General features: G+C 43.0%; 2 protein-coding genes across 5 annotated transcripts; one reads left to right on the forward strand and one right to left on the reverse strand.

Moving 5' to 3' along the window:
- Nucleotides 1-4,308: 4,308 nt before the first annotated feature.
- MCM3 (minichromosome maintenance complex component 3) lies at nt 4,309-138,549 on the reverse strand. Of its 2 annotated transcripts, XM_033936390.1 has the most exons (19): nt 138,446-138,549; nt 138,026-138,153; nt 110,180-110,270; nt 62,194-62,306; nt 60,615-60,823; nt 58,801-58,931; nt 55,304-55,542; nt 49,761-49,869; nt 43,768-43,921; nt 42,264-42,395; nt 40,932-41,140; nt 37,064-37,238; nt 18,283-18,409; nt 17,155-17,305; nt 16,172-16,312; nt 12,018-12,121; nt 10,043-10,149; nt 5,271-5,355; nt 4,309-4,893 (listed from the first exon to the last, which is right to left on the reverse strand). In XM_033936390.1, the coding sequence occupies exons 4-19, from the start codon at nt 62,268-62,270 to the stop codon at nt 4,695-4,697; spliced, it is 2,349 nt and encodes a 782-aa protein (XP_033792281.1). In that variant the 5' UTR covers nt 62,271-62,306; nt 110,180-110,270; nt 138,026-138,153; nt 138,446-138,549; the 3' UTR covers nt 4,309-4,694. The 2 variants fall into 2 exon arrangements, with proteins under 2 accessions (XP_033792281.1, XP_033792280.1); XM_033936389.1 differs by lacking the exons at nt 110,180-110,270; nt 138,026-138,153; nt 138,446-138,549 and adding an exon at nt 68,242-68,628.
- On the forward strand, nt 138,087-192,037 carry PAQR8 (progestin and adipoQ receptor family member 8). 3 transcript variants are annotated; one of them, XM_033936391.1, is made up of 3 exons: nt 138,088-138,736; nt 170,100-170,258; nt 190,147-192,037. In XM_033936391.1, exon 3 carries the CDS (start codon nt 190,196-190,198, stop codon nt 191,255-191,257), a length of 1,062 nt encoding a protein of 353 aa, XP_033792282.1. In that variant the 5' UTR covers nt 138,088-138,736; nt 170,100-170,258; nt 190,147-190,195; the 3' UTR covers nt 191,258-192,037. The 3 variants fall into 3 exon arrangements, with proteins under 3 accessions (XP_033792284.1, XP_033792282.1, XP_033792283.1); XM_033936392.1 differs by lacking the exon at nt 138,088-138,736 and adding an exon at nt 139,233-139,263; XM_033936393.1 differs by lacking the exon at nt 170,100-170,258 and having other exon boundaries at nt 138,087-138,736.
- The last annotated feature ends 33,415 nt before the right edge of the window (nt 192,038-225,452 follow it).

A 225,452-nucleotide genomic window follows, 5' to 3' on the forward strand; every position in this document is an offset into this window, starting at 1 on the left:
AACAACAGGGGGTGCAAACAGCAGGTGAAGAAGCAGATTAATGGGTAGCAGTTTAAAGGGAAGCAGTAAATGGGAGGCGGGACAGGTGAGATAGAAGGGGCCACGGGTAGGGCAGTGGTCTTAGGGTGTGAATCGGGTGAATAGATAAGTTTTTAGTAGTTTCCTGAAGTTTAGGTAGGATGAAGTGCGAGAGATGATGTGGGCCAGCCAGTTATTGAGCTGACCTGCTTGGAAGGCAAGAGTTCTATTTAGATATCTTTTGTAGCGGCAGGCCTTTAGGGTGGGATAGCTAAACAGGTGGGTTCTACGTGTGAGTTTGGATGGCCGGTCTAGGATGAAATGGGATACCAAGTAAAGGGGGGCCGAGCCAAGGATGGATTTGAAACAGAAGCAGGCGAACTTGCCACTGCACAAGCCTCGAACACTTATGATTTTAAAGTGTTTGAGTCTTATGCAGATGAGGACAGAGCTTGCAGAAATGGGGCAGGGACAGGAAAAGAACTTGATGGGATGCGACGGGACAATGAATTACCGCGGGGATGGGGAAAAATTTGTCCTCGTGCCATTCTCTACTGTAAATCATATGGCAACTATGTTTGGCAAACTCTCAAGAGTGCCCCCTTCCCCTGAGGATTCCAGACAGGGGTACTGTTTACTGCATTTTAAATACATGTCAGGATCAGGTTTTGTAAAGAAATATTTATCCAGTCTAATGAAAAAGTGGGGGAAAAAGGTTAACACTGCAGATCTTAAGACTGCCCTAGTCCTACCACTGACAGTTTATAACAAAATATTAGGTCCTTACCTCTGCTAATCTTTCTTGTAAATCCACACTTTACTCCGGGACCAGTGGGTTATGCAACTCTAGCCGCCAGGCACTGTAGAAAGCTTCAATTAATTGAATTCATAAACCCTCCCCTCTGCCAGCACATCCTGGAGCATGCTCAGTAGCATCCAGTCAATATCTAAGCAGCCGGGAATATCTACAAAAACAAGAGAGAGGGAGAAAACGGGGAACTCCCCGCTAAATGATTAATTCTGCTAATATAGACATATGCAAAACAGCAACAATGAAAACTGTAAAGCAGGTTATCACACATTAGAACCTGAACTACAAAACAGTGCTATAGGGAGAAAAAGTCTGCACTGACATAGGGGGCCGCTAATTCAGATAACTCCCAAATATATCGCTACATCTAGCAGATACTCCCAGAAAAGCAGGACTGAAAAAGTAAATCCAGCTTACCGGTATTTCCAAGCAGGTGAACAGTAAATCAGACATACATAGACATAGGGCAGGTTCCCGGAATAAAGAGTGGATTTACAAGAAAGAAGATTAGCAGAGGTAAAGAACCTAATCTTTTGTTCTTGTACAATCCCACTTTATTACGGGACCAGTGGGACATAACAGAGCGGTCCCCCCACAAAAAAAAAAAAAAAAAATTAGGGTGGGACTGATGAGCTTGCTGCCCACACCGAAGCACCAAAAGCAGCATCCTGCTTGGTCACCACACCAATCCTGCAAAACCTGGAGAAGGCATGCAGAGAGGACCACGTAGTGGCCCAGTAAATCTTATCCTGGGGCACCACCAACTACTCGGTCCAGGAGGAAAAAACCCCCAAAACCCTGGTAGAAAGGGCCCACAACTCTAGGGGAGGCTCCTCTCCTGCAGTTATATAAGCTGCAGAAACAGTCGCTCAAATCTCCCTTGAAATGGAAGCCCCAAAAGCAGGCTAGCCCTAGCTGGCAGGACCCACCAGACCAACCGGTGATCCAAGACCTGAAACCCGGAGGATACCTCCAAGGACCGCTATAAGAGTTTGCTTTCATCCAATGACCACAGAACTTGGTCTCTGGCAGAAACCGGAAGGGACAAACACCAAAAAAGCGAACTACCCGAAAACACATAGAAACAGCAACTCCTTTCTGAAGGAAGGAAGGAACTGGAAGCAAGAGTACCCCGGAACCTGCAAAACACAATAAGGATTCCGAAGAGAGAGCTGAAAGCTCCAAACTGTCCAAGCTATCAGAACAGTAAAAAAAAAAATACCGTCTTGAAAGAGAGAAAGCAATACAACACGGACACCAGCTCCAGGAGCTCACAAGGCAAGCAAGTCAGGAAGCGGAGACCAGATGCAGATCGCATGTTAGACAGGGAAGACGCAAGGAAGGCCTCAGACAAGCCGCGTCCCATATAAGATGGGCCACGTCTGTAGAACCGCCGCAGAACTGCTAAAGGCAAAAGTGACCAGGCAGGGGACACCTGCAAACTGATCCTTCAGAGAAGCCGCTGCAAGGCCTTCATGCAGGCCCTCCCACTGAGACTCCAGCACCCGAAGAACCGAGGGAAAATTAAAATCCTCCCGATAGCTAGTGCACCTAACCCAGTGGCACTGCCAACCTTCCGTGTAGCTCACCTCCGTGGACTTCCACGAGCTGTGAAGCAGTGTAGCTATCACCGCAATAGAACAGCCCCTGGTCTACAAGGCCGCGCTCTCAAAAAGACAGACGCAAGACCAAAGAGACCCGGGTCCTATAAAGTGATCAGTCCCTGAGAGAGGAACCACGAGTAACAGGGTCCCACCAGCTCCACCAGAGCTGCACTAGGGCGGCCAATCGGGAACCACCAAGAACACGGTTCCTGGGCGCTCTGTATGCGACGCATCAGACACCTTAACATGGGCCACTGAAGGAAGGCAAAAGAAGGCCCTCCTGCAGTCAACACTGTGCCAGAGTGTTCAGGCCCTCGGTGCCAGCCCAGCCGCAGTAGCCACAATGCCCTCTAACACCCTCCTAGATGGAGACAGTGACTGGGGTCTAGTGTCTTACAACTGAGGAAGACTGTCCAAATACCATCCATTCCTGCCATGTGTGTTGCAGCCAGTGCAACTCGGAGACTTACCGGCCAGCAAAAGAGCAACTGGGACTCCCACTCGGGGGAGGGGGGCACCCTTCGTGACCCCCTGCCAGTTGACGGCACACCCTGGCAGCGTCCAAGAGTACTCGGACGGCTCGATACTGTAGACAGACCTAGAAGGGCAAAAGAGGCAGCCGAGATGCCCAGTTTCAGGTAAATAGTCAACCCCTCGCAGACCGACAGAATGCTCCCTAGCCGGAGAGAATTGCATCCTTGACAGTCATCAAATCTGAATCTGGGGCAAAAGGCCTCTGGCCAGCGCCATGGAATACAATCACCACATTGTGCTGTTGTACACCGCCGTCAACCAAGACCGGAGACAAGCAATGGATTCCGTTGTGGATTTCATTGGGGCAACAGGCCGTGGGGGTCTGAGTTATCAGGAGATTCTAATGACTGTTCAAATCTGCACGACATGAGAAAGGAGGAACAAAATGTACTATCCTTGAACATTACTGAAACTATCCAAATAAAACATGAGTAGAAGAAATAAACCTCTACAGGCTTGTCATGTAGAAAGCAAAAACTGGATGCTACCGAGCATGACCCTGGAAAAGGGGAGGGGTTATGAAGTCAATTAATTGAAGCTTTCTACAGTGCCTGGCGGCTAGAGATGCATAACCCACTGGTCCCAGAATAAAGTGGGATTGTACAAGAAAAGACATAGGTTAGTTATAGCCAAGACTCCGGCAAACTTTCTAGATGCTCCTAGCAAAGAATACATAATTTTTTAAAACCTGCTTATCAAAAACACTCATAATGCACAATTGGAATAACATGGCAGCATTTCCTGTACTTTGTTTCATTTGCCCCAAAAGCTCCTTGCATTGAACTCTGCAAAATGCTACTGTGTCGTTATAGTACCTTTCTTCTCTAATTGGGTCCTCTTTCACTCAAAATTGAAAAGAGGAGAGAGTACCCCCCAAAAAAAATTGAAACTTTTTATCACCACCACCAGTTTTTCACTTAACTATACTCCCAGGAAAAGCTGGGGGAGATTCCTACGATTCAGTAGGCGTCGGAGCATTTGCCATGTGGCAGTCAACACTGTGCCTTTATTAAAGGGGGAATAAATGTTTTTGAACCCTCTCACCAAATTCACAGAACCAAAAGAGGTACTATTGAACAAAAGCTCAGAGAGACTATAAAACTAGGTTACAGTAAGCTACAGAAATTCACATTTGGGGGTTAAGGGAAACAAAGCTGTGCACCCTTGCTTCTGATAGCCTCAAGCTTCAAAACACCTCAAAAAATAAAAATGCAAGCTAGTAAAAATAACTTTTCTCAAAAATCTATTCTTTGTCTCAAAAAAATGCATTTTTGACCTATAAAATGCTGCTAGCGTTTCCAAACATTGGAGAAGTTTTGTTCAAAAAGTATATGTTAAAACTTAAACTATCAATCTCTTTATTGCATGAACATGCACCTGTATTGCATTCTTAGGTATACAGTATATGTACATACATACAGAAAACCTTTTTCTTATCCTTATTCATAATGGAATCAAGTCTTTATTTTAAAAAAGTTCCTCTTGGAAAATAATTTAAAATTATGTCCCTTTTGGATGAAGGGCTGAATCTGAAGCCAAACTGAGCCAAGTTGCTTCTTTTCCTGGTGCAGCCATGGTGGCTTGTCGGTACATTCACTGATAAACACTTTATGAGTAAAGAAAGACGAGAGGTCCATTTATAGTCAAGTAGGTAAGCGCAGGTTGGTCCACCCTACTGTGTGGAAATAAAGTCCTAGAAAGATAATGCAAAATCAACCTTTGGTGGTTTAAATTAAGAAGATTATTTCATCAGACAGCATGATCTGGTTCTGGTCCTGCATGTGGCCCAGGGCCACCTGCACCTCAGCTAGGGAGAAGGGAGCCTCGTTGTCCTGGTTGATTGCTTTCATCAGGTTCTGCATTCCGATACTTTGGGCATGTGCAGACTTGAATGCCTCCAGCAGAGCAGATTTGAATGCTTTCAACCTGTTAAACAAGAACCATAGAGTGGTAAATCAACTCTTATTACCATCAGTTAACTCCCTTTTCTTCCTCTAAACTGTGCATCAATTTTTCACTAAGCAGAAATCAATACACACAGATCACATTCTGAAGAACACAACACGATCTTTTCACTAAATTAGAATTCCTTGGAGTTCTATCATAATTGTCCAGAGCACAGTTTTGCCTCCACCTGGTAGCAGATTGGATATTTCTGCCATGATTGCACCTAAGATGTCTGGAGATAGCGAGAAAAAAAAAAAAAAAGAGAGGGAAAGAGCGAACTTTGTCCTCACACCTGGCTGCACTGCTGAATGCCGTAAACACAAGAACAACAAGAAGCCCAGCTCTTGATGCCTCACCTCTTATCTGTCAGAACTATCTTCTTGGCCTCTTCTGTTTCCATAGTCTCTTCTTGTTTAGAAGACTTTGGAGGATAAGCCTGGACTGTAAATTAAAAAATAAATAAAAAGGGCTCTTATCATGGAAGGTCTTGCTCAAATCCAGCTCACAAAATATCTTGATCAACACTCCCTACTGAACAATTCTCAATCAGGTTTCAGAACCTACTTTAGTACTGAGACAGTGTTGGCTACATTATTAGACCATTTAAAAAGCCTACTGAGCAGGGGTAACAGTACGCTGGTGCTTCAATTCGACTTAAGTAGTGCCAAATTATTGGCTTGCTTGGATGCTTTTGGCCTATAGGGTAATGTTCTCCTGTGGTTTAAAGGGGTTTTGGAATCCAGACAATATCAGGCTAAGTTTAATAATCAGTTTTCCTCTAACTGGAAAAATCCAAGTGGTGTACCCCAGGGTTCCTCACTTTCACCCACATTATTTAATGTAGATCTTTCCTCCCTGTGTTACAGTTTGAGTAACCTAGGTATAGAACTGTTCAGCTATGCTGATGATATCACAATTGTCATACCGTGTGCTACAGTTTTATCTCATATCTCATAAAATTGAGCCTGTGTTGAAATTGATGAACTCTTGGATGGAGGATTTCAAACTCAAGCTTAACCCTGATAAGACAAAGTTTTTTGTTGTGTCACCAAATAAGATTATGCATGAGCCATCGATTAGTATAAATTCTACCTTGTATATAATTCAACCAACAATTAAAATACTGGGAGTTATTTTGGATCAGCATCTGACCATGAAAAAACCAATAGATACTGTGGTACGTAAGGGTTATTACATGCAATGAACTGTGAAGGGACCAACAGGTGGGAGTGCTACAAAGTTATGCATGAAAGAGGGGTACAACAGGGAGGGAGGATTCTTAGTGGGCAGACTTGTTGGGCCATCGGCCCTCTTCTGCCGTCACACTCTATGTTTCTATGTTTCAGCAGAGATAGCAGGAGAGATAGTTACCTACCTTTAACACTCAGCTTTCAACAAGCCCTGCCCTGAAGTTTAAGTTAAGTCTTTTGATTTTTTTCAGCACCATTTACTAACTATTCATTGTTTAAGATCTGTTTTCAGGGAAGGCAGGAGGGGGAGGTGAGCCAGTGAGGTTAATTCCCTTTCTAGTGCAATTGTTGAAGTTGGTTCCTCCCTTTTTAAAACTAATGAAACATATTAAGCTGTTAGGAGTTTCTCACAGCAGAACACCACTCTCGAGGGATTCTGCTTAAGATTTCTTTAAAGTTTTTGTGAGAAAGGTATTTTGCGGGAATTCCACTATTTACCCTTCTCCATTCAGAATTGACCTTTTACTATTTTCTGTTTTCTTTCAACCAGTTCTTAATCCATAATAGGACATTACCTCCTATACCATAACTTTCCAATTGACTCAGAAGTCTTTCATGAGGTACTTTGTCAAATGCCTTTTGAAAATCCAAATACACAATATCAACCAGCTCACTTTTATCCACATATTCATTCACCCCTTCAAAGAAATGCAGTAGATTGGTGAGGCAAGATTTCCCTTGACTAAATCCATGTTGACTTTCTCTCATTAATCCATGCTTATGTATATGTCAGGAGGGGAGGTGGAAGGGAGGGACCCAGCATCATCAGGTATCACTCAAGCTGGGGGGGATGAGGGAGCCAGAACCACTGGAGGTCATCCAAGCTCAATGAGAAAGTTAAGGCTAGAACCTAAGCAAAGATGACCAACATAACCCCCTGCTCAACTGCACCAAGAATTAACCAGATCAGAACTACCAGACAAACACCAAGAAGGAGCTGTATGATCCACCCAGCATCCGCTTAGAGGCAGAAAAATGCTGAACATTCCTGGCTGCAAGATACCCTTAAATGGCAACGGTCTTGGGACTATTTTTCCTCTGTCTCCATCCACTGGTAGATGGACATAACCCATTCATTATGGACTGATTTGTTATAGATGTAAAGAAAGTACCCATTGCTGGAGAGGGTACAGAGAAGTGGAAACATTTATGCATATGCCATGACATACCCCATAATTCAGGTGTTTTGAAAGCCTAGTGAAACCGATACTAGATAAAGACATACAGGAGGATATGGGGACCATTTTACTGTGCTGGAAAATGATGGGTGTTGCAGTAGGCCAGGTGTAGCTGATGAAGCACACTATGCTGGCAATGAAGATGGAAGTGGCTGCAGAGCAATGGCATACCTAATTCAGTTGCCACCTGGGGCGGATCACCCACTCCTCCAGGCACATCACTCGCCCTCATCCAGGCAGTGGAACAGTTGCGGGGCCACAGTCTGTGTGCACACGGTCCCCTGTCCCTGAAGAGAAAGTTAACTTGAGAGGAGGTGAGGGCCAGCGGAGTCAAAGGTCATGCATGTGTGTGTGAACTGAGGGCCCCTGGCTTTTCCATGCACACCCTTACTACTACACCCACCTCCCCATCCTTGGAACACCGCTGCTGCAGAGTGGAGATTATAAGCCTTGCCCCATATAGAGAAAAATGTATACTTGTTTTGATTATCCAAGGTGATTGCCCTGCAAAATGCATGCATGGGTTAAATTTTATACGGTGTGGGGACCCTATGTCCAGTGGAGGGCAAAGGTCAAAGCCCATCATAGAAAATAATCTGGGCCCAAAAGGGTTATGATCTTGGAAACCCTTGTCTTCTCAGAAAGAGGGGAAATGGAACGTCTTCTTAGAAATTTATTACAGCTGGTGCACTGAAGAACCATCTTTGTACCAACATGTTTGTAGTTCAATGAAAAAAGTTATTTTTTTTTCTGGAAACTTTACACCTCTGTCCACAGCACCTAACTCCAATCCTGCTTTCACCTATGCATCCAACCTATACCCACTCTCAACAGGGATAGTTTTGTAACAGTTTGCTTAGTGTAGAGGCCAAACAGGACTTGTTTTATACCTATATTATATTGTAAAAAGGCACATAGCTATCTATGTCTTTATATAAATACTAGAGATACAGGCAGACATTTACAACAAGAAGCAGACATAAATGCACATGCCTACAATCTACATAACTATATGCATGTATTTTATAAAGACTATGGGTACTTTGTGACTATGTTCTACCTAGACTCCACCCCGGAACACACCTACATCTATGCTACATAAAAAGTATATACTGTTTTGTCAGAATGTACTGGTTGCCGTACATGAAGGACACGGTACTACTCGAAAGGGTCCAGAGAAGAGCGACTAAGATGGTTAGGGGCTGGAGGAGTTGCCGTGCAGTGAAAGATTAGAGAAACTGGGCCTTTTCTCCCTTGAACAGAGGAGATTGAGAGGGGACATGATCGAAACATTCAAAATACTTAGTAAATAAGGACAGGTTGTTCACCCTCTCCAAGATAGGGAGAACGAGAGGGCACTTTCTAAAATTGAAAGGGGATAGATTCCGTACAAACGTAAGGAAGTTCTTCTTCACCCAGAGAGTGGTAGAAAGCTGGAACGCTCTTCCGGAGTCTGTCATAGGGGAAAACACCCTCCAGGGATTCAAGACAAAGTTAGACAAGTTCCTGCTGAACCAGAACGTACACAGGTAGGGCTAATCTCAAGTTAGGGCGTTGGTCTTTGACCAGAAGGCCGTCGCGTGAGCGGACTGCTGGGCACAATGGACCACTGGTCTGACCCAGCAGCAGCAATTCTTATGTTCTTATGTTATACGAGTAGGGAGAAGTTAGGTTTCTATTTGTTTTCTTTTAGTCCTTCCAGACCCACCCAGGGAAAACACAAAAATCATCAGTAGAGAATGACACAGGGACTAATTTTTCCCTGTCCCTGTGGAAGTCATTTTCCTATCCCGGTGAGTTCTTTTCCTGCAAGCTCTGTCATCATCTGCACAAGCCTCAAACACTTTAAAAATCATAAGTATTTGAGGCTTGTGTAGTTAAGGCAGAGCTTACAGGAATGGGGCAGGGGCAGGAACAAAACTCGCGAGGACAAGACGGGGAAAAATTTGTCCCCATGTCATTCTTTAATCATCAGTCTGGGCAGATCTGGAGGGACAATAAGGACAGCCCATGATAAAATTTTATAGAAATAGTAAAGTTGGAAATCAATATGGGGACAAATTAATATGATACTGAAAACATCAATTCCATTGTCCTACAATGTGGTCATATGTGGGATATTGTTGAAAGCTAAAAATCCATTAGACATGCATAAAAGCAGACTTTTTATAATTATGACAGGGGTTGCTATACAAATGATCACCAGGAATTGGAAGAACTGGGACAGGCTAAATTTTTCCTTTTGGTGGGGAACTTTGTGTCAATGTTATAGATATGAAAAAATGAATTTGGAAATATTAGGCCATATTAAAATATTTAAAACAAGATGGTGTCCATTAGCGGAATTTGTCCAATCAGATTAATTCTATAAGCTTTTAATTCCTATTTGTTTTTCAAACACATCCAAGAAGGTGGGGGGGGGGGAATATGTTTTGTATTGTATTGGATTGGATTGGATGTAAGTGCTGTTCTTGGTATTACTTGTTTGGAAAATTTTCTGCACTGAATTTTCTGCACTGAATTCTGCATTGAATTGAAAATCAATAAAGAATTACAAAAAAAAAAAAAAATAGTAAAGTTCTCTCAAAACATTTAATTTGTTATTGATATCTCGCAAAGAAACAAGCATGCACTTTCCAGCTTGTTTAATTTTAAATTACTTATTCAATTCTAACTTTAAGACTCAATGGAAAGCCTCACCATCTGGCGTTTCACCTTCCGTGTCACTGAAGTCATAGGGGTCATAAGATTCCCCGTCCTTTGCCTCAGCTGCCCGTCCTTTCTTATCCTTGGGATGCAGCTTCCTCCTGTAGGGGGGGGGGGGAGTTCCAGCATACCACATCAGAAGCTAACCGTTTCCAATTCACTAGAAAACTAAATTTTGCTACCACTACCATAACTAGAGGTGAAGCAGCCAGCCATCTGAAGCTCCAGTTTCAACAACTTTTCATTCTCTCCTGAACAATGGTCTTTTTTTTTCCCCGCTAAACACTTCACTAGCGGTAAGGCTTGACTTAGAACTTCTTTCCCAAAAAGAGGTAATAAAGAGATTATGCATGCTCCCCTTTGTAGAGCCTCAAACAGGAAATTTTCAGGAGTTTATAACCAGTCATCAGTATTCTGCAGCAGAACTGGCCACTGCACCCACATTTACAGAGTTTTACCTCCCTCAGGCACAGAACTTATGAAACCGCTTGCCAAATCAAGGTCCAGGGGCTGTCCTGCTCCACCCCCACCTAACACACACTGTTTTACATGTATCTGAAGCAAGATCACCACAAGTAGCATATATATACTAAAAAAAATGACTTAAAAATGGGGGTCTCAGTTTATATTCAGGTTAGCGCCACCCCTCCTCCAGGACTTGCTGCAGGTCTTCACTGGACCTGCCGTTAAGACCTGGTGTTCCAGCGGTGGGCTGGGACAGGAGGGATCCTTCTGGCCCCCCTGTCTCGGCCAAGTAACAACTCTCACTTCCCTTCCGTCTTCCTGATTAGTAAAAAGTGTACCTTTTTAAAATCCCTGGTGGTCCAGTAGTGAATCGGGGCAGGAGTTTTGTACCTATGCTCCTGCCCTGTGCAGCCGCTATCTGAATGGCTGCCGCAAGTTCCTGCAGTCTCACGAGGTTGCCGTGAGAACTTGAGACAGCCATTTAGATAGCAGCTCTGCATAGGGGAGGAACATAGGAAGATCGCGCCTGCCCTGGTTCACCACTAGACTACCAGGAATTTTAAAAAAGGTACACTTTTTACTAATCGGGGAGGCGGGAGGGAAGTGAGTTGTTAAAGAGTCGGCCAGAACAGGAGGTGGAATGGATCCCTCCTGTCCCGGGCCCACCGCTGGACCACTAGGGCTTATAGCAGACTCGATAGAGGCCTACAAGGTATTGGGAGTGGGGGGTGGGGGGGGGACAGGGTGCAGAGCCTGTCGGGGCAAGAGAGGGATGGAGGGGGGGCTGGGTGCAGAGCCTGGCAGGGCACTTGAATATAAATAAAAAGGTTACCTCGGTTTATATTTGAATATATATGGTGTCACATACAGCAAACACAAAGCTTTAAAACATTTATTAGAATAGGCAGTCAACTGCGCGCTGTCTTTTCCCTATCACTACCAAAATGTTTAATACAACCGAATGAAATTATAAGGCAGATAAATCTTCAAGCTCTGGTGAATAACAGAGGACAAACGAAAATCATCAAGACCAATCTAGATATCTTAAAATAAACGTTCAAAGTGCTCAAATAACTGTTAACTTTTCATATTAATATTTCAACATGCAGCAAATCACACAAAATTGGAAGGATTATACCAAGCTAAATTATACATTCTGGTGGAACTCGGTGTGTCACATTTACAAAATGGAGAAAATATTGGCATTACAACAAGGAAATATAAAAAATTTTAAGAAAATATGGGATCCATTGACAAAATATTCTAAAGATCAGATATCTTAACACATTGATAATAATAATATAGGGTTAGGGAGGGAAATATAGAAATTAATATGAGAAAAAATGAAAAAACAAATAACAGGGGAAAGGGATTCAATATATATGATATGATATTGTACATACAACTATAATTATTATAAACTAAATATTATGCTATTCATTTATTGTAAGAATGAAAATTTTATAAATAAAAATTTAAAAAAAAAAAAAATATTTCAACTCACCTCTTCCTCTCAGAATCTCCATCCCCCTGGGACTCTTCTGTCTCGCCTTCTGTGTCTGTGTCCCCATCCTCCCGTCTGCGTCGCTTCTTTTCCTTCTCCAGTACCTTCCAAATCAAAAGACAAGCCAAGCTTGTCACAAGTAGTAGAGAAACCCAGATCCCCATCTCTGTCCATTGCCAAACCCAGCATGCTTTCGCATCTCACCATTCATCTCTCTGTTCCAAGTTTATTAGGATTTATCCAAGTTTTATTAGGATTTTATATACCGCCTATCAAGGTTATCTAAGCAGTTTTACAATCAGGTACTCAAGCATTTTCCCTATCTGTTCCCACCCCAACACACCTTTCCCCCTTGGTATTTATATTTAAATTGTAAGCACTTTTGAGCAGTAATTGTCTTCTTTGTGACTCTGTATAGCACTGTGTATGGCCGATAGTGCTATAGAAACAATTAATAGTAGTAGCAGTATTCATATGTAATACACCACTTTCTGTGCACGGCAAATTGAAGTGGTGTACAATCAAAATGCAAATGAAAGGAGAGTGATACTTCATGAGACTTTCACGGAAATGTTTTTAAACACAAAAAAAGGAGTGTGTGGCGCAGGGGTTAGAGCTACAGCCTCAGCAATCCGAGTTACATATCCCTCGCTGCTTCTTGTAACCCTGGGCAAGTCATGTAATCCCCTCATTGCCAAGGTACACTAGATAGAGTTTGAGCCCACTGGGACAGATAGGGAAATATGATAAACTACCTGAATGTAAACCACTTAGGATATAAGTGGTACATAAATAATTAAATTTAAAAAAATAAATCATTTGTTTAAACATTTCTGATCCAAGGAAGATAATCTAAACTTCCAAAAGCTACTCAAAAAATATATTAAGTTATTTAAAAAGTTTATATTACATTTCCCCCTCCATATTCGCGGGGGTTAGGGGCAGAGCCAGCCCGCGAATATGGAAAAACCATGAATAATATTCGGGCCGGTTCTGCCCCTAACCACTGCTTCCCCTGGCTATTTAAAGCCCTGAAAGCCCCTCCTTAAGCCTTACCTGGTGGTCTAGTGGGCTTTCAGGCAGGAGCAATCTTCCTACGCTACTATCCCGTGCAGATCACTCACAGGAAATGGCTGCCTTGAGCTCCCGTAGTCTCTCGAGCCATTTCCTATGAGCGATCTGCATGGGGCAGGAGCATGGGAAGATTGCTCCTGCCTGAAAACCCGATAGACCACCAGGTAAGGCTTAAGGGGGGGGGGGCTTACAGGGCTTAAAATAGCCCAAAAAATGAAAGTAATTTTCATTTAAAAACTTGTCCAACTTAGTCTTGAAACCCTGGAGGGTGTTTTCCCCTACAAGAGACTCTGGAAGAGCGTTCCAGCTTTCCACCACTCTCTGGGTGAAGAAGAACTTCCATACGTTTGTACAGAATCTATCCCCTTTCAACTTTAGAGTGCGCTCTGTTGTTCTTCCTACCTTGGAAAGTGTGAACAGTCTGCCTTTATCTACTAAGTCTATTCCCTTCAGTATTTTGAATGTTTCGATCATGTCTCCTCTCAATCTCCTCTTATCAAGGGAGAAGAGGCCCAGTTTCTCCAATCTTTCACTGTACGGCAACTCCTCCAACCCCTTAACCATTTTAGTCACTCTTCTCTGGATCCTTCTGAGTAGTACCATGTCCTTCTTCATGTATGGCGACCAGTGCTGGACGCAGTACTCCAGGTGAGGGCGCACCATGGCCTGGTACAGCGGCATGATAACCTTCTCCGATCTGTTCGGATTTCCTTCTTTATCATTCCTAGCATTCTGTTTGCCCTGTTTGCCGCTGCAGAACATTGTGCAGACGGTTTCATCGACTTGTCGATCAGAACTCCCAAGTCTCTTTCTTGGGAGGTCTCTCCAAGTACCACCCCGGACATCCTGTATTCGTGCATGAGATTTTTGTTACCGATATGCATCACTTTGCACTTATCCACGTTGAACCTCATTTGCCATGTCAATGCCCATTTCTCAAGCTTGATTATGTCACATGCATTCTGTTCCCCATGCACTGGTTCCTTGGGGACCAGGAGTCCTGTAAGCATTCCCTATAGGAGTGACCCCTTATCAGCTCATCAATTCATGGCTATGCTCTTTGTTGGGACAGAAGGCCTCCTGACCATCCACCAAGAGAGTCTTGTTTCAACTCCCTCCAGAATATTGTGCTGTGAGAGAAGCTCTCAGCCCTACTTCAGCAGAATGCCATAGAAATAGTACCTCTGCTGGGGGGAAGGGTTTCAAGGATTCTATTCCAGGATACATTCTAATACCAGAAAAGACGGGTGGGGAGGGGGGCAAAAGAATTCAATTGATACTCAATCGCCAAGACCTGAACAAATACCTTAAGAGAAATTTTGCATGATCTCTGGGATCCCTTACCATGCTCTAGCTCGACTCACTTTGCTCTCTAGATCTAAAGGAGGCATGTACCCATATATCCATTCTGCCAGTTCAAAAGAACATCTTTTGTTTCCATCTCAGAACTCTCCATTATCCCTGATCGTGCTTTTCAATTATCAGAAATAGCACAAATCTCTAGACAACAGTCTTCCCTCCTCACAAAAATCATGGAAGCTCAATGGCTTGGAGAGTAAGAGGTGGGAAATTGAGGAGCACAGAAACCCTCCACCAGGAGATCCTACCAACTCAAATGGTTTTGATTTGCCCACCGAGTGGCCTCTATTAACATATACCCATTCAAGTTCCATCTTACCTTCTTCATCTTTCCCAGACTGGACTCAGAGCCACATAAGTGCATCTCCATCACTGCAGCCTACAATTAACTGGTAGAAGAGAAAAATATAAATCTCCCTCATTTCCTGTTTCATGAAGGGCATCTCCAACCATCGAGCCACCATTGTGGACATTGGTACTAGCTTGGGATCTTAATGTTGTCCTCATTCAGCTCATTAAACCACCTTTTCTACTGCTTGGCCTAGTTTCACTCAGGCATAACTTTGAAAACTTTTTAGTCATCATCACTTCATCTGGGAGATCAATGAGCTTCAGGCACTGGTCTCTTATCCCCCATTCTTGCAAGTTTGCCTAATAAGGTAGTTCTCTTCACCGATCTCAGGTCCCTTCCCAAGGCTATCTCAGAATTTAATTTCAATCAATTCATAGTGCTCACCTCCTTTCTGATGGCACATCCACTTCGCCAGCTAAAGATGCTGAAATGCAGAAGAGCCCTTTCTCTTCTTCTTCCAAAGAATGGAGACTCATTCTGTTCCTCTCAACTTTTGTCACCATCAATCACAACAACCCCAGATTACCAGCTATCAGGCACACAATATCCTTTTGGGTGTCAGATTATTTTAGCTTCTGTAATTGCTGGGTGGATGTGTCCCTTCCAGCAAAAATAGTACTGCACCTCTTCAAAGCCACAGTAACCTCAGTGGCCACCTGATCTTCAGATTCATATCTTTTCCAAAAACCATTACTTGGATCTGGTTTCCTCCTATATCATTTCCACGCAAGCCATCTTCCACAACTTGTTGGCTTGTTAATCTTATCCTGTGCCCATTAAATCAGGGTCACTAAAATCAAGACGTAGCAGTAACCTTACCTAGGGGCCCACCTTCAAGTATGGCTGCAGTTTCCCGCATCTGTGAAGGAAGCAAATTGTAACAGAGGTTCTCCACAGAGAGCTAAAAATGACTTATCAAATGAACAGAGCTCCAAGGGAGGGGTATAGAGAGAGAAGAGGGGAGATACTAAGTAATGCAGAACAAATACACTTGTCAGTCAGTAAGAGGATTCTGAACTGTTTGCAGAAATGACCAGGACTTGCTCATACCTTATCCATCACACAGCTAAGATACAGACTGAGCAGCAGAGGAACCTTTCAAGTGCAAAGTGCTTAGAAGCCAAAATGTTTCTCTTGAGTTGGAAGACAGCTCTGGTACAGTGGATCCATCAAATGTCACCATCAAATATGGCCGCATTTCCTTGTCCTGTTACAGGTAAGCAACCTCACTCTACCTCCAGAACCCAACTGCCTGCACCATAACCCTGCTCCATAGAAGCTGATGTTCAGCAATAACCAGATTTGCTCCCTGTCCCGCAGCATCCCAGAAACTGATTCAGGAACAGAGCCCACTTCTTGAAGTGCTCACCTTCTTGAAGTATGCATACTGCACTAGCTCGACAGCTGCCTCCGCATCCTGTAGATCAATAGTTTTGCTCATTCGTGCTTTGGCATGAGCTGTGGACAGACGAATCAGTGTCTCCAAACTTCGGGCAGTGACAGGAGCAGTCTGCAAGCAAACAGTTATGGTAGTAAACGGAGTTCTTGATCAAAATTATCACCCTCTCCATCCCCCTTCCTCCAACTCACTGCAAATGATTTGGAGCTTTAGGAGCTACATGTCAAACTAGCAGAAGATAAACTAGTAGCAGTTACATGACAAAAACAGTGCTGTCCTATTTAGTAAAATGTTCACCATGGCTGACCAAAAGCCTTTAACCACAGATTAGGAGAAAAACAGCTCTAGCTACAAGTACTGCCCAACAAGTTGGTGTTTTGCTGCCTGAAGACAGATAATGTGCAAGTAGGAGTCGCTCAAATCTATACCAAACCCAGACAAATATTAAGGGCTTGCATTTGCCTCACATTGCGCAGACAATTGTTCACTAATAGAGCAGATTTAAACTCATTTAGCAAGGGTGACCACATAAATCCAGAGAAGGATGAGCCACTCCTGATTTTACCCCATTTCATGTAATGAGGAGTCTAATGGGCTAAAACTAGAAATGGCTCTGCCTACCTTCTTTGGGCCTATATTGTCATCTTGCTATAATACAATGTTCATATCCTTTCTAAAAGAATGTGTTATAAAAGAGCTTTAAGGCTCCAGCCAGGCTTCGCTTTCAAAAATGCTGCTCAGATGGTTCTGAAGCAACCTTCTTTCCTGGGCTGAAGATCTACCACAAGAAAAGACAGTATGTCTTACTGAAGAAAGGGTGTCAAGTATTTCTAGATCTTATAGAAGTTTGTAAACTAAACCAACCCTCCTCCCCACCCACCCCCCACCAAAAAACAAATTAAGTTTGCTGAAGAGCTGCAGACTGCCTTTCCCAATCAGTCTGGCACACTTACTCTGGCAACGTCCGCACTCATCTGGTCTTGGCTGCGCAGCCTAGAATACTCATCTGCAATGTAGTTAGCTGATTCTTGAGTCAAGGTGGGTTTGATGATCTTTGCCACATGGATGTACTTCCTCATGAACTCCACACTCACTATTTTATCCCTGCAAACAAGTAGTAGTCAAGGGTCAGCCCTTCCAGTGTTCACAGGCTCCAGAATAACATAGAACACTGGCAAAAATCCATGCGACAGCTCAGTCAATGTGGCTCCAACAGGCCCAGCTCACAAAGGAAATCAGTACGCCAGCGGGGTCCAGAAGCTACCTCACCAAACCAATCCACTCCATGGAATGCCCATCACTATCTGCTCAAGACAGAGAATACTAGAGCAGGGCTCACAGCTCCTAAGTGTCTGCCAACTGCGCCGCATAAAACTTGCTTTCTGGACTAGTCTGATGGACAAAAATTAATACATTTTGGTTTGGGGATGGCTAGGGCCAAACAAGACTCCACTTCCAAACATCCTACTTGCTAATGCCATTTGGAACAAAAGTTTGGTAAGACCTTGTAAGCTGAGTGGGAGTCTTCAACCTACAGTCCTGCCAGTGCTGTTTCACCATCACATTTTCAATAGTGAGGGACAGACAAGCTCAGTAGGACTCCTGGCAACCTGTCTGTCCCTAGTGAAAAAACAAATATGAAAACACACCCCACCCCATTGGCAGCAATGTTAATAGGAGGACTCCTGCTCAGCTTAGCGACTATGGGGATCTTGTAGCTCACTCAATTTTGATGCCTAAATGCCAGCTGTCACTAAGTTGTACAGCATGCATTCCTTAGTGTTAATTACACAACTACCCCAGGAGGGTCTGTTTCTGAGAGGTCAACACTCTCTTCCACCCTCATATCCTTAATAGTACAGATATGCTTACCATGTATGGACATTTCAAGCCTGTCTCTAAAGTGGAACTGCTGATGAACTTATTCCCCAAAAGGATTATTTTTTTTTTTCCAATGTTGGGAGCTCAAAAGGAATCCTATCAGTACATCATGATTTTCTGACCATTAAAACAAGAAATGTATTAGCAAACATTAGTATTATCATCCCTCCCCCCCAACTGTCAGCAACATACACACATACTTGCGCCGTTTGACTCCATGCAGGAGGTTGTCATGCTTCTCGTACACCTGCAGCTCCTGCTGTTCCTCCTGCATCACATTGGGGTCATCAGTGGCCAGAACCTCCACTGCACTGCCTAGAGGCATGGCTTCGAGCAAAAAAGCAAATATTTTATTCAAATTTTATGCAGCACTCTGACCCACAATCCAACTTAACAGATGAAGCCACGAAATGGCTTCTTGGATTTCACCGTTAATCATGGTGATAATGCTCTTCACATTTATTTCATATTCACAAGTACAACAATCCCATTTTAACAAGCTTATGCTGATGTGATTCAGTCACTTGCATACTAAACTCTCAAGACAGATGGGGATAGTTCTATAAAGGAGGGCAGCAAAAATACACATAAATAACCTGAATACCAGCATTTAGATACGTAGAACATGCGCACTAGATGCCAATATTATGGCTTGCACTACTCTGTAAAATGAACTTAAATGCAATGCTGTGCAGTTTTCAGGTGGACATTCACATGAGTGGAGTTTGGAAAAAAAACGCACATTTACACATGTAGATTAAAGAATATTATAGTGTAGGTGAAAGGGATTGGAACTTGTATACTGCCTTTTTGTAGTTATATAACCACATTCAAAGCAGTTTACATATATACAGGTACTTATTATGTTATGAAATTCCTATGTAACGTTTTTTTCTTATGAAATGTAATCAGAAATAATTTCCTATGTAACATAACCAGAAACAATCTCTGATATATTGTATCTGTCTTTATCTATTCTATCTGCTTTATCTAATAATTATTTTTTTGGGGTACTTTAGCTAGATTGTGAGCCTTCGGGACAGTTAGAGAATTTCTAAGTACCTTTTTCCATTTATTTCAATTTTTATTGCATATTTATGGTATCTATACTGTAAACCGCTTTGAACCTCACGGTATAGCGGTATACAAGAATAAAATTATTATTATTATTATTTTGTACCTGGGCAATGGAAGATTAAGTGACTAGCTTAGTGTAGCAAGGAGCAGCCTTGGGATTTGATCCCACAACTTCTGGGTGCAGAGGCAGCAGCTCTACCACAACCACTTAACACCAACTTTATGGCTGGTGTTAAGTGTGTCTAAAATATGGTGCATTCTTGGCACAAAATGCTGGTATTCTAAAAGACAAGACACTAACATTTGTTTATAGAGTAGGCTCCAAGTGGATGGTTGTAGGAACCGAAAAGCACAGTTACTTACCGTAACAGGTGCTATCCAGGGACAGCAGGCAGATATTCTTAACGCATGGGTGACGTCACCGACGGAGCCCCGGTACTGGACACTTTTAACTAGAAAGTTCTAGTTGGCCGCACCGCGCATGCGCGAGTGCCTTCCCGCCCGACGGAGGAGTGCGTGGTCCCCAGTTAAGATAAGCCAGCTAAGAAGCCAACCCGGGGAGGTGGGTGGGACGTAAGAATATCTGCCTGCTGTCCCTGGATAACACCTGTTACGGTAAGTAACTGTGCTTTATCCCAGGACAAGCAGGCAGCATATTCTTAATGCATGGGTGACCTCCAAGCTAACAGAGAGGGAGGAGGGATGGTGGCCATTAGGAAAATAAATTATGTAACACAGATTGGCCGAAGTGTCCATCCCATCTGGAGAAGGTATCCAGACAGTAGTGAGTAGTGAACGTGTGAACTGAGGACCAAGTGGCAGCCTTGCAGATCTCCTCGATGGGAGTGGAACGGAGGAAAGCCACAGAAGCTGCCATAGCTCTGACCCTGTGGGCCGTGACAGCACCTTCCAGTGAGAGACCGGCCCGAGCATAACAGAACGCAATGCAGGCAGCAAGCCAGTTGGAAAGCGTCCGTTTAGAGACAGGACGACCTAGACGGTTAGGGTCGAAGGATAGAAAGAGCTGAGGGGACGAGCGGTGAGCCCTGGTACAGTCAAGGTAGTATGCAAGGGCACGCTTACAGTCCAGCATGTGTAACGCCTGTTCCCCAGGATGAGAATGGGGCTTAGGGAAAAAGACAGGCAATACAATGGACTGGTTGAGGTGGAAGTCCGAGACCACTTTGGGCAGAAATTTAGGATGGGTACGCAGAACCACCTTGTCATGGTGAAAAACAGTGAAAGGTGGGTCGGCAACCAGTGCATGCAGCTCACTAACCCTCCTGGCAGAGGTGATGGCAATGAGGAAAAGCACCTTCCACGTGAGAAATTCGAGCGAATTTGTGGCAAGAGGCTCAAAAGGAGGTTTCATGAGGGCGGATAAAACCACATTCAGGTCCCAGACGACTGGAGGAGGCTTCAGAGGTGGTTTGACATTGAAGAGGCCTCTCATGAACCGGGAAACCAGGGGATGAGCCGTGAGAGGTTTTCCGAGGATAGGCTCGTGAAACGCATGATGGCACTGAGGTGGACTCTGATTGAGGTAGACTTGAGGCCAGCGTCGGACAGAGAGAGCAAATAGTCTAGTACAGCTTCCACCGCCAGTGAGGTGGGATTGTGGTGATGAAGAAGACACCAAGAGGAGAACTGGGTCCACTTCTGATGGTAACATTGGAGGGTGGCCGTTTTTCTGGAGGCATCCAAAATACGATGGACAGGCTGAGACAGATTGTCTGGAGAGGTCAGCCCGAGAGAAACCAAGCTGTCAGGTGGAGCGAGGATAGATTGGGATGCAGTAGAGACTGATGCTGCTGTGTAAGTAGAGTAGGAAACACAGGAAGAGGAATGGGCTCCCTGGAGCTGAGCTGGAGCAGGAGGTAGAACCAGGGTTGGCGAGGCCACCGAGGGGCGATGAAAATCATGGTGGCTCTGTCCCTGCGGAGTTTGAATAATGTCCGCAACATCAGCGGCAGTGGAGGAAAGGCATAAAGGAACCGATCCGTCCAGTTGAGAAGGAATGCATCCGGGGCCAGACGATGAGGAGAGAACAGTCTGGAACAGAAAAGGGGCAGCTGATGGTTGTGAGGCGCTGCAAAGAGGTCCACCTGAGGAGTGCCCCACCAAGCGAAGATGGAGCGGAGTGTGGGAGGATCCAGAGTCCACTCGTGAGGTTGAAGGATGCGGCTGAGATTGTCAGCCAGGGAGTTCTGTTCGCCCTGAATATAGACAGCCTTGAGGAAGAGACTGCGGGCCGTGGCCCAGGTCCAGATGCGGATGGCCTCCTGACAGAGGAGAGGAGATCCGGTGCCGCCTTGCTTGTTTATGTAGTACATGGCGACTTGGTTGTCTGTGCACAGGAGAAGAACCTGAGGGTAGAGAAGGTGCTGGAAGGCCTTGAGAGCATAGAACATGGCCCTGAGTTCCAGGAAATTGATGTGATGTTGGCGCTCCTGAGGTGTCCAGAGTCCCTGGGTGCGAAGATCTCCTAGCTGAGCTCCCCATGCATAGGGGGAGGCATCCGTGGTTATGATCATGGAGTGAGGGGGTAGATGAAAGAGTAGACCCCTGGAAAGATTGGAGGAGTTCAACCACCATTGAAGAGATTGCTGAAGAGACGATGTCACAGAGATGGGATGAGAAAGAGGATCCGTGGTCTGTGACCATTGGTTGGCTAGAGTCCACTGAGGTGTCCTGAGGTGGAGTCGCGCCAGAGGAAGCACATGGACCGTCAAGGCCATGTGGCCCAGGAGGACCATCATCTGCCGAGCTGGAATGGAGTGATAAAGGAGCACCTGACGGCAGAGGTGGAGCAGAGTTCGGTGGCGGTCGGAGGGGAGAAATGCCCTCATCAGAGTGGTGTCGAGAACGGCTCCGATGAACTGAAGTCGCTGTGTGGGAAGCAGATGCGACTTGGGGTAGTTGATTTCGAACCCCAGGAGATGGAGGAAGGAGATGGTTTGCTGAGTGGCTTGTAGCACAAGTGGAGACGTAGGTGCTTTCACCAACCAATCGTCCAAGTAGGAGAACACCTGGAGGTTGTGAGACCTGAGAAAGGCCGCCACCACAATAAGGCACTTGGTGAACACCCTGGGGGATGATGCGAGGCCAAAGGGTAGCACTTTGTACTGATAGTGGCGGTGCTGTATCTGAAAGCGGAGGTAGCGACTTGAAGACAGATGGATTGGAATGTGAGTGTAGGCCTCTTTGAGGTCTAGGGAACATAGCCAGTCGTGTTGAGAAAGAAGAGGGTAAAGCGTGGCAAGGGAGAGCATTCTGAACTTTTCCTTGACCAGACACTTGTTGAGGTCCCAGAGATCGAGGATGGGACGGAGGTCTCCTGTCTTTTTGGGAACCAGGAAGTAGCAGGAGTAGAATCCCTGACCCCTTTGGTCTGAGGGTACCTCTTCGATGGCATTGAGAAGAAGGAGGGATTGGACCTCCTTCAGGAGGAGGGGGGATTAGGAGGAGTGAGAAGCAGACTCTATGGGAGGATTGTCTGGTGGAAGAGTCTGGAAGTTGAGAGAGTAGCTGTGGCGAATGATGTTGAGGACCCACTGGTCTGATGTGATGACCTCCCAACGGCTGAGGAAGAGTTGGAGGCGTCCTCCGATAGGTTGAGGAAGAGGCAACGATGGTGGGAGACTGGCTATGCCCTGGAGAAAAGAGTCAAAAGGGTTGAGATGGTTTTGACGTAGGAAGAGGCTTGGCAGGTTGATGAGACTGGGAACGAGCCTGAGTTTGATGCTGGTGACAAGGACGGCGAGGTTGTTGTTGAGGCGGGTTGAGAGGTCTGGCCGAGAACCTGCGCTGGTAGGAGGACTGCTGTCTGTAGGGGCGAGCAGGTGGAGTCTTCTTTTTAGGTTTCACCAGAGTATCCCACCTGGTCTCGTGTGCTGAGAGTTTCTGGGTTGTTGAGTCCAGGGACTCCCCGAAGAGTTTGTCACCAAGACAAGGTGCGTTAGCCAGGCGGTCTTGGTGGTTAATGTCGAGGTCAGAAACTCTCAGCCAGGCCAGACGCCGCATGGCAACAGCCATGGCAGATGCTTGAGAGGTCAGCTCAAATGAGTCATAAATGGAGCGTACCATGAATTTCCGGAGTTGGAGTAGACTGGAAATTTGCTGTTGGAAGAGGGGAACCTTACGTTCAGGAATGTATTTTTGTAAGGAGGAGAGTTGTTGCACCAGATGCTTCATGTAGAAGGAGAAGTGGAAGGTGTAATTATTTGCCCTGTTGGCCAGCATGGCATTCTGGAAAAGGCGCTTGCCAAACTTATCCATAGTTTTTCCCTCTCTGCCAGGAGGGGTGGAGGCATAGACACTGGAGCCCTGAGTTTTCTTTAAGGTGGACTCCACCAGGAGAGATTCATGGGGCAATTGAGGCTTGTCAAACCCTGGGATGGGAATGACCCGGTACAAGCTATCCAGTTTGCGAGGGGCCCCGGGGACAGTGAGGGGGTTCTCCCAGTTTTTATAAAAAGTTTCCCGTAGGATGTCGTGGACGGGTAACTTAAGAAATTCCTTGGGAGGTTGCTCAAAGTCTAGGGCATCGAGAAAAGCCTGGGACTTTTTAGAGTCGGACTCTAAGGGAATGGAAAGAGCTGTTGACATCTCTCTGAGGAATTTGGTGAAAGAGGACTGTTCAGGTTTAGAAACGGTATCAGCCACCGAGGGTTCCTCGTCCGTCGACAAAGCGTCTTCCTTGGTACCGTGCGGGGATTCTTCCCATAAGTCCGGGTCCCTGATGTCGGGGTGCGCACGGCGGGACGGTGTGGAGGGCTCGGCATGGCGGGTCTTGGAGAGAGACTTGCCGGAGCGTACGGAGGCAGTACCGGGAGAGGAAGACCGATGCTGTTCCTGGTACCGAGAAGGGTCGGTATCAGAGCGGGCCTGCACCGTAGGTTGGGAACGGTGTGGTTCAGCCGAGAGCACCGGCATGGAAGTGTTAAGCGGTACCGAGGGGGTTGACACCGATGGGAGTGTGCGAGGCTCGGACCGGTCCTGTACCGGAAGGTGTGGGGCCAGCACCGCCGGCAACAGTTGTTGGAGTTGCTGCTGTAGCTGCTCTTGTAACTGAGCTTGGGGTATGGCCGCGATGCGGTCGTCCAGGGGGGGCACCGGTACCGCTATTTTCTTCTTTGGTACCATAGGTGCCGCTCTACGCTCCGGCGATGATGAGGCCGATGACGAGGCACTCACCGATATCGGAGCGGAGCGTTTGCGGGGTCGGTGCGGTGCCGGGAGGACCGGTGTCGCAACCGTGGCAGGAGGGCGCTCAAGGGAAGTGGAAGGCTTCTTAGCCGGCTTACCTGGGGCCAGCGACCCCGAAGAAGGATCCGGTGGCGTCGAAGTAGTCGGTGTCAATTTTTGAGGTGCCGTCGACGTCGCGGCAGGTTCCATGGCAGATCCGGTGCTGAAAAGAATATTTTGCTGGATCTGCCTATTTTTTAATGTGCGTTTTTTAAGAGTAGCACAGCGGGTGCAGGTGTCAATCCGATGCTCCGGACCCAAGCACTGCAGGCACCAATTGTGCGGGTCGGTGAGAGAGATCGGGCGTGCACACCGCTTGCACTTCTTAAAGCCCAGTTGAGGGGGCATGAAGGGAAACGTGGCCTCCGCAAAATCGAAGCCGGAGGCCTGTATGGTGGCAACAGGCCCCGCCTGGGCCGGCCTGAAAAAAATAAAGAAAACTCGACAAGTTTTTTTTTTTTTAAAGTAAAATTTAAGGGATCCGAAAGGAAAAAATAGAAGAAAACCGAAAAAATACGCGAACGGGAAGGCAGAACTAGTTTTTTCAACGGCCGTTGAAACACATGCGTCTTCTTCGCTCCGCGGAAATGAAGAAACTGGGGACCACACACTCCTCCGTCGGGCGGGAAGGCACTCGCGCATGCGCGGTGCGGCCAACTAGAACTTTCTAGTTAAAAGTGTCCGTACCGGGGCTCCTTCGGTGATGTCACCCATGCGTTAAGAATATGCTGCCTGCTTGTCCTGGGATAATGCAAGTGCCCCTTTACAAAATTACACTCAGATCTTTTTATTCTACTGTCCCCATATCTTTGCCTTTTGGAGCTCAATCTGGGATCAAATAAATTGTTTATTGGAAAACCATGTAGCGTTATCTTATGATACTGTGATATTTGGAATGTGTATGAGAAAAAAGAGTCAGATATCATCGAGTAATAATAAACTTTTAATGATCATGACTGGAGTGGCCATCCAACATATTACTAATAACTGGAAAGATCATACTAGGTTAAACTTTAATTTTTGGTGGAATTCATTATGCCACATATATAGAATGGAAAGATCAATAGCAATACAAAATGGAAATTATAATAATTTTATTAAAATATGGGAGCCATTAACGTCTTTTTGTCATGATTAAATGCCATTTTCCTATTAGTCAGACATCATATAATAATAGGAGGGGGGAGGGATGCAAATATAGGTTTCTTTACATGAATGAAGGGCTTTGAGGGAGGGTGGGGAGAGGGTTACATTTATATGCTTAGATTATAATGATAAGATATGCAAGAGCTTTGATTCATTGTGTTTATTATGATTATTGTACACTTGATGAAAGATTTTTTAAATGAATAAAGAATTAAAAATAAAAAAAAAAGTCACCTGTGTATGAAGGGTGGGGGAAGCATGTACCGTATAATCTTGTTATAACGGACTCGCTTATAACGGAACCTCGTCTATAGCGGATGAGGTATACTGGTCCCGGCCTTGCGCCTTTATAAACATGCAGAAAATCATCGCATATAGCAGACTCGCATATAACGTACTTTCGGATATAATGGACAACCAATTTGATCCCCAGAGCCGCTTTTAGCTCTAGTTTTGTTCAGCTATAATGGACATGCAGGCTCCGCCTACAATGCGCATGGCATACTGGTGATATAGTATCAAAATGCAGCCCAGAAGAAAATGACAGATTATTTTTCTTTCCAGTACAGTACAACATAAAGCTTTAGAATATCTTTTAGTGTTCTGGTTTTGCAATCATTTCGTGCCATACCAATGTGTTTTGCTGAGTTTTGTTATTGATGTTGCTGATATGCTTGTGCAGTGACTGTTGTTCATTGATTGTATGTTGTTTCAGTTGACCTAAATAAAGTTTTTTAAAAATGCAACTATGGATATAACGGACTGTTTTTCCAGGTCCCCTGAAGTCCATTATAACGAGATTATACTGTATTTGAAGCCTATTTTACAAAGGCTCACAGACACTTATGTGACTTGTGTGACATGCCAGGTATTCTCCCTGTTCAGGTCCCAGTCAGGGCTGAGAGAAAAGAAGTAAAAAAGAAATCCCGGGGTGGAATCGGGAAGGTACAGGCAGTTCCTGACAATGATAATAACTCTGACCACCGGGGGAGCCCAAGAGGCCCTTGGAACACTGCCAGGGCTGACACAGCAGGGCGTTGCCCCAAGGTATATAAACCTGTTTCAGAGAACAGGAAAGGAAGCCAGCTAGGGAGAAGCTTTAAGCCCTTTCTCCCTAGAGAGTCCCTGGAGCCAAGCAGGTGCAACAAGCCTATGCCTATGGAGGTGATAGAGGCTGGTCAGGCTGAGGAATTAAATTTTCTAGAAGGTCAGAACATGGATGTGGAAGAAAGCCTGACAGAGTTTGCTCCTGAGTTTGTTGAGCCCATGCAGGTGAACTTGGCTTCCACCCTCAAGCAGTAAATGAGGTTGGTGTTTCTGGACTGTTTGAAGAAACAATTTTTCGTTTGAATGCAAGCTAAGGGGTGATTGTATTTGGGAGAGGTTTTGCTAACACCCTGGGAGGGAATTTTTGAAAGCCGGTCTAGAGGCTTTATTGAGCAAAACCTATCACTCTCCTGACCTGGCAGTGACTGGAACTGGCCAGAGGCTTGTGTGGACTTTTGAGATACTTGTGCTGAATGTCTGCACTGAACTATATTTGTTTGTGTTTTGGAAGCTGCCTGCTTTGGAAGCAGACAACCCTAAGGCTGGGGGCAATTAAACCCTCTGCCACAACTAAAATAGAAACATTGCTGAGAGCAAATTAATGCCTTTATTTGGACCGTTATTTGCTGGTTTTGTTTTCAACTTTTTGTGTTACTGTAAGGAAGAACATTCTGACAAGTTTGCCTTCTGTTTTGGAAAGCCTATTTACCTTGGGACAAAAGAGAAATAAAATCTGATATTATTTTGCCATTGAAGAATAATCGTGGTGACTTTTGTTATCTGGTTTTTTTTTCTTTTCTTTTTGGTTCCTGTTTGGAATCCGGTCCTGCAGGGTGGCTCCAGTCCGGGCCACACGTCAGGGTGTTATTTTGTGGACAGCCACTGAGTGTGCTATTGAGCACGATTTGGAGCTACAGTGGACCACATAGTTTGGTGTCAGAAGTGGGATATAGCACCTCCTGCAGGACACCCGAGGAACTGAAATTGAAAAAAAAAAAAAAAAATTTTTTCTTTTGCTTTGCCATTTTGGACTTGTGTATCCTGGATGGTATCATTGAACTATTAACCAAGTTGTTTTGTTTGGAGAAACCTAGTGTTTTTGGAAAACTTTATCTGGAGTTCCTGTGTCCGTTTCGGAGGAGGGGTTTCCAACCGGAAACCGGAAATCAGGAATCAAAGACAGCTGAATATCCTGTGGAGCACGGTGTGGAGCCAGTGGGTGATCGAAGGTGGAGAGAGTCGGACCTGAGTTCCAGAGTTCCAGAGCCGAGTTCCAGGAGGACCCGAAGGACCAGTGGACCGAGCCGGAAACCAGTTCCAGACCGGATACAGCACGGGCGGTGCACCCAATCAGCACGAATGCGAAGACTCACCAGTACCTCCGGTAAGGGTATCTAGGGGTAGCTGGTGAGGATAAAGTGGTGCTGGTTGGGGAGGACTGGAAACTGGGGAGGCTAGTAAGGGGAGGACACTCTTACCAAACGGCCACACTTGGGTTCCTTTTCTTTTTTGTTTGCCTTTCAGGTACATGTTATGGAGCAGACTCAGATTTTTGCAGCGGTAGCCGAGGAGGACCAGAGGCAAGCCCAGGAGCTTCAGGAGATATTTAGGAGCAGTGAGGCTCGATGGCAAACCCGGCAGGACACTATGATGCAGCAGTATGGAACATTAATGACCGCTGCTCGGGAGCAGGCCAGAGTGTTTGCCCAACTACTCCAACAGAACACTACCCCTCCAGCTGGCCAGGGACCTGCAAGGGTACATTCTACAGCTCCGGTAGGACTTAATATATCGCCTCATTTAAAATGGTCAGAGTCTACAACTAGAGACGACCTTGAAGTTGTTCTTACTCCCGAGGTGCTAGGCTGGGGCTCGGAAGGTGTAGACACCTTGCCGGGTATCCAGGGACTCTCAGAGGTAGCGCCTATGAAAATTCCGCTGCATGCACACTCACCAAGGCAGAACTCCAGGGGTTTAGGTGTATGGAGGAATAAGGAACCCTTCCTTAAGGCGTCCCCTATGCCTGTATCCCGAACTAACGACCCCCGAAGTAAAAGGAAGTGTTCTAGGTGTGGGCGGTTAGGACATTCACAAGGTGGTTGTAGGGTAGTAAACCTATCCAGCCTGAAGGCCAAAGGGGATACTAGGAAGAATAAAATAAGTATCCATGAACAAAGAAAACAAAATGCATGCACTACAACAGTGTCTATAGGTGGACACGAGACAATAGCATTGATCGACACCGGGGCCGATCAGTCGATGATGTCGGTAGGCTTCTGGGAAAAGGTATTCCCTGGAGAGAGAGGGACCTCAAAAGGGGAAAGGGTAATGATTAAATGCATACACGGAGATAGTGTTCATTATGCACTTAGACCCACCACAATCCTACACCAAAATAGAGTTTACCAAGTATCTGTAGCTTTAGTACCCGGTGCTCCGTATGACTTGATCTTGGGTCAGGATTGGCCCGGATTGCGTATGTGTTTAGATACTAAACACGGGTTGGTTAATACGCGTTCACAGGGTTTACCTACTGCAAGTACAGAGACAGAACTAGGGAAAGTGTTCCCATTCCAAGAGGGTGTTATAGAAAGGCCTTCTCAGAAACTGGCAAGAGCCTCTAGGGCTCAGAAGAGAAGGCAGCAGCATCAACGTACCCAGGCCTTGCAAAAGGTGGGTCAGACGCAGGAGTTCCCAGGTCTCCCTCAAGAAATAATGGATTCCTTTCCCACATTTCTTAGGGAACAACGGGCTGACCCGTCTTTGCAAGATCTGTGGCAACAGGCTACGGGTCCCCAATCAAGAAACGCTGTATTTAAGATTAGAAGGGGTCTTCTTTATAAGATAGAACCTTGCCCAGAACGGTCAGGGGAGAAGAAGGAACAATTGGTAGTCCCAAAAGGATTTAGGAAGATCGTCTTGCAACTAGCTCATGATTCTCCATTAGCGGGACATAAAGGGGTATTAGGGACGCAGACCCAGATATTGGGCAGGTTTTTCTGGCCAAGGATGAGACAAGAGGTGGAGGAATTTTGTAAGACCTGTCCTGTCTGTCAACAGTTGACTATGGATCGGCCACCTCGAGTCCCCTTAATTCCAATTCCTGTGATAGATGAACCTCTCAAAAGATTAGCCATGGATATAATAGGGCCATTGGAAAGAACGGTAAGGGGGTATAGCTTTATATTTGTGGTAATGGATGTGGCCACAAGATTTCCTTGGGCTTTCCCTCTTCGGAAAACAACTTCTAAAGCCCTCATGAAGGAATTAATGGGATTATTTTGTAGTATTGGTTTTCCCAGGGAGGTACTGTCTGATCGTGGGAGTAACTTCCTATCCAAGGAGATGGAAGGATTTTGGAGAGATCTGGGGATAAGGCACATTAAAACCTCTGCCTATCACCCACAGGCAAATGGCTTAGTGGAGCGGTTCAATCAGACGCTCAAACATATGCTAAAGAAGGGATTAAAAGGGAATATGAGGGATTGGGACCTGTTTATTCCCTATGTTTTATTTGCTGCCCGTGAAAGGGTTCAGGACTCTTTGGGGGTCAGTCCCTTCGAATTGTTATATGGACGAGTTCCCAGAGGACTGCTTGATATTGTAAAGGAGGGTTGGGACCCACCGAACGAGACCGAACTGAATGTGTTATCTCATTTATCTCAACTTAAACAGAGGCTAGCTCAAGTGGCTGGATTGGGGAGAGAAAATTTAGAATTTGCCCAAAACCAACAAAAGACCTATTACGATAGGAAGGCTAAAGATCGCCAATTGGAAGTCGGTGATAGGGTACTTATACTCGTACCATCCGACCCGCATAAGTTCCTAGCCCACTGGAAGGGGCCAGCCACGGTGGTGGAGAAGGTAGGCCCTGTAAATTATAGGGTGAGAGATGAGAAGAAGCATTTGCAAACTTATCACATTAATCTACTTAAGCCCTGGAGAGATAGGGAAACCTTAGCTCTAGTGGCACAAAGATACCAGGAGGATGATCTGGGACCTCAGGTAGCAGACTTGGGACAAGCTGAAAAAGTAAACATAGGGGAAGAACTGTCAGCGCCGCAAATCCAACAAGTACAGGCTCTTATTAAGAGGTTCCCTGATGTATTCTCACCCATACCAGGACGCACTAAAGGGGTTACCCATGACATCATTACAAGTCCTGGTAAGGTAGTTAGAGTTCGCCCCTATCGGCTCTCAGAGGAGAAGAAAAGGTTAGTTAATGGGCTAGTGCAGGAGATGTTGTCTCTCGGAGTCATTGAGGCCTCACAAAGTCCTTGGTGTAGCCCAATAGTTATAGTTCCGAAGGCTGATGGCTCCCCTCGGTTCTGCATCGACTTTAGGCAAGTTAATGAAGTATCGCAATTCGACGCCTTTCCGATGCCTCGAGTGGACGAGCTCCTGGATCGTTTAGGCCAGGCCCAGTACCTTACGACTATTGACCTCACCAAGGGCTACTGGCAAATTCCTTTGACCACTAGTGCTAAACCTAAGACTGCCTTTAGCACTCCCTATGGCTTGTACCAGTTCACCCGCATGCCATTCGGATTGCATGGGGCAGCTGCTACTTGTCAAAGGGCGGTAAATGAAGTTTTGAGGGGACATCACGCCTATGCAGAGGCATACCTCGATGACATTGTCATCTACTCCCCCTCCTGGCAGCAACATCTTGAACATGTCGCTTCCATATTGGAGGCACTTAGGAGTGCAGGCTTTACAGTGAACCCCAAAAAGTGTTTTCTAGGCCAGAGAGAGGTTAAATACTTAGGATATACAGTGGGTAGGGGTCAGGTCAAACCCTTAGTAGATAAGGTGAGGTGTATTCAGGATTATCCTCAGCCTAACACAAAGAAACAAATGCGAGGGTTCTTAGGTTTGTTAGGCTATTACAGGAGATTTATACCTAACTTTGCAACCAGGGCTACCCCACTTACAAATATGCTAAAAAAGGATGTCCCAGATACCTTGCAATGGGGAATTGATGGGGTAAAAGCTTTTCAGGATCTGAAGGACAGTCTGTGTGAACAACCTGTTCTTACCGCCATCGATTATAACAAACCTCTGATCCTTCAGACAGATGCGTCAGGTTGTGGATTGGGTGCTATTCTAAGCCAGGAGAGTCACGGCATAGAGCATCCCATCTTGTATTTAAGCAGGAAACTTCACCCCAATGAGAGGAACTATGCTGTAATAGAACTAGAGTGTTTGGCTGCAAAGTGGGCGATGCAGACGCTTGACCACTATTTAGGGGAGAGGCCATTCACGTTGGTAACGGACCATGCTGCCCTGAAATGGCTAGGTACCATGCGAAATAACAATGCTCGCCTCACCAGATGGTACCTAGCACTTCAAACTTTCAGGTTCACCGTGGTCCACCGCCCGGGTCGCCTGAACACTAATGTTGACATACTGTCCCGTATACCTGAAAATTCTGTACCTACTGATGCTGATAGGGATAAGCACCGTCTAAGGGTGGGGGTATGTGACATGCCAGGTATTCTCCCTGTTCAGGTCCCAGTCAGGGCTGAGAGAAAAGAAGTAAAAAAGAAATCCCGGGGTGGAATCGGGAAGGTACAGGCAGTTCCTGACAATGATAATAACTCTGACCACCGGGGGAGCCCAAGAGGCCCTTGGAACACTGCCAGGGCTGACACAGCAGGGCGTTGCCCCAAGGTATATAAACCTGTTTCAGAGAACAGGAAAGGAAGCCAGCTAGGGAGAAGCTTTAAGCCCTTTCTCCCTAGAGAGTCCCTGGAGCCAAGCAGGTGCAACAAGCCTATGCCTATGGAGGTGATAGAGGCTGGTCAGGCTGAGGAATTAAATTTTCTAGAAGGTCAGAACATGGATGTGGAAGAAAGCCTGACAGAGTTTGCTCCTGAGTTTGTTGAGCCCATGCAGGTGAACTTGGCTTCCACCCTCAAGCAGTAAATGAGGTTGGTGTTTCTGGACTGTTTGAAGAAACAATTTTTCGTTTGAATGCAAGCTAAGGGGTGATTGTATTTGGGAGAGGTTTTGCTAACACCCTGGGAGGGAATTTTTGAAAGCCGGTCTAGAGGCTTTATTGAGCAAAACCTATCACTCTCCTGACCTGGCAGTGACTGGAACTGGCCAGAGGCTTGTGTGGACTTTTGAGATACTTGTGCTGAATGTCTGCACTGAACTATATTTGTTTGTGTTTTGGAAGCTGCCTGCTTTGGAAGCAGACAACCCTAAGGCTGGGGGCAATTAAACCCTCTGCCACAACTAAAATAGAAACATTGCTGAGAGCAAATTAATGCCTTTATTTGGACCGTTATTTGCTGGTTTTGTTTTCAACTTTTTGTGTTACTGTAAGGAAGAACATTCTGACAAGTTTGCCTTCTGTTTTGGAAAGCCTATTTACCTTGGGACAAAAGAGAAATAAAATCTGATATTATTTTGCCATTGAAGAATAATCGTGGTGACTTTTGTTATCTGGTTTTTTTTTCTTTTCTTTTTGGTTCCTGTTTGGAATCCGGTCCTGCAGGGTGGCTCCAGTCCGGGCCACACGTCAGGGTGTTATTTTGTGGACAGCCACTGAGTGTGCTATTGAGCACGATTTGGAGCTACAGTGGACCACACTTGATAAAATATTACCTCAGATCCTGCAAAAATAGTGTCTACGTTGAGCTTGCTGACATTTGACTGTGTGAAAATCTTGCACCTGCCCACACTCTGCCTAAACTCCTTCCCAGAACATGCCTACTCTAAATTTGTATACAAGTTTGTTCAGGCATTTCCATTTGTTTTAGTACAGTAGTTCCATAAGCCCCCAGTGTTTGTGGTCACCTGTTGAATACTGCCATCTTTCATATGTTTATTGCCCAGTGTGGTTTTCTTTCCCTTTACCATCCCTTTACACAAGTCTTAGTTGGTTAATTTATTTAGAATTTGTTTTACGTTTTATTAATATATATTATAAACCAGGCTGCCCTCTGTTTCTTTCCCTCTACCCCTTTTCACTTGTCTAGATTTGATTTAGCAGTTTTGTAAACTCTTTTAGATATGTTTTTATGATTTTGCAATAGGGTAATTCCATGTCAACTGGACCAATTTGAAGGAGGGCCCCCACTCTACCATCTCAGAAATTGATGATTTTTTTTTTTTAGGTGATATGTTGAGTTTTGTAACCCAAAAATTGTTCTTTAAATTAGTACAAAAAAGAAAAGGATTGGAGAATGTAGAGTTGTGATATATGGCATCTCTAACAGCTAAGAATTTGAATAACATTTTTTCATCAGTTCTGATGAAGCTTTATTTCATTAGCAAAAAGCACAGTGCTCTTAAAAATTTGTGGGGCATCCATTAGCTGCAGTCTCTTCCATTCCCTAAATTCTTAACCCTGGAATGCTTCTAGATAGGAGGCATAACTAGTCAAAAATGCATTTGCGCATTCCAGAACAAACTTTACCAACTTTGTGGCCGCCTATTTTAAAACAGAGAATGGTGAAGTTTCTGGAATCCTGTGGATTACAGGACCCAAGGCAATATGGATTCACTAGAGGTAGGTCTTGTCAGACAAATCTAATCAATTTCTTTGACTGGGTGACCAGAGAATTGAATAGAGGGAGTGTGCTAGACATCTAAGAAACAAACTGAGTGTCCTCGGATGGGTCCCAAAGTGACAGGCTGGGTCAAGAACTGGTTGAGTGGAAGATGACAGAGGGTTACGATCCATGGAGATCGCTCTAAGGAAACGGATATTACCAGTGGTGTGCCTCAAGGTTCTGTTCTTGGGCCTGCTCTTTTTAACATTTTTATAAATGATATTGCTGCAGGGCTGTCGGGTAAGATTTGCCTCTTTGCAGATGATACCAAAATCTGCAATAGGTGTGCATAACGAAGCAAGACCTGCCAAAGCTTGAAGAATGGTCTGAAATTTGGCAGCTAAAATTTAATGCTAAGAAATGCAAGGTCATGCATTTGGGCTGCAAAAACCCAAGGGAACAATACAGTTTAGGGGATGAAGAACTTATGTGCACGACAAAAGAGCAGGACTTGGATGTGATTGTATGCGATGAACTTAAGGTGGCCAAACAGGTTGAATAGGTGGCGGTGAAAGCTAGAAGGATGCTAGGGTGCATAGGGAGCATCAATAGGATGCATCAATACTTCCAGTAGAAAAAAGGAGGTACTGATGCCCCTGTATAAAACTTTGGTGAGACCTCATTTAAAATATTATGTACAATTATGGTGGCTGCTCCTTCAAAAAGATATAAAAAGGATGGAGTTGGTCCAGAGGAAGGCTACTAAAATGATGCTTATGGGGACAGGTTTAAAGATCTCAATCTGTATTCTTTGGAGGAAAGGCGGGAGAGGGGAGATATGATAGATGTTTAAATACCTACGTGGCATAAATGCGCACAAGTCGAGTCTCTTTAATTTGAAAGGAAGCTCTAGAATGAGAGGGCATAGGATGAAGTGAAGAAGTGATAAGCTCAGGAGTAATTTAAGGAAATACCTTTTTACAGAAAGGGTGGTAGATGCATGGAACAGTCTCCAGGAAGAGGTGGTGGAGACAAAGACTATGTCTGAAATTAAGAAATGTGGGACAGGCACGTGGGATCTCAGAGAGAGGAAGAGATAATGGTTACTGCTGATGGGCAGACTGCATGGGCCATTTGGCCTTTATCTGCCATCATATTTCTATATCTCCTGAAAAAATTTCATCAATTTCTGAGATGGTCAAATGGGGAGCTCTGGACCATTAGACATGGAATGACCCAAATTAAAGTGAAATATGAAAGAAGTACTAAGCTATTCTTTTCCTTCACATTAAAATAAATGAGCCCAGATATCATGATTTGAGATAGGAACTGCAAAACCCATCTAGCCTGCCATTTGCTTTCCTTAAACCAGGGGTGCCCAACACGTCAATCGCGATCGACCAGTAGCTCAGGAAGGCAACGCGAGTCGATCGCAGAGCCCATCCCGGGCTCCGTGATAGACTCGTGTTGCCGTCCTGATCTACCGGGCCGATCAGCCTTTCTCTCCAGTGTTCTCTCTAGGGCCTTTTAGCTGGGCGGTCCGCCCAGCTGTCATCTGCTGCTGCCGCCGCTGCTGAACATTAAAAAAAAAACAAAAAAAAACTGGCTTGGAGATTTCAGCCCGTAGCGAACTTATGCTCCGTGGCTCTAACGTGTGCGTGCCGGCTTCCCTCCGAAACCGGAAGTTATGTCCGGGGGGGGGGGGTGGAGAAGGGAAGCCGGCACGCACATGTTGAGAGCCCTGAAGCAAGCGTTCACTACGGGCTAATGCGGGAGACAGGTTAATGAAGCATTTGTTCTTCTTCCTGCCAGGTCCTGCCTACTTTCTGTTTCCGCGAAGGCAGGACCCGGCAACATTTCCCCCAATAGGATGATCACGATCTTGGGCTGATCAGCCTTCCTCTTCCCGATGGCAGAATTGACGTCGGGGAGAGGAATGCTGGTTGGCCGAAGCAGGGAGAGCTTGGGGCCTGTTACTGGTGGCCTGTTATTGGTGTTTGGGTCCTGGTCCCCGATGGCAATGGCAGTGGCAGTGGCTTGGGGGAGGGCAGGGAGAAAGAAAGAAAAAGGGCAGGCAGGGAGACAGAAGGAAAGAAGAGAAACAGAAAAAAAAGAAAGGGAGGCAGAGAGAAAGAAAGGGCAGGGAAGAGGAAGGAAAAGTTGGGGGAAGGAATGAGGTCTGGAGGAGAGGAAGCATACAAGCTAAAAGAAGGGAAGAAAGATTGTATGCATAGTCAGAAGAAGAAAGTGCAACCAGAGACTCATGAAATCACCAGACAAGGTAGGAAAAATGATTTTATTTTAAATTTAGTGATCAAAATGTGTCTGAATTTATTTCTGCTGTCTATATTTTACACTAAGGTCCCCTTTTACTAAACCGCAATAGCTTTTTAGCGCAGGGAACATTCAGCGCAGCTCCCTGCGCTCTAAAAACTGCTATCGTGGTTTAGTAAAAAGGGAGGGGGGTATATTTGTCTATTTTTGTATGGTTGTTACTGAGGTGCATAGAGTCATCTGCTTTGACCTCTTTGAAAAACCCTGGAATAGGAATGATAATTAACATTTTTCTATGCGTACAGTGTGCATTGTTTGTTTGTTTTTTTATTTTATTGTTGGTAGATCATTTTGACTTGGTCATTTTAAAAGTAGCTCGCAAGCCCAAAAAGTGTGGGCACCCCTGCCTTAAACAATGCCACAGACTGCATTGATCTTTGGTTCTGGCTCTTCACCTTGCGTTTATTTCAGGTGTTCCTCAGCTGTACATCTGCCTGGAAGGGAGAATAAAGCAACTACTGAAGCAGACCAGACTGATGTCAAGATCAGAGTGCAGAGAATGCAATTAGCCAGTACAAGTCAATATACCTTTAGTAACAAGGATAATTACTAAATTGTAGTAGAATATTGCATTTTATTGCAGTGAAATTTATCATACTGGAGGTAGTAAAAAAGGCAAGCTCACCGTCACCATCCTGCTCTCCCGCAGCACGGAAGCGGTGCATTCGCAAGACATGGTCAGAGATCTCACGATCCTGCTCTGGGTCCATCTGATCCAGCATGATGAACAGAAGATCAAAGCGAGACAGGAGAGAGTCTTGGAGCCCAATGTTCTCCATAGGAGTCTTATACTGGTCATACTAGTAGGAGTCAAAAAATATATATATATGATCACCACTTTGTACCTACTGGCACTGAATAAATGGGTTCTTATTATTTCTTTACAGTTTGCTTGTTGCTTGTATCCCTATTAGAAAAAATATTAGGGTGAGGAGTAGCAGCATGAGCTGAGAACCGGTTTCTATTCCCACTGCAACTTCCTTGTGACCTTGGGCAAGTCACCTAATCCTCCATTGCTCCAGATATAAAACTTCAAATTGTGAGCCCACTAGGGAGAAAGAGTATGAAACTATGTAAATTGTTTTGACTGTACCACAGAAAGGCAGTATCAAGGTTTAGTAAACAAAACAAACATTAAGATCCTCTTTCACCATCATAACTCCTAATTCATTCTAAAGGAGACAGTGGCATGTGGAAGGTAATGTATAATAGGTCATCTAAGTTAACTGGGAAGTAATGCAACTACTTTTGCCAATTTCATAAAATAGGCACATGACGTGTCTTTAGACAATATGAGTACAAATTCTGTAGAAATTATGTCTACCTTGAAGGTGCAAATATTTATGCCTGCTCCGGAGTAGCTATAAATGTTAAATGGAATTTTGAATTTAGCTCATGCCCTTCTTACTTGAAGTTCAATGCAAGTTATGTTCAGATATAGTAGATTGTTTCTTGACACTGGAGGACTTACGATCTAAAGGGCCCTTTTACTAAACAAAGAAATATGATGGCAGATAAAGGCCAAATGGCCCGCTCAATATGCCCATCAGCAGTAACCACTATCTCTAAAGCTTTGCATACGCTAACCTCCAGATTTTATAAATATCACCCAAATTTGGGTACAACTAAATTAATGAGCTGTTAACATTCAATTGGCCCTACTTTGCAGCTGTGCACATAAATGCCAATGTGTAATTCTATAAAGGGGCATTGGTATCCCCAAAAGTTACAGTGTTACAGAATTTCTTTCTTTTTTTTTTTGGGGGGGGGGGGAGGAGGAAGGGGATGTGGGCCTAACTTGCAAACCAGGATTGACACCTAGTTTTAGCAAGTATAAATCCTGGTGCTTAATTTTAGTCACAGGTGCTACTTGCTATTCTATATAGGGTGTTCATACCAGAGTTCCCTTTATAGAATAGCACCAAGTGGAGATTTTTTCTGGTTCTTAATTCTGGGCCCTTAAGTTTGTAACTGAGGCACTGGAGCAGGATGAAGTAACTTGCTCTTTATTAGATATAAACTGCATAAGACATTAGATATTACTTCACTTTAAAATTGTCTAGATAGAAGCTGGTTCTCAATGCTGATAAAACTATTGCTTAGTGTATCTCGGGTATTAGAAAAACCCACCTGAAATACTCCCAACTCTACTAGATAAACCCATTACTTTGTTAAATGCTTTTAGGTACTTGAAAGGCATAATAGACAGTCATGTGACTTAATGAAATGTGGTATAAAATGTTTTTGTGTGTGTGTGTTAAGACAATTAAGGGCTTGCTTGGATGGTGGAAGAAATAACCAATCTATGCTGAGTCAATCTATGCTGATCTTGAGAGCTCTAGCCGGAACTTAAGGAATAGTTAATGAACCTCATAGGAAGGTGTGTGAGTGAAAAATTCCTTACATGGTAGTGCAAAAACCTTACATTTAATATGGTATGGAAGAGGTAACTGGTGAAATTATATGTATAATAGTGAGCATTCCCTAATAAATGCGTGGAGGGGGGATTCCTGTGTTCACTGAATCAAAGTGCAACATTCAGCAAAAAGGCCTCTAATGTCATAGCAACAGGGAAACTGCTTGTACATTATATAGACTCCTCCCACTGCCAAGAGCAGAGAGCTACTATTGGTTGTATTTAAAAGATTCAGTGTAGCAAGAGACAGAAAGGCAGTTGGAGAAAGGAGAAGGGAGCAGCAGCTTGTCTCTCTCTAGTTAATAGTTTGGTGGGAGCTGGCAGAGAATTTCTCTAAACAGCTGGCTACTGGGGATCAGTATCCCAGAACCCTGAATATACTGGTAAAGAGGAGGATTTCTATCTGTCCTATTTACCCTTTTTTATTTGATAGTGTTCTTATGCACATAACCAGCCCCAGGGTACCATAGGAGGCCAGGGGTTACACATGTATTGTGGCATTTTATACAGCTTGCAACCATTAGGTACTAAGGTAGGCCAGTATAAATGGCATTTCCATAATCTAAATGGGAGATTAACAATGCATAAAGTGCATGAACTATTCATATCTAATATGTATTTTTTCGGTTGGCAACTGGGCTATGGAACCAGCTTTCTGCTAATATCCAGGAAATTAAATCTTTAACAAAATGTAATAAAGAGAGACTTAAAACACACTTTTTACCCAGGCATTTGGTCTTCTGGATATTTCAGAAGAATAGGGAAATAAGCATGGTATCTGTAATGTTTACTACATATTTGTTGTATATGTGGCTAAGACATTCCTATCTATTATGGAGTTCCTTTTTTAATTCCAACTCAAGGCAATAAAGACAAATAATACTGTGAAAAAAACACCTTAATATCAAATCAGCACACTAGTTGTACAGTATGCCAGAAAACTGCAAATTTAACAATTCCTCTTTTACATAGTGACTAAAGGTTCAGGCAGGCAAAGCCTAAATACAGTCTAAATCAGTGCTCTCAAACAAACCCTTTGCAGGGCCACAGAAAAAAATAGTTAATGTCTTATTAAAGAAATGACAATGTTGCATGAGGTAAAACTCTTTATAGTTTCTTTAACTGTTAAAGGAAAGATTTATAAACTATAAAGAGTTTTACCTCATGCAAAATTATCATTTCTTTAATAAAAATCAACAAAGAGGCACTGAAGATGTCACATCAAACCTGTGGACACTGAGCCTATATTTAAAGTTTGTATCAAAGTTCTATAACAAGTAAAGTTCCAAAAACAAACAAAGAGGTCCCGACTAGGATCCGAGTTTCAGAGATACCATCACATTCTTCAGGGGACAATTTCGTATGCGTCAGCATCTCTCCATCCGGAGCCTCTCTTCCTGCCCAGTGTGCGAGATCATGCTGGCGTCAGCTGACTTGCAACTTCCTGCTGCTGTCGCGCATGCCGGGGCTACTGCCTTCACGTATCCGGCAGATATGTGAAGGCAGGAGTCCTGGCATATGTGATGGCAGCAGGAAGTTGCAAGTCGGATGACACCGGCATCTCTCTTCCTGCCCAGAATGCAAGATCGGGTACAAGACTGCGGGCTGCAAAATAGCACCCGAGGGGCTGCAAGTTTGAGACCGCTGTCTAAATATATAAAGTAAACTACTATGATCATCGGTTGCAAATGAAAAAACTTTGCACATGCTCTTCCCAAATTCCTCTCTTGAGAAAGCCAACTCTACAAATACATGCCCGCTTACAGCATATTTTTTTTTTTTTTAGGCTTGACCTAATTTTACAAAGAGGTCTTCTACATGTGTATAGCAGCATTTTATGCAAGAAAGAAATTATAAAATGTTTCTGAAAGCTGTATTTGCTCACCCGCTCCCACTGCTATCGTCACTGGGAAAGCCAACAACAAAGAAGCTAATATTAAGTCTATCCAAACTGAATGAGTTCTAGAATATTCAAACCAGTTCATGTCTCTCCCTCTTACCAGCCCCTTCTACGAGTGTTACAGAATGCAAGCCACCCAAATCTACTTGCACTGGACAGTCTCCCTGACACACTCACCCTTCCGTAGACAGGATTGGCAGCAGCCAGTACACTGCACCGTGCATTCAGCCTTGCATGGATTCCTGCTTTGGCGATAGTGACACGGCCTTGCTCCATGACCTCGTGGATTGCTGTGCGGTCCATGTCAGACATCTTATCAAACTCATCAATACACACAACTCCCCGGTCAGCCAACACCATGGCCCCTGCCTCCAAGCGTCGCTCCCCTGAAAAACATATCAAATATGTTAATGGATTCCTCAGGAAATTCATAGTATGTCTACAAAGAAAGAAACCAAAAAAAGCTGCCTACCCATAGTGTAAACAGACATAGTGACACTGAATATGATTAGAAATCTTCCCAGGCCTGGCAGGGATCCCTGCCCCCTTCCCCAAGCCGACCCAGCCGCCGCTGGGGATCTCTGACCACCCACCCCCTGCTGAAGCTGCTGCTGGGGATCCCTCCCTCCCTGCCTGTCTGCCGAGCCGCTTCACCACCCCCACCCCCGAAGCCGACCCCATTACTTTGTTGGAGCTGGATTCGCTCCATCCTCCCAAGCACCAACTCTGTGCAGTGATTCACATGCTGCACGTGGCTGGCCCACAAGTCTTCTCTCCGACATTAATTCTGACAATGGAAATCAGGTTCCGGGTCAGTTATGCAGCTATGATTCACTGACTGTGTCCCTGCACAGAGTGCTGCTGGGGGAGGAGGGAGCCAGTCCAGCTCCAACGAAGTAACAGGGTCAGCTTCAGGGGTGGTGCAGCGGGCCAGCAGACAGGCAGGGAGAGAGGGAGGCAGGCAGGGATCCACAGCAGCGGCTTCAGCAGCGGGTAGGTAGGGAGGGATCCCCCCAACAAGCGACCCACGTACCCCCAAGGGTACACGTACCATGTGTTGAGAAACACTGCTATAGACTGTGCCCTTGCTGCATGCCAGGGAATCTTTATGAAGTACTGTTACAGAAATAATCTCTTCCCCTACCCCAAATCTAGAATGCAACAAATGAAACCAGGAAGGACCAGCCCTTATTTTACTCCAAAAACCAACCTGACAGGGAAGAAGTTTGGAACTTGGAAAAAAGTGTGGGGGGAGGGGAGAGGGATGGTGGGAAGGGCAACAAATAAGCCAAAACTGGTCTTCATTTTCTCAAAGTAAATGCAAAAGACCTGAATCTCTCTCTGTGGCATACCCACTGCTCCTTCTAAGACAAGTTCCCATTAAAGCATTCACATTTCAAGACACAACCCAATCCACATCGATACCCCCACCTTCCTCAAAGCCCTCACTGGAAAAAGTAAACCTTGCGCTAAGCTATTATGACCTTGGCCTGAAGGGCTTCTACTCACCTGTCTCCTGGTCTGTGGTAACAGCAGCAGTAAGACCCACCCCAGAAGATCCCCTACCCGTGGTGGGGATGGCCCGGGGAGCTGTGCACAGTACATAACGCAACAACTGAGATTTTGCAACAGATGGATCACCTGAAATAGGGGGGGGAAAAAAAAGGTGATGAAGATCTACAGGTATTTTACGAGTACTATTTAGCATCTAGACTACTAGTTGATTCTGGATTGCACTTGTATGTTAAAAACATGTTGTAACTGTCATTAATTTACATTTTGTGAATTTATTTTATGATTTTGGGGAAGAAGCGGGAGGCAGACGTTTAGGCCAAATTGGCAATCTATAAAACTAACCTGCCTTTCAGGTTGACAATAAATGGATACATGTAAAAGCCTGGGAAAGAAATGAGTCTTTGTTTATGCCATGTAAAAGGATGGATGCCATTTAATTAAGTTTTCTATGTATGAATCCCATTGCTTTTAACTCTTAGGCGTCCTTTTACTAAGGTGTGCTAATGGATTTAACATGTGCTAAATGCCATGCAGCCTATTATATGGTGTAAGGTCAAAAGCGCCGGGACAAAGGCGCGCGCAAACAATTGAGCACAGCGCAAAGGTGCGCGCCGAAGAAAATTACTGTTTTTAGGGGCTCCGATGTGGGGGTGTGGGGGGTAACCCCCCACTTTACTTAATACAGATCGCGCTGCGTTGTGGGGGCGTTTGGGGGGTTGTAACCCCCCACATTTTACTGAAAACTTCACTTTTTCTCTGTTTTTAGGGAAAAAGTTAAGTTTCCAGTAAAATGTGGGGGTTACAACCCCCCACAACGCTGCCGCGATCTGTATTAAATAAAGGGGGGGGGCTCCCCAACAAAAACCCCGTCGGAGCCCCTAAAAACAGTAATTTTCTTCGGCGCGCGCCTCCGTCTTGCGCTCAGTTGTCGGTGCGCGCCTTTGTCTTCCGTGATTATGTCTATGAACCCTATTATATTGCTGTGAGCTGTATGCCATTTCAGGCACGCTAATCGTTAGCATGCAGTAAATCCACTGGAGCACCTTAGTAAAAGGACTCCTTAATCCCTTATTCAACACCTGTTTTAATCATTCCCATAATAAATGTGACTCCTTAATCCTTATTTACCTTGTTTATCCATCCTGAATAGACTAAGCTCTTATGTGTTTGTATGCAGCATTGGGCATGTATAGTAGTGCCACTGAAATAAGTAGTTATTGTTTTGCCTTTTTAAAACTCATGTGTGTAAGTTATCAAATGAAAGGAAAACAACAGGCACTCTCTTGCTCCCCAAGTCCTGCAATTTCCTTTGTATGCTAGGTAGATAACCAGGATTATAATTTACATTTGTTTAAAATGCAGGTGGCAAAGATGTCTGGGTTAGGAGAACAAAACGAAAAGATGGAGACAAACAGGGGTAAAACCTAAATCTGTGTGTGCTGGGTGGGGGGGGAATAGCTACTTGACCCAAAGCAAACCAAGCCTCTCCTCACAATACCTATCAGCAGGACATTGATATCTCCCCTGATGCGTGTTCCATTATCCAGAATCTTCTCCATCCCTCCAAGCAGCATGCAAAGGATTGCCTTCTTAATGTACTCATGTCCATGAATGCTGGGAGCTAGAGACCGTGCAAGCTGATTAAAGATATCCTGTTAGGGGGAGGAAGAGGAGGGACAGTTAATTCCACAGAAGCAAATAAGGGTGTAATGAACATTTAATCTGCCCAGCTACAATACAGAAGATTCCACTTCAAATTTTCTTCTTCACTTCCTAATAACCAATGACCTTCATGCTTATGTCAAGCTTTCTTAAATTCTGTTACTGCTTTTCCCTCTTATCACCTCTGCTGGAAGACATTTCCATGCTTCTATTATCTCTTCCATGAAGAGCTACTTCTCAATGTTACTCCTGAATCAACCCACCCCCTCCGAGCCTAGACCTCTTGTTCTAGAATGTCAAGCACACAGCACTGTGTGTAATACTTGGGAATCTTTATAGGACAAAATCCACTGACACTGATGCAGCACCGTGAACACTGCACCAACAGAAGTCTCACCTGAGAATATAGGTAAGCTGACTACTGAGCACAAAACCCCTTTCTAAGAACTAGAAGGAAGAGAGACTACAGTAGGTGCAGAAGCAGTGTCTGCTTCCATAAGACAGGAAAACCAGTTTCAGCACCAATAAAAGAGAAAAGCCAACTCTTCCACCTTGTTATTAAGAGTACTCCACCCAAAATTGCTTCCTACTTCACAGCTCTGTATACACCGAGTATAACTACCTTAAAAGAGAACTGCCGTTCAGAACACTGCCGCCGCCACTGTTTCTGGATGCCTCAGAGCAGTGGCGTACCTAGGGTATGTGGCACCCGGGGCCCATCATTTTTTGACAACCCCCCCCCCCCATGTAAAAAAATTTTTTTTTTTTTTTTTGCAATAACCATGAAATGGAATAAATGGTCAGAATAGAAACAGGCAGTGAAAATTTTCTTTTATTGAACCTCATATATGTAACCATTATTCCAAACATAACAAAACATAAATTATGTCTAAATTGTCATGACATTAGAAGTACATATGGAGTAGTTGCAGGCAGTGGCGTACTTAGGGTATGTGGCACCCAGGGCCCATCATTTTTTGACACCCCCCCCATCTATATGAAAAATATGATTTTTAGTACCAATCTACATATCGCACCACAAGAGTGTACCTAGGAAAAGGCTGCATCTTAAACACTGCAGTGAGCACTAGAACACCAACACATACATTGTAAAACTAAACAAGCCAGATCCCGCACAGTCAATTGGTCCTGTAGTCAATGCCAACTGAAAACTATGTCTTTTTCATACACACAGAACAGAGATACACCCTCGCCCAAAATGGAATAATCACAAACTAAAAATAGAAATATGTAGACAAAAGTTAAACTGATCCGCCAAGAAACCAGACCCTGGATACAATGCAACACCACAAAAAACAGTAACACATGTCCTCTAATACAGTGCAAAATATAAAGACAGTAGATGTAAATTTGAAAAAACTGATACATAACAATCACCACTTTATAAATTAACAAATAAAAATAAAACAAATAATGAGATATAAAAAAATACAATTTTATTGGACTAATCCCCGTAAGCTCGGTCCCCATCCCCGCAAACCACCTGATTCCATCCACACAAGCCTTGAATTGTTTATATTAAAGTATAAAAAGAAACAATATTCTGTACAATTGTCAATTTATAAATCAGCGTCTTCTCCCCACTCTCTTCCCCATTTCCCTTCAGCATCCTCAGCCCACTCTCTCTCCACTTTCCTTCAGCGCACGCACATAAAAACAAGCAAGTAATTTTATATCATTTTCATTCTATTCATTCATAGAAATTAAAGTCTAGATAATGCCAGTCACATAACAAAACATGATTTTACAAAAATAATTCCCTGCAGTCAAGCCTGCAAGGATTATTAGATGTCTTTCAGCAGTTCCCCTCCCTCCCCCTTACCTTTGTGGCCAAGTCAAAATGATCTACCAACAATAAAATTTTAAAAACACAAAGCACGCTGTACGCAGAGAAAATGTTAATTATCATTTATATTCTGCGGGTTTTCAAAGAGGTCAAGGCAGATGACTTTATGCAATGTCACCTCAGTAACAACTATACAAAAATAGACAAATATTCCCCCTCCCTTTTTACTAAACTGCGATAGCGGTTTTTAGCGTAGGGAGCTGCGCTGAATGCCCCACGCTGCTCTCGACGCTCATAGGCTCCCTGCGCTAAAAAACTCTATTGCGGTTTAGTAAAAGGGGGCCATAGTGCAAAATATAGACAGCAGATATAAATTTTCAAAACGGACACATTTTGATCACTAAGTTGAAAATAAAATCATTTTTCCTACTTTTTTGTCTGGTGATTTCATGAGTCTCTGGTCCTTCTTCTGATCCTTCTTCTTTCTCTCTCCCCCTGGCTCCCCTCTTTATTTCTGCCTTTCTTTCTCTCTCCTCCTGGCCCCCCTCTTTCTTTCTGCCTTTCTTTCTCTCCCCCTTGACCCCCCTCTTTATTTCTGCCTTTCTTTCTCTCCCCTTGGTCCCCCTCTTTCTTTCTGCCTTTCTTTCTCTCTCCCCCTGGCCCTCCTCTTTCTTTCTGCCTTTCTTTCTCTCCCCCTTGACCCCCTCTTTATTTCTGCCTTTCTTTCTCTCCCCTTGGTCCCCCTCTTTATTTCTGCCTTTCTTTCTCTCCCCTTGGTCCCCCTCTTTCTTTCTGCCTTTCTTTCTCTCTCCCCCTGGCCCCCCCTCTTTATTTTTTCCTTTCTTTCTCTCTCCCCCTAGCCTGCACAAAGCCATCGTGCCGATTTCTCCACTTCCACGATTCTTTCCCTACCCTCACCCCCAAGCCAGCAGCCGATTTCTCCCTGCTCCTTCCCCGATGTCCTGATGTCCTGAACTTCATCGGGCAGCAGCAGCATTCACAATTCACTGATGTTGCCCGCTTCAGGCCTTCCTCTCTGTCGGGTCCTGTCTTCATGAAAACTGGAAGTAGGCAGGACCCGGCAGAGAACAAGGCCTGAAGCCGGCAACAGCAGCGAATTGTAAACGCTGCTGCTGCCCGAAGAAGGTAATGGAGCACCGAGGCAGTCCGCTTCTCCCCCCTCCCAGCCGAACCCCCGCTGACCCTCCTATCTCCCCCCCCCCGTGAACCTTTCCGACCTTCAAAGCGAGAGCAGCAAACCTCCTTCGCGGCTTTCTCCTCCCTCTGCCGCGTTACTGATGACGTCATCAGTGATGCGGCAGAGGGAGGATAAAGCCGACGCTACTGGAGGGAGGTTTGCTGCTTTCGCTGGGAGGGTCAGAAAGGTTCACTTGGGGGGGGAGAGAGATAGGATGGTCAGCGGGGTTTCGGCTGGGAGAGGGGAGAAGCGGTCTGCCTTGGTGCTCCAAGGCCTGGCGCCATTACCTTTTTCGATAATGGCGCCGATGCTGCTTTCGCTGGGAGGGTAGGAGCGCGATAGGGACCGGGCCAGCTGTGCACCCCCCACTAAGGCGGCACCCGGGATGGACCTCCCCCTCGCCCCCCTTGGTACGCTACTGCCCTGGGGAAACAGCCTGCAACAAGATCGCGCGATGCCAGAGATCTTTGCCTGCTTCGGCTGTTTCCTCCGCCGCGGTCCCGCCCCTCCTCTGACATCAGAGGAGGGGCAGGACCGTGGCGGAGGAAACAGTCGAAGCAGGCAAAGATCTCTGGCATCGCGATCTTGCTGCAGGCTGTTTCCAGACGCGACACCCGGCGCAGGGGGGGGTAACTGGACCGGACCGGGAGCACCCCCTCAGGGCTTGGTACCCGGGGCGGACCGCCCCCCCCGCCCCCCCCTTGGTACGCCACTGCCTCAGAGATATGTCAGTCTCATGGTGGGAGGGTCAGTGGGGTTCTGCTGCACAGGGGAATGGAAGGGAGGGAAAGATTCTGCAGAGGGAAGGCCTTGCCCTGGCAGGGAAGGCCGCGAAGCAGCCCATTCAGAGCGCTGCCACTGCTGCTGCTTTAGGAGGCCTCAGAGCGGAGGTATGTCAGGTCTCACAGGGGTGGGGTGGGGAGGGTCGCTGAATTGACGAGTCCAATTTTTCCAGTATGTATTTATCTTCCCCTCCTACTGCTGATGGTGGCAGCAGCCCAGAAATAGTGGAAGCCTAGATTTTATTTTATTAACTAGGGTTGGAGTCGAGGAGTGTCAGGGACATTCAGGAGGGAGCTGCGGGGTTGATCTTAACTAGGGCTTATTTTCAGGGTAGGTCTTATGTTAGGAACATCTTTAAAAATCATGCTAGGGTTTATTTTCAGGGTAGGTCTTATTTTGGGGTAAACAAGGTAGTTAATTAAGACCTAAAAAATTGTTAACAATTTACAAAACTTAATTTAAGAGGGTTCATTCAGTCTGTATAACTGCATTCCAAATTTTTATAGCTTGATGAGAAAAGGACATCAAGTGTATTTTACACGAAAACAAAAGCAATAATTCTTTGGAAAGACAATTACTCTTAACCTATGAATTATCCAAAAGAAAATCGTTCATATTTTAAACTTACATTGAGCTTGGATAGGCAACTAATTTAAAGAGATATGCTCTCTTAGGCTTCTGCGACTAGAATCGTGCTTGTTGCAGTGTTCCAGTTTCGCCACGTCTGGTCAGGTAGAATCAACGTTTCTACTGTGGCTTTCTTCAGGGTAATCTGCAAAGTCTGCAGCTTGTCTTTATATATAGTGGGTCCTATATTCGAGCCCTAAGTGACATTGCTGAAGCCTTTAAGAAGTCATTTAAGAAATATGAGAAGAATGTAATATACCCTGAGTGTTTGTTGGTGTGGTGCCACTGGGAATCTGGGCATACAGCTTTCCTGGAAGCAGCCTATTTGGCCTACTCATAGACGCTGAAACAGACATGTTCACCATCTGCTGCAACCAGAGAAATGCTGAGGAGCTGAAGGCAGCACCAGCTCCATTTAAAGGGAAGTGAAGTCAGCACTGAACTAACTCCATCTGTTGACCGGGGGAGGGGGGGCATGAATGGCATAAATGTTAAACTACTGTACAGTGGTACCTCGGTTTACGAGTGCACCAGTTTGCGAGTGTTTTGCAAGATGAGCAAAACATTCGCAAACTTGGTACCTCATAAACCGAGCTTGCCTCACTGTACGAGTGCCCCCCCCCCGGCGATCCAGCATCCCCCCAGCGATCCGGTATCCCCCCCGCTCGCATTGCCCCCCCTCCACCGCGATCCTACTTCCCCCCCCCCCCCCCCCGAGCAGTCAATGACACCCTTTACCTGACTTGGCACCAGTGCCGGTGCCCGAAGATCCTCCCTCTTCTGGCGTGGCTCTCAATCTCGGAGAGAGCGAGACCAAAAGGCTTTGAGCATGCGCAAATGCTCAAAGCCAGTCCAGCCCAGCCCAGAAGAAGGAGGATCTCCGACGCACCGCCCAGCCGCGCCAGAAGAGGGAGGATCTTCGGGTACCGGCACTGGTGCCAAGTCGGGTAAAGGGTGTCATTGACTGCTCGGGAGGGGGGAAAAGTTGGATCGCGGGGAGGGGTTTGGAACAGCGTTGGATTCCTCAAGGGGGGGGAGAATGGAGCAGTGCCAGTAGCCTCGTGGAGGGGGGGGAGGAGGTGGAACCAATCAAAGCAGTTTCCCTTACTTCCTATGGGGAAACTTGCTTTGATATACGAGCAATTTGGTTTACGAGCATGCTTCTGGAACGAATTATGCTCGTAAACCAAGGTTCCACTGTATATTCATCAGGGATATCTTGAAAACCAGTCTAGTTGGTCACCTTCTGGGCCTGAATTTTGACATCCCTAGTATAGCTTATTTGGATAGCAACTGAATATCGCCGTTCTCCAGATAATTTTCTTAGCCTTTCCAGCTCATCATCTATATAGCAAGTCCAAAAATTATTAGGTAAGTTCTCCAGCAGCTAGTAAATGTATAATATATTCCATACCTTGGAACGGCTGTTGCTGAATTTCTTGATTTTGGCCACATCATCAGCAGAGAAGCATGGTTGTGCCTCCTTGTTTAGCTGATTCACATTACAGGCGATCATGATGGTCCTAGGAAATTGTGTAGACAGCCCTTATTAACCCTCACAATCAATATCAAGTGCCAACCTCCCTTACTACACCCGATGGAACACAGAAGAGAGGGGTGGTAGTGCTAGGGGCAGGGGCAACACTCCAACACTGTATAAATACAAATATATACAAACTGAAAAACAGATTGACTCTTGGAGAACAAGAACCTGAGCACACCTGTCAGACTAAGGAAAAAGGCATGGAGAAATTATATCTTACCTGATTAATTTCCTTTCCTTTAGTCTTTCCAGACCTGGTCCAGAAAAGTTGGAATGTTGTGGCACCCACTAGCAAATAGAGTCAAAAGAAAGTACACTTCCCCCCCACCCCCCCTCCATATTCACAGGTTTAGGATTTGTGAATTGAGTTATTTGCAAGTCTCTAAACCACCCTGCTTCCCATACCTCTCCACACCTTAACTTTTAAAGCCTGGTGGTCTAGCGGTGAAGCAGGGCAGGAGCAACCTTCTTATGCTCATGCCCCGTGCAGAGCCGTGATCAAAAATGGCTGCCTCGAGTTCCTGCAGTCTCACAAGACTGAAGCAGGAACTCAAAAACACTAGTATCCATAAATAAAAAAGTCACACAAAACTTAATATAGAAAGAAGCAAGTGCTTTTCCAAACATAGCTGTCAAAGGGCACCAACACTTCTATCAAGCATAAATACTCACTTCTTTCTATATTGTTTGGTGTACCTTAAGAATGAACACTGGTGTTTGAGATATCACTGACAAAACTGAGAGCAAGTGAATGAGAATGATTTGAGGGTCTAGACACACCATGGGATTGGTTATGACAGGTTGACTGTCAATGAACTTGCTATGTCAAGTACTGAAGTTAAGAATTAAAAATGGGACCTGGTCATCCTACAGTATGTGTCCCCATATTTTTTTTTGTGATCAAGGACTAAAGGTAAGAAAATCATCGTCAAGACAGACAATTTCTTGATCCAAGATGGCCGCGGTTGTGGTCTGCTGAACGCCGTCGGCAAGCCTTACTTCTTAAAAACTTACTTCTACGGCGTTGGTGCTGCAGAGTTTTTGTCATGCCGAAGAGAAGGGGAAAGGGAGCTTCTTCGGCCTCACGGCGTCCCGGAATAGCCTCCTCCGGTAATATTGAGGAGTTGCTGCGGCGGATGCAGGGCGTCATCGGAGCGTCGGTATCGCCCCCGGCTGAGACGCTTCCTGATGACAGACTGGAGGTGTCTCCTCGGGCTCACGAGATCACATTGAGCCCCGACGCACGAATCCCTCCTCCTAACCCTCGAGCCGCTAGCTCCCAGGGAGTGGGGAGGCAGCCGGAAGTCGGATTGGGCCCCCTCCCAGAGGCTGTGGGGAACGGCGAAAAGAACATCGACTCAGGCTCACAGGGATCGCAGTTGAGCCTGAGTGTACACGAGGAGATTTCCATCTCAGAATCAACCCCGACACAGGAGATACGGAGAGAAGAAGGTCCCTCAGCTGGTGAGCCTAACTTATCACTATTAAACTTGCAGACATTCAATATAGTGAAACCCCAAGAAGTTACATTGGAGGCTTTGTGGGATCTGATTGCTAATTTAACTAAGACAGTAAATACTAATCATCTTCAAATAGAGGGGAAAATAAAAATTCAAGAGAAAGAAGTTTTTCAGATAAAACAAGACTTGGGAGAATCCAAATTAGATATTCAAAGTGTTAAAGATCAACTTAAATCTTCCAAATTGCTTCAGGACACTTTAATTAAGGATAATATAAATTTAAGAAGAAAGATAGAGACATTTGAAAATTTCTCTAGGAATAATAATTTAAGACTGATTAATTTTCCACGGATTTCGACAGTGACTCCAAGAGAAATGTTAAAAAGGTATATGTTGGAGATATTGGAAGTATCGGAAGATTTATTGCCTCCTTTCACCCAGGTCTATTATCTACCTAATAAAACTCAAGATCTTCAAGAAGAAAAAATGAAGGGACCAATTGATGTATCAGCTTTGCTTGAATTATCTGATAAAGAAGTTGCAACACCTGCTACATTGATTGTGACCTTGGCTATTACGATGGATAAGAATTGGCTTCTGAGACTATTCTTTAAAAACAAAGAGAAAAAGTTTCTTGATTTAAAAATACAGATGTTCCCAGACTTGGCAAGAGATACACAAAGACGTAGAAAGGAGTTTCTATTATTAAAACCTGGTGTTTTGGCTCTAGGGGGAACTTTTTATCTTCGTCATCCCTGCAAGTGTATAGTTCATTACAATTCTCAGAAATATGTTTTCTTTGAGCAAAACCAGCTAACGGCCTTCCTCTCCTTGTCCCGCCTGGAGAAGGGGTAAGAATGAGGGCTTCAATAAATTAGACACCTGAATATCAGTATACCATGTACAGCTTATCTTTAATGAATAGGTTTCTTTTAGTTCTGTTTAATATACATCATGGATCATAATTGTGGACTTGAGAGATTATACAAAAAATTTTTTTTTTCCTATGTAAATTTATGAGGTTTATTTCTTTGCTCATTTGATGTAATCACTTTCTGTACAAGATTCATCTTGAATTGTAAATTTGAAATTTATAAATAAATAATAAATAAAAAAAAAAAGACAGACAATTTCTTCTTCCTTATCATCCACACCAGTCCAGACAAGTGGGATGCATCCAAGTAGTTTCCAATAGGGTGGAACTCTTGAGACCAAGATGAAAAACCAAGTTTCAGTGTAAACTCGAAAATATTTCAAGTAAACAAAGAAATGTGCTAAGGGCCACAGAGAAACCACTAGAACATACAACAAGTAGCCTTTGGAAGAGTGAAAATAACAACATATTTTGTATCATGGTTGTTGTACATGGGAGGTATAGTATGTTGCAGTAGTCTATTAGTCCAAGGATAAGGGATTGTACCAATTCCTACTTCTGGTACAATCCCTTATCCTTGGACTAATAGACTACTGCAACATACTATACCTCCCATGTACAGCGACCATGATAAAACAATTACAAACTATACAAAATACAGCCCTAAGACTCATCTACTCATTGAAAAAATATGACCACATCACAGAAGCATACCTTGACTCTCACTGGCTCCCAATACAAGCAAGAGTGCACTTCAAATTCTACTGCCTACTATTCAAAGCTATTAACGGAGAAAGCCCAACCTACTGGAATAACCAGCAAACCCAATCCACCTCAACCAGGCACAGGATAACCCACTCACTATTCACACATCCATCAACCAAAAATGTTAAACGAGGAAAATTATAGGAAAACCTAATGGCCACCAAAGCAGCTAAACTGGACAGACAAATCACCACTCTGTTGTCATCGACCACAAACTACAAAACCTTCAAGAAAGATGCTAAGACCCTGCTCTTCACAAAATACATAAAACCTATCTAACATGACCAGTTCCTACCCAAACCCCTACCCACTCTACACCCTTAAAATACTCTAATATGCCCCCCAACTAATGCTAAATACCTCTATTTATCCAACACTTACCACCTTAGATCTCGACAACTCCCTGGTAATTCTTATTACCCAAACATTTATCACCTTAAGATCTCGACAACTCTTTGATAATCCATATGTAACTCTAACGACATCTCTTATACTAATCTGTATTGTATGTAATTTCTGAAAACTTTTATGTAATCTGCCTTGAACCACAAGGTATTGGCAGAATAGAAATCACTAGTGTAATGTAATGTAATTTAACACACAAAGAGTCACCTCTCCAGCACATAGAAGTTGGCAGAAAACCAAAAATTAGAAAACCAAGACTGAAGTATAGTTGATCATGAGGGAAACCCCTCAATTTGCCGATGCCTTTTTACCTTCCTCCTCCGTTTTTTTTTTTTACAAATTTAAATTCTGGGAAAGAAACATAGGCACCTCCAGAAAGCAAGCTAAAATAGAAATAAAACAGGTGAAATATAGTCGTGTGGACTATCTACATTCCCTTCTGGATAGTGAAAGAACAGAGTACAGCCGAATGCTTCCTGTGATCTCCACCAGAGGCTATTGGATCTGATCATCACCACCATGCCACACCTGCCATCATTGTAGCCAAGCAACATCCAGGATCCCACAGCCATGCCAACACTGCAGGTGTATCCTATCTGCGAACATTACATTAGTTACTTCTATTCCGCCTATACCTTGCAGTTCAAGGCGGATTACAAAAGAGCTGACTGGACATTTCCAGTGAAGTTATAATAATTTTTTTTTGTTACAAAAGAGGTGAGAAAGCTGGATAAATTTCGGAAGAACTTGCAATTGGATAGTAAGATGACTGTACATTTCTAGGTAATATAACTTGCAATTGGATAGTAAGATGACTGTACATTTCTAGGTAATATAACTTGCAATTGGATAGTAAGATGACTGTACATTTCAAAGTAATATATCTGTGAATACTGCCACCAGGCCAAGTCTCTGAATTGAAAAGGTGAGCGAAAGAATGGATTCCCACCACAGTGTCATACATCCGATTGCCACAGCCCACTGATTGGGACCTCGATGCAGTACCTTCCTAGTACTGTGGCTGATAAATAGAGTTTACTGCTGTGGTGAACAGTTTACCTGTGTGCCACACAGGTGGCTAGAGTAACTGCACAACAGAGGCAAATGGTCAGGCTGTACAATCAGTTGAGCAAGGCAGGTGATTGACAGATCTGATTAATGCAGGCGACCAGGGCAACTGTACAATGTTGGTAACTGAAGCAGCTGGGCAATACAGGTGGCCAATGCAGCTGTGGCATGGAAGTGACTGGAACAGCTCAGCAATACAGGTGACCAGTACAACTGAGTGCTCCAGAAGTGCAATTAAACAGGTGTGCCAAGAGACTACTGCTGCCACTATGCCATAGATATCACTGTAACATCTGTGAAAGGCATTTAAGGTCCTCAGCTGTAAAATCCTCTTGATCTTTCCACATTCACACAGCACTTTTCATTAAGTATGGATGAAGATCCTAGAGCCATGAGAAACTGGATTTCAGAAACTAATCCACCAAAAACATCCCAAAAAGACTTTCTAATAAGGCTCACAAAAGATTTTTTTCCTTTCTTTTAAGAGGTGTTCCTCAAACGTTTGGCAAGGTTACACGGAATGCACACCAGTTCAAACTCTGTTTGAATAGACCTATATATCCTTCAACTTCAGATATTCAGTCAAATTAAATCTGTTTCAGCTCAGGTTAATATTATTTATGGAAGCACAGTGGGAAGTCAGAAGCCTAGTAGCCATAGCTTAAATTCATAATAGTTTGCGTTTTCTCCCTCATTTCCATTCTTCCCACCTCCTCCCCCGACTATCTATAGATGCACTCAGTAACCTTGAGCCTGTTAATGGAGGAATTCCCTTATAAAGTTTCAATAAAGGCCTCCCACCAAAAATTTCTTCCTTCATTATTCTTGAAGGAGACACTTACCTGAATGTGCCTGAAGTGTAGCCCCCCTTCTTTCCAGGCAAGCAGCGATATGTCCCAATCACCTGCACACGATCCCCTGGTTTCACCTTATCCACAAGATCATCATCCAGAATAATGTCTACCGAGCGTGGTAGCTGTCCAGCTGGTGCCTTCTCTGGCATCTCCTGAATGGTGATAGTTTGGTGATCCTTATAGGATGACAAGCCAAACTCTGTTTCCAAGGGGTTGTTCTCTTCATCCTGAAGCAGCAGCAGAGAATTTTTGTTCATCTCACCATCATCCAATGGGAAGCTGAAGTTCATCCATTAATAATGCAACCCATTAATAATGCAAACCAAATATCCCTCAATTCATAACCACATCAAGGGTGCAATATAAATACATGCCATGCCCCTTGCCCACTGAGGGTTTAGAAATGACTGTTGAGAATAGTGACAAATGCTGTGTAAATGAGACCTCTTTAGCAAGTTGCTTACCTTTAACAGAGGTTCTCCATAGACAGCAGTGAAATGAAGCTATACCATATGATAGTCAAGCAGATCCTGTGTGCCAGATCTCCCCATCCCAGAACAAGTCCAATTTGTTCTGAGTATGTGCAGGTATTCCCAGTAAGGCCGAGATTCCTCCCTCACCTTCAGTCTTTTCCTCTAGTTAAGTAGGATGTACCAAGGGAGAACGTGGGTAGATAAGTGTAGCTGCATTTCCCTGTTATTTAGGAAGAACCCCTAGTAAAAGAACCAACTTCACTTTCTCTACAAAAAAGCAAGGGAAATACTGGCAAACTGTATAGTGATTCCCTAGCAGAAGGCCACCTATGTATTCATTTATCTGTGGCAACCCTGTGATTTAAGGGTGGTTGGAGGTTAGTAGGTGAATAGATTGTGCCGCAAAGCCTGTCCAAAGACTAGGTCATGTTTGTGGGGAATCTAATCTGTAGTGTTTTATAAATGTTGGACTGAGGACCAAGTGGAAGCCTTGCAGATGTTTGCAAAAGGTGCATCTTGAAGGCTAGCTACAGAGGTTTCTGTAGCTCTCAGAATGAGCAGATATGAGATTAGTTGGACATTTGAGAGGCGTAGCAGGCAGCTATATAAAATCAGCAATCCAGGCTGAGATATCATGTTTAGCTGCTAATAACAACAAAGAGGGAATTGGCTCACAATAGGAATTCTCCCAGGAGGGAAAGATTGAAAGGAAAAAATAAAATTGAGATTAATATATGCTTGCAGTTTTTTTATTTTTTCCTTTCAATCTTTCCCTCCTGGGAGAATTCCTATTGTGAGCCAATTCCCTCTTTGTTGTTATTTACATTGGACTTTATTGGCTACTATGTCCTTAGGGTTCTAATAGTTTAGCTGCTAATAAGCCAGGGGTGTTAGGGTTTATGTTTATTTTTGACTTGTATACCACCTTTCAGGACTGGAATCAAAGTAGTGCGCAATGAGAAAAAGACCACTCATAAAAAAGGAAAGAAACAAAACTCCGACCAAGACAGAGAGGCATAACTAGCCTGCATGCAGATCATCTGACAACCAACATTCATCAAGGGCCTCAATCAAAGGCATCTTGGAAAAGCCAAGTCTTCAGCAAGGCCTTAAAAGTGTAGGTAGAAGCTCTGATGGAAGTGAATTCTGCAACGAAGGGACCAGACAAAAGAAATCCTAGCATCTTACAGCTGCTAAATGGTGGACACCCTAAAATTCAATGAGGAACAAAGAGCACATGCAGAATGATAACAGCATAACAAGTGAAGTGAGATAAGCAAGCATCACTGAGAAGAGAGCCTTATGAGCCAGCCTGAGAACTTTAAAGCATATCACTGTCTCACCACTGTTCAGTGTACAGTATATTGGATCAAGAGAGGGGTAATGTATTCATAGCAACCAGTGTGTATAAGTAGGTGAATGGATGTTTCTGGACAGACTGAAGGCACTTGAGCTGGTAATTTGGAAGACCTGCATAAACATTACAGTAGTCCAACAGCAATGTCATAACACTATAAAGGAGTGTAGCACAAGCATCCTAGTCAACATATGAATGATGTTCACGAATGCAATGCTATGAGATAAAACATGACTGAACAATCAAGGAGATCTAGGAAGCTAAGGAAAGTTGAGAGTCCAAAACAAGTATCTCATAGAATCCTGCAGGGTCAGCTGGGAACCTCCACAGATAGGCACAAGAGAAAGATGAAGAAGGTGATCTGAGAACTAAAGTGCCAAAGATTTCTGAGATTCAAGAACAACAAGTTGGAGTGTACTGAAAGATTGGTAGCATCCAAACACTGCTGTAAAGGGGTCAAATTAGGATTAAAGGAATCCTGTGGTAAGACCAGGAAAATGTCATCTGCATATAATATATGCTTGCAGTTTGCTCACTCTTCTAGCTGAAATGATAGGCACTAGGAATGCAGTCTTCCAGGTTAGATGTTCTCAGGAGGCCTCACCAAGGAGTTCAAAAGGACTCTGTATTAGCCAAGAGAACACTAGTTTAAGAAATAATGGATAAAAAGTGATTAAGCCTCTCATGAATCAAATACCCAAGGGTGTTTAGAGAGCTTTCTCATCTGAGTTCATAGCAGGAAGTAATTGCAGCCAGATGGAGATGAACCAAAGTTATCATCAATCCTGTACGGCAAGATAAAAGGACTTTCTTAGAGATCAGACTCCACAGGTGACCATTGAGGGGAGGAATGCTGGTCTAGTGCCTAAAATCCTCAGTAAACCTGGTTCTAAGAGAGAGGTTGTAGAGGCTCAGCATTAAAGATAGTTTTCACAGCAACCTGTGTACTGCATATATTTGCTTGAGGAGAAAGCTGTTAGCTAAAAGGCTTCTTTGGATCTGTTTAAGACCTTTTTGAGATCTTGAGAAGTAGCTAAGTGGGAGACAGGCCTGGAAAACTGTCAGGTCAAGCATGCTATACTTCATGGGGGTGTGAATCCTCTCACCCTAACTGAAAAGCGCTCCTCTGGCTGGTTTCAGCCTCTTAGTTTGAGACTGAACTCTAAGAACTTTCTTCCCTTGAGGTTCATTCCCTCCCTCCCACCCCAAGGTGGAGCTTTTTGATTTATAGGCTCTTCAGCCAACAGGAGCAAGGCATTGCTTTGGTAGGATTTTTCTGCACTCTCTTTTTTATTCCAGGTGCAAGTACTTCTGCAACCACAGTATGGCTGGGAAACATTGTGTCGCCAAAGCTGCTGCTCAAGTTTCAGCTTCTGTCTCTGTGCAAACAGAAAATGTAACCCAGGCAGAGGGAGTGGTTCCATGTGCAAATTGTCTTCAGCTTGATTCCCTCATGAAGGAAATAAAGGGAGTGAGAGAGGAGGTGGCAAGACTGAGAAATAAGCTGGGGTGCTTTATGACTCTTATTCAAGGCAAAAAGACAAGGGTTGAACTGGACAGAATGTATTTGTTACCTAATAGGACCTGGAGAGATACCCTTGGGCCAGAACTCTTCAGGGTCTTGTCTCAATGCCATTCCCAGGACCACGACTTACCTTAGTAGGATAGACTGCACTAGAAGGGAAGGCTTCCAGGCTGGTCATGTCCGTATAGCGTCGTTCAATTGTCTTCTGGGTGGCAGGGCAGTAGTGGACACTGCAGACAACCTTAGGTCGCACCAGGGAGCCTAGTGACAAGAAGATACTTCAGTGGAAAACCCTGTTACAAGATCCAAGCAAAACATACACACCATCCATGCTATTAAAATGGAAAATGTGAAAACCTAATCTAAGGGGTATGTGTGATCTGACACTAACCTCATCTTACTCAGAAGTCAAATACAAAGGTTTCTAAGCAGGCCAAGGAAACTTCATGTAGGGCTTTCCCCTCCCATTCAAAAAGACAACAGTGAGCCAGGACTAATAACACAGCAAATACTAATCTACTAATTGTAACAGACCCTGAAATAAAAGTTCTTCTGATCTGGAGCATGATTTGTTTCCACTAAAACCTTGTTTTCTATAGGAAGCTGAAATAAAGGATCTGAGCCAATTGAAGTGCAGGATCCCCACTTAAACTTCAGCTGTCTAACCCACCAAGGGGCTCATGAAGAAAAACTTCACACAGATTACTACGAGTTTAATCCAAATTTACCACAGGACAACAATGCAGGAAGGGTTTCAGTTTGTTTGTAAAGGGTTTCCACATAAGTTATCACACGCCCCTTTTTCAAGCTCCTCCCCATAATACCTGAAGACAGGCATAATCCCACTCGCCCATTCCTCTGGCCACCATCTTCAAAATGGTGGCACCATGACTCACATGGTACATCCTAAACTGGCCCCATACAGTGCAACCCAGAATGCACTGTGTGAGGCACAGCACTGTCATTTTGAAGATGGTGACACTAGAGGAAAGGGCAAGTGAGATCACGCCTGCCTTCAGGAACAAGGGGTCTACAAGGCACTACTATACATCAGGGAGATTTCTTTTACAGTTGAGGGTAGGCTTTCACCAGACTACCAGGGATTTTTATACCTGGGGGGGGGGAGGGAACTAAGGTCAGGTTAGGAAGAGTGAAGCCACTAGACTACCAGGAATAGGGGCCATGAAGAAAGCTGGCAGTTTAAACATAACAAAAAAAGGTCGTACTTCCTGTCAGTAATGTTAGAAAACAGAAAGCCAAGGATCTACAACATCCTGTAGCATAGTAGTATGATAGAAAGTATGGCACACTGATCCAAAGCACCTAAAAGTGCTCAGCCAGTAGGCACTATGATTTAAGAGAGCTGGTTAGTTGCCACTTGATGACATCTCTGGGACATGGAGCTTTCTGGAGAGCAGAGATGAATCATAAAACAGAAAACAGTTGGTCCAAAATGTGTAAAGTGCACAGTCAATACACACTTGTACCTTTTCACCACCTCTATCAAATTTGTATGAACTCAAGACAGCAGGATTGATTAAAGTTTTCTGCATGGGTCCCCAAATGCCCAGAGATAGCATCTGCGCAGATCCAGGAGTTCAACTTTCCACACCACCCCCCACCACCCCTTTTTTTTAACATAAAAATAAAGATCATATTTCAAAGTCAACCTGGCAAGAAATCTGTATCAGAAACTAGGAAGCTAATGTAAAGAAAAGAGGTTTTTGTAATAAAATTGTAATTAGCATCTTACTAATGTGGAACAGAAAAATTAAGGATGCCTCTCAATTGTACATCTCACTAGAGATTTACAGTATTATACAATTTTTTGCACACAAGCCCGTATACAGCTTCATACCTCCAACAACTCAAATTACCCAGGATTATCCTGCAGGGTGGCCACTACCCTTTAATCCCCCTTCTTACCCCATGCTGCACACTTACATTTTGTAACTATGCCCTCCACACAGACAACACAGCTGAGAAAGCGAGAAGTTAGAGTACGGGGGGTGACGTGCTTTGCTCCAAAACTGCCCTCCAGACCAATATAGAACTCTTCGTATTGTTTGGCATAGGTGGCATCGATGGAAGCCACAAAGTCCTTCAGAGCTCGCTGGAAGGCAACTAGCTCCTCAAACGCATTGTTCAGAAGCCTGGTATAGAACAGATACAAAAGCCAGATGTTGATATAACAGTATTGATAGTACCAGCGATTCCCAAACTAAAGCCAATCTTCCCAGTTTCACTATCTATTCATTTAACCATATAACTAGTTCCTCAATAGCAGCCGTGCAAGAAGATTCTCAGCCATTAACTATTTTATCAGTATTCACAGTAACAACCCAGATGCATTTCTCTATACTATTACTGAGGGTACTGGATCCAAGAAGCTTGACTCGCTCCCACTCTCAAATTCTATCTGGTATGAAAATAATTCATTGAGAAAATGTGAAAAGATAAATCCATGTGTACTCTTTAACTAAATAAATAAAGGCAGACTGGTGTTTCTGCAGCAGGTACCTGGATCTCGACCTTTACTACTCCCCACCCAAACTAAGGTTCTGGAAATTAAATTTGCTGTATACTAAACTGTATAGCATGTGAGCTTTTGTCAGACTTCACGGATGTCTCAGCAGGGAGGCAGAAGATCCAAAATCTTCTAGCTCAGAAATACATTTTATAGGTCCATCCTAGTACTAACCAAATCACAAGAGAAAGATTACAACAAAAAAGGCTTAGGGAGAGAATGCAAGTTTAAACATTTCTTCCTTGTATATCATGCCATTCACTGTTTAATAATAAATAAAAAAAATTAAGAGCCCATCTTCCTACTACAGCCTAAGTCCCAACAGTGACAATATAATAAACAGCAACCAAAAGATTCTGCTGAAACCCGGAGAGATGTGCTATAATGATGTGACCTCCTACCCATCTCTACTTGAGACCCCTCTTTGCACTGCAGGTCTAATCATCTCATTATAGCCATTTCTGATCTTATGGAAGGTGGTCACAAAAATTCACCCTGGTGTTCGCCCCCTTCATATTCTATACAGGAGCTTTCCAAAGATGCTTATTTGGAAAGATGACTAATATATTTTACTGATCATGAAACCCACCATCGTAAAAGGTGGAGGAGATGGGGAGTTGGATTATAGTTTATTATATTCTGCTTTTGACTGATGAGGTGTGGCTGACTTGCAAGATGTGCTAAATCAGTCCCTAATGAAACCTGAAGGCCTACAAGCTCAACTCAGTTTTGTTAGCAAATTACTTTTACTGGAGGGTCTCAAGAATATCAATAGGTACCCCAGGCTTGTGCCCAGCTAATATGAAAATGAACAAATAATTTGTATGGGGAGAGGGAGCATGTTATGCCTTTGCATATGCCTGTATAACTCATTCACCAAGATTTATCACAACCAGTCTAAGCTTACATTCCACCACCAGCATCTAAAATCTCTGTCTCCCATAAAATAATAAATTCTACCCTAAGAAAAAAAGAAATCCCCGGATATATACTTACTGGCTGGCTCTCTTCTCATTCTTCCTGCGAAGATCATTGATGTTCACAATGAGACGGTACTGGTTGTCAGTGATCATATCCCGCACTTTACTTTGATAAATCCCTTGATCTTCCTGCAACATGAATATTTTGCCTTGTTGTTAGGAGGCTAAATTAACTTCCTTAAAATTCAACCACTGTGCAGCACAGAATCTTTTCATTAGCAGTTGCAGTGGGGTCTATGCCCTGAATCAAGGTCTCTACATAGCCCTGCAGCTCAGCTTGCCATCTAGGGCACTGGAGGCATAATGACCAACACAACCAAGATTCATCTTGATTTGAAAGGCAGATTTTTTTTTTTCTCACCATTTCAGTAGTAGCTCAAAGTGAGTTTATGTTCAGGTATGCTTGGCCATTTCCTTGCCTTCAAGAGAGCTAACAATCTAAAGACTCCTTTTACAAAGCTGTGGTAGCAATTCCCCCATGGCAAATGCACTGAAAGTCCATTCAATTCCTATGGGCTTCAGTGCATTTGCCACGGGAAAATCACCACTGCAGCTCTGTAAAAGAAAAATTTGCCTTTGAGCATAAGAAAAATTAGACCTTACCTGACAATTTGCTTGCCTTTAGTCCCTCCAGACTGATGGAAATTATGAAAGCAGTGACTGTCATCGAAGGGTCTTTGAAAACCTGTAGTTAATGCTCTCACTATACAATCTGCATCCTATCAAGTCAATAATGTCAAACAAAGGAATTAAAAGACCACCACATGGCTGCCCTACAAATATCCAGTAGAGGAACCAATCAGTCCATAAAGCTGCCCGACCTTTCAGGGAATGGGCTCAGAAGGCTGGAGGTACTGGCTTGACATGCAGGATATATACTAACTCAATGGCCCCCTTTATCTATCAAACAACAGACCCTTTGGAAGAAGGCTCACCATGCCTCTGTCCCCCAAACAGGACAAAGAAATGATCAGACTGCCAAAAATCCTCAAGTCGTCTGCACAGTCTCTCATAACGTCAGCTGGACAGCCAAGCAAAACAACTGGCACTGCTCCTCACTATTTTTGGCATCTCCCAACAGTGGCATTGCCAGAGATTGATTTACTTGAAACGGTAGATACCACCTTGGGGAGAAAGGAATGGGATGGATCACCTTCTATCTTTTTTTAATGCACTGTTGCAACTTGCTGAATCGTGGTATAAAGCAGTGGTCTCAAACTCAAACCCTTTGCAAGGCCACATTTTGGATTTGTAGGTATTTGGAGGGCCGCAGAAAAAATAGTTAATGTCTTATTAAAGAAATGACAATTTTGCATGAAGTAAAACTCTTTATAGTTTATAAATCTTTCCTTTTTGCTGTCTCAAAAATAATGTTATAATTTATAGCTAAAGAGACATATGATCAAGAAACTGTTTATTTTACTTTTGTGATGATAAATATATTGAGGGCCTCAAAATAGTACCTGGCGGGCCATATGTGACCCCCGGGCCGCGAGTTTGAGACCACTGTTATAAAGAAATAGTTTTAATGATTTTGTGTTGTTTGTTTGTTCACTTATTATGTATGTATTGTCATTACCTCCACATAATTGTAGGATGTATTAGGATACAATTTTTTTTTTTTAATAAAATAAGATGAGGAAAAGCTCACTGCAGAATAAGACTTGCAACTTCAAAGTTCTCCTGGCCAAGGAAATAGTTGTCAAGAACACTGCTTTCAAAGTGACATCCTTGATCACGCTCAACAACAAAGGTTCAAATGGAGCCTTCATTAAGGCTGCAAGAACAAGCATTAAGTTCTATGAAGGAATCAAAGGACAATAGACTTTAGCCTTCTAAGAAATCATTGCACATTTGGGTGCGAAATCAATCCCTTGCCCCTTAACTTAACTCTGAAACAAGACTGCCACCTGAACCTTGAAGTAAGACACATCCCATCTCTTCTCCAGACAATGCTGCAAAAACACTAATATACCAGATACAGAGGAATTCAAGGGAACCATCTGATGCTCCTCACACCAACCCACAAAAGCCAGATGTGGGGTGTTCAATAATTTATCTACCTGAGTATAAAAGAAAGTAGCAAGCATGTTGAAACAAGTCTGTGCATCAAGGTTTCTCAGACTGCTACAGCTCATTACAAGTCTAACATTCCAAGAGACAGGATGCCAGGAGAGTCCTTGTGAAAATCAAGAAACTACTAGATTTGGAGCACTGTTCAGTGACAAAATTTTTCACAAAAGAAGGGAAAAGCCAAAGATCCATGAATGCATGACTGCAGTTTAAGGTGAGACTGCCCTATCATCCTACAAAGTAAAATTTTGGAGCAAGCAGTTTAAATGGGGTAGAGTCCATTGAAAATGACCCTCACACTGGACAGCCTGTGGAAGTAACTTCCACAGAAATGTGCAAGAAAGTTGTGGATTTTGACAGACAGATGAATTAAGGTCCCAAATAGCTGAAAAAAATGGACATCTTAGCAGGTACAGTTTGGAAAATAATTCATGAAAAGATGGACATGTCCAAGGTTAGTGCAAGATGGGTTCCAGTGCTGTCAGGAGAACTTGGAGATGTGTAAAGACCAAGTGAATTTTTTTCATCGTTTGGTGAATGGAGATGAGTCTTGGGTCTATCACAAAGATCCCAAGTTCAAAAAAATGGCGTTAATGCAGTGGAGTTCAAATAAAAGAACTGTCTTCTCATTCAAATTGGTAACCAAACTTCAGGATTGCAACCGTCACGTTTGAAAGTCACTCAGAGGTATAGAGTTCTTCAAGAAGAGAGTTGCGCCCTCTAGTGATGAACCAAAGTATATTTTTCAGTTGTTGCAACTTTATTAGTTCTGGTTACGCTCCAAGTTTGATTACAAAAGTAAATAAATAAATAAATGTCTTTACAGTCTTTCAAACACTTGTATGAAAATACTTTGTTTTTTCTTATCTTTACAAATCTTTTCAAATGAACATTGCTCTGTGAGAAAATTGAGAGCAGCTTGATAATTCAGTTTATAACAGGTTCGGGGTCTCTGTTATAAACTGAATTATCAAGCTGCTCTCAATTTTTTCACAGAGCGATGTTCATTTGAAAAGATTTGTAAAGATAAGAAAAAACAAAGTATTTTCATACAAGTGTTTGAAAGACTGTAAAGACATTTATTTATTTATTTACTTTTGTAATCAAACTTGGAGCGTAACCAGAACTAATAAAGTTGCAACGACTGAAAAATATACTTTGGTTCATCACTAGAGGGCGCAACTCTCTTCTTGAACAACAATCACAGGCTGCCATCTGAGAATGTGGGTTTCAGCAGCTGAACCAGCCACCCTACAGTCCTGAACTCGTTCCCACGGATTATTTCCTGTTCTGAGTTTTGAAGAAATTTCAGTGAACAGCAGTTTTCAATTGATGAAGATGTCAAGGAAGCTGTGATGTACTGGTTTGAAAGTCAAACAGAAAAATTATTTTCAAAGGAGTTGCAGGAAAAGTGGATGACGTGTATGGAGCTACCAGGGGACAATATTGAAAAATAAAACAAAAAATTTTTGAACACTCTTCTTTCCTACTGAGGTAGATGAACGCCCTTGTAAGCCAAGGAAGTAGATTTTCATAACTTCAGCATTATTAAGATCACCATGTTGGAAAATCCTTTCTTGAGTAACCACGCCCTCTCAAAAGCTAAACCATAAGACAGAACAGAGAAGGGTCTGGCAGGTGCACTGGCCTCTGCAACAACAGTGCCCCCCACCCCCTCAGAAGAGCCAGGTGCCAGTCAAAAACTACCATCACACTGGGCCTCCAATATGTCATCCTTTAATGGCTCAACCTATTAACAACCAGGGAAGACATGCACAGGAAACCACTGGGTGGCCACCACTGTAGCAAGGCATCGATGTCTTCTGACTTTGCCTTGGCTCTCTTCAATGAGACCATTAAATCCATCACAGGCAGCCCCCACTTCTGCACCAATTAATGAAAGGCCTCCTGACTAAACTCCATTCTCCTGGATCCAGCAGGTGTCTGCTCAGATAACTGGCCTGCATTTTCCTTCCTGCTACATGAGCTGCAGACAGATCTGCCAAGTGAACTTTCATCTACTCTAAGAAGAGGGCTGCTTCTGCTGCTACTTGATGGCTTTGTGCCTCCTTGACAACATATCCTACTATCGGACAGTACATGTACCATCCTACCCTCCAGGAAGGAACAAAAGAATGGTAAGGCTAAACAAACTGCTGTTTCCAGTCTACTGATAAACCACTGCACCTCCTCTGCCAACCAGTAGCCTTTGTCAACACTGTCCACTCTGGAGACTTAAGGTTCATTCTCTTCTGCGCTTCACAGTGGCATTTATCTTCCAAAGACTGGTGCTAGGGAGACCAGTAAGATGAGACGACAGCACTGTCTGAAGTGGTCACATATGGCCTCAGGCTCACTGTTTACTAGTGCTGCCCAATGACGATTCGAATCTATTCACCGATTCACTTCGGGTGAATCGATTTAAAAACAAAAAAAATCAGCCTCCCGAATCGGTGACTGACCCTCTCCCCTCACCCCTAAAGCAGGATCAGCAGCGCTGCCTCTTGCTGGCCAGTCCTTGCCGCTCCTGCTTTAGAGGGGCGAAGGGGGAGGGTCAGTCGGGAAGTGCTGCGGTGTCCGTCTTCCCCCCTGGCCTCCAATGCATCCATTTACTTAATGCCAGCAGCACAGCAGCCTGCAGAGAGGATCGCTGGTACTTTAGCGATCCTTGTAGGTTGCCATAGGCCTCAGGAGCTGTCTTCCCTCTGCCGTGATCTTGCCTCTGACATCACAGGAGGGGCGGGACCACGGCAGAGGGAAGACAGCTCCAAAGGCCTATGGCAACCTGCAAGGATCACTAAAGTGCCGGCGATCCTTTCTGCAGGCTGCTCCACTGCTGGCATTAGGTAAATGGATGTGTGGGAGGTCAAGGAGGAACACGCAGGCCTTCGGGGGGGGAGGAAGGCCTTCAGGGGGGACAGGCCTTCGGGAGAGGGAGCCCTGGTGTAGAAGAGGCTATAAAATAAACCCACCAGGATGTTTTGAAAAAAACAAAACAAAAAAAAAACACCACCCACTTGGGCAGGAAAATCGAATCGAAAAAAAAATATCGATTCAATAGGCTGAATCAAATCGAAATTTTTCCCCCTGATTCAGGCAGCACTACTGTATACCCTCTACTGTAGCTGACATGGACCCCGAGACCCACTGACTCTGGAATTTGAGGGGACAAGAATATATTATGAGACCAATGGGAGTATAACCCTAGGGAATTCTGTTCATGAGAGGCAGCAACACCTTGGGTGAACATGGGCTGTAACGAAAGATTATGTTCTTACCTTTACTAATCTTCTTTCCTGTAAATCCATGCTCTATTAGTGAAAGTGTATTATGCATCCCATGTCACCAGACTGTTTGTAGGAAACATCATTTAGATAATTTTTCTGACAATCTCTCCATGGAAAACTAGAGTGATGGGCCTATGCCCTATGTGTTCATGCTGGGCAGGAAGGCTTGAGCTCTGGTGTATTGGGACACTGCCCAAAGCTTCTTAAAAGCACAGAATGCTGGGTAGTGTTGGCACTGGGATTCAGCCAGATGATTATCATCCAGATGTAAGAATCGGTGGACTGCTGCTTGTGTTGGTGTTTAGAAGATGGGTTGGAGTTTCAAATTGAAAGCATTTTCAAAGAAGTGGGCTTTAAGTCCGGATTTGAATACTGTGAGACGGGACCGGTTTGATTCTAACAGGGTCGGGTTTGAATTCTGTCCGTGTGCAAATTTCTACCCCCAAAGCACCCACAGTGACCTGATTACAAAAAATTTGCTCTGTATATTGCGTTTACGATCGCACAGAAGCGGCTCTGTAAACAGTTATAACAAAACCTGAGATAATCTCCACAGTACAGTACTCAAGTGTAAGGCAAAACTAACCCATTGGAATATATCACCAATGTCCAAATACGCGCTACTTTCATACTATTATCAAGTTATTAAACAAGAAAATAATCTCTTATCACATGCACACCCAGCACAACAATCCCCAAGTCACCTCATCGTCCAAGAAATCCAAGTAATCCCTCTGCGCTTCCCGCATCTCCCGGTCATCTAAGATAGCTGGAGCTGCCATGCTGAAGGTTTTCTCTGTTGCTCCGCAGCCAAATGAGAGTAAGAATACTGAGAACCCTGTTCAGGATGAGCACCGCTCTCCGCTAAAACTCTATCGGATGCAAGAGACTCGGACGTTAAAGATGGGCACACTATCTATCTTCTGATAAAGCCCAAAAGAAAAGCGCGACACTCTTCCACTTCCACTCTCGCAGTGGCGCCAAACTCTTACACTTTCCCGCCAGCAAAGGTCGCGGTGGCTGGCAGTCCTAGCTCCTAATTGGTCAACTGGTGAGGTCCTTGAAACGCGCTTTCAGGCAGCCACCCAATAGGGAGAGCAAGTAGGACGCCAGCGTGGGGTCAGCTGGTTTCGGAGGTGTTGCTATTCGTGTTATGCAAGTAAAGCATAGAAAGTAACTTATGGGGATGGGGAGGCCGTACCTAAACGCGGGAAACGAAGTTTATTGTGGTCACTGAATAATGCTGTAGATTCGTTGTATTTAGCAGTAGTTAATTCCAATGCTTTGATTTCTGTTGACAAAGTAAGATTAATTATTTGGTGGGTTTTAGGTAAACTACTACTTATCGTTTCAATTGCGCTGAAAGGCGTACGCAGCGCTGTACATTTAACATTCAATAGACTGTCCCTTCTTAGAAGAGCTTATAATCTAATTTGGACAGACAGGATATGTCAGGGTTGGGGTTTCTAGCAAGAGTGATACTATGAGTAAGTTAAGAGCTGAAAGCAGCTTCAATAAAGTGTGCTTTTAGTTTGGATTTGAATACCGCTAGAGATGGACCATGACATATTGACTCTGGCAGCCTGTTTCAGGCATAGGGCGTGGCAAGAAAGAAAGGATAGAGTCTGGAGTTGGCAGTGGAGGAAAAGGGTACAGATAAGAGGGGCTGCTTATTTGACAAATTTAGTGTGCAGGGGGAGCATAAGGAGAGATAAGTGAGGAGAGATATTGAGGGGCTACTGAGAGACTGCACTTGTAAGTCAGTAACAGGAGTTGTATTTGGAAACAGAAGGGGAGCCAATGAAGTGATTTGAGGAGAGGAGTAATGTGAGCATGATGGCTCTCATGGAATATGAGTCATGCAGCAGCATTTTGAAGGGAAGAGAGACAGTTGAGTGGAATACATGAGAGAAAGTGTGTTGCAATAGTCTAAGCGAGATGTGATGAAAGCATGGATAAGGGTTTTGGTAGTGTGCTCAGAGAAGGCGAGATCAGATTTTGGTAATATAGAGGACAGGTTGTAGCGGTTTGTTGGATCTAAGCAGAGAAGGAGAGAGAGGAGTCAAAAATTACCTTGAGGTTGCAAGCAGACAAGACAGGGAGAATGAGAGTGTTATCCACAGAAATAGAGAATGGCGGCAGAAAGATGAGGAGTTCGGTTATAGACTTATTCAGTTTTAGATTGTGGTGAGACATCCAAGTTTCAAGTTCAAGTTTCAAGTTTATTAAACATTTGATGGATCGCCTATTAAAATTGCTAGGCGATGTATATAATCCAGGTAAAGAAACAAAGAAACTAACATATTAACCAAAAATTACATAAAGTACATACTAGAGATGGGAGGAAAGGAATTAAAAAGTTACAATCTTGGGTTTGGTAAAAAAGGTAAAAACAAAAGGTAAGGGGTTTAAAATCCAAAGCACAATTTAAGAAGAGTCCCTAAAAGAAATAAATTTCAAGTGCTAAAAGCGTCATTGAATAAATAAGTTTTTAAAAGTTTTTTAAATGTTACGATGTCGTGTTCAATTCTAATATACTGAGGAAGCGCGTTCCACCATTGTGGTCCCATTACTGTGAACATGTCTGCTCTCCTAGTCCCTATAATTTTCAAGGAGGGTATGGAAAGTAGATTTTGATCAGATGATCGAAGTGAGCGTTGGGTTTTGTAAGGGATTAATGATCTAGAAATAAATTGTGGTTCATTAGTTGCTAAAGTTTTAAAAATGAGAAGCATTATTTTAAACGTTATCCTATGGCTGATTGGTAGCCAGTGAGCATCTTTTAGTAATGGGGAAACATGGTCGTATTTTTTCGCGTTATAAATTAATTTTATGGCCGTATTCTGTATTAACTGCAGTCTTCTTTTTTCTTTCTGCGTGATATTAATAAATAGAGAATTGCAGTAGTCAATTTTTGATATTATTAAAGAGTGAATAAGTATTTTTATTGAAGTAGAACTAAGAAATTTGGCGACTGAGCGAATCTGACGTAATTTAAAGAAACAGTTTTTGACAATAAGTGAAATGTATTCATGGTAAATTAAGTTATCATCTAATACTACGCCTAGAATTTTGACCGAGTATACCAGATTAAGCGGGATGTTATTAAGGATGAACGGTTTTGAGAGTATTATGTCTTTTTTCCAATTGAATAACATTGTTTTGGTCTTGTTGATATTTAGGGCCAATTTGTTTGAATTAAGCCAATTTTGGATTTGTTCCAATTTAAGGTTGATAGATGTAATTTCAATGTTATTTTCTGGGTCAAGAGGGTGAATGAGTTGAATGTCGTCTGCGTATGAAAATGGAATGAAGCCTATGGACTGACAGATTCCTAATAGTGGTGAGAGAAAAATGTTAAACAGTAGAGGGGACAAAATGGATCCTTGAGGTATTCCAAATGATGTAGAATAAGAAGTAGATTCTTCATTATTGAATCTGACAAAAGAAGCAGCAATGTCAGGCAGGTAGGCTGAGACTTGGGCCTGGATTCCTGTAGAGATATCTGGTATGGAGAGATAGATCTGAGAGTCATCAGCATAGAGGTGATATTGAAAACCATGGGAGGAGATTGGTGTACTGAGAGAGCAGGTATATATGGAGAAGAGGAGAAGGCCCAAGACAGAGGGATAGCAGCGTAGGAGGATCCACCGCTACATACACTGAAAGTACAATGGCAGAGATAGGAAGAAAACTAGGAGAGAAGAGAACCTTGGAATCTCAGTAAGGACAGCGTATCGAAGGGTAAGTAGTGATCAACAGTATCAAAGGCAGCATATAAAGTAGAGGCCATTGGATCTGGACAGGAATAGGTCGTTAGAGACTCTAGAGTTTTTTGAGGAGAGGTATAACTACAACATGTTTTAAGACATCAGGAACTATTGCTTGAGGATGTGACAGTGGGAGTGATAGCTCCAAATAGGTGGGTAGGAATCAGATCAGAGGAACAGGTGGTGGATTTGGAGGAGGAGAGAAAGTGAGTAGTTTCCTCTTCAGTGATTTCAGAAAAGGAAGAAAAGGATGAAGTATATTGTCCTTCCACTCACCCCCCCGGGCTGTAATATAATTGTCTTTTAAACTACCAAAATGGGGTTCCATTTGGAAAAAATTAGAGCAGGAAACAACAGGTAAGAGGACCCTTCTCACCATCTAGAGCAGTGGTCTCAAACTCGCGGCCCTGGGGCCACATGCAGCCCGCCAGGTACTATTTTGTGGCCCGCGGTCTGTATTAGTGCTGTCTATTAGTGCTGCCCGCTCTTTGTAGCGTTCTCCGGCTTCCCCCCTGGCCTCCTGCTCTTACCTTCAGATAATTACCGCAGCCTGTAGAGAGGATTGCTGGTGTTGTAGTGATCCTTGCAGGCTGCCATCGTCCTCAGCAGCACGTTCCCTCTGCTGCAATCCTGCCCCTGATGTCAGAGGAGGGGCAGGACCACGGCAGAGGGAACGTGCTGCGGAGGCCGATGGCAGCCTGCAAGGAACGTTACAGCACCAGCAATCTTCTCTGCAGGCTGCAGTAATTAGCTGAAACTAAGATGGGAGGCCAGGGGGCAGCTGGAGGATGCTGCAAAGAAGGGGGAAACATGCAGGCCTTCCGGGGGAGGGGGAGAAGATTTATAAACTATAAAGAGTTTTATCTCATTTCTTTAATAAGGCATTAACTATTTTTTTCTGCGGCCCTCCAAGTACCTACAAATCCAAAATGTGGCCCTGCAAAGGGTTTGAGTTTGAGACTACTGATCTAGAGGCAGATGAGAAGAATAAGCAGACCTCTGAGGAAGTGCTGATTGTTTTCTCTCCCATCCCATTCTTTGCCCAGTGATGTAGCTAGTATTAAATTTTGTATAGATCTATGGGCAAAATGAATGGTCATGAAAGGTTTTTTCTGCCACCACCATCCCCCACAAACCCTAACTAAAAATACAGTATAAATACTGAGCTGGCAGGGATCACCAAGCCCTGCCAACTGGAGTCCTCTGTAGGTGCCTAGATATCTTTTTTGCTAAGCTTGGCAGTTGACAGCAGCACTCATTGAGTTACTGATGCTGGTTCCTTATACATGCTCAGTTCACTTAACCTGCATGCATGAAACTGAGTATAAGTGCGGTGCCAGCATCAGTAGCTCAGGAATGCTGCCACTGACTGCTGAGCTTGGCAGAAGAAAGTTTTGGGCACCTTTAGAGGAGGTAAAAGGGATGAGACTTCTATACCACCTTTTCCGTGTATGGTTACAATCAATGAAGTATTAAGTGATTTGCCCAAACTCACAACTTCAGGGTGCTAATGATGTCTTATGACTAAACTTTTTCTAGCCAGCCCAAATGACAAAGTAATTAAACCATCACTTTGCTTAAATGGCTATGACTACCCGATTTCAAAATCTATAAAAATATTTGGAGTCACATTAGACTGTCATCTAACCATGGCAGAACATACTGATTCAGTGATTTAAAAAAAAAAAAAAAATGCTTCTTTGCACTATGGAAACTAAAGACGATAAAAAAATACTTTGATCTTCTATCTTTCAGATTATTGGTGCAGGCATTAGTTCTATCCATACTGGATTATTGTAATATTGTCTATTTGGGAGCTCCAAAGAAAGTACTGAGAAAATTGAGAATAGTGCAGAATACGGCTGTCCAACTGATATATGGTGTGAAGAAAAATGACCATATTAGTCTTTACTACCGATTGCTGCATTGGTTACCGGTGGAGGCGCGAGTACTATTCATATTTTCTTATATCTGTTTTAAGTTGATTTGGGGACTAGCCCCAACTTATCTTTTATCTCATTTTGTGTTGTACAGTCCAATGAGGAAAACTAGATATTTTCATTTATTCGCATATCCAAAAATTACTGGTTGCAGATACAAGACTTTTTTTAGATAAGACTCTTGCATTTCAAGTGGGTAAGCAGCAGTCCTGGCTGGGCAAATGCATTGGTGGAGTTATGCCTTATGGTGCATTTCGAAAAGGAATTACCGGTAAGTCAGCACTGTTTGACAAATTTATTTCCTAACTGTGGGTACTATTGTTAGCAAAATTTTACTCTATGTATATGTAAGAAACTTGTTGTATTTTTAATCATTTGTATTTCACTGATTGTCTAGCCCACTTCTGTGTAAACCACCTAGAAATCGCTTGGTTATGGCGGTATAGAAGAATAAAGTTATGTTATATACCGCTATATTTCCTACTGGGTTCAAAGTGATTTACAAACAATTACAAAAATCAACCTTGGGGTGATTAAGATAAAAACTACTGAAAATTATAAATACAGTGGTGCCTCGCATAACGGACGCCTCGCACAGCGAACGCTGCGCATAACGAACTTTTTGTCTTGCTCCCTATAACGAACTTCGTTTCACACAACGAAGTCGCCTGAGGGGCCCGGGGGGGGGGCGGAACTACTCTCGCCGCTTCCTAATGTGAGCCGGGAACAGCAGCACCCTCACCTTACCTCGGATGCCGAGTTTTCCGGCTTTCTTTTTCGGCCAGCCACACGCTTTCAGGGAGCAGCACATGCGCGCATGCTCTGTTGTTCAATCTTCTCCTCTGACGCAACCGGAAACCGGAAGTTGCAGGAGAGAACATTGATCAACTCCAGCAGCTGCGCGTGCACAGCTTTTTGAGATCGTGCCGGGAGCCAGACCCGCTGATGCACAGCAGCAGTGAATATTGTGCAGACAAACTAACCTGCTGGTACAGCCGAAGAGGGAGGAAGGAAAACTGTTGAATTTCTTGGGGGAAAGATGAGGAGTTCTGGCCAGCAGGGGAGGGAAAGCTGGACAGTACGGGGGAGGAGCAGTAGGGAAGGCAAGAGATCACTGCCCTCTCCAGCCAAAATTTTCCTTTTCAGAGGGACCCCGACATGGCAGCCATTCTCACAAACTGCCTGCGGCTGCCCCGAAGTTTTCCCTCTGCTGCAACTTCCCGTTTCTGATAGGGCAGATCGCCGCAAAGGGAAAGCTTCGGGGCAGCTACCGGCAGTTTATGAGAACAGCTGCCATGTCGGGGTCCCTCTGAAAAGGAAAATTTAGGTGTTTAATAAAGAAGTTTGGATCGCAGGGCCCCTTAGATCTATGCTCCCCCCTCTTACGCCAGCCCTGGGACCCTTCTGACAGTTTCGGGCCCTAGGCAAGTGCAGAGCTGCACTCAAGTGGCTAAAGAGCCACATGCGGCTCGCGAGCCGCGGTTTGCCGACCACTGACCTAGGACAACTGGAGGGTCAGGTGATTTGCCTAGAGTCACATGGAGCTGCAGTGGGAACTGACCCAGTTCCCGAAGTTCTTAGCCTCCTGCAGATCGTGCGGCTGGGTGAGGGAGAAGGCTGGCAGGCTCTGCATGTGAGGTGAGGTGGAGGGAGGGAAATGTAGGGCTGCAGAACAAATTATTTTGTTTTACAGGTATTCTTATGGGACAACAGGGCTGCAGAACGAATTATTTTGTTTTACATGTATTCTTATGGGAAAACGCATTTCACACAACGAACGTTTCACATAACAAACTTGCTCCTGGAACGGATTAAGTTCGTTGTGTGAGGCACCACTGTATTGCTAAACATCATGGTGAAGTTCATTTTTCAAAGAAAGAGGTTTTCAGTAATTTACAAAATATGCAGTAGGTAGGTACAGTTCTAATTATCATTGGAAAATTATTTCAGATTTTAGCACCCAGATATTGAAAAGTGCATCCATGATGTCTTTTATATTTGACAGATTTTAATGATGGGTATAATAAGACTTTTGCTCTTGTGAAATCTCATGGTGCCTACATTATGAAGCAGAAAACAGCTTGCACTTATCGATGACGATGATGAACTTTGGCCAGCCAGTGCCTTAAAAATAATGCAAGCAAATTTGAATTTGATTCTGTATTGTATTGGTAACCAGTGCAGATCACGTAGTGCAGCTGCTCTAACCACTCCTCCAGTCCACTTCAGTTGGAGCTTGGGGATCGCTGCTATGGTACCCTGTGGCTGACTATGTGCACAGAAGGCAGGCCAAAAGAATACTATCAGGTAAAAAGAGGGTAAATAGGACAAATAGAAATTCCCCCTTTACCAGGATATTCAGGGTTCAGGGACACTGATCCCCTGAGCTATATGTATAAAGGTAGCTACTACTACTATTTATTATTTCTATAGCGTTGAAAGGCATACGCAGCGCTGTACATTTTAACATACAATAGACAGTCCCGGCTCAGAAGAGCTTACAATCTAATTTAGACAGGATATTTCAGGGTTGGGGAGATAATGGTAGAGGACATTTCAGTGTTTGGGAGATAATGGTTGAGGAAATGATACAGTGGGTGTAGGTATCTGACAGCAGTGAGTGGGAGTTAAGAGTTGAAAGCAGTTTCAAAAAAGTGGGCTTTTAGTTTGGATTTGAATATTGTTAGGGTTGGAGCACGACGTATTGATTCAGGCAGCCTGTTCCAAGCATACGGTGCCACAAGAAAGAAGGGAAGGAGTCTGGAGTTGGCAATGGAAGAGAAGGGTGCAGATAAGAGGGGCTTGCCCGATGAACAGAGATCATGAGGGGAGATAAGTGAGGAGAGATATTGGGGGGCTTCAGAGACAATGTGTTTTATCCAGACTTGTGGAGCGGTTCGCATGCTGGATAAAACACATTGTCTCAATCAGAAGTCTCAAGTATTCCAAAAATTCCCAGTACTGTCCAATAGGGGGAGCAGTTTCACTGGCAGTACAATGCCGGGTTGGAGGAGTTGGTAAAGTCTGTGCCTGTTTAGCAAGCTGATCAGGAGCAAAATAAAGGTGGATAACTCGCATGCAGACATGTGAATCATAATCCACAGTAGGCAGAGTGCAAAAGGTGCATAATGTGATTGAGCTCAAACTGTTTGGAATAATTTAAGTGACCAAAAAACAGAAGACAAGTCTACCACAAGTCCAAAAGAAGTCACAACAGTGGAGGAGAAGAAAAAAACTAAAAGGTCTATGGCAGGGGTGTCCAACTCACGGCCCCATGAAGTATTTTGTGCGGCCTGACCCCACTCAAGGGCGATGTGGCGTTTTCCTCTGCAGCTCCCGGGTGTTTACATTCTTGCCGGCTTCCTCCTACGTGCCTTCTGCGGCTGACCTGGAAGTGTTCCCTCTGATGTCGCAACTTCAGAGAGAAGGTTTCCAGATCAGCTGCGGGATGCACGTAGGAGCCGCTGCCCGCAGCTTTGAGCGAACACTGCAGCAAGATGGAGGAGGGAGCCGGCAAGAAAGTAAACACCCGTTGCACAGAAGGGAGGGAGAAGGGCATGTTGGGACTTGAGAGCACAAACAGGACAAATGAAGGAAGGAAGGAAGGAGGGGCATGAACTTAGGACACCGAGGGAAAGAGGGAGGGGAGCATGAGCCATAAGAACATAAGAATTGCCACTGCTGGGTCAGACCAGTGGTCCATTGTGCCCAGCAGTCCGCTCACGCGGTGGCCCTTAGGTCAAAGACCAGTGCCCTGAGTCTAGCCTTATCTGCGTACGTTCTTGTTCAGCAGGAACTTGTCTAACTTTGTCTTGAATCCCTGGAGAGTGTTTTCCTCTATAACAGCCTCCAGAAGAGCGTTCCAGTTTTCTACCACTCTCTGGGTGAAGAAGAACTTCCTTACGTTTGTACAGAATCTATCCCTTTTTAACTTTAGAGAGTGCCCTCTCGATCTCTCTACCTTGGAGAGGGTGAACAATCTGTCTTTATCTACTAAGTCTTTATCTACTAAGTCTATGTTTTGATCATGTCCCCTCTCAGTCCCCTCTTTTCAAGGGAGAAGAGGCCCAGTTTCTTCATGTACCAAGCAAACAGACAGCAATCCTGGCTGGGAAACTGCATAAATGAAGCCAAACAGCACTACAACGCATTCCAAAAATCAATTAAAACCACTCTATTCAACAAATTTATTGCCTAAACAGATGACCTTCTCTCACTATGTTATTTCCCCGCTGCAATCTCTGATGAAATCTGTCAGGTACTCCAACCTCTCATATATTCCTTCCCCATGTAATGTAACATTTCTCTTCATGCATTCTGTAATTCGCGGATTGTCCAGCCTTCTTTCAATGTGAACCGCCTAGAAGTCGTTTGATTATGGCGGTATAGAAAAATAAAGTTATTATTATTATTATTATGATCTCTCACTGTACGACAACTCCTCCAGTCCCTTAACCATTTTAGTCGCTCTTCTCTGGACCCTCTCGAGTAGTGCCATGTCCTTCTTCATGTACGGCGACCAGTGCTGGGCGCAGTATTCCAGGTGGGGGCCTACCAGGGCCCGGTACAGTGGCATGATAACCTTCTCCAATCTGTGATCCCCTTTTTAATCATTCCTAGCATTCTGTTCACCCTTTTCGCCGCCGCCTCACATTGCTCAGACGGCTTCATTGACTTGTCGACCAGTTCTCCCAAGTCTCTTTCCTGGGGGGTCTCTCCAAGTACTGCAGTAGACATCCTGTATTTGTGTAAAAGATTTTTCTTACCGATATGCATCACCTTACACTTATCCATATTGAACCTCATTTACCATGTCGCAACCCATTTCTCCAGCGTGTTTATGTCACATTGCAGGTCTTCGCAATCCTTCTGCGTCCTCACTACTCTGAATAACTTTGGTATCATCTGCAGATTTAATCACCTCGCTCATCATACCAATTTCCAGGTTGTTTATAAATATGTTGAAGAGCACGGGTCCAAGCACCAAACCCTGCGGCACTCACTTGTGACGCTTTTCCAGTCCGAGTATTGTCCATTTACCCCCACTCTCTGTTTCCTATCCGCCAACCAGTTTTTAATCCACGTGAGAATTCACCCTCAATTCCATGGCTCACAATTTTTCGAAGTAGTCGTTCATGCAGAACCTTGTCAAACACCTGAAAATCCAGATATATAGTGTCGACCGGGTCACCCTTGTCTATTTGCCTGTTTACTCCCTCGAAGAAGTGCAGCAAGTTTGTCAGCATGATCTTCCTTTGCTGAAGCCGTGCCAGCTTGTCCTCATCAGATTGTGTCCGTCAAGGTGATCAATGATGCGGTCCTTTATCAGCACCTCTACCATCTTTCCCGGTACCGAGGGCAGACTCACTGGTCTGTAGTTTCCCGGATCTCCCCTTGAACATTTCTTGAAGATTGGCGTAACATTCGCCATTTTCCAGTCTTCCGGAATCCTTCCTGATTTGATCGTCAGATTGGCTATTAGTTGAAGCAGTTCAGCTATAGCCCCTTTCAGGTCCTTGATTACTCTCAGATGGATACCATCCGGTCCCAGGGATTTATCATTTTTAAGCCTATCAATCTACATGCATATCTCTTCTAGACTGACCGTCAACCCTTTCAGGTTCCCATCTTCGTTTCCTGAGAATGGCCTGTCGGCTTCTGGTATGTTGTGTATATCCTGTTCGGTAAATACAGACGCAAAAAATGTGTTCAGTTTGTCAGCGATGGCTTTGTCCTCCGTTAACACTCCCTTTATTCTATGGTCATCCAACAGCTCCACCGCTTCCTTCGTGGGTCGTTTCCCCTTAATATATTGAAAGAACAGCTTGAAGTTTTTTGCCTCCTTGGCTTTTTTTTCCTCATAGTCTCTTTTGGCCTTTCTTACCGCCTTATGGCACTGCTTTGATGTTGTTTGTGCTTTTTCATGTTTTCGTGCTTTTTTGACCTTTTCCATTCCTTATGGCTGCAAGTGCCAGTTATGGCAGTACAGTAGGGTTTTGTGGGGCTCACATTTTCCACCATGAATGTAGTGGTTAGAGTGGTTTATGGGCCTGAGTCCTCCTCTCTATGATTCACTAGCCCACCCCCAGGCTACTTAAGAGACCTCTGTGCAGTTCTACTAGGCTTCCCTATATAAGAACATAAGCAATGCCTCCGCTGGGTCAGACCTGAGGTCCATCGTGCCCAGCAGTCCGCACACGTGGCAGCCCAACAGGTCCAGGACCTGTGCAGTAATCCTCTATCTATACCCCTCTATCCCCTTTTCCAGCAGGAAATTGTCCAATCCTTTCTTGAACCCCAGTACCGTTCGCTGCCCTATTACGCCCTCTGGAAGCACATTCCAGGTGTCCACCACACGTTGGGTAAAGAAGAACTTCCTAGCATTCGTTTTGAATCTGTCCCCTTTCAACTTTTCCAAATGCTCTCTTGTTCTTGTTCCAGAGACAGGTATGTACATTTTTATTCTGATTTTTATGGTGGTGTGATGGGGGGGGAGGGTCAGTGATCACTGGGGGAGTCTGTACTTTGTGTCTGCCCAAATCCCGCCCTCACAATGCCTCCAAAATGCCCCTTTCAGCTTTGGGCACACAGCGGCATTCAGAGGCTTAAAATGTCCCTGGATACGTCTAAAAAGCCATTACGATTATATCGGCACTTGGAAGACTTGTCTTTTAGGTTGTCCAAGTGCCGACTTGGGCAGGTTTTTAGACATACAGTGGTACCTTGGATTATGAGCATAATCCGTTCCAGGAGCATGCTTGTAATCCAAAATGCTCGTTTATCAAAACAAAGTTCCCCATAGAAAATAGTGGCAACAGCAACGATTCGTTCTAGAACCCGGGGTCTATACCTGTCAGGTGCCGGATACTACAGTGCCATCTCCTATGTCTGCCTCCTCCGTCGGTCATCTGAAGAAGAACCCCACAGTGCCGCTTCGTGGGGGAGGGATGCCAGCCGCCGGAGAACCCCACTGTGCCGCTTCGGGGGGGGGGATGCCAGCCACTGGAGAACCTCGCAGTGCCTTCAGAGGGATGCCTCCTCCATCTGCCAGCCAGCCCTCCTTGTCGGATGCCCCTCGCATGCTGAAGAGCCCCCACCCGAGCCCACGCAGCCGAGCACCGCCCCACCCGCACGCCGCGCACAACACGCACAACGCCGATGATTGACGCTGTGCGCGTCACACGCAAAGCGCAGGCAGGACAGCACCTGGCCACGCAGGCCCAGACAGAGGTCCTCCAACCTGCAGAAGGCACCCGATGTAGAAGGCTGGCCGGAAGACGGAAGAGGAATCCCTTGTAAGTGCTCGTTGATCGGGGCAGTGCTCGGTTTGCGAGTCAAAAGTTTGCTGAGTGTTATGCTCGTCTTGCAAAACACTCGCAAACCGAGGTACCACTGTATTTCCGTTTCGATTATGAGCTCCTTAGTATCTAAGGAAAAAGGACTGTATGTAGTAATTTTAATATATTAATGAAAACGTATTGCGTGAAGAGTCACGTAGTTAAATGTGCCACGAACAAAGTTAATTGAAAAACAAAGCCTGAAAAGAGGATATGCAAGATAGACTTTGGGTCTGCAAAGATATACAATATGGACCAATCGGGTTTTCAGACTAGCCCTAATGAATATGCATGAGAGAGATTTGCATATAATGGAAGTAATAGCCATGCAAATCTGCTCCATGCATATTCATTAAGGATAGCCTGAAAACCCGATTGGCTTGGTGGTCCTCCAGGACAGGGTTGGGAACCACTGGTCTAGAGGCATGGGTGATTAGAACAGACAATGCAGAAAAATGCAGAATGGACAATGCAAAACCTTCCAAGAGAGATTAGTGAAAAATCATATTAAAGACAAGAAAACGATTTTAAATTCTGTGGTTCCCATAAACCAGTGGTTCCCAAATCTGTCCTGGGGGACCCCCAGCCAGTCAGGTTTTCAAGATATCCCTAATGAATATGCATGAGAGAGATTTGCATATAATGGAAGTGACAGGTATGCAAATCTCTCTCATGCATATTCATTAGGGATATCTTGAAAACCTGACTGGCTGGGGGTCCCCCAGGACAGGTTTGGGAACCACTGCCATAAACAGTTGCAGTTCAACCTGAAACTCAGGTACTGTGGGTGGGAAAGAGGAGAGTTCAGGAATATGTCATGATGAGTTAGGGCTAAAAATAACAAAGGTGTGTTACTTAGTGCGTCATTCAGGAGCTGTGCAAGTTCAGATATGCTAATGTTTATTCATACTGAATAGGTTAGTTCCTTAAATGACAGAAGTAAATAAAATAGAACTGATAAGGTGAGATTGCCCAGTTACTCTCATCCTCTCAGGTTTATTGAATAATTTACTCATGGTTAATGGGTGTGTTTTTTCAGAGGGGTGTTGTTGGTTTTTGCCTTCTACTGTAATGATAGATTTCTTCCTGCTTTACCTGGCAATGATCATTGGCTAAAATGTAATGAGATAAATTTAGATGAACTATGTAGGATTTGTTGATAAATTCTCCTAAGAGGGTACTTTGCCCCCATGAAAATTATCTAGTTCTGAGAGTGACAATATGTGGGAAATCTTTGCCACTATTTATATTTTGCTTTCAGGTCTTGTTAGGAACTTCACTAGCCTGCTTCATGTCCACATCATGTCTTACTGATGTGCATTATCTTTACCTGTATCACACCCAGGAGATGAAACAACTACATTTTTTGCAATGTGCAGCCCACAAATAGGTTTTCACTAACATAAATGAGACTGGTTCTGATTAGAGGTCTGCCTTCAGTAACCACAAAAATTAACATTGTAAAAGGGTCATGTCATAGGCCATGCAATGAGCACTAGGATAACAAATGTCTGTTGCTGAAGCTCTGCTAGCAGCTTGATGGGATTAATATTATTTCTAGTGCAAAGGGCAAGACTGGAGAAAGTTTCTAATTTCTGGGGGAAACAAACGAATAAGACTAACCTGACAAAACATACTAAACAGAAGGAAGAAAGGGGGAAAGAAATACAAATTGTTGATAGTAAATAAGACAAGTAAGGCAAAAACAACAGGGAGGGTAAAAGCGGTAGACTTAAAATAAGTCGGGAAGTAAGATTCATTAGAGCAGGGGTGCCCACACTTTTTGGGCTTGTGAGCTACTTTTAAAATGGCCAAGTCAAAATGATCTACCAACAATAAAATTTTAAAAAATAACCACAAAGCACACTGTACGCTGAGAAAATGTTAATTATCATTCCTATTCCGGGGATTTTTCAAAGAGGTCAAGGCAGATGACCCTATGCACTGTCACCTCAGTAACAACCATACAAAAATAGACAAATACCCCCCTCCCTTTTTACTAAACCACGATAGCAGTTTTTTACTGCAGAGAGCTGCGCTGAATGCCCAGCGCTGCTCTTGAAGCTCATAGGCTCCCTGCGCTAAAAACCACTATTGCAGTTTAGTAAAAGGGGACCATAGTGTAAAATATAGACAGCAGATTTAAATTCAGACACATTTTGATCTCTAAATTTAAAATAAAATAACTTTTCCTACCTTGTTGTCTGATGATTTCATGAGTCTCTGGTTGCACTTTCTTCTTCTGACTGTGCATCCAATCTTTCTTCCCTTCTTTCAGCCTGTATGCATCCTCTCCTCCAGACCTCATTCCCTCCCACAACTTTTTCTTCCTCTCTCCCTTCCCTTTCTTTCTCCCTGCCTCCTTTTCTTTTTTTCTCTCTTCATGTCCCCTTTCTTTTTTTCTGTTTCCCTTCTTTCCTTCTGTCTCCCTGCCTGCCCCCTTTCTTTCTTTCTCCCTGCCCTCCCCCAAACCACTGCTGCTAGGCAGGGACAGGGCAGGCAGGCAGGCAGGCCTAGTGACAGGCAGGCCCCATACCCCTCTCGTACCTTAAATCATCCCCCTACATACCCCCCAGTACCTTTTTTAATCATACCTCCTGTACTTTTTAAAATCCCTCCTTCCCTCCCTAGATGGCTAAGCTGGTATTTTAAACATCTCCCCACCCTATGTACCTTTTAAAATCCCTCCCTCCCTCCCTACATGGCTATCCTGGTATTTTAAACATCCCCTTATTCCCCGGTACCTTGATGCAATCCTGGCAGTCCAGCGCTGCATCGGCAGCCTTCCCTGCTGGACAGCTGCCCAAGTCCCCATCTGCCACGGCAGTAATAGGCAGGTGTGAGCCTCGAGCGTGCCTGCCTGGCCTCGTGCCGCCTGAATGGTGTCAGCTCGGCAGGCTCCCCCATCTGCGCTGGAAGTGAAATCCAGACACGAGCCCTGAGCACATCTGCCTGGTCCCGCACCACCGCTCGAATGGTGCCATCAACTCCCGCGAGTCTCGCGAGAACCAACAGCACCATTTGGGCGGCGGCACAGGACCAGGCAGGCGCGAGCCCCGAGTGCGGACTGGGGGAAAGGAAGGGCAAGAGGACCTGGACCTGGCCGGCTGTGCACCCCTCCAAGCTGTTAATGTTTTTGAGAGAGGGTACAATTAACAAATGTTGGTCGTTCGACCTAAGTAATGTTGTTGGAGTGTAGGGAATCAATTGTCTATGAATGAAGGCGGGAGTTTTATAAAGAAGGGACTTGAGAGTTAGCAAACATATTTTATATGTTATGCGATGAGCAACTGGAAGCCAATGTGCTTTCTTAAGGAGGGGCGTAACATGGTTGAATTTCTTGGCTTTCATAATGAGTTTAATTGAAGCATTTTGAATCATCTGTAGACGTCTTGTTTCTTTTGGGGATATTCCCTTAAATAGAGTATTACAATAATCAATTTTTGAGATTACCAGTGAGTGAATTAATGTTAAGTGACTTGGGACTTAGGAATTTTGTGTTTTTTTTATAATTCTTTATTCATTTTAAATTTCTTACATCAAGTGATAAATATATAATACATATAATTTTCAATAAACACTTGAATATCCATCAATATTTATTTTAATACAAACATATAGAAAAACCCCCATTGCAATTATTATAATTCATCTATTCTTAATTATGTACCCACCCTAACCCCTGTTATGTGTTCTATCCTTGTGCTATGATATCTGATCTTTAGAAAAAAGAGCCAATGGTCCCCAGATTTTATTAAATTTTTTAATATATCCATGTTGTAACGCTATTGCTTTTTCCATCTTATATATATGGCAAATAGAATTCCACCAAAAAGTGAAATTTAATTTTGTATGATCTTTCCAGTTTTGAGTAATTTGTTGTATGGCGACCCCTGTTAATATCAATAAAAGTTTATTATTATTTACTGATATTGGACTCTGTGTTCTCATTGCTGTTCCAAATAAAATTGTATCATATGTAAGTCCAACATGATTTTCTAATAATATATTAATTTGGGGCCAAATTGTTTTCCAAAAAGCATTTATACAGGGACAATAATAGATTAAATGATCTAATGTCCCTATTTCTATCTTACAATGCCAGCATCTATTAGATTTAGAACTATCTACTTTTTGTAACCGAGTAGGGGTCCATAAAACTCTATGTAATAAAAACAACCATGTTTGACTCATAGATGCTGACATTGTAGTATGTATTCTCCAGGACCAAAATTTTTGCCATTGAGTTGCAGAAATTGTCTGTCCTATCTCAATACTCCAAATGTCCCTAAGTCCTGTTCTTTTTTTTTTATTTAAAAATCCATATAATATTTTATACCATTTTGCGGCTTGGTGTCCTAAAAAATCTGCCTGAAAGCAAAGGATTTGCAAACTATATTGAGTATTAAGATTTTTCCATTCAGGGAACCCTTCCTGGATGGCCTGCTTCAATTGCATCCATTTAAAATATTGTGTTATGTTCAATCCAAATTTCTGTTGCAATTGTGAAAAACTAAGCATGGATCCATTTACTATAACATCATTTAAAGACCGTATACCTGCATTTATCCATTGCTTCCATACTATTTTGAATCCACCAATTTTGATCCTGGAGTTCACCCAAATGGATTGATTTAACGATTTAGCTATTGGATCTGTTGTAATATTACTAATAAATCTTAATGTTTTCCAGGTATCTAATAAAATTCTGTGATCTTTATATCTCTTGGGCATTGTTATACTTATAAGATGTTCCAGATATAATGGAAACAGGAGCCGCCATTCTAAATATAACCAGTCTGGTACATTCTCCATGAGGTCTGGGAGGATCCAATACATACCCTGTCTTAAAATATAGGCTTGATGATACCTATAAAAATTTGGAAAATTTACCCCTCCCTCTCTAATCGTTTTTTGTAATGTTGCTAAAGCGATTCTTGGCCTTTTCCCAAACCAAACAAATTTTGTAAGTATACTATTTAATTTTTTATAAAATGACCCCTGAAAAAATATCGGAATCATACTCATTTGATAACAAACCACAGGTAAGATCATCATTTTTATTGTTTGAACTCTTCCCCACCATGAAAGATGTAAAGGATTCCATTGCTCACACATTTCTGTTATTTTTTTTAATAAAATTTTTTCATTTTCTGTTACTGTATCATCAATTGTATTTTTAATAACAATTCCCAAATATTTTATTCCTTCCTCTTTCCATTGAAATGAATATGAATCAAATAATCCTTTGGTACAATGGACATTAATTGGAAGAACTTCAGATTTTTCCCAATTTATTTTGTATCCAGAAAATTTACCAAATGTATCTAATAAATTTAATAAACATGGAATGGTATCTTCCGGTTTCCTCAAATATAAAAGAATATCATCTGCATATGCAGATAATTTATATTCCCAATTTGAAAATGTGATCCCCTTTATTCCCTTAGTTTGATTTATTGCAATTAATAAGGGTTCAAGAACAATATCAAAAAGTAAGGGAGATAAAGGACAACCTTGTCTAACCCCCCGTAACAAGTTAAATCTTTCTGAAATGTTATTATTTATATTTAATCTTGCTCCAGGAGAGCTATACAGTGTTTGAATCATTTTAATAAAAAAGGGACCTATTCCAAACCATTTTAAAGCTTGATACATAAATTTCCACTCCACTCTATCAAATGCTTTCTCTGCATCTAACGATATTAAGAAAGCTGGTTCATTCATAGTTTTCGCTAAGTTTAAAGAATGAAGTGCCAGTCTGGTATTATGTGAAGAATGTCTTTTAGCAACGAATCCTGTTTGGTGTACATCTATAATAAAAGGGAGAGCTTTTGCCAATCTTAATGCTAATACTTTAGCAAGCAGTTTTTCATCTACATTCAATAATGATATGGGCCTGTAGTTTGAAACCAATGTAGGATCCCTGTTTGGTTTTGGTAAGACAATAATTACAGAATCAGCCATAGTACCTGATATATTTTCATTGTGTATCTGATATTGATATAAATTTAATAAATAAGGCAATATAATATTTTGAAATGTTTTATAAAATTCAACAGTATATCCATCTCCACCTGGAGCGGATCCAACTCTAAGAGCTTTCAATGCTAGTTCTATTTCTTTTAATGATATATGTTCTTCTAAACTTCCTTTTATATGTTCTGGAATATTTGGTCCAATAAATGAATTTAAAAACTCTAAGCCATCTTGTTCTTTATTTTCATAAGAATCTGAAGTATATAGATTCTTATAAAAATCAATAAATTGTTTTACAATATCTTTAGTGCTGGTGTGTGTATTGCCTTTTGTATCTTTTATTGCAATAATTTTAGTTTTTCTTTTTTTTGCTTTAAGAAAATTTGCTAGCATTTTTCCAGCTTTATTTGAGTTTCCATAATACCGAAATTGCTGATAGAACATTTCTTTTCTGACAAATTGTGAAGAGAGTTCATTATATTTAGTTTTTACTTTTAATAATTTTTGTAATACAACATTTTCCCATTTAATAATTAATTTTTTTTCTAATGATTTAATTTCTTCCTCTAACTCCATAAATTGTTTTTTAAGCTGTTTTTTCATAAAAGGCAAATATGATATAATGTTACCTCTCATTGTCGCTTTACAAGCATCCCATATAATTTCAATATTCATATTGTTTGTGTTATTAATTTGAAAAAACTCCTTCATCTTTACTTTTAGATCTGTTACAAAATTTTCATCCGCAAGTAAGGCATTATCAAATTTCCAAATTGATGTAAAATTTGTTTTTATATCATTTTTTAGATCAATCCACACACCAGCATGATCAGAAATTATAATAGGATCAATAACTGCTTTCATAACTTTTTGTGCTAAATTATTAGAAACAAATATATAATCAATTCTTGAGAAGGATTTATGGACCTGAGAACAAAAAGAATATTCCTGATCATTAAAATGAAGAATACGCCATATATCTACCAAATCACAAGATTGTATCAAATTTTCTAGCCCTAATGATTTTATAATTTTACTAGGTTTCTTATCCAAAATAGGATCCATAACAGCATTGAAATCTCCAGCTACTATCAAATTTGAAGTAGCCAATGGTAGTAATATCTGTTGAATTTTTTTAAAAAACTCCATTTGATTTGAATTAGGAGCATATAAATTAAATAAGTCCAGGGTTGTATTTCCCATTATCATTTTGATATGTACCCATCTTCCTAATGGATCAATTTTTATAAGTTTAAAATCAGCAGTACATTTCTTATTAATAAGTATGGCTACTCCTGCCTTTTTCCCTAAGGCAGGAGCAAAAAAACATTTAGATACCCATCCCCCAATTAGTTTATTAGATTCATTCCCTGTAAGATGTGTCTCTTGCATGAAGTAAATATCCGCATTTTGCTTGTGAAGGAAACCTAACATTTTTTTCCTTTTTACTGGGTGATTCAGACCATTGACGTTAATGGAAAAAATTTTAATTGTCATTTAGTAATTTAAGTAAAATTAAATATCTTCTTAATAATAAAATTTTGATCAGATATCTGCACTTTTCTCTAAATATTCTAGTTCTAATTATTAATTTTCCCTTCTCCCTATTCCCATCTCCCACCCCACCCTCCCTTTTAATTAAAAATTGTGTATACTTGGTAGCACGCATCTTAAGTCGATAATAAAGCACTCCATAAGACCTGTTCTTATTGTAATCTATAAATTAAGACATTTGTTATTTAAAATGAAATATAATATAAATTTAGCCATGTTACATATATATAAATATATATATAATACTCAAAGCATGTTATATTGTTAATTTATCTAAATTGTTATTATTATAATAAATATATATCAATAAATAATCCCTTATTCGTTTTATTTTAAATAATATGGGAATTCAATGATATATAATTGACGATTTTATGATCAAAGAATCCCCCTCCTATGGAGGAACCCACCGCAAAAGCACATCTCGATTTCACATATATATTTCTTTTACTTTTATGTTAGTTGAATCCAGAAGAGAGAATAATTTCAATACAAACTCATTTCCTTCAAGTATGTCTCAGTCCATCTTTGTTCTTGATTGTAGTTTTCTATTCCGTTTTGAATTTTCCTTTCCTCTTCTTTTCTTCTTTTCTCAATATATGTAGTTCTTCTCTATATATGATCAATACGATGCAACAACAAGATCTGTCCATAAGTTCAACGGTTATACAAAAGTCTTTCTTTATAGTTCCGGTGTCTGCCCTGCATCCATCATATGCAGTTCCCTCGCTTTGACATCTGGGAATTTGAGTCTTTATTCTCTCCTCTGTATCTAGTGTTATATATGTTCGAGATGCACCCCCACTGCGCATCCCCCCACGGAGGAATACTTTTACTTTATATTGTATTAAATTAATTAAAATTATAAAGTAATCTTTCAAATATTTTCTATTTTTCTAAAAGTGAAAATCATTTATCTGAAATTTATTAATTAATATTGAATGTTCTTGAACATCTTTCCTTATAAAATCATTCTTTAATATTATATTATATTTCCCTTAATACATTCATATCTTCCCTTAATAAACTTTGTACATGTTTAAAACATTCACTTATTCCCTTAATAAGAGTTTTTTTTTGTTTGTTTGTTTTTTTAGAATTTTGATTTCATTTGAATTCCATTTTTGAATATCGTTAGTGTAGAATATTTGAATTGAATATATTACATTCTATATCGTTTTTCCAAATCAATTTATAATACCTTTTTATCAAATTAGTTATAATTAATTTAATTATATTCATTTATCTATATAAAGGAACTAAGATATGATAAACAATTTAAGAAGACATTGGTACTTCCTGGTTTTGAATAAATTTTTCTAATTTCTCTGGATCATTGAAAGATAAAGTTTTGTTTCCAATAGTCACTTTCATAGTAGCAGGGTATACCAATCCAAACTTCGCTCCTAATTCTCTCAGCTTTGGTCTTAAATCCAATAACTTCTTTCTTTTAACAGCTGTATTTTTTGCGAAATCCGGCACTAGATGTATAAAAGCATCCTGATACTTCAAACCTTTATTTTTCTTAGCCAGTTGTAATATTTCTATGGCCTGCTGGTGTCGCAATAGTTTAAAAATAAAAGGTCTTGGTCCTTGCTGGTTTACTGCTCTTTTTAACGGCACTCTATGTGCTCTTTCTATTTCTATGGAAAATTTCGTTTGCAACGGAAGTAGCTTGGGTAGTAATTTTTCAATGAAGGTGACAGGATTTCCTATTTCTGCTCCTTCCGGCAAGCCAATCAGACGGATGTTACTTCTTCGTTCACGATTCGAAAAATCTTCCAGGTCTTTAATGAGTATTTCAATTTTTTTCCTGTCTGTTTGGCTATAACAGATTTCTTCTTCTACTATCAGCATTCTTTCTTCTAAGTTGTTAGATTTCAGTTCAAGCACATCCATCTTCTTATTTATATTTGAAACCTCTTCTGTTAAATCGGTAACTTTTTTAGTAATAATAGAAAGCATTTCTTTAGTTTCTTTTAACTCTTTCATAACTTCTGTGTCTGTTAGTTTTAAACCGCTCTCCTGCTCCGGTTTTGCCCTTTTGCTACTTCCTGATATAGCGAAGTCGTTTTTATTCTGTTTACCAGTTGCCATCCTTTTTTCTTCTTTATTATTCATAGGACCAGTGAAATTTTAATATATCTTCCGTTTTCATTCAATTTATTTAATCTTTCAAGGTCTTTTTAACGGAGCTCTTCAATTACACGACTTTCTTCATGCGTGTCCAAGCCACGCCCCCCTTGACTTAGGAATTTTGAAACTGAACGAATTTGACGTAGTCTGAAGAAAGTTGATTTGACAATGCTACTAATGTGGTCATGATGGGTTAGGTTTTGATCAAAAATAACCCCTAGGATCTTAATGTTACTGATCGACTGTAATATGACACCCTCAATAGTGATTGGAAAATTGAGCTTAAGACTGTCTTTCCAAGGGAAGAGTATAACATTTGATTTATTAACATTGAGAGCTAATCTGTTAGCATCAAGCCATTGATGAATCTGTTCGAGTTTCTTATTGATTGTTGTTGTTTCAAGAGGGTTATTGGAGTCTAATGGGTGCAAAAGCTGAATATCATTTGCGTAAGCGAATAAGTTAAAACCGATGGATTGGCAGGGAATCATCAAGGGTGCAATGAAAGCTTTCTTCACTCCGCCTCCTTGTTCCTGGGCATAGCCCCTTCTCAGTTTATCCTTCTCCAAGTGGGTTGAGAAAGTGTCTTTTGTTACAGGAATAGAGCAGCAACAGCGACAAAATTAGTGAGGACAGAATGGGGAAATTGAGTTCCTGCAGGGATGTGGAAAAATTTGTCGTGTGTTCTCTAGTTGGCATCCCTCTGACCGGTCAGCTTCGCAGGGGAGATGGGTTCCCTGCTGCAGCTGCTAAACTGATCATGGCAGGGAGATTCCCTTGTCACGATTGGCTGACATTCATTTGAATGGCTACATTGGCTACATTCATTTGAAATGTAGACCAGCATTTTGCTGGCCTACATTTAAGGCCCCTATTGCGGCCCTAGGCAGGCGCCTAGGGCTGCCTAAGTTCGCCTAAGGCCACTTCTGGGCAAAAGCATGCCTAGCCTGGATGAGTTTAAGCAGCCCTACATTCCTCCCTTGGCTCACGAACTCACCTACAATGTAGGCAGCCTGCTTCAGCGTGGGTTTTTTTATTTTTAAATTTTATTTTTATTAATTTTAGTATAATTCATAAGTATAAACTACTTGTTATAGAAATACAGAGTCATATTCCAACAGAATTAACATCATAGAACAATTTAACATTTAAAAGTAAAAATTGTTATTGAATTGACTTTTCCTTATACCTCAATTGAAAAGAGAAAAGAAATAAAAAGATTACAGGGAGTAACATTACAATAAAATACAAAGAAAAGACTTAAGCGCTTAGGTTTGTTATTTTTTAACATGCATCCTGATTGGCTAGTTAGACAGCCATAGAACACCTACCGCTGCCTACAATTGGGACACCGTTTATAGAATTTGCCCTTTGGTGTCCCACATGGAATCTTCCAGGGTGGAGGATTCTGGGTCTTTGGCAGGGGTCGCAAGCCACGAGTCTGTAGAGGCCCTAGACCAGTGTGAGGGCCCAACAGTATGCAGGCTTTTTATGCCAGAAAAATTACTGGACACTATAATGACTTCCCGCAAACATCTGCTACACAGCGTTCCCTACTATCCAGCTCTAAGTCCCAATCTGCATTTTTTTCCAGCGCCTGGATTGACCACTGTTGGAAACAGGATACTGGATTTGATGGACCTTTGGTCTGTCCCAGTATGGCTATTGTAACTGTCTGTTAATAAATTCCATAACAGCGGGAGCTAGGGAATCTGCCATTTTGTCCTCAATAAGACACATCTTTGTCCTTTTTTGCACATTTACCAGCCATTATACCTCCCAATTTAGCCAAATATCTGTCCATACGAACGTAATAGCCTCTGTATCAAAGAATTAGGGAGTCCAAAAAGAAAGATTCCTTCTAAAGGCACAGATGCAATATAGGGCCACGGGAGCAGCAGAAAAATGTCCACACTCCTCACTGCATCACATGATCTCTTCAAAACTGATTTTTTAAAAAGTAACTTTTGATACATTCGGAGGGGTACCTAGCAGTATAATTTCTGCCACATGGATGAGCCCCATTGGATAATAATCATTAGGCTTGATGAGTCTTTGCAAGATCTTTATAACATCTCAAATTTTGGCACCAGACAGACAGCATACCTCCTGGAATATCACATCTGGTCTGCTGATGAATGCCTCTGTACCCCCGGGCAAAAGGAGTCTTGGTCATTATGCAACAGTGACATCTAATGGCTGGATCTAGGGTCCATGTTCATAAGAGTCTTGATGCATAGTAACATAATAACATATGGCCTCCATGAGAGGACTATCTATAAGTGAACTGAGAAGGAATGTTAGTTACAAATGAAAGCTGTTTCAAAGCCTAACAGAGGCTGGTTCCATCTGAACTGAAAGCCTACAGGAAGAGGAGAAAACAGCTGGCCAGAAAAACAAGCATGCATCCACTTACATGAAAAAAATTACTTTAAACAGAAATGCTAGTCAAAAACCATACCTCTTGTAGTATGAATAATGTTAAAGAAATATTCTTTCTAAAATATATATTTGCAGTAGCAGACCCTTTCTCTTTGTAAGACTTATTTTTTAATGTTTTCTATGTATTTTGCTTTTGAGATATAAATAAATGCATTCCCCTTTGAAAATTTGCTTTTCAGAATTTGGATCTGGTCCAGAGGAATGAGAGCCCTGAATGTGGCAAGACCTCTAGGGCACTAGAGAACGCAAAGTTCTGTATAACTCCATTCATGTGCTTTAAACGCTGATGGCTTGTAGTTTTGCCGAGCAATCAATTCCTCTGCTGAATGACAGCCAAAATCTGCTGTAATGAAAGAAGCATAGGAGGTGGCTGTGGGCTTTACCGTAATTGAATATCCCCCTCATACTCTGCCTGAAACAAAGGCAGTGTGGGAACCATCATCTATGTAATGAACACCAAAGAATCATTTGGAATGGTCTAAACTTCAGCAATTCTCAGCATATCCCTCAGACTGCAAGAATGAGGGATGTTGGTGCCCCTTGTACTGTAACAGACTATCTCTGACTAATGTAACTTAACAAAGACTTTTCTCTAAGGATTTCTGTGTCCAGTTATTCTGTGGCCTGGAGCTACTTTCTATAAGCAAAATAACCATGTACAAATGCAGTTTGCCAGACAGAAAATAAGTCCTAGTTTTGTACACTGTCGTCCAACAAATCCTAGTATTTGTTTTGCTTGCTCAAAACACTGGTTCTGGAGCTTTGGTAGCAAATGAAAAGAATGAGGTATACACCATTAACTATTTGTAAACTTCTGCTTCCCCGCATTTCCTGTTATAAGCCAAACGAAAGAGGAGGCTTTAGCCTGGAGTACTCCCACCATTTATTTACCCTTATCTAGATCCATTACAAAGCACTCAAGACTTTCTTATTCTTCCAGCCTTTCCATAGCAGTGAGGCCACAGTGAGATCTTAGTTGTCCTCCAATTGAGAAACAAGGGAGGATGACTGGTATTGATCTGACTTCAGTCAACTTGGGGAATGGGTGATGTGATTAGACTCTTTCTACTCTTTTCTCCTGGCCCCACTATATTTTGCCACTCAGTGATAGCTGAGGCTCCCTCTGGGGTTGAAGAAAGGTTCTTCTGCAGCAGCCCTAGCCTTGGAATTGAATCCAATGGCAGTCCTGGGCAAAAGCCATGCATCAAGATTCCATCTGGAAAATTGCAATCATGAGTACTAAATCTTGTTATGTCACCATACTGCAATACAGCTAATGCTGGTGCTCTCTGTGGCACTGCAGGAATCAAAGGGAGAGGAGGTATATTTTGATGGGGGCGGGAGGGACTGCCTGAGTCAGAATGCCATCTCCTTTGTGACTTTGGAGACCTAGGACAGTGCTACTCAAATAATTTGAGTGGAAGTCTGGAAACTTCGTCTGTCTGAAACCCAGGGTCTACAAACTACCATGGACACATACCAATAATACCAAATAAGATACTCTCTGTGCTGTCTGAGCATTGTGTTTTTCTATTTGTTTTTGGTCCCAGTGTCTCCTGCCTTTTTTCTTTCCCCTCTTTACAGGGTAATCCTTACTTTTAAGAACATAAGAATTGCAGCTGCTGGGTCAGACCAGTGGTCCATCGTGCCCAGTAGTCCACTCACGCAGTGGCCCTTAGGTTAAAGACCAGTGCCCTATTTGAGTCTAGCCTTACTTGCATATGTTCTGTTCCAGTAGGAACTTATCCATCCTTGTCTTGAACCCTAAAGGGTCCTTTCCCCTTTAACAGCCTCCGGAAGAGCGTTCCAGATTTCTACCACTCTCTGGGTGAAGAAGAACTTCCTTATGTTTGTACAGAATCTTTTCTCTTCTACTTTAGCGAGTACCCTCTGGTTCTCTTCACCTTGGAGAGGGTGAACAGTCTCTCTTTCTCTACTAAGTCAATTCTTTTCAATATCTCCACTCCTCTGTCTCTGGGTCCAATATATCTTTCCATATCACCTCCTTCCTTCCCTCCCTCCCTGCTACTGTCTATCTCTATCGCCTCTGCCCCCAGGTCCAACATCCATGTTGCCTTGGGTTCTGTAATCCATTGGATTCCAGAAACTTCACTATTTTCTGTTTTAAGAGTTTCCATTAATTTACTTACTACAAGTGAGTAAATTCACTTTCTCTGAGGACAAGCAGGATGCAGTATTCTCACTGCCTCTCCCACCTCCTCTTGAAACACCAAACGCTTCTTTTCAAGCAATCTCCATCCTAATGTCTCACCACTCCCCTTTTACCTCCCTTTTTTACTCATTTTACTTCAGTGTATTTTTAAAAAAACTTCCCCTCTCCAACTTCCCTTTTGTTCCATGTACGTCAATGTGTATCCGTCTAGTATTCTAGTGTAAATGTCCTTTTAAGGATTTAAAATTTTTTTTTATCTTTTATGAGTCCACTTGTATTGGGCTTACTTGTTTTTAACCCCACCCTTTTGTTTATACCTTTATATCTTACTTTTCTTTAATCATTGTAGTTCTCCCCTTTTCTCCAGTCGTGTATGTTATTGTTTTGTCTAATTGTGTATATTTGTTAAAGTTATGTGAAATTGTATTATCTGTTTTTACCCTATTTTAAAATGTAGAACCACCTTGAAATAAATGATAAGGTAGTATATCAAATTTTTAATAAACTTCAAACTTGAAACTATTTTTTAACATTTGATAAGATACTGTTTTTATTTACCTTTTTATTGAACATAAGAAGTTGCCTCCGCTGAGGCAGACCAGAGGTCCATCTCGCCCAGCGGTCCGCTCCCGCGGCGGCCCATCAGGCCCACTGCCTGAATAGTGGTCTTTGACTAATTTTATAAATTACCTCTAATCCTATCCCTATAACCTTACCTTTACTCCTATCTGTACCCCTCAATCCCTTTGTCCTCCAGGTACCTGTCCAGACCTTCTTTGAAGCCCTGTAGCTTGCTTCTGCTTATCACATCCTCCGGTAGCGCGTTCCATGTATCCACCACCCTCTGGGTGAAAAAGAACTTCCTGGCATTTGTTCTAAACCTTTCCCCTTTCAATTTCTCTGAGTGCCCCCTTGTACTTGTGGTTCCCCATAATTTGAAAAATCTGTCCCTGTCCACTTTTTCTATGCCCTTCATGATCTTGAAGGTTTCTATCATGTCTCCTCTAAATCATTGCTTTTCCAGGGAGACGCGGCAGAGCAAATCAGGGCAGTAGAAGGCCCCGAAGCAGCATGTGTAGAGTGCTGCACACACTGCTTGAATCGGCGTTTGGAATCGGGACCGCGAAGAAAGTAGCGGCTGGAGTCTTTTTTCAGCGCTTCCCTTCCCGCCTCTTGAGGTGTCACCGCGGCTCCTCTCGATCCCCGCCAGTGTCGGAAGCCTTCTCCAACGCAGGTGCGGCTTGTGAGAGGAGCCGACAGGAGAGCAGGATGGGGTCCAGTCCTTCCGGCGAGTGTAGGTAGGTGCTGGGGAATCGCGCATGCGCACTCCTGCGGCCACAGACCTACTGATCATGGAAGCACGCCAATAGGCGTGCGCATGCGCGGCTAGCGTTTTATTATATAGGATGTGAGAAGGTAGGTTTACCAGATGTCCGGATTTACCCAGACGTGTCCTCTTTTTTTTTTTTACAGGACTGTCCGGTTGTTCGGATGGTTTCCTGGACTACAGAGAGTTTGTCCAGGTTTGGACTCACTCCAGTCCAGCCCCCACCCCAGAATCGGGAGTCTTCCATATTCCCAGTACCTCCTCTAGTGCTGCAATTTCACAAAACTTTGGGCAGCTAGCAGCATTAGCAACAGGATCCTGATGCCATCGGCCTGCCCCAGAAGCCTTCGCTCTGCAGCATCCCACCTATGTGGGAACAAGAATTACTTAGGACCTGGGTTGGCCACTGTTGGAAATAAGATACTTGTCCTGATGGGCCTTCAGTCTGTTCCATTATGGCAATTCTTGTATTCTTATGTTCTTGGCTTCTTTCTCATAGACACTTTCCCAGATAGTTGGCTGTTTATTGAGAGAAAAAGCACAGTTACTTACCATTAACAGGTGTTATCCAGGGACAGCAGGCAGATATTCTCACATGTGGGTGATGTCATCGACGGAGCCCCGGTACGGACACTTTAAAAGTGCATTGCCACTTTAAGACTTTCAGAAAATTTGGGATAGCACATACCGCGCATGCACGAGTGCCTTCCCATCCGACGTAGGTGCGTGGTCCCTCAGTTTAGTAAGCCAGCTAAGAAGCCAACCAGGGGAGGTGGGTTTGAGAATATCTGCCTGTTGTCCCTGGATAACACCTGTTATGGTAAGTAACTGTGCTTTATCCCAGGACAAGCAGGCAGCATATTCTCACATGTGAGTGACCTCCAAGCTAACCAGAATGGGATGGTGGGAGTGTTGGCGTTTTAGCAAAATAAATTTTGTAATACTGACTGGCCGAAGTGCCCATCCCGTCTGGAAAAAGATTCCAGACAATAATGTGACATGAATGTATGAACCGAGGACCAGGTGGCAGCTTTACATATTTCTTCAATAGGGGTAGATCTAAGGAAAGCTACTGAAGCTGCCATAGCCCTAACTTTATGGGTTGTGACACGATTCTCCAGTTGCAGTCCAGCCTGAGCATAACAGAATGATATGCAGGAAGCTAGCCAGTTGGAAATTGTTCTCTTGGAAATAGAATGCCCCAACTTGTTAGGATCATAGGCGATGAAAAGTTGAGAAGATAATCTATGCGGCTTTGTTCTGTCGAGATAGTATACCAAAGCTCGCTTGTAATCCAGCATATGAAGATCTGCTTCTCATCAGTGAGAATGAGGCTTAGGGAAAAATACTGGAAGTACAATTAATTGATTTAGATGAAATTCCGTAACAACTTTCGGTAGAAACTTTGGATGTGTGTGAAGTACCACTTTGTGGAACACAGTGGAATACAGTGAATGGTGAGTCTGCCACTAATGCTTGAAGTTCACTCACTCTTCTGGCAGAAGTGAATGAGATGAGAAAAACAACCTTCCAGATAAAATACTTGAGATGAACCGTAGACATTGGTTCAAATGGAGGTTTCATCAATTGAGCAAGAACTACATTAAGGTCCCAGATTATTGGAGGAGGTGGTTTCACATTGAAAAGTCGTTTCATAAATCTGGAGACCAAAGAATGATCAGTGAGAGGTTTACCCTCTACTGGTTGGTGAAAAGCAGCAATAGCGCTGAGATGGACTCAAATTGATGTAGACTTGAGTCCTGACTCTCACAAATGAAGAAGGTAATCCAGCAGCAGTGAAACTGAAATGGATTGTGGATCATGATGATGAAGAAGAGACCATGAAGAGAAACAAGTCCACTTCTGCTGATAACATTACTGAGTGGCTAGTTTCCTGGAGGCTTCTAGAATAAGTCGCAACTGCTGAGAGAGGCGAAGCTCAGCTGTATTCGGCCTGAGAGATACCAAGCTGTCAGGTATAGAGACTGCAGGTTGGGGTGTAGAAGCGCACCTTGACCTATTAAACCAATATGTCTCAAACTTTTATAGCTCTGGCACACTAAAGGCTCCTTTTACTAAGCTTTGCTAGTGGTTTTAGCGTGCGCTAACGCCAGCATTGAGTTGGCGTTCTTGGCATGTAGTGCGGGGTTAGCACGTGCAGCAATGCAGCACACGCTAAAAATGCTAGCACACCGTAGTAAAAGGAGCCCTAAATGGAGCAAATGTTTTTCATGGCACATTATAGTTATAAAATTGCAAAACCAACAAAAAGTTAAATTTGAGAGTTATTTATTTAAAGTTCTTTAAGCTATGTATGGGTAATTATAATATCAGTGAAACTAAAATAGATAGAATAGCATTGCTTATCAATGCGATGGATGTGCTTGTTTTTTAGTCCAAATTAACTTAAAACGTGGCTCAATAGTCGACAAGCAAATACGCATTTCATCATCGACCATTTTGTCAGAGCTGAAAATCCAAGTTTGCGAAAATCCCTGCAGTTCCCTCTGGGTTTCAGCACTACCCTGAACCAATGCAGCAGGAAATTAGCTAAGGTCGCAGCACCGAGTGGTAAGTAAAATTCCCCAAGGTCAGAGTACACTTCCTCTCGAATAGAGAATGACACGGGGACCATTTACTGCGGTAAATCGTAGTCACCGCAGTAAATCCACAGGAATGGAGAAATTTGCAACTGGTTTACCGCAGGAATGGGGACAAGACCTTTCACTGCCCTGCGGGAATTGGGACAAGACCTTTCAGCGCCCTTCAGGAATGGAGACAAGACCTTTCACCGCCTCATCGGTGCACCCGTGTCAGACTTGCCATCTCCTCTCCAGCTCCTCTTGCATCTATTTTACCTTCAGGAGCCAGCCATGCCACGATGAAGACAGAAGGAACCCAAATCCAAAGCCTGAGACCAATGTGATTTTAAGAATAAAATTACCAGACAACAAAAGGTAGAAAAAAATAAATTTATTTTATATTTTGTGATTTAGAATATTTCAGATTTGAAATATGTATCCTGCTAGAGCTGGGGACCGAAAAACCAAGGCTGTGCTTCTTTAGCTTCCAGCTGGCTTAGGGCTCACTCTCTCTGACCAGAGGGCAGTTGCTCTCCACTAACACTATTCCTGCCATGTGTGTAGCATTCTGTAGTAATTTGGTTTGTGTGGTTTTCACAATAGTGGAGGGGAGACAGGGGTTTTGTTGATCATTGCTCTGTTTTATTTGTGTTTATAAAATGACAATTGTACAGAATATTGTCTCTTTTTATACTTTAATAAAATAGTTCAGTATAAAATCATAACTATTTGAGGCTTGTTTGGATGGAATCGGACAGTTTGCAGGGCAGGGACGGGGACCGAGCTTGCGGGGCGGGGATGGGAACTGAGCTCGTGGGGATGGGGCAGGGACAGGGACGAGCTCACGGGGACGGGCGGGAATGGTGATAAATTTTTTTTCCCGTGTCATTCTCTACTCCCGAACACACTGCAGTAGTATAAAACTTTGCAAAATCTTTGGGTGGTGTGAGCCACAATGTACACTTGGAAAAGGAAACACTTTCACAGATAACAATTCAAAATAAATTAAATATTTATTGCATCAGAATAATTAACAAATTCTCTTCAGAAGGAAACCCAGATCAAAGCATTTCTCATAAATCTAAAGTGCATTTCACATAGTTGAGATCTTTTTAAAACCATTAGAAACATATTCAATTAAAGTGCAACATTAGTAATTCTAATTTAAAAATTCAATTAAAATCACTTAAAATTTCTTAACTCCCTCTATGAAGTAAAGTGCTCAAGTATCCACTGTACATATACATAAACAAATCACCAACTGTCATCATCTCAGTTTAGTATATAGCTGGCGGCAACTGTAGGAGAATCTGGGTGGGATCGTGTGGCTGTAAGATCATCTGTCCAAGGAGAACTACCGTTACAGGTAAGCAACTTCTATTTCTCTCTGGACAGAGATCTGGACAGCCACACAAGTGGTGCCTCCTGTGCTGAAGGTAACAGACTAAACAATATCAATACATATTATGAATAAAATGTCTGTTACCTGAGAAGAAGCGGAGGAGGGAAGTTATCGCCTCATAAAGCTGCTTGTAAGACAGTAGAACTTGTGTAGCACCACTTGTGTGGCTGTGTAGAACCCATCGATGCATCTGTTCTGGATTCCACATCAAGATAATAATGTCTTGCAAATGTGTGTATCCTGGAACATGTTGCTGCTCTGCAGATCTCCTGGAGTGGATCAAGACGGATATGGGCCCAGGTTGTAGCCAAGCTCTGAGATCATGCGCTGTCATATGAGGAGAGGACTCTTTTAGAGCAGGAGATGAAGCAGATGCATAACAGAATGCAATCAGCTGTGAAATCCAATGTGATAAAGTTAGCTTTGAAACTGGCTTAGGAGAAGATTTTGGCACAATGGAAAGAAAAAAATTGAGATGGCCTTGCGAGGCCCTGCAGTCCTGTCCAGATATATCTTCAATGCTCTAGCACAGTCAAGAGAATGTAGTTTCTGTTCTTCTGGAGAAGTATGAGGTGGCGGATAGAAAGTAGGCAGCACGATTGTCTGGGTCAAGTGGAACGTGGAGACCACTTTTGGCAGAAATTTTGAATGAGTATGTAATAAGACTTTATTATGCAAGAATTGCGTGTAAGGACTATAGTAAACCAATGCATAGAGTTCCCCAATTCTGCGTTCTGATGTGATTGCCACTAGGAATAGCATCATCCAAGCTGCATATTTAATAGGCACTGTAGAGAGAGGCTCGAATGGTGGTTCCATGAGAGCCTGCAGCACTATATTGAGATCCCAGACCGGCACAGGTGGCAGGAGAGGTGGATGGAGACGCAAAAGTCCCTTGAAGTATCGTTTAATGACTGGATGTCACACCAGAGACACATCTTCTACAGCAGGGATGTCCAACCTTTTGGCTTTCCTGGGCCGCATTGGCCGAAAAAAATGTTTCTGGGGCCACACAAATGCGCAAACGCTGCAGCAAGACAGAGGGAGCCAGCAAGACAGTAAACACTCGGGGGCAGCAGAGGAAAACACTGCATCGCCCTCGACTGGGGCCACACAAAATACTTCACGGGGCCGCATGCGGCCCTCGGGCTGCAGGTTGGACACCCCTGATCTACAGGATTATGAAAAACAGCACTACCAAGTGAGTACGGATTGAATTATACGCCAGTCTAACCGATTTCAATGCAGTGAGATAGCGCAAAACTTGATAAATAGGCGCTGAGATAGGGTCACAGTGATGTGTAGAGCACCAGGAATGGAATATTGTCCATTTTGCTGCCAAGAAAGTGTTTATCGAGTCTGACCTGGAAGCCATGAGGCTGTGTAGGACTTCCAGCATGAAGTGATACACTCTACTTAGATAGGAAGGAGTAGCCATGCTGTCAAATTGAGATACTGCAGGTTTGGATGAAGCAGCTGTCCATTCTGCTGTGTGAGGAGGTCCGGTCATTTTGGCAGAAACCAAGGGGATTGAGACGCTCTGTTGAGAAGTACTAGGAACCAAGCTTTCCTGGGCCAATACGATGTGATGAGGATCATTGAGGCATTTTTGGCAATCGCCTTCTGAATGACTTTCCCTTTGAGAGGAATAGGAGGAAATGCATAGAGCAGCTGGTTGGACCAGCTGAGTTGAAATGCATCCTCTGCCAGACAGTCCTGTTCACCGTACCTGGAGCAATATTTGCGACATTTGGTGTTCGTCTGGGATGCAAAGATCTATTTGTGGGATCCCCCACTAGGCAAATATCTCTTGCGTAACTGTGTTGTGCAGTGACCACTCATGGGAACTAAATTATAGTTCTAGGATGTTTAGGGGGCTGAGCTTGTTGGCGAGCACATTGTCCTTGCCCGCAAGGTAAATCACCTGTAATGTGGACTGGAGTTGTATGGCCAGGTTCCAGATGGTCACCGCTTCTTGGGATAGATGACGAGATCCCATGCCCCCTTGCTTGTTTACAGAGAACATGGCAACTTGATTGTGCGAATCTTGATGATCTGATGGTGCAAGTACTGCTGGAAAACTGTCATGGCTAGGCAAATAGCATGGAGTTCCAGGAAATTTATACTGCGACGCACAAGTGCTGGGGACCACGTTCCCTTGTGGACCAGGATAGAAGATGAGCCCCCCCCCCAACCTCTCTTGGATGCAGCTGTAGTGATGGTGATTGTAGATTGAGGAGGATGGAATGGAATTCCCTGAGAGATTGCTCATGCGAAGCCACCACTGTAAGTCGCATAGAACCTGGTGTGTTGACCTGATCTTCTTGGAAAGTGGTTGTGAAAATTGCTTTGAGAAACCACTGGATTGGTCTCATCTTGAAGGTGCCAACTGTAATACCTGCACCGTAGCTGCCATGCGACCCAATAAGGTGATCATGGATCTGGCCATTATCACAGGCCTGGGTACCAGTGTTTATCTGTTCCTGAAGCGCTTGAGCTCTTGTAAGTGGCAAGAAGACCTCTGCACTTTGTGTTCTGCAAATTGCTCCAATACATTGAAGCGTTTGAGATGGCATAAGATGAGACTTTGGAAAGTTTAGGAGAAACCCCTAACTCAGCAGAAGGTTTACAGTCTGACTCAATGCTTGGCAGTTGAGGCTTGGCATTGAAGCAGAAATAAGCCAGTCGTCCAGATAAGGGAAGATTGACAGTCCCATCTTGGAAAGATATGCCACTATGGGGATAACACATTTTGTGAATACCCTTGGAGCTGACAATAGGCCAAACAGAAGTACCCTTGGTAATGGCGGTTTAGAAACCCAAATCAAAAGTATTTCCTGTGAGATTGGTGAATGGAGATATGAAGATAAGCATCCTGAAAGCCATGGCTCTTCCTGTATCAACAGGGTGATGGAGGATACCTTAAGCATTCAGAATTTTTCCCTCAATATATACTTGTTCAGATTCTGTAAGTCTAAGATAGGGCAAATTGGGATAAGGAAATATCTGGAGTAGAATCCTTGACCCCATTGCGCTTCTGGAACCAGTTCCACCGCCTGGATGTCAAGTAGACAAGACAACTTCTGTTGTAATGGAAGAAGGTGAGCTGGTTGAACTATCTGGTGCAATGGTAGGCACCATTGAGGGGAAGATTGAAAACTCATAATGCGGAGTACCCATGTGTCTGTGGTAATTGCCTGCCAAGCATTGAGGAAGAACCGCAAATGGCCTCCCACTGGAATGGAAGGAAGCGGAAGGTTGTCAAAATGATTGCTGGGGTTTCTGGCCAGCAGGTTGGGTAGGCTTCTGTGATCTTTGGTCTCTAGGTGTTCTGGCTGAAAATTGTTGTTTAAATGGTCTGTATTGTTTCTGAGGAGTGTAACTGTACTGCTTGGAAGAGGAATAAGGCTTTTTATAATTGTAATTCCTCTGTGACTGGTAAGACTGCTGCTTCTTGAATGGCTGCTTGGAGTGATGAGCAGTATCTTCCTCCAGGGTATCCAGGGTGGTGCAGTCCTCTTTAAGACCTTCAGTGAGATCCTTGACTTCATCCCCCAAATAAGCTGTCCCCCAGGCAAGAGACATCTGTTACCTTGGCATGCACATCCATGCCCAGTTTTTAGCATTGGAACCAGGCCAGCCTCCTGGTGCAAATGGCTGTTGCTGTTCCCTGCATAGCGGTGTCAAAAGCATCATTAGCTGCCCTTATAAAATTCATTGAGCATTCCTCAAAGTTGGCCAGAATGGTATTGAATGCTTCTTGAGTAGGTGTAGGCAGGGTCTCAAAAAGTTTTCTCAAGTCCTCAATACTGGCGTATAGGTATTGGGTATAGAAGAATTGATGGACGGAAATTTTTCCTGAAAGCCTAGAATTTTGATATGCCCTGTTACCCATCCCATCCATGATTTTCATATCACGCACAGAGGGAGTTGAAGCAAAATCCTTTGAAGATTTTGATTTCCTCAAAGCTGACCTGACAACTAATGACTGATGTTGGAGTTGTGGTTTACCGAATCCCATCACATCTTGCACCTTGTACTTATGCTCCAGACTATGCTTGGTAACCCTAGAGTTATATGGAGTGTTCCAGATGGATTTTTGGATTTCTGCCAGCATCTCATGCAGCAGCAATGACACTACCTCCTTAGGTATGTTTAAATATTTAAGTACCTTAAGGTACTTCTCCCTGGGATCAGACTGAGCTGTTGCTGCCAATTGCAGGGTAGTCGCCATCTTAGAGAGGAAACGGGAATAGGAAGTATCCTCCGGAGGTGACGCTCTATATCCCGTTCAGAAGGTGTAGGTTCCTGTGTAAGAGAAGTCAGTAATGGATCCACTTGTGCATTTGGTGACGGAGGACGAGAGGATGCATAGGAAGAGTAGACAGCTGCCTCCATGGACGAGGTGGAGGAAATGGAGTCAAAACGATGATACATAAATGGTGTGAGAAATGGTGTGGAGAAGGTGTGATTGGCTGAACTTCCTGCCCAGTGGTCTGAGAGGAGAGGAGAGGTGGAAAGGCTGAAAGCATTTGTTGCTGCCAGAATTGTTGAAATAATTGTAATATGGCTGGTTGCATAGCCGGTTGCTGTTGGAGTAGGGGAGGTTCCTGCTCTGGCTCATTAGAAGTAGCAGGGACAAACTGAACAGATTCTCTTGATGAAGAGGAGGAGGATGAGCTGGAAGATGAAATGACATGTTTTGATTTCCTCCTAGCCTTTCTGGGTGGGCTGACTGAAGGAGTTACTGACCATTTACATGAGGAGGCTTGCTGAGCCATTCCTTGTCGGTCTAGAACCATTGGGGTGGTCAGGAGTGCTGCAGGCTCTCAGGAAAGCTGTTGAGCTTTCTCATGCCGGCTAAAAGTTGTCAGAGCCAAAGTTGGTGCTGCATTCTCCCTTGGAGCCGATAGTTTTCAAGGCCCCGACACTGTGCCTGACGCTCCTGCGAGTGACACTGTACATGCTGAAGACATTGTCTTCAGTGCCGGCTTTTTCACAATCATCTTCAGCACATTTAACATTGTACTGAGTGGTTCTCCTTCCCCTTGCTGATTGGCGAAGGGGAGCACAGAAGCCATCTTGGGGAGCTGGGTAAGCTCTTAATTTTAAAGCCCGGATTTTTAGTGATCTTTTGTTCAACTATGTGAACAAGTTTGGACTCAGACACCTAATACAGGTGTCACATTGGTCTGTGACCGACATCTTCTGGGTGCACGCAGTTCGACTGATTTTTGGTTTGAAAAAATGGGAGCATATTACGCCATATTATCAGAAACTTCATTGGTTGCCGATTGAGGCCAGAGTTTTAAGTTTGCTAGTATTTGTTATATATCAATCTTTGGCTTGTCACCTGGCTACCTTCTTTCCCATTTTTCTTTGAACCACTCAAATAAGTCCACACGTAGAGTTTGTTTGTTTACATTTCCAGGCTGCTAAATTGAATGGCTGGTTTGGAAAAATTATGCTAGGAGCTTCCTCCTATCTTGATTTTAGAAAATTATTGAAGACCCAATTATTTGATAAATTTGTATCCTAATTTGTATTCTGTCGTCTTTTAAAATTTTATGCATTTCTTATGTTTTATTATCTGATGTATTTCCATTTTAAATTGTATTCTTCACTGTATGATCAGTTTTTATTGGTTGTGAACCGCCTAGAACCATTCCTAGTTAGGCGGTATATAAAAAAATAAAATTATTATTATTATTGTCTGGCATGGCAAATATAAGCACTGCTAAGTCAAATTCTAATGGTAGAATTGTAGTATTATAGAAAGATAACTCAAATGAAAAGAATTAAAAATTTAGCGAATTTATGAATAGGCTGACACAAAACGACTACCATTAGTCACTCGATTGCAGAAAGTTTCCAAGTTTATTATAAGATTTGATTAATCGCCTACTCCAGATTCTAAGCGATGTACAGCTAAAAATTACAAAGTTAGGGCAAACATACATAACTAATAAAAATTAATATTAAACATGTTAAAATATCATAAAAGTACATAACATAAAATAAAGTACATAACATAAAATAAACTTTTAAAACTGAGGTGATGACAGTTGGGGGCTTGTTTATGTATATGTACAGTACAGTGGATGCATTAGGGTGAGAGGGCTGGCACATGCATAAAGCTTTTTAGCTTTACAGCTTGTAGACTACCGGGCCGGTTCCGTCACGGTGACGTCACCACTTGTGTGCCTGTACAGATCTCTGTCCAGGGAGAACTGTGCTGTTCAGAATTCTTAAAGTTACAGACACAGGCTAATCTCCCCTCAAATAGCTTTGAACATTTTTCTTTCTTTTTTTTTGCGCACTTAGGACAGCGTGATCTCTGCCACCGTGGTCCTGGGTCCGTGCCAAATTCCATTTTAGAACACAGAGGCAGGGAACACGCTGGCAGGGAACACACCGGCGATTCCCCCCTCCTGCTCTCACTCACCGCCAGAGAAACCGCTGCTGCCGCTGATCCGGAACATTATAATTTCTCTAAATGACCATGAAAATTCATCAAAAGCCTTCTCAAATTGACTTCTCTACTGACTCTCTTACTCTCTTTTTGGTGATAATTGATTGAAAAAGAATCCCTTGAAGTATCCTCAATGCTTTACATCCAAGTCCTAACTGACAAACTTTTTTTTCTCTTCTGGAACTCTTACATGCACACTCTTCTAAACTCATATACTCTGCTCACATACACATTAATAGGCACCCACATTAACAGGCACTCTGAGTTGTAAATGCTCAGAGAAGCCTAAAAATTCAGCTACAGCCAAAATAAGGCTGTGCCTGTATCCCTCTCTTATGCTCTCATGTCTCCATGCACGAGAGCTGCTGGAGCCCCCTCTTCTTTGTTGCTGGGGTTCCACCAAAAGGACAGAAGCATGCTGTCTATATTTCCCCCCTCCCCAGGTGGGTGATTTTTTATTTACAGGCTTTCACTCACAAAGATAAGATCCAAATGGTAACAAAGCCTTGATTGTTTTGTTGCTCACTAGGATTACTACTGCATAAAAAATGAAATTACTTGCCGTTAGTTTTCAAGGACCAGTCACATCAAAGAATAATGCTTGTCGGGGTGGTTGTATCCTTTTGCACACAGATGCTCATAACATTGACAGACTCTTGCATATGCAATGTACATGTTATCTATTCTAGGGAATTATAAGGGAATTATAAAAAAATAAAGTAAAATTCTGAAATCTCTCGTGGCACACCACCATGCCGTGGCACACAGTTTGAGAGACACTGCATTAAACCATGTTTGTCTACATGTTCCGTAATTTTATTCTTTATAATAGTTCTGCTAAATGTTTCCTTTGACTTCCTCAGCACTATCCAGATAGTGCCAGGGTGGTTTGTGTAAGAAGTTTGGTTGAAGCTAAAGGTTTTCTGATTGTCAGCCATATTTAGACCTGTACATAGTAAATGACAGCAGATAAAGACCTGAACAGTCCATTCAGTCTGCCCAATAGTCACACTCATTAAATATCCACTAGTCTTTAAGCCCGTTACATTAACGGGTGCTAGAATAGATGTGTCTGTCTGTTTTTCTTTATGTCTCTCTCTCTTTCCTTGGCCGCTGGTTATGTGTCTGTCTTTCTGGCCCCCTGTCTGTCTGTAATTCTTTGTCTGTCTTTCTTTCTTTCTCGCTTCTTGGCCGCTGTCTGTCTATCTGTTTGTCATTCTTTCTGTCTGTGTCTCTCCCTGGCCCCTTGACTATCTGTCTTTCTTTCTCGCTTCTTGGCCGCTGTCTGTCTATCTGTTTGTCATTCTTTCTGTCTGTGTCTCTCCCTGGCCCCTTGACTATCTGTCTTTCTTTCTCGCTGCTTGGCCGGTGACTGTCTGTCTCTCTGGCCCCCTGTCTGTTTGTCATTCTTTCTGTCTGTGTCTCTCCCTGGCCCCTTGTCTGCCTGTCTTTCTTTCTATCTGTCTCTCTCCCTGGCCCTTTGTCTGCCTGTCTTTCTTTCTATCTGTCTCTCTCCCTGGCCCCTTGTCTACCTGTCTTTCTTTCTGTCTGTCTCTCTCCCTGGCCCCTTGTCTGCCTGTCTTTCTTTCTGTCTGTCTCTCTGTGACTTTCTTTCTGTCTGTCTCTCTCCCTGGCCTCCTGCCTATCTCTCTCTGGCCCCCTGAGCAAACCAAGATTGCTGCCTGCCCCCCAGCACACCCCTCCCCCCCAAAGCAGCCCCTTTTCCCTCTCCCCCTCCACTTCCTTGTGCAGCAATAGCAGCCGGACACCTCACAGCACCTCGGATACCCTTCTGCCATTGCTCTCACTGCCGCATGCACCGCACACACCACAAGCCGCTGTGCACCACAAATGGAACACGACATGGAAGCAGAAATCACGGCGGCATGGATCACGCCGTTTCAACAGCGCATGCGTGCGTAAGGGATTTATTATTATAGATAGTTAAATTGTCTTTTCAGTAACTGGATAATAGTTCCAGGTCAGTGCTGAAACCAGATCTTCAGCTTTGGCCAGTCTGGGTACCAGTGCTGACAATCTTTTTTCATTTTAACCATGACAGCATTTTGCCTCAACTATAATCACCACAGTTAAATATTGAGCAAAAAATAGCTGCAGCTATATCATTGAAAATACTTTGGTCATTCACTGGAAAAAATGCCAGTGCCAAACTGGAGGGGAATTCTGTTTACCCATTTACACTCCCTCCCTTGATACTCCTTTTGCAATTTTGTATATTGTTTGTTTGAATTGTAAAACCTAATTACTTGGGGGAATGTGTCACAGCCTCTCAGTGCTGATAATATGCCTTCTCTTCAACAGTTCTGAGCAGCTAAACAGTAGCTAAGTAACTGCCATTGTTTACTATATTCTCAGTGACCTAACAATTTCCAGTTACCTTATATTTGTATGCTAGGTAATTACTTTACTAATGGAGCTTTTAACTGCATTTGAAACCTGAAAGATGAGGATTAAACACCTGACTTCATGTGAATGCCAGAGTTTCGGAGATCTAGAGGGGCCCAGATCCTTCTAGTTTTTGAGACCCAGGACCTAATCAAAATAAAAATGATGACTCATGAAAATAAAATAAGGCACCAGAAAAAATTATACATCATATGAAAATTGCTTTAACAAATATTTCTCTAGCCTTTTTATATTTTGATGATTTTTATTAGAAACCAAAAGCATCGTTATAAACACAAACAGATGGCTGAATATAAGCCTACAGTACGCCAGCAAGCAATTATGGTACAATTGAGTCAAGCCTTGATCCCAAATTTTTAATAAATACCCCTAACCCAGTTCTGTAACCTCCATCCTTGCTTTATAAACAAACTAATCATATTGCTTACTATGACCAACAATAAAATTATATTACTACCCAACCAACAATGTGTCAAGAGTGTTCTTTGCAAGGTTTACAAACATCTAAAACAGTTCTTCCTCTCTCCCCATGACTCCTAACCCTCCCCTCCTCATTACCAAAGCTAATGTTGAAAGTTACATAAACCATAAATTAGAACTAGGGATGATTACCAGTCCTGGATTTAAGATCCCAGCCTTCCATTTATATCTTGTTCATTATCTTCTCCTTAAACTGTTTATTAAAAAACCAAATATGTTGTTTTTGACCTTATGAAGATTGCTGGTCTTATTTTGTTAAGACTCCATATACAAACCAGGAACAAGTAAATAATGAACATATGGGGCTCCTTTTACGAAGGTGCGCTAGTGTTTTTAACGCATGCACCAGATTAGTGTGCGCTATAGCGCGTGCTACCCAAAAAAATACCGCCTGTTAAAGAGGAGGCGGTAGCGGCTAGCGTGTGCGGCATTTTAGCACTCGCTATTCTACGTGTTAAGGCCCTGACACGCCTTCGTAAAAGGAGCCCATGATCTCCAACTATCCCATTCTGCCTCACCCCGGTATCTGGCCAACCCTCCCTATCACGCCCTACCCCATACCTGTATCCCAAGAATATGTCACACTCAGGTTCAACAAATGGGATATCAAGGTCCACTTACAGTATATCATTTCAGGGAAGACTCCGAGTTCTTGATGGAAATGCTTGAATGTAGCTTTCCCAAACTTGCAGGAAACCCTTTTTCTCAGCGGCTGCAACATAAGCAAATGCATTCTACATATTTCTCCAATACCAGTGTGATGATTTCTCCAATACCAGTGTGATGTGAGATCCTTACCTATCTCAACAACAAACAAACAGGACAGAGTATTAATCAATCACACATATCATCAAAAATACATACCCTCATCTACTGCAGACTGAACCCTTAAATTACAACAAACAGTGGAGCAAAAAGACCTCAGTAACCAGTTATGAGACAAGCCCATTCCATACAGCATGCCCAAGTTCATTCACTGGTCTCAAAAAAACTCCAGTTTACAATAATATATAACAATCAGTTAAATAAATTCAATAACAAACAGCAGGAAAATATATTGCATAAGCAACTCCTACAGAGAGTAGCGTTTGGGCTGTAAATCAAACTGGAATGAGACCTGCTTACTGGTCAAAAAGCAAAGTCCGGGCAAAAAAAACAAAAGTCCTAGTGAGAAAAAATCACCAACATTGCTTCCATAAAGCAATTTTGAAATCTTTGTTTAACTCCTTTTTGTCTCCCCTGATGACGCTTTGCGAAACAGTGTTCTCCTGTTGGGAGTTATGAGTAGGAGTTTGGGGACTGCATGATCAAAGCTGTTGAAGTGCATGCCTGTTGATCCTCATAAATATTACTATCCAGGGGTAGGGTGAACATTTTTCAGAAAGCCCTTGTACCTAGGGCAGCTCTGGGTCCAGGCTCAACCTGGCTACAGTTCCCCAAAGGCAGTCTCTATTGGACCCTCACTTGGTTAGCACTCGGTGCTTCCTCTCTACCTCTTTGCCCTGAGTTGTTCCCCGAGTCCTGCCTTGAGCCCAGCTCCCAAGGGCTGCTGGTCTTCTGCCCTGAGCTCTCTCTCTCTGCTCCCAAGGGCTGCCAATCTGTTTCTTCTAGACTAGAGTGCCCCTAATAGTATACCTCTGCTTATACACAGCATACTAGCTCTAAAAAGAACTATGTGTCAGCCAGACAGAGTTTCATATCTAGGGAGCTACCTCCCAAAAGAGCATAATGCACAGATATGACTCTATGCAGTGCAACAGTGCAAACTCTCTTTCAGCATGCTAGCTCTGTTATCCCCACCATGACTTCTCTCTTCTGAACTTGTGAGCAGGGCCGCCATCAGGGCAGTACTACCAGTCCTGCATTCAGGGGCCCGGAGCTGACAGGGGGCCCGGGCTCCCCCAGGGTCCTAGGCCACAGTTCTTCATCCGCTGGTCCGCGGACCGGTGCCGGTCCCAGTGGTGTACCTAGGGGGGGCGGCCGCCCCAGGTGCACAGAAGAGAGCTGGACAGGGGACCCGCGAAGTTAAATACATCTCGAGCCGCGAGGCTCGTCTTCTGTTCCTACCTGCCCTGCCGCTCACATATAGCTGATCGGAAGCGTTCCCCGATGTCAGCGCTGACGTCGGAGGAAGGGCTTAAGCAAAGCCTGCCCTCCGACGTCAGCGCTGACATCGGAGAATACTTCCGGTCGGCTATTTGTGCGCGGCAGGGCAGGCAGGAAACAGGAGACAAGCCTCTCGGCTCGAGCTCCGTTTTGCTGAGAAAGTTGCAAAGATAGGCTGGGAGGCAAACGCAGAACACAAAAGGGGGGAGGGAGTGCGTTTTGGACACAAGGCATGAACTTGGGAGAGAGGAAGGGAGGGAAAGAGATGCTGAGGTGGGGGATGGAATGGGTTTTTGGACACAGAAGGCATGGACTTGGGAGAGAGGAAGGGAGGGAAAGAGATGCTGAGGTGGGGGAGGGAATGGGTTTTTAGGACACAGAAGGCATGGACTTGGGAGAGAGGAAGGGAGGGAAAGAGGTGCTGAAGTGGGGGAGGGAATGGGTTTTTGGACACAGAAGGCATGGACTTGGGAGAGAGGAAGGGAGGGAAAGAGATGCTGAGGTGGGGGAGGGAATGGGTTTTTGGACACAGAAGGCATGGACTTGGGAGAGAGGAAGGGAGGGAAAGAGATGCTGAGGTGGGGAGGGAATGGGTTTTTGGACACAGAAGGCATAGACTTGGGAGAGAGGAAGGGAGGGAAAGAGATGGTTGTGTACACGGGGAATAGAAGAAAGGAGAATTTTTGGTTATAGGGAGGGAGGTACAGATAGTGGCATACCAAGGTGGGGGAGGGTGGGGGGGCAGTCCGCCCCACCCCAGGTTTACATCCCAAGGGGGTGCACAGCTGGCCAACCTCCAGTGTTCTCCCTAGGCCGGCAACTGCGGCTCTTTAGCAACTTGAGTGCCACCGCCGCCATCGGGAACAGGCCGGCACCAAGTTGTCCCTGCTTTTCCCTGTGGGGCCAACCAACTCTCGCCACTCGCATCAATTCTGACGTCGGAGAGGACATTCTGGGCCAGCCAATCGCTGCCTGGCTGGCCTAGAACGTCCTCTCCGACGTTAGAATTGACGTCGGGTGGCGAGAGTTGGTCGGCCCCGCGGGGAAGAGCAGGGTGAACTCGGCGCCGGCCTGTTCCCGATGGCGGCAGTGGCAGCCTATTCCCCAGTGGCGGTGGCAGCATTTTCCCAATGGTGGTGGCATAGGGGAGGGCAGGGAGAAAGAAAGAAAGGGGGGACAGGAAGCTAGAAAGAAAGAAAGGGGGCAGGGTGAAACAAAGAAAAATGGGGTACGGAGAGAGAGAGAAAGACAGACATACAGAAAGAAGGGTATGGAGAGAGAGAAAAAGAAATAAGGGGCAGGGTGAAACAAAGAAAAAGTTTGAGGAGGGAATGAGGTCTGGAGGAGAGGAAGCATACAGGAGGCTGAAAGAAGGGAAGAAATATTGGATGCACAGTCAGAAGAATAAAGTGCAACCAGAGACTGATGAAATTACCCAAAGGTAGGAAAAATGATTTTATTTTCAATTTAGTGATAAAATGTGTCTGCTTTGAGAATTTTTTATATGCTGTCTATATTTTGCACTATGGCCCCCTTTTACTAAACCGCAGGGAGCCTATGATCGTTGAGAGCAGCGTGGAGCATTCAGCGCAGCTCCCTGCGCTAAAAACCGTTATCCCATTTTAGTAAAAAGGGAGGGGGAATATTTGTCTATTTTTGTATAGTTGTTACTGAGGTGACATTGCATAAAGTCATCTGCCTTGACCTCTTTGAAAACCTGTGGAATATAAATGATAATTAACATTTTCTCTGCGTACAGCGTGCTTTGTGTTTTTAAAATTTTATTGTTGGTAGATCATTTTGACTTGGCCACAAAGGTAAGGGGGAGGGGAGCTTCTGAAAGACATCTAGTAATCCTTGCAGGCTTGACTGTACAAGGAATTATTTTTGTAAAATCATGTTTTGTTATGTGACTGGCATTATTTAGACTTTAATTTCTATGAATGAATAGAATGAAAATGATATAAATTACTTGCTTGTTTTTATGTGCGTGTGCTGAAGGAAAGTGGAGAGAGAGTGGGCTGAGGACGCTGAAGGGAAATGGGGAAGAGAGAGTGGGGAGAAGACGCTGATTTATAAATTAACAATTGTACAGAATATTGTTTCTTTTTTATATTCATCCATAGCTGCATGTTAATAATGTGCTCATATGCACTTATTTATCATCATAACATATACATCATCATTAACATACAGCTGTGGATGTGTAAGGACAGGCTGAGGAGGATGGATGGGAAGGAAGGAGGATGGATGGGAAGGAAGGAAGGAAGGTGCACATATCAACATATCGTACATTTTTAACATGCATGATGCAGCTATAGGCAAGCTGAGGAGGATGGGATCATACAGATGTGTATGTTCAGATATGCGCTCAGATGTGTAGTTTTTTCTGATATATTTATTAAGCTTACAGTATTTATAAAAACACATTTAATACTTGTTACAAAAAATATTGTGCAATTGTGATCTACTTCTGGCCTACAAAGGTCAAAAGAAATCCTTAACTGAGATTTTACATTCAAAGGTGAATTATAGCTACTAGCACTATTATTTATTAGTTATTTATTATGCAGATGTTTGTTAGTTTGTTATTAGTTCAGTATTAGACATATGTTAGTTTAGAATAGATAGGTATAGATTAGTTTAGTTTAGTTTAGGTTAGGGCCCTGCTGAAAGAGTCTACCTTGACGTGGTTGCAGGCTTACAAATCTTTTGGTCAAAGAGTGCGGCGACAGAGAAAAGTATGTGTGTATTCGGCTCATGGAAGAAGGGGGGTCGGGGGGGGAGAAGGGGTGCGTGGGGGGCCCAATAGGATTGCTCAATAAGGGGCCCAGAAATTTCTGATGGCGGACCTGCTTGTGAGGGATATCCACTTCTGTTATTCTGATTCAGCTCTGTTCAGCTCACATTCACACATTCACTTGCTCCCACAAGCTTTAGTCCCATTCATTAGATAACCTTTTAAAATGCAAAACATTTCACCCAAGTGTTTATCCCTCAGTGCATGATTTGCATACGGAATTACCCACCCCCTCTGCACACTCAAGCCATATAACTTTCATATATTGGATACAATCCTCCTGCAGTCAGATAAATAGCAGAAAGAAACCCTTCTTCAGTTTTAACACAAACAGATACTGCTGGTTTCAAACCCATTATTCACAAATACCTTTTTCTAAGCTCTATCAGAAACCCACGACTTTTGAAAACTGACTTCATTGTATGATTTTTTAAAAATGCAATGGGTAAGTAACTGCATATGAAGGCTAAAGCCATAGACCCTAGGTGGGGCCCAATTCTGAATGAGCCGATGAGGAGGAAAAGCTTAAAATAAGTAAAATCAAATACAATTGTCATTAACAATGACTATAGAAGAAGGCACAGAGGAACTTGGCCTCTTTCTCCTGACCCTGAGCACTTCTTGATGAGTGCTTCAAAAGGACTAAAACAATGTTGTTGGGTTTCTTTCTTCGTTATTTTAAAGGGAGCCAAACACCTTTTTCAAAGATGGTCCTTGGCATTCCTTTGTTGCTGTTAGCTCTGCTCTCTTACTTGCCATAAAAGTTTTACATATGTGCCTTGTAATAAACATACCATAATTATTTTTTGTTGGTAGGGAAGGGCTGAGCTGATGTGCTAATTAAGTTCCATGTATAAAAATAAACATTCTTTGCTCAACCTAAGACTGTAATTAAAACAATATTCTATCAGAGCCTCAACAAGCTTGATTGTCAGCTAAAATTATTCACTGCCAGATGAGAATTAAGAAAAACACATACAAGAAAAGATTATTTTTAGTCAAGATAGTTGAGAATCCCAACAGCCTACCACACACACCCATCTCTTATTTTGAATTTATTTATGTCAACAATTACCTCCACACCACACATCTCCTCCAGAGCCTTCCAGTCAGCTGAACTTCTGCAATGAAAAGACTTATGCTTCTTTTCTTACTTTCCCAGCAGGGTAAGGCTTAAAAGGCCTGAGCATGAATCATTTATTTCTGTTGATTCTGTGGTAGGAACTTACTGAGTTACAGGATATTTTATTTATTTAATTTTATTTTTAGTATTTATATATTGCTTATAGCCTAAGTGGTTTACATTCAGGTACTCAAGTATTTCTACCTATCTGTCCTGGTGGGCTCACAATCTGACTAATGTACCTGGGACAATGGAGCATTATGTGACTTGTCCAGGGTCACAAGGAGCAGTGCTGGGCTTGAGCCTTCAACCTCAGGGTACTAGCTCTGCATCCCTAACCACTAGGCCACTCCTTCAACTCCTCCATTCACTGGCAGAAGTTGAAATACTTTGCTAAATACTATTCATCTTTGTTTGTGTATGATATTCAGATGTTAGGTAATAGGATATTATTACCTATTTATTCCCAGCAAACACGATCAATTGAATAGTTGCTATCGCAGAGTGCTCAGAAACAGTGGGGCCATGCATCCTGGTTGTTTCAAGTCTTCACTGGGCAAACTGGGGGGCTCCAGCACTCTCCCTGAGCTTCCACAGAAGTAGATTTTTTTCTCCAGGAACTTGCCTATGACATCTTTAAACCCATGCTATGCTTAGGGTTAACATTTTTGGGGCCGCAGAAACCTGGGCACATGGCCCCACCCTGTTTCACCCCTGTTCCACCTCTGACCCTGTCCGGTCCCACCTTCAGGTCCACTTTGTTCCACCCCAGCCCCTCCCAGTTCAGCCTCCAGCACCATCCCCACAAACTTCCTTTCTTCTTCCCCCACAAGCTCAGGCTACGTCTGGAGGGCCTGGAGCATGTGCGGATGTGTGTGACATCTGTGCATGCTCAGATGTGTCCAGAGCTCATCAGGGCTTTCCAAAACCCAGACAAACTGCCGAGTTGTGGAAAGTCTGTCTGGGACCCCAGACAGTCCTCTAAAAAGAAGACATGTCCGGGTTTCCCCAGATTTTTGGTAACCCTAGGTATTCTACTACTTTCACCATATCCTCTGGCAACAAATCCATAGTTTAACTGTAAAAGATAAAGGGGATGAGACTTGTATACTGCTTTTATTGTGTGGTTTACACAATCAAAGCAGTTTACCTATTTTAGACAGGTACTCATTTTGTACCTGGGGCAATGAAGTGTTAAGTGACGTGCCCAGAATCAGAAGGAGCTGTAGTGTAAATCAAACTTACAACTTCAGGATGCTGAGGCAGCAGTGCTAACCACTAGGCCACTCCTCCATTTCTGAATGTACTGAGTGAAAAAATTATGATTTCTTTTAAATGTGCTATTAATGTGCATCATTAATTGTCCCCTGTTAGCATTACACTGTGTTGTTCAGTACCCATAATTCATCTAATTTAGATTAACCTGACCGAGGCTTCAGGGCCTTCTCAGGGAGTTAAGCTGACAAAAGCTTCTGGAAAGTATTTCAGTAAAGGATAACACAATCCTCAACCATCTCTGTGAGCTCTGTCCCTGTCCCAATCCCAATCTCCTGAGCTCAGGCTAATCCTATCTGCACAATCCTGTTATGATTTCATACTTAAATCATTTTATTGGGTTGGTGATCATTGGGGTAGTGTGTGGGGGTCTGTGTTATGTGTTTGAAGTGCTTATCTGGTGGGTTTTTGTGACTTACACCATGTTTTACATGGTCTATGTCACAATGTCCAAGTTCCATCTAGGCCAGGGGTGTCCAATGTCAGTCCTCGAGGGCCGCAATCCAGTCGGGTTTTCAGGATTTCCCCAATGAATATGCATGAGATCTATTTGCATGCACTGCTTTCATTGTATGCTAATAGATCTCATGCACATTCATTGGGGAAATCCTGAAAACCCGACTGGATTGCGGCCCTCGAGGACCGACATTGGACACCCCTGATCTAGGCTCTGTTGTTAAACTTTTGGTTATACATGCTGTACTACTAAGTCTAAGCCGGCTTACATCCTGCCCAACTCCTGCCCTTGACACACCTCCTGAAACGCCCCTTTTAGCTTTGGACGTTGAGCTGCACTATGAAGGCCTAGGTTGTTTAGAAATACGTCCAAGACCCGTTTTTATTATCGGCACGTGGACGTTTTTGATAAATGTTCGTCCAAGTGCCGACTTAGGCTGGTTTTTGGACGTTTTTCTCTTTCGATTATGAGCCCCTAAGTTCTTATTTGGACACACGGAGCAAGGACTTTATCTTGATCATATTGACCTATGGTATGTTTCTTTACATTGTTTTGTATCTAATTGTGTATCTAATTTCCACTCATTATATATTCATGTTTAAATTGTCTTTTCTTGACAAATTCTGTTAGGTCTAATCCTGTCTCTGTGCCACACTCAACTCTCTACTCATAGTGCCCTTATCTCCAAACATACCCATCCCCCATTTGCTTTCTCCACAGATTATGGCTGAGTGCTTCCCCAACAAGTTTCATAAGATTAACCTCAAGTTCTCAACCAAATTGTCAGCCTAGCATTGCTAGCAGTCAGCATTTTCGGTTGGCCTAACCAATGTCAGCAAAGGTCTATGGGAAATTATATCAGTCTGACTCTGGAATGTTGATGCAGATAGACCCTAAATGCTCCTGCACAGAATTCACATACATTAAGCATCCAGCCAGACTGGATTGTTTATCAAGAATATAGGCTACTTGAATGGGACAAAGAAGCCAGAGACCAATCCCATGTACCATGCCTGCAAGTATCACATCTTCCTTATCAATTAAACTAACCATTGTTTCAAACAGTTTACAAATTATAAACAGAAAGATACTGGGAAATACAATAGTTTCTATATTTAGAATAAGATTCCAAGCTATAAAAGCCTCCTCTCTGCAGCACCCCGCTCTCTCTCTCTGGAACCCGAAGCTTGAAACATCACCCTCCCCACCCCCCTTTTTCTCTCTACCTCTCTCTCAGTCTCTGTATTTGTAAAACTTATCTCTATAACTGTAATGCTTAATTGTAATCTTTATGAATCTTGCTTTTCTGTACTACATATATATATATTCTTTATGCAAGCACTCTTAGTGATCTTTGTCAGTAATTTTACTTCCTAATGAATCTTCTGCAAGGGTATTGAACCCGGGACTTGGCGGATTGTAAGGCTGCCTCACATTACCCCTCCAAATCTTACATTTTGGGGGGATCAAACCTTACACAAATCACCTGCACCTCTCCCTCCTCCAGTCCACTCTGCCAGCCCTCTGTCAACTCCTACTGCCTTTTCTTCCTTCTCTGAAATCACTGGAGGAAACCACATTTTCTTCCTACTCTAAACTCACTACTTGTTCCTCTGATCCCATCTCCACCCATCTATTTATCACCATCTCTCTTACTGTCATCCCCTCTATCTGCCATTTTCTCAATCTATCACTATTCAGTGCAACTGAGACTGACACCTTCAAACATGCTGTAGTTACACTGATCCTCAAAAATCCCTCACTGGGCCCTATCTGACCCTTCAACTATCGCCCTGTCTCCCTCCTCCCCTTTTTATCCAATTACTTGAATGTGCTGTTCACCGTCATTGTCTTGATTTCCTTTCATCTTGAAGTATCCTCTATCTGCTTCAATCAGGCTTTCACTCTCTTCATTCTATGGAAACTTCATACTAAAGGCTCCAATGACCTGTTCCTGGCCAAATCCAAAGCCTACTCCATCCTCATCCTTCTTGATCTATCTATGGCTTTTGACACTGTAAATCACTGCCTACTCATCAATACGCTGTCCTCACTTGGGTTTCAGGGCTCTGTTATCTCATGGTTTTCTTTTTATCTTTCCCATCACACTTTTAGCATATGCTCTGGTTGATCCTCCTCCACCGCCATCCTGTTATCAGTCAGTATACCTCAGGGGTTGTGCTGGGACCTCTTCTTTACTCCATCTATACTTCTCCCCCTGGTGCTCTAATCTTCTCCCTTGGCTTTCAGTATCACCTCTATGCTGATGACTCTACCTCTCCACACTTGAAATTTATACAAGAATCCAGGCCTGAGTCTCAGCCTGTCTGACACTGCTACCTGGATGTCTCACTGCCATCTAAAATTAAACATGGATTGGCCACCGTTTGAACAGGCTACTGGACGTGATGGACCATAGGGCTGACCCAGTAAGGCTATTCAAATCCATGCTAAAAGCCCATTTTTTAAGCTGCTTTTAAGTCCTAACTTCAACCCACTTGTAAAGCACCCATATCTGTTGCTCATTCCCTCTATAGTTCCCTACCCTATTTGCCTTGTCATTCCCTCTGTAATTCCCTAACTGAACAGCGTGTTTAGATTCACCCATTTTGTCCTGTTTGTCTGTCTCAGATTGTAAGCTCTTTAGAGGAAGGACTGTCTCTTGCATATTAATGTACAGTGCTATGTATATCTGATAGCACTATAGAAATGATTAGTAGTAGTATTAGTAGTGGAGTAGCAACTTCTCTTGCTTCTCCCACAGTCTGGATATTATTTGGAAAGCTATATACAATCTTAAGACCACTGTTACAATATCTGCTGAGTTAACTTCCTTGTTGGTGTTAATAAAAAAAAAACCCCACATACCATACTATGCTTTAGCCCAGATGATGTAAGAGGTGAAGACTGATACATTTAAGCAGTTCCAACTCCAGGAACTTAAAAATGCCACTGCTAAGGATAAATTATTTATCCATAGGAAGATTGAGCAGATGGAAAATCATAATAGGAGACTTAATTTAAGACTTCTGAACTTTCCCAAGGCCTTGGCATTAAACTTCTTGATTTATTTAAGAAATATCTTACTGAAGTTCTTAAATTTCCTCTTGAATCTATTCCTCCATTGAATAAGATATTTGATGTCCTAGTTTCATCAAGAAATTCTCAGGGAGAATCAGAGAAATTTCATGGCCAAAATAGTCATTTGGATTTGAATAATCTTTCTGCTGTTTTGGAACAAGTGGATACGTGTGACAGTATTTTGACATTTCTAAAAAAAATTAAATACTTCCACTTGCTGGTTCTTTAATTGCACCTCTTAAATAATCAGTTCTTAAATAATAAATACTTGGATAGTTATTTGTTCCACCGAAGTTCCTCAGTGTGCCACACTAAAACTCTCAACAAGAGAGCCTATGTGATGGCTGTCCTCATCAGAACTTAAAAACTGGTGTTTGTTAGTTCATCTATATCTAGTTATAATTTTGTGAATCCTATTTATTTTATACAATGTTTTATTTCATTTCATTTCCTTATGCCAGTGCTTTTCTAAAAATCAATCTTATAAATAAATTCATAAATTTATAAGTTCTTGTGAAAACTGGGACTTAGCTTTTGAATCATTGCTGTTTCATTCCCCACCGACGTGTTTCATTCTTCTTCAGGGTCAGGGAAAGTACTGAAAAAAATAATACCTATTAGGTTAACTTATGCCAATCAAAATCATGCCGGGATTACTGGTACTAACATGGTTGCGGCGTTCTGAGCAGAATTAAAGAACCCTAGACCTAACCCAATCAGGAGCTAAAAAGTTCAACCAATCAGAAGCTAGAAAAATCGTAACTCTTACTAAAACCTTCCCACAAACAACTAAGCAGCTAATGTCATCCATTCACTTGTTTCATTTAAACCCTGAGGAACCAAGTGTTTAATTCGAACATCCAACGGAGCTCTTTAAGGTTTAAAGTACGCTCTATGTTCCCACCCTCCCACCCAACCTGTACAGTATCGATTATTATTAGTAATCCCGGCATGATTTTGGTTGGCATAAGTTAAACGCTAATAGCTTGAACATTCCTGGTAAGCCAGTACATAATTTATAGTAATTTGTGACTGTAGGCTTAGATGATAATGTGAACCTAATAAGTATTATTTTTTTCAGTACTTTCCCCGACCCTGAAGAAGAATGAAACGCGTCAGTGGGGAATGAAACAGCAATGATTCAAAAGCTAAGTCCCAGTTTTCACAAGAACTTATAAATTTATGAATTTATTTATAAGATTGATTTTTAGAAAAGCACTGGCACTTTAATAAGGAAATGAAATGAAATGAAATAAAACATTGTATAAAATAAATAGGATTCACAAAATTATAACTAGATATAGATGAACTAACAAACACCAGTTTTTAAGTTCTGATGAGGACAGCCATCACATAGGCTCTCTTGTTGAGAGTTTTAGTGTGGCACACTGAGGAACTTCGGTGGAACAAATAACTATCCAAGTATTTATTATTTAAGAACTGATTATTTAAGAGGTGCAATTAAAGAACCAGCAAGTGGAAGTATTTATTTATTTAATCGGTGCTACTATTTGTTTTGATAAAAAAAAATTATAAACATCATTAAACCTTAAAACATTTATGCATTTTAGAATTACAATCAAGACAAATATCTGGCAAAGGAAACAATCTGCTAAGAGCAACAGCCCAAAGTAATAATTATCTTAAGAAATACTGTAATATCCTAAGGAGCATAGTGGCTAATCTGGCTTTCCCACCTTCCCGCCTTATAACTACCTCAAGAGCCTCCTTTTTTGTTCAAAGGAGCTACCCAAAAGGATAGGCAGCTGAGAAATTGATCAAAAGAATAAGAAGTTACACCTTTGGCTGAGGTGTAAGCTTGGTAATTCTTCAGGTGACTGGAGAAACTAGATCACATGCACATTTAACCTATAGGTGCAAAGAATCAAAGCAGAAACAGCTGCCAATACAACATGAATGGAAAGAAGCACACAGATGTATGGGGGCAGAACACACACACATACAAAACAGAGAAATACATACATACAAGTATCCACAAAAGGGCTAGAATTAATTCCAGGAAGTATGCTCTGCATGCTGTCCCCACCACATAACCCTCTGCTGGCACCCTCTGCTCCAACTCTGCTAATAATGATGATGCATATGTCATTTTACTTATTGTAAATTCTACTGTGAAACCAAGTATCTGAACCACATAGTTTTATTAGTTTGCTGTATAGGTGGCACCTAGTGACTGAACTTTGTAGTTTGCTACAGTATATGTACTTACAATATTTGACTACAACTCAGTTCTAAGGGCCTCTTCTAGTAAACCGCGTTAGCAGTTTTAGCGCGGGGAGCCACGCTGAATGACTCGCGCAGCTCCCGACGCTCATAAGAACTCTATAAGCGTCGGGAGCAGCGTGGGCCATTTAGCGCAGCTTCCCGCGCTAATACGATTTAGTAGAAGATGGGGTAACTGTCCTTCCACTCCAGATATGAAACACACACACACAGGCAATACAAATGCAATCAAACATATGCAGGCACACACACAAACACTAAAGATTTGGAAAGAATGCCAGGAGTGATGCTCTGCATGCCTTCCACACTTGTATTTTCCATGCTCTCATAGGAAAAGGGGTAAGGTAAAGTTACACCATTTATGGTTATGCTTAAAGGTATGTGGGAGATTCTTACAAGTACTATTTGTATACTTCCCTACTAGTGTAAACTGTGAAAATGTAATTTTAATATGATTGTTCATTATGATTATAGGGAATGTTTTTTAAAGCACAAACAATGAATCATACAGTATACAGATGGGTTATTAAACAAGACATTCTTCTTCTACATTGTGTAAAGGATGGGAAAGGAATGATAGTGGAATGAAGCAGAACAAGAAAGACATGAGGAAGAAAAATGCTTTGGGCTACCTGAATACAAAAAAGGGCAGCAGAGGAAATAAGTGAAGAAAGAATGGGTGGAAAACATATGTAAATATGAGAATTTTGTCATTTAGGTCTCCTTTTATCAAGCCACATTAGGGTTTTTTTTATTGCTGGCCACTGCTGTAAAAGCTCCAACGCTCACAGAAATTCTATAAGCGTCAGAGCTTATACTACAGCGATAACAAATGTGGCTTGATAAAAGGGAGCCTTAGAAAGAATGAGTATTTGTAGAACTGCTTTACTCAGATAGTCAAGAGTTCCCGGAATGCCCAGCTACAGGAACTGCAGTTTAAGTTGCTTCATAAGGCCTACATCAGCCGGTCCCAGGGAGCAAGGGCTGGATTATGGGAGGGAGATGAATGTATCGTGTGTCAGAAGGGCATGCTTTTACATATGTTTGTGGAGTGTGTAACTTTGGGCCATTCTGGCAGGGAGTTCTGGACTTGGTGGGCCTAATTTTGGACATCAGGGTGCAATGGTCTTATGAGCTTTTCATTTGGGGCCACATTACTGACTTAAAAGACCAACTGGTGCTACCTCACCAATGCAAGTTTATCCTCACTGCTCTCCTGTTGGCCAGAGTATTCTACAGGTTTGGTTGGATGAGTCACTTCCGCAACTGGTGGCCTAGAAGGCGACTATGCTTGATATGGCACACTGAGAATCTCGTGATCTCCTGGACACTACTGTGGGATCGAGAGCAGCCTACAGTGTTTGTGGAAGGATTGTTTAACTCAGTTGTAACTTCTATTATTTTCTATAGTAAGGGAAGTCCATGCTCCAAGTGGGGGGGGGGAGGTGGAGGGCACAGGACGGGATAACTGTTGTTGATGTTTTTGGTTTAAAAAATGGAGGCATTGAATTGTACCATGCATTTTGGCTGATTTCCTGTATCTTGTATACCGGTGTATGTCCTATTTATGCTGTATATACTGTACCTCATGCTTCTGACTTAGGACTAGATTCACTAACCTGCCCGATCGTGGCCACTTCGTGGCAGGCCGACAAATTCACCAAGGGTCAGCATACAAATGGGGACGATCGGAGGAATGCCCCCCACTGACCACACGGATCGCTAGTGAGCGATCCTGAAGCATGCGCAGACCATCTTCTCTGTCTGTAGATGGTCTGAGCACGCTTACAGAGTTGCGAGCTGCTTTTTTTTTCTTTTTTAATACTTCGTGAGCCCATGGTTTTAACTCACTTTAAACCCACGGGTTAAAACCACGGGATCGCAATGCAGGGGAAGAGCAGGAGAGTCAGGGTGGCAAGACAAATTCAGGATGCAGGGCGGCGAGAGGAGAGTTGGGGCTGAAAAGCAGGAGAAGTCAGGGCTGAAAGGTAGGAGAAGTCCAGGTGGCAAGGCAGAAGTCGGGGATGAAAGGTAGAAGTCCAGGTGGCAAGGCAGGAGAAGTCGGGGCTGAAAGGCAGGAGAAGTCCAGGCAGCAAGGCAGGAGAAGTATGGGTGGCAAGGCAGGAGAAGTTGGCAGAGAGAAGGAAAGGTCGTGAGTGACTGGTCGCTTCTTTTTTGATTGGCCAGCCCAGTCGGTGTTCCTGAAAAAGTTTAATGAATCGTGTCCTTCCTGCTTTGCATGCTGTTTCCCCTCATTCACATGCGCGGATCGGAAACAGATCAGCCACGAGGTTAGTGAATCAGGTCGGGGTTGCAAACCAATCAGTACACGATCGGTAAGCTTTGTGAATGTAGCCCTTAATAAAAATATTCAAATAAACAAGAAAAAAAGAAAATAGCATGAAAGCTTTAAAGATAAATAGGTAACAGAATATATTAGAATGGTCAGGAGGCTGGATGATTTTTATTTATGTTTTTTTAATGTCAGATTCGAGAACTATTTGTAGGTATGGCATTAAAACGTGGAACATTAGTGCTAGCTAACTGGCAGCCAGACAGCAGACATTAACAGTGACCACCTATCTTATCTTTCTGCTGCTGTAGGAGTTTAAATCAATCAATCAATTTAAATAAAATGTTAAACCCAGCCAATTAGCCTTCAGTTCTGCACGTATGAATTACCATCATGAACAATTATCACATGATAAGTATTTCAAGCTGCAAACATTATAGCACTTAAACAGTACTTGAATATGAAAGTAACTCATAATGGATGTCAATTTTTTCCTTGATAAATCTGAACATAAGTAATAGCCTGACATCAAGATTCTAAGAGCATCTCATCTGTCACAAGACTATCTATAATCTTATCATTCACAGTAGGAGACAAGAATATAAGCATTGCCATACTGGTTACTGGAAAAGACCAAAGATCAATCAACAGTGGCCAATCCAGGTCACATGTAGTTGGCAAGATCTCAGAGGAGTAAAACCGATTTTATGCTGCTTAGCAGTGACTTTTCCCGTCCATCTTAATAATGACTTATGGCAGGGCTCAGCCAGAAAATCTAGGAGCCAGGCCTAAAACTTAAGAGCAAGCAGCTGAGCCCTCTCTCACTTCTCCTTCCAACACTCTTCCCAGTAAAGTTGGGGGGGGGGGGAAATTCCCTCCTGATCAACAATATCTTTTTGAGGGTGCAATCTCCAGAATTATACACAACACTCTAAATGAGGTCTCACCAAAGTTTTATACAGGGGCATCATTACCTCCTTTTTCCTACTGCCCTGGGTGCCATCTTGGTGGGGGTGTCGGCACCCCTCCTCCTCTCTGCCTACCCACCTTCCTCTTCAAATGAAAGCCAGTAGTGAGCAGCATCTTTTACCTGCTGCTCATGCTGTCCTTAGCTCTTCCTCTAACATCACTTCCTCATCGCGGGACCAAGAAGTGATTTCAGAGGGAGAGCTGAGGCCGGTGCAAGCAGCAGACTAGAGATGCTGCTCACTGCTGGTGATCATCTGAAGAGGTACGCTGAGGAAGGGGCATGGCAGGGAATGAATATTGGGGGGGCACACAGCACGGTGATGCTGGGTGCCACTTTCCCTCGCTGCATCACTGGCCTTTTCTACCGGTTTGGTCATCTTAAGATCATCACATACAATCACACCAAAGTCACACTCATCTTTCATGCACATAAGTTCTTCACTCTCTAAACTGTACCATTCTGTCAGGTTTTTGGAGCACAAATGCAATACTCTACATTTCTTAGCATTAAATTTTAATTGCAAAATTATGGACCATTCTTCAAGCTTCGCCAGGTCCTTCTTCATCTTATCCACACCATCAGGAGGTGTCTACCCTATTGAGATTTTGGTATCATCCGCAAAGAGGCAAACCTTACCAGACAGCCCTTCAGCAATATCATTTACAAAAATATTAAAAAGAACAAATGATAAAACAATTAAAAATGGGAAAAAATTATTAAAGGAAACAGAGCGGCAAAGGAGGCCATACTTGCAAACGTGGCCCTGTTTTAATCATTAGTGATATCTATACTAGAGAATGACACGGGGACACATTTTTCCCCGTCCCGTCTCCGTGAGTTTTGTGGCTGTCCCATTGCTGTAAGCTCTGCCTTAACCGTACAAGCCTTGAACACTCATGATTTTTAAAGTGTTTCTGCCTTGTGTAGATGAGGACAGAGCTCATAGGAATGGGGCAGGGACAGGAAAAGAACTCATGGGGATGGGACGGGAAAGTGAGTTCCCGGGGGGAAGGGGAAATATTTGTCCCATTGTCATTCTCTAATCTATACCTCTTGAAATGGCAGTACCTTGCCCACTTAAGTGGGATCATTTTTTACCATACCATATGATAACAACTAAAATGAACATGCTGTAAGTGCAAAAGCTGTATTGTAACTATTTGGAGCACGTCTAGCATTCTCCCTGCAGTTACTGCATAGAAAGTTCCCAATCGTATATTATACAGGGTGGCCACAGAAAAGTAGCCCACCTCCGGCGATAGTATGACAAGATGAACGAGCAAGTGGATTGTTTTTATTCACTTACCCACAAATTACAACAGATGGTGAAAGTGGTCCCTGTTCATATCTAAGCACCTTTGGGCACGTCAGATCATGTTGACTGATACTGTTTGCACCTTTTCAACAGCGATGCTGAGGACAGTGTTCGTGATTTTTCCTTGAGTTCATTCAGGGTATGTGGATTATTGGCATACACTTTCTGCTTTAAATTTCCCCACAGATAAAAATCGCATGTGGAAAAGTCCAGGGAATGTGGTGCCATAAACCCTTGCTCACAGTTTGCTCCTCTATAAACAGTTCATGAACCCGTGCCAGTGAGTCACGTGAGGTGTTGCATGTTGCCCCACCTGGTTGGAAAAAGCAGTACATTTTTTCTTCTGGCGTTAGTTGGTCGTAAAATTGTTTAAAGAAGTCCAGGTACACTGTGGTATTCACAGTTGATTCAAAGAAAATTGGGCCCACTATTTGTGTTCCTGAAACCATGCACCAAACACCAATTTCATGAGTTAAGTGGGGATTTTCAGCGGACCAGTAACTCATATTCTGGGAATTTACTTGACCTAATAAATGAAACCAAGCTTCGTCCGTCATGAAGTACAGTGATGCGTTCAAATGTCCATCAGCAATCGTAGTCAGCAACCATGTACAGTAATTTACGCGTTTTGCTTTGTCGAGATTTTTCAGTTCCTGCACACGTTATTCAGTACGGTTTGAGGTTCTGAGATTTCAGCACTCGCCGACACATCATTCTTGATACACCAACTTGCTGAGAGAGTCTTCGAGTTGATTTTCAGGGGCTAACTACAATCCACTGCTGAATGTCACTGATGACTTTGGGCATCCAGACTGATGGAGGCCTCAATTTCTTCATGTTTGCGACAGAGCCGGTTTGACGCCATTTCCAACCAGACTCTGAATAGCTGATGGTTTTTTCCTGGGTACTTGTCGGTGAAGGCCTCTTGCGTTTCCTTAATCGATCCATAGCCTTCCACAATCACTATTTGCTGTTCCAGGGAGAATACCATCTTTCTGGCACCAGTATTAGAGGCGTGCTACTTTTCCGTGGCCCACCCTGTATCAAGCATGACTACCAAAAGTCCACCTAATACAATGGTCTCAAACTCGCGGCCCGCAAGGTACTATTTTGAGGCCATGGGTATGTTTATCATAATCACAAAAGTAAAATAAAACAGTTTCTTGATCATATGTCTCTTTAGCTATAAATTACAATGTTATTATTAAGACTAAGCCAAAAGGAAAGATTTAAAAACTATAAAGTTTTACCTCACGCAAATTTGTTATTTCTTTAATAAGACATTAACTATTTTTTTCTGAGGCCCTCCAAGTACCTACAAATCCAAAATGTGGCCCAGCAAAGGGTTTGAGTTTGAGACCACTGACCTAATACATCTGCTAAGGTAGCGCTAGGTGTGCTAATTACTGTGGATTAACTGCCCAGTCTCCAATCATACCATACGCAGTCCCTGCCTTTTGGCACACTAAGCACTTAACATAAGATTTTTATTGTTCAAGCAGTTTTAGTGCTAATGGTGTGTATTAAATGTTAATAGTTTAAAGCTAATGGTGTGTATTAAAACTAATGCTAATGGTGTTAATAGTTTAATGCTAATGGTGTGTATTAAAACTTGTCATAATTGCTTAGCACACTTTAGTAAATAGGCTCTTTTCAGACTAATGGGATTTTTTATGCATTTATTTGGAGTTATTTATTTTTTATGCAGTTTATACTTTTTCACTAGTAGCTCAAGGAAAATTCTAATCATGTGTGCTAAATATTAAATCATATTAACATACTAAGACAACATATTACATTAGGACCCTACTTTAATAATAATAACAGTTTATATACCTCAGGACCGTGAAGTTCTATGCGGTTTACAAAGATTAAAAGAAGGTACAAGTTGAATGAACTTAACAGAGGTGAAAGATAGAGGTTAACAATTCAAGGGAACCATTATTGAAACGAAAGAGTTGTACGGGTCAGTTGTCTAGATACTTCAGGAACAGATATGTTTTTAGGCGTTTCTAAATTCCCCATAAGTGGAAGGCGTGAGTAATTGTTCTAGATCTTTACCCCATAATGCTGCTTGGTGTGAGAGAAGATATTGGTGATGTCTTTTGAGTTTACATCCTCTAACTGGGGGGGAAACGAAGTTCAAGTGTGAACTTCTCTTATGTCTGTTGGCTGAGAAGGAAAAAAGGTCAGTTATGTATTTAGGGGCTAGGCCATATAATGCTTTAAAGCAGAAACAGGCGAACTTGAACTTTACGCATGCCTCCATCGGTAGCCAGTGCAGCTGTCGGTAGTAAGGAGTCAAACTTCCTTTGTCACGTGGTCGAACTTCCTTTGTTACTTTTTTATTTTTCCCAACTCAAAATAAAATTAGAATTATACAAAAGAGGATTAAGAATGTCTGTCTAGGGAGCAAAATCACTTTCTGAAATGTGAAAAAAAATTGTGAAAAGATACATCAAATTCAAAATTTGGCCAGATCAGACTGGAGTCTAGAGAAATATGCTGCTCCCCCCCCCAAAAAAAAAAGTCCCAATGCATTTAGGTTTTGTAGCATATAAACATAGAAACATAGAGTATGACAACAAGTCTGCCCACTCAAAAACCCTCCCTCCCTTGAGAATCCATCTTTTAAGCATAACTCTGTAGCAACCCCATCTGTTTGTCCCATCGTCTCTTGAAGTCAAGCACGCTACTGGCCTTGACCACCTGGCGTGGAAGACCATTCCATCGATCTTTCGGTGAAGAAGTATTTCCTGGTGTCACCATGAAATCTTCCCTCCTTAAGTTTTAGCGGATGCCCTCTTGTCACCGTGGGACCCTTATGAAAAAAGATTTCTTCTTCCATTTCAATGCGGCCCGTGATGTATTTGAATGTTTCTATCATGTCCCCCCTATCTCTGCGCTCTTCGAGAGAATATAAGGGAGAATATAAGCGCAGAGAATATAAGCGCAGTCTGCTCAGACGTTCTTCATATGGGAGATCTTTAAGTCCTGAGACCATCCTAGTGGCCATTCTCTGGATCGACTCCATTCTCTTCACATCCTTTTGAAAATGTGGCCTCCAGAACTGGACACAGTACTCCAGGTGAGGTCTCACCATGGATCTGCATAACGGCAGTATGACTTCAGGCTTTCGGCTGATAAAGCTCCTTCCGATGCAACCCAGCATTTGTCTAGCCTTTACTGAAGCTTTCTCCACCTGATTGGCAGCTTTCATATCTTCCCAGATGATTACTCTCAAGTCCCTTTCTGCAACAGTTCTTGTTAAGTTTTCACCGTTCAAGGTGTATGTTTTGCATGGATTTCCACTTCCAAGATGCATTACCTTACATTTTTGGGCATTAAAGTTTAGTTTTTGCACCTTAGTAGTTTTGATCACTCTGGTTTTTGCACACTTGGATTTTTGTGGACTTATCTTCTGTTGATTTGTGGATTCATCCCCTGTTGATTTTTGATCATTATGCCTTCACTTGTGCGGTTGCTTTAGTCACTGTTTTTCGTGGATGTGATATTTTCACTGCTGATTTTTGATTATCACGCTTTCACATGTGCTGCTGCTCTAGTCAGCGCTAGAACTGTTTTCAAGATCTTACTTACTTTGCTGTTTTAATCAATTTTTGCTTTGGTTTTGTGCTTTTTTGGCCTTCTATTTTTTCCTCATGATCATGAAGCCCTTGTTCTGTCTTATGTTTTGTCTTATATGTGTTTATATTAACATGTATGGATTTTATATTCAATGATATGGTGCTATGTTGTTATTATGATATTGTTATATGAATAAAATACTTTTGAATATTTTCATGATACACATTCAAATATTTTCTATTCGCTATCCCAAGCACAGTACCGGGTAAAGCTTTGGATTCTCGCCCAGAAATAGCTAAGAAGAAAAAAAAAAAAATAAAATAATAATTTAAATTGAATCAGGTTGGGCAGACTGGATGGACCATTCGGGTCTTTATCTGCCGTCATCTAATATGTTACTATGTTACTATCAACGACTACTTTATTTATTTTGTTTATGTGTTTGATTGGGAGGGGGCTCTAATTGTATTTAACTTTGTATGCCCCTGTTATTTCTTATATTTCTCTCTTTATTTTTCTGATTAAAGTTTAGTTGCCAAGTACTGGACCATTGTTCCAGTAAAAGTAGGTCCTGTTCCATAGTGCCTCGTTGCGCTGTCAGGTTCTGTTGCCCTGCCCACAACGTTGCATAGTTTAGCGTCATCAGCAAATAATGTAATTTTGCCTCGAAGTCTCTGAGTCAGATCCCTTACAAAGATATTAAATAGCATCGGGCCCAAGACCGAGCCCTGTGGCACTCCACTGGTCACTTTCGATGTTTTTGAGGGAATACCATTTACCATCACCCTTTGAAGTCTGCCACTAAGCCAGTCTTCTACCCATGCTGTCAGTGTTTCTCCTAATCCTAATGTGTTCATCTTGTTCAATAACCTACGGTGTGGGACACTATCAAAAGCCTTACTGAAGTCCAAATACATGATGTCCAGGGACTCTCCCCCATCCAGTTTTTTTGTTATCCAGTCAAAGAAACTTATCAGATTGGATTGACAAGACCTTCCCTTCGTAAAGCCATGCTGGTGGGGATCCCTTAATCTTTCGTCATCCAGAATCGTGTCCAATCTGTTTTTAATCAACGTTTCCATGAGTTTACTCACTATTGATGTGAGACTCACCGGTCTATAATTTTCAGCCTCTGACCTTTATCCCTTTTTGTGGAGCGGGATAACATTGGCAGTTTTCCAGTCCAAGGGAACTTTTCCCTTGTTTAGGGAAAGATTGAAGAACTCGACTAACGGTTCTGCCAGGACATCTCTCAATTCTCGACGTACTCTAGGGTGTAGATTATCTGGGCCCATAGCTTTGTTTACTTTTAGTTTTGATAGCTCGTGGTAGACGTTGTTCATGGTAAATTCCATATCCTGGAATGGGTCCTCCGAGCTCCCCTTTGTCTGGTGCTTCGCAGGTGAAGACTGAGCAGAAGTAATTATTGAGTAGTTCTGCTTTGTCTGCGTCCGAGTCTGGTTTCCGTCAGGTTTCTTTAGGCGCCCAATACCTAATACCCAATACCTTTAGGCGCTTGTGTTCTTCTTCCTGTCGCTAACGTATTTAAAAAATGATTTTTCCCCTTTCTTAACCTGCCTAGCTATGTTTTCTTCCATCCGGAGTTTAGCCTCTCTGACTGTCGTTTTAACTTTTCTAGATTTCGCCAGATAGGTTTCTTTATCTTCCGGTTGTTGTGATTGTTTGTAGGTTACAAAAGCTTTTTTCTTTTGCTTTACTAGTTTTGAGATCTCTGCGGAGAACCACTGTGGTCTATTTTTTCTACGTCATTTGCTCACGGTTTTTATGTATATGTTGGTGGCTTCTTGCAGGGTAGATTTCAGAGCCGACCATAGTACCTCTACACTGTCCATCGTGCTTTGGTTTTGCAGCGCTTTGTAGATATAGTCCCCCATGCCCTGAAAGTTAGTTCCTTTAAAATTTAGGACCTTAGTCGATGTATTTGACCTAGTGGTTCCTTTCTTGAGGTGGAACCACACCATGTTGTGGTCGCTGGAGGCCAAGGTTTCTCCCACCGATACCTCTGTGACACTGTCTCTATTGGTGAGTAACAGGTCCAGGATTGCCTGATCCCTGGTGGGTTCTAATACCATCTGTTTGAGGCGTGCACCTCGCATGGAGGCTAGTAGCCTCTTGCTGCCGCTGGTTGTAGCGGAAGGTTTGTTCCAGTCCACATCAGGCATATTGAAGTCTCCCATCAGCACTATATCTCCACGCATTGTGATGGTCTCAATGTCTTCGATTAGTTCATCGTCAGCATCCTCCTTTTGTCTTGGTGGTCTGTATACAACACCAAGATACAGGCATTTGTTATTGCCCCTGGCAAGGTTCACCCAGAGGGATTCTCCCGTATACTTGATGTCTGTGATTTTAGTAACTTTGATGTCTTCCCTAATGCACAGAGCTAATCCTCCTCCTGATTTGTATTCTCTATCGCGACAGAGTAAGTTATATCCTGGTATGACCATGTCCCATCTGTGGGATTCCGAGAACCACATTTCTGATATCGCCACTACATCAAGGTCGGCGTTCCTCATTTCCGTTTCTAGTTCCAGTATTTTGTTGCCTAAGCTACGGGCATTAGCATACATGGCTGTCCATTCTATCTGTTTGCATGGAGTGTTTTCTGTCCGAGTTAGTTTGTCCCCTTCAATCTTGCCTTTGTTGCCCTTATTATTTCCTCTGTCTCCTTCAGTATTCATGCGATTTCTTACCTTTGACTCCAGGATGGAGTCTCCGTCTCTCCTTCTGTCCCCCACTTTATCGACTCGATTACTTACCTCATATACTAAGTCTCTGTCTCTCGCTCTGTCTCTCTCTGTATTGACGCGAGATAATTTGCCTTCCTCGATCATGCCTTTTTTTCCTTTGGTATTGCTTCTGTCCCCTTTAGTATTCGCGCAATTATTTACCTCAGGTTCCAAGATGAAGTTACCTACCCTACTAGTGTGAGAGTGAGTCCCCTCCCCGGCTCACCTAGTTTAAAGCTTTAAGGAGTAGGTGAGCCATGTGTCGTCCCAGGACGTTCTTTCCTCTTCTGGTTAGGTGTAGCTCATCTGGTCCCTGCAGTCCCTGAAGTGCCTCTCCGTGGTCCAGGAAGCCGAAGTTCATCTCTTTGCACCATCCCTGTAGCCATTCGTTAGTCCTCTTGATCCGTTCTTCTCTAGCTCTCCCCTTGTCTCTTACTGGTAGGATGGAGGAGAAGACCACCTGCGCTTCCAGTTGCTTCAGCTTCTCACCTAGAGCTCTAAAGTCTTCCTGTATCTTCTCTGGTAAGTTCCTGGTGGTGTTGTTTGTCCCAACGTGGATGAGGAGCATTGGGTAGTGGTCTTGGGGCTTGATTATTTTTCCTATGCAGGTAGTCACATCCCGGATCCTGGCTCCTGGTAGACAGCGGACCTCTCTTGATTGTAGATCTGGTCTGCATACCGGTCGATCAGTTACCCGCAGCATAGAACCTCCAATGACAACCACTCTGCGCTTCTTGGGGGGGTGCTGATTCATTGCTTCTTGAGTTGGGGACGTCTGCCGTGTTTCGAGATTACACTCCTGGATGTCTTCCTGAATATCCTCCTGAGTTCTGCTGGCGGGTCTTTCTTGTAGGAGTTGGAATCTGTTGCTCAAGGTGATCTGCGGTGTCGATGTGAGGTTGCTGTGCCTTCTGTGTTTGCTTGCAGAGGTAACTAGTTGCCAGGTGTCATCGTCTCGAGTCTCTTCTTGTACCCCAATCATTATTTCCAATGCTGCATGTCCAGTTGGTTCGGGTGTCTTGAGGATGGACCTATCTTCGTGCACTTGCTCGGAGACTTGCCCCTTGCTCCCGGTTCTCCCTCCGACTCTCCCTTGCTCTTCTTCCGACTCTCCTGCTCTATGCCAGCTCTTCTCTGCTCTCCTTCCGGCTCTCCCAACTCCTCTCTGCTCGCTCCCTTTTAAGGGGGAGCCCGGGCGATGACGCAGTGGGGGTGGGTGGAGCTTTTTCTCGCCTCTTGCCCCTTGCTCCCAGCTCTCCCTGCTCTCCTCTCGACTCTCCCTTGCTCTTCTTCCGACTCTCCTGCTCTGTGCCGGCTCTTCTCTCCTCTCCTCCCGGTTCTCCCGACTCCTCTCTGCTCGCTCCCTTTTAAGGGGGAGTCCGGGCAATGATGTGGTGGGGGTGGGTGGAGCTCTCGCCATTTGCCCCTTGCTCCCGGCTGTCCCTGCTCTCCTCCCGACTCTCCTGCTCTGTGCCGGCTCTTCTCTGCTCTCCTCCTACAGTGAAATGCCTCTCCTGTTCTCTACTCTTCCTACTCCCAAACTACCCTCAATAGCCCCAACCACAAGAAATTCTCCAGGCAACTACCCCACAACTGCCTCACCATCCTCACTTATCCCCTCTACAGAGACACATTTGGGGATTGTAAATAATTCTCTACCCATGTTGAACTGCATCTGAATCATTCTGAACTAAATTGCATTCTCTTTATTCTTAGTTCTACTGTAAAAAGTACTGACCAGATCAATCAATTTTCTTATTGGTACCTATGTGTACTGCCAAACTAGGTACATATCTAGAGAGCAGAATTGAGCAGGCCCTGTAAAAAGACATACTGAATGAGTCCACATAGAATGATGGCTTTTTAACATACAGTTCTGTGCATGTTTTCCCTGCTTGCCTTCATTTCTTATTCCCTTTAGCCTTGAGAAAGGGCTTATCTCCTAAAAGCCAGTTAAAAAATGTTGGGGGGGGGAGGGGTTACTCAACAAAAAGAGTGGCCTACCAGTGAGAGCAGCTACCTCTGCACCTTGAGGTTGTGAGTTCAATTCCCACTAGAGCTCCTTGTGACTCTTGGCAAGTCACTTAACACTTCATTGCCTCGGGTACAAACAGTGGCATAGTAAGTGGGCACGGGGTGGTCTACCCTGGGCACCATCTTAGTGAGGGTGCTGGCAACTCTCCTCCTACTCACTGCATATGTGCCTTTACTTCATTATGGACTGAGAACTGGTTGAAAGACAGAAAACAAAGAGTGGGTTTAATTGGTCAATATTCTCAATGGAGAAGGGTAAATATTGAGATTCCCCAGGGGTCTGTGCTGGGACTGCTGCTTTTTAACATATCAGTTATCTAGAGATGGGAATAACTAGTGAGATTATTCAATTTGCTGATGACACAAAGTTGTTCAAGGTTGTTAAATCGCAAGAGGATTGTGAAAAATTGCAAGAGGACCTTGTGAGACTGGAAGACAGGGAGTCAAAATGGCAGATGCTGTTTAATGTAAGCAGGTCCAAAGTGCTGCATGTAGGAAACGGGAACCTAAACTATAGTTATTTGATGCTGGGTTCTATGTTAGGAGTCACTGCCCAGGAAAAGGATCTAGGTGTCACTGTTGAAGATACGTTGAAACCCTCAGCTCAATGTGCAGCGGCTGCTAAGAAAGCAAATAGAATGTTAGGAATTATCAGGAAAAGAATGGAAAACAAAGACAAAAATGTTATAATGCCCTTGTATTGCTCTATGGTACAGCCACACCTCAAATACTGTGTGCAGTTCTGGTCGTCGTATCTCAAAAAAGATATAGCAGAATTAGAAAAGGTAGAGAGAAGGGTAACAAAAACAATAAAAGGGATGGGACAGCTTTCCTATGAGGAGAGGCTAAAGTGGCTAAGGGGCTCATAATCTAAAATCCCGCCTAAATCGGCACTTGGACAATTAATAAGACAAGCCATCCAAGTGCCGCTAACCGAAACGAGTTTTAGATGTATTTAAAAACAGCTTAGGTCTCTTCAGTGCTGCTGTACACCCAGAGCTGAAAGGGGCGTTTTAGGAGGAGTGGTGAATGCGGGATGTGGGCTGAGCTACACTTAGTCGTACTGCAAGTATAACTGAAAGTTTAACGAGACTGCCTGGAAGGAACATGTACATTGTGACTTAGGCGATGTAAAAACAGGTCTAAGTGCCCAGAAGGTATCCAAAGGGACTAGATAACCACTACAGACACAAAGTACAGACCCCCACACACTGCCCCATTGATCACTGACACCCCCCCCCCCCACACACACACACATCACTATAAAAATCGGAATAAAAACGTATATACCGACCTCCAGAACATCAACACCAGGCATAGGAAAGCCTTGTAGAGCAGCACAGAGGTGGCTTAAGTAGTAGGGGGCTATTGGGGTTGTAGACAGGTAGGTCTAGTAGGTTTTGGGAGGCTCATCATTACCTATAAGGTAGTTGTGGTGAGATGTTTATGTGGCACCCTTTTTGTGAAGTTCGCAGCAGTGCCCTGTAAGGTGCCCCACTACTGTGTTGCCATGTCTGGGTGTTCAGTACATCACTATGCTGGCCCTTCCCACATCCAAAAGATCTTGTTCTAGACATTTTTGACTTGGATGATTTTTTGGACAAGAATGGGGTATAAAGACTTAGCGGTCTGGCTGATCAAACCGCTGGACGTTTAGACGATTTTTAAAAAATATATATTTTGGACGTATTTCTCAAGAACAGACTTTAGGCACTGTCGACTTTGGGCGACTAGCAACTTAGGCCCCAAACGGACTTAGACGTATCTTTTGATTATGCCTCTCTATGGCTCTTCCGCTTGGAGAAGAAACGGCTCAGGGGTGACATGATAGAGGTCTATAAAATAATGAGTGGAGTGGAAAGGGTAGATGTGAATCCTTGTTCACGCTTTTCAAAAATACTAGGACCAGGGGACATGTGATGAAGCTACTAATTAGCAGCATAGAATGTATTTGCTACTTGGGATCTGGCTACCTGTTTTGGAGAGCGGGTGAACGGAATGTTTGGAAATTTTATTGCTTAAACTTCGACTATGAAGAACACTCAACTAACAAGATAAGTTGCTTGGTCGAGTTTTTCAAATGTGGACTTTACACACAGTAACTCTGATATTGAGTACCCAATTCAATGTCATTAAGCCTTTAGCACTATAAGGTGTGGGGTTGCTCTATTAAGTAAATTTAGCAAGTAAATAAGTTGTTAGAGTAGAGGCCAATGATTGGAGCAGGAGCTTATACACTACGCAGATTTTCCAGTTGATGACTGTGTCGTTATGCGTAGGCTCCATTTCTGAGGCCATTTAGTTGGATAACTATATAAAAATTTAAAAAAATTTATAAAAAGTTATTTACAAAAACTATAGAAGAATAATTTGAGTATACTGAGATGTAGAGTCTGCTTGAGTGGTATTCTACTCTTATTGTTTGTATTACCTGTTTTGGACCCAGGTTGGTCACTGTTGGAAACAGGATTCTGGGCTTGAAGGACATTCAGTCTGTCATAGTAAGGCAATTCTTATGTTAACCTTTATTATTATGCCTTCAACTGCCGAAGAACAACCCTATTAAAAAAGAGAGCAGAGAAAACTTTTTTTTTCTTCTTTTTCATTTTAACAGCTCTTACTTAAGCTTTTAAGCATTAACTAGTCTTAAGACATGTGCACTGGTTAATTCGATAGCACAGGCCTGCATCTAGGTTAGATCGCACATAAAACGTATTCGGCCTGTATAATTATTATTGATAGCAGGTCCTCGTCTGGATTCGGAAGCATTACGCTAAGGACGAGCTTTGGGGCATCTTTTACAAAGCTCCGGCGGCACAGTAACCCATTACTGCTGGCGTTCGGCTCCCACCTCCCCAGTGCACCCGAGGAAAAAGGCAGCGAGGGGGCACCCCCTAAACCGAAGAGCCGCCGGTTGTGCTCCAGGAAGTGAAACTCGGGCCCGCAGCCGCAGATCTGGCCGAGAGAGGGCGGAACTTGCAGCAGCAGCCGCCACCCCCGCCCCCTCTCCCTGTCTCGGTATCCAAGGGAGCGGCAACGCCCGGCACGCTCTCCCCTCCCCCCCCCCCCTCCGCGAGCGCGGAAACCGAGCCCGCAGCGGGGAGACCTGTTGCTGCTGCTGCTGCTTGTGGCGTCCGAGCCGGTAAGTAGCATCATTCAGCATCCTTCTAGCACGTAGGAAGGGGGGGGGGATGGCACTGCGGGGTTCCCTTGCTCATCTTAGTAAGAGATGGGGGGGGGGGATCATGGAAGAAGGTGCTGAAACTAGTCTGCCTGCAGCGTTTTCTGTCTTGGCGTCCCCGTCCCTTTTTCCCCATCTCTCTCTGCAGTGTGAAAACTTAAAGGATGCTGTCCCTTCCCCCCCCCCCCCAATCTCCACTGGCCCCCGGAGCATGACAGTGCCCCTCGGGGAAGAGACTTAATTAGACTCGGCGCCTTCATGCTTAACGGTGTCAGTGGAGTAGGGACTTCGCCTCGGTTAAGGAGCTAAATAAACAACTTAAGTGCAAATCACTTCGGAGCCGAACCGCTCATATTAACTCGGGCTGGGCAAGCACTTGGTCATCAGCTCTTCATCTAAGAGAGGCGTCCCCACTAATCTTGCCTGGAAGATGAAGGGGAAATAAGGGCTGCTGCAGCTAGTATAAGAGACAGAAATAGGAATTACCGGTACTACCGAGTAGTTTTTGTGGGATTTTGTAAAGGATACTCTAGTTAAGTTTATAATTTCACGGTTTGAAAGTTTTCGGCCAACTAACCTGTTGCAAAGAATTCTTTTTGACAAGTTCCTATTGAACGAACGTGGTTTTGGTTTTGGTTCCCCCCCCCCGAAACAAATCACGAGAAGAAAAGGCCCTGCAACTTGACTCATGCTGGCACAAAATCTCATTCAGAAAACTCTCTACCAGGGTGGGGAAGTAAAAGGCTTAAATTTGATTATCTTGCTTGTATAGACTCCCAATTTCTGTGTTACTGCCATAAACAAAATTGCACTGAAACTGCAAAGTACAGTGTATAATATGAGCAGTATAAAAATGTTGAGGTTAAAAACACAAGCTACTATATTTAACACATAAAATGTGGCTCAACAGGTGCTTGTACACCCAGTTGTACCATCTTGTTTAATTACTGCCTTGATTTTATGGGGCGGCTCAGGTTTCAGTTTTATCTTAGAGAAGGGAGTTAGTTTCCTGTGACAAAAATGTCATGTCAGAAATGATAGGAGGATGTGGGGAGAATGACACTTTGTGTATTGCTATTACAGTAGTGTTCACTTTTATAGGTATGCTTATCACCAGTGATTTGAGCCAATGGGGTCAATATTCAGAGCCTCCTACCATGCTAAATTGCTGTGTCCACTAGGCCAGGTGCTGATGTTAAATGTCACTTAAGTAGAGTGTGCAATTGAATATTATTAATTCTAAGCATGCATTCTTAGATCAGTACTGGAGTTGAGTCAGGGTAGGCAATTTTTCACTGTGATTGATGACCTGTGTGCAAAAGTTTCCGCTGATGAAATCTGCAAGCAGTTTTGTGCACCAGAAGCTTTTGATTTAAAAATTATAATCATAAGATGCAACAGAGTTGACGTCGGAGGGAAAGCTTGTGGGTCAGCCACGTGCAGTGTGGAAATCGCTGCCTGCACGTCCCTACAACAAGTGTCGCTGAAAGCAGAAGGAGGGAGTGCGGCTTGAGCAAGTAAGGGAAAGAAGGGACATGATCTCAGACAAAGATAGAAAGGAAAGGGGTAGGAAGGAGCATGTTGGGACATGAGAGGAGCACGATTTTGGGACAAAGGCTGGAAGACAGGGTGGGGGAGGCACCAACTTGTGACTCAGAAGGAAGGGAGGGGGCATGAACATGAGACACAAAAGGGAGGAAAGGGGTACTAACTTGAGACATAGGAGGGAGGGAATATAAAGGGAGAATTGTTGGGCATGACTGTGTGAGTGAGAGGGAAAGAGATGGTGCATATGGGGAGAGGAAGAAAGAGGAAAATTGGGCATAGAGCAGGGGTGTCAAAGTCCCTCCTCGAGGGCCACAATCCAGCCGGGTTTTCAGGATTTCCTTGCATTCACTGTTTTCATTGTATGCTAATAGATCTCCTCCATATTCATTGTGGAAATCCTGAAAACCCGACTGGATTGTGGCCCTCAAGGAGGAACTTTGACACCCCTGGCATAGAGTGAGAGGAGTGAGGTGGAGATGCATGGGGAAAAGAAGGATGAGAAGGAGAAATGTTGGATATGGTGGTGGAGAGGGACAGATTGAAAGGGGATGCAAGAGGGAGGAATGTTGGACATAATGATGGAGGGAGAGATGTGGCATTGTGCTGGAGAGGGGTGATGGAAGGAGAATTGGGCATCGGGCTGGTGGGCAGTGGTGAAAAATGCTGCACATGATCCAGGAGATGAGAGAAGGAGAAATGTTGGATGTGGCCGTAGAGGGGGTGGGAGAGATGCCTGGATCTCCCAAAACAGATGGACAGTGAGAGAGAGAGGGGAAGACATGTTGCTAATAGGGGTGGAGGAGAGAGGAAGAAAAGTTGGACTGATGGAGGAACAGAGAGCGAAGGAATGGAGGGAATGAGGTCCAGAAGAGAGCAAGCGTGCAATAGGCAAAAATAAAGAAATATTGGATGCACAGTCAGAGGGAAATACAACCAGAGACTCATGAAATCACCAGACAACAAAGATAGGAAAAATGATTTTATTTTCAATTTCATGATTGAAATGTGTCAGTTTTGAGAATTTATATCTGCTGTCTATTTTGCACTATATTTGTCTATTTTTCTATAGTTGTTACTGAGATGACATTGCATATTTTAAAGTCATCTACCTTGACCTCTTTGGAAAAAAAATGAATATAAATGATAATCAACATTTTCTCTGTGTACAGTGTGCTTTGTGGGGGGTTTTAATTTTGTGGTTACCGTTATGTATTAAGATTATATTGTGTGTATATGAAAAATGGATGGAAGAAATTGCATTACAATTAGTACTATTATTATGGGGGTGGGGTCAGTGGTGGAGCTTGGGCTGGGGTACTCGGTTGATATTAGTTAGACTTAGGGGAATACTTGACTTGAGGAAGTTGAGAAACACTGGTTTAGAGAATATGGGCATATTTGCTTCTGGGCATTGTAGCATTGTTGTCTAAGCTTTAGGATGAAATAGTTGCTGACCTCATTAACATCTATTTAAATACATTAGAATGCAATTTACAGCCGTCTTTGGTGCATAAGTTAGCACTAACATTTGAGCCCTTTGAGTGTTTGGTGCTGTGTATAACATGCATAGAATATGCATGTAAATCTGGCACTAACCTCTTTTACCACCTGTGTTAGTTTGTATATTGGCCCTTTTCTGCATAGTAATAGTCTTCCTCTACTTTAATTGCATGGGTAGATGCTGTGAATGCCCCTAACAATTACCACACAAGTTTTGCACTTGACACATGGGGAATTTAGGTACTTAGAGGATAGTAAGTGCAAAATTTCACTGCATTTTAGTTAAAGGGCCTTTTTTGGTTTTATTTCCCAGTGGTATCAAGTAGTGTTACTAGAATCCTATTTTCTAAAAGTTTTTACAAACTCTGAGTCTATCCTCCTAGAAGTGAACCAAGGGCTAGATGCATTAACCTTTTCCTATCATGTGTCCTGGATGATGGAACATTCTAAAAATGTTGTTGCCATTGTGGATAAACAGTCTGTATGGACTAATAAAGAGCCAGGAACACAAACAGACTTATGACTTATTTACATTATGTTTACAGTAGCTGTAAATGATAACGGTGAATAATACAAAACTTTGCTAAAATAATTACAATTGGAACCAGCGTAACGTAAAATTTATTACGATAAGAAAAGGTTAAAGTCAATGATCGTCACTAAACCTGTTTAGGTCTCAGTTTATATTTGAGTCTTCCCTGGCTCTGTACTCCCACCCCCTCCTGAACCCGTTGTAGGCCTCCCCAAGACCTGCCTTGAGCCTTGTGGTCTAGCAGAGATCCAGGACAGGAGCCACCCCTCCCAGGAGCCAAGAATCTAGTATCTAGTATATCAGGATTTTATATAACGCCTATCAAGGTTATCTAAGCGGTTTTACAATCAGGTACTCCTCAAGCATTTTCCCTATCTGTCCCGGTGGGCTCACAATTTATCTAACGTACCTGGGGCTATGGAGGATTAAGTGACTTGCCCAGGATCACAAGGAGCAGCGCGGGGTTTGAACCCACAACCCCAGGGAGCTGAGGCTGTAGCTTCAACCACTGCACCACACACTTGTAGCATTCATTTCCAACAGCAGACCTGCACAGGGCAGGAGCATAGGAGGATTGCTTCTACCCCGGTTCACTGCTAAACCACTAAGGCATCAAAGGTAGGCATTTTGGAGGTCCGGGTGGAGGGGTGCAATTAATTTATAATGTACCAAAAGTAATGCAAAAGTAGGCATAAATTTTTTATTAACTGACATAGATCATTCAAATTGCACATGAGGAAAACAAGAGGAGGTAAGGGAAATGGGGTGCTTGTTGCTTATTGCCATTCCATATTAACCATTGTGCCCCGCAAACCCCTCCCCCCAAAAAATATATATAGTTACACAAGTCATAATACTAATTACAATTCGGTTCCCATACAGATTGCTGAATAAGAAAAATAGTTTGTGAGAGCGCCTTACCAGCATTTTACTGGTGCAGAGATTTTATCTGGGAGTATCAAAGAATGGGTAGTTAAGAGATCTGAGGGCTAGACTTACTAAATTTAGCAATAATGAGTGTTAGTTACTGTACGTCCTACTGTATTTTATTCAGTGGGACCTATTTACTATTGCTTGTTAATTGTGCTAACACAACTATGCACTTAATAAATCTAGCCCTTTGTACCAAGCAAAACAAACTTACAATTTCTTTTTTTGTAAAGTCAGTGTCTTGTGATTTCTGCTTTTATAATTATAGTAAATAAAGACGTAAGGAGAGACATTTGATTGAGTTTGTGTACTTCTAAGGGGACCAGGATTTGAACATACTGTAAGCACTCGAATATAAACCGAGATTCTTGTACCAAAAAACTGGCCCAAAAATGGGTGTCTTGGTTTATATTCGGGTCAGCGCTGACCCGTCCCCCCATCCTGAACCTGCTGTAGGCCTCTACCGAGCCTACTGTAAGACATAGTGGGCCAGGACAGGAGGGATCCCTCCCATCTCCTGCTTCAGCCAACTTTAACTATTTTTATTTCCCTCATGGCCCCTCTCCCCTCTCCCCCCCCCCCCCCCCCCCCACGTACCTTTTAAATCTCTGGTGGTCCAATAGTGGGCCAGGACAGGAGGGATACCTTCCGTCTACTGCCACGGCCAATTTTAAACAACTTGTATCTCCCTTCCCCCCCCCTCCCCGCATCAGCATACCTGTTAAAAACTTGTTAAATCCCTGGTGGTCTAGTGCTAGGCCAGGACAGAAGGGATCTCTCCCGCCTTCTGTCCCGGCTGACTCGTAAGAAGTTTTCCCTCCCCTCCCTCCCCCTCCCACGTACCTTTCGAATCCCTGGTGGGCCAGTGGTGAACTGGGCAGGAGTGACCTTTCTTCACTCTTGCCTATGCAGAGCCACTAGCTGATTGACTGCCAAGAGTTCTTGGGAGTTCACGGGACACGAGAACTTGTGGCAGCCAATCAACTAGAGGCTCTGCATGGGCAAGAGTAAAGGAAGGTCGCTCCTTCCCGGTTCACCGTTGGACCACCAGGGATTCAAAAGTTACACAGAGGAGGGAGGTAAAACTTCTTAGTCAGCCCGGGCAGGAGATGGAAGGGATCCTTCCTGTTCCGGTCCACCACTGGACCACCAGGGATTTAAAAGGTACACGGGGGAGGGGGGTGGTAAGAGGGAGATAAAAATTGCTAAAGTTGGCTGGTGCAGGAAACAAGAGGGAACCCTCCTGTTCCAGCCCACTGCTGGATCATCAGGTGATATGGCAGTCCTAGTGGAGGCCTGTAAGGCATCGGGAGGGAGGGGGGGGACAGGGGACAAAACCTAGCAGACTGGGAAGGAGTGGGGCTTGGTGCAGAGATCAGTAGGGCAGAGGAGGGCATGAGGGAGGGGGCTAGATGCAGAGCAGGGAGGGAGGAGGAAGAAGGTGCAGGGAGGCAGGGGGACTGGGTGAAGGGCAGGGATTGGGGGACTGGGTACAGAGCAACCCTCCCCTTCCAATTTATATTCAAATCAAACTTTTTTCCTCCTTTTTTATGGGGGGAGGTTACCTTGGTTTATATTTGGGTCGATTTATATTTTAGTATATACGGTAGTAAGCTGTGTATGCTTTTGACAAGAGAGAGAAGGATAGTCTGAAAATGTTTTCTGTCAAAGAAAACCATAGAAACTGCTGCAGAATTCAGTATTCAGTAGAAATGTTGTATTGGGGTGGATTTGTAATCTGGTGTAATAACACATAAAGGCTGAAATGCGCAGGTGTCTTCCTGCCTGACATGTAAGCTTGGGACTAGCAGTCTTCAGTTTTCTGCAGAGCAGAGTGGTTTCTGCAGAGCAGAGTGGTTTCTTTTCAGTTCATCAAACTTTTACCTTTTCTCTGGTGCCTTCTTTGTAGGTATTTTGCTTCTTACACTTTGGTTTTTATCCCTTCTAGTGTCCCTAGTTCTCTTTGTCAGTTTGTTTCCTCTCTTTTTTCGGCTTCAGAGGCTCTTAGGTCTGAGCTCTGTCTGGGTTGCATCAACCTTTTTCGGGGGCAAGTGGCTTTTCTCCCCCACCACCATTGAGCTGTTTGATTTAGCATCAGCTGTTCCAAAAGGTTCCTATTGTAATAGGGTCATCTCTGGGGCTTTATTCCATAACTGGTGTCTCCAGTATTTGGGGCCAGACCACGATGCTTCTTCTTTTCCTTTTACCTGTACATGCAAAAGAGAAAACAGAGAGCCAGAGAAGTTCATCACGAAATTGGCATCATCCAGTCTGCATCCAAAGCATCGGTCTCAATGACTGCAGCAATTAATTCTGATACTGGGAGCACACTGGCATCGAGGAGGTCTCCTCCTGATTTGACGTCGGCTGCTGCAGTAGTGCCCCAGGACTGATCTATATTGGACACCATATCAAGGAGGCATGAAGGTTCGACATCATCCTCATCAGTACTGTGAGACTCCAATGCATAGCGTCAGTCCAAGCTTAAAAATAGCAGACATTTGTCCTTTTCAAAGTGCGGTACTGGGAACTCCAGGGCATTGGTGAAGCATCAGTGTTGAAAGGATTGCATCCCCTCTCTTGTGGAGTTGCTGACACTGCAGTCGCCATGCAGCCAGGCTTCAGCTTCTAGTTCGGCACTGACAGATTCTCAGGTTTTCTCCACATTGGCCCTAGCCCCACCTTTGCTTATGCTTGTCTTCACCAGTTCCGAGCCATGTTCAGGGAGAAGCTTATGGGCTTGCTGCAGCAGCAAAATGCTTTGGCATCGAGGATCCTTGAGCCAGCCACAGCACAGCTCTAGCCTTCTTTGGAGGCCCAGGTTTTGTTGGTGGAACAGCCATCAATGCCTCAATGGGTTACCTGCTTAATGTCGGCATGGGGAGGGGGAGAAAGCTTCCCCAGGGTCTGGTGGTAGATCCATCACTCGGCACCTTGAGAGGCCTGGATGCTCAGCCAGCAGGCTGAGGCAGGCAAAGACTCATTTCTCTCCAGAAGGGTACCTTGAGTCTAATTCTGACCAGTCATGGAAGTATAAAGCAAGCATCTCCTTCACTGGCTTTGTCAAAGAGATGATGGTCACCATGCCATTTAAATTGGAGACCAAAGATGAGCCTAGGGCAGAAATTATTGTTGTCTTGGACTATGATTCTCCCCCTAGGGAGGCAGTCACGGTACTCCACTATGCCATCCTTCAAGATGCACAGATGAAGAATTGAGAGACCCTGTGCAGATTGTATCAAAGAAGGTGGACTCCATGTATAGAATGTGAGAAGGCCCAGTTGCCCCACAACTCCATGGCGGTTGAACCTGCTCTTAAGAGAGCCAGGAGTTCTAGAACTCATGCCTTAGCTCCCCAGGCAAGGAGATCCATATTCTGGATTCCTTTGGGAGAAAAGTGTTTCAGGCCTCTGCTCATTTCCTGAATCCAGACCTACCTGGTCTACACAAGCTTTTATTTGAAGTCAATGGTGGATAGTGTGCTTGATTTTGTAGACACTCTCCCACCAGAGCAGGCCACAGAGCTTATTTAGTTGGCTATAAAGCAGAAGGCATGCAGGGCATATCTAGCCAGGGATAATTCTGATGTTGCGTTCAGGCTCTCTACTTTGAGTATGGCGATGAGCAGATTCTCAGGGCACTGCGTCTTTGACCTCAATCAAGAGGTCTGTAGAAAAAGTTCAGGAGAGATCAGCAGATGTTCTGTGCTGAGGGGATAATCTTTGGGGGACAAGGTGGAGGAGGTCATGGATCTCGAGAAGCACTCCTTTCTCGACAGCTTCCTTCTGCATCCACCTCCTCTTTGAGATTTTCAGCCTGATCCAGGAAAGGTGCCTACTACTTTCAGACATACAATAGGTTTATTCGTTTTTCCCCTCCTTTTCAGCAGGCCCAGTCCCAGTGCTCTCACCCTTGCCAGCAGCACACTCAGAAGACACAGCTAGCTCCCTAGTCGAAGCAAAGGACAAAGTTTTGACTGGCTCTAAGAGAGTGTAGCTGTTCTGAACGGCCTGCTAGTAGGGGGGAGGCTGAATTGCTTCCAAGTATGGTGACCCCTTGTAACTTCTACCAGTGGGTTCTACAAATTGTCTCGCATGGTTACACACTCCATTGGCAAAAATGTCTTCCAGATTGTCTGTTGAGAGAGAGTATCTTATCTCAGCTTTCTGCATAAAGAGGTACTTGCAGTGGAACTCTCTGCCCTTTGTAGTCGAACCCATTCCACTAGAAGGGAAAGTATTTTATTCCAGGTATTAACCTAGAACAAAATCTTTTCCAGAGAAAGGAAAATGGTAAAACCAGAGGGCATAATTTGAGGTTAAGGGGTGGTAGACTCAAGAGTAATGTTAGGAAATTCTTCTTTATGGAGAGGGTGATTGATGTGTAGAATGCGCTCCCAAGGGAAGTAGTGGAGAGGAAAATGGTGACAGAGTTCAAACAAGTGAGGGATGAACACAGAGGATCTCTAATCAGAAAATAATGGGTATATATTGAAGGAACTAAGGTTAGTACTGGGCAGACTTGCACAGTCTGTGTCCCCCTATATGGACATTCAGTTGAAGACGGGCTGGGGAGGGCTTCAATGCTGGGATGGTTAAAATAGGCTGGAGTGAGCTTTGATGGAGACTCCAGTAGATAGAACCTAAGCACACTGGCCCAGAAATATCTAAGAAAAAGGACCATTTAAATTAAATGATTAATTTATGGAGCATATATGATTGGGCAAACTGGATAGACCATTCGGGTCTTGATCTGCCGTCAATTACTATGTTACTATGTACAACTCTAGGTTATTGGTCTGACTGCATCACAACACTATAAATATTTTTTTAATATGTATTTTGAATTCTGTTTTTGAATTTTTGTGCTTGTGTTTGTTGCAGTAGTATTCAAGTTTTGCACATTGTATATATATTGATTAAACTCCTTGTTGTAGTGGTTTGTAATGAATATGCATGAGGCAGATTTGCATATAATAGAGGTTACAGGCATGGAAATCTGCCTCATGCATATTCATTAGGGATATCTTGAAAATCCAATTAGCTGGGGGTCCCACAGGATAAGTTTAAGAACCACTGCTCTAGGTGATTTTTTTGACATCTGCCCCCACCCCACCGCCACACCACAGATGGTTCAAAGCCCTACCCTCTCTTAGGGTTCCTTTTACAAAGGTGCGTTAGGGCCTTAACGCGTGGAATAGCACGTGCTAAAATGCCCCACGTGCTAGCCGCTACCGCCTCCTCTTGAGCAGGCGATAGTTTTTCGGCTAGCGCACGCTAATCCGGGGCGTGCACTAAAAACGCTAGCGCATTCCCCTCGCCCCCAGTCATTGCTGCCACCACCTTACTTTTGCCCAGGCCTGAGGCTCAGTAAAATGAAGTCAGTGTGGCATAATCCCCTGAGCACAGGTCTGTGCTCAGACCATGTCATTTCCTGCCCTTCCAATACGAACATCTGCCAGAAAGAGTGAGATATGGCAAGGCTTGAGTACAGGTTTGTGCTCAAGGCCCTGTGCTATGCTGCCATCTCCAAATTCTGTTGTTACATTGCATTACATTAGTGATTTCTATTCCGCCATTACCTTGCGGTTTAAGGCGGTTTACATCCAAACTAAAACAAGAATTACATTCAAAATTTGAAGGAATAGAATAAGCGATGATATAAAATTTACAAGGTAATAAAACGTTGGGTAAAGAGTTACCAACGGGGAGTAGGAGATAAGAATAGGGTGAATTATGGGGTTTTAGATAACGTTTGGTAGATAGAAGAATATTAGAGAGTACTAAGGGTATAGAGAGTGTTGGATGTTGGGTTGGGATTGGTCGTGCTGGATAGGTTTAATGTGTTTTTTGAAGAGTATGGTTTTAATATCTCTCTTGAAGGTTTTGTAGTTTGTAGTTGAAGATAACAAGAGTGGTGATTTGTCTGTCCAGTTTAACTGCTTTGGAGGCTATTAGGTTGTCATAAAGTTTTTTTCATTTGACATTTTTGGATGATGGGTGAGAGAATAGTGAGTGGGTTCTTCTGTGTCTGGTTGAGGAGGATTGATTTAGTCAGTTATTCCAGTAGGTTGGGCTTTCTCCATTGTTCTAGTGTCTCTCAAACTTTTTTAGCTCCAGCACACTAAACAGAGCAAATGTTTTTCACGGCACGTTATAGTTGAAATTATAAAATTGCAAAACCAACAAAAAATTAAAATTGAGTTATTTAAAGTTCTTTAAACTATGGGTAATCGTAACAACGGTGAAATTAAAGTATGTAGATAGAATAGAATTGCTAATCAATGAGATGGATGTGCTTGTTTTGAGTGCAAATTAACTAAAAATGTGGCTCAATAGTGGACAAGCAATCATGCATTTCATCATCTACTATCTGCAGTCGTTCTCTTTTTTTAAAATTTTATTTTAATATCTTTCAGTTTTGATTATAATTTCTATCAGAGCTGAAAATCCAAGAAGATAAGAAGATCCAAACGGTAACAAAGCCTTGATTGCTTTGTTGCTCAAGTTAGGACAACTACTGCATAAAAAATAAAATTAATTGCCGTTAGTTTTCTAGGACCAATTACATCAAAGAATAATTCTTGTCTGGGCAATTGTATCCTTATTCACACAGACACTCATAACATTGACAGACTCTTGCTTACGCGATGTACGAGTATATGTCATCTATTCTAGTGTATACTTATGAAGAAGATTTTAAAAAAATAAAGTAAAATTCTGGAATCTCTTCAGGACACACCATTATGTTGCGGCACACAGTTTGAGAGACAGTATTCTAAGCTAATGTCTGCTCCACCTAGTGGCAGAGCTGACCATAATTTGAGCAGTCACCCTACATGTAAGGTTTGACATTGGCATAGGCGTTCAGGGCAGCAGTTCATGGTGCCTGGTGGAAAGTGAGAGGCTTTATCATCTCCCACCCTTGCCCCTGAGGTCTGTAGGGAATAGAATCTGGATGGGGGTGAAGGGAGGGAGAGAAACTGGGGAACTGGATTAGGGGATTGATTTAAGGTGAGAGAGGTGAACATTGGGATAAGATGGAAAGAATGGAGCCTGAATAGAAAAATAAGAGAGAGGTTAAGGGGGAAAATGGAACACTGGGTGATGAAAAAACTAATGAAATACTGTAGATGACTCTGGTGGTGAAAGAGAGTGAATACAGATATGGGATTTCTAAGAAGAGGGGAGAGAGATAGAAGATGAATTTGGACATAAGGTATACAGCTTACAAGACAGAAAAGGAAGAAATGAAAAAAAAAGGCAGGGGGAGTTAAAAGTGAGACATAGAAGGCCTGGTAAAAGATGCAGAGGAGGGAGAAAGGTAAAGAGATGGTGATGAAAGGAAGAGGAGAACAGGAGCAGAAAAGATGGCGAGAAGGGACATAAAGGAGATAGTATAGGTGTCCAAGATAGAAGAGAGGAAGAGATAAAGAAAGGAGAAAAGGGTACATGGGAAGCACAATTAGAGAAAGGCCAACAAGGTGAAAATACTTTGTTTTTGTTTTTGAAGACACTTCCAAATGGTGTTAATGTGTTAATACCTTCCTACTGTACTACCCTTCAACATTCCTCTGTCCTATATTGATATGTAGTTCTCCCCCTTTTGTACCAGTAAGTCTGTACATCTGATTTTATGTCTTTCTGATTTTAGATTTGAAATGTATACTGCTTAGAAGATTGATAAGCAGAATATCAAATTTTAATAAAACTTGGAAACTTGAAACTTCATTTTTATCTCATAGCACCTTGTTTTAATTTATATTGTGCAGATACTTTGCTTTGTTCTCACCTTGGGTGCTTCTCTGCCCAGGGTGTTTAATAAGAATACATTCTCTAGTTCACTGCCAACCCTTCATCCCTAACTTAAAGGAATGAATTCCAGGAGCTGAAGGGCAGTAGAGGAAATTGAGAGGCAAATGTGAATCAATGACATAACAGAAGCTGAGCATAGTGTGTAAATTTTACACTGTAAAAGGAAGTTAATAAAGCTTTCCTTATATGAGAGAGATTCCTTCCTATTTGGTAGAGTTTTCTGCAGTCTCTCCTAAAAATTCTGTGATTCCTCTTCATTTCTCTAGCAGAGTATGACTTTATTATTTTTCCTCTCAGAGGTTAGTTGGAATGTGTATGCATTAGAGATGAAGGTAGATGGTAGTGATAACTTTGCACTGGATCACCCAGGTCTCTCCCCTGGAACTGAGACATAGAGAATGGCACGGGGATGAGGCAGGTATGGGGACAGAATCCATGGGGACAGGGGTAAACTTTGTCTCTGTTTCATTCTCTAAAAACTTGGAGAAGGTTATCATGCCGCTGTACTAGGCCGTGGTACGCCCCCACCTGGAATACTGCATCCAGCACTGGTCGCCATACATGAAGAAGGACACGGTACTACTCGAAAGGGTCCAGAGAAGAGCGATTAAAATGGTTAAGGGGCTGGAGGAGTTGCCATACAGTGAGAGAGAAACTGGGCCTCTTCTCCCTTGAAAAGAGGAGACTGAGAGGGGACATGATCAAAACATTCAAGATAATTAAGGGAATAGACTTAGTAAATAAAAACAGGTTGTTCACCCTCTCCAAGGCAGAGAGAACGAGAGGGCACTCTCTAAAGTTAAAAGGGGACAGATTCTGTACAAACGTAAAGAAGTTCTTCTTCACCCAGAGAATGGTAGAAAACTGGAACACTCTTCCTGAGGCTGTTATAGGGGAAAACACCCTCCAGGGATTCAAGACAAAGTTAGACAAGTTCCTGCTGAACCAGAACGTACGCAGGTAAGGCTAGACTCAGTTAGGGCACTGGTCTTTGACCTAAGGGCCGCCACGTGAGCAGATTGCTGGGCACGATGGACCACTGGTCTGATCCAGCAGTGGCAATTCTTATGTTCTTATATGTAAAATCTTAACACATCTTAGACAATTGGCAACTGAATTCAATGATTAAAAAAAACTGCAGAAGCTGCTGTTGGATTTCAGTGAACTACTGTTGAATGACAACATTTGTGTCTTTCTGCCATCTGCAACATCTTCACCATGTGCCCAGCTGCTCAAACATCTTGCTGTTAGTGCAACAGATTCATCCATCATTGCTGGCATCAAAGAACATTACATTACATTAGTGATTTCTATTCCGCCATTACCTTGCAGTTCAAGGCGGATTACATAAGGAGTTATTTGGACATTTAGGAATACATAAGGAGTTAGCTGGACATTTCCCGTGGCATTATGGAGTGGAGCAGGTTGCTATTTGGGATTGAGATGATTCTTGCTGTGTTAGTTTGTCTTTAAGGATTTCTTGAATAGCAGGGTTTTTATTTCTTTTCTGAAGGTTTTGTAGTCTGGGGTCATGATCAGTAAATTGGAGAATTGGTAGTCTAGTTTTGCTGCTTGAGTGGCCAGGAAGCCATCGTACATTTTTGCTTTCATTTGATTTTTCTGATCAGAGGGTACGTGAATGGAGTGTGGGTTCTCCTATGTCTGGTTGTGGTTGTTTGGATTAGTCAGTTGTTCAAGTAGGCTGAGCAGTCTCCATTTATGGTCTTAAATAGTAGACAGTAGAATTTGAATAGTATTCTTGCTTGTATTGGGATCCATTGTGAATCGAGGTAAGCCACTGTGATGTGGTCATGTTTCCTCAGTGAGTAGATAACTCTCAGTGCTGTGTTTTGTACTGTTTATAGTTGTTTTATCATGGTTACGGGGCACGGGAGATAGAGGATGTTGCAGTAGTCTAGAAGACCTAGGATTAGGGACTGGACCATGAGCTGGAATTGTTTTCTGTCGAAGAATTTTCAAATTTGCCTTAGGTTTCTCATGACTGCGAATGATTTCTGTATTGTTTTGTTGATTTGTGGCGGCATGGTACAACCTCTGTCTATCAGCATTCCCAGAAGTTTTAGAGTGGGTTGACTGGGGTATGTGATTGAGTTTATTACTAGGTTTGTTATGGTTGGGGTTTTGTTATTTTCGAGGAGGATGAATTTTGTTTTGTCAGGATTCAGTTTCAGTTTGTGCTCTTTCATCCATGTTGCTACTGTTTCTAGTGTAGTGTGTCTGTCATGAAGGGCGCTGGTTGATCAAAAGGAAGGAGAATGGCGATGTTGTCTGCATAGCTATAGGAGATTAGGCCTAATTTGTCTAGGCAGGTGCCGAGGGATGTAGAGGTTGAAGAGTGTGGGAGATAAAAGTGATCCTTGGGGTACACCTCAGGGGTTGGACCATGGTTCTGATTTTTCTTTGTTTGACTTTACTCTGTAAGACCTGGATTGTAGGAATCCTTGAAACCATGTGTGTACCTTATCTGTGATTCCTATTGAATCTAGTATTTGTAGTAGGATGTCATGGTCTACCATGTCAAAAGCTGCGGTGAGATCCAGTTGCATAATCAGCATTTTTCTGCCTATGCTGAAGTGTTTTCTAGCTGTGTCCAGGAGGGATCCTAGTAGTGTCTCTGTATTGTATTTGGTTCTGAAACCAGACTATGTAGTGTGGAGTAAGTTGTGGTTTTCTAGGTAGTTGGTGAGGAATTTAGCTAGGAGGCCTTCCATTAGCTCAACATAAAGTGGTATTGAGGCTATGAGTCTGTAGTTGGATGGTTGATCTGTTGCTCCTTTGGGGTCTTTTAGGATCGGGGTGACGATGATTTTGCTGAGGTCTTGCGGGAAAAGGCCATCTGTGAGCAAGGTTTGTATCCATTGTAAGAGGAGGGCACAGAATAAAGTACTGGAGGTTTTTAACAGGTATGGTGGGTAGTGGTTGAGGTCATAGACTGCGTGGCTGTATTTTTTATAGAGCCACGCAGCCTGTGACCTCAACCACTGCCCACCATACCTGTTAAAAGCCTCTAACGTTTAATAGACACTTAATTTCCTGTTTATCCACTACACAGTTTAGGTTCTCTTCTACACCCATGTCTGAATAATAATCCAATTGCCTTCCCAGAAGATGTAAAAACATAGGCAACTTGAATCTTTGGGAAGGTTGTGCCAAAACCAAATAGAAATGGAAGGCTCTGTTTGTGATTTATAAACAGTTGTACAGAATATTGTCCCTTTTCATACTTTAATAAAAAGATTTAAATATAAAATCATAATGTTAGAGGCTTGTGTGAATGAGGCGAGTCCACAGGGGCGGGATGGTGACAGTGCCCTTGGGGACAGGACAGGGACAAACTTTGTTCCCGTGTCATTCTCTTAGCAGCATCAGTAGCCTGAGCAGGAGCTAGGAAATGGTGTCAACCCAAGGGAACTGGAAGTGGTGACAGCAGCAATTTTCTTCCTTTTCAGACTGCAACAGAAAGATTATGGGGGTTTTCTCGAGTGAGACAGGCCTGCCCCATCAAAGAGGTGAATAGAGAATGGAGAGATTGTTGATGTTATTGCACCTTGCCAAATGTGATACCTTTTTTTAATTTATTTTTTTTAAGTCTCGGAGAAAGGAGTAGGGGAGGCCTAATTAAATTCCAATGAACTACACAGGTGAATAAGCATACATAAAATAGTGTTTATAAACTGACCAAAAACAATAATGATAAAAATGTATAACCCCCCCTCCCAAAAACAAATACAAAAATAGATTGCCTGGTTCAATTGCAATACACTTGAAAATGTTGCCAGACTCATAAGCAATTCTCTGGGGAGAAGCAGGCACAATATTCTCACATGTGGGTGACATCATCCACAGAATTTAGTACAACCATTGCCATATGCATTGTTACTTTAAAATCTTTAGGCAGTGTCAGAGCTGGTGCTGGTTCCTTCCCGCCTAACATCAGCTTACAGGACCATCAGTTCTCAGTTTTCTGTGGAGCTGAGAAGCTGCGTCTTCGGTTTCTCCTCAGTGCATCATACTTAGATATCTTTTTGTGTCTTTCTGGTTTTATTTTATTGTAGTTTTTGTCATAATTCTTAATTTTTCTTGTTTTTTAGTCATTCTTTCAAATTTGGCTAAATGTTCTTCATTTTTTATTTTTTTGGCCTTTGAGCTACTTTGAAGTCTTTTTCATATAAAATCATATAAGTCATTCGAATGTTTACATAAAACAGAATAGACAATATATAAAACCAAACAATTTATGAATAAGGAAAACTTGCATATATAGGACTATGCATATAAAACAGGACTACACTTCTCCCTCCGTATTCCCTGTGATAGGTGATTAACAACTGCAAGTATAGAAAAACCGCGAATAACTTTTTCATATGGTGAAACTGCGAATAACATGGTGGGCCTGTTCCTGAAGGAGAGGCAAAACATGGTGAAAAAAGTGCTGGGAATCGGTGATTTTCTCTGTAAACGCTTGGAATCGGCGATTTCTCTATGCAAGCTAACGTAATTTGGTGGGAGGAACCGCAAATGCTGAAACCACGAATGCTGAAACCGTGAATACAGAGGGAGAAGTGTATGCATAAAGAAAAGATAAGCCAAATGTGTCAATTGTAAGCAAAAGTGCGGGCGGGCAAAAGTATTAAAGAGCACCAATGGACTAGCCAAAAGGTGATCAGGTAAAAATGCAAGCTAAGTTATAAATTGCAAAGGAGTGCTTAATTACAAATTTCAGGTGCTAAAATCACAGAGTACATACCTGTTTTTCCTCTCTAGGTTGTAATTCGCCTTGTTTAAAAGCGGAATATAACTAATAAACTATTCATGAATTGTTTGTTTTTATATATCGTCTATTCTGTTTTATGTAAGCATTCAAATGTTTTAACTATTTAAGTATATGACTTGTATGATTTTATTGTTATAAATATTGGTTTGATGCAGCTCTCAGGTGAAACACGTTACTATGTTCCATATACTTGTTTGATCTGCTTTTTGTTCTACCTCTGCATAAGCAAAAGAGGACACTTAAAGCCCGACAACTTCGGTGTGACATTTTGGTTCGGCATCGAGCATAGCAAGAGATTCAGGACCCGATGCTCAGTCTGTATCAACTGGCATTGGTATCGACACTGTGTGCACTGAAGACTTAGAGAGAGCATTGAGTTCTCTCTAAAGGGAAGACTTAATGTTGCCTTCCTCCATGCCTTACCCATTGGGGGCGGTAGTATGTAAGAAAGGTAAAAAACATAAAGATTCATAAGAAAGAACATAAGATTTGCCACTGCTGGGTCAGACCAGTGGTCCATCGTGCTTAGCAGTCCGCTCATGCGGCAGCCCTTAGGTCAAAGATCAGTGTCCTATTTGAGTCTAGCCTGCGTATGTTCTGGTCCAACAGGAACTTATCCAACCTTTTCTTGAATCCTTGAAGAGTGCTTTCCCCTATAACAGCCTCTGGAAGAGCGTTCCAGATTTCTACCACTTTCTGGGTGAAGAAGAACTTTCTTACGTTTGTACTGAATCTATTCCCTTTTAACTTTAACATAGTAACATAGTAGATTATGGCAGATAAAGACCTGAATGGTCCATCCAGTCTGCCCAACCTGATTCAATTTAAATTTTTTCTTCTTAGCTATTTCTGGGCAAGAATCCAAAGCTCTACCCGGTACTGTGCTTGGGTTCCAACTGCCAAAATCTCCGTTAAAACCTACTCCATCCCATCTAAACCCTTCCAGCCATTGACGCCCTCTTCAGCCCATCCTCTGAGCAGGATAATTGCACACAAGCGTACTCGTAGCTACTCTAGGGTTGTAAAAATGAATAATGAAAATGATGCAAATTTTTTTATAAAATCAAAATTATTATTTATTCATTATCATATATGAATAATCATAAGGTTATTGCATCATGAGAATTATTACAGAAGCCAAAAGCTGGCCTTGCTCGTAACAAATTCCAACGTTTTACCAGTTACACATCCATATATATCCTGTGACGACATTCCTTCACTACAATCTGACTAGTCCAAATTGTTTGTTTCCATATAAGGCTAGCTTCATATGGGCATGTCACAAAAGCATTCCTAAAATTACATTCTTATACCTAAAAAGTTACATTCTCACATTAAGCTTACATATTTTATAAAAAGAAGAAATACATAGACAGATATTGTAATGTACTCACAAAGACTACTCAGCTTTTAAATCCTTTCCTGTTAAAATCAGCGTGCCATCTCTGTACTGAGAAAATCATCTGTCTCACTAAAACTAAACAGAGAAAGATGGAAGAAGCAGTTAACTCCCCCTCCCATCAGAGTTTCACAGAGTAGAAAAAAGTTGCTTAAGGTCAGAGGTCAAACACCAGATGTAGTCTTATCAGACTTTCTTCAGATTTCAAATATATGAAATCAAAATAAAATGTATTCTAATCTACACTTGTTACCTATAGCTACATAAGTAGATTCCTATTGTGTACTCTCTGTTTCCAACCAGTTTTTAATCCACGTGAGTATATCACCCTCAGTTTCATGGCTTGCAATTTTTCAAAGTAGACGTTCATGTGGGACCTTGTCGAACGCCTTCTGAAAATCTAGATATACGATGTCGACTGGGTCACCCTTGTCTATCTGCCTATTTACTCCTTCAAAGAAGTGCAGTAAGTTTGTCAAGCAAGTTCTTCCTTTGCTGAAGCCGTGCTGGCTGGTCCTCATCAGTTTGTGTCCGTCAAGGTGATCGATGCGGTCTTTTATTGAAGCCTCTACCATCTTTCCCGGTACCGAAGTCAGATTCACTGGTCTTTAGTTTCCCGGATCTCCTCTCAAACCCTTCTTGAAGATCGGCGTAACATTTGCCACTTTCCAATCTTCCAGAATCTTTCCTGATTTTTTATTTTTTTTATTTATAATTTTTCAAACCAAATATACAAGAATCCACTTGTTACAGCAATACGGAGTATCATTTTAAACAACCAAGGAAAACAATTAATTTAACCACAAAATATCAAAAAGAAAAAACTATATAAAGAAAAGCTGAAAAAGGGAAAACCCTTAATCATTTTCTAAACAATTATTAAATCTCCTTCTTAGACCTCAATTGAAAATAGTGAGAAACAAGAAATAAATGAGACAAGGAGGTCTCCATTGATTTAAACAAATCACATAATAAATCTGAGGCAAAGGCTTAACATGACATATAGCCCAAATTTCTGCAGCACATTAATTAATTAATAACTTTCTTTGTGTCCAAGAAGTGTCGAAGCTGTTCTGGTGCAAAAAAGATGTTCTTAGTCCCAGTATATCTTAAAAGGCATTTACAGGGATAACTAAGTAGAAATGTAGCTTCATCTCGCATAGCTAAAAACAACTTCCTACGGTCTTGAGTAGTCTTTGTTACATCTGGGTATATCCATATTTTTTGACCCATGAAAAGATTCTGTGAGGATTGAAAGAAAGCGTTCATGATTGCGTTCAAGTCCTGTTCAAACACAAGGGAAATTATCAATGTTCCGCGGTATTCAGTTTCTTCCTGGGAGCTTTCTAGTATACCTGTTATGTTATTTAAGTCCATTGGTTGAGGATTATCAATTTGATTAAGAGGCAACTTTTCTAAATTCCTAGGCAGGTAATAGATTTTGTTTACAGGTGGCAAAAGTTCAGAGGAGAATTTCAAATTCTTAAGTATTTTTTTAAAAGTTTCAATTGGTGTAGCGAAAGCAAGTTTAGGAAAATTCAATATACGCAAATTAAGGGGCCTGTTATAATTCTCCAATTTTCTTCTGTAGAAAAAGTCTATCTTTTACCACTGTTGAAGAAACATTTTAAAATGAGAAAATCTCTTTTTCAATTTTTTCAAATTTTGTATTAATTTCTGTCTTAATGTTTTGAATTGAAATAGTCAAGTCATCCAATTTACTCACAACATTCAGCATATCTCCTGCAGATTTTGTAGAAGCAGCTTCCAACTTCTGGAGCACTCTCCATATCTTTTGATTTGTTGCCATCTGTGAGGAGTCAGCAGCTTCTGCTCCTTGATAGGTAGTTGATTCGGCATCCTGGTTTGTCTGGTGCCTTCCCCCGTGCGAGTTCATCAGGCTTATCGGTTTTTCGGAGCTCAGATTGCCCACGCCTTCCATTGCCGGGTTCGGCGGTGATCGTGCTGCTGGGGGGGAGATCGATGTCTCAAACCCCATGGCTCCGGCGTCTCCTTCCACCAGAGCTACAGCAGGGACTCCCCCTCCTAGTACAGCTGGTGAGCTCGTCAGGAGGCGGTCCATCTGCGTTTGCCCGGCTGTGGAAAGGTCCAGCCAGATAACGCCCTTGCATTTGCTGTGAGGCATTGGTCCCAAAGCAGAAACAAAGTCGGGATCCGGGGGAAAACAGTTGAAGCAAAAGGGAAGACGGAGCACTTACACTAGCTGCTAACACGCCGCCGCCATCTTGTTTCTCCCTCCAACATAAATTTTGACCTGCAAATCCTTAATTGTTTCAATGAACCCAAATCTTTCCTGATTTGATCAACAGATTGGCAGCAGTTCAGTTTTAACCCCTTTCAGTTCCTTGATTTCCCTCAGGTAGATGCCATCCGGTCCTCGGGGATTTATCATTTTTAAGCCTATCAATCTGTCTGCATACCTCTTCTAGACACCGTCAACCTTGTCAGCTTCCCGTCTTCATTTCTTGTGTATAGTCTGTTGGCTTCTGGTATATTGGATATATCAGTGGCCTCAAACCCACAGCCCAGGGGCCACATGTGGCCCACCAGGTACTATTTTGAGGCCCTTAGTATGTTTATCATAATCACAAAAGTAAAATAAAACAGTTTCTTGATCATATGTCTCTTTAGCTATAAAGTATAATATCATTATTAAGACTTAGCCAAAAGGAAAGATTTATAAACTATAAAGAGTTTTGCCTCATGCAAAATTGTCATTTCTTTAATAAGACATTAACTATTTTTTTCTGAGGCCCTCCAAGTACCTACAAATCCAAAATGTGGTCCTGCAAAGGGTTTGAGTTTGAGACCACTGGGATATATCCTCTTTAGTAAATACAGACGCAAAAAAATGTGTTCAGTTTGTTAGCAATGGCTTTGTCCTCCTTCTAGGCAAGGCACAGGGTTGTCGCAGGCATCCACCTCCTCTACACATAGTAAGTATCAACACACCATACATCGGTTCCATTGCTGTAGATCATGTAGATCCCAGGCATGCCTCAACATTGTGGTCACTCACGCCCAGACAATATGTGCTGCAGATTGCTTCCATGCCAATGTCTCTTCCGGTGCAGAAGCCGACTCTCCAGGAAGAGATTTGGACTGTGCTAAAGACATGGGGCAAGCCACTGCTTACCCTGGATCAGTAGCATGGAATGTGTACTCCTTGGGTTTTGGACAGGTACTAGTGACGATTGGCCACCTTGAGAACGGGCTACTGGACTTGATGGACTTTTATTCTGACCCAGTAAGGCTATTCTTATGCTCTTATGTTCTACTATGTACTGTAACTACCTGGAGTGTCCGCTAGTCTGTATTTTTTGAAAGAGTAATCGATTCATGTTTTACACACTCCACTCCATTCAGGTTTTTGTAGACCTATCATATATCCGCTCAGCCTTCTCTTCCCCAACCATAGATGCTTTGATACTAGACTGGAGAGCTCATCTAGACAGTTTCCACACTTAGGGAGTGTAGTCTCATCATGAACAGACCCTCTTTATTAATCTTCTAGTGCTGCAAGTGATGGGGAATGCTCTCAAAACATTTCAGGACTACCTCCTTCAACAGGTAGTACTCATCCATATGGACAACTGGGTCATCTATTTGAACATACAAGGAGGCACAGGATCATATCCCCTTTGTCTGTATGCAGTTGAGATTTGGAATTGTGCCATTGCTTGTGGGATTCTTTTCAGGGCGGTTTACTTGGCCAGGAAGCAGAATGTGTTAACAGACAAGTTGAGCAGGCTTTTTCAACCTCATGAATGGTCTCTTAGCACATCAGTCTTGTGTTGATTTTTTTTTTTAATCCAAAAAAGTGGACCCCTTGTAAACTCAGACTGGTACATGCTTCAACACCCTCCAAATTGTCCACCAGGAGTGTTGAAGCTCAGCTCAGCATCAGAAAGTGCTCACAGAAGAACTCTTATCTTTTAGAGGCCCATGTAGTCATTCTACCAGGGGAGGAGGGAAGGAATTCTGTTCCAAATATTTCCTCATGCCCAAACAGGGGATTTTGTTGCCATCCTAGACCTAAGAGCCCTGAACAGTGTTCTCCCTAGCGCCTTTTAGCCAGGCGCTCTACCAGCTAATTTAGGTGACCGCCCGGCTGTTTTTCTTCAGTGAGTAACATTCTGAGTAAGCAATATTTTGGGGGGAAAAAAAGTTCCGTGTCGGCATTTTCTTATGCTATGTCCCCTTCCCTCAGGGCGTCTCTCCCACATTGCCTTTGCAACTGCAACACAAACAAGTTCCCTGCTTCGGGGTCTATAAGGCTCCAGCTGGTTGTCCTTGTCAAGCGGCCGGCACAGCTGGGGGCAGGAAGCAGTGGAGGTAAGTCTGCGGTCAGTTCAGCCAATAGGAAGAGCAGCAGCAGTGAGGGGCAGATTTTGATTGGAGGAATGGGTCGCTCCCGCCACGATAATTTTTACCTTGGTGTTGGAGCGCTATGCAGCGGGACCTCTTTGCATTCTCCCGCCTAGCCTCTATCATACCGCATCACTTTCTGGGGAAGTTGCCAGTGCCTCTGGTGTTGGCTGCCCCAGAGGAGAGCATTGAGTATCCCGTCTTTCACTTCTCTCCCCGTAAAATGCGCTTCCATAAGGACCACGAGTTCTTTGAGGTAGAGAACGCCGTGTCCCGAGTCAGTCTCCACTTGTTAGTATCAGTAGACACATGCCTTGGGCCCACTGAAGGAGAGCAAATTTTTTTAAAAAAACATTTTTTTTACTTTCCGTCGATAGGGGGGATGGGGAGGGGCCGCATTGCCGATCTTACCTGCCGCGTGAAACTGAAGTTAAATATGTAAACAGATGAGGTGGCTTGGGCTGACTGGAGGATGGCGATTCCCCGGGCTGATGAAGAGCCGCCGGAAGCACACAAATCAATCCATGATGTGGGGGCCCATATCCAAGAAGTTAGAGAGTTGTTTTTTTTTAGTTAATAGCGATAGTGAGGAATCCAGTGACAACAGCACACCGGACATTTGCGCACTAGCACGCACTGAGACCCAACAATTTTTTATTTTTGAGGATTATAAGTAACCCTGTTTTTTGAGGGGGGAGGGAACAAATAGCAATTGAATGTTTTAAGTGTAGTGCCCCCCCTCAAAAATCAGGGTTCCTTCATAACCGTCATAAATAAAAGAATTGTCGGGTCTCAGTGGCGTTGGCGTGCAAATGTTCGGCGTGCGATTGTCTTGCGGTCACCGGGATTTCTGAGGAAGAACATCCAGACCTATAGCACAAGGTTAAGTTTTCTACAACTCCCATTAAGGTAAGGTGAATTGAGTTGGGGGTTTTTTTTTTGTCATTTAAAGATAGGATTAAGCTTTCTAATCTATTTTAAGGGACCTAACGACACTGGAAGAGTGGGCCAAAAAGTGGCAAATGAGCTTTAACATAGGGAAATGCAAGGTCATGCATGTAGGGAAAAAGAACCCGATGTTCACCTACAAAATGGGGGGATCACTGCTAGGGGTAAGTAACCTTGAAAGAGACCTGGGAGTGATGGTAGACACAACATTGAAGGCATTGGCACAGTGTGCCACAGCCTCAAGGAAAGCAAACAAAATGTTGGGTATCATTAAGAAGGGTATCACGACCAGGACGAAGGAAGTCATCCTGCCACTGTATCGTGCAATGGTGCGCCCGCATCTGGAGTACTGTGTCCAGTACTGGTCGCCATACCTCAAGAAGGACATGGCAGTACTTGAGGGAGTCCAGAGAAGAGCAACTAAACTGATAAAGGGTATGGAAAACTTCTCATATACTGACAGACTGAAAAAGCTGGGGCTGTTCTCCCTGGAAAAGCGGAGACTCAGAGGAGACATGATAGAAACCTTCAAGATCCTGAAGGGCATAGAAAGAGCAACTAAACTGCTAACCTGTGAAAACTGTTGGTCTACAAGAAGGGAGGAGAGATCCTTGTTTGTTTGAAAGTGCTTCAAGAGGTGAGCAGGATGATGTAGGAAAAGACAGATGGGCTGTTAGGACTTTAGCTCCATCCTAGCCAATACAAATTGTATAATATTCCTTGTATTATTACTACCTACACTTCAGAAATCATACTTAGCTCCTTTTGAAGTAGTAGTCTGTTTTTGCTTTTGGTCAAATCCATTGCAAGGGGACTAGGTGTCCTAGGCAATCTTTCAGCCTTGTTCCCATCCCCATCTACCAGGACCCTAGTTCTATACCCTCCTAAGATTTTGATAATTAAACTTGATGATCACTCTTTATGTATGGCATGAATCTGTACATGTACATAATGATAGCAGTTTCCAAAAGCCATGTATCTTGGTAAGTGGGTTATTTAAAAATTTAATAAGCAGAAACTTAAAATTGCCTTCTTGTATGTTAAAGTATGCTCTCATCTTTGAGTTGCATGGTTGTCAAGGTCTCTTTTGCTTTGACTGCAGCTGCTCTTTGTTGTCTTCCCCTCCCCAAGAAACTGCCACCCTAGGCTATACCTAGTTTACTTGATGGTTAAGCTGGCTTTGCCTCTCATGGCCAGGATGTTACAGTTAATTGTAAAAGTGGGCTTCGCTAGGACAGATTGAAGCTTAGCTGTGAAATATGCAGCAAGCTTCTATAATTACTTGGCTGCACTTTCAGAGGTCACTGGCGTTAAGGGAGCTGTCTAAGCTGCTGCTGCTACTCTAATTGATAGCTTCTGATTCTGAAATTTGTTGTGATTTTCTACTTGAATAGGGAAGGAAATCAATTACATGTAAAACAAATTAGCAAGTTCTGCAAACCTTTTTTTCCCTTGTAGATCATTTCAAACAAGTTTCCCAAACATGGTTTATTTTTGGGGATTTAGCTTTTGCTTCTTTCAATAGTAGCTCAAGGTGAGTTACATTTGTGTACACTAGGTATTTCCCTGTCTCTGGAGGGTTCAGTCTAAGGGGCTGAGGCCCAAAGCATTACTACGGCTTTAACCCAGATTTATCGCAGGTTTTGCTGGCTGAGCAGTGCTCAAATAGTTTAAGCGCAGGGTTAACTTGTGTGGAAACCATTATCACAAACTGCATTAAAATGTATGTTAATACAGTCATTGGGTATTCCTTGGCCATGCTTAAGAAAATAAATAAATATATTTCTTGCACACATTGTGCGCAGGCAACATTTCCAAACACACAAAACATTTCAACAGATCCAGGGCAGTGTAGAAGGTTTGATAGAGAGGAGCGGTTGTCTAGTTGCACCCCTTCTCTCCCTCCAATTCATCTATCCTGTCCTGGATTGCTTCCTGACTTTCTCCCCCCCCCTTTTCTTTGGATCTTTAAAAAAATAGCAAAAAACCAAAAACAACCTCTTGTGGTCTAATGGTCTCCTTCATTCATTTCTTCCTTTTATGGTAAAGTGGCTCCACCTGATGCATCCCATGATGCACCAGATAGAAACATAGAAAATTATGTCAAATAAAGGCCATATGGCCCATCCAGTCTGCCCATCCACATCCTTCTTTATCTCTCCCTCCCCTAAGAGATCCCACATGATTTACGTGGGCAAAATACTTTTTCCCAGTTAAATGGCTCTGAAAAGTTCTCCCTTTCTGAAAGGCTGGCAGGCAATACGGATCAGTTTGTAAGGATAAAGCAGAAAACCAAATGGTCAAAGCTAGACCTCATCTACTATGCTATTTTCTCCTCTCTACATATTGAAACATGAAATCCAAATAGTATGCTCTGATTCAAACATTTGATTATACAAAATCGTTTTGGATAACAATGGTTTAAAATTGTCATTGACGATTAGCTTCATTAATTCATGTGTAAAGGAATGAGCAAGCACCTGTAAGATGAAGTCTTTGAAGTAATGTAATTCTTGGGTAGTGGTGGTGCTGGTGTTTGTGAATGGGAGATTGTTCATGAGAAGAGGTGTCATGGTCACAGTTCATATAGGTGGCTTTGCTAAGTTTGCTTACCCACTGGAGAATTAGCCAGCAAAGTTGTTAACAGATATGGGACTATTCTTGTCTGTATGATCTTTTGTTAATGAATGCACACATTTGTGTGTTTTACATATTATCTTGGAAAGAATTTTATGTGGGTATCATTCTGCTGCTCTACCTCTTCCCTGATCTCTTCTCCATATTGTCTTCTATCTTCTCTCTCTGCACAATATCCTCCTATGTGTGTTTTCATCTCCATCTGGAATTCTCAAGTGGAAAAAAAAGAAAGAAAAGGAGATAAGAGGATAGTGGGATGGAAAGAGAAGAAAAAAGAATGAGTGGGTTAAGGGAAACTAATGAAATGATAATGGGAAGAGACAAAAGAAATCTTAGGGGGGAAAAACAAAAGAGGAGAGACACTAGGAAAGATGTGAAAGTCTGACATGTGGGCTACAGAATGACACAGGGACAAATTTGTCCCGTAGGAACTCAATTTCCCCATCCCATTCCTGTAAGCTCTGCTTTAACCACACAAGACTCGAACACTTATGATTTTAAAGTGTTTGAGGCTTGTGCAGATGAGCTTGCAGGAATGGGGCAGGGACAGGAAAAGGATTCGCAGGGACAGGACAAGAAAACTAGTTTCCGCGGAAACAGAGAAAATTTTGTGCCTGTGTTTAAAGCTAAGTGGTTGTTCTCCTTATTCATGAAGTAATTGTAGTTAACAGCACAAGCATTTTTATCCAAAACAAAACTTTAAAAATATGATTTAAAAATTACTAAGATTTATTAAAAAATTAAAAAAGGCAGATCAGATGATGACTATATGCCAACAATGATACACACAGCTATTTACACGTAAAATATGGCTGATGGGGGCATATCTGACTAATCTGCTTAAAATGAATGAAAGGTGTATTTGCAAATATTAGAAGGACTGCTCTTGTGATTGTGATTCTCTAATGTGGGCCACACTCACTTCTCCTTCCCTTTATTTAATTTCCTGGAAACATAGTCAATGACTCAGGTTTTATTAGCTGAGAGCACAGGAATTTTAATGGCCTTCATAGGTACACTACAAATTTTACAAGGAGAAAAACAGAACTGAAGTATTCCCCAACATGAACATTTAGTAGAATCAGACATCTTCAGACCAATGCCAACAGATAAGAAGGTTGAGTAATGGGGTGCAGGAGCACAAGACTTCCAATTAAAATGCTAATATAATAGCCATGCACTCAGGATATATTCTATATTCTAACAACTCATAATATCATAGAGAAAGGTTGTTTGATTGTACTTCTCAAAAAGACTAGTCTAAGTCTAACAATGGCATTGAGGCCCCCATTTAGTTTTCATGAATATTCATGAGATAGTTTAGCATACTCTGTGTCTCCAATATATGCACATCTATCTCTTGAGGTCCTCCTAGGGTCACTGACTGGTCTGGTTTTCCTGGTATCCAAGCTATACAAATTAATATGGCATTTGGAGCACACTGTATAGAATCATGTTTAACATCACTTAAGTAATGTAATTTATTTCTTATATACCGCTACATCCGTTAGGTTCTAAGCGGTTTGAAGAAAATATACATTAAGATTATAAATGAGAAGTAAGAAGGTACTTAAAAAATTCCCTTACTGTCCCGAAGGCTCACAATCTAACTAAAGTACCTGGAAATTAATAAAGAAGAGAAAATAAAGATGGTTGAAAAAAGAAAAATTCTATGTGAATTTATAGGATGGAAATTAAACTGACAGTGAAGAACTATATGAAAAATACATATGGAATTCAGTTAGAGAGGGTAGGTTACAATCTATTTATGGTATTTGTTTAATTGGAAGGTGTTAAGGTGGGTAATTTGGGGGAAGGTTATCTGAAGGTAGGTGAATCTTCTGGAGGTAAAAGAGGAGGGGTTAAGATATTTGGATGAATTTTTTGAAAAGCAGGGTTTTGATTTCTTTTCTGAATGTTTTGAAGTTGTCTGATATTGTCATAAGATTGGAGATGGAATGGTTGATTTTTGCTGCTTGTGTTGCTAGAAGGTTGTCAAACATTTTCTTGCGTTGTGTGCCTTTGAGTGGGGGGAAGGCGAAAGGGTTCGAGGTTCTTCTGTGTCTTGAGGTGGAGATTTGGTTTAAGCGGTTATTTAGATAGGAGGGGGAAGAGCCGTGTAATGCTTTGAATATCAGGCAGTAGAATTTGAATTGGATTCGTGCTTGTATGGGTAGCCAGTGAGAGTCTAAGAAGGCAGTTGTTATGTGATCATATTTTTTGAGTGAGTAGATCAATCTGAGGGCGGTGTTTTGTATGGTCTGGAGTTGTTTTATCATAGTGGCTGGACAAGGAAGATATAGGGAGTTGCAATAATCCAGCAGACCTACGATTAGGGATTGGACGATTAGTCTAAATTGTGCTTGGTCAAAGAATTTTCTGATTTTACGGAGATTTCTCATGGTTAGAAAAGCTTTCTGGGTTGTTTTGTTGATTTGGGGCTGCATTGTGCAACATCTGTCTATCGTAACTCCTAGGAGTTTTAGTTCGGGTTGTATTGGGTATTTGGTATTTTTGATTTTCAGTTCAGTGATGGTAGGAGTTTGGGCTTTTTCGAGCAAAAGGAATTTTGTTTTTTCAGAATTTAGTTTTAGTTTGTGATCCATCATCCATTTTTCTACTGTGTCTAAGGTTGTTTCTAGCTTTGTTGTGGTGGTGGTCTCTGATGGGTCGAATGGGAGGATTATGGTGATGTCATCAGCATAGCTGAAAGATGTGACATCTAGGGTATCTAAAGTGGCTCCTAGGGAGGAGATAAAGAGGTTGAAGAGCGTAGGTGAGAGAGGTGATCCTTGTGGAACTCCGCAGGGATTTGTCCATGGTTCTGATTTGATATCATTGTATTTTACCCTGTAGGTTTTAGATTTGAGGAACCCCTGAAACCATTTGTAGACCTTGCCTGAGATTCCTATGGCGTCGAGAATTTGTAGTAATAAGGTGTGGTCAACTAGGTCAAATGCTGCGGAGAGGTCTAATTGTATTAATATCATTTTTTTTCCTTTACTGATGTGTTGTCGGGCTGTATCTAGTAATGTGACAAGTAGTGTTTCTGTACTATGGTTAGTTCGGAATCCTGATTGTGAGGGGTGGAGTAGGTTATGTTTTTCCAGATATTCGGTGAGGTATTGTGCCACTAGGCCTTCTATTATTTTAACGTACAATGGTATTGAAGCGATAGGTCTGTAGTTGGAGGGGCTATCTATTGGGCCTTTGTGATCCTTTATGATTGGAGTGATTAAGATCTCTCCTAGGTCCTGTGGGAATTGGCCTTCTGTCAATGTGGTTTGAATCCATAGCATGAAGTTGGTTTTGAATGTGGTGGAGGCGTTTGATAATATGTAGGTGGGGCAATTATTTAGGTCACTGGAAGCATGGCTGTATTTATTGTAGAGTCGGTTCATATCCGACCAGACTAGAATTGGGAAATCGGACCAGCTTCTGTCTGCTACGATGGCTTCGCTAGTTGATGGGTTTGTTGTTATCTTTTCTAGATGGGTGTGTGTGTTGATGAATGTAGATCTGATATTGGTGATCTTGTTTTTGAAATGGTCTGCTAGGTGGATGGCTGTTGGTGGGTGGATACCTTGGGTGGAGAGGTTTGGTATCTGTGAGGTTCTTTAATAGATTAAATAGCTTTTTTGTGTCTGGGATTTTTTTGCCTATCATATTGGAGTAGTAGGCTTTTCGTTTTTCCTTGAGTTTGGTTTTGTATTGATTAATTTGGTATCTCCATGCAGTTTTAGTGTGTTCTAAACTCTTGTTTTTTTTTCCAGACTCTTTCTAGTTGTCTGCAGCCAAGGGGCACTGTGACATGCTGTACTGGAATGGATAGTGTGCAAGAAAAAAATTTGAATACTTTGTAGATTTTTTCTACATATAAGACACCTACTTTTCATATGATTCTGGGTAAATCTAGTTAGTAATACATTTGTGGAATATAAGACCTATGCCCAATTAGAAGCCTATGAAAAGTTTGGTACACAGATATAAAAAATTTGAATATGGATTGCAGCCGAGGCCAGAAAAACTAGAGATTAACAGAAAAACACTAGGGGTTACTAGGAAGAAAAAGCATAATAATATTCTCTTTATGTACTTTGCTGGATTAAGCAAGACCATAGGAGAAATCAGGTATATGTATACGTAATACATGGAGGTATTAATCTCTCTATCTCTCTTTCTGTTCAGTATTCTTTGTGTCTTTTCTTTGTCTAAAACATACTGCAATTTCCCGCCTTGACCTCATGGCTTTAATTAATGCCAGACCTCTCGGTCTGGCTTGTGGCAGTTGGAGGGAAGATATAGGGTTTTACATTTTTGAATACAGATAGTTTATATGTACCTTAACAATAATTATTAAAATATGATGTGTGACGTTTGAGTGAATGTGGAATTCCAAAATGTGTGTTAGGATATGTTTCATTATGTGTGTGTGATTGTATGTTTAAACATAAAATTTTCAGACTATATTATATATTTTAAACCTTGATAAATCTTGAGAAGTAACATCTGCAGTTTGACCTTTCTGCTAGCCTACCATAGAAACTATGACCTTTAAGCTAGCCTACCATAGAAACTCTCTTCAGTCTGTAGATATGAAGGGAGGGCTCCTTTAGCCCACATTAGGAATTCTCATTAAGGGGGGCTTACACACAGAAAAAGCCCAGACCATAGAGCATTTGAGTAAAAAAGGGTCAAAGAACTGGTTTGATTTAAACTTTTAAAAAAATTACTGAGAGAGAAAGTTTTCCTTGGGTATATTATAATGTGTTATGCAAATTCAGGAATTGCTGTGAACAAATATATAATTTGTAAAACTTTTCTTTAAACAGGGTAGATATAAGAGCTACAAGGAATTTCTTTGTTTAAAATTCTAAGGACCGCCTCTGCTGGCTGATTGGTAGATGGGAGTGATGTCATATTTGGTCATTGCGAAAGTGTATAAATGAACGCACCAGAATAGGTTCTTCGAGACCATTTAATTCAAAAAGGTACATTTTACACATCTGACTGTAAATGCGTCTCCATTGTACAAATGCCTTTTGAAACAAGATTATTCTGTTAATTTTTAATAAACAATATTTGATTGGAAATATTTGTGCAATTATTATTATTCATGGGCATCTAAGGGTGGGGTTAGAACATTACACTGTTCAAGCTATGTAGGTACCTAATTTTAGGCTGACTCTAGAATTTGGGGGGGTGTGAAGAAATATTTTTTCTGGTTTGTTTTAAATCTACTACTTAGTAGCTTCATTGGCATGCCCCCCCCCTACTTAGTAGCTTCATTGGCATGCCCCCCGCCCTGTCCTAGTATTTTCTTAAAGAGTAAACAAGCAATTCATCTCTACCTGTCCCACTTCACTTAGTATTTTATAGATCTCTATCATATCTCCCCTCAGCTGTCTTTTCCAAACTGAAGAACCCTAGACACTTTAGCCTTTCTACATAGGGAAGTCTTCCCATTCCATTTATTATTTTCATCACCCTTCTCTGTATCTTTTCTAATTTCATTATATCTTTTTTGAGATGTAATAATAATAATAATAATTTATTTCTCTTATACCGCTATACGATGTAGTGACCAGAATTACACACAGTATTCGAGGTGTTGTTGCACCTTGGAGTGAAAATCATTATAATATTCTCGTTTCTGTTCTTTTCCTGATAATTTCTAACATTCTGTTTGGTTCCTTAGCAACTTCTGCACATTGAGCAGAGGGTTTCAACATATCATCAATGATAAAACCTACCATATATACGCGAATATAAACCAAGATTTTTAGGCCCAAAAATGGGGGTCTCAGTTTATATTCAGATCAGCGCCCACCTGCCCCCTCCCAGACCTGAATCAGGCCTCCTGGTGGTCCATCACTTAGCTGGGACTTGAGGGATCTCTCCTGCCTTCTGTCCCAACAGACTCTAACAACTTGCACCTCCCTCCTGCCTTCACTAGTGGTCCAGCGGTGAACCGGGTCATAGAAACATGATGGATCAGAAGTGGTCTTCCTACTCTCCTTCCCCATACCAGAGCCACTATCTGAATGGCTGCCACGAGTTCTCATGGCAACCTCAAGAGACCTTGGGAGCACACAACAGCCATTCAAATAGCAGCTCTGCACAGGGCAGGAGCATAGGCAGATCACTTCTGCCCCAGTTCACGGCTGGATCACAAGAGATTTTAAAAGTACATGTTTTACTAATCGGGGAGGTGGAAGGGAGGTGAGAGTTGTTACGGCAGGCCCATTGGAGGTCTGCAGGGCATTGGGAGAGAGGGGGGACAGGGTGCAGAGGAAGGGGGAAAGGTGCAGAGCCTGGCAGAGCAGGGCACTTGAATCATAGAGCCCCCAGTTTTGAGTCATCCTTTTTTCTTCCTTTATTGGGGGGAAAAAGGTTGTGTTACCTCAGTATATGTTTGGATTGGTTTATATTTGAGTATATACAGTCATAGGCGTCAGAACGGGGGGAGCCACAGGGGCCGTGGCCTCCCCAAAAATCAGCACTGCCTCAGCCCCCTTCCCTCCCTCCCTCCCCTGTCAGGCTCTTCACCTGCGGGATCGGGTTTCTTCTGCCGCTCAGCAGCAACGAGCAAGAGTGCACTTTGGCGTGCTTGCTCGGCGCTGAGCGGCTTGTTGACTGGCTCCCATGAATTCTTGCGAATTGCGATAATTCACGGTAGCCAGTCAACAAGCCGCTCGGCGCCAAGCAGGCGCACCATAGCGTGCTCCTGCTCGTTGCCACTGAGCAGCAGACAAAAGCTGTTCCTGTCGGTGAAGAGCCTGACAGGGGTTGGGAGGAAGGGGGCTGGGGCAGTGCTTGTTGCCGCTATGCAGCACAAGAAACCCGATCCTGTGGGTGAAGAGCCTGACAGGGGAGGGAGGGAAGGGGACTGGGTGCAGAGTCTTTCCGGGGGGGAAGGGGAATGGGTGCAAAGCCTGACAAGGGGGGAGGGAAAGGGGCTAGGTGCAGTGCTTGACAGAGGCAGGGGCTTCAAGGTAAGATAGCATTGTTCGCCGACAACGCCAAACTATGTAACACTGTAAGTAAAAATGATTTGTCCGACAGCATGAAGCAAGACCTGCTTTTACTGGAACATTGGTCCACGACCTGGCAGCTGGGCTTCAACGCGAAAAAAAGCAAGATCATGCACCTTGGCAATAATAATCCGTGCAGAACATACACACTGAACGGCGAGACCTTGGCTAGGACGGCAACAGAGCGGGATTTAGGGGTGATCATTAATAGAGACATGAAAACAGCCATCCAAGTGGAAAAGGCTACATCCAAGGCTAGACAAATGCTGGGTTGTATCCATAGAAGCTTTGTTAGTTGGAAGACGGAGGTCATAATGCCATTGTACAGAACCATGGTGAGACCTCATCTGGAGTACTGTGTGCAATTCTGGAGGCCACACTACCGTAAGGACGTACTGAGAGTTGAGTCAGTTCAGCGCATGGCCACTAGGATGATCTTGGGGCTTAAGAATTTCTCATACGAGGACAGGCTGCACAGATTGTGGCTATACTCTCTCGAAGAGCGTAGGGAGAGGGAAGACATGATTGAGACATTTAAGTACATCACTGGCCGCTTATAGGTGGAAGACAACATTTTCTCTTTCAAGGGTCCGTCGGCCACAAGAGGACATCCGCTAAGAATTAGGGGTGGGAAATTTCATGGGGATACCAGGAAGTACTTCTTCACAGAAAGAGTGGTAGACCATTGGAACAAACTCCCAGAGCAAGTGATCGTGGCCAGCAGCATACAAGATTTTAAGAAAAAATGGGATGCCCACGTCGGATCTTTATGAGGGCAGTGTAGAGGTGATGCCACCTTTGAGTGACCCCTTAGGGGGTAGTTTGAGGAGGGTTAATGGAGTGGGCAGATTGATGGGCTATGGCCCTTTTCTGCCGTCATCTTTCTATGTTTCTATGAGGAGGGAGGGATGGGAGGGGGCTGGGTGCAGAGCTTGACAGAGGGGGTTGGGGAAGGGGGCTGGGTGGAGGGCCTGATAGGGAGAGGCATGGTGCAGGGGGTAGGGAGTTAAAAGTTGGGAACGAAGGGAGGACAGATACTGCACATACTGGGAGAGGGTTGGGAAGGACAAATGCAGGGGCTGGGGAGGGGGTAGGAAAAGAGGAAAAGAGAGGGGGGCTAGGTGCAGTACAGTGCCTGACAGAGGGGGGAGGGAAGGGAGCTTGGTGCAGAGCCTGACAGGGAGAGGCTGGGTGCAGGGGGTAGGAAGTTGGGAAGGAAGGGAGGACAGATACTCAGGGGGTTGGGAAGACAGATGCTGTGTATACTGGGAGAGGGTTGGGAAGGACAAATGTAGGGGCTGGGGAGGTAGGGAAGGAGGTTAAAAGAGATGCTGCACAGGTGGAGTTGTGGGAAGGGAGAGAAAGAAATGCTGCCAGTGGGGGAGGGAAAAGGAACGGAGAATTGTTGGACATAGGTGTGTGGCCTGAGAGGGAAAGAGAGATGATGTATATGGAGAAAGGAAGAAAGAAGGAGAATTGTTGGACATGATAGTGGTGGAGCGGAGGGAGGGAGAAATGTTACACTTGGAGGGAGGAGAGATGACCCAAAGAAGGGAGAGATGTCAGACCACTGGAATGGGAAGGAGAGAAAGAGAAATGCCAGACCACAGAATGGAAGGGAAGGAGGGAAGAGAGAAATGTTAGATCTCGGAAAGAGGGAGGGAAGGAGAGAGAGATTCCAGGCTATGGGAAAGAGAAGGGGAAAATGCCAGACATATGAGGAGAGAAGGGGGAAGACAGAGATGTCTGACCATGGGAGAGGGATGAGATGGTGCATAGGGATGGAGGGGAAGGGGAGACAAGGGGAGGAGATGGTGCACAGTAATGGGTGCGGCAGTGAAGCGATAAGAAGAAATGCTTCTTATGGATAGACTAGTGTTTAAGCCCGTTACATTAACGGGTGCTAGAATATATGGCTGTCTGTCTTTCTTTCTTTATGTCTCTCTCCCTGCTCCTGTTTCTTTCTTCCTTTCTTTCTGTCTTTCTCCCTCCTGCAATTTTTTTCTCTCTCTCCCTGGCACCCTTTGCCTGTCTGTCTTTATTTCTGTGTCTCTCTGGTCCCCTGTCTGTCTTTATTTCTGTCTGTCTCTCTCCCTAGCCTCCTTTGTCTGTCTGTATTTCTTTCTGTGTCTCCCCCCCCCCCCCACTTTCCTTTGCAGAAGCAGCAGTGCTATTTCCCTTCCCCTCCAGATCCCTGTGAAGTAGTAGCAGCATTTCCCCCCACCCACCCCCCATTCCCTTCTCTCCCCCCCCCCACTTTCCTTTGCAGAAGCATCAGCGGTATTTCTCTTTCCCTCCAGGTCCTTGCTGAAGCAGTAGCAGCATTTTCCCCCACCCCCCATTCCCTTCTCTCCCCCCCACTTTATTTTGCAGAAGCAGCTGTGATATTTCCCTTCCCCTCCAGATCTCTGAGAAGTAGTAGCAGCATTTCCCCCCACCCACCCCCCATTCCCTTATCTCCCCCCCCACTTTCCTTTGCAGAAGCAGCAGTGCTATTTCCCTTCCCCTCCAGATCCCTGTGAAGTAGTAGCAGCATTTCCCCCCACCCCCCATTCCCTTCTCTCCCCCCCCCACTTTATTTTGCAGAAGCAGCTGTGATATTTCCCTTCCCCTCCAGATCCCTGTGAAGTAGTAGCAGCATTTTCCCCCACCCACCCCCCATTCCCTTCTCTCCCCTACCACCACTTTCCTTTGCAGAAGCAGCAGCGGTTTTCCCTTCCCCTCCAGGTCCCTGCTGAGTAGTAGAAACATTTTCCCCCACCCCCCATTCCCTTCTTACCTTGAGCTGCCCTGCTCCGTTCGGCCCCTCCCCCTTCCCTTCCCGTGTGCTGGCCTGCTGCGGCTGAAGGTTTTTTTCGGCGACTCCTCCTGTTAAAACTCCCCCCCCCCCTCCTCCCGCAACCGCTCCTGTTCAAAGCGGCCTGCTGAGGTTCGCGGCCGCTGTAACGAACCTCGCAGGCCGCTCTCCAACTCGGTAGCATGTTCCCTCTGACGCGATTGCGTCAGAGGGAACGTGCTACCATGTGGAGAGCGGCCTGCGATGTTCGTTACAGCGGCCGCGAACCTCAGCAGGCCGCTTTGAACAGGAGCGGTAGCGGCTGTTGCAGGAGGATTGGGGGGGGGGGAATTCGTGAGCGGCGGCAGGACCATGAGGCGGGATTGAGTTTTTCGGCTTCCCCTATCTGGGGAAACCGCCGTGCCGAACTGAGCTGCGCGTGGGGCCGTAGTAAGCGCGGGGCATGCTGCAGTCTTGGCGGCCACGGACATACGGATCATGGAAGCACGCTGATAAGACTGCGCATGCGCCGCCTACGGTTTTATTATATAGATGGGAGAAGAAAGAGGGAGGAGATAGTACACATGTATAGAAGGGAAGGCATAGAAAAGTAGATTTTGAGAAGAAAGCAGAAAAATGGAAGAAAGTTGAATGATAAAAGTTAATCCTAAAAATCGATGTATGGCAGAAAGTGAAGAGGAGAAAAACAGCAAATGGATAAGGAGGCCCTGGATTAGGGGTCTGCATGGGAACGGGGATCGCGGGAATCCCGCCTAACCCACGGGGATCCCCCTCTAGCCAATGGGACTCCCACGGGGATGGAAGGCTTTGGAAGCAGGGTTCGTCCATATAATATAATGGACACGTCAGCCTTAGTAAAAGAGAGGGTTTATAAGTTAATTACCTGAACAGAAAACAAAAAAAGGCTTCCACCAAAGAGATTCCACAAGGAAAACAGCAGCGCAAACACAAAAGAAACTGTGGAATTGATGATCCTGTCAGAAGTAATTGCTGCTTTTTATGGGGACGGGCGGGGATGGAAGTACTTCCTTACGGGAATGGGTGGGGACGGAGAGGATCCTGACAGGGACGGGTGGGGACGGAGAGGATCCTAGCGGGGATGGGTGGGATTTCTGTCCCCACGCAACTCTCTACCCTGGATACACAGTTAAGAGCACAGACAAAAGGAAATGCAGCCAGAAACTGGGAAAGATAGTATGAAAATCAAAATCACCAGAAAACAAAGGTAGGAAAAATTATTTTATTTTCAATTTAGTGATTGAATTGTGCCAATTTTGGGAATTTGCATCTGCTGTCTATATTTTGCTCTGTTCAGGAAGAAATGTATTTATTTCTATTTCTCTGGGGTTGTACTGCATGCAGAGTCTTGAATCTTAGGGTTTCATTTATATATATATATTAGTACTTTTAGTTTGTGGTCCCATATTTGCATAGGGGTTATCTATGTTCTAGTAGGAATGAATGTTGAGAAGCGTACAGTGTGCTTTGTATAGTTTCATTTTGTGGTTAACCATTATGTATTGTTAATAAGATTATATTGTGTGTGAATATATGAAAAATGAATGGAAAAAATGGTATTACAATTAGTACTATTATGGGGGACGGGGTCTTGAGCAGAGCTTGTGGGCCCCCCTAAACAAAAAAGCGTTCCGCTGCCTATGTATACAGTAGATCCTTTTTCTGGGCAGTGACTCCTAGGCGTAGCTTTTCCCGGCACATACGCACATTTACACCTCTTTCCGCGGACTATTCTGCACATGTACTGATCGCTATCACCAGTGACTCATCTCATGTAAATTTGGTGACCATCTATGAACCTCTGCAAACCTCATTTGAATGTGCGGTTCCTTGAGAATGACTTGTCTTTTTGAAATTGTTACATTTACGGCCATGACAGCAGCCCGTCGGATTTTACCAACGATATTAGAGAATCTAGTCCAAAGTTAGGAATTGTTAGGAAACAAGTAGAGAATAAACCAAGAAATATTATAATGCCTCTATATCATTCCATGGTGAAACCACACCTTGAGTATTGGGTGCAATTCTGGTCACCACATCTCATGAAAAGATATAGTGGGACTGTAAAAGATGCAGAGAAGAATGACCAAAATGATTAAGGGGATGGAAGCTCATATAAGGAAGGGCTAAAAAGATTAGGGCTCTTTAGCTTAGGGAAGAGAAGGCTGAGGGTCTACAAAATCCTGAGTGGAGTGTGTAAAACATGAATCGATTACTCTCAAAAAATACAGATTAGTGGACACTCCAGTTAGTTACAGCACACAGTAGCATATTTAAAACAAATGGGAGAAAATATTTTAGGAAAACTATTTTTTATTAAAATACAAACTTCAGCAGTTAAACAATTGCACAGTAGATTACAGTTTTGAAATAAGAAACCACCCTCTCTCCCACCTTATCCTTAGTCACCTTATCATAGCAGGAGTGTTCTGTACACAGATTTTAAAAAAAAAAGAAACAAAAGCTTTGTTGGCCAAATTGTTAAGCAATATGCTCCTCAGTTGCGATGTCAGTGAGCCCAAGAAGGGGGACCATAGTTGGATTAATTGGGATATCTTCTTCTCTCCTTTATCAAAGATGGACATACACTCCTTACGCTAGACGATTCATTTGTTTATGCTATAATGTCGATGTTGGAGGGTCATTTTGTATCTAGTGTGATTTTTAGCCAGAAAAAAATTCATTGTTCATCTGAATCATTGTCCAATTCATCCTCCAAATTTAATAAGCACAGTTTAACACTTTTTTGGGGATGGAATGATTCTTCATCTGTTCCAAATGCTGCTCTATTTGATCCCAGAATCTAGCAACATGTGGACAACTCCACCAACAATATGTCTCCTCTGGTCACCACATTTGGCACAATTGGCCAAATGCTCGGCCCACACTGTATTTACCCACGTAGGATGCATATAAATCCAAGTTAACATTTTATACTCGACTAGAACGTATTCTGAAATTACTGAAGAGACATTTGTTATGCAGTATGAAATATGGGCACTGAGTTTTAGAGTAATGATGTAAGCGCTAGTTGCCGAATTGTTGATATAGATTTGTTTTATGTTTGTTGATGTCTCTTAACTATAGTGAGTGTTTTATTGTGAGCTGCTCTGTAAAAAGCGAGTGATGAATAAAAACAAAACAAATCCTTCCTGCCGTTTACTCTCTCTATAAATGACTCTTCCTTAGCATAGCAGCAGATAAATCCAGAGACAAGTGGGATAGCTCACATCGACCAGCAGGTGGAGATAGAGAAACTGATTAACAGGTGGTCTTATATACTGGTATTCCTCCTGTCCATTCAGTTTGCTCTATCTCCCAGCAGGGTTAGTAGCTATACCTCTAGCTCCTGGATTCTGGCTGTGCCCGGTGAATTTGGCTGAATTTATGGTCTTCTGTTGAGACTCGTTCTCTTCAGAGAGACAGGGGTGCCTGGCTGAGCGGTGCCGGCTTTGGGAGCTACACCTGGGCCCCCCCCCAGGTCCCTTCTCCACCCTCCCCTCCGGTTGCTTGAGGGGTTGACTTGGGCTCGGTATTTTTCTTCTTTCCAGTAATAAAAAATAAAAAATTCTGAGCCTGCCTTGCTGGGCTGTGCCTTTTGGTCAGCTTTCGATGCAATTACCAGCCATAACCTTACTTGCTTGCTGTTGTGTGATTGGGAAGTTTGTTTAGGTGAGTAAGAACCTTGTTTTTCTGGGGTTTTAGTGAGTTTTGTGCGGTCCCGGGTGCCGGTTTTGTTGGAGGGCTGCGTCGGTGATTTTGGCGGGCTTTCTCCGTTTTTTTTTTAAAAAAAAATGGCGGCGGAGACTGTGAAACGGTGTTCGCGCTGTGGGAAGCGCAGGACACCGTCGGGACTGTGCTTTGCCGGGTGTGCAGATACACCGGCAGAGGATTCTTTCATGCCGGCGTGTGACTTGGCAATTTCCCGCGCTGGGGAGGCGCGATCGAGCTCCTCTTCCCTCGTGGTCGAGTCGGCCATGATTCAAGGTACGCCGGCGTCTGAGGGGAATTCGGCGGCTGTAGCGGCGTCGGGAGCGCTGGGGGAAGCCGCGGTTCCGCTCTACTGCACAGGACAGGCAGGGTCGGCGGGATTCGGGCTAGACTCGTTTTCTCCGGAGTTTGTCATATTAATGCACCGTGCATTTGTGTTACAGAGCTCTCAGCCTGTTCAGCCGGTGCCTTTGAATTTTCCTGTGCTGCCTGTTCCCTCTAGTTCCACTACTACTACTACTATTAGTAATACTGGTACTGCTGCTGTTAATGCTGTTTCCCCTCCGGTGAAGTCTCAGGTAGCGAAGAGGCGCAGGTTTGCGGCGGTGGACGAAGGGGACCCTGACCCTGTCTCCTCTTTATCTCTTACTCTTCCTGAGTCGCTGGAGGAAGGTGAGGTGCTGGATTTGGAAGCGGAGGAACCCCAGGGTAGGGACGTGGATGATCCTTCCGCTCTCCGGCTTTTTCACAGGGAAGAACTTTCTTCTTTAATTTCTAAGGCGTTGCAGGGATTAAACATCTCGCAGGAGGATACTCCAGTTTCTGGGTCCGCAAACCCCCTTATGGCGGGGACGCGCAAGCCGACTAGGTCTTTTCCAGTGCATGAAGCAATGCAGGAGCTTATTGCGACGCAATGGGACACTCCGGAAGCTAGTCTACGGGTGTCGAAAGCCATGCGGCTCTTGTATCCTGTTGCCCTGCACGAACTCGAGAGATTTAAGTTACCCAGGGTTGACGCGCTGGTGGCCGCGGTTACCAAAAAGAAAATATCCTTTGAAGTGGCTGGAGTCACCTTACAAGCCGCGATTTGCAGTTCTTATGCGGCGCGGGCTTGTCTGCAATGGTCTCAGCTGATGGCGGATAATTTGATGGAGTCCGGGGGCTCTGTTCCCTCGGAACTGGCTGATTTGGAGTCTGGTCTAGCGTATGTGGCGGACGCCTTATATGATATTATTCGTGCTTCTGCAAAGCAGATGTCTCTTTCGGTGGTTTCTCGCAGATCTTTATGGCTCCGTAATTGGGCTGCGGATGCGGCATCCAAACTTCGGCTAGTGAAACTCCCTTTTAAAGGGCGTTTGTTGTTTGGGGAAGATTTGGATAAATTGGTGAAGGATTTTGGTGATACCAAAACACAGCGCTTACCGGAAGACAGACCTAGGCCCCCTTTAAAATCCTTGGCGGCCAGACCACGTTTCCGGGATGTTAAGAGATATAGACCTGGTAAGCCATCCTTTCAGCCCGCTTATGGTTCCTTCACTTCCTCGAGACCTAGGTTTCCGCAAAAGAGTTCCTTTCGTAAGGCGAAACACCCATCAGCTCAGCCAGCCCGTGCTCCAGCAAGTCACACTCCACAATGACGGGGTCTCGGCTCCCTCCGCTATTCCCTTGGAGGGGTGGCTGTCTGCCTTTCTGGCGGAGTGGGCCAAGATCACGTCGGATCAGTGGGTTTTGGATATTATTCAAGAAGGTTACAAGTTAGAATTCGCCTCTCCCGTCACCGATTCTTTCTTGGTGTCCCCGTGCAATGGGGCGGCCAAGGGAGACTCGGTCCGCCTGACTCTTCAAGTGCTTCTGGATCTGGGGGCGGTGGTGCCGGTGCCTCCGGAGGAGGTGGGTCTCGGCAGATATTCCATTTACTTCATTGTGCCCAAAAAAGGGGGGTCATTCAGACCTGTGCTGGATCTCAAAAGAGTCAACAAGTCGCCATTTCCGTATGGAGACAGTGCGCTCCGTGATTGCAGCGGTGAAACCTGGGGAGTTCCTCACGTCCCTCGATCTAAAAGAGGCGTACCTACACATTCCGATCTGGCCTCCGCATCAACGATTTCTTCGGTTTGCGATCCTAGGCCAACATTATCAGTTTCGGGCAATGCCCTTTGGTCTTGCAACGGCTCCCCGCACCTTTTCAAAGGTGATGGTGGTGGTGGCAGCATTTCTGCGCAAAGAGGGAATTCGTGTACACCCTTACTTGGACGACTGGTTGATCCGCGCCTCTTCCAGGCAGGAGAGTTTGTCGGTGACTCAGAGAGTGATCTCTCTCCTCCAGTCTTTGGGGTGGATCATCAACTTTCCCAAGAGCTCTCTGTCCCCGTCCCAGTCATTGGAGCATCTGGGAGTGAGGTTCGACACTTGTCTGGGGAAAGTGTTTCTACCCCGGGACCGGGGAGAGAAGTTACAGTCTCAGGTTCGTCTGCTTCTCAGGTCGCCCAGGCCTCGGGTTTGTGATTATGTACAGGTTCTGGGCTCGATGGTGGCGGCTCTGGAGGTGGTCCCCTGGGCCCGGTTCCACATGAGTCTGTTGCAGAAGTCTCTACTTTCCCGGTGGTCCCCGGTGTCGCAGGACTACGATCGGCGTCTCCAGTGGAGTCCTCAGGCGGCCCGCAGCATGTGGTGGTGGCTCAACGAGTTCAATCTATTCCGGGGCATGCCGCTGGCGACTCCGGATTGGGTCGTGATTACGACGGATGCCAGTCTTCTGGGCTGGGGAGCACAGTGCCTGCAGGCGTCGGCGCAGGGTGTTTGGTCCTCGGAGGAGGCCCAGTGGTCGATCAATATGCTGAAGTTGAGGGCGATCAGGCTTGCGCTTCTGGCGTTTCAGTCCATGATTCAGGACCGTCCGACCAGGGTCTTTTCGGACAGCGTCACGGCGGTGGCGTATATCAATCGCCAGGGGGGTACCCGGAGTCCTCAGTTGGCCGAAGAGGCGATGGTTCTGTTTCGATGGGCGGAGGTGCATGTTCCTCTTCTCTCAGCGGCACACATTGCGGGTCACGAAAACGTTCAGGCGGATTTTCTCAGCAGAAATCTGCTCGATCCAGGCGAATGGGAGCTGTCCGCTCGGGCGTTCGATCTGCTGGTCCTACGGTGGGGTCTTCCGGAGATGGATCTCATGGCCTCGTCCCGCAATGCGAAGCTTCCGCGGTACTTCAGCAGACGCAAGGAGCAGGAGTCGGAGGGGGTGGACGCGTTAGCCCTCCCGTGGCCTCCGGGTTGCCTTCTGTATGTATTTCCTCCTTGGCCGATGATAGGTCGGGTGTTGCACCGCAACTCTCGCTTTCAGGGCAGGGTGATCCTGGTGGCTCCGGATTGGCCGCGTCGGCCGTGGTACGCGGATCTGATACAGCTGTCAGCGGGCGATCGTCTGACGTTCCCAGTGACTCCGGACTTACTAACTCAGGGTCCAATATCCATGGAAAATCCGTCCCACTTTGGTCTTACAGCCTGGCTCTTGAGCGGTCGCGGCTGAGACTTAGGGGCTATTCGGAACAGATTATTTCAACTCTTCTTCAAGCTAAAAAGATTTCTACCTCTGCCTCCTATGCTAGAGTCTGGAGAGTTTTTGAGTCCTGGTGTAGGGGGCAAGGTATTTCGCCCTTCCAGGCGTCTCTGTCGGCTATTCTTTCCTTTCTGCAGGAGGGCGTTGCTAAAGGGTTGGCCTATAATTCCCTGAAGGTTTAGGTGGCGGCCATTGCTTGTTACAGGGGTCGGGTCTCTGGTTCTGCGCTCGCGTCGCAGCCCGACGTGGTTCGATTCCTCAAGGGGGTTCACCATATCCGGCCTCCTGTGAAACGTACCTGTCCCGCGTGGAGTCTTAAGCTTGTCCTTGGGGGATTGCGGGCGGCACCTTTTGAGCCTTTATCTACTGCTACTCTGAAGGATGTCACGTTGAAGACGGTGTTTTTGGTGGCTATGGCTTCAGCTCGACGGGTGTCGGAGTTGCAGGCGCTATCTTGCAGGGATCCCTTTTTGCGCATTTCGGATGCTGGGGTGTCTGTTCGGACGGTGCCATCCTTTCTGCCTAAGGTGGTTTCTTCCTTTCATGTGAACCAGTGTTTGTTCCTCCCGGCTTTTTGGCGGGAGGATTGGGGGGAACGCTTCTCGTCGTTGCGTTTCCTGGATGTGCACCGGATTGTTCTGTATTATTTGGGGGTGACTAACGACTTTCGTCGGTCGGATCACCTGTTCGTTTTGTTCGCGGGCAAGAACAAGGGTATGGCTGCATCTAAGGCTTCCATTGCTCGTTGGGTCAAAGAAACGATTGCTTCGACCTATTTGATAGCGGGGAAACGGTTGCCGGAGCAGCTTCGTGCTCATTCGACTCGAGCGTTGGCTACGTCTTGGGCGGAGTCTGGGGGTCTTTCCTTGGAGGAGATTTGCCGCGCAGCTACTTGGTCTTCTGGGAATACCTTTTCAAAGCATTACCGATTGGATGTGGCGGCCCGTGAGGAGGCTAGTTTTGGCGCTTCAGTTAATGCGGAGGTGGCATTGGCTTCCCACCCAGTTTGAATTTTGCTTTGCTACATCCCACTTGTCTCTGGATTCATCTGCTGCTGTGCTAAGGAAGGAAAAATTATGTTCTTACCGGTTAATTTTCTTTCCTTTAGAAGCAGCAGATGAATCCAGAGCCCCACCCTTTTTTGTGTACGCTATGCCTGTGGTTTGTGTGCCAGTTTCGTTTGGGTTATTGTTGGTAGTTGTGTTCTTTAGTTTAATGTTGGAATTTTGCTACTGGAAATAAGTTTTTTGGATGCTCATTCTCCTATACCTGGATGCTTGGGCAAGGAGCATAACTGAATGGACAGGAGGAATACCAGTATATAAGACCACCTGTTAATCAGTTTCTCTATCTCCACCTGCTGGTCGATGTGAGCTATCCCATCTGTATGAAATATGGGCACTGAGTTTTAGAGTAATGATGTAAGCGCTAGTCGCCGAATTGTTGATGTAGATTTGTTTTATGTTTGTTGATGTCTCTTAACTATAGTGAGTGTTTTATTGTGAGCTGCTCTGTAAAAAGCGAGTGATGAATAAAAACAAAACAAATCCTTCCTGCCGTTTACTCTCTCTATAAATGACTCATCTATACCTCTTGCCCACTTTTCCACAATATATAGGAAGAGAGAAACTCGTTGTTTTTCATATATTCAAAATAATGTTTGTTTGTTAGTGAGATTTGATATACTGCTTGTACTAATGAGCAGACCAAAGCAGGACTCCTTTTACAAAGCGGTGCTACCAATTAGCATGCACTGAATGCAAAGAAGCCCTTGGGAACTGAATGAGCTGCTTCACATTCAGCTATCAATGGCACTGCTTTGTAAAAGGTATCCCTAGTTCCTTCTACAGTGGGAGAAAATATTTTTTCATTTATTGTATAGTTGAGCTCTGGAACACTTTGCTGGAGCAAGTGGTAAAAGCAGTTAATGTAGCTGGATTTAAAAAATAGATCTGGACAAATTTGCGGAAGAAAAGTCTATAAAACGATACTAAGTTAGACCTGCGGAAAGCTTCGTCTTGTCTTTGAGATTAAATAGTATGGAATCCTGCTACTTTGTGGGATTCTGTTTATAGCAAAAAAGAAAGGGATTTTTCAGATGATCAGGAAGAACAAATTATAATAATGAATTTTTGAAAACTAATTTAAACGTTATAATAACAAATTGTTTATTAATTTCTAATATTCACTATTTTATGTGTTTTAGTTGTTATACTTCTTATTTCCTCTCTGAGTAATTAAAGAAACTTTGATGGACATATAAATTATACAGACATCAGTCTTCGGAACCTCTTATGATATATATCATTCCAAGTTCCTGTGTTGTTTATTGTTGTAATCATTTATGTCCACCACCTCCTACCAATCTCTTTAAAAACTTATTAAATCTCTATTACTTGTAATCCTTATTTGATTATAATCTTTTAATTTAATTTTAATTTTTAATACTTCTAATCTGGACTGGTCACTGTTGGAAACAGCATACTGAGTTAGTTGGACCCTTGGTCTGACTCATTTGTTTTTATATTCCTTGAGAAACTTGCAAAATAATTCCAGAATCCATAGTTAGAACTGATGTCGAGGCTGGCATGCACTAGTGTACAGAACCTTTGTTTTTCATGTTGCTCTTGTTCTGTAGCCATGACATACTGACACCCAGCTATTCAATCGCCTTTAGACCAATCAGTCACAGCCATGAAGACACCACTTAACTTTCCACAGAAAAATTAATTCTTACAGTTGCACAGACAAATCATAGGCATAATAAAAAACAAAAACAACCCTTGGTTCCTTGGGAACACTGCCTACACCAGTGGTTCCCAAACTGTGTGTCAGTGTCCCAGGGTGCTGCAATGAAGTCACCAGGGAACTGTGGCATATTTTAATTTTAAGACCCCCTTCCAAAACTGTGACATGCCGCCGCCTTGTCTGCTCAGACAGCAGACCTCTTCAGCTGGTGGAGCTTGGGTATTCCTGCCACCAAAGGAGAGGTTTTAGCTCCACTGGGGGGGGGGGGGAAGGAGGGAGGAAATAATTGAGGAAATGAGACCTAGGGGACTCTATGAAAAATTAACTTAGATACCAAGGGTGCTTTGAAACAAGAAAGTTTGGGAACCTCTGACCTTCACTGTGAAATCTTTTCTTCAGCTCAGCAGGCAAAGCTCTACTAAGCTTGTTGGCTTAACCCCCAGCTTCTCTCCTGTTTGTTTGTTTGTTTTCCTTTCTCCAGCTACTGTGGTTCTAAGGCCACTCCTCCCTTGCTCCAGATTCCTCTACCAGCTTTATCTGCTGCCTCCACCCAATTGGGCAGGAAAATCGAATCGAAAAACCAATCAATAGGTTGAATCGAATTGAAAAAACAATTCAATAGGCTAAATCAAATCAATTTTTTTCCTGAATAGGGCAGCACTAGTGCACAGGCATTCATTCTAATGTACACTAGTCACTGATGTGGTCTGAGTAGTTTGCCTAAAATTTGATACACCAGTGTAGATTTATACTAGTATTCTATAATGGCTTAGGCATGCCCAGATGCCATTATAGAACTGGCATTCAGTGCATACCATTATGATGCCTACATTAAGGTGTCTAGTTATAAAATTACCCCCTTTAAACTTTATCTTTTTCCTTTTCCTTTAACATAAAAATAGCCATACTGGGTCAAACCAGTGGTACATCAATCCCAGTCTCCTGTTTCCAACAGTAGCCAATCCAGGTCACAGTATCTGGCAGAAATTCAAATAGTAGCAGCATTCCATAATACCAGTCCAGAGCAAGTTTCAACAGCAGACAATGGACTTTTCCTCCACGAACTTGTCCAAACCGTTCTTAAACTCAGCTATGCTAACCGCTATAACCGTCTCCTCTGGCAACGAGTTCCAGAACTTAACTATCCTTTGAATTAAAAAAAATAAAAATAAAAAAAAATTCCTCCTATTGGTTTTAAAAATATTTCCATGTAATTTCATTGAGAGTGCCCTGGTTTTTGTTCTTTGTGAAAGGGTGAAAAATAATTCACTCTTACTCATTCTACTTTCATCTTTAGCATTCTTGCTCCTTTCATTCACTGGCTTTTCTTGGATCCTTTCCCTGTTTTTCTTTGCATTTTACATTTCTCTCTCCCCTCTGTTCAACTGACATTTGTTTCAATCCAATCTGTGCTACTGCTCCCCATTGTCTGCTTTTTTTCCATCTATCACTTCACTCATTATTATGTTGCATTTCATTTATTTTATCTTTATCCCTCCTGCCATGCCGCCCCCCACGCAGAAGAAAACCGTGGGGTTTCCATGTCAAGAAAATTGGCAGGAGGGATGCCTACTCCCTCCTGCCAACATTGCCCCCTACCCCTTCCCCCCTTAAAAAAAGACAGGAGAGATGCCCTCTTCCTCCTGCCACTAGATGCCCTCCCAACCTTTTTCTGAAGATGGAAGCAGGAGGGAAGCAAGGTTCTTCCACCTTCAAGACCCACCGATCCAAAATGGTGGGCCTTTCCTCCTCGGTACATCATGTGATGTACAGATAATGAGAATAAACTGTACTTAAATTTAAGAAGTATTGATTAAATGGTTTGTATTGTATAAGGCTAAATCAGGAATAGATATAAAACTATGAGGTGCATTACTGATGGCTGTTTTATTTGTGCTTGTATGAAATGATTTGTATTTTATTGTTTTTAGTTATTGTGAATTTTTTAAGATTATGTATGTCATTTTGTTTTCCATTTCGATATAAGCTAATAAACCTTAACCATACAGAGCAAGACTATTGCCTCTGGAGTCTGGTACTTCTCTCTTTAGCACCCTTATGTGTCCATATTTGTCTGATAGACAGGAGGAGGTTTCTCAATATGTGGGTTGGCATGTTGGTCATGGGCACAAAACAGGATTCTTCCTCTGTGAAAGGATGTGAAGGTGTCAAAAATCGAAGACATGAGGGCTCATTTTCAAAGCACAGACACACAAAGTACCATAGAAACCTATTGTATTTTGTGTGTCTAAGTGCTTTGAAAATGAGCCCCATGTTCTATGGGAATATGTAGGTAGGCTTCCATCAAGTCTAGAGAAGCTAGAAATTCCCCCATAGCTACCGCTTCAATAACTTATTTCACAGTTTCCATGCAAGTGTGGAAACTTCAGGGCCTTGTTGATGTGTGTAAGATCCAGTATTGGTCTCCAATCTTCTCAGCCTTTCTTGGGTACCATGAAGTATATGGAGTATCTGCCCGAGCCCGATTATTCTGGCGGCACTGGCTCTATGGCCTGAATTTCTACAACTCTCTTTTTACTGTTGCCCAGTACCCTGATTTGTTCTCCCACAGCCAATCGGCAATTATTCTAAAAATAGATTTTACCTGCATCAAAACCCAAAAAAGGGTTGAATATCATCTGCATATATTTGGTAGGGCAACCTTACCTCTCTCTCTTTCTAATTTTTCCCGTTTTCTAATCTATAGATGCCTCTTCTCTCATGGCGCAGCAGTAGTTTTGGCCTAGCATGTAATGGAGAGAGAAAATGAATCACTTATTAACTGTTTCAAAAAAATACTAGGACCAAGGGACATGAAGCTGCTAAGTAGTAGATTTAAGAACATAAGAATAGCCTTACTGGATCAGACCAATGGTACATCAAGCCCAAAAGCCCGTTCTCAAGGTGGCAATCCAGGTCAGAATTGCCTAGCCAAAACCCAAAGAGTAGCAACATTCCATGCTACTGATCCAGGGCAAGCAGTGGCTTGTCCATGTCTTTCTCAATAACAGACTATGGACTTTTCCTCCAGGATATTGTCCAAACCCTTCTTAAAACCAGCTACGCTCTTACCACAACCTCTGGCAATGTGTTCTAGACTTTAACTGAGTGAAAAAATATTTCCTCCTATTGGTTTTAAAAGTGTTTTCCTGAACTTCATCGAGTGTCTCCTAATCTTTGTAATTTTTGACAGAGTGAAAAATCAATCTAATTATACTCGTTCTATTCCACTCCGGATTTTGTAGACTTCAATCAGATCTCCCCTCAGCTGTCTCTTTTCCAAGCTGAAGAGCCCTAACCTTTTTAGTCTTTCCTCATACGAGAGGTGTTCCATCCCCTTTATCATCTTGGTCACTCTTCTTTGAACCTTTTCTAGTGTCACTATATCTTTCTTGAGATAAGGAGACCAGAATTGGACACAATACTCCAGGTGAGATTGCACCATACAAAGGCATTATAACATTCTTAGTCTTGTTAACTATGCCTTTTTTAAAATAATTCCTAGCATCTTGTTTGTTTTTTTGGCCTCCGCCACACATTAGGTGGAAGGTTTCACCATATTATCTACGATGACACCCAGATCCTATTCTTGGGCGCTAACCCCCAAGGTGGACCTTAGCATTCAGTAACTGTGATTCAGGTTATTCTTCCCAATGTGCATCACTTTGCATTTGTCCACATTAAATTTCATCTGCCACTTGGACGCCCAGTCTTCCAGTTTCCTAAGGTCTGCATGCAATTTTTCATATTCTGCATGCATTTTAACAACTTTGAAGTTTAGTGTCATCTACAAATTTAATCACCTCACTTGTTCCAATTTCCAGATCATTTATAAATAAGTTAAATAGCACTGGTCCCAATACAGATCCCTGTGGCACTCCACTGTTTACTCTTCTCCATTGAGAAAAATAACCATTTAAACATACTCTCCGGTTTCTAAAACAAACCGGAGAAAATATTTCTTCACACAACATGTAATTAAACTCTGGAATTTGTTGCCAGAGAATGTGGTGAAATCATTTCGCTTAGCGGGGTTTAAAAAAAAGGTTTGGATAATTTCCAAAAAGAGAAGTCCATAGGCCATTATTGAGATGGCTTGGAGAAATCCACTGCTTATTCCTAGGATAAGCAGCATAGATTATGTTTTACTACTTTGGATCTACCTAGGTGCTTGGGACCTGGGTTGGAAACAGGTTACTGGGCTTGATGGACCTTTGGTCTGTCCCAGTATGACAATTATTATGTTCTTAAGATGGGATAAACAGGACCGTTGCTGTTGTGCAGGAGGGCCAGTAACTGTATGGGTGATGCAGTGCCCCACCATAGGAGAGGAAGTTAGTGTGAGGACACTGGGCCATGCTTTCCCTTACTGATCTCTTAACTCGGAAGCCTTCTGAAGAGAGGAGTAACCCCCAGATGTTGTGAACCTACTGTATGAACCAGATTTTCAGTGTTGGTCAGTACTTCTGAGCAAGCACAGTACAGAAAGGTTAAAAAATCTGGCAGTGTGGTCCAAAACCAGGCAGTTGGCAACCCTGCAGGCAGCTACTCTCTCCTCGCATCCATATGCTGTTGACTTTGAATAGACATCACCCTTAGCAACATTGGATCTAGTCCACCGAAACTCTGAAATGTCTATTAACACAAAGCAAAGTGATTCTCATAAGTTGATCAGCATGCTAGGAAGCATGCTCACTAAAAAAAATCCTCCCGCTGCCGTGTGCCTGGATCTCTGTATAATGTGTGCTATGTATAATGTGGGCTATGTACTGTGTGTGCTTTTATACTATGTGAGATGCAGCTTGCACAACACACACTGTCGCATGATCATTGGCGTCCTTCAAATTGTGTTGATCCCATAGCCACATTGAAAAGGTTGTGGGGACAAATAGCTGTGTTCTAATGCCACTTTAATTTTAGAGATATGCAGTCAGTCTAAACTTGCAGTATAATTGTGTGGGCTTGTTGATCCACTCATAGTTATTCTCATTCTTGTTTTCTTCTTTTTTCTGCAGGCCAACATCTCATATTTCCTGATTGGGTGCTTTGGTTTTCTCTGACAGCATGACTACAGCAATCCTGGAACGTATCAGTACTCTCTCTATCAGTGGGCAGCAGCTGCGGCGTTTCCCCAAGCTCTTAGAAGATGGCCTTCCCAAGATGCCCTGCACTGTCAAAGAAACTGACGTCCCACAGCTTTTCCGGGAGCCTTACATTCATACAGGGTATCGTCCAACTGACCAGGAGTGGCGTTACTATTTCCTCAGCCTCTTTCAGAAACACAATGAGGCCATCAATGTCTGGACCCACCTTGTAGCAGCCTTAGCTGTGCTCCTGAGATTCAAAGCTTTTTTGGAAACAGAAGGATTTTCCCTGGAATTTACTTCTTTGCCACTCTTCATATTTGTCTTCTCCTCTCTTACGTACCTTACCTTCAGCATTCTAGCTCACCTGCTGCAGTCTAGATCAGAGCTAGCGCACTATACATTCTATTTTATGGACTATGTTGGTGTCAGTGTCTACCAATATGGGAGTTCTCTGGCCCATTTCTACTACAGCTCTGAACAAGCCTGGTATGACCAAGTTTGCCACCTCTTCCTTCCTGGGGCTGCATTTTTTGGCTGGTTGTCTTGTACTGGCTGCTGTTATGCCAAATACCGGTACCAACGCCCCTATCCTGTCATGCGGAAGGTCTGCCAAATAGTCCCAGCTGGCCTGGCGTACATCTTGGACATTAGCCCAATTATCCATCGGGTAATCAGTTGCCATGTGGCTAACTGCACAGAAAAGGCTGTGGTATATCATGTGCTTCAAATTCTTTTCTTTGTCATTGGGGCTTATTTTTTCTCTTGCCCAGTCCCTGAGAAATATTTCCCTGGTGCCTGTGACATTGTCGGGCATGGGCATCAGATTTTTCATGTATTCTTAGCCATGTGCACACTCTCCCAGTTAGAGGCCGTGCTCTTGGACTTCAAGAATAGAAAGGAGTATTTCTTGGCAAGGCACAGTCCAGACTCAACCTACATAGCCTGTGGCTCCTTTTTTTGTCTTATTCTGTGCAGCGCCGTTACAGCGGTGTACTTGCGGCAGCGCATCAAGGAGCGACTGGCCAAGAAAAAATTGTGAACTCACCACCCTGAAGAACCAGAAGGCTTAGAGAATAGTGTCTTTGTCCTTGCTTTGTGCGTAGTACACACTGAGACATGTTGCAGATCAGAGTATCTACATGGGAAGTATTTCTAGCACCCTGGAGCATTAAAGAGCAAGGGGTGGCTTAGATAAGATGCAATCAGCACACAGAATGGATATGGGCAGGTTGTTTTTCCGTTCCTTCTCCTCAAATACTTCTGCAAAGACTTAGAAATTTCTAGGGTACAAAAGTCAAGAGCTTGGCGATACAGCTTGAATGCACTGATCTTATTTTTCTGATTTGGGTTCTAACCTCTATCTCATTCTATTGTTTGGAATCATTTATACTCGCTCGAAGATTATTTTTGTCATATTTATTTTTTTTTCTTGAGAAGGAATAATATCTGATATGAAGAATGTATATTTCTTAACACTTACCACAGACAGTTTGCCTTAATTTTTTTTTTTTGTGGGAGGTTTTCAGTATTGCCTTCAGGTTATAGAAAAACTATAGACTGTTTTTTCTTAGTCCTCAAAAAAAAAAATATCTGTGAATAGGGCTAGTCCTGAGAGTAGTGGAGATGACCCACCAGTATCCCTGAGGGATCCAATACTTGTTTTAGTAAACTCAAATTTTGATTCCAGAGAGATTCAGTTTTCTGAGTCGTGCACTTGGGTTACTGGAGAGACAAAACTACTTTGTGACAGGTATGCAGTGGTATCTCTGGATGCTGAAAACTTCCAAATTTCCTTTTATGTGCAACCTGTTGAATTATATTTGTGCCTTGATTTATGGGCTGGAGCATTTTTATTTTTTGGGGGGTGGGGGTGGGGAGATGGTGCTTTACTTTGCACTCTGTGATAAAACAGTCATCCTGGAGAGGAGTTTAGATTTAAGAAGCAGTGAGCTAGGGTATATTGGTTTTTGAAGAAATGCTATACAAGGAAAATAGGAAGATGACCCAATGGTTAGCTACCATTGAGCAGATGTAACAAACTGTGCTATAGCAGCTTTTCTGTACACACAGGTCTGAAAGATATAGGCAGAGAACCAAAACAAAATGTTGTGCACGAGAACCAAACTAATCTGAGCCACTGAAAATTTATGGTGCTATGTAATGGAATTGTCTACAAATACACTTGAATGAGCTGATCTTAGCTCTGCATTTGGCACAAATTGTGGGAGGCATCTGGAAGCCAAGGGCTTCTCTCTACCTGCTATAGGATAGGATGTTGTTTCAGCAGGGACAGCACACTAGATTTCACACCAGTCTGACCTAGACAGACTTTGTTTCTCATTGTGGGAGAGCACTAAGCCAGAGCACACAGCAGAACAAAAACAGACTCCAGCCTTTTAAGAGAGTGGCAGTTTTCACTTGAAATATGGTGACAGGAAAGAAGCAGAGGTACCAATCAAGAAAGCTCCCCCCCCACCCCTGCTACAAAGCTGGAAATTTCGGTAACCTTGCAAGAAGCTTTCACCTTGGTGCGCTACTCTACTCATCAAAGAGACAGTGACTTCAGTTTCCTGTCTTTTTGTTGTCGTTTTTGGTTTTCCTTAATTCTGCAGCTCATCTATTCAGGTATACCAGCCACTCACTGCTACATTCATACCACTGCTAAGATGTATAGAAACTAGGGGTGGCCAATGATTAAAGATTTTAATTGCACGATTAAACGTGCTTAATCATAGCAAATGATGGCGAAAAGGACGTTGGGGAGGAGGAGGGCACGACACAAGAGAGGGAAGACATCTGATCAGCTGCAGACAGCATGTGGGAATTGCTAACTCTGCTGGCGACCCTATGAAGAGACGAGGCCCGTTAAGGTAAATGAGAGGAGGTGGGAGCAGTGATGCCAAACCGTAGGTTAGGCAAGGGGAGAGAAAGCAAAGCTGGGCAACAGGGGAGTTAAGAATTTGGGTCAGTTAAAAAATGTAATCATAGTTAAAATTGTAAAAAATTAATCAAATTAGTAGTGAACTAAATGTCAGCCCTAATAGGAATTGAGAGCAGATGGCAGTTCGCTGGCACATTGAAAATTCTCCCTTTCGCACTAGCAAAATAGCATGGGTTCTTGGAAAGTCTACACTTTGCTTCCCTTTGAGAAGCACTTGGGTAACGGAAGAACCTGCAAAGATTTGTACCTGCCTTTCTCCAGATACTTTCTCCTTTCCAAACAATGTGCATAGTCTTGAAAATGCAAAACTCTGTACATTGTAGCAAACCCCACCCTGGGAACGTCTCCAATGAACACAGGCAGAAGCAAATGTGCCCTTTTGTACATAGAAAAATGGGCAATTTTCAGGTAGCCAGTTTACATAGGCAAATATTTATCTGCGTAAATGTCTTTTGAAATTGCTCTGAAATAAGCAGACTTCCAGCTTCTAAGGGGACATATTCTGATTTTCTGTCCACAGAGTTATAGCTCTTCTCTAACACAGTTGACTAGTTTCCTCTCTTTTTCTGTGTAGCTGCAAACTGTTCTTTTATATCTGCAGGGAGAGCTCTTCAGAATTTTGTTTTCTAAGCACTGTCATGGATTACTTCTGGCTTTGTATTTTTTGCTTGAACTATGCATTCCCTGGAGCTTGGCCACATTAGATGATCTCTTGTGTTACTAAGTATGAGGTCCCAGTACAGTACTGCAGTGTTTCAGTTGCTGATTTGGAGATGTCAGACAGTGGCAAGCTGGCACAGGCTGACGGCCATTTTTTAAGGCTCCAAGGAGACAATCGCTCCTGTGTGACTCCTCTGCAGCAGCAGTTTTAAACCTTTAAACTTTTATTTGTGTGTGGTAGGAGGAGGGAGGCAGTGGGAGTGCATGTGAAGGAAAAGCTTTTACAGAGGGTGATGGGAGCGTAGTGTTTTTGGATGGCACAGACCAGCTGAACCATTTTTTCCACTCTGAAAATGTGTATGTGAAAAACCAACTTAAATCTGCACACTAGAAGAAAGCTTGTAAAAGAGAGTCCTAATGAAGCTGCTTTTTGCTTGGCTAGAGTAAGACTATCACTCCTTCTGTTCTCTGCTAATTAGTGTAGAGAATGATTCAAGACTGACTGTGTAATTTAATCTGTGTATTTTCTATTCTCTTCTGTACATTTAATGCTGTACCACCTTTCTGGCGACTCACCTGAGATAAAAGAAAGTTAAGTGTTATATCAATGTTTTTTGAACCCAAAAACAGAATTTTAACAAACTTATCAGAATGCATAGTTAGTTAAAGCCATACAAAATAACTTTTTTAATTCCTTACTGGGCGGAACTGGTGATGGTCCTACACTTCTCAGCACATGTTCCACTCAAAGAAGACTTGCACTTTTTAATTAAATACAAGGGTAAATCAAAATATAAAGGCAAAATACATTTTACGGCTTTAATAGAAGTAACTGTGAGCAATTGAACACATCACTTTTCCACATGGTCCCCATACAAGATGACGCATTTGTTGCATCGTCCAACTAGCTTCTGCATTTCTGCAGAGAAGTTTTTCGGCTGCTCCCAAAGCCAAGTGAGCACAGCTTCCTTTACTTCATCATGCTTTGTCTTTTGCTCGCTGGGTCCCAGTGATGCACCCATTTCTCGTCGCCCGTGACAAGTCTCTCCAGAATACTTGGATTTTCTGCATACCGTCTCAGGAACTGGGTTGCAACCTCCACACACTGTTGCTTGTGCAGATCAGTAAGCTGTTTGGGAACCCATCTTGGACAGACTTTCCTGTATCCCAAGTCATCATGCATTATGGTACCTGTAGATCCATAGCTGATATCCAAATTTGCAGCCAATTGATGTCTCATTAGAGAAGACCATCGTTATCTGATGGTCTTCTCTAACGAAGGCATCCGCTCTGTCAATGTGTGCGTGATGTTGATGGCTGACCAGAATGATCTTTGTCAGTTACATCTGTTCTGCTTTAAACCTTTTTACCCACTTGTAAACCTTTCATTGATTTATGGTGCTATGTCCATACTGAGTCAATATCCGACAGTGAATTTCCACAGGTTTCACTCCCTCTGCCCAAAGAAAGTGCACTATTGCATGTTCTTTGAGGTGCAATCTTGTAATGGAGCATCCATGTTTTGACCTTGTGGCTGTCAAATGACTGAACTGTGTATGGACGAACTATCCAACAGGCAATGTATGAGTACATCTGTTGCATTTTGCTAACTCTGTTCCGTATAATTTAACAATTACCTTTAATTTTTGATTCGCCCTTGATTTGATACCTTGATTTGTTGTTGGCCATTTTGAGGACATTTGCATAACAGTTTTTGTCACTGTAGTTTCCTGTATTGTTTTTAAGACTGGAAAGGAGTGTAGGCAGGACTCTTGTACAGGGTAACATGTTAGCTACAAGTAAGAATGGGATCATTCAGCTCTGAGGTCACGCCGTCTTATGAACTGAACTTCCTGGCTTCTTGTTTCTTAAAAATATTTAAGAACAGAAGCATAGCCTTACTGGGTCAGACCAATGGTCCATCAAGCCCAGTAGTCCATTCTCATGGTGGCCAATCCAGGTCACCAGCACCTGGCCAAAACCCAAAGAGTAGAAAGTCAGAGGGTAGAGGGAATGTTCGTTTTCAGAATGTAGGGACCATGTTGTGTTTGAGTAAGTCTAAAATATGTTTGTGCAGGTAAAAAAAAGAGAGGCCAGAGATGGTTACAGGCAATAAAAATGTTTTAAGACCACATTTTATGGAGCATTAAATAAATTCTGTAAAGAGCAAGGGGAGAGATAATTATTGCCTTTTGCAGTCAGGATTTCCAGACACAAGCTCAGGCTACCAGAATCTGGCACATGACAAGTATATCAGTAGGTGCTGCCTGTGGTTGGATCTGGTTTTCCAAGCTTCAGTCAGCTGTTTACAGATAGAACAGAGCAATGTGAGAAAACATTGGAAATAACTAAGGATGAGCACAGGAATAAAAACATTATTTCCCCAACTTTTCAGTTGTCAATTTCTGTGTGTAAAATTTTTTAACTTTATGTGCATCAATTCATAAGGTGTGTTTAAATGAGTTTCACTGACTAATTTGACGTTAAATCTGCATTGTTTGCTGATCTGAAACAGAACTTGCGTGGCCTTCATTAAATACATGTAAACTTTTTAACTTCCTACCTCTGTGGCATAGCTTACAGTGAAAACTAGAAACAGTTCATAGTAATACTGGCTAAGGTAGTTCAGTGGCACCAGAACACAGGTGGCTAGGGTCCCTCACTCTTCCATAGCTTTTAAAGGCGACTAGGCTAGGTCTGTCTCCCCACCCGCTAACTGTTTTTGTTTTGCTTTTTGGAGCTCTGTAGATTTTCTCCTGCTTCTTTTCAGTTTCCAATTTAGTTGGTACTGAAGCGTTGGTTTAAAACTACTCAAAGATTTTTTTCCTTGTTTTTATATCTCTTCACGGCGGGCCCAGATCTTGCAGTGACAGTCCTTACATCAAGTCCCTTTCCAGACTCCTGCAATCATGGACCTTAAATCTGGCCACTGAGAAGGGATGTTATCAGTGTGGACTACCATTAGACAGATTATTTTACTGTTAACCCCAGTTACTAATAGCTAAGTCTCATTGCATAAAATGAAACCTGTGCTAAAATGACATAAGTTAGTGGTAAAATATTACATCTTAATGGTATCCACATTGATAACTACACCCTTAATGTCACTTGTTGTACAGTGACTGGCACTTTCTTCCCATAAAGCAGGGGTGTCAAAATCCCTCCTCGAGGGTCGCAGTCCAGTCGGGTTTTCAGGATTTCCCCAATGAATATGCATGCGATCTATTAGCATATAATGAAAGCAGTGCATGCAAATAGATCTTGTGCATATTCATTGGGGAAATCCTGAAAACCTGACTGGATTGCGGCCCTCGAGGAGGGACTTTGACACCCCCGCCCTAAAGGCTGTGAGTACTGTCTCTACAGTATCTTTATCTTCAGCCTGTCTGGAGCCACAGAAGACCTGATCCAGGAATTGGATTGGCATTTTCACAGTTGTTAGGCAATTCTATAAGACAGCACCAACATTTAGGTACCATATCCGCCTTGAACCGCAAGGTAATGGCGGAATAGAAATCACTAATGTAATATTTGCTGGAGAGTTACGCTATTCTATAAGAGCACTGACACACATATGTGTTCTTATAGAATGCCAATATAAAGTGGCATTAGCACTTCTAAATGTTGACACATTGTTTACACCAGGACTATGACTGGTGTAAGTATATGCTCCCAAATGTGGCGTTTATGCACATAACTTAAAGTATTCTGCAAACATCTGTTTCCCCCCTCCCCCAGTAACACATGCATGCCTCTCTTATGTGAACATCTCTCTTAATATTACATGCTAGTCCATTTTAACCTGTAATTGTAGAATAACAGGTACAGTACAACCATTTACATGTGTAAGTGTATACTTAACATGCATGACTGTCGATGTTTTATAAATTTAAGTGTGCATATGGTACTTAAATTTAGGTGGCCTGTTATAGAATGAGGAGGTTACCATGATCTAGCCAGCTCACACCTCACATTTTATATTTAAATGTCGTTATTAACCAAGTAAACTTAACACGTCATTAACAGTCAAAAAGTAACAATTCAGATCAAAATGGTCTATACAATGATATATCATAGAATTGTACATATTTTTCATAATTTCTCATTTGTAATATCTTTTCATACCTTTTTCCATCCCCCCTCCCAAAGAGGACATAAACCTTCAATGCATAGGAGACTTGGACCGCTCCCTTTACTCATTCACTTTCACTTTGAGAACACTGCTCTGCTTATCCATTGGTGCATGTTCTAAACAACAGACTGTACATAGTATTACAAATTAAGGAGATTGTGAACCCTGAAGAAGGCATTTGCCGAAACACATCCTGTGTTGGGTTCATTTGCAGTGTGTTTCACGCAAGCTATCTATTAAAGTTTTTGCCAGCTTGGATACTTGGTCATCTCTGCTCGTTTTTTGCTGATTGACTTTGTGCAGAGTTTGTCCTTCTTTGCTCTTCTTTTTCAACTTGGACTCACTCTTCATATTTTAATGAGGAAAAAAAACCCCTGCAGTTCTCAATACTCCCAAACTACAGCAGCAGGCAACATAAGGATACATTGAGCTGATGCATTCATAAAGCTTGGTTACCAAATGAAGCTGAGAAGGGGCAGGCCCCATGAATGTACACTGGCTTAGTGAATACGTGCGCTAATTGCCTGTTACTAGAAACACAGAAACATGATGGTAGATAAAGGCCAAATGGCCCTTCCAGTCTGCCCATTTACAGCATCTACTGTGTTTCCCTGAAAATAAGCCCTAGCATGGTTTTTTAAAGATGTTCTCAATATAAGCCCTACCCCAAAAATAAACCCTAGTTAAGATCAACCTCGCTGCCCCCCCACCCCCCAAATGTCCCTGACACTCCCCGACTCCATCCATAGTTTTAAAAAAGATCCATGCTTCCACTATTTCTGGGCTGCTGCCCACCATCAGCAGTAGGAGGGGAAGATAAATACATACTGAAAAATCAGACTCGTCGATTCAGCAAACCACCCCGATGAGACCTGACATACCTCCACTCTGAGGCCTCCTAAAACAGCAGCGGCAACAGTGCTCTGAACGGGTTGCTTCATGGCCTTCCCCGCCGGAGCCAGTTCTTCCTCTGCAGCATCTTTCTATCAATCCCTCCCATCCCCCTGTGCAGCAGAACCCCACCGACCCTTTCACCATGAGACTGACTTACTTCCAAGGCATCCAAAACAGTGGCGGCGGCAGTGCTCTGAATGGGCTATTTCACGGCCTTCCCTGCCAGGGCCTTCCCTCTGCCATGTCACTGATGACATCAATTATGAAGCAGAGGGAAGGCCCCTGCGAGGAAGGTTGTAAAGTAGACCATTCAGAGCACTGCCACCGCTGCTGTTTTTGGATGCCTCAGAGGTATGTCAATCTCACGGTGGGAGGGTCGTTGGGGTTCTGCTGCACAGGGTAGGAGGGAGGGAGGGATAGAAAGATGCTATGCAAGAGGATGGGTGTGAGGGGAGGAAAGATGCTGTACATGGAGGGGAGAAAGAAAAGAGGAAAAATTGTGAAGGAGAGGAAGGGAGAGATGATTGTTGTACATGAAAAAAATGACATCCCCCCAAAATAAGCCCTAATGCATTTTTTTGATCTAAAATTAATATAAGACCCTATCTTCTCTCCCTAAGAAATCCCATGTGCCTGTCCCATGTTTTCTTGAATTCAGATACATTCTTTGTCTCTACTGGGAGACTATTCCATGCATCTACCATTCTTCCTATGAAAAAGTATTTTCTTAAATTATTCCTGAGCCTATCACCTCTTAACTTCATCCTATGCCCTCTCATTCTGAAGTTTTCTTTTAATTTGAAAGAGACTCGCCTCATGCATATTTATGCCACATAGGTATTTAAATGTCTCTTTCATATCTCCCCTCCTGCCTTTCCTCCAAAGTATACATATTGAGATCTTTGAGTCTGTTCACGTACGCTTTATGACGTAGACCACCAACCATTTTAGTAGCCTTCCTCTAGATCAGTGGTTCCAAACCTGTCCTGGGGGACCCCCAGCCAGTCAGGTTTTCAAGATATCCCTAATGAATATGCATGAGAGAGATTTGCATATAATGGAAGTGACAGGTATGCAAATCTCTCTCATGCATATTCATTAGGGATATCTTGAAAACCTGACTGGCTGGGGGTCCCCCAGGACTGGTTTGGGAACCACTGCTCTAGATGACTCCATCCTGTTTATATTTTTTGTTTATATGTACTGCTAGGGCTGTTGTCATCCCTATGGAGATGGGGGAAGAACATCGAGATGGGGAAGAGCAATTCATGAGATAAAGAGGAGAGAGGGAGAAGAGAATAAAGATACTCCCCAACCTGTTGCCTAGGCCTTACTTTATAAGGGAGCTTTGAAGGGAAAAGGGATATGGTGGCTTCACGGGCATGACACTGGCCTATGCCAGACTTTATTGGATGCTCTCTCCCCATACACACATGCTTTTTACAAAGGGTCCTGTGCCCTTCCTGTTCCTGTAATTGTGTAATTAAAGTGCACTAGTAGAAAGACATATAAAGGGATTTTAATGGTTGTGTAGGAGAGTCATAAAACACACTCTTCTACTTATCTGAAACAAAAACATGAGTCATTAATTCAACTGCATAATTTGTAAGGTATGTACTATGTGAAAGAATACACACAATTTTGTTTCATTTATTCAATATCTTAGACATTAGTGTTAAAGAATGATAGGGGGATGGGTACCTTAGGCTAACCACGGGATGGGGAGAGGGACAAACTTTGTCCCTGCATCTTAAACATGAAACTAGGGTGGTGGATGCCTGGAATGCGCTCCTGAGACAGGTAGTGGAGAAGAAAATGGTGACAGAGTTCAAAAAAGCGTGGGATGAACACAGGATCTAGAATCAGAAAATAATAATAAATATTGAAGAACTAAGGCCAGTACTGGTCAGACTTGCACGGTCTGTGTTTGTATATGGCCGTTTGGTTGAGGATGGGCTGGGGAGGGCTGGGATGGTGTAGATGGGCTGGAGTGAGCTTTGATGGAGGCTTCAGTAGTTTGAACCTAAGCACAGTACCGGGCAGAGCTTTGGATTCTTGCCCAGAAATAGCTAAGAAGAAGAAATAAAATTTAAATTGAATCAGGTTGGGCAGACTGGATGGACCATTCGGGTCTTTATCTGCAGCTCCTGATTGGTGAGGCCCGACTTTAGTACAGGAAGATGCAGTCGGAGCATACCACGAGTGATTTCCTTCACTTGCCGGCACTCCAGCTGCCCTCTCCTGCCTCCCCTGCTAAAAAACGTATTCGCGGTTTTTCAACATTCACGGAGGTTCCTGGAACGGAAACCCTGCTAATATCGGGGGAGTACTGTATTTATTTATTATTTTAGATTCATTAACTGCCTTTTTTCACAAAGAGATTTGCCCAGAGTGGTTTATGATACACTGAATAGTAATCAGGTACTAATATTTTCTTTATCTGTCCCAGTAGGCACTCAATTTAACTGGAGCAAAGGAGTGTTAAGTGACTTGCACAGTCACAGAGAGCAGGCTGGGATTGAACATACAACCTCAGTCTGCTGAGGCAGCAGCTCTAACCTTTAGGCCACCTCCTCTACTCCGCTGTATTAAGAACTGTAAAGAATTAACTGAACACATGAACCTGTCAGCTAGCTGAGGTGATGATGCCAGAAAACAACAAGAGTAGTTAGACACAAAGGCCCGGATTCTACAAATGGTGCACTGAGAGGTGACGGGAGGTCCTACATTACCACCTAACTTAATTGGCTTACTGCAGCAATTAAAATCAATTATTTTCTCTGACTGTGGCTGTATAGAAAAATAAAGTTATTATTATATAAAAAAATGGAGGCATCTCCAGCAATAGCATCATTCTTCCAACTAAGGAGGTGCCTAAGGATGTCTACAGTCAACAGAAGGCATATTTAATACTGGAATTGACCTTAGACATCTCCATAGTCGTGATTCATGTCAAAGATAGGTGGCAGAAATATAGGTCTTTAAAATCCTGGCCTACATTTCCGGTGCCTATCTTTGACGTGGCCCCGATTCCCAAAATGGAGCCATTATGTTATCACATGATCACAGCTTTTTTTAGGCGGCCACTGTAAACAGTGCCGTTTTGAGAATCTGGTCCAAAATGTCTTCTACGGGTAGAGAATTCCTAGTATGGCAGGGTTTTCAATAGAAGTGACTTTGAGCTGTGTGTGTGTGTTTTATTCATTGTTGCTACACTACCCCTCATTATACGAGAGATCTTCAAAACATTTCTGCACTTTTATTTTTTTAAGCACTATTAAATATCTCAAAAGCAAATTACATCACTTTTCCACATAATCACAGGAAAATCTGCCCCTTAAAGCTTCTTTGAGTGATCAAAAACGTGGCTGTCAGACGACGCTAAATCTGGACTATATGTGAAAATATGACAGTGCAGAAAAGTTTTGAAAAACCCTCATACAAACTGTATAGTGTGATATTGAAATATATAGCATATCTGTTTCCTTTTCTGTGCTTTTGGATTTTAGGATTTATAATTTGATTTTCTATATCCAAGCTGAAGGTGAGAGAATTCAGGTACTGTAGTTATTTTTCTGCCCAAGAGGGCTTCCAGACTAAATTGCACATGAGGCAGTGGAGGGTGACATGACTTGCTTAAAACCACAAACAATGTCAGTGGAAAAAGTGCTTCATACTCTACTGCTGATATATAATACCCACCTTAACCTAAATTAATATGCTATAAAATGAATCTGATTTTGCTAAAAAGAGAAAAAAAATATTTCTGTAGCATTGGAAATTTTGCACATAGTATTTTTCTACTGGCTCTGCCGTATTTTATTTATTTATTTAATTAAAAAATTTTATACACCGCCTAAACCTAAGCGGGTTCCAAAAGAACATACATATAAATCGTGTCTACACATAATACACAAACATTGTCTATTCTTTCTCTGCCTAGCTACTACTTGACAAAAAGAAAGGCAAGGGAGATCTACTTCCAACCCTGAAATAAGCCTTTATTTGTTCAAAAACTAGGTCTTATTTATGTTTGTACTGTTGGTATTCTAAGGCGAGGCTTTCTCTGTTTGTCCGTTAGCTACTACTGACATATTGCATAGATACCAGCTATAATATTGTTTTGTCTGCCTCCCATATATTACATAAAGGCATCAACAAATAGCTGTGTTTTTAATAGTCTCTTAAAATTTACTCAGTCAGTACAGAGTCTCAGGTTCCTAGGTAGGACAGTCCACAATTTCACACCTGCAATCGAAAACATTCTAGTCTTTGTCACCGCATAATGCACTTCTGGTTCCCTGGTTGCTGTCAATTCATTCTTCCCTCTGACCTCAACACCTCAACAAACAGGCTAATCTGTAAAAAACTTGGTGTACTATAGACATTACTTTATATTGCACTCTTTGTTTTAGAGGAAACCACTGTAGTTGTTTCAGAAAGAGAGTAATATGTGCCATTTTAGGAACGCCAGTGATCAGCCTAGCGGCCAAGTTCATCAATAACTGCAACGTTTTACACTTTGTCTTTGTCAGACCGAGAGAGTGTGAATTGCAATAATCTAATTTTGACAAAATTAATCCTTGTACTACCGATCTAAAATTGTAAGGTGTCAACATCGGTTTCAAATAGCTTTTGTTTTTCTCTGAAGTCTTTTTTGCACACCATTAACTATGCTTCATTGAGCCACAGGTAGTTCTTGTTGCAGAAAAAAACAGTTTTGTGAATTGTAGTCTTACTACAAGCTAATTGTTAATAAGCTGCTTTACATTAATTTGCCTTGTAAATTAATTACTCATTACTTGTAAAGTAAACTCATTACTGTTCTGGACTTATATAGGCTGCCAGAGCAGAGCAGTTAACTCTTCATTTGAATAAATTCTTGCACATGTAAAAATGCACATGTTACATTTTGTAAAGGAACAAACAAAAACCAACTGCAGATGTGTACAAGATGCAGGCAGAATTTATTGTGACAAGGGTCCCTTGTTTGGTAAAAAGGTTTTTATAAATTTATATTTGTCACAATAAATTCTGCCTGCATCTTGTACACATCTGCAGTTGGTTTTTGTTTGTTCCTGGTTGGTTTTTTCTGCAGACAAGGTTGGACCCCTCCTTCCTTTTTTGTTGCTCCACATTTTGTAAAGGAGAAAGTGTGACACAGACTTTTCCATGTTTTTTTTTATTTTACCTCTGCTTCAATATATGAATGGGGAGTGACTGCGCCTCACAATTTGCAAAAATCAGAGAGGAAATCATGTGAAGGGACCAAACAAAACAGAAAGGGGTGGACTGGGCACTTTCCACAATAAAGAAAACCCAGAGTGTCCGAAATTTTGTAAAATAAGTCTTTATTAGAAAATCCAATAATAGACATAAATATCCACCAAATTATAGGAACAAACAGTTGGACTCGATAGAGATTGGTGTTGTGGCAAGAAATGCCTGCTTCATGAGTCACAGAATCTCGACAGAATAATTAAACTCTGGAATTCATGCCAGAGAATGTGGTGAAATCAGTTACCTTAGGGTTTTAAAAATGTTTGGATAGTTTCCTAAAATAAAAGTCCATAGGCCATTATTGAGATGGCTTGGGGATATCCACTGCTTATTCCTAGGAAGCAGCATAGAATCTGTTTTGCTCTTTGGGATCTAGCTAGGTACTTGGGACATGGGTTGGCCACTGTTGGAAATAGATACTTCCATCAAGCCCAGTATCTATTTCCAACAGTGGCCAACCCGGTTCATAGACAACGGCACGAAAGACAATCAATATTTCCAAAACGTCTGACATAAAAGATATAAACAATAAACTGGATTCCATAAACGATTGGCTACATTCTAATAAACTTTCTCTTAACATAGATAAATCTCGAGGTCTTCTAGTCTCAATCAAAAATCCTGAATTTCTACCAGATAAAATTTCTATCAAATCTATCCCAATTCAAATGGAGACAAAAATCAAACTCTTAGGAGTTATCATTGATAAAGATATATCATTTCATGATCATATTAGTTCGGTAGTCAAAACATGTTTCTATAAACTACGCATAATTCGTTCACTGACCTCAATTCTAGAAACCGAATCCAAAAAAATTCTTATTCACACCCTAATAATCTCTCACCTAGATTACTGTAATTCCTTACTCAAAGGCCTCCCACAAAAAGAAATTCGCCGCCTTCAACTTATACAAAACACAGCAATAAAACTCATCTACAACCTAGGTAAATATGATCATGTTACGCCAGCTTTGAAAGATGCTCACTGGTTACCCGTGACGCACCGAATCACCTACAAAATCATCCTGTTGTCATTCAAAATAAAATCTTCTCATCTGCCATCATATCTTCACAAACTTCTTATCCCTCAGTGCTCCACTCGAACTCTGAGATCTTCAAATCAAAATCTCTTATTGATTCCGTCTATAAAAGAATTTTATTACACACGCAAAATAAACTTTGCAGTAACTGCCCCGACATTGTGGAACTCCCTTCCACAACCACTTCGTGACGAACAAAACCTTGACAAATTTAAGAAAAACTTAAAAACTTTTTTATTTCGAGATGCATTCTCTTCCACTTAATTTCTATCCTCTTAAATTCTTTTCTATTTAATTTTGCGCTTTTATAAACATTCAATATATCTTATCCCCATCCAACATGTTTTTTTTTCCCTAACCCCTCTTTCTCCTTTTCCTACTTACAATGTAACTTTAACCATCCACTCCCTCTCTCCTCACTGTCAAGTCTGTCTTGTTATTGTTTTTAATGTTCACTATATATTATTTAAATTATTTAATACTTTTTGTTTTCACTTGCTTCTACTCTTAACTGTCAATTTTTTAAATCTAATGTAAACCGTCCAGATATTTGCTTGATGGTCGGTATATTAAAATCTAATAAACTTGAAACTTGAAACAAAAGTGCGCGCCAACAATTGAGCGCAGCGTGCGCCGCCGCACCGCTCTAAATTACAATTTTTATGGGCTCCGACGGGGGGGTTTTGTTGGGGAACCTCCCTCCCCCCCCGTTTACTTAATAGACATCGCGCCGGCGTTATGGGGGGTTGTAACCCTCCACATTTTACTGTAAACTGAACTTTTTCCCTAAAAACAAGGAAAAAGTGAAGTTTTCAGTAAAATGTGGAGGGTTACAACCCCCCACAACGCCCCCTACAACGCGGCACGATGTCTATTAAGTAAAGTGGGGGGGTTCCCCCCACACACACCCCCGTCGGAGCACTAAAAACAGTAATTTAGAGCGGCACGGCGGCGCGCGCTGCACTCAATTGTCTGGGCGCGCCTTTGTCCCGGCGCGCTTTTGACCTGACACCGGCAATTCTTATTAGGAAGAGGCAGTGATGCAATGTTTTATACAGCATATGTCCACAGTCCATGCTGGCAATAGCAGGAGCGTCTGATTCAGCAGGAACCGGCAGAGAGAAACTAAAAACAGTTTCAGCATGAGGTCTGTGGCAGCAACATTTCATGCAGCCAAACTAAATAATGCGGACAGCATTCTAAACTGCTTCTGTTTAACTTGAGAGGACATGCTGCAGACGTTTTGCTACAATCCTGAAACTCACCCAAAAGCAATAGCTTGAGGAGACTGAAAAAGATGCATAACAGAAATGACAGCTAAGAGAAGAGGAGGAGGGAATAATCCACCTTTGGATTTGTTATAGGGATGCAGGAGAAGTAGAGTAAAGGGGGGGAGGGGGAGAGGAGGGTTTTGTTTTAGGATTTGACTAAAATAGATAGATTTCTAAATCAGGCACACTACCCTTCACTTCCACATTCAGCTTCTACAGTCCTAATGCCCTCAGATTGTTTACAATACTTTTAATTTTAATAGAAGTTGTTCCTGAAGATAAACACTCATCCTTGCTCATCAATACACCGATGTATACACCTTCTCCATGCCTCCAGACCTACTAAATATAGTAATACCTGGTGTAACCTCCTCAAACCATTCACAATCTTCAATGGGAACACCCACTCAGCATACAATGTGTCCTAGGTTTGCAAATGAAGAAAAGAGGTTACTGTATACTTTTGTAAGTTAAGAGGGATGAGCAGGAGTGACTGATGGGGTGGGGTAGGTTCAAAATTATAAGTGAATTCCAAAGGGGGATGGGGGAATGGAGAAATTAAGGTTTGGGCGAGAGATGAGACTGTTTATAATGTAATGTCTGAAAATTGTCATGCATGTGAAAGAATACTTGAGGGGGATACTACATAATGCCAAATTTGCACAAGATTTCCTTTCTGGGTAGAATTTTGCCACACAGAATTCTGCACAAGCAGCACCAGTGGCTTTCCTGATTTGACCTCCCTCCCCAACAGTTTGTTCTGACCCACCATGTCAGTCTCCAACCAGATAGAGGGCTACAACAGCTTTGTCAGGCTATGGTGTCCTCCTCAACTGTCCTAGGCCTGACTACCAATTTGAATCATATAGGATACTTGCAGTCAAGTAGTTCAAATCAGCAAATCAGACTCAAGACACAGAAGATAACCCAATATGCAGCCATTCTTCCATCAATTGGAGGTGATAGTGCAGTGGGATGGAACAAACTGCTATATTGTGTTGGTTGGAGAGATGTGCTGAGGGAGGGAAGGAAGTTGAGGAGATACTTGGAGAGAGGAGGGAGCAAAGAACAAGCTGGCAGTTATTCTGGGGGAGGGGATAGACCAACTTGGGGATATGTTCTTGAAGTGCAGAAAGGAAAACAGGAAGTGGAGGAAAGAGAGAGAACTCAAGCAGAGCAGAAAGATGGAGAGATCTTGCTGGGAGGGTGGGCAGAGAGACCTGGGGGTGTCTCTTTGGAGTAGGGAGAAAGACCAGAGAGGGGAAAGAAAGCTGAGGAGCATTGAGTAGAAAAAACTAGGGGACAGAAAAAAAAAAGCCTAAAGGTGTCCACCCTGAAGAGTAGGCAGAGAAAGTAGGAGGCTAAATTTGGGGGAGAGGGTGTTCTTGCTAATTTGGAAAGGGTAGACCTGGAAAAAGATTGCTGGGGAGTTGAGTCTGGAGAAAAAAAGAGCAAGGCATAAGACAGATGAGGAACTGGCTCGGGGCACCAAGATTCAAGGGTACCAAAAGCCTGGCTCATTCTTCAGTGATGCATGTATTCTTTTGCTCTCATAAGAATATAAGAATAGCCTTACTGGGTCAGACGAATGGTCCATCTAGCCCAGTAGCCCTTCCTCACAGTGGCCAATCCCAGATCACCAGTATCTGGCAAAAACCCAAAGAGTAGCAATATTCCATGCTACCGATCCAGGGCAAGCAGTTGCTTCCCCCAAGTCTGTCTCAACAGACTATGGACTTTTCCTCCAGGAAATTGTCCAAACCTTTCTTAAAACCAGCTACGCTATCTGCTCTTACTACAACCTCTGGCAACGCGTTCCACTGCTAAACTATTCTCTCAGTGAAAAAATATTTCCTCCTATTGGTTTTAAGAGTATTTCTCTGTAACTTCATTGAGTGTTCCCTAGTCTTTGTAATTTTTGACAGAGTGAAAAATCAATCCACTTGTACCCATTCTACTTCACTCAGGATTTTGTAGACTTCATTCATATATCCCCTCAGCCATCTCTTTTCCAAGCTGAAGAGCCCTAACCTTTTTAGTCTTTCCTCATATGAGAGGAGTTCCATCCCCTTTATCTTCTTGGTCGCTCTTCTTTGAACCTTTTCTAGCGCCGCTATAACTTTCTTGAGATAAGGAGACCAGAATTGAACGCAATACTCCAGGTGAGGTCGCACCATGGAGTGATAGAGAGGCATTATAACATTTTTAGTCTTGTTAACCATTCCTTTTTAAAATAATTCCTAGCATCTTGTTTGCTTTTTTGGCTGCCGCTGCACATAGGACAGAAGGCTTCATCGTATTGTCTACAATGACACTCAGATTTTTTCCTTGGGCGCAACAGTTGGCTCAAGGAACTTCAACCCCTTGAGCCAGCCCTAGGGGAAAAAATTGGGGAGTATCAAGCTTGGGGCAAGAATTTTAAGTCTTTTTGCGTAGAATTCCCCCTGGGAGTAGGTATGATCTGCAGAAATGTCCAAAGCATGGATGTTATATTTACCAGTGATTTCAACACAGTGAGAAACACTTCATTTTATTGCCCTTTGTACTTTTAAGGTATTAGTCTATGATGAGCTTTTCTTTCAGTTGACAAGTTCTCAAGGAACACCCAGAGCTATCAGTAGATTCTATCTAAAAAAAAAAAAATGTATTGCTAAACTTGACTAGTTAAGCAGAGAAGGCATTGACTTGTTCAGCCCTAGATATACAACTATTTATTAGGTCATAGGTGCAGTGAGAAGCTCTTAGTTATTTGGCGCTGTGCTAAATGTCTTGAGTGCATTTTTGTCTACACTGGACATCATAATATGTATAGTCTGCTTAAGTATGTGTTGCTGGGGCAGGACAGGGGTTGATTAGGGCATTTGAGACAGCACCAACTATATGTATAGGTTATACATATAGATGCTCATTTTCAAAGCACATATAGATTTACAAGTTACATAGTAACTTTATAAGTCTCTGTGCTTTGAAAATAAACTTCATAGGCACCCTATAGCTTATCCAGTGGTTCTTAAACCTGTCCTGGGGAACCCCCAGCCAGTCGAGTTTTCAAGATATCCCTCATGAATATGCATAAACTTGCCTAAAAGTAAGTAGTAGGCATGCAAATTTCTCTCATGCATATTTATTAGGAATATCTTGAAAGCCCGATTGGCTGGGGGTCCTCCAGGATAGGTTTTAAGAACCATCGGCATTTACAGTTAGATCAGATGCAGAAACCCCAGGTATGACAAAAAATGAAGGTAAATAAATATAAGGCCTATCTGTTCTGTACATCCATGCTATCTACTACCCTTTCCTCTTCTAAGAGATCCTGGCATGGGGCATCTGAGTCAAATGTTTAAGCAGTATGTATAGTGCCTATAGTTACCACTTTTATATGTAGCATGGATATTCAGAGGCTGTTTGTATAACATGTATAGTTATGCCTGTGTATTCAGTGCCATGGAATATAGAAATAATTTGAAATGTCTAGTTTAGATATTTGAAGCAGCATGTGTACAGTGCTGCAGACGCTGCTGGAGTCAGCAGGTTTGGAGTCGGGACCGTGGAAAGGGAAGGGGGTGGGGCGTCAACAAGGGACTATGAGAGCCGACCAGACTTCTAGCACCCGTTAATGTAACGGGCTAAAATACTAGTATAGGGAAGAAAATAAAACTATGTAGCCCTGAAAAGGACATTTAGGTCTTGAAAGCGTCAAGGGAAAAAATTGTTTTTAACTTCGTAAATGGGCCGGAATATTATTCCAAAGAGATGGAGTGCTGACAGAGAAAATGGTAGACCTCATTGTGTTGATATATTTCAGAGACAGGACTGAGAGCCAATGGGGGTTTTTTCAGTAACGGTGTCACATGATCAAATCTGCTCCTTCCATAAATCAGTCTTGCAGCTGCATTTTGAACAGTTTGCAGTGCTTTACTTTTTACCGATATCATCCCCAAATACAGAGCATTACAGTAGTCCAATTTTTGCAAAATTTCTGTCTATTACAATCCAAGAGTCAGCATAGGTTTTAACCTGCTAAGAACTCTCATTTGAAAGAAAGCAAACTTGTGGCATTGTGTCGACATCCGCACACTTTTGTGCTTTCCGGCCGGGGCACTGAATTTAGTGTGCTACCGGCCGGAAAGTTTGTGAAGCACTGCTCTATACCCAACTGCTTTGCTGACTTTTAGTAAATTGTAGTCTAAATTTTAGGATAAAATCCCTCTCTTGTGATTGCTTTTAACTCTTAACTCTCGCCCACTTGTAAAGTACTCATGTCTGTTAGGTCTACCCCAATTGTTCTGTTCGATTAGATTATAAATTTTTGTCAAGCAGGGATTCTCTCTTACATGGTTAATGTAATGTACAGCTCTATAGAATTTATAAGTAGTAGTAGTCTTAGTAAGTACCATACTCCCATTGGTCTTCATGTATCACTGAATGCCAAAAACGTGGGCAGATAAGAGATCAGTGCTGTTACATTCCCCATACGCTGCCTCAGAAATGAGGTGCTAGCGTTAGTCTTTATTATATTTAATATATCACTCAAATGGCCTGAAAGGTTTCCTGGCAGTGTACATTTAAAAAATAGAATAAAGAAGTAATATTACAATAATTTTGTTAAGGTGAGTAATATACATCAGTTTGTTGCTACAGCAAAGAGGAAGACAGACAAGTCAGCATAATTACAATTAGTTATAATACAGCAGAGACTGAGAGGGAGGCAAGAAATTAGGTTACTGCACAGAGGAGATTAAGTTGCTGTAAGTTCTTTGTTAGAATGGAAAGTGCCTTACGTGTGTGGAACAGTGTCTTGCATACTTTGTCAAGCCGCGGCACACTAAACGTAGTGGCTGTGGCTTGAGGCACCTGGAAGTGTGCAGACGTCGACGAGATGATGTCACGTCGGTCTGCGCATGTGCGAAGGCCCTCCAGATGGTCCCTGAGCTGCCAGTGTGGGGTGCTGGAAGGGAAGATGCGCGGAGAGAAGGAGAGATGCTGGCACCAGCTGACTGCCTACAGGATGTGCCTCTCGCTGCAAGAGGCACGTCCTGGAAGCAGTCAGCTGGCGCCTGGCCTCTTCCCTTGCCATAGTGTGCCGCGGCACACAGTTTGTGATACACTGGTGTAGAACAATCTTAAAATGGTATAGTATTGGTAGAAATGTATTGCCATGCTGATCAAACTAATTAATGAACAGAACAAACTGCAAACCTTTTTCGCAGTTTTTGTTATTATAGTTGTTGTAATTAGATGCTCCTTTCTTTTATGTCTTCAGAGGAGCTGGGCAAATGAGTACAAGGAGTCAAAATTTCAAACTAACCAGCTGAATTTCTGTAGTACAAGGCATTTTAGAGACATGCTGAAGGCCCGATGAGTTCTACTTCAAAATGATTTGAAGTCCTGCTTTGAAGCACTTTAAAATATGTATAGGTAATTTTTTAAAAATGTAATTTGTGCTCTTAAATCTTTGTCATCTGGACAACACCTTGATGTGGATTTTAAAAAGGAAATATGTTTTTATTGTAGCAATTGAGGTTAAAAGAAGAAACTTTATTAAACATGGACTTAGTAAACCAAACTGTGAGTATGATGTGCCAGTCAGAAGCTATGTAAGGTTCAGGTACATGTTTAAAGAATCCATTTTCCAGATCCAACAGCACCTCTTGTACATTTAAGGAGTAAAAGGTTTCTCCAACATGTAAAGCTTGTTTTACACACAAGAAAGGGCTTTTATAAAATTGCACAACTGCATATGCATTGAAAAAGAAGTATGTATACAGAATGTTGTGTGTTTACTTTTACATTATCTTTGCATAGGCATTCTGGGGGCATAGTTGGATGGAGTAGAGACAATTGCAATCCATTTGCATTTTATAAATACACATACATGTTTGCATCAGTTTTGAAGTAGGTATCAAGCTGGCTCTGGGAGTTTAATCATTAAGACATATAGCAGCCCAATACTCACAGTTATTTAACCAGCACTTAGCCTGGCTAGCAGCTAATATTTGGCCACTGAATATTAGTGAATAGCTGGCTATCTGTGAAATTTTAAGCGCTAGCAGACCACGTTTAGTGGCCAAGTTGGGATGCTTAAATAGCTGGCCTCTCTTTGGCTGCTCTAAACTTAACCAGCCAGCGTTGAAAATCAACATGACTGGCTAAGTTTTTAATGGCCAAAAATAAACTGGATATTCAACGCCGGTCACGGGAAACAGCCTGGTATTGAATATCTGGGCTCAGTGCTGGCCATGATCTGAATGTCAGTCATATACTGTCGATGCCTATTATGCCTTTAAAAAATAGGTGCTTTTTTGAACTTCTCACACGGGGTCCTGTTATAAAAGCAGGCCCTTAATTGTTAAGTAGAATATAATAATTGGAGTGAACATGAATTGCAACATGGCCATCAATTTAACTATGGGCTCCTTTTACAAAGCTGCGGTAGAGGTTTCTATGAGCATCAGAGCATTTACCTCACCCGCCCACGGTAGCACCTCTACCGCAGCATTCTAAAAGCCATCGTATAGTAGTTATGTGTTTGAGACTGTGTACATCCACGGCCATGATCTTATCTGCTTATGGGTTTTGTTTTGGCTTTGTTTGTTTTTGCTCTCTTATGCATATCAGAGAACAATTGTATATAATACAGGATATGTTCCAACCAGGTGAAGGCATTTTGTCAGATAAGATTTAGATTTATTAGAATGTTTCCATATACTGCAGTGCGGTTGACTGATTTCTTCTATCTGATTTATATAGTTCTCTTACAAGGAGAGTGTGCTCTTGCATGAAAATCATAAGGAAAAGACAATGTTTGCAGTCAATGGCAGTAATGAATAACCAGCACTTTTATGTTCTCAGCTCTTGTTCCTTTTATGTCAAAATCCCAGAACTACCTATTAACAGTTTTAGAACATTTTCTTTTGATGCAACAAAGTACTGTAATTTTACAAATATATAGGTGTGCATTGATTAAACCAGTGTCATTTAATAACAAGTGTTAATATGGCAGTACCAGTTGCGCTCTTACTCAATATAGTTTTATAACTCATTCTCGGCAAATAAATATATTTATCTAGTGGGAATGGTTTTGTGTTGGTCTATTTATTTCTATACCATTTATGCTTAATGTAAAAAAATCAAATAGGGTTTTCACCTACAGGTACACATGCATTCTGACAATTACAGTAACCAAACTTACCTGCTATAATACACTGATCGCTGAATGTGAGTTCATTCAAATATATCTACAACACCCACCAAATCTTCTACAGTGAAAACCAGTTCATGTTGGTTATCTCATAACAATTCTCTGCCTACTAATCAGCACCAGATGAACCAAAGCCGATTCCACCCCTCCAAACAGCAGACCTTTTTTCCCCTCAGAACACACAGCCTCACCATAGAGTCACCCTACGATAAACTGCACTGACCACATGCAATGGTTAGATCACACAGACATCGAAAACCATGCCAAAATCACATCACTAAACCAAACTTGGATAACCTGATAAAAATTCCAACCGCTTACACTAACATGAAGTACTTGCCTCAATCCCATGTGGCTATATTAATGTGAGATCAGTGGTCAACAAGACTGAAATTATAAAAGACCTGCTTGATGGATTGCAACCCGGCTTTCTATTCCTAACTGAAACATAGATACTAATGCAAGTAGACCCCAGATTACAACTTCTATGCCCACTAAACTACAAAATCACCACCTCTAAATCATGGAATCTATAGCTCTCACCTCACTAGAACTACTAACGGTAGAAATAAACTGTGACTCTTACCAAAGCCCCATCTACTGTATACTATTCTACATCCCTTCCTGGAAAGTGGCTAGAAGCTAAACCACAGTTCTCAGACAACATCTCAAGAACCACAGTACAATATGATTCTACTTTCATCATAGGCAACTTCAACCAGGCGACCTCAACCTCCACCCTTAAGATTCTTTGACCTCTTAAAGAACTAGACCTCAAATCTCTATTTCAGCAACCAAAAAGGTCACCCCTTAGATTTACTCACCTCTTCAACCTCTTCAATTTCATCAAAAAGCACAAGCTACTTAGAATTTCCTATCCAAAGTACCTTGGTAGGACCATCTACTCCTAAAATTCACCATATTCTGGAAAGAGATTTCAACAACCAAACTGACCCCTTCCCCCCAAGTAGATTCTTATTATAGAAACAAAATAACACCTGAATTGTACTGGAATGAAATAGATAATTCATTATTATCCATCCCGATCCCTGACCGAGACTTCCTCGACCATTGGAAAACAATGAACAAATACTAAACAACCTAGCCCCACTCAAATGCAGCAAAAAAATCCAAAGAACATCAGAAAAGTGGTTTGATTTGGCGCTTATGTCCCTAAAAAAAGCTTGCTGATAAACTGAGTCCTACTGGCATAAACACCCATCCCCAGAAAACAAGACTAAGTGATACCAGAAAACCCTAGAATATAAATTACTATTGATGCAAAAGAAGAAAGAGTACTACTCTAAACAGATCAACATAGAAGATAATCTTAAAATCAACAAACTGTTCTCAATATTAGATAACCTTACCAACATGAACAAGATCACAAATAGCCAGTGGCGTACCTAGGGTATGTGGCACCCGGGGCCCATCATTTTTTGACCCCCCCCCCCCCCCCCCATGTAAAAAAATTTTTTATTTTTTTTTTTTTGCAATAACCATGAAATGGAATAAATGGTCAGAATAGAAACAGGCAGTGAAAATTTTCTTTTATTGAACCTCATATATGTAACCATTATTCCAAACATAACATAACATAAATTATGTCTAAATTGTCATGACATTAGAAGTACATATGGAGTAGTTGCAGGTGATGCTTGGGACAGTTCTGATTGTGTTAGTTCGGTTTTATGTGTTTTTTGAATAGAAGGGTTTTTATTTCTTTTTGAAGGTTTTGCAGTCTGTGGTTGATATCAATTGGTTGTAGAGTTGGGGGTCGAGTGTTGCAGCTCGAATGGCTAGGAGGTTGTCGAACAGTTTTTTTCTTTTGACGTTTTTGGTTGGAGGGTGTGTGAATGGTGCACAAGTTCTCCTATGTCTGTTTGAAGTGGATTGAATTATTTAGCTGAAGAAATTAGTTACCCCCCATTCCACACACATTAATTCTCTTCCATTTTTGTTCCCATTATAAAAAACACTGATAAGTTCCCAGAAAAAAAATACATTAAAATAAGAAGTGAAAACAAAGGCCCCTACAGATGAGAACATAACATAAGAATAGCCTAACTGGGTCAGACCAATGGCCCATCATGCCCAGTAGCCCATTCTCATGGTAGCCAATCCAGGACACTAATACCTGGTCAAAACCCAAAGAGTAGCAACATTCCATGCTACCGATCCAGGGCAAGCAGACACTTCCCCCATGTCTTAATAACAGATTATGGACTTTTCCTCCAGGAATTTGTCCAAATCTTTCTTAAAACCAGCTACACTATCTGCTTTTACCATAACTTCTGGCCACTTCATTTTTAAGTTTAGATCTTTCCTTTCAAACAGAGACCTTGCTAGATGTCAAATACAGCACAAGGTAACTTCACATGGACTTAGCTGTGCAGGAAATGTGAATCTCCTCATACACCCACCATATAGTGCAAAAATGTGCAAAGGTCTGTTTTTTTCTTTCGATCACTACATAGCCTAATGCCACACAAGCAGCGCTGTTACAAACATATTCTGTAGGTCAATGCTAAGGATAACAAAGTTTCCTTCCTTGGACCAGAAGGAGATAAACCACTGGAAGAGATCCCAAAACAACACCCAAAGACCCACTCAGTGTGTGAATCAGTTGAGTGGAGTGGACTAACTGGGGGGTGGAAATGGGCCCGGAGTTTGCTCAGCAGAATTTCCCAGACCACCTCTTCCTCTCAACACATTGACACGCTGCCACCATCACCACTAGGAACACCTCACTGGGTAGGCCAGCTATGCTATAAACTTTATAAAACACATTATTATATTTTCTTATAAAGCACATATTTTAACTGACCTCTCTGACATCCTCAGCCTTTCCATTCACAAAAATAGAAGGAAGAAAAGTTCCCATTTCCTGCTGTCTCATGTCCCCGGCCTATACAATATTTTTTTCTGCAGACCCTTCAAAAGTCTGACCAAATCCTCGTTTCACTTGCATTATAAAGTACTGAGGATGCCATCTCTCCCCAATCCCAGGTCCTAAAGTCTAAGACAGTAGCGCAAACTAATGCTGCCAGATACAGGAAAAAAAAATTTTGATTCGATTCAGCCCTATTGAATTGGTTTTTCAATTCGATTTTCCTGCCCAGTTGGGTGATTTTTATAAAACTCCTGGTGGGTTTTATAGCTTTTTCACCCCCTTTGGCTTCTCCTAACCACACTGGCGCTGTGGTGTAAATAAAATAAAGAAACAAAAAGGACTTTTCCTCTTTCTGTTAAATCCTAGCTCACGTTTGCAGTCCAACACCAGCTCTGGCAGGATACACATTTCAAATCTGACATGTTATAATCACAAAACAGAAAATAAAATTAATTTTTCTACCTTTTGTTGTCTGGTTATATTTCAAATCTTGTTGGTCCAAGGCTCTGGTTTTCTTCTGATAACTTGCTTGCCAGGGTCTCCTTCTTTCTGCATGCTAACCATCCATCTGCCAACTCTGTCCTCCCTTTCCATTTCCCTTCCCTTCCCAGGAAGTCTGGTATCTTTCCTTTTTTTCATCTCCCTCCACAGAAGCACCTTTTCTTAAATACCCTTTCATCCGGCATCTCTCCCTCCTTCCCCACCATCCCAGAGTCCACCATCTCTCCGTTTCTTTTCCTAATTACCCTCCTATCCAGTATCTCTATCCCTCCTCCACACCATCCCTTGTGTCCAATTTCTCTCCCTTTCTGTTCCTTCCCTCCCTAAATCCCATGGTCCATCCTCTCTCTCCCTCTCCTCTATTTTCAGACCCATTATTTCTTCCCCCCCCCCAAAGTTTGGCATATGCATGTCTCTTTGAACACCCCCTTCCCTCCGTGTACTTCTAAATCATGGTCCCCCCCCAAAGGCCTGTCCCCCCTTGAAGGCCTGCACCACCCCCCTCGAAGGCCTGCACTCCCTTGAAGGTCTGCACCCCCCCCCGAAGGCCTGTCCCCCACTTGAAGGCTTGTACCACCCCCTTGTAGCTTCTCCCCCCCTTGTAGGCCTGTCCCCCCCTTGAAGGCCTGCCTGCCTGCCTTCCCCCCCTTGAAGGCCTGCACCCCCCCCCCGAAGGCCTGCACTCCCTTGAAGGTCTGCACCCCCCCGAAGGCCTGTCCCCCCCTTGAAGGCCTGTCCCACCCCCTTGTAGGCCTGTCCCCCCCTTGTAGGCCTGTCCCCCCTTTAAGGCCTGCCTGCCTGCCTTTCCCCCCCTTGAAGGCCTGTCTCCCCCTTGAAGGCCTGCACCCCCCTTGAAGGCCTGCACCCCCCCTTGAAGGCCTGTCCCCCCCCCTTGTAGGCCTGTCCCCCCCTTGAAGGCCTGCCTGCCTTTCCCCCCTTGAAGGCCTGTTCCCCCCCCTTGAAGGCCTGCACCCCCTTGAAGGTCTGCCCCCCCCCAAAGGCCTACACCCCCCCCCCGAAGGCCTGCACCCCCCTGAAGGCCTGCCTGCCCCCCTTGAAGGCCTGCACCCCTTGATGGTCTGCACCCCCCCCCGAAGGCCTGTCCCCCCTTGAAGGCCTGCCTGCCTGCCTGTCACCCCCTCCCCCTTAAAAGCCTGCTTGCCTGCCCGCCCGCCCCACCCTGAAGGCCTGATGCCCCGACCCACCCCGAAGGACCGCTCGCCCCCCTGGCCTCCCCGCACCACCTATGAAGCAGCCGCAGCAGGATCGCGAAGTCAGCGTCAGCGATCCCTGCGCTGCTTCCTGCGCCACGGTCCCGCCCCTCCTCTGATGTCAGAGGAGGGGCGGGATCGCGGCGCAGGAAGCAGCGCAGGGATGCTGACGCTGACTTCGCGATCCTGCTGCGGGCTGCTTCACAGGTGGTGCAGGAAGGTCAGTGGGGCGAGCGGTCCTTCGGGGGTGGCGGGGGACTGAACGGCAAGGCCGGGAACACCCCCTTAGGGCTGGTACCCGGGGCGGCCCGCCTCCCCCCCCCGCCCCCCCCTAGGTACGCCACTGCAAATAGCAACAACCCCTATATTCCAACAGCCTCAGAGCTAACCAACTATTTTAAAACAAAAGATTCAATCCAGATAAGACCAGCTACTCCCCACCAATCCAGCCAGACTTGCTGCAACAAAATCACCTATGGAAATACCAGCAAACAGACCTTGGAATGATTTTGAAGAGATTACATTCAAAGACACAACAGTTTCTCCTAAAATACTCCAAAGCTACTGCAGCCTTGGCGTCTGTCCGCCTTACCTGATCAAAGCAGCCACTCTGACAATCAAAGCAAAAATTATCCAATGGCTCAACTATCACCTAAAAACTGACCTTTTCCCCAAATCAGGAGGAGGAGGAATTATCTTAACGCCCATTCCCAAGAACCCAAAACTCAGTCCCTCTGATGTGAACAATTATAGGCCAGTAGCTTCCACCCCCCTTTTCATCAAAATGATGGAGGGATATGTAACAGAACAACTCAAATGCTACCTACAATGCTTCAATATCCGCCACCTTTCACAATCATGTCCTCCCCCCCCCCCTAGACCTGACTACTACACCTCCTGTCTACCCCCCAACAGACCTCAGTTGTGGTACCAACAAGCCATCTCCCCCCTCCAGCAGCAGCAGGAGATGTGTTAGTAAGATATTGTCAGCAACCACAAGCGAGATAGTCACCTCTGCACACTAAGCAGCAAAATTCAAATGAAAGAGCAGAGCATGCCTGGTCTTCAAACCCCTCTTTATTAATAGTAAATAAATAATATATGCAAAAAAGCTAAAACAGTCACATAAATATATGGTAAATGATAGATTGAAGTCATGGACAGTAAGATATTGTCTCCTGCTAGGTGTTGTGATAAGCTTTGAGATTTTGCAGTTGTGAAACTGGTTCTGCAGCAGCAGGAGATAATGTCTAGTAACACATCTGCTGCCAGTGGAGGAGGAGACTGCTCAAAAGCAGATCTTTGCTTGCTATGGGAAGTGTGAGAGATGACATATGAAAGCAGGAGACTTGGCAGGTCTGCTTATGCCTGGAAAATGATGTCTTCAAATCCTCCTCATAGGCAAATAAGATTGGCTTCTCTACCTCATAGTGATTGTGGAGTCCAGTTAGGCGTTCATTCTACTCAAAGAGACACCCTTCCACAGTGCATGCAGTCTGCCCAATTATGGTCTGAGCACAGACAAATGGCATATCTAAAGTGGGTATTGCAGTTCTGGGTCTTTCTTTCATACTACAGGCAAGGCTGGAACCCTGACTTCATCTGGAGTATCTTTTAAAAAGAAAAATAAACTATGGGCTCCTTTTATGAAGCCGCGGTAGCGGCTTTAACGCGTGTGACTTTTCATCACGCTAGCCAGAAAACTACCACCTGCTCAAAAGGAGGCGGTAGCAGCTAGCGTGGCCGGCGGTTTAGCGTGTGCTATTATGCGTGTAAAACCGCTACCGCGCCTTCGTAAAAAGAGCCCTGTGTTATAGGAAAGAAAAAAAAAAAAGCGTTGAATGCAAGCAGAAATTAAAATCTCTAGACTCAGTTAGGGCACTGGTATTTGTCCTGGGGGCCGCCACAGGAGCGGACTGCTGGTCTGACCCAGCAGCGGCAATTCTTATGTTCTCTACATGCGAGCTTTATTTTCAATCCATTCTATTCTCTGCTCTGTTGCAGGGAAAAAAAAACCCCAGAGAGAGCACTGTATACCTGAAGGGTCACACATGATCAGACCTTTACACTAGTTCAAAAGTTCTGGGAAAGCTATTGGTGCTGGCACTGTCAGATAATGTCGCTGCACTTGTGTGCCTGAATCAATCCTCCTTGTCAAAAAAAAAAAAACCCAATATGTTCTTGCTTTGGCTCTATTATATAATAAGAAAACTTATTATGTATATAAACACTGGTTAAACACTTATTTAAAAGTTGAAATACTTGTATAGACTATATTTCTGGTTCCTAAGTGTTGTCCAAAGTGATTTACAATAAACATAATACAATAAATTAATAAAACTTGGAACCTGTTCATATATAAACACATGTGAGGCATAGACACATACAGTACATATTGGCTATGTGCCTAAAGCCATCCCTTTCTTTGGCTTTCATGGACTGTCACTCCCTTCCTTTCAAGCTGATGTTCAGAACCTAATGCCAACACTAGAGCCAATTAGCACAGGACTAGCGCCAGCTTTAGGCTGTGCACATGTTCAAAGGGCACCAGCGCAGGGAACAGTGTTGGCACTGAAGATCAGCACCAGTGTCCCACAAACATTTCAGTTGGCGGCACACTAAACCCAGTGCCCCGGCCAAAAGGCATCTGAACCTGCGTGGACGTTGATGCGATGACATCACATGCATGCATGACGACATCATGCTGGGGTTCACGCATGTGCTGAGGCCCATCTGGCCGTGACACTGAACCTGTGGCTTTAGTGCGGGGATCCTGGAGGAGGGGAGATGCAGGAAGAGGAGGAGAGTCAGTGCCGGCTGACTGCCTATAGGACGTGCCTCTTGCCGCGAGAGGCATGTTCTATAAGCAGTCAGCCAGCGCCGGCGCCTCCCTTCCTTACCGGCATCTCGTCGGAGCACACCTGGAATCTGCTGCGGCACACAGTTTACGATACACTGATCAGCACAAGTAGAATGTAAATGTAGTCAAATGAGCTACTTAGCTATTCCCTCCCAAAGCTCAAAAACAGCGCCCTTATAGAAAGAAACTCTGCTCTTACTGCAGGAAACCTCACACAAGCATGGAGCTGGCATTACGATAGGATTTCCAGGCTTTTATCTGACCTTTGGTAAGTCACTCATCTTTTACGCACAAATTGTGCTTTGATTGTGCATCGGGTAAAGCAGAGTCTCCCTTTAGAGCAGGGGTGTCCAACCTGCAGCCCGAGGGCCACATGCGGCCCCGTGAAGTATTTTGTGTGGCCCTGGTCAAGGGCAATGCAGTGTTTTCCTCTGCTGCCCCCGGGTGTTTACTGTCTTGCCGGCTCCCTCCTCTGTCTTGCTGCAGCGTTTGTGCGGCCCCATAAAAAAAATTTTCGGCCAATGCGGCTCAGGGAAGCTAAAAGGTTGGACACCCCTGCTTTAGAGTTCAGCAAAACAATATTCTAATTTTTTCAACAATTCCTTCTAGTCTATTGTTAAGCCCCTGGAGGGTTGATGCACCTTCTTGTCCAGTTTGTCTGTCTTGACTAGATTGTAAGCTCTTTAGAGCAGGGACTTTCTCTTCTATGTTTTCATGTACATTGCTGCTTACATCTAGTAGCGCTATAGAAATGATTAGTATTAGGAATGTGGGTTCTGTTACCAACCGCTGGAACAGTTCTCCCTGTAGAGAATCCTGGATCTCCCTACTTCTAGATAACCCCACAACAGAGATGCACCAATCGCCATCCTGCATTCTGGTATCACTGCTGTTCAAACTCAGAGCGGGTAGTTTTGGCCACCATGGCCACCCAGGAGGGCTAGAATGGACCACTTGGGACTGTTTCAGGCAGGCAGGTTATGAAGCACTGGGCACCGAAAGGAGGCAGTGAGGGAGACTGGAGCACAGCTGCCATCAATACAAACTCGTGGAGAGGGAGGGAAGAAGTCAGGCAAGGAACGGAGGAGACATATGCTTCACATGTTTTTGGCTTTCCATGGAGCTATCCAGAGCCATCTGACAGACCAGCGATTGTCCTCTTCCAGGCTCTCTGTTCCTCGGTTTGACTGGGCATGCACACAGGAGCTTTACTTACTGTGCAGCTTTTATGCACCCGCACCAGGAACGTTCCTCCTCATTACTGAAAAATAACTTCCCAATGGCTCATCAACAATAATGCATATATGATTTGCATGCTATTAGTGTTGAATACTGGGAAATTATTTTTCAGCGCTGGTCCTATGGTAGATCCTATGGTATTCTACAGGGGTTCTGAGCACTAGCCTGTTTGTTTGCTATCACTTCCCATTCTTCCTCCTGTGGTTCCTTATCTCCCTGATTCTCAATACTCCTTTCACCCATCCTCCCGCTTATGACTCCAGTACAGCAGTAAAGTGTACAGAGAGTAATGGAATTCAGTGGAAGGTTGAGATCAAAGAGCCTGGAGCATAGACTTAGGAGAAAAATATTCCTTTAGAGCAGGGGTGTCCAACCTGCGGCCCCGTGAAGTATTTTGTGTGGCCCCGGTCGAGGGCGATGCAGTGTTTTCCTTTGTTGCCCCCGGGTGTTTACCGTCTTGCCTGCTCCCTCCTCTGTCTTGCTGCAGTGGTTGCGCCTTTGTTCGGCCCCAGAAATATTTTTTTCGGCCAATGCGGCCCAGGGAAGCCAAAAGGTTGGACACCCCTGCTTTAGAGAAAGGCTGGTGAATGTCTTATAGCAGAGATGGGTCAAAATGATAATGGAATTCAAAAAAGTATGAGATAAGCATAGCAAATCATCATCCTTTCTGTAGTTAGAGATCCAAAAGAAACTACAATACTGCAAGGTAGGCAAACTCAGCTGGACCTCCAAGTCTTATGAATTAGAAGATTCCTCTTTCCAAGTCACATTGGAGCTACTTCCTGGTTATTATTATAGTATTCCTTATCTTGGCTCATAACTCTGCCCTTCCCCATTTCAATGCATCATTACCTCCTCCCTCCTACCAGATTTTATTCTGACAGGTAGGTTTTTAGGGCCAGCTTTGTATCACAACACTGCATTGTCTGTGCTGTAACAGCAGAAAGAGCACTAGGATCCCAGGTCCCATCTGAGGATCCATTTGAAGGTCTTGGCCTCTAAGCGGCAGCAACTCGAGAAACATAATTCTGAAGGCTGTTGTTTCCAGAAATGGGTATGGTCTCCCTCTGTTTTTCAAACTGTATATTTTTTTTCCAATGCAATAACTTAATTTGGAAACTTTTTCCAGTCAGTAAGTCAAATATTTCATTGTGACTCATGTTGGAATAAAACCATAACCCACAAAAATCTCTTCAACAAACCAGCATAGAAAATAACAGCCAAAGGTTTGAGATAATAAATACCAACATAAAATAATCCAACAAAAATATATGAGGGACCCCCCAGAATTTTCTGTAAGCCCTCTACAACTTCAAAAAGTTGTTGTTTTAATAATTGAGCTGTTTAAAATTATTATTAGGTCCCTTGATTTTAACAATATGTATCAATGCTCATGTAACTTTTCATATAACTTCATAGTGTAATATAACAACACAAATGTACAATAACAAGCCACCTTGGAAGTAGTTATCCAAAACAATCAAGTGAATATACTGTAGTCACGTGAGTTTTTTATTTTATGCTGTTATAAATTTAGCTTTTCATTGCTATATGCTGTTTCTTCCATGTTGCCACTTGTTTGCTGTCTTTTGCCGAATCCTCTGTTCCAAAGTGGTACACCCAATGCTCAGTTCAGTGGCAGGTTACAGAAGGCCTGTGTCAGAGGCTTGGGTTACTCATACTCTGCAGTGGCACAATCATTAGCTTTCTGGTAGCTACTGCCATGGTGTAATGCTGCAGAATAGAGCATGAGTAACCTGATTCTCTGAAGCAGGACTTCCAAAACCATCTATTTACATTGGTGTGATGTGCAAACTTCCTTCATAAGTAGAAGAAGTGAACAGAGATGTAAAGATGATTCATAATATAGCTAATGTATGAAAGGGGATGTGCTATTAATAGGTGATTTCAATTTGCTGGATGATGATTGTGGGGTTATTTAGAAGTAGGGAGATCCAGGATTCTCTACAGAGAGAACTGTTCCAGCAGTTGGTAATAGAATCCACATTACTACTACTACTAATAATAATTTATATAGTGCTACTAGACCTATGCAGTGCTGTACACCAAAAATAGAAGAGACAGTCCCTGCTCAAAAGATCTTACAGTCTAGGCAAGGCAGACAAATTGGACAAGAAGATGCATCAATACACAGTGCTCAGGTGGTGGTTTGAAGGTCAAACAGAAGAATTCTTTTCAAAGGGGTTAAAGTCATTGCAGGATAAGTGGATGAAGTATATGGAGCTATCAAGGGGCTATATTGAGAAATAAAACAAAAAGCTTTTGCTTTCCTACTGAGGTAGATAAATTATTGAATGCCTGATAATATTTGGCAATTAACCTTTTACTAACACCTTCCAGTGACCAGTGTTGTTGTGTGTTGGATTTTTGCCTGAAATGACGATGACAGGAACTCCCTCCCAAATGTCGCGTTTTCTCCTTGTTGTAAATAGTGTGCATTCTTTTTGAAAGATTGCACAATTGTAATGATACAAAATGAAAATTCCCAAGAACAACATGGACAAAGGCAGACTAGAAATGATAAATTGAAATTGAAACTAACTTCCCCCTCCCCCTCCTTATAGGAAGCCCCATTAGGCTTTTTTATCGCTGGCCATGCCGGTATTAGCTCCGATGCTCATAAGAATTCTATGAGCATCGGAACTAATACCCCTGCAGCCAGCGATAAAAATGCCTAATGCAGCTTCATAAAAGAAGGGGTAAATGAATTAAGTTTGGGGGCTGCAGATCCCTATTTAATACTAGGCCCAGCCAAAAAGTCTCCTGGAAATGGGTAACTTGGCAGCTCTGGGAGTGTGAATAGAGATTGCTAAGATTTGACAATCAAAGAGAAAACAGTGTTTTAGGCTTGTCTATTTTGTTTTTACTAAAATAAAAATGGTTTGTGATCAACAAATAAATGCTGGCTTTTACTGAACCATGGTAGAGGTTTCTACCACAGGTACAGAGGAAAATGCTCTGATGTTCATAAGCAATAACCGCTTAAACCAAATCTCCACCTCAAGACACAGAAGAACCTCGAACCCTTTCGCCTTCCCCCCACTCAAAGGCACACAACGCAAGAAAATGTTTGACAACCTTCTAGCAACA

Source organism: Geotrypetes seraphini, chromosome 3 (genome assembly GCF_902459505.1).
Source record: "Geotrypetes seraphini chromosome 3, aGeoSer1.1, whole genome shotgun sequence".
In the NCBI taxonomy this organism is placed as follows: Eukaryota; Metazoa; Chordata; class Amphibia; order Gymnophiona; family Dermophiidae; genus Geotrypetes; species Geotrypetes seraphini.

What these genes read in the sequence shown, in the direction of transcription:
- MCM3 (XM_033936389.1), bottom strand. Translation starts at nt 68,319, where the DNA reads ATGGCAGCTCCAGCTATCTTAGATGACCGGGAGATGCGGGAAGCGCAG. An exon ending in TGAGTGCGGACGTTGCCAGA is followed by an intron (nt 16,313 to 17,154) that starts GTAAGTGTGCCA and finishes GTTTGCTTGCAG; the next exon opens with ACTGCTCCTGTCACTGCCCG. An exon ending in GGAGATTCTGAGAGGAAGAG is followed by an intron (nt 10,150 to 12,017) that starts GTGAGTTGAAAT and finishes CCCCCCCTACAG; the next exon opens with GAGGAAGCTGCATCCCAAGG.
- PAQR8 (XM_033936393.1), top strand. Translation starts at nt 190,196, where the DNA reads ATGACTACAGCAATCCTGGAACGTATCAGTACTCTCTCTATCAGTGGG.